The sequence below is a fragment of the Pinus tabuliformis genome, chromosome 3_1 (genome assembly GCF_031772625.1).
Source record: "Pinus tabuliformis cultivar Carrire ecotype Pingquan chromosome 3_1, CPIR1, whole genome shotgun sequence".
Classification (NCBI taxonomy): Eukaryota; Viridiplantae; Streptophyta; class Pinopsida; order Pinales; family Pinaceae; genus Pinus; species Pinus tabuliformis.
The window spans coordinates 721,775,022-722,063,379 of NC_142301.1; the positions used below are offsets into that span (position 1 = coordinate 721,775,022).

Consider the following 288,358-nt stretch of genomic DNA (forward strand, 5'->3'; position numbering starts at 1 on the left):
TACCCATGTGTTACCCTTTAAATGAGGAGTGAAAGTGCCCCATCTATACCATGGTGTGCCATGTGATTTTATGGTTACATGGCTTTGCTTCATTCTGACGTCCCGTTCGGTAATGTGATGTGTCAGAGAGAGATGGTCGATATCAAAATTAGAGATCTAATGTTGAGAATGCTTCAACAATAAGTTAGAGTTACTACAACCCCTCCTTTTTCTCCTCCATCATTTGCATTGTTGGGGTTTCGTGGTTCTACACTCTGCAATTTTATGAGGGTTTTTACTTCACTTGAGTTTCCAAACCCATTAGCGTTTTATACTAAGATTATACCTGAATGCTAATTCCTTCCTCCCTGAAGTACATTATTTGATTGAAGATTAGTGTTGTTTGAAGCAACGGTGTAATCACGTACTAGTATAATGCTATAGGTAATGACCAAGATGGACTTTCCTTGGGTTGTCAAAAAGGTTTTTATCTTTAGGATTCCACTCTTAGAGTTTTAAGAGTTTGATAGATGACAAACTTTATACCACTCACTGTAGGTCTAAGGGCATCAAAAGGGGATTTGGCCCTTCCTTTTAACATTTCAAGGTTCTTCCTGCTTTTGTTAATGAGATCCTTATCTCTTGCTACAAATTTCATTCAACAGAGTAGATATCAGAGATGTTAATCTCATAGTGTTTAATTTCCATGATTTTGGGATCTAAGATAGAATCTTAAAATCTCTGACACCACAAAACTGAGAATCTAAACAAATCTACTTTGCACAGTGGAATATAAATAGCAGTAAATCACACATGCACAAGTATAGACAACTTTTTACAAAATGTTGTACAAATCTGCACAACAACCCAATATTCAGTATATTAAACCAACTAAATAATACAATTGTCTAGGGTTCCAGTACGAGGGAAAATGGCCCACAAATATCTGCAAGTATAATAATACAAGATACAATGACAATCTCGCTGCAATCTCAGCATATATGTCCTATCTCATTATGTCAGTCCTTTCCTTACATTCTGCTCTCTAGTTGCCCCTTAGTCCATCAAGAACCAAGACATAGAGACTCCAAGAGGGCTTCCACCTATCACTGCTACAAGTCACTTCTACTACAATGAACACAGGCTCATCAATCTGCTCCTCATGGCTACCCAATACATGACCTCCAATTTTCCAATCTAGCATTCGATTAGTCAATCAATGCACTCGAGAGTAAGCTCAACAAATCCACCTAACCTTTAGCTACCAAACTCTCTTTAGGAAAACTTGTGAAGGGATAATTTGGGTCACCAACACGTTTCCTTCTACCAGTCCAAAGGAACCCAATACAATCATTATAGAATCTGCTCCTAGTTATGATTTATAATCATCAAAGAAACCCTAACACATGCCTCCCAAAAGCTACAATAACTTTCCAATCATGGAAACCACCCAAATAGAAAAACTCAACACATACACATCATAATACATACCTTTGCATTCTTGATGGGCTAGAATGACACTGTTGTAGGTATGGTATCTAGTTAGGGTTGTCAGTAAGTTGCTACAACATTTCTTTTCTTTTGCCAAGCCTCGTTCAAAGTCGCGCCTTGGTTCCATTAGCTTGTGTTTCCTTGTTGCTATTATTGTTGTTTATTTAATAGCCCCCAAACATCACACACAACTTTATTATTTGACCCATGGCCTAATCCTTCTTGGTGCATGGACTATGGCCTAAGGAACAACCTCAAGTATGCTTCCAATACCACACCAATCACTCCACAAAATTTCTCAGGGAATGTTGTTGCCTCTATTATATAATTCAGACCTGAAATCATCACAAAATACCTTGCAAATAACCTCAGACTAACCTCACACCATGTGGCTTACTTCTTGTAGCAATGCAACCTTCCAAAAAATTTTAATTTACTCATCCTCCTCCTTAGAAAATCTTGGTTGCCTCAGATGTGTAACAAAGAGTGATTTGCACATTTCAATGTATTAAAATGAATCCTCTCACCTTATATTTATATCCATATAAGGGATCCATGAATAGACATGTCTTTTGGCATATTCATACCAAGCCTACATGATTTATGTGCTAAAAACCCATCATCGACCTTCAAAAATTCATCACTCATTATACACAACTTGGAATTTGACAATTATCATTGCATTTGATTCTCCTCAATGCCCTTTATCATTTTCATCCATCTCATGTCCAAAATGATCGATGGTTTTGGCCCAACAACAAGTGTGAAACCCAAAGCTTTGGTTCCAAGCCCATAAATGAATTTGTGGTGCTACAATCTCCAAACCCAGAACCCTAGGGCTTGGAGTGCTTCCAATCCACTAAAAAATAAACACTCCCTTTTAATGATGGATGTACATCCAAGACTATTAAGTAACGCATCATCGTCTTCACTACTCTCAACATTGCCCAACTGCTGGCTTCCACAATTGTAACAATCCCTGTAATGGGAACTAAGCGTCTCTTCGAAGTGTCGTTTCCACTAGAAGCATCCTTTTTCTTCTTCTTTTCCCACAATGGCTTCCACTATCTCCATGATTCCTTATTGGAAGTTATAAGAGCACCCTTGCTCCCCACTAACCATGTTCTGTTCTTGGGTTGCAAAGTCCTGCTCTAAATTTGCAAGCTCTCTCTAAATCTTGAATCTCCTTGAGTCTTTGAAACCCAAACCTTCTTTTATGGAACCTGTACTTTCCCTTCTGAAGCCTGCACCTAAACCTGATTCTCTAGAACCTGCACCTCATCCACCTACTTCTTCTTCCAATGATCCATAAGCATGCCCATCAGCATGTATAGACCATGCTCTCTAGCTCCAAGAACAATACCTATGGATTTAGGGCCTCTAGGTCTGAGTCTTGCCTTCCCATCTTGGCACAAGACCTCAAAACCCTTATTCTCAATCATCGAGACAAATATCACGCTATATCTGAGTCTTGGTATTAATAGTACATGCTGGAACCAAATCACCCATCTTATTTCCATCATGAATGGAATCAATCCTGATCCTTGGATCTCTTTCTGACTCTTGTCACCCACCACCATGTGCCGCTTCGAGTCCCATTTAGCTAGAGTCTTGGAAACGTCCTCTGACCTAATCATATGTTCTGATTTCACATTTTCCATGTACCATCCATCCTCATTGATAGTACCCTGCAACAAATGAGAGATCAGAGCAAAGTTTTCCTACTCCAACATTCAGGTGAGAGCATATATCTCAATAGAGGTGGAAACCCTAACAACCTTATCTCCTTTCTTCTTCTCATCACCTCTCATCTTCTTCTTCATAGGAAATCTCGACAAAAAATTATCCATATTTCCACAGTTGAAACACTTGACTTTACTTAAGTCCTTCTTCTACCCACCCTTCATTTGTGCTTTAAGTGCCATGTCATCATTGAAAGACTTATTCTTTGGATGAATATCTTCATCTTACAACTCTTCCTGACTGAAGTCATCCCATAGCATATTCCATTCTGGTAACTTCTCTCTGCAAATAATCCCCTTTATGAAGGGCTTCCATTTCTCGGTGAATCATTTTAAAGAAATCCTCACCATATCAAAATCTAAAATAGTCATACCAATGGAAGCAAGCTCATCTTTGACCCAAAAAAATCTCATCAGAGACAAACTCACTCGTTCACCCTATATCATCTTGGTGGAATTAAAATTATCCTCCAATGCCAATACCCGGTTCTCGTTCTTCTTTTGGAACAACTTCTGAAGAGCCATCCACATCTCATGTGTAGTTTTCTTCCTGGACAAATGAGGTATTAGTGGATCCCCCACACCATATAAGATGATCAATCTTGCCATTGTATCTAAATCCTTGTACACTTCCAGCTCCTTTGGGCCAGTTGACTTCTTGATGGATTTCTCGGTGAACTCCCAGATCTTCTTGACCTACAAGACCAACTTTATCCTTTCCTTCCATGGACTATAGGTGGGCAACCCCTACAACCTATACTCATACCAGAGACCAGCTTGCAACTTTGACATTGTAGTGATCCCTTCACCTACAATGCGACCAAATCCCTCTTAATTTGTACTTCAGTGTAAACACTTTGATTCACTTTCTTCAAATGTAGCTCAAACACACTCTAATACCATGTTGAATTTCCACGATATTGGGATCTAGGATAGAATTTTAAAATATCTGATGCTGCCAAACCAATAATCTCAACAAATCTACTTTGCATAATGGAATATAAATAGTAGTAAATCACACGTGCACAAGTATAGATAACCTTTTACAAAAGGTTGTACAAATATGTACAACATCACAATCTTTTGTATATTAAACCAACTGAATAATACAACTGTCTAGGGCTCCCATATGAGGCATAATGGTACTCAAATATACACAAGTACAAGAATACAAGATACAATGACAATCTCACTACAATCTCAGCATAAATGTCGTATCTCGTCATGTCGATCCTTCCCTTCCATTCTGCTCTCTAGTTTCCCCTTAGTTCATCAAGAACCAATATGTAGAGACTCTAGGAGGGCTGCCACCTATCACTGTTACAAGTCACTTTAGCTACAATGAACACAGGATCATTAATCCACTCCTCTCGACTGGCTAATACTTGAACTGCAATATGCCAATCCAACAGTCCACTAGTCCATCAATGTACCACACATTAGGCTCAACAAATCCATGCAAACTTCACTTGTCAAACTCCCTTTAAGAAAAAATTTCAAAGGCTACACTGGGTCACCAAAACACTACCCTCCACTAGTCCAAATGTACCCAATCCAATCACTGTAGAATTTTCTCCTAGTTATGAAACTAGCTCAAGAAAAGATAGAAAAGATAGATCAACGCCTTAGAATTCAGCCTCTTAGAGGGGGCAACCTCCTTTACATTACACAAAGGAACAATTATTGGATGATACAAATGCCTAAACCTCCATTCTACATATAGGAGTCTAAGGGATCACAATATAATCAAGCCGACATAATAGTAATAACATAACAGCACAACAATAACAATATTGGGTTTCTATGGGTCACACTAATAACAATATGGCGACAATGGGGGCATAATAATAACAATAAGGGCTACAATGACAATAGTAATGGGGGAATCACTAGTATTATAGGGACCTAACATGCCCCTCTCCTTCTGAAAAGTGTTGTCCTCAATGCTTGAGTAGCTTTGGATGCTTCTGTATAAAATTATCATCCTCCCATGTGGAATCTTTAGTGGATAAGTTCTTCCACTTGATGAGATACTCTGAAATTGGTCGATTTCGTAGCTGTCGAGTTCTTTTTTCTGTGACTGCTTCCAATTCCAATATGATTTTTCCTTCCTCGTCAAGTTCTGGTAAGATTGTTTGGACTGGGAGCTTTTCATCTATAACCTTCTTTAAACATGAAACATGGAAAACTGGGTGGACTTGGGAAGCTGCAGGAAGCTTCAATTTGTATGCCATAGTACCAACCTTTTGCAACACCTTATATGGACCATAATACTTTGGTGATAATTTATTATACTTCTTAGCTTGCTTGAGGGACATTTGTTTATATGGTTTTATCCGTAGGAATACCCAGTCACCTACCTCAAAACTTCTTTCGCTGCAATGTTGATCTGCCTGTTGTTTCATTCTATTCTGTGCCAATGTGGGGTTATCCTTTAAGAGTTTGAGAACTTGTTGTTGATGCTTGACGTAATGTTCCACTGCTTGAACCTTAGAATTTTCTCTTAAATATGATGTGATGGATGGTGGATGATATCCATAAAGTGCCATAAATGGGGTCATTTTTGTTATAGTATGGAAGGAAGTGTTATACCACCATTCAGCTACAGGCAACCATTTGACCAATTGTCTTTGTTTATCAGATACAAAGCAATGAAGATATCCTTCCAAACATTTGTTTGCTATCTCAGTTTTCTCATTAGATTGAGGATGATAAGGTGAGATATGAGCTAACTGAGTACGGAGACAAGAAAATAATTTTGTCCAAAAATTTCCAGTGAAAATGGGATCTTTATCACTTACAATAATCTTTGGGTTTCCATGTAGATTTTGAATTGTTTCCATAAATGCAGTAGAAAATGTATTGGCTTTAAATGGATACGATAATGCACAAAAGTGTGCATACATGGTAAGTTTGTCAACTGCCACCATGATGACACTCTTTCATTAGGACTTGGGTAAACCTGTGATAAAATCCATTGAAACCTTCTCCCAACGTTGGCTTGGAATTCATAAAGGTTGTAATAGACCTGGGGTATTAATTGTTTCAACTTTATTTTGTTGGCAAACCAAACATTCCGCCACAAAATTTTGAATATCCGATTTAAGGCCATCACAAAAAAATTCCTTCTTAAACCTATGGTAAGTTTTTAAAAATCCTGAGTGCCCTCCCAAGGGAGAAGTGTGTAATTCCATAAGAATCTATTGTTTGAGTTGGGAATTCTTACATACGTATAACTGATCTTTGTACCATAACGAATCATTTTTCTAGCTAAATGTATCAGATGTATTGGGATCTTGTTGTAACTTTTGACTGAGTGCGCACACTTATTAACCATTCTTCCATTTATCCCTTGATTCGTTTATCCAATCTGGTTGGATATTAGAAATGGTGCACAAGAATGCTTCCACATCCTCATCCTTTCTTGAGAGTGAATATGCCACAACATTTTGCTTCCCTTTTTTGTAGATGATTTCAATGTCATAACCCAACATCTTTGTGACCCATTTTTTTTTCTCTTTAGAGGATAATCTTTGTTTTAAAAGGTATTTAACACTATCATGATCCATTTTTACCTTGAAGTGTCTTCCCATTAGGTAGGGTCACCATTCCCTAAGTGTATGTAGTATTGCCAACATTTCCTTCTCATAAATAGTTTTGTGTAAATACTTTCCTTTGATTGGATGACTTTCGAAAGCAATGGGTTTTTCATCATGCATTAAAACAACACCAATTCCATTTCCTAAAGCATCACATTCCATAATAAATGTTTTTATGAAGTCTAGCGTAGCTACGACCGGTGCTTCGCACATTGCCTCTTTAAGATGTTCGAAGGCCTTTGTTGCTTCTGGAGTCCATGAACATGCATCTTTTTTCAATAATGTTGTTAGAAGTGTTACTATTCTCCCATAATTCTTAACAAACTTGCGATAATACCTTGTCAACCCGAGAAATCTTCGTAGATGCTTTATGGATGTGGGGATTTTCCATTCCTTAATGGCTTTAATTTTGCTAGGGTCTACCTTAACACCTTCATCGGATATAATATGACCCAGATATTCCACCTCTTGTACCCCAAAGAAACATTTGGAGCTCTTTACATATAATTGTTTCTCCTCTAATAGTTTGAGCACCCTGTCAACATGTTGAACATGATCCTTCCAAGACTTGTTGTAGATTAGTATATCATCAAAAAATACTAAGCCAATTTTTCTAAGGAAGGATTTGAAAATGGAATTCATCAAACCTCGAAATGTAGAAGGTGCATTAGTAAGCCCAAAAGGCATGAACGAAAATTCATAATGACCCTAATGAGTTCTAAATGTTATTTTCAGAATGTCTTCAGTCTTCATTTTGAGTTGATGATATCTTGAACAAAGATCCAACTTGGTGAATTAACTTGATCCATGCAATTCATCCAATAATTCATAAATGATAGGAATGGGAAATTTATCTTTAATAGTGAGCTTATTGAGATCCCTATAATCCGGACACGTGCGCCATGATCCATCCTTCTTGTGCACCAATACTACTAGAGCAAAGAAAGAACTTTGACTTGGTTGAATTATATGAGTCTCTAGCATTTCTACAACCATACATCCAATTTCACTCTTTTGGGCATAGGGATATTTGTACGACCTGATGTTTGGAGGAACACTTCTTGGAATCAAATGAATAGCATGATCATGATCACGAATAGGTGGGAGGCGTTTGGGAGTCTCAAAGACCTTGGAATGATTGTCCAAGACTTTTTGGAGGTCTGGAGAAATAGATGATTTTGATGTGGGAACCTCTAGCGAACATAATTGTGCAATTATGCCTCATTGTTCCTTCTTTAGAATCTTTGTCACACCATTAGAGCTGATTATCTTTCTCGGTTTCCCTATAATACCCCTTAATTCAACTTCCTTTCCTTATACACAAAATTTCATGAAAAGTTCTTGAAAATTAAAAGCTATTGTACCCAAGGATTGTATCCATTGGACTCCTAGCACAACATCAGCACCACCCATTGGAATGGAAAGCATTGGGTTATTCAATACATATTCTCCCATGGATAGCTTGATATTATGGCACTTTCCAGAGCAATTTATGGTTCCTCCACTTGCAACCATCACTTGACACTCTGGTGTTGGATTAGGAAGCAATTCAATTCCTTGGCTATCTCGCAATGAATAAAACTATGGGTACTTCCTGAATCAATCAACACTATTACCTTTTTCTTCCTGATATGTCCTTCTATATTGACAGTTTGAGAAGTGGTAATTCCAGCGAATGCATTACAAGATATGGTCGGATTCATTTCTTCTTTATCTAGGGTTTGTTCCTGGAGTATATCCTCTTCTTTTGACATTTCTTGTTCCTTTTCTTCCTCCTCTTCACAATCTATGTAGAATAATTTCTTCTCAGCACACTTATGACCTTTAGTGTATTTGCTATCACAACTATAACAAATCCCTTTTGCTCTTTTTTCTTCCAATTTTTGTGGCATCAACCTTCTAGGTTGTGGAAGGCTAGGGGCAAAAACACTTCCATATTTATAGTTGTGAGTGGTAGGCTTCATTGCTGCCATAATTTTGCTTTCCATTTTTCTTGCTAACCTGAATGCCTTCTCCAATGAATCAGGTTCCCAAAGGTGAACCTCATGTTGGATATTATCTTTTAAAGTCTGTATGAACACATCAATCCTATGCTCTTCTGGAATATTTTTTACCCTTATGTTCAATTTTTGGAAGTCCTCAATGTGCTCCATCATTGAACCCTTTTGTTTGAGATTTATCAATTGGCTAAAAAAGGTGTTTCTTTTTGTATCTTTATAATGTGCTATCATTTCTTCCATAAAAATTGCCCAAGTGAGAATTTGTTTATGAGAGAAAAGCCATCGATACCATACAAACTTATTTGGTTCCAAATATAAAGTTGCAATATGTACCTTTTGTGTGTTTTGCACATTATGGAGATCGAAAAATTGCTCCATCTGTAGCATCCATGTTCTGGGTTGCTTGCCATCAAACTTCCCCATATCTATTTTTGGAACACGGTGGGTCTTCAATCCAACATTAGAGTCTATGAAATCATGATTAACATTTCTTTTTTTCTCATCACGAGTTTCCTTTAGTACCCTTTCACCATTAGTAATCATTTCTTGTAGAAACTTATTCAAATTCATATTCAATTCTTCCATCTTAGCATCCATGCCATTCATTTTAGCTTCCATGCCATCCATATTAGCTTCAATTACCTTTTGTGAGAGTTAAATTTGTTGCACTTGGTCTTGTAATTTTGATATATCATGTTGCATTTTGTCCTCTTCTTCACGAGTCATGCTAGCGCTTCCAGGTTGCTTACGAGGTGTTTCGATTTTCTTTCTTTGGGGAATCAATGAATGTTAATAATTCTTCACTATTCCCTTTGAATTCCTTCAAACTAATTTTTCAAACTAATCTTATGAAATTTTTTTTAAAAACTGCACACCCTGTTGTTTCACTTTGTAAGAGCTCAATATTTAATGTGTTGTATCTCTGTAACTGTAGATATTGAATATCTGAAATCACATCCTGCAGTTGCCCTTTCAGTCCTCTTTCTAACCCCGCAATTCTAATCAAGATTGGATTCTCCAAGGGAGAGTTATTCCAAATCTCCCATGGTGACTTGATTATAGACTAGTTGAGTAGAGTGAACTTGTACAAAAGGTCACGTGCCACTGTTTCGACCTTAGCATCTGAAATTTCTCTATAGAATAATACAAGGCATCCTCTTTTTGAAACTTCTTATGAAATTTCAATCTGATGCTCAGAACCAAAGCTATGACGATTTTCCCCACGTCACCTATTTTGAATGTAATTCGGGAGTCTGCAAAAACCCTCACTTCCTCATATCATATCTATGAAAATATAGAGATACGAGCTCTCAAAATAGGATCTAGATTTCAGAACGATTTCAGCTCAAATGGGTTTTTGTTTGAGCTTCTGAAACATCGCAGAAAAAAAAGTTATAGTGAAAATTCCACGATGGCCTGTTTGGAGCAGTGAAACCCTAGAATCCAAAGCTCTGATACCAAATGTTATGAAACTAGCTCACAAAAAGATAGAAAATATAGCTCAACTCCTTAGAATTTAGCCTCTTCAAGCAGCCAAACTCCTTTACATTACACAAATGAACAATTCTTGGATGATACAAATTACTTGACCTCCCTTCTATATATAGGAGTCTAAGGGGTCACAATATAATCAAGTCGACATAACAGTAGTAACATAAGGGCACAACAATAAAAAAAGTGGGTTTCTATGGGGCACACTAATAAAAGTATGGGGATAGTAGGGGCACAATAATAACAATAAGGGCTACAATGACAATAGTATTGGGGGAATCACTAGTATTATAGGGACCTAACAATTCAAGACAACCATAACACATGCCTCCCACAGGCTGCAACAACTATACAAACATGGACACCACCCAACTAAAAAAACTCCACACATACACATCATAATACATACCTCTGCATTCTCCATTGGCTGGAATGACACTATTGTAGGTTTGGTACTCTAGTTAGGGTTATTGGAAAGCTACTACAACACTTCTTTTATTTTCCTAAACCTCCTCCACAATCGCGGCTTGGTTCCATTGGCTTGTTGTTCCTTGTTGCTATTGTTTTGGGATATTTAATAGCCACCAAACATCACACACAAATTTATGATTTGACCCATGACCTATTCCTTCTTGCCCTGGAATGTTGCCTAAGAAATAATCTCAAATATACTTCTAATACCACACAGATCCCTCCACAAAATTTCACAGGGAATTTGGTTGCCTTTGTTTTATAATTCAAACCTAAAATCAACACAAACTACCTCATAGATAACCTCGGGCTTACCTCAGACCATGTGGCTTCCTTCCTATAGCAATGCAGCCACCAAAAAAACTTTAATTTACTCATCCTCCTCCATAGAAAATCTTGGTTTCCTCAGATGTAAAACAATGCATTATTTTCACATTTTGATGTATTAAAATGAATCCTCTCACCTTGTATTTATATCCATACAAGGGATCCATAAATTGACATGTATTTTGGCACATTCGCACCAAGTTTACATGACTTTTGTGCAAAAACCCCATCATCAACCTTTAAAAATTGATAACTCATTGTAGACAACTTGGAATTTGACAATTATCATTACATTGGATTCTCCTCAATGTGATTCATTATCTTCATCCATCAGATGTCCAAAATTCTCCATAGTTTTGGCCCAAAAATCGATGGGCACAAAACCACAAGCTTGGGTTCTAAGACCACAAATGAATTTGTGGTGCTCCAACCTCCAAACCCCGAACCCTTGGGCTTGGTGTACTTCCCAAGCTACTAAAAATAAAGACTCCATCTTAGTGAGGGAGGTACTTCCAAGACTAGGAAGAAACTCATCATCATCACTACTCATAGCACTCACCCAACTCCTAGACCTCACAACTACAACAATCCTTGTACTATGAACTAAGCCTCTCTTAGAAGTGTCGATGTCACTAGAGGCATCCTTCTTCTTCTTCTTCTTCTCTTGGAATCTCTTCCACACTCTCCATGATTCCTTCTTGGAAGTTATAGGAGCACCGTTGCTCCCCACCGACCATGCACTCTTCTTGGGTTGCAAAGCCTCCCTCTGAATCTGCAAGATCCCTCTAAAACTCGACTCTCCCTGGACCTTCTTTTCTGAAACCTGTACTTGCCCTTCTAAATCCTGCACCTACACCTGCTTCTCTATAACTTGCACCTAATCCACCTTCTTCTTCTTTCGACGATCCATACATACCCATCAGCCTCTATAGACCATGATCTCTAATGTTAAGCACAATCCCTATGGATCTAGAGCCTCTATCTCTTAGTATTTCCTTCCCATCTTAGAACAAGACCCCAAACCCCTTATTCTTGATCATCAACGCAGATATCATGCTATATATGAGTCCTATTACTAACAATACATCTTGGACCTACATTGCCCCTCCTGTTTCCATCCTGAATGACACAACTCCTGATCCTCAGATCTCTTTCTGACTCTTTTCACTCAACACGATGTGCAACTTCAACTCCCATTCAGTTACAGTGTCAAAAACCTCATGTGACCTTGTAATATGTTTTGATGCACCACTGTCCATGTGCCATCCATCTTAATCGATAGTACCCTTTGAGAAATGAGAGATCATAACAAGGTTCTCCTCCTCCAACCTTCTGGTGAGAGCATATATCTGAGTAGAGGTGGAAACACTGAAAACCAGCTTCCCTTTCTTCTTCTCGTCATCGCTCATTTTCTTCTTCATTGGACATCTCGACAAAAAATGACCCATCTCTCCATAGTTGAAACACTTGACTTTACTGAAGTGATTATTTTGTTTACCCTTCATTCGTGCTGCAAGTGCCACTTCATCATCGAAATACTTCTTCTTTAGATGAAGATCCTCATCTCGTAACTCTTCCTTAATGAACTCGTCCCACAGCCTATTCAATTCTGGTAACTTCTCTCTGGCCACAATACCGTTGAAGAAGGGTTGTCATTCCTCGGTGAGTCCTTTTAAAGCAATCACCCCCATATCAGAATCTAAAATAGTCACATTGATGGAAGCAATGTCATCTTTGATCTGAGACAATCTTTTTAGATACGAACTCACTCCTTCAGCCTGTATCATCTTGTTGGAATTGAAATTATCCTCCAATACGAGTATCTAGTACTCATTCTCATTTCGGAACAAATTCTAAAGAGACATCCACATCTCATGTGCATTGTTCTTCCTCGATAAATGAGGTATTAGGGGATCCTTCACACCATCTAGGATGATCATTCTTGCAATTGTATCTAAATCCTCATACACTTCTATATCCTTTGGGTTAGTTGGCTTCTTGATGGATTTCTCGGTGAACTCCGAGATCTTGTTGACCTGGAAGACTAACTTGATCCTTCTATTCCATGGACTATAGTTGGAAAACCCCTCGACCTACAATGTAACCAACTCCCTCTTAAGTTGTACTTCGTTGCGCACACTTTGATTCACTATCTTCTAATGTAGCTCAGACACACTTTGATACCATGTTGAATTTCCATGATCTTGGGATCTAGGATAGAATATTAAAATGTCTGATGCTACCAAACCAAGAATCTCAATAAAGATACTATGCAAAACAAAATATAAATAGTAGTAAATCACACATGCACAAGTATAGATAATTTTTTACAAAATGTTGTACAAATATATACAAAAACCCAATATTCATTATATTAAACCAACTGAATAAGAGAATTTTCTAGGGCTCCCGTACAAGGGATAATGGCCCTGAAATATCCACAAGTACAAGAATACAAGATACAATGACAATCTAGCTACAATCTTACCATATATGTCATATCTCATCATGTCGGTCCTTCGCTTTCATTATTCTCTCTAGCTTCCCCTTATTCCATTAATAATAAACACATAGAGACTTTAGGAGGGCTGCCACATATCATTATTACAAGTCACTTCTGCTACATGGAACACAAGCTCATTAATCTGCACCTCTAGGATGGCCAATTCCTCAGCTTCAATATTCCAATCCAGCAGTCCACTAGTTAGTCAATTACTGCACATTAGTCTCAATAGCTTCACCCAACCTTTAGCTATCAAAATCCCTTTATGCAATCTTATCAAGGGCTACCTTGGGTCATCAACACGTTCCCTCCACCAGTCCAAAGGCACCCAATCCAATCACTGTATAATCTGCTCCTAGTTAAGGTTTCTAATCATTAAAGATAACTGTAACACATGGCTCCCATAGGTTGGAACAATTGTCCAAACATGTACACCACCCAACTACAAAATTCTCAACAAATACACATCATAATACATACTTATTCATTCTCCATTGGCTAGAATGACACTGTTGTAGGTCTAGTCCACTAGGTAGGGTTGTTGGCAAGCTTCTACAACATTTCTTCTCTCTTCCCAAACCTCCACCACAATTGTGGCTTGGTTCCATTAGCTTGTTTTTCCTTGTTGTTTTTATTCTAGGTTATTTAACAACCCCAAACATCCCACAACTTTTTGATCTAACCCACGACCTAATCCTTTTTTCTTGGACTATGGCCTAAGGAACAACCTCAAATATACTTCAAATACCACACAAATCCCTCCACAAAAATGCCCAGGGAATGTGGATTCCTCTGTTCTATAATTCGTACCTGAAATCAACAAAAACAACCTCTTAGATAACCTTAGGTTCACCTTAGACCATACAACTTCCTTAATATAGCAATCTGACCTTGAAGGAGACTTCAATTTACTTCTCCTGCTCATTAGAAAATCTTGATTGCCTCAGATGTGTAACAAAGAGTGATTTGCACATTTGGATGTATTGAAATGAATCCTCTTACCTTGGTATTTATATCCATTCAATGAATCCACAAATAGACATGTATTTTGGCACATTCACACCAATCCTACAAGACTTATGTGCTTAAAACCCATCATCAACCTTAAATAATTCACAACTCATTATATACATATCAGAATTCGACGATTTTCATTGCATTGGATTATCCTCAATGCCCTCCATCATCTTCATCCATCAGATGTCCAAAATTATCCACGGTTTTTCCCAAACATCTATGGGTGAAAAATACCACGCTTGGGTTCCAAGCTGACAAATGAATTTTTCATGCTCCAACCTCCAAATCCCTAACCCTAAGGCTTCGAGTACCTCCTAAGCTCCAAAAAAATGAACACAAAGCTCAGGGTTGGAATTATCCTACAGGTAAATATTTGGGTTATCCTTTCCATAATTCCCCTTAATTTATTTATCATTTTCAGGTTGAGCCTTTTCTCTCATTATTATTCTACTATGTTGGTATAAGTTCCATAAATTAAGCCTTCAAACCTTTTCTCAATAGCTTCAAGGTCTTAACTTCATTCTAGTCAATTATGAAGGTGAGTTTACCCTGAACCACAGGTACACTATTGCCATTCCTTTTTCTTCTTAAAATTTGTATTTAGTGTTTAGTTATGCACAAGGTTAACTATTTAAACAAATCTCTGTTAATGATAATTTCCCTTTTACAACATCTAGGAGTCTTGGCATTTACAACAAAATCACCTAGTAAAATTTGGGAACAAACCCATCAATTTATATTTAGGGTTCGTAAGTAAAATTAATTTTTCACTTTCTAATGAGGACTTACTTTCTTATTTAATATCTAGGTTACTATTTTTCTACAATTTTGAAATTTGTGTGGGATTTTTTTTATAATCATATATACCCTGGTTCATCTCAACTACTGGAACACCTGTTAAATTTATCTTTCTTTCCTCTCCATTGTAGGGTGGCTATGTCCTGGTGATGTTCATTGTCCTACTATGGCCATAGTAACAAATGGATTAATTTTTGTATTGGGACACACACACACACACACACACACACACACATATCTTTGCGTGTGTGTGTCCTGATTCTGATTCTGTAATTACTAAGCTCTATAATATGCAATGATCTTTTACTACATAGTTTTGTACAATAATTAAGTATACATGTATTCTTCAATAGGTCCTCCTATACATGATGTGATTGAGCTACCTGCATTAGGTTTTATTATTATCTTCTTCCTGAGCTACCTGCATGATGTGATTGAGCTATGTATCCATGTACAAACATAAATGTTAAAATTAGTGTATTTTCATGAATATTCTACTCATTGGGTTTTGGATAAAATGTCTTTTATAACTCGTAGTTAATGCATATGTATTATTTCCCAATTTATTTCTTGAATTTTAAACTTCCTCCAGATAGTTTATTGCTTAGTTATTTCTCCATTTATTAAAAGAAGGTCTTTGTTATTTTCATCCTCAAACCTTCATTATCCTACCCTATTTTTAATTAAATCCTAGACCTTCCACACTAGCACTTAGCCAACTTAAGCTGAGACTAATTTGAAGAAATCCCTAATGCTAAAGTAGTTAGTTGTAAGACTCCTATACTATAGGTTTTTGCATCGACTCCTCCAAGGATTTTTATTTACATAATGAGTAGGGATTTTGTTTGTTAAGGGTTATCATAAAGTTATCCTTTTGTATTGGCCTAACAAATCCTACTCATTTTCTTGTTTTACAATAATATTAGAAATAATTCTATCTTAAAATTAGAATATTTGAGAATAACTAGATTCATGTCAGAGATTAGTTATTTAATAGGAATACATTTAATAAGTTATATGCTCCACTACTTATACATTCATAATATGGTTGAAAAAAAAATCTCTAAAGGAACTCGCTTATATGAGTATTGGGAAATACAATAGGAGTAAGAATGCATGTCCCATACAAATAAAATATTGCATCGGTAATTCCCCCTGAGCCTCAGGTTTCCCTTCTGTTAGGAATATTTATTAGTATTGATATTATTCCTCCTTAGACCCTAGCAACATCCTTCCAGTTCAATGTGAAAAAATTTGTCTCCTTCCTTAAGGTTCAGTCTTTTCTTCCACACTAGAACCCCTTTTCTTAGATTGTCTTTCTGTCACGGATTCCTCTTTCCTTCCCCACTACATGACCTTTATCTCCCATCATACTATCTTTCCTGGTTCGAAATCTTGGAGAATATGGAGGTTTAGTATTGTGATAATTGTCCCTTGAAAATTTGTCTCTTCTTGGAATCCAACTGACTTTTGATAGATTTCCTAATAATTGGGAGGTGTGAATACTCACATGTTAGATCCTATTATATTTCTAAATAAGCAATAAGTGAAATAAATAGTATTTGATTCATAACAATACATTAACACTTATATTTGTCATATAACTTACTCTTAGCCCCATGGTTATTATTCTAATTCAATTGTTTGCAAGAAAAATGAAGCCATACAGTCTGATAAGAAAATAATTACATCATGGATAACACACACACACACACACATAGACACACAAATATTGTGGGAATAGGATATCAAGATTTTTGTAGTCAACATTTTTGGAATTGAAAATTACACTTTTGAAAACCTATATTGATGCTTTTAAAACCCAATTTTGAGCTGTAGAAAGCTTTATAGTGACACCTAAGGATCAAAATTCATAGTTTTTAGCTCTAAATTTTTCTTTATCAATCCAAATTTGATAATATAGGGGATATTATTTATACTCAAAGCTAAAATTACTACTATGGTTTTATATTTTATCCTCTAGGAAAGATAACTTTGACCATAACATATGTTAAGTTCTTTTACCAATTTTAGTGAAAATATGAAATTAGATAACAATGCCACCTAGAAGTTGTGTTTATCCATATATACCTTAGGTAGTTCATGATTTTATATGTTTCATTAGGCTAGGTCACTGTTGACATTACATCAAGAAATTCTCTACATCTTATTATAAATAAGGTCTATTTTAGTTAGACATCTCTGAGTTGTAAATCTTCTTGAAGCTTGGAGGCTTATTGCTAGATTTGGCCTTTAAATTCCCAAGTACCTACTATTTTATTTTATTTTCAAACAGTTTGATCTGTCATTATCAAAGTGATATAACTAATTGGGAATTTAGAATCTCCCAATCAAGGTTATGTTCAATTTCTCATTTTTCCATTAGTCTAAATAATTTTCTTGTGAAGCTTTAATTAGCCTTTTGATATAAAGATTTCTTGTGAACATCTATTGTTTTATTTATATCCACGAGGACACCTATAAAAGGGTACAAAATAATAGAATTCAAATTTAAACCCTTCAAAATTGATGTTTGAACCTCAATTAATCCATGTCTACCTTCACATTGGTATTATGGACATGAAGGTGAATGGTAGTATTAGAGTTGAGGATGAAAGTAATGCCATGAGGTTATATATTTAAAGCGTCCTCCTTCATGTTGAATGAAGGGAGAGAAAGGTGAGGTATGAGGTAAATAAGAAACAAAAAGGAAATTCTACACCATAATGGAGAAAATACTACCACACATGGCATATAACCACATTAGTATATTAGGTGATGGTATTCCTTCTTTATATATTCTTGAATTATTGATTCTACTTTATCTAAAGGCGCCTTAACTTAAAGCTCTATATGCATCGTGAGCCATTATTGGTTGGTTATGAAAAACCTTGTTGGACAGTTGGCATTGTATGAATGTCTATTTGATGCAAGTGTGTTGGCATTGATGTCAAAAATCATGCTGGGATATGTGTTGAGAAGTTGTCATTGTCTAAGTATTGGTAGGAGTGTTGGCATTGATGTCATCCGGACTAGCATAGATGTTTGTGGCAGTAGATGTTGGCTTTGATGTTCCCTATCTTAGTTATAATGGTGATCGGGCTGCCATTGATATGCTTGATGTGTCAAGCTCGGGGAGAGTCCCATGGGTGTTGTAGTGCTATCTAGATAATCATCATAGTATCAAGATTGTTGGAGAAGCCATAAAATGATGACTATGGTGGTTGGGAGTTAAGGATTCTAGGTAGAAGAAGAAGAGGCAAGATGGAAAGAATGGAAGAGAATTTGGATGCATCTTTCAGGCAGAAAATGGGCTCAAAGCCTACATTGGACCTTCTCCATTGGAAGGTGCTCTGAAATAGATTTACAATGGTATGTGGAAGCCCATGAATGACCATCAAGATAAAAAGTTATTGACTGCCGAAGTTAGTTCTAAGTAAGTCAAAATATTAGAGCAAGTTGCCATATTGAGACCTCGAGAGGTCATAATTTCAGATGGTTGGAGTTTCAGGAGCCGATTCTTAGAACCTAATATTGGAGAGGCTTGAAATATAAACCTTGGTGGTTTATTTCCTCTCTAGTCTATTTAAAAGAGACCTGAAAGGAGTAGGGCCGAATTTCAGGATCTGATATTTAAAGGGCAAAGAAGGAAACATATCAAAGGTGGAAGCCCAAGAAACTTGGAAGGATGAATGTCGAAGCAGGTCATATCAGAACTTCAAAGCAACAAAATATATGGGAGGAAGAAAAACCTTAGATGTTCATAACTTCGGGTTTTTGAAACCTTGTAAGTTTTTATGAATGCAATTCTTTGAAAGCGCCAAGTCTTGCGAGGAAGGGGATTTACTAAGGAATTTTCATGCAAAACCAAAGAACCAAGGACCTTTTCTCTCTCCTTCAATTCGCCACTTGGTAGTAGGTGATTGGACCTGAAGAGCTCACATGGAAGATGACAGTAGTGTGATGTGGCAGTACATTGGACACGTCACAATTTGATTTGTCATTGTTTGTCCCATAATGGGGAAAATCAAGATGACATGTGTCACCACTAAGGAGGTGCCACATGGAGTGATGAAAGGGGCTTCAACATTAAGTGGCACTTAGTCATGGGGACCGAAGGAACAAAGTGCATAGAGCAGGATTAACTCCTAATTTCTAAGGAGAATATCGGAGCCCGGAGTTTTGTAACTCTGTATAAATGCATATTTGAAAAAATTATGACGCCTAGGAGATTCCAATGTCGAATCGGTCTTGGTAAAGGGAAATCCAAAGAACTAAGTGTAGAGAAAGGGCCTAGCACCTTAGTGTTATGTGATGTCATGAGGGAATTATTTCAGAGGTCAAAATTTCGGAAATCTTTCGTAATTGAATTTTGAGAAAAGTTACAAAATGAAGAGGTTTCGATGTATTAGTTCCTGGATGAGAAGATAAATGAACCAAGGGTAGAAGAGAAAATACATAGGGATAAAGGCCCCCAATAGGATCGTGAAGGCCTTAACACTTAAGTTCTATGCCCTCGGTCATAGCTCTCAGTCCCATGGTGAAAGAGCAAGTGATGGGGGCTAATAAATAAGGAGTTAAACACACTTCAAAATATTGTAATATCTTAACATTGTTTTAATAAAAGTTATGATGAGTGGATCTCTGATATTTCAGGATAGAGGAGTTAAAGGATGGTTGAGTCAGAAGAAAGGACCATGAACACGTAGGAGAGTTTGTCATAGGAGTAATAGTGACTATCAAAGATCTCTGGTTCAAGGTGACAAGGGCCACGATGCACAGGGAAGGCTATTGGGTGTGTCTTGATTTGAATACAGATTAGAGAAGCCATGTTGGAGTATAGTCAAGCTTTGTGAGCCATGGATAAGCATGGATAGTGCTTGGTTGAAGTGTTCAAGTGGATAGAGAATTAATTCTTAGTATGGAGATCACTTAGATTCCCATTCAAAGTGGTTAATGAGGTAAGAGTGGCCTAGTCATATGCAACAACAAAATGGAGAGCCATGTAGAGGTACACTCAGGTAGTGTGGAAACAAGCAGCAAAGGCAGCATCGAGCAGAGTGCAGTAAAGGAACAAAATAGAGGATCATTATTGGGCAATGTGGGGGAAAGCAAAATTGTCGTGTTAGAGCTATCTAGAGAGCTTAGTGGGTGTAAGTGCATTGTTGTGAGGCCAAGTGAGCCTGTTCTAGAGGGAAATGATGAGAGTGCCTAAGAAGAACAAAGAGACCACGTCAGAGGTTGTGCTACTATTTGAGAAGATGTTGATGGTGCCTATGCAGAAGAAGAAGGATGAGTGATCTTGTCTTATGTGAGAATTCAAGATAGATCATGTGAAATAGAAGGGGTTGAGAGGTGAAAGCAGGATGTTGAGGATAGAGGGATGAGACAAGTATGATGTTGTGGTCTTTACATAAATTTGTGTGGGATATGATGGGTATAATGGAATGCTATAGAGTGAGAAGAGAATGAGAAAGTGTTGAATGCATGTTTTTGAGAGCAGAGGACAGAGAATGATGTGTGGGACAAGGGCTAAAGCGAACAAAGCTGATATCAGGCAGTGTTGCTACCAATTACAGTGAACATTTTTCCTATTTGACTGTGGGTTGGATCCCGTATATAGAAAGTTGGTGCTTCCATCACTAGTGTCTTCTTACAAAGGCTTGGGGGTTGGTGCCTCCGGCAAGTTGGTTTTTGCATAAAACCAAGCAGCTGCAACTTGGTGCTTGCAACAAATCTGTGAAGTTGGTGCTTCACATGTTGCTTCTCGTAAGATGGACAAGTTTCTACAAAAGGAAGGAGTTGGTGCTTCCTACTAGTGGGCACTAGTAAAAAGTCAAAAGGATTTAGTTCTTCCCGTGAGTGGTATCTCACAAAACGATTGCCGTAATAGAGTAGTGTTATCGGGAAAACGAGTGTCTATGCAGAGCTACTAGTCCCACTAAGGCTGGTAGCTACCTTAGAAGCAAACAAACTAAAAACTACATCTGTTTTCCTTTATGAGAAATAGATAAAAGAGGAATAAGGAGACCAACCTCTGTCTTGCGCTTGGTTCCTTGCTCGATTCCTCTCCCTTCTGATAGGTCTTCGCCACTCGCTTCCTCGTCTACCCAGCTTCAAAGAGCACCTGTAGAATCAAAGCAGCATAACACTATCCAAGAACATAGATCTATTATCATAAACAACATAGGACCAGATATATATGACCACACAAATGCATATAACATCAATCATACAAGAATGTGGAGTAAAACTTGAATAACTTTATTGATAATCAAGAAAGAGCAAAGAGGATTACAACTAATTGTTCTGACCCAGCATCATCCTCTCAGCAAGAAAGCCCTTCTTCACCTCATGAAGAGCTTAGATCACCCAACACTATGATATTGCACCAAGAAACCAAGAGCACTTCCTTACAAGATACAAAATTCCAGCCTCTGGATCTCTGGGATGAGGGATCCATATATAGATGTTTGCAAGGGGAATGAGTCAGCTTTTGAGATTTGATTAGTGTCCTCTATCTGATAGTTCTTGATTCCACTTGGAGATTGATGATCTCTTACTCATCCCTAGGCGAATGCAGAGAGGCAAGTGTCACAGGAGAAGTTTCTGGAAGATTCCATGATCCTCCACCTTGCGGATTGACCCTGCCATTTGTACACTCTCGCCCATCACACCCCATAGAAGGGCTTTTCAACATGCATCACACCTACTGTGTGTATTCAGGTGGGATGCAACGCACCTTGACCATGGAGCAGGTGAAATGGTCCAGTTTTGACCAGTTCTGAGTAGTTTTTCATGGAGAACTTCTGGGAGATGCTGTAATCAATTGACCTTGTTCTTTTAGGGGTTGGAACAACACCTTTAGGGACTTAGGAGCCCTTGATTTATGGACATTTATGATTGGGGTTGTAGTGCCCAAAAATGTCTATAACAGTTGCCCCCTAAAGCATGAGGTCGTTAATCTTTTGATGTCGGGTGAAATGCTTTATCATGAGGATCTGAAGTTTTTTCAAGTTGGAAGGCAACTTGTAATAAGATACAATACAATACATTATCTTCATAATATTTTCATGATCTAGCTGAGGTGGGCATTCCCATGCTCAGCTTCATAAATCCATTTCATGTACATGAGACAGACAATCGTCTGAGTGTAGACTGATGATTCTGGTAGAGCCATCATCCCTTAGATTGGATGATTATCTCTGCAACAATGATGTACATTTGATGTCTTTATTTTCCTAAATATATATCGTGGCCAGATGGATGAAACTAGATCTGGGGTCTTCAATCTCGTTCGATCTTCACTCAAATTACAAGTCGATCCATGTGAGAGATGTTCTGGAGTCGAACATGGAAAGACATCGCCTGATTACCAGCCAATGATGTAAGCTGTTAACAAGCATGAGAGGAATCACCGATAATGATGATGACCCTCAAGGTACTACAGTACAATTCACGTGGTGTGAATAAGTGAATTGGCGTCGAACACCACGCAAAATATTTTGGTCGAAGGCCATTGATGTAAACCTGTCACTGGAAGTGAGAAACTTGCCATTGAGGCATGTAAGCTTCAAAGTACTGAAAGGGTTGTTCCTAGATCAACTTCTTGGATAATGTGCTGATGTCGACAAGAAGCGATCTATCATAGGAGGGCCTTAGTGAATCCCACATCAATGACACAGAACTGAGCAAATGATTCTAATGGAGTTGAAAATGATCTGGTGATATAAGGTTCAGGGTGGCGGTCATGAAAGAATGGAGCGTGAATGTATTGCAGCAGATGAGACACGGGTGAATTCTCTGAGCGACTTCTCTTGAACATATCGACGACACTGACATGATGGATTGGTAGCATTAACCCCAAATATGGATGGTGTGACGGAACCATGGTGATGTGACCAGTGAATGGAACAACCCAACCCGACTCGGATGTGGAGTGAAAGTGTCATGTTCAAGAGCGACTTGCTACCAACAAAGTTTCTTCAAGTTTTCTTCCCAAATTTTCCCCAATCATTGCTGACAAGTACCTCTTTATTTTTTCCAAGCTTGAGGAGGATAACATGTGTTTGTTCTATAATTTTCCCTACGGGCAAACCCATCGCTATGTTTTAACAAGCCTAGCGATAGTGAAACTCGTTCTTGTCTATTATGGACAAGTTTGTCGCTATTCGGTTTTAACAAGTTTAACAACAAACATAACTCAGTCCTTTTCAATTTTAGAGATTCTTAAAAGGGACGTAAAGGAAACTCTAAAAATACTTTTTCGTCATATAATCCCGTAAGTCCGAAAAGGTATAAAATAATACAAAAGGGATGAATTTCGGTAATTTTAATGAGCCGAACAAAACAAGCGCTCGATCTTTTTGTGTAATAATCCCTCAGGTCCAAAAATATTAAAATCTAAAGGAGGGATGGCACTTCCGGTCACTTTAACGAGCTGGAGAGGCCAATGGCTCGGCAATCTTTTCATATTTTACAAGTCAGTTGAAAAGAGCTTAAAGGAGACTCGTTTTTTGAGGAACAAGTGATAGATTCGGGTAGCAGCTGATTCCAGGTAAGGTTTGGAATTTTCCAATCACGACAGTGTCACAAGGATGGCTAACAGGATCACTCTTCGGAGCTGTTCCTCAAAAAGGGTAAACAATCAAATGGAGGCGAATGATCGGCCAATACAGAGTGGAGGTGATGATGAGAACATGACCAAGGCTTCAAAGGCTGATGATAATACATTCACGATGGTTATTTACCGGAAATTGGTTCATTTTTTAATGAGCTTAAACTCTGGAGGAACATTTGCTCATTGCTTATGTTTATTTTTTTAACAAGCTTGAATTTCGCGTTAAAACTGCTCGATATAACGGTGATTGATTTTCTTGATTTTACCATTAATAACTTTGTCCCTTCAAAGGTTGTACTGCATGCTCAATTGCTTCATCAAACTAGTTAGAAATGAGCAATATATGTTTGAAAAATGAGTCAAAACTCTAATATTTTACTTCAATTACGTGAAAAGTAATTTAAAAGTGGTTTTTACCTCTCATTTTACCATTTCATTTGAACTTTGGTTTGTTGGAGCTTTGGAGGTGCTTTCCCCCTTGATTTTCACTGGCTAATTCCGGGAGATTCTATGGAAAATTCTTGGTGCCGTCTAGACCAGGTAGGAGCTAAACCTGAGCTCTTCAGTTTCATTCTTTCCTTTTTGAATTCTGAGCATGTTTTCTGGTTTTTCTGAGCCCCTGGGGTTTGAAAAACTCACCCTGGCTCCATCGCACCCTTTCTATATCGAAAAGTGCATTGCATGTTGGCCTGGCCATTGGCCAGTTAGCATGCAATGCACCCAGAACACTACTGGGGGTGCGATGGACGCAAGGAGGGAAATTGCGCACAGTTTTTCATGGAAATTTTTGCCTGTTTTTCACCAAATCAGGATCTAACTCTTCTCTTGTTTGATTTTGGAGATTCATTGGAGCAAAATCCCTGTTACATGGCAAGAACATGAGCATGAAGGAGAGGACATTCTTGCTTTACATGATCCGGTTACGGTAAATGCACTGCGGAACTGTGGCCTGTTCAAGTTTTTCCGCATCTCTAGCATGAGGCAACAAATCAACTTGTTGCAGTATTTTCTCGATGCCTATGATCCTACCAGCCATGTGTTCCAGATTAGGTGCAAATCTATCCCCTTAACTATCGTGGACATCTATTTTTTGACCGGCTTATCGAGGCAGGGTGCCCCTATCTCATTATCAGGTTCGGCTCGTGGTGGTGAATCTGTGAGAGATTACATTCACAGGTATTGCAGAGAGGGATCTTAGCTGAGTAAGGACGGCAAGATCAACATCCGAGATGTCACTGACAGGCCCTTGAGGACCATTCTGTAAAATTTTGCTAGAATGGCTGGTAGTGCAGCTCTTCATGTGGCCAACCGGTCTTATATGCAGTATGCCTTAGAATGCCTTGAACCAAAGGTGTTCAAATGGTGTGATGCAGTACTCTTTGTGATGAAAGAACAATTGACTAAGGTGAAAAATGGAAGATTGAAGAAATTTGGATATGGTTCTATTTTGACTGCTTTTGCCTTGGAAAAGATCCCGCTGATGCAGCCGCAGTATATTTCACTTGTTTTACCTCCACCGACTGAGCCACGGATGCGGAGATGGGTCGACCATATGTCCAGACATGCTGGTCAATCTCAGGTTTCCTTTTCTGATACCTTCTTCGGGTGGTTTGATCGTCAGGAGATGGTTTTTTCTGATTATTCATATGCTGGTATGGATTTCCGGGGTGACCCGGATTTGGTATTGCCGGCTGGCGAGCAGTGGGATGCCATTGGTAAATTCTTTGACCATATCTTTGTTTATCATTTCTCTTTATAATATCCTTGTGCTTTATTCTGTCAAGACTAATCAGAACTCATGTGCTCATGCAGATGTTGGACGAGTTCGGCCAGTAGTATGCCTGAGAGTGCCAGCTGCCGCTCCAGCAGGAGAGGCTGTGGGAAGGGCTATCCTTCGCGACCTCGATGTGGCCGAGACTCTTTCAGCATTATAGGATCAGGTCGAGGGCCTCACTCTCGGTATTCCAGATGTGAGGACTCACGAGCTGCCTCTGAGGTTGCAGCGACATACTATGGCGTGCCAAGTCGATGGACTAGGCTTTTACACATGATTGCACAGGCAATGACTTGTTATCACCAGCATCATTAGACTAGGGTACCCCCTAACGTTTTGAGTTTTGGGTCACTTGACCAATTTTTGTCTTGGTTACAGAACATTATGTGTAAACCATAAACAATTATATATATTTTTGATTTTCGGAGTTTTATTTTGGTTATGTTACATGATCCTGATGCAAATATTGATGAAATGCTTCTTTTTATAAATGTTGCAAATGTCTATCTAACACATACTTTGCTAATGAGTCTGTTAATGTGTTTAAGTTTCTGGAAATATCCTGATATTGAATAAAATCAAATTTCCTTTCCAAAATCTTGACCCTTAGGAACATGCCATAGATAGCTGGATTTCGGATGGAGTAGATACCAGTGAGTTGTAGTATGACGAGCTGTGAGTCTAGCCTGACGACAAGTTGGTGTATGCCATGGGTGATGGCATCAGAGAGAAGTTCTATCAACGCGCTATATTCAGCGATGTTATTTGTTGACCGACCAATACATACTCCTCTGAAACTTACTAACTCGCCGCTTGGATAAAAAATGGCCCAGGCCGCAGAAGATAGGTTCCGTGAACTACGACTCGCTCCATCGGCATATCCAAAAAAATATTCCAATAGGTTCGACATCTGTGACAAATGTAAAAAGTGGATTACTTGACCAAAATGATTACCCCTAGCGAAAACAAAAATGTAACAAAAGCATATGGGTTACTACAGTGCATCATGCGTAGTAACGCTTAAGGTACAACCCGTTACAGGGCTGCGCCAACAGAATCCCATCATAATCCATTAACTCGTAGGCTCCTTTTGCTAATACATGTTTAACAATATAGGGGCCCATCCATAAAGACTTGAATTTACCTGCTCCCAATTTATCGGATTCTTGGACGTAAAGTAAGACCAAGTAGACTTCTGAGAAGACACGGGGTCTGACATTCTTGTCGAACTGCGGCTTGACTCGTTTCTTATGGGCTTCATTAGCCAAAGCGGCATCACGATGGGTTTCATCCAATTGGATTAGTTCCAAGAAACGAGCCTCCTCTTCTGAAGTTCCGGGGAGAAGGTCGATTGTGAGTTTGAGGGATGAGATTTCACATTGAACTGGTAAGATTGCTTCTAGGCCATACACCAATTGGAAGGGTGTAGACCTGGTTGCATTCTTTACCGATGTTCGGTATGCCTACAAGGCCGAGTACAGGATCAGGTGCCAACTCCATTTGTGGACTCCAATCATCCTTTGCAGCATCTGCTTCAGGACCTTGTTGATTGCTTCAACTTGTCTGTTGGCCTGTGAGTAATATGGAGTAGAGCTGTCATGGGACAACCCTAATTTGGCAGCCAATTCAACCATCATGTGATTGCGAAAATACGATCCATGATCTGTGACTATAGCCTGTGGAATGCTGAATCTGGCGACTACATGATTGAAAAAGAAAAGGGCAGTTGTTTCACCAGTGTTGTCTAATGTAGGCATCACCTCAGCCCATTTGGTAAAATAGTCTACCGCGACTATGATATACCCATGCCCCTCGGTCGAGGTGGGGTTACATGTCTTGAAATCAATGCCCCATTTGGCGAATGGCCCAACAACAACTATTGGCTGCAGAGGTGCAGGTGGTCTTCTGGTTTTGCTATCAAAAATTTGACATGCATGGCAACTTCTGACTGCGGTTATGCAATCTTTGAACATTGTTGGCTAGAAGTATCCTGCTCGTAAAAAAATTTGTGTTGTAGCGTAACCAGGTTCATGCCCCCGACACGCGCCTAAATGGCAATCATTCAGGACTTTTTTGGCCTCCTCATGGGTGAGGCACCTTCTCAGAACTGTATCGACACCACGACGGTAAAGCGTATCACCGACGATCATGTAGTCTTTTGATTGGTATCAAATACGTTTTGGTTCCGAGCGGGAGGTATTAGGCCTATATTTTTGGGTTTGGAGATAGATGATTATATCTCCATACCATGGATCGCTTGAAGATATCAGAAACAAAGATTCATCCACGCTGGTTTCTTCGGATGTTTCATCGTTGGACGACGATGGGAGATCGCATAGTAATTCCGCGAATACCAGGGATTTCTTCGATTTGGATTTTACAAATTCCAGATCAAACTCTTGAAGAATTGCTATCCATTTTGAATATTTTCCCCCCAGCAACTGTCGCGACAATATGTAAGTCATGGGGTTGCAATCTGACAGAACGGTAGTTTTCGAAAGAGGATATAGTGTCGAAATCTCTGTATTGCTTGAACAGCTACGAGTGCCAGTTTTTCAACATAGAAATATTTGCTTTCTGTATCATTTAAGTTCCTACTTAAATAATATATAGGATGTTCAATTCTGTTGTCTTCTTGAACTAAAACCATTGCGATGGTTGTATCCGCTGCAGCCAGATACAGGTTAAAGTATTTTTGATAATCAGGAGCGTACATTAATGATGCTTTCATTAGGGATTCTTTTAAAGCATCAAAGAAAGCTTGCGCGACCTGATCCCAGACGAAGGGCACTTCCTTTTTCAATAGACATGTATAACCTTTCGCAAGTTCAGCATAATTTGGAATGAACCTCCTCAGAAAGTTTGCTTTCCCTCGGAGTTTCTGAATCTGAAGCAAATTTGAAGGTGGAGGCAAATTTATGATTGCCTGAACCTTACATAGGTCAAGATGAATCCCATCCTTTGAGACTACAAAGCCAAGTAAACGACTAGAACTGACACAGAACACACATTTGTGTGGATTGAGTCGTATCTTGTAGTGTCGACAACGTAGAAATATCGCTCTCAAATGCTGTGGTTGATCGGTCCACTTTCACGAATGAGACGGAAGGTCATTGAGATATGATTGAACAATGTTTTTGATGTCATGGAAGGCATAATTCATTGCCCTCTGAAATGTTTCCCCTGCGTTCTTTAAACCAAAGGGTAATTTGCGATAAGCAAATGTGCCTCACGGACAAATAAATGCAGTCCTTGACTGGTCTTGTGGGTGGATATTTATTTGATTATACCCAGAGAATCCATCCATAAATGAAAAGATTTCACATCCGGCGCATTCATCAATTATCTGGTCAATAAAGGGTGTAGGGTAGTTTTCTTTTGGACAAGCTTGATTTACATCCCTGCAATCGACGCACACTCTAATTGTTCCTTGTTTTTTCATTACAGGAACAATGTTCGATACCCAATCGGTTAGAGGAACCGGGTAAATCAAACCAGCATGGAGAAGCTTTTCAACTTCTGCCTTTATGGCAACGACTTTCTTGGGGTGCACCTGCCGTAGTCGTTGTCGTACTGGTTTGACATCTGGATACATCTTGATTTCGTGTTCAACTATACTCGAGTCAATGCCTGGCATTTCATCATATGACCAAGCAAAGACATCTCTGAATTTGTGAAAAAGAGCGTTATATATTTCCAGTTCTGATGGAGAACAACATTTGCCAACATAAATATTCTCTACAACATCTGTTTTGGTCGAGATATTTATGGCGATAGTCTGTTCAAAATTGGACAAGTTTCACTTGGAATCCACCATGTTTACAGTGTTTGATAGGAAATCAAAAATTGATGGATGATGAAGGTCATCAGGAGTATCTTCTTTACAATCCGGAAGATGGGAACGATGGTGGTAATCTTCCCATGGCGCCCCTTCAATTACCATTGATTGAACAATTCCTTTGTCGGTGTAATGCACTTGCGACCAAGGATCTGAAGGGGTGCCATATTCCTTAGACCTATCTATCCAAATTCTTGATGAGCATTGATTTGGGTCTGCCTCCCATGCCGAAAGCATTGATTGCTACAAAATTTCTATTGGGCTTGGAGGGAATACCTGCGGATGATCCGTCTTAATATCGTTTCCTAAGATCTTTTGAATCAAAGATATCATATTGCAAGTTCCTACCATCACTACTTCCGCCAGGTTGATTGGAGGTGGGAGGGCAAAAGTCCCCATTAATATAGGGTCTTTTAGTAGGCCTACTCCGATATTTTGAAGCGTATGGGGGCTTCCATGGATTATAGGAATGCTTCCCGTAACTTGGGAACTATTGGGGAGAAATGTTTGTTGGTCGACGATTGTAATTCCTCCTTGAAAAGGAAATGCAATCTTACTAAAGTAGGCTGACACAACTGCAACCATAGCATATATCCATGGTCTTCCCAGTAGAATGTTGTAATCGAGGTTTCCGTCAATTACTTCGACATCTATTTCTATTGTTTTCCCCCCTAGTTCAACTTGCAAGCTACTTAGAATATCATATGGGGTATACGTTCCTCCGTCAAATGCTTTTAATGTCGTCGAAGATCTTGACAAGGTTGGAGATCCTAAAGTTTTCCAGCAACTCATGGACATAATACATGTAGATGGCCCCTCATCAATAATTGTTCAATGAACACTTTTGTTGAGGGCTTTCACTTGAATGTGGAAAGCTAGTTGAGCTGGTAATTGAGGGTCATATCCTTTATGATTAAAGGACACAAGATTAGAATCCTTTGGGTCTATCCCATCTATAGCTGATAATAAAGCCTGCTTTTGGGATGGACAATTTTGCAGTACCTCAAGTGTCGACATAGCGGATGGCGATTGGGCCAGATCTTCCACTATATTATAATGTTGTGTTGCTCTGGCACGAGGATTAAATGTTGACTTGTGTACTACTCCCTTTGGCAGTTTTATTGTTAGCTCTAGAATGATGGGCGGTGCAACTTCTGTTGAAGTTGTTGTCTAACTACTAGGTTGATCTTTATCCTTGTTGTTCGACAGCTGTGGATTCTCGTAATCTTTATTCTTCGTCGATATCAAATCATCATTTTGCTATTTCAAAACCGACAACATCAGTACTTGGGACGGGGAAGCATTTTCACTAGCAACCAGATTTGTTCCTGGATTTGGAAACGGATCAGTCAATACTGCCGAGGTGTTTGAATTCTTGAAGAATCTTTTAAGCTCGGCTTTATGTGGACAATTTTTTGTCCAATGATCCTCATCACATATTAAGCATGGATTTTTTGGTTTCCTATCTCCAGTAGGGTTTGCAGAAGAATTTTCAGGTGATGGTTCCTCCTGTTTCTTCTTCTTCCCTTTGTTTTTCTTCTTGCCTCCTGGTTGCTTGGTTTCTTTACCTTTATCATTTGAGATGGCATTTACTTCCGAGGCGAGAAGTTCTTCTTTTGCATTTTGACTAGAAATCTTACGGGCCTTTTTAGATGTAGCCTTTGTGGATTTCGTGTCTGTCATACCAATCATGCCATCGCCGGCATGAGAGTCATTGTTTGATTTAGGAGGAGGAGGGACGAAAAATTCCGGTCTGGGAGCGTCAGGGACTTTATCGTAGAGCATGCTTGACTAAGTATAAATCAAGTCTAAATATTGCACACGAGCAATAACTTGCTCTTCAGTGACGACTTGTCCTTTTTCCACATCTTCTGTAATGGAAGGTAATAATGACTTAATAAACCATTCAGCTAAAACCTGATCAGGAACATACGTTTTTACCATTCTACAATGACGTCACCACTCATGAATATGATCGGATATGTGATTGGTTGTTGTTTGCTTGAAATTGGTAAGAAGTTCTGTTCTCGTTTCGTACCTTATTGGTAATTGAAAATGGGTTAAAATGTTTGTGGCTAGGGCACTAAAGTTGTCAAACAAAGCTCCGGGTAACTTGATATACCACTTTTCTGCCGGACCAGTTAACGTCCTTTGAAAAAGGCAAAGCCTAATCGAATCATCGTTTAGGGTGTTTGATGAACACCACAGATGAAATGTCATCACATGATTCAATGGGTCTTCACCTGGATTTCCATTAAACTTAGGAATATATGACGGAAGTTTATGCGGAATCGCTAGCCACCAAGGGGCGTAAGCAATTGGATTGTTCGTTAACCGATTTAGATCTGGTAACTCTAAATTTGCCACGAAGGGTAACTGTTGACTCAGGTTTGGCGAAGCATACCAGGGATAAGATGGAATCGCCTGAGCGGTTGGTCTTTGCATACCAGCATAGTGCATTTGATGCTGGTAACTTTGGTAAGGTTGATGGGCATAACCATTGTAGAATGGTTGATTTCGACCATTTTGAATATACGACTGCCAACTATTTGCAAAGATTTGTTTCTCAGATCCTTGGTATACTTGTTGGAATTGCGGTTGTTGGTATTGCACCAGCCATGGTTGCGAGGCCATGTGTTGTTGTCCAATACTAACCGTTTGACCAAGATGAGGGGTAATTGTACCCGTTTGGGCCTGTTTCATTCCACTAGTTGGCGATTGTGGTTGAGTCGCGGGGACAATAGGTTGTTGCATTACAACCTGAGAAACCTGAGGTTGGCATACAACAGAAAACACTTGTATTTGCGACACCATCACAACAGCCGGCGTGGTTGGTATATTTGACATAGGTAAACATTGTTGCATTGAATATACAACTCTTGGTTGTTGAGGTAGTATTAGCACCCAACCGCTAGATGTAAGCCCAGCATAACCTGAATTTTGTTGTGAACTCTCATATGGTTGCCCTCCTGGAGGAGACAATGAAAGGGTATATTGCCCCCCATACAACGGAAATCTGGTACTTAAAGGAATGGTTTGCCTTTGAGGATCAGACTGCCCAAATTGACACCCTGAAGGATCAATTTGTTGAGACTCAACATAAGAGTTCCCGGCTACTATTCTGGATGAACAAACAGGAACGGACCATACTGTTGAAATAGCCCCTAAGTGGGCTCCTTCTAGCGATTGAGAGCTAGTTGGGACAGATGGTATGCCGGCGAACATTGTCGGAGTGACAGCAGGAAGTTTTGTCGTCGCTGTGTCGGATGACACAGTCCTAGATGTCGACGGTTGTTCAGACATTTCTAGTCTATCCAAAAGATTGCCTAGCAATTCTACAGGAGCTTTCGATGATGGTAGACTAATTTCTGATGAAGAAGGATATAGAGTGATCTCGACCCCAAATCGCGATGGAGTACTAGATGGAGCATCCTCCACAATCTCTTCTATAGCAATCAGACCAAAGTAGAAGAGGTAGACTGTCTGGTCCGTAAAATATTTCTGGTGCCGAAGAAGGTATAGAATCTATAGTGACAGATGCTTGGGGAATAACACCTTCCGAATCAGCTGTAGATGGAGCTGGTTCAATAATACAAGTGTTTACCTTCACACTAGGATCAGTTCTACTGTCCTTTGGTGGCTACTGAACTTCTTCTGTAAAGGCAGGGATACCATAAATGTTTGGAGTAACTGTAATCTCCGATGGTGTTCGAACACTTGTTCTAACTTTACCAGGGGATTTGGAACCGGTTAAATGAGTTTGCTTTGTTCGTAACAGTTTCGACTCTAGAGACAAAGACGGTTGAGTCGTAAGCCTCCGCGAACGACAGGGTTTCAATTGACTTTCTTCCACGATTGCGGATTACTCAATCAACTAAAAATCAAGGGGAAGTATGTTTCCGAATTAGATGAATTTTAGATGCTTTGACACAACTTTCTTTTTCAATTTTTAAGATTCGAGAAAAAACAAAAGATGACTCTAGTCGCCTTTGATTTTTAATGAGCCTGAAGTGACAAGTGCTCAGATGGACCTTTTCCTTTAAGGAGTCTGAAAAGGAACGAAAGGGACTGCTCTGGAAATCTAGACAGAGGGATTACCAAACCAATCGCGAAACTGTAGAATACTTTTTATGGTATGGCAGTCAATTTTCCCAAATGTTGTGTTCAGTGCATTGCAATCGATAGGGCGGTAGACACGGCTTCCTATGGATAGAGGATAAAGCCTATTGTGGTCTCCTAATATATACTCAACGGTACGTGGGAGCACAAGTCCATACTGGCACTTATCATCTCAAAGTGGAGGAATCACCCAACTAGCAATGAAAACAACAGTTACCAGGCTTTACGACGTCGGAATACATCTCTACCCTAGACTTCTAAATTTTGTGCGTTAGGTTCCAAAGCATTTTTAGATTCATTAAATTTATTTTATAGTTGATCTTGCTTAATAAATTTGCCTTTCAGGTTCACCACGTGATGTAGATGTACAATTCCTAAAATGAAATCTAAGATGATAAACATTCGTTTAATCTTCTTTTTGCAATGAAAATCCTAGCTACTAAGGAAAGAGAGATGGCGTTCTTTCAAAAAAGAGCAGAGAGCACACACTATATGCACTTGTCCTAAATCAAACCAACAAACAGTCTAAATGCAAATGCACATGCATGTATTTGTTTTCAGCCTTCTTAATGTGTGAATGATAAAAAGAAAGCTAAGCGCAAATCTGAATTACTTTTCAAAGCGACATTACTAACAAGTTTCTTTTCAAGGCAAAATGAGGACAATGACGACACTTTGCTATTTGAAATTGAAAACTTGCTTTCGACTCTTGAAAAACTACTAATTCAAATCAAATACAAGAGTAATAGTGTAATCGACTATCAAGAACAATCAGATTCTCTCATATGACTGAAAACGACACTTGCGACACTTTCAAATCAAGAAACGAAAGTTCAATTACGCTACTTCTTTGTAAAGGACAACTGCAAATGACTCAAAAATACATAAAAACATTTACAGTTCTTTGCACAATGGAGGCAGAATAGCGACAAGGAAGGGGGTTTCAACAGAGGTGTACTGACTACAGGCAGCAAAACTCCTGAATAGAGCTGAAAAGAATGAACACAGAAGCCAAAATCTAAGAGCATAAGAGGTCTGATCAGCACACCTGTAGCACATGGAAACTGAAATGCAACGCACCTACTACACTCAGGAAGTGCGATGCATTCAGGTTTCAAGGAAGGCACAGTGCGATGGACCAGGGACGAGACTTTAACTGGGTTATGGGTCACAGTTTGCAGCTCAGTTCAGGGATTTAGGCCGGGCAAGTGGTAATTAGTAACTCAATCACAGGGTAGATCTAAGGAGGTTACTAGAGCCACCACAAGGGCAATTAGAGAGCTTGTAAATCAACTATTTAATTCATAAACAAAACCTGAAGATAGACTGAAGCAGCATTGATCTACCTTGCACTTGCATAGCAAATGCTGTTCGAAGGCTAGCTGGCTTGACTTCAGGCTCCGTCTGTAAGTTTATAAAGTAAACAAATGTAGATAAACAAACAATCTATTCGCTCCCCAGTGGAGTTTCCATTTGTTATCGAGAAAACTAGTGTCTATGCAGAGCTACTAGTCCCACTTAGGCTGGTAGCTACCTTAGAAACAAACAAACTAAAAACTACTTTCGTTTTCCTTTATGAGAAATAGATAAGAGAGGAATAAGGAGACCAAACTCTGTCTTGCGCTTGGTTCCTTGCTCAGTTCCTCTCCCTTCTGATAGGTCTTCGCCACTCGCTTCCTCATCTACCCAGCTTCAAAGAGCACCTGTAGAATCAAAGTAGCATAACACTATCCAAGAACATAGATCTATTATCATAAACAATATAGGACCAGATATATATTGACCACACAAATGCATATAACTCAATCATACAAGAATGTGGAGTAAAACCAGGGAAAATTTTAAGAAACCCCCCTAAATTTATATGTATAATAAATGGGCGAAACTCCATGGTATATAGGAAAAATGGAAGGCGATTTTATCAATAATATGATATGTATATATAAGTTTTTGGCGAATCTCTCAGCAGGCATGGCGAATATTTTACTCAATTATAAAATCTTGTGTTTATTGAATACACAAATTAAATCATTGCATTTCTTTAAAATATCTTTTGAAATCAAAGTTACCTAAATTACATATCGACAACCTAGTGGGTGTAGGATAAAATTCACCCGTGCCATTCACAGAAAGCATGAGAAAAAACCTAATACTATATATAAAACCAAGAAAAATTCAAATTCATCACTTCTAGGGACCTCGTAACCACCCTACCAATACAAAAGTATGTTCCTATTTGCGATTAGAAAAATTACCCAAATTACAATCTGTTTACTCTAGCATATGTTGGAAAGTTATAGAAGGATTACTAGTGCAATCAATCTATTCCTTTTAGCCCTGGATTTGTTTCAGTTTAAAACAAAAGTATACAAATATACTTGTCCAATGTCTATGCTTTAACCATTCACCTTAAGATGTTTTTAAAATATAATTTCCTAAGTCTATTTAATATCTTCATTATCATAAAAACCAACCTATATCCATCTTAACTCCACATCTACCACTCTTAGGGGGATGAAATCTATTTATCCCTCTGAGCACTTGGTAGACCCAGAATTAAGAAGGATCTAAGATGATAGAATTTCCCCTTTAAATAGTCTATGCTCAAATGAATACCATGGTATTACCATGGGTCCATACCATGGGTTATCATAAACCTGGAGCTTAAAAATTACTATTCGTAATTTATAAAAATTAACAAAATTAATAGTTGATTTTTATTTTATTTTTTTATTTTAACCAAGCTAAAATGTTTAACATACATTAAATTACAACATCCATTTTTACTCTTGATCGGATAAAATATTTTTTCACTCTATGCTAGTTTGCATATCACAATATTTGATACCTCTCGTAGATCCACAGTAAAGATAAATCTATTTTGGTTTAATTCCCATTTAAATAAGCTACTTCCAGGTGAATACAATGGGTTAATACCATGTGCCATTTTTATTTTTATTAATACTAATATTAGGGTTAATAATGTTTTTTTGCATGACTAGATATTCGGTCTTATGCTATGTTGATCGGCGGCGACTCGACGTTAGGGTTTCTGAGAAGACCTGCAACGGCAGGACCTCTGGACGGAAGCCACCAGATCTGATAGCGGCAGCGTAGCAGTCCTCAGGCTGCAGGCTTTGGCAGACGGGCATAATGAACCCCCGTCAGGGGGAAGGAGGGGTGCCTCCTCCATCAAACGTCAAACAGCCAGGGTACAGCGAAGGTTCAGAAAAGGAACAGGGGCATAATGAGGGGAATAACGACAATAGTCAGCAGAAGCAGACATAACAGGTACAGCAAGACAAGCCGAAAGTGAGCTCATCTACATGTAAGTCAGTAGCCATGTACAGGCCAAAAGTGGAGTTACCTAGTCATCGAATCAACGCCAGGATTCAATATATGAGAGATCATGCTCTCATAGGTAAATTTATAGGTATTTGGCCAAATGAGAAAGCCTTGAGAGCCTAGATCAATGTCAAATGGCATCCAAAAGGACACATATCCTTACATCTTGGGCCGAAGGCGTTTTTTACCGTAGTCTTCAACTGCTTGGAAGATAGAAATAGAGTTTTTGAGGGCGGGCCATATTTCTTCAACTCTGCCAGACTATTTCTCAGGGAATGGGTCGAACGATTCAACCCGGATAAGGAAGATCTAAGTTGGGCACCGGTATGGATCAGGCTATATTCGCTGCCATGGGAGTACTGGGAAGAAGATTCGCTCAAAGCGATCGGCAAAGTATTGGGAGACTTTGTAAAGGTAGCAGAAGACACAAAAACGCAGAGATACACCTCATATGCACGGATCTGAGTCTATATGGACCTGAAGCAACCCCTGCCTGATACAGTAAGTCTCTTTCATGAAGATGTGGAATGGATCCAGTTAATTTATTATGAGCATGTACCCTTTAGGTGTAGGAAATGTCATGACTTAGGGCACCTTTATAGAGATTGTCCGTTAAACAATACTCCCCCGGCTCAAGTGGACCAGGAAAACCAGTCATCGGACGGTTTTACAAAGGTTACAAATCAAAGAAAAGGAAATAAAAAACCTGCAGTCCCGACAAAGTTAGCTCAGAAGGATCCATCAAAGCCCTCTACGAGCAATAGCTTTGAAGTTCTGGCCAATAAAGAGCCGCAGGATCCGGATCTCTTAACCTCCAAAAGAAAAGAATCTAACCAGGAAAAGACTGAAGGATCCAATCGAAAACAGGGGAAAAGAAGGTGGAACAAGAAAGCAACATCATCAAGACCACGTCAAAAACTAGAGCCCCCCATAAATGGAGATAGATAATACGGACCCAGGCACAGGTAAAGAGAAGGAAGGAGAAGGAAGTTATCATGAACCTCAAATCATGGAGGAGGACACGGATTCAATAGACATAGGTGAGCTAGACATACTGGGCCTAGAACAAGCATGCAAAACAGGGAATTTCGACAAAATACCTGACAGACAAGTGGACAACCTAGTGGAAGTACTCAACAAAGCCCAAAAGAAATACTCACTAGGGGTTCAAATCGGCAGTCAATGGGATGGGAAGTTCATCACCAAAGACAGTAAAAAACAAGGAAGGAAAACTACTTTAGAACGAACCATCAAGATAGGTGAAGTCTTGGTTGAATCAGGCAGATATGCTAAGCTAACCAAGTACTATAATACCAACCCCAAACCTTCCCAATGAAGTTGATATCATGGAATATTAGAGGGCTCAACGGCCCAAAGAAAGGTAGACTTTTAAAAAATATGCTAATGGAGGAAAAACCAGCAATCTTTTTTTTGCAGGAGACAAAATGTAATTTGGCAGTATTGGAAAAAGTAGCAGCAAAGGCCTGGCCAGGGGGGTTAGTCACAGCTGTTGATGCTCAGGGATCCTCAGGAGGACTTGCAGTGCTCTGGGATGCTAGAATGATCCAATTAAGTAAGATACATGCAAATAAAAACTTCATACAAGCTATTTTTCACATAATTGGTACTAATATTTATGGCCACATAACAAATGTGTACTTTCCTCAAGAAATCCAACACAAGGTAGAAATCCTGGAAGCTTTAACGCAGCTCAATTCAGAAAGGACTTATCCGCTATGGGTCTCAGGCGGAGATTATAATATGATCGCTTCAATGGAGGAAAAGAAGGGAGGGCGATGCAGGATAAACAGGGATTGCTCAATATTAAAAGATTTCATTCAGAATAATTGGTTGATAGACCTTCCTACAACCAACGGCCTCTACACCTGGAACAACAAAAGAGCAGCACCAATGCAAGTAGCCTCGCATCTAGATCGATTCTTGATCTTTGACAATGCAGTTCATCTCGGGGGAGAATTTACAGCCTCCATCCTCCCTTACTCTGGTTCTGACCATTGGCCCATAGCCCTACACTGGAACCGGCCTGGTAACAGTATAAGGCGACCATTTCGGTTTGAGGCTTTCTGGTTGACTCATCCGAAATTCCATGAATTTATCAGGAAGACTTGGAAAAATTTCAATCCAACGGATGGGACAAAAATGTCTATATTCCAAAGGAAGTTGAAGCACCTCAAAGAGGAAATAAAGCGCTGGAACAAATTCATTTTTGGCAACATTTTCAAATCAAAGGAACTCCTCACCCAAGAAATGAAAGATATCCAGCAAAGAATGATCTCTGAAGGACGCTCTGAAATACTAGTCCAGAAGGAGCAGGTTATAGAGAACAAAATCCTCGAATGAGACCTACAGGAGGAGACTCTCTGGAGGCAGAAATCGAGAGTTAGATGGCTGAAGGAAGGTGAAAAGAATACAAAATTCTTTCACAAAACCATAGTCCAAAGAAGAATGATCAATCAAATCTCCTATGTCAACAGTGAACAGGGCATCAAAATTGAAACCCATGAAGGCATAGAACAGGAGTTTCTAAACTACTTCAAGAAGATGAATCAAGGACCCAACATAAACAGAACAGAGGCTATTGACACAATCATCGGGTAGATACCTAGATTAATTACTGAAGACCACAACACTCTCCTTCTCAAACCTGTAAGTCTTCAGGAGGTTGAAACCGCGGTGAATCAACTCAAAGCAGGGAAAGCATCGGGACCAGATGGGTTCACGTCAAACTTTTTTCAGCACTTCTGGGAATTAATCAAATGGGAAGTCTGGCAGGTGGTGGAAGAATCGCGCACTCTTAGATGGATGTATCCAACTCTGAACGCAACATTCATTGCATTAATCCCCAAAGCAGAGGAATCCAATACTCTAGATAAGTACAGACCCATCGCTTTGTGCAATATCATATACAAGATTGTCTCCAAGGTCATAGCATTGAGACTAAAGCCCATGCTTCCCCTCATTATATCTCCAGAACAATCTGGATACGTAGAAGGAAGACAGATCACGGATGGGATTATTTTAACCCATGAAATAATACATTCTCTCAAGCAGTCAAAACAACGAGGTATGTTGCTCAAAATCGACTTATCTAAGGATTTTGACAGTATCAGTTGGGAATATTTGCAGAAAATCCTCAAAGCCTTTGGCTTCGCCCCCCCCTGGATCAGATGGATCAGCAATCTTCTTTCCTCCTTGTTCTTCTCCATTATCATTAACGGCATTCCGTCCCCCACCTTTCGTCCCTCTAGAGGCATTAGACTAGGGGACCCTTTATCGCCCTTTTTGTTTGTCATCCTAGCTAAAGGCCTAGGACGCTGTATAAAATCGGCCATTCTCTCCCACAATCTAAAAGGTCTAGCTCTCCACCAAGCCCCTGCTGTCTCGCACCAGCAATTTGTTGACGATAATATGTTATTCGGTCACCCCTCTGTTCAAGAAGCGCGCTCTTTTAAAACCATTCTTGATACCTTTTCGAAAGCCTCAAGAGCCCTCATCAATAATGTCAAATCTCAGATTTTCTTTTTTAACACGCCTCCCTCCACCCAAAGAGCTATAGCACGCATTCTCGGTTTCACCACTGCGTCCCTTCCTTCTAAATACTTAGGGGCTCCTCTAATTGCTTCGGCTCTCAAGCATTCTTCTTGGACCAGCCTATTAGAAAAATTGGAAGCCAGACTATTCCTCTGGACTCACAGAGCTCTTAACATGGCCAGTAGGATAGTGCTAATTAAGGCTGTTCTGCAATCCATGCCACTCTACCTATTCTCCATCTTGGCGGCACCGAAATGGGTACTCAAAGCCATCAAACAGTTGCAGCGTACTTTCCTATGGGGAAGCTCGGGGCCAAATCTAAAATGGGCACTAGTCAAGTGGGAGAAGGCCTGTCTTCCTAAAAAAGCAGGAGGTATTGGGCTAAGAGATCCAGAACAAAGAAATAAAACAATGGGGGAAAAAATCTGGTGGAGGTGAATCTCAAACTCAAATACCCCCTGGGCAACCCTATGGACAGCGAAATATGCAAGAAACTTACCCTTAGAGGAGAGAATTAGAATGTCGGAAGTCAGTAAGGGTTCGATCATTTGGAACTCAGCCATTCAACATCGAGATTTAATTCAAAAACATAGTTTCTGGGAGGTGAAAGATGGCCTTAAGGCAAGGTTTTGGGAAGACTCAGGGCAGCAGCTTCCAAATCTCAAAGATAGCATTCAGGGAATTTCAGAACGAGAAATAAACCAACATGACAAGGTAAGTTATTTCTGGAAATCATATACCACCCAAGAACATAGAGAATGGAAAGAAGCTCGTCACATCTTACCTCATAGCTCGGAGAAAATTCAACTTTCTCTATCCTCAGAGCTTCAAAAATAAAAAATTCTAAGGCTGGCAGGTATGGATACACTAAGATGGGGATATGAGGAAAAGGGGACCTTCACAACCAAGGAAGCTTACAAAATCATTATCAAAGACAGTGTAATTAGAGACAAAATATGGGACAAAATATGGAACCCTCCTATTTGGCCGAAGGTTTCTACCTTTCTGTGGCTTATTGCACACAATAGAATTCTCACATGGGACAACCTTAGGAAAAGGAACTTCTATGGACCATCTATATGTCTCAACTGCAATTAGGAAGAGGAATCGGCTCTACACCTTATGCAAAACTGTCCATTTGGAAGGAAATTGTGGGAAAAAGTCACATTCCGTTGTCAGAGGGACGGCAGAGTGATGGGGGATATTAAAGGCACCCTTTGCAATTGGACTCAAGAGCCATATCAGAGCAAGGTTTTAAACACTCTTTGGCAAATCATACCAAGATTACTGATGTGGAACATTTGGAAGGAGAGAAACAAAAGGATTTTCAAAAATCAATCAATGACACTGGAGCAAATATGGAATGGGCTACACCATAACATCAGAGAAACTCTATCTATTAAAGGCTGGTCTAAAGAGGACTTTCCATCACAACTGCAGGAGCAAGCTATATGGGACAACTGGTAGATAAAATTACAAGGTCCGACTTCTGCCAACGAAAATTCCTCCAGACATCAAGTGAACACTGCAAGCTGGTCCCCGCCACCAATCAATGTGTTTCAACTTATCTTTGATGGAGCGTCGAAAGGAAATCCTGGTCAAACGGGATTTGGTGGAGTCATCAGAGATTACCAGGGTAAGCCTCTCATCACTTTCTTTGGATCGATAGGTTGGAATACCAATAATGCAGCGGAATTGGAAGGTTTATGGAGAGGGGTCATTCTAGCGCAGGATCAAAAGTTCCTCCCTCTTATAGTGGAAGGGGACTCCCAAATTCTCATCAATATGGCATTAAAAATTCAACAGGGATCCCCGGTCCATAAGGTCAGTAGTAGCTGGAGAATGGCCACTAGACTGGAGCGACTACAACAATGGCTCAATTATAATCAAGCCATTTCCTTCAAGCATATTAGAAGAGAAGGGAACAAACCAACAAATTTTCTTGCTAATTTAGCAGTGGACAGTGGGAAAGAATTCTTTGCAGGATCACTACAAGGCATAGCCTCGGAGAACCAACTTTCTACCTTCCATTCTATATTAACAAGAGATATGCAGTCAAGAGAAGAACCACACCCGGATGCGGTTGTCAACATGTGATGTTAATGCCAAAGCGTGCACAGATGGCAGCTGGCAAGTATACAAGAAAGAGCATAAGGCATAAGGTAGGCATTCAAGGTTCATTAATGCCGGCACGATCCCAAGGTACGCTGATGGAGGTTATTAGAATGGTGCGAATTCTCGTAGTCTCAATTGTTCTGGCTTGTTCTGGAAGCATCACGGTGCATCTGCTCTCGGCAAGCAAAGGTTTCATATGGGGGTCCTGGTCTCAGAGGAAGCTGCCATGTACTCATAACAAGCCCCAGCTATTCAGCCTGAGGTATTATACTTTGTTTCCTTACGTCGGGGTTGGGTGTTCCAAGCCAGTTTTTGCCTGGAGTATCTGGCATTTCAGGTCACTCTTTGGCATATACTTTGCAATATTCAGGTCAGTCTATACCTCTGGTGTAGGAGCTTGGGTTGGGTACTGGATTCTCTCGGTCGTGGCGGTGCATTGTCTGCTTGTCAGGTCTTTCTCTTGCGTGCTTAGAGTCCGGGTCTTTTATGTTACAGTTGGGTCCTCATTTCGAATTAGTTCAACCTGTGAATTACTTATCCCTTACTCTCAGCCTTTGAGTTTTTGCAATTTGCTGTTCTATTCGACCATGGCCCCCCGTCGTCGGGGCATTCCCAGGAGAGGGAGCAACTCGGGATCCCGAGGAGGGCAGGGGGGAAGGGGAAGCCCTGCTCCTCATCGCATATCCCCGTTAGCCATAGCCTCGCCTTCTTCCCCGCCCTCAGATGAGTCTAGTCCCTCTCTAAATAGTTCGTTGCACACATCCAGATTCAAATTCAAAAGCAGGCTCAACAGGCCGCTTATTTCTGCTATAATTACGGTCATCTTCTCGGAGGAAGAAGATGAGCTGGCCAGCTCAGATGAAGAATCTGGGGATCAGTTACCTTCTCAGAACGCCAGTACCTTTCAGAGCAGCTTGGCGGAAGATACTCTCAAGGTCTCTGCGACGGTGTATGAAGAGGACAGTCAAGGTGAGGCTGGCAGTCAGTTGGACTCTCCTCAGGAGAATGTCATTGCCTGCGAACCAGCAAACAGGTATGAAAGTGTCTTGTATCCTGTGCTTCCTCCGGGTGGGAATTTAATGGAAGTCAAAGATGAGGTAATGATTACTTGGGAGCGAGCCCCGGACAAGGCTAAAGATAATGCGACTGGTGAGTCACAGCAGGCTTAATCTCTGGCGCCTTCAGTTTCAGAACAATGATTCAGTTTTTGGATTTCCAGCGATCCTAGCGAATTATCAGTGCGCTCGGCACCTTCCAACACAAGCTAGTAGGTGTTCAGATGCTGGGATTTTAAGTTGGACCTCCTTTTTGAAATGATGTTAATGAGTAGTAATCAGTAATGTCCTGTTAAGTTTATGAACAATCTTTTTTGTAATCCAAAAGAACAACAATATCTGCAAAGTTTTTTGATAGAGGGATGGCTATGGCACCCTCAGAGGTTCAAACCTCTCTGTACATATTTTTTCTCTTTTTAATTTAATAAAATAGTCTTTACACAGAAAAAAAAATAATGTTTTTTTGCATGGTATTAATAACAATCTAGTCCATGGTATTTGTCCCATAGTATTTTGCCCATAGGTTTCACCTAAATATAACACATTTTTTGAGTGTTCGTAAATATAAGGTGACTTATGGAGTAAATATAAAAAAATGTTTTATTTGTTTACCATACCTCTCGTTTATTTATATTTTTATTAATTTACCATACCTCTTTTACAAATATGGTATTTGGCCCATAGGATTCACTTAAATAAAACCTCTTTCTTGAGCCTTCATAAATAGAACGAGGGTTATGGACTAAATATAAAAAGAAGTTTTATTTATTTACCATTCGTCTAGTTTATTTATATTTTTATTTATTTACCATGCGTCTAGTTTATTTATATTTTTATTTATTTACCATACCTCCACTTTACTTATATTTTTATTTGTTTACACGCTTGCATGTATATAAGGTGACTTATGGAGTAAATATAAAAAATGTTTTATTTATTACCTCTCATTTATTTATATTTTTATTAATTTACCATACCTCTTTTATAAATATGGTATTTGGGTCTTTGGCCCATAGGATTCACATAAATAAAATGTATTCTTGAAAATGGGCGAATGGATTCACTTAAATAAACCCTATTCTTGAAAATGGGCGAATGGAAGGTTGTAACTCCTAATTTCAAGGGCTAAATTTACCTTTTTTACCCTCTCCCTTAAAATAAGGTGGGCTATTTGAGGTGCCCACTAAAAATTTAAAACCCCTTAATTTCGCCAAAGGGCGAACGTTCGCCCCTAAAATTTTCTATGAGTAAAACTTGAATAGCTTTATTGATAATCAAGAAAGAGCAAAGAGGATTACAACCAATTGTTCTGACCCAGAATCATCCTCTCAACAAGAAATCCCTTCTTCACCTCATGAAAAGCTTAGATCACCCAACACTATGATATTGCACCAAGAAACCAACAACACTTCCTTACAAGATACAAAATTCCAGCCTCTGGATCTTTGGGATGAGGGAGCCATATATAGATGTTTGCAAGGGGAATGAGTCAGCTTTTGAGATTTTATCAGTGTCCTCTCTTTGATAGTTCTTGATTCCACTAGGAGATTGATGATCTCTTACTCATCCCTGGGCGAATGCAGAGAGGCAAGTGTCACAGGAGAAGTTTTTGGAAGATTCCGTGATCCTCCACCTTGCGGATTAACCCTTCCATTTGTGCACTCTCGCCCATCGAACCCCATAGAAGGGATTTTCAACATGCATCGCACCTACTGTGTGTATTCAGGTGGGATGCAACGCACTTTGACCATGGAGCAGGTGAAATGGTCCAGTTTTGACCAGTTCTGGGTAGTCTTTCATGGAGAACTTCTGGGAGATGCTGTAATCAATTGACCTTGTTCTTTTAGGGGTTGGAACAACACCTTTAGGGACTTAGGATCCCTTGGTTTATGGACATTTATGATTGGGGTTGCAGTGCCCAAAAATTTCTATAGCAAGTAGGTGCTCTTATTTTACACCAATAATAAAAAAACGTTTGGTGGTTTTTGCCAAAATGGTTTCCACATAAAACCTCTGTGTCTCATGTGTTTGTTCCTCATGATGTGCATGCTTGTATGGGTTGATATGGCTACTGATATAGTTTGTTAATGATTTCTCACATATAACGGATGCCAAGTTTGAATGAAGAAATATAAATTGGCATAAAGTTAAAATTAGCCTTAATACTGATTCACCCCCCCCCTTAGTATTAACATTGTTTCCAATAATTGGTATCAGAGCCTAGTTCCTTTAGGCATATCTTAATCGCTAGAAGGTAGATTAAAGGGAAACAATGGCTAATCGATTTTTCCTAACCAAAGGAGTTCCATTTTTAAATGGATCAGACTATGAGCTCTAGAAGATTAGAATGGAAGCCTGCTTGATGATAGTCAATGAATACATTTGGTTATCTGTGATATATGGAGAGAGAAAATAGTTCAATCCACAAGACAAGGGAATCATCACGAAAGGGCTATCTCAGTCACAAGCTGATAAAGTGAGGCATTGTGAATCAGAAAAGGAAATGATAGAAATATTGCAATGTATATAAAGGTGAAAGGTACAAAACTCAAGAGGAGGTGGAAGAACCTTGTTGCTCAAGCAGTGAACCTAAATTTGTGAAAGTTGTTGATAATGAGAAGAAGATAAGGAAGAAGAAGACAAACTTATCTAGAAGGAAATATTCTCAAAATATTGTGATATTTCTTCCTGTGAGTATACTGCTAATATTCACTCCAAGGATGGTGAAGAGGAAGGCCTGGATGAGAGGCCATGCGACTTTGGAGGTAAACTATTACTTTGTGATAATTTTAAAGAGATAGGTAATTTAGCCACTAGATGTACATATTCTTATTTTGAAGATAAATATAATCATACATCTAGTTGTTATGAAGAGATACCTACATTTGTAGCAGTAGCAAATGAGAGTACCTTAGAGGAAGAAGAGAGATCCTGGATGTGCTCATTCATAGGAGAAAATAAGAGTACTCCTAGTAGTGATGAAGAAGGGCTATCCCTTAGGCTCTTGGAAGACTCCACAGACACAAATATGGTTTTAGATCTATGTGATGGCTCAGTTATTACCGCTGATAGTGAAGAGAAGGATCTAAATGAAAGGATATACTTTAGAAAGAAGTTGATCTCTACTCTAAAAGAGATCACGGACCTAGTAGAGGAAAATATCAAGAAAGAAGAGTGTTGGCTTAAGGGGGCTTGAACCCAGGTTTAGAGTTAGCTACGCTAATAAAAAAAACCCTACATTACCAACCCTTTGAAAAACAACCTGCGCAGCGCACGCTGCAGTCTCACCCAAGGTAGCATTGGGGGATGCTAAAACCAGGCTTATGCATCTAGAAGGCTATGTGATGTGGTTTAAGGTGCTTTATGCAGTTTTCATTTTGATATGACCTTTGTGAATCCTTATTCATGAAACTCGAATGATTTTTAGTTAAGAGAGTTATAAGCTTCACATAACCATCTAATCATGCATAAAATAACATCTAACAGTTGATCTAGATCTTAACGGAGTAATTAAGATAAAATAAAGATAAATATCATTCAGTTGCACGTAAGTACCGAAAATACTAAATGCATAAAAATAGACACAAAATTGCTTCAAAAATATTTTATTGCTTCAAATATTCCCTTTACAACTTTCCAAACCCTGTTGACAAAGCTGCAGCGACCCACGCACTCAGTTGCAGACTTACAAAGGTCTCCATGCCCTTAGCTGTGGGAGTCTTCCCCTTCACCCAAAACACAGAAATATCTATAATTACAGACCCAAAATAATATCATAACATAAGTGAATTGCCTTAGAATTGATAAGACACCCATTTATATATCCCTTACCCTTACAATACCATGGTCGCAAACCATGGGCGGATCTCAAAACAATACCAAAATATAAGGGGCTTTGGCCTTCCTAAAACCCCTTAACTCCTAATTGATCTGTGCTACTCACGTTGTACTCCTAAAAGTGTCGAGAATTATAATATTTTATCAAAATTGACCCAAGGGACCCCATCCGAATAGGCCCCCAACACAATTATGTGACTCGTCCTCAAGTGACTCCGCTAGTATGCTTTGGATCTTTGATTTTAGGCTATTGAACAATGACTTCACTGGGTGAAGTGCCTCCATGCATTGAACACCTTCCTTTCAAACTTCTTTGACCAACATTTTCGTAGTTGGCCCCTCTGCTGCTAAGCCGATAGTTCGTTGCATCTCTGGCATAATATTAAGTGTACCTTCCATAGTCTATGAGAGTTTCCTAGCATCTTCTTCCCATCATTGCATTTGTGCAGTGATGATATGCATCTTTTTCCACATCTCCTCGATTTTTCCTTGTAGGGATTTCACCTCTTTCAACTGGGCGAACCATTGCATAGGGGCTAAGGTGTGCTTCGTTGCATTTATCTCATCATACTACAACTTCTTATCCCAAATGGAAACTTTTTTCTTCTTTACTTGTGGGTCCTCCTACAACAAAGCCCATGGTTCTAAAGTTTCTTCAAACAACTAGAAACCCTCTTTAACCACATCATTGAGCTTTTCCATATCTATTTTGATGGCAGCCTCAAACTCCTATCGGATCTCCAATGGTATGGTGGGTTGTAGCTTCAATTGAAGCTCAGTAATTTGGAGCTGTAGATCGAAGTGGAGTTTATCCACCTACGCCTTTGATTCTCTAAACACATATGCCAGCTGTTGTACTTTGTCTTCAAAAGTGGCCTCTGACTAAATCTAGAGCTCTGGTAGGTCACTGCATACTCTTGAAATGGCTTGCTCCACATGTGCCTTTCTTACAGCTGCCTCATCATGGTCCCAGAGATCTTTGTGCTTTTCATCACACATCTGTTGACTGGTAAACTATGAATCATTGTTCACCATGAGAGTGTGTTTCTCTCGCACCTGAAACTCATCTCCTACTTTGGAAAACCACTCATATAACTCGCAAGGGAATGATTAAAATAAAACTTCATGTACTTCATTGTAAAGATATCTTTGTAACCATTTTTCATTTGATAAGCATAGATTCCTATTCTCCTGGCCTGCGAAATCATGCAACTTCCGATCTATCCACTTCTCGATTTCCTTCTTAGTCGATATCCACTTATGCCACATCACATATCCCTAAGATAGATCCTGGTCCCAACAAAAGAACCATTTGTTGGCTTAAGGGGGGCTGGACCCAAGTTCAGAGTTAGTTGCGCTAACCAACAAAACCCTACACTACTGACCCTTTCGGAAACAATACACGTAGCGTAGGCTGCAGTGTCACCCGAGGAAGTATTGGGGGATGCAAGAACCAGGCTTCTACATCTAGAAGGCTATGTGATTTGGTTTATGGTGCTTTCTATAGTTTTAGTTCTGATCTGACCTTCATAAACCCTTATTCATGAAACTAAAATTATTTTCAATTAAGAGAGTTATAAGCTTCGTGTAACCATCTAATCATACATAAAATAATATCTGATAGCTGATCCGAATCTTCATGGAGAAATTAAGACAAAATACAGATAAATATCATTCAGTTGCATGTAATTACAAAAAATACATAAATGCATAAAAATAGATAGATAATTGCTTCAAATATATTTTATTACCTTAGATATTCCCTTTACAACTTTCCAAACCTTGTGCACACAGCTACAGGGGCTCGCACACTCAGTTGTAGACCTACCAAGGTCTCCATGTAGTTAACTACATGAGCCTACCCCTTCGCCCAAAACACAGAAAGATATACAATTATAGACCCAAAATCATATCATAACATAAGTTAATTTTGTTAGACTTACTAAGACTTCCTTTTATATATCCTTTACCCTTACAATACCATGATCCGCAAACCAGTGGTAGATCTCAAAACAATACCAAAATTTAAGGGGTTTTGGCCTTTCTAAAACCCCTTGAATCCTATTTGATCTATGCTATTTGTGCTCTGCTTCTCAAAATGATGAGACTTATAATATTTTAATAAAATTGACCTAGGGTACCCCATTCGAACAAAGAGAAATTGAAAATTTATGATCTTGAAAATGAAAAGTTGAGCAAAACAATAGTTGATGTAAATTCTAAAGAAGAAGAGGTTAGGAGATTGCATGGGAGGTTAACTATTCAACTAGGAGAAAGAGAATCTCATTGTGAGAGACTACGAAATGAAGTAATCTCATTAAGACATAACTTGGAAAAGTAAAATAAAGAGTTGTCGCAATATCAGAAGCTTGAGGAGAGAACAAAGGCCTTTGGCTGAGATGCTTCCTAAGGAAAAGTTCCCTCTCATCAAGGTTGGTTCGGGTTTGAAAGAGGAAACAAGATTCAAGAAGGAAAAGGATGAAGGCTCAGCTATCCAAGTAAGGGTAGTTGAAGGTTCCAACAATAACAAGGGAAAACAGGTTGTTGGACATAAACAACAACAAGGAAACAATCAACAATAAGAGAAGGAAAAGCAACAACATAAGAATAAGACACAAGAGCAAGTAGAGCAACATTGGAGAGTTGGTCAGTCACGAGAAAGAGTGCAAGGCAACAACGAAAATTGTCATAGAAGGCACATGAAGAACCATTAAAGGTCCTTTCATCCTCATGGACAAAGACCTCAAAGAAATGGTATTTTCAGTCCTCAAAATCTTTTTCATGGTTATTGTTTTTCTTGCGACAATTTTAGACATAAAGCCATAGATTATAGATTTCATGTAGGAAAACACGATGCGTAGGGTAGAAGCAACCCAAGAATGCATGAAGAGGCTAGGAGAAGCCATATTAGTAATGGTAGGAGTCATGATAATATTGCTGAAAGATATGGTAATTCCTCTACCCCATTTTTATGCCATATTGAATGCCACAATTGTGATAATCTTGGGCACAAGAGAGCGAGTTGTATATATGAGAAGAAATGGCATGCTTCTCAACATATGCATTAAAATATAACACTTGGGATTTGAAGACAAGAAGAAACATTGAAGGTGAGGAATATAATTTTATCTTCATTGCTCTGTGTCAAAATAGCAAGATGAAAATAGGAGGAAGAAATTAGAAGGATGATCCTCTTACCCTTGTGGTGGACCCCTTTGTAAGGTAGAAAGGTAGTGGGAAGATTTGGGTGAAGAAAGAGAAACGAAAGGAGAAGGTTACCCAAGGCATGCACATCCAAGAAAAGGCCCAAATCTAGGCAAATAAAAAGATAGGAGGAAAGTCCTCTATCAGGGCTCAACTATTGAAAGATCGAAAGAAGAAGGATGATGATCTGCTCAAGGTAAGTATATCCTATATTTCTCTTTAGTAAAAGAAGAGGATGGCTTCAAGGGAGGAATAATAAGTCATATGTAGGAAGTTATAAGGAAAATACAAAGAGGTGAATATGATTGTTGAAGGTATGGTCGAGGCCCCTTACAAATTACAATGGTGAATTTGTTTATTTTGAATGTATCAACATTGCTAGAGAAGAAGAGAGTGCAACTAGTTTGGTTTCAAGGGGAGTATACAATAATATCTTATTTTCTGAGAGGAAAAAGGAAAGAAACAATAGAATTGTGGAATGATAGGAATTCGATAGTCAAGTCATGTCCATTGGATCATTCCCCACATAGAAGCAAGGAATCAGATGCAGGACATCAAAGAGTGTTGGCTCACGGGGGGTGCTTTAGTTAGAAGTAGCAGACAATAATTGTTACCGTTGGGAAGAAATATTGTGGAGTAAATGAAAGGTTTGTGCCTTGGTGGAATACTCTTATTTCATTTAAGTTGTGAATTTGATTATGCCTGGTGGTATTATGTTCATAAGAAAACTTGGTATAAGCTATGTAGGTACCTCAACTTTCAATTGTTATCACTATGTCAGTTGATAGTTTTGGTTCGAATGGAGTAACCTTTTCTGCAAATGGGCGTTCATTTTCAAGAAAAAAGTATTAGAGTTTTCCTAGTACATAGCATCCAATTTGTATCCATCTTTTAGTACAATTGTTATTATTTAAGCATAAGTCTATGTTTGGAGTAGTAAGATCTCAAGGGGAGAATATGTGATTAACAATCTTAGGAGGAGTGATCATAGAGGATGAAGTAGCAACAAAAGTTAAGAGTAAGCTGAAATTAATCACTAATGATTGGTATTTGCAGCAACAACAATACTATGAGTAGTTTAATTGGTATCAGTTTCCTTTTAACTGATACAAAAGATGCATTGGAAATAGAAGTATTCAACCAACCGCCATAAGGTGTTCAAGAACAAGAGGCATTCAAATCAAAGGCATATTATGTTAAGGGGAAGTATATCACATATGTCCAATTTATAGAGACAAAGAGATCAGTCCTTGAAGAGAAGTCTGTAGAGCAAAAAGCACATCAGCATCTAGATCCTCGGTCATTGATAGCCAACGATCGCATGAAGAAGAAAAAGGAAACTTGTAACCATTTTCCATTGATGTCAAAGGGGGAGAGAAGTATTGGATAAGTTGTGATGGCCCATGTAGAGGAGATGAAGTCATTCGTGTCTCATACTAGGAGAAGTGTGGAAGCAACATGAGGATTATCCATCAAAGTAGTGATAAGGTTGAGATGTTTCCATCAATGCCAAAGGGGGAGATTGTTGGACAATTTGCATTGACTGGATCGTTAGTGGCTACAAGTGTGTTGGCATTGATATCAAAAATCATGCTGGGATATGTGTTGATTAGTTGGAATTTTCTAACTATTGGCAAGAGTGTTGGCATTGATATCAACCAGACTAGCATGGATGTTTGTGGCAGTAGATGTTGGCTTTGAAATCCCCTAGCCTAGACGTGATAGTGACTGGGCTAGCATTGATATGCTTGATGTTTCAAGCTCAAAGGGAGTCACATGGGTGCTACAAAGCTCTGTAAAGAATCATAATAGTATAAGGCTTATTTGAGAAGGCATAAAATGATGACTATGGTGGTTGAGAGTTTAGGATTCTAAGCACAAGAAGAAGAGCCAAGGTGATAATAACGGTAGATCTTTTGAAACCATTTTTTTCAAGTAGAAAATGGGCTCAAATCCTACATTAGACCTTATCCAATGGAAAGTGCTTTGAAAGAGCTTTCCATTGGTATGTGGAAGTCCATGTATGGCTATCAGGATAAAAATTTATTCACTTCCAAATTTAGTCCTCACTAGGTCGAAATATCAAAGCAGGTCGGCATATTGGGACCTTGAGAGGTCACAATTTCGAAGGGTTGGAGTTTCAGGAGTTGATTCACAAAGACCAATATTAGAGAGGCTGCAATATTGGACCTTGAGAGTTTATTTCCTCATCAGTTTATTCAAAAGAGACACAGAAGGAGCAAGGCCAAATTTTGGGACTCGATATCGAAAGGATAGAGCAAACACCATATCAGAGGGCAGAGCCTAGGAATCTCATAAGGTTGAATATGAGATCAACGTTAGGTAGAACTGACTCAGAGTTTGAGTCAATTTTGACCTCGTTAAATAGTAGTGGTTTTGGGCACATGGTATAGTGTACCCATGGTATGATGGTCTATGGTATTGCATGTAATGGAGCTTATAAAAGGATGGGAATACTTCATTATAATGTAGGTCTGGAGGTGAGTGGTGAAGGCTCACTTGACCAGATTGGCTAGGGTTTTTTCCAATGCTAATGAGATCTCATTAGGTTGGTTTTTGTCAGATTTTGGGTTTTCCTGGATAAATATTATGTGTATAATATTTATGTCTATTGTTGCTAGTTATTTTATTATTCCTCTTTGTAAATCTCGGTAAATATCAATAATAATTTATTTCTCTCTGTAAATTTCTTAACAAATGGTATCAGAGCCAAAGGTCTATTTGGCTCATAAATGTATAAGAGAGAAGGGTTCCCGGTTCAAGTGGGAGAAATGGTGGAATATGGTAGGTTTAGGGTCGAAAAATTTAAAGGCCAAAACTACTAGAAGTGGAAGATGTAGATGGAAGATTACTTGTATCAAAAAGATCTGTACTTGCCATTGAGCGGATAGACAAAGAATCTGAGGAGTATGACAAACAAAGAATGGGATATTCTCGACAAAGAGGCACTTGGAACAATACTTTTGTGCCTAGTGGCATCAGTAGCCTTTAATATTTCAAAGGAAACGACAACAGAGGGTTTAATGTCGGCATTGGCAAAACTATATGAAAAACCCTCAACTCAAATAAGGTATTTCTTATGAAACATTTATTTAATATGAAGATTTTGGAAGGTGGATCTGTTACTGATCATTTAAATGAATTTAATACAGTTACCAGTCAGTTAAGTTTTGTAGGGGTAATTTTTGATGATTAAGTTAGGGCTCTGTTATTTTTATGCTCATTGCTAGAAAGTTCAAATGGTTTAGTTATGGCCATTAGTAACTCTGTCTCTAGATCTAGTACTTTAAAGTTTGATGATGCTGTTAATGCAATCCTTAGCGAGGAAATGCAATGGAAAAGCTCTAGTGAGACATCAGGTAATGCTTTGACTATAGAGAATAGGGGAAGAAAAATGGAAAGAACCCAAGATATCATAGTAAGTCAATGAAAGGCAGATCCAAGTCCAGATCAGGAATAGTGTGCTGGAAATACGGGAAGAAAGGACACCTAAAGAAAGACTGCAAGTCTTGGAAGGGAAAAGAAGGAGATGCGCAACAACAAAACAATCATGAAGCGAATGTGACAGGTGATGTGTTGCAAGATGCTTTGATTCTTTCATTAGAAAATATTATTGATGCCTGGGTGGTAGATTCAGAGCCCTCATTCCATGCCATACTTGATAGAAAACATTTTCATGATTATTTTCAAGTTGATTTTGGACATGTTTGATTGGGTGATGATAAACCTTATAAAACCATTGGAATGGGTACAATTTTCATAAAACAACAGAATGGAAATCAATGGCTGTTAAAGGAGGTAAGGCATGTTCCAGATTTAAAGAAAAATATAATTTAAATAGGGCAGTTAGGAGGTGAAGGACATGTAACTACTTTTACAGATAAAACCTCGAAGGTCACTAAAGGAGCCCTGGTAATAGAAAAATGAGAAAAGGTCGGTACATTATATTTATGTAATGGTATTTCTAATTATGTTGATGCTTTAACCTCTACAGGACAAGATACGACATTGTGGCATCATAGGCTCGAGCACATGAGCGAGAAGGGGATGTAGATTCTTCAGCCAAGAAATTTGTTTCTAGGTTTGAAGCATGTTGATTTGGAATTATGTGAGAATTGTGTTTATAGAAAACAAAAGAGAGTCAAATTCCTCAAAGTTGGAAAAGGTACACACTAGCCAAAATCCTGTAAAAAAGTTAGCAAAAGTTGTAACTAGGGAGAAACTGAGATTCTACTCAATTTAAATTGGTCTTCAAGTATGATGATGACGATGAGGAACAGCTAGGTCCAAAGTGGAGTTATTTTCCAGCAAATGAAGTAGTGGTGGAGTTGCTACAGTTAGTCTCTAAGTGGGAGATTGTTAGGCATGGAGCCTGATTATATTGTTTATTCAAAGGTATTGGCGCATTGGACCCCAGTTCGTAATGGGGTGGAAACGTTGCCTATTTTTTCTTGCCACCACAGGGGTCCGGGGGGGAGATGACAATTCTTTAGAGCCCACCCCTGGCGATGGATTTGGGGTAATGCCACCAAAGCTAAAAAGATATGTAAAATTGCCTTGTAAAATGTTGTAATTTTATAGTCAATCCAGGCCATTCATTAGGCAGAAATCTGACGATAGAAGTTATGTTTAATTTAGGGTTTTTTCCCTAGATGGAAACCCCTCACTATATATGAGGGAATTATACTGTAGCTATGTAGATGTGTATTTTGAGTGAGAAAGAGAGAGGAGATTGTATAAGAGAGAAGAGGGAATTACAATGGATATGTTGTAGGTTTCATCTCTTCATTTTGATGTATAATATAAAAGGAAGGACTAATTATTTCTCCATGGATATAGCCCAAATTGGGCGAACCACGTATATCTGTGTCTCTCTTGTTTTTATGCATTTTCTATGTTTATATTTATGCAATATTTTATGTGTCCCATTGCTTTGTAATATATAATTTTCTAACAACTAGTATCATAGCTAAGTTGGCTTAAGAAGCACGTTTTTTGTTGCCAAGGGTTTGTATTGTCTTGATATATAGAGAGATAATTAAGTTTTTCTTGTAGATATAGATCAAAAGCCATAGATTGTGAAGCAAAGCTGCACACTATTGGGTCATGAGAGATTCAGTGGATGAGGACGATATGTGCACGTGGATTAATTAATTGATGAACCATGTACCTAAAAAGAATGCCTAGATAACTAGAAGTTACAGTGGCTGATGACCCATGTAATTCGGTATATGGGTTCTTTTTATAAGGAAATTGATGTCATATGTACAAAGACAACAACAAGGATAAACAAAAAATAAATAAAAAATTAATATAATGGAGTGAAATTTTTAATTTGCATGTAAATGGGCATACTGTTGTAAGACCTGGTAAGGCATACATACCCCAGGGTAATTACAGTAAATTCTGTGTTAGTGTTATGAAACCAGCTCAAGAAAAGATAGAAAAGAGAGATCAACGCCTTAGAATTCAGCCTCTTCGAGGGGGAAACCTCCTTTACATTACATAAATGAACAATTCTTGGATGATTCAAATGACAAAACCTCCTTTCTATGTATAGGAGTCTAAGGAGTCACAATATAATCCAGCAGACATAACAATAATAATATAAAGCCACAAAAATAACAATAGAGGGATTCTATGGGCACATTAATAACAATATGGGGGGCAATGGGGGCACAACAATATAAATAAGGGGTATAACTACAATAGTAATGGGGTAATCACTAGTATTATAGGGACCCAACATGCCCCTCTCCTTCAAAAAAGTGTTGTCCTCAACACTTGAGTAGTTCTGGATATTTCTGCATAAAATTCTCATCCTCCCATGTGGAATCTTCAGCGGATAAGTTCTTCCACTTGATAAGGTACTCTGAAATTGATCAATTTCGTAGCTGTCGAGTTCTTGTTTCTATAACTGCTTCAGGTTCCAATATAATTTTTCCTTCCTCGTCAAGTTCTGGAAATATTGTTTGAACTGGGAGCTTGTCGCCTATAACCTTCTTTAAGCATGAAACATGGAAAACTGGGTGCAATCGAGAAGCTGCAGGAAGCTCCAATTTGTATGCCATAGTACCAATCTTTTGCAACACCTTGTACGGACCATAATACTTTGGTGATAATTTATTATCCTTCTTAGCTTGCTTGAGGGACATTTGCTTATATGGTTGTAGCCGTAGGAATACCCAATCACCTACATCAAAACTTCTTTCACTACGATGTTGATCTGCCTGTTGTTTCATTCTATTTTGTGCCAACACAAGGTTATCCTTTAAGAGTTGGAGGACTTGTTGTTGATGTTCGATGTGATGTTCCACTGCCTGAACCTTAGAATTTTCTCTTAAATATGATGTGATGTATGGTGGTTGATACCCATAAAGTGCCATAAATGGGGTCATTTTTGTTGCTGTATGAAAGGAAGTGTTATACCACCATTCAGCCAGAGGCAACCATTTGACCCATTGTGTCTGTTTATCAGATACAAAGCAACGAAGATATCCTTCCAAACATTTGTTTACTATCTCAGTTTGCCCATCAGATTGAGGATGATAAGATGAGCTATGAGCTAACTGAGTACCAAGACAAGAAAATAATTCTGTCCAAAAATTTCCAGTGAAAATGGGATCTCTGTCACTTACAATAATCTTTGGGTTTCCATGTAGCTTTTGAATTGTTTCCATAAATGCAGTAGAAACTGTACTGGCTCTAAATGGATGTGATAATGCACACAAGTGTGCATACTTGGTAAGTCTGTCAACTACCACCATGATGACACTCTTTCCATCAGACTTGGGTAAACCTGTGATAAAATCCATTGATACCTCCTCCCAACGTTGGCTTGGAATGGATAAAGGTTGTAATAGACCCGGTGTCTTAATTGTTTCAACTTTATTTTGTTGGCAAACCAAACATTCTGCCACAAACTTTTGAATATCTGATTTAAGGCCATCCCAAAAAAATTCCTTCTTAACCCTGTGGTAAGTTTTTAAAAATCCTGAGTGCCCTCCTAAGGGAGAAGTGTGCAATTCCATAAGAATCTTTTGTTTTAGCTGGGAATTCTTACAGAGGTATAAGCGATCTTTGTACCATAACGAATCATTTTTCTAGCTAAATGTATCAGACGTACTGGAATCTTGTTGTAGCTTTCGAATAAGTGCCCACACTTCTTCGTCATTCTTCCATTCCTCCCTTGCTTCATTTATCCAATCTGGTTGGATGATAGAAATAGTGCACAACAATGCTTCCACATCCTCATCCTTTCTTGAGAGTGCATCTGCCACCACATTTTGCTTCCCTTTTTTGTAGATGATTTCAAAGTCATAACCCAACATCTTTGTGACCCACTTTTGTTGCTCTTCAGAGGATAATCTTTGTTCTAAAAAGTATTTAAGGCTATCATGATCCGTTTTTACCTTGAAGTGTCTTCCCATTAGGTAGGGTCGCCATTTCTTAAGTGCATGGAGTATTGCCAACATTTCCTTCTCATAAATAGCTTTTCTTAAAAACTTTCCCTTGATTGGACGACTTTCAAAAGCAATGGGTCTTTCATCTTGCATTAGAACAGCACCAATTCCATTTCCTGAAGCATCACATTCCACAATAAAGGTTTTTGTGAAGTCCGGTGTAGCTAAGACCGGTGCTTGGCACATTGCCTCTTTAAGATGTTCAAAGGCCTTTGTTGCTTCCGGAGTCCATGAAAATGCATCTTTCTTCAATAATGTTGTTAGAGGTGCTGCTATTCTCCCATAATTCTTAACAAACTTGCGATAATACCCTGTCAACCCAAGAAATCCTCGCAAATGCTTTATGGATGTGGGGATTTTCCATTCCTTAATGGCTTTAATTTTGCTAGGGTCTACCTTAACTCCTTCATGAGATACAATATGACCCAAATATTCCACCTCCTGGACTCCAAAAAAACATTTGGATCTTTTTGCATATAATTGTTTCTCCTCCAATAGTTGTAGCACCCTGTCAACATGTTCAACATGATCCTTCCAAGACTTTCTGTAGATAAGTATATCATCAAAAAATACTAACACAAATTTTCTAAGGAATGGTTTGAAAATTGAATTCATCAAACCTTGAAATGTTGAAGGTGCATTGGTAAGGCCAAAAGGCATGACCAAAAATTCATAATGACCCTCATGAGTTCTAAATGCCGTTTTCGGAATGTCTTCAATCTTCATTCTGATTTGATGATATCCTGAACGAAGATCCAACTTGGTGAAGTAAATTGATCCATGCAATTCATCCAGTAATTCATCAATGACAGGAATGGGGAACTTATCTTTAATAGTGAGCTTGTTGAGCTCCCTATAATCCGGACACATGCGCCATGATCCATCCTTCTTGTGCACCAATACTACTGGAGCAGAGAAAGAACTTTGACTCGGTTGAATTATACCAGCCTCTAGCATTTCTGCAACCATACGTTCAATTTCACTTTTTGGACATAGGGATATCTGTACGGCCTGATGTTTGGAGGAACACTTCCTGGAATCAGATGAATAGCATGATCATGATCACGCATAGGTGGGAGACCTTTGGGAGTCTCAAATACCTTGGAATGATTGTCCAGGACTTTTTGGAGATCTGGAGAAATAGATGATTCCAATGTGGAAACATCTAGCGAACATAATTGTGCAATTACACCTCTTTGCTCCTTTTTTAGAAGCTTTGTCATGCCATTAGAGCTGATTATCTTTCCTGGTTTCCCTGCAATACCCCTTAATTCAACTTCCTTTCCTTCCACAAAAAATTTCATGAAAAGTTCTTGAAAATTAAAAGCTATTGTACCCAAGGATTGTAGCCATTGGACTCCTAGTACAACATCAGCACCTCCCATTGGAATGGAAAGCATTGGGCTAGTCAATACATATTCTCCCATGGATAGCTTGATATTATGGCACTTTCCAGAACAATTTATTGTTCCTCCATTTGCAATCATCACTTGACACTCTGGTGCTGGATATAGGAAGCAATTCAATTCTTTTGCTACCCTACAATGAATAAAATTGTGGGTGCTTCCTGAATCAATCAACACTATTACCTTTTTCTTCTTGATTTGTCCTTCTATCTTGATGGTTTGAGGAGTGGTAATTCCCGCCAATGCATTACAAGATATGGTCGGATTTATTTGTTCTCCATCTAGGCTTTGTTCCTGGAGTATATCCTCTTCTTTTGACCTTTCTTGCTCCTTTTCTTCTTCCTCTTCACAATCTATGTAGAATAATTTCTTCTCAGCACACTTATGACCTTTTGTGTATTTTCTATCACAATTGTAACAAAGCCCTTTTGCTCTTTTTTCTTCCAATTGTTGTGGTGTCAACCTTGTAGGTTGTGCAAGACTATCGGCAACAACACTTCCGTCTTTATAGTTGTGAATGGTATGCTTCCTAGTTGCCATAATTTTGCTTTCCATTTTTCTTGCTAACCTGAATGCCTTCTCTAATGAATCAGGTTCCCAAAGGCGCACATCATGTTGGATATTATCCTTTAAAGACCCTATGAACACATCAATCCTATGCTCCTCTAGAATATTTTTTAACCTTATGTTCAATTTTTGGAACTCCTCAATGTGCTCCATTATTGAAGCCTTTTGTTTGAGACTTATCAATTGGCTAAAAAAAGTGTTGCTTTTTGTATCCTCATAATGTGCTATCAATTCTTCCGTAAAAATTGCCCAAGTGATAAATTGTTTACGAGAACAAAGCCATTGATACCATACAAACTGATTTGGTTCCAAATATAAAGTTGCCATACGTACCTTTTGTGTGTTTTGCACATTATTGAGATCGAAGAATTGCTCCATCTGTAATATCCATGTGGCGCGATCCTTGCCATCAAACTTCCTCATATTCATTTTTGGAACATGGTGAGTCTTCGATCCAACATTAGAGTCTATGGAATCATGATTAACATTTCTTTTGTTCTCATCATGAGTTTCCTTTAGTACTCTTTCACTCTTAGTGACCATTTCTTGTAGCAACTTATTCATATTTATCTTCAATTCTTCCATCTTATCATCCATGCCATCAATTTTACCGTCCATGCCATTCACCTTAGCTTCCATGCCATCCATCTTAGCTTCCATGCCCTTTATCTTAGATTCCACGCCATTTATCTTAGCATCTGTTAGCTTTTGTGAGCGTGACATTTGTTGCACTTGTTCTTGTAATTTTGATATATCATGTAGCATTTCTTCCTCTTCTTCATGAGTCATGCTAGAGCTTTCAGGTTCCTTACTAGGTGTTTGCATTTTCTTTCCTCGGGGCATCAGTTACCGATAATAATGCTTTACTATGCCCTTTGAAGTCCTTCAAACCAAGCTTATGCAAAAATTTAAAAAAAAACTACACACCTTTTTTTCTTTGTAGAAGCCTGATATTGAATCTGATGTATCTCTGTAATTTCGAATCATCCAGTTCTGAAATTGTGACCTGTAGTAGCCTTCTATGTCCTCTTTCCAATGCCACTAGTCTGATCCAAATTGGATTCTCCAAGATAGAGTTATGCACAATCTCCCGCAGTGACCTGATTATAGACTAGTTCAGTAGAGTGAACTTGTACGAAGTGACACGTGTCACTGTTTCAACCTTTGACTCTGAAAAATATATAAAAGAAAGCTGCAGTCTGTCCTCTTTCTGTACCTTCTTACAAAATTTCAATCCGATGCTCAGAAAGAAAGTTATGACGATTTTCCCCAGGTCACCTGTTTTGCGTGTAATTCAGGAGTCTGCAAAAAGACCAACTTCCTCAGATCATATCTCCAAAACTATCATGCGAAAAGCTCTGAAATTCGGACCCAAGGTTCAACGAGATTTCTTCTCAAATGGGTTTTTTTTGCAACTTTTTAAACATCACAGAAAAAACGTTATAGCGAAAATGCCACGATGACCTGTTTGGAGCAGCGAAACCCTAGAATCCAAAGCTCTGATACCAAATGTTATGAAACCAGCTCGAGAAAAGATAGAAAAGAGAGATCAACGCCTTAGAATTCAGCCTCTTCGAGGGGGAAACCTCCTTTACATTACATAAATGAACAATTCTTGGATGATTCAAATGACAAAACCTCCTTTCTATATATAGTAGTCTAAGGAGTCACAATATAATCCAGCCAACATAACAATAATAATATAAAGCCACAAAAATAACAATAGAGGGATTCTATGGGCACATTAATAACAATATGGGGGGAAATGGGGGCACAACAATATAAATAAGGGGTATAACTACAATAGTAATGGGGTAATCACTAGTATTATAGGGACCCAACAGTTAGACCTAGGTAATAGGGGGATGTCAGGTGAAAAAAGTACCAGTTAAAAAATTTGAAGCGGGTAAGGGCTAGAGTGAGCGGGATTGTCTCACTTAGCAGGTTTTGGTTGGATTTAGTCAACGAACGCTAAGTCAAGTTTAAGTGGGGGGGATTTTTAGGTAAAATTAACTCGGGGTTTGAATCAAGGTTGACGTGGTCAAATAGTAGTGGTTTTGGGAACATGGTATAGTGTACCCATGGTATTATGGTTCGTGGTATTGCATGTAATGGAGCCTATAAGAGACTAGGAATAATTCATTGTAATGTAGGCCTAGAGGTCAGTGGTGAAGGCTTACTTGGACGGATTGGTCAAGGTTTTGGCCAATGTTAATGAGATCTCATTTCGTTGGGTTTTTCCCTGGATTTGGGGTTTTCCTGGATAAATATTATGTGTATAATATTTATGTCTATTGTTGATGGTTATTTTATTATTCCTCTATATAAATATCAGTAAATCTCATTAATAATTTATCTCTCTGTGGTAAATTTCTTAACAATTAGGACATATCAGAACCTTGAAGTAGCAGAGTATTAGGAGCAAGTAGAAGCTTGTAGGTTCGGAACTTCAGGATTTTAGAACCTCATAAGTTCTTATGAATGCAATTATTTGAAAGCACATAGGTTTGTGAGGAAGAGGATTTACAAAAGATTTTTTCTACAAAACCAAAGAACGAGGGACCCTTTCTCTCTCCTCCAAATGGACACATTATAGCAGGTGATTGACACTAAAGTGTGGTAGATGATGTCAACATGATGTGGCAGTACGGTGGACATGTTAAAATTTGATTTGACATTTTTTGTGGCCTATGTGGAAATTATGCATGACATGTGGCACCACTAAGGAGGTGCCACTTGGAGTGATGACCTCAGGGTGATGTCACCTCAGAGGTCAGAGGTTTGAAGGTTGGAGTTTTCGTAGCTCCTATTTAATTGTTTTATAAGAAAATTCCAATCAGATGAAAGGGGCTCTAATGTTAAGTGGAACTTGGTCGTGGAGACCCAAGGAACGAAGGGCATAGAGAAGGACTAACACCTAAGTGCAATGGACCATATCAGAGCTTGGAGTTTCGTAACTCCTAAGTGAATGCATATTGAAAAATTTATGATGCCTAGGAGCTTCCGATGTTGAGTGGCACATGGTCAAGGGAAATCCAAAGAACTAAGAGTGGAGAAAGGGCATAACACCTAAGTGCTATTTGATGCCACATGGGAAGTATTTAGGAGGTTAGAATTTCAGAACTCCTTCGTAATTGAAATTTGAGGAAAGTTACAAAATGAGGAGCTTTTGATGTCTTGGCACCTGGATGAGAAGTTAGAGGAACCAAGGTCAGAAGAGAAAATACACAAGGAGAGGGGCCCCTAACAGGATCCTGAAGGCTTTAGAACCTGAGTGTTATGCCCTCGGTCGTATCTCCTAGTCCCATGGTGAAAGAACAAGTGATGGGGGCTGAGAAAGAAGGAGCTAAAAGAACTTCAGAATATCATAATATCATAACATTGTTTTAATAAAAGTTACAATGAGTGGAGATGTGATAGTGTAGCACAGATGTGTTAAAGGATGGATGAGTCGGTAGCAAGGACCATGAGTGTGCAAGAGATTTGGTCGCAAGAGTAATAGCAATCATTGAAGATCATTGCGTCAAGGCGATAAGGACCATGATTCATAAGGAAGAGTGTTGGGCCTATCATGAATTAAATGAAGAACATAGAAGCCATGTTGAAGTATAGTTAAGCTTTATGAGCCATTAATAAGCATGGAAATTTCATGGATGAAGTGTGTAAGTGGATTGATAATTAATTATTAGTATGGAGATCACTGAGATGCCCATTCTCAGTGGTTAATGATGCAGTAGTGACCTAGTTAGATGTAACCATAGAATGGAGAGCGATGTATAGGTACACTTGGGTATTGTGGAAGTAGGAAGCAGAGGAAACATCGAGTAGAGTGAAACACAGGAACAAAATAGAGGAGCATTTTCAAGCAATGTGGCAGAAGCCAAAATTGTTGTGAGAGAGTTATGTAGAGAGCTCAATGGGTGTAAGTGTCATTTGTGTGAAGCTAACTGAGCTTGTTATGCTGGGAAAGGCTAAGAGTGCCTAAGAAGAAGAAATAAACCCCATGAGAGGTTGTGCTACTATATGATAAGATTATGAACGTGCCTATATAGAGGACAAACGCTGAGTGGTCCTATGTTGTGTGAGAATGTGAGAGGGAGCCTATGAAATAGAAGGGATTGACAGCTTAAAGTAGGCTATTGAGAATAGAGGGCCGAGAGAAATATGATGTTGTTTAGTTGAGAGAAGGTTTGACAGGTTGTGATGAGTACAATGGACTTCTATAAACTGAGCATAGAAAAATAGAGTGTTGAATGCATGTTATTAGAGTAGAGGATAGAGAATGTTGTGTGGGGAAGGGATGAAAAGAAAAAAATTTGATTTCATTAAACATTGTGGCCAAATATAGTGAACATTTCTTCCTATTTGAGTATGGGTTAGATCCTTCATACAAAAATTTGGTGCTTCCATCTCTATTGGTTGATTGAGAAGGCTTGGGGATTGCTTCCTCCTGCAACTTAGTGCTTTTATAAATCAAAGGAGATGCAATTTGTTGCTTGCAGCAAATCCGTGAAGTTGGTGCTTCACATGGTTCTTCTGGTAAGGTGGATACGTTTCCACAAAAGGAGGGAGTTGGTGCTTCCTGCTAATGGGTGCTAACAAACAATCAAAGGGATTTGGTTCTTCCTGTGAGTGGTGGATCACGAAAATAGATTTATGTAATAGAGTAGGTGGTCTTATTTTTACATAAATAACAACAACAAGCTTTGATGGTTTTTTCTCCAAAGGGTTTCCATGTAAAAACTTTGTGTCTCATGTGTTTGATGCTCATGATGTGTATGCTTGTATGGGATGATATGGCTGCTAATATAGTTTGTTAATGGTTTCTCACATATAATGAATGCCAAGTTTGAATGAAGAAATATCAATTGGCATGAAGTTAAAATTAGCCTTAGCACTGATTCACCCCGCCCCTCTCAGTATTAACATTTTTTCCAACAAACCTATGGGGTCCACTTTAGAAGACAAATATCAATATGAAATTATAGAGAGCATAACTTTGTTTCATAATTTTTATTCTATTTGTATAATCATGCACACCAATAGTAAACTACAAGAAAATTTGGTATCAATCGATTGCCTTGAGCTTGATTGTAACAAGGATTTTATTCATGAATGATCTTTAGAGATCCTTGCCAAACAAAATTTGAAGTAGTGGACATTGGTATTGATGAGGTTAATATTCCCTTTTCTTAGAGGTTTTATTTCCCTTTTGAAATTTCTTAGCACTCCTATTAAAGGATTTTGTGCTTAGTGAAATAACAAGCTCATGTGGTGAAGTTATTTTTGTTTTTCAAGACTAAAATCTCTTGAATCATAGTGGTTATTATGTGTAAAATGCGATGTTCTATGAGATGCAATATAAACTATTTTGAGCCAGATATTTTATTATATTTTGAAAAAGACAAGTTTAATATTATGCTACTAAAAACATGATAAAGTGGAGTGAAAATAATGTGCAAGCTACAATCATATTGTTAAAATAAATTGAAAATTTTGTCACATAACTTGTAAGTTAATGCACTACTAAAATATATTTTCATTTATGAATATTTGAATTATATTTGGATCAATACCATTTTTTATTATTGAAAAAAGGTTGGTCATCATCCTATCTTTATTTATTTGTTTTTATAGATGACAACTCTAATTGAAAAGCAAATATTAGTATCCATATGTGTAGCGAATATATCAACCATTTGTTTAACCTTTAGTCTTGTGAGTGCACGTCTAAGTAGGTTTGTGGATAGAAAGGGAAAGTATACTCTACTTTTTCGTATGTTTCTTAATAGTCTACATATTACAGGTTTGGTAAATCTTAGTTCTGATGGGAATTTTTGTTCTTGTTTCTTTTTTTCTTTATTCTATTTCTTTTCATTGCAAAAACATTATTTCATACTCAATAATTTATTGTTATGTTTCATATAGTTAGAGAACAAAATGTTAAGAATTTGGAAAAGGAAGTGTAGAGTCTTGGGTGGTTTCTCACTTATGTTAAACATATTGATTTTATTTTTTTATCTTGAAGTTTCTACAATGGTTGGTTCTTTTACAAATATGTAATAAAATCACAAAAATATGAAATTTATTTCCGAATAATATATTAATCATTTATGAAAAAGAAAAAAGAGTATAAAGAATAGTAAGAGTTATACCAAGTGAACCCATGGAAATTAGAATGAAGTAAAACCCTTTATTATTTAGACACAAAAATAAGGATTACAAAGGCGAAATGGGTAAATTCTCACCTTGTAATAAGCTATAAAAGTAGCATATAATGACAAGTTTATGTTGAATCATAGTAATGTGCAATAACAACACATTGCATAATAGTAATATGCAGATGGAGGAATAAAGACAAAAGCTAAGATTTCAAAGTTGTTAATAATACCACCTCCAAACACTAACACTTCTATGCAACCAGAATTTGGTATTCTATAGCATTTGGTATTATGCTATAGAATACCATAACATAATACCAAATGGAGTTAGATTATTCTCCATTTGGTATTATGTTATACCACCTCCAAACACTAACACTTCTATGCAACCAGAATTTTATATATTTCTATACAACCTCATATTAATATGTTTTATTCAACTGTATGTTTCATCTTTACAATATATATACAACAATTTTATAAATTTAAATAGCAAAAAAAATCATATGTTTCTTTTTTTCCTTAGCAACAAGATATTTATGTCGAAATATTAAAAACACCTAGTATTCAAATACTAAATAAAACATTTTGAGAAACTAAATAGTAAAAGTGGTGAAAAATACTAACCAAAATTACCTAATGCAGTCAAGAAAGTGATTTGTTATAAACTAAAACTTAAATAGTGAAACAAAATAATTTATATACTAATAAAAACTTTATTTATATCAATTAATATTGATATAAAAAATAATATTGTTTATATATATATATATATATATATATGAAATATTTAACAAAAATTAGTGGTTAACTTTTCCAAAACACAATTACCAAATATGATGTGAAATGTTACTGTGACAATGAATATATTCAAAATGCCTAGTATCATTATTAATATTTAAGCGCTATATATTATATATTATACGATAAAATTTAAAATGATATATAAAATTTCATTGTTTATAAAATAAAAGATAATATTAATAATTATATTAAAAATTTATTAAAGATAATTATTAAAAATTATATATATGGGCGTTGTATGTTAAATATGGCCTTATAAGGGGTAATGGGAAATTATGAATGTGCTCCCATAGGAATGTACTTGTACTCTTAAAAGTGTATGTGCATTCATGAGCATCTAAGCTTAGTAACCTGTAAATTGTCAATTAATGCGCCAATTATATAGCTATGTTGACATGACTTAGAAGGCCATGTGCGTTCATAGGGATGTGTACATATTCTTATGGATAAGCATGTGTTTTTAGTGATGTTAGATGTGTTCATGGTGTTACTATTTTATGACTACATGGTGCATTTTTAATTGATATTGAACAAATGTTCCATCCTTAATCTACATCGACCACCAAGTCAATGAATTACATCTTCTTTGGATTCTAGGTAAGCATTCTAATGGATTTTTTTGTTTTTTTGTCATGAAATTTTGGTTTCAAATTGAGAAAAACCTAAATGATGCTATAAAACCAAGCATCACATTGAATTACAGAAGACTTGGTTACCATGGTGCGTAGTGAGAAGATGAACTTTCCATCAACAAATCACAACTTAGAAAAAAATCAAACCCCAAACAAGAAAAAGGAAATCCCATTGATGAAATTAATGAATCCTTGGCTACCTTGAGAACACTCATACAAGAAATCCAAAACATGAGAGAACCCTATTAATTTTCTCTTGCAAGTTTGTTAAATTCAATTATAACATCCATTTCGAGTGCCCAAGGCCTCTTAATTAATAGTTCTTATTACAAGGATAGGATTTATGAACACTAGAGAACTAGTATGAATAAAGACCAAATTAGATACCTCAACATTAATAGACAAAATTTTCTATCATTGTTTATTGGCCCAAGAAACAACAAACCTTTACTAGTCAACAAAAAACACTTTCCTATGGACTGCTTCACCTACTAGCATTTTCAAGAACATTAGATGTAATGGTAGTTCATGTTATTTGATAAACCTCCATGTAGTAATAAGGATGTACCTCTATATTTCTTGATGAAATTATGGGAAAATTACAAGCTAGGACTCCATGTAAACTAGTTTAACGTGGGAGAATTCCAAGGGGTGGATGAAGGGTGTTCCAAAAATAAAAATAAAATGTTAGGTGCAACCCATTAATAGGTCTTCATCGACCTGGATGAAGTTCTAGCCCCAATACTAAAAATTCTCCAATAATGGATAGAATTTTTTAAATCAATAAGGTAATTTCCATATTGACTCACACCCTCATGTAGCATGGCACCATAGTACAATCATCATGCCAAGAACCACTACTACATGATGTTGTGGGAGGACATGAACCATAATATTCTATACCCTTGTTTGACTTGGAAGGCCACATGGAGGCACATCTAACCCTCATAGATGTACTATCTATAGATATATTTTTTGTGGGATAATGGAGGGAAATATGAAATATACTTTCAAGGAGGTTATTATCTTTCTATGGGATGATAAAGTACAATATGTAATAGAGTTTTATGGAGGCTATGATCTAGTATCCAGCTCACATCCACTAGGAAAATTCCATCGTTGCTACAACCCATGGGTGTTTATCATCACCTTCCTATTAAAAATTATAGAGAGAAATTAGCTAAGAAACATAAAGTTACTCTCAACAAAAGGGATCTATATAAACACAATGTTTATCTTGGAAAAACTCCAATCTGAGGAAAACACTATCTAAAGAAATATTATATTAGCTCCTTAGTGAAAGAACAATAATGTCGACTAACTAGGCCTTCACCACGCACATGCCTAGCACATTACAATGAAGTATTCCCAATCCTTTCAAAGGCCCCAGTAGATGTAATCCATGGGAATAAAACCATGTTTCCAAAATTTCCATTATTGACCAACTAACCTTACCTCTTTCACCGTGCCAAGTTTATCTAACAATCCCCCCCTTAAAACTTGACCTGAATTTATATTTATCAAATATAACCAAACGAATCAAGTCATTCAACATCACTTACCTCTATTTCCTACACCCGTCAAAGTTTATATCTAGGGTATCTAGTAATTCAGGATGCCCCTCTATCACCTAGGTCTAACTCCATAATTTACCATTAATTTCCTAAGGGTATACATGCCTTACTAGGTTGTATAATAGTATGGCACTTTACATGTAAAAAATTTCAACTCCATCATAATAATTTTATTTATTTATTTATTTTTGTTGTAGTTTGCAGCACACAACCAACATATTTATCTTCGATAGGTCACCCATTTCATGACCGAAAATTTACAATTTGAAGGAAAAAATCATTATTAATCATTTCATTTGATCACTCCATCAAACACTTTGGGTACATCCTTATCATAAATATAGTATTGGGGGGAGGTCTGTCATATTTATTTATTGTACATCTCTTTGCACATATACATGGATCTTAGAATTCTAATACCTGCTTATCAAAACCCATCATACTTATCTATTGGCTTTGACCTCACCCATGGCTCTCACATCATTTTAAAAATTATTGAGATAAATTAAATGAGAAAGATAAACTTACCAGAAAGTAAAATAATCTACATAAACATAATGTTTATCCTAGAAACAAATTGAAATATGTGGAAAAAACATGCTAACCAAAACGCAACCAAGTTGACCAAGTGAACCTTTGTCACTCACATCCCTCACACATTACAGTGAAGTCTTTGAAGGAATTTTAATGGCTTGATTACATGTAATACTGTTATGAAATGGGGCACTAAAGGCTTCTTGTCAGCTTACAAGAACCTCTCCCACTCCAAGGCTTAAACAATTTCCAAGATCTATGCTTATGATTGATAATTTGTGGAATTAAAAGAACTTGAAATAGGTGTATGCTTATGCTTGTTTTTAGACTGTTCAAGTGCTTATGTACATTTGCTTATGCTGATGTAAAACACACATAACAGTAAATAAAGCAACAAATGAGCAAACACATAAGATAACAATATAATTAGGAGTTGACCCAAACCTCTCGGGCTATGTCTCTGTGAGCTCTAGTCAACTCAACTAGGCTCTCTGGGATTATGGTAACCTTTCTTTTACAAGTTCCACACTCAACTCCATTGGTTTACATTGAACCTATGGGTTTAGAATACCATCTTATCCTTGGTTGTCCATACTTTGCAGACAGATCTAGGCTTCTCTGGACTAGACTCCTTCAATCAGCGCTTTGAGCTATCTTGAGCTCTAACTTGCAACAACTCCCTCAGAATTCTTTCACTATCTGTGGAATACCTTCTTCTGTGTTCATCACATTTCGGACATCAGCAATAGCTTGATCATTTGATCTCTTTGTTGTTTTGCCACTTCAGTACAACTCCATGGCTCTTAGAAGTCTGCTTTGAGCTCTCTGGCTCTGCGGCTCTGGATCTCTTAGCTAACTGGATCTGGCTCTCAGCTCTTTGGCTCATCTGGCTTTAGCTCTCTTAGCTATCTGGCCTTTTCCTTCTTACTCTGCCTCCAACCTCTGGTGGCTCTGCCTCTACTCGGCCCTTTGGCTCTGAAGCTCTCAAGCTTTCTGGCTCTCGGATTTTGCAATGAGCTCGCTGAAGGGAAAACTTCTCTAGGGAGACTAGCTTCTTCGCTTGGCTCTCTAGCCTTTGAAGAATCCTTTGACTCTGCATCTTCCACAACCATTTCTCTATCCCTTCGATCATGAGGAATCATTCTTTTCCTGGCTCTGCCTCTTCGACTAGCCCTCTGGCACTCTGGCTTTGTGGCTCTGCGACTGGCCATCTGGCTCTATGGTTCTCTGCGTATAACTCATTCCTGTTACAATGTATCATTTGTTTCACAATTCCCACTTAGAGCATGACACAAGGAATAGAAGCTGTTTTTACAGTGGAAAATACACAGGCAACCTTTTTCTACCTTAATTCCAAAAATAGCAACATAACGAAAATACACAGGAAAAATGCATCATGAGACATTTAACCAGAACTAAAAATGCATTCAATCACATTGATAAACCTATTAGGTCTGTTCTGTCATCAAAAATTGCAATCACACAGGTGGAATGCTTAAAACCCAAGAAATGGCCAAAAACCCAATAGACAGGAAGATACAAAGAAATCCCATAAATCTAAATTTCAAATGATATGAAATCACGGTTATAAACCCATTGAGTCCACCTTTGGTCGTAATATCATAATCACACATCGCATGGTGCATTGGCCCCTTTGTATCATTGCGATCTGATTTACTGACCTCCGGTCACTCCGATCTGCGCCTCATCGGCTATTGGCATTATCGCTATCTCGCTTATCGGCATATCGCATATCACATTGTGTATGGATAAACCCAATCATAACTCCAATCAATGGAAATACAAAGAAATCCAATGAAAATCCGCTAAACAAACTTAACAGATCTCAATGAACAATAAACTCGCCACTATAATGTCGTTGGGTCTACTCATCGCAATCGCATGTCGCATAGGCCATGCTCCTTTGTATTGTGGCATCCCGATTCACCGATCACCAGTCGTCAATCAACGCTATTGGTGCATCGCACATCAGCACTATCGCATATCGGCGCTATCGCATATCAGTGAGTCACATGGTCACAGGTCTTGGTCCTTCAACCTTCTCGATCAGTGATCGTCGATTGTCGACCGCATCGGCATTTCGCAGTCGCATTACCCAATAGCCCGGGGTTCCGATATTGCATGAAGGCCTACCTCCAATGCGATATGTCGATGGTTGCAATCAGGGAGTCCTTCCATCTATGTTTAATTCTTCCCTTTAACCTCTTCCAATGTGTTTTCCTTCAATGAGCCATTAAGTCGATTTTTATAAGAAATGCATCCTTTTCTAAGGATAATGGGCAATCATCATCTTACAATAACTTCTTCATCCGGGGTCCATTTTAGCCCATTCAAATTGTGTTAGATTCAGAATGAAGAAATCTATGCAATGGGACTATTCCCAAGGGCATCCTTTGACTTTAATTTTCCTCTGTGAGGAACATTTTTGGACTTATAAGTCTATGTTAGTTCCATTTTGGATCATGCCTTCCCACTAAAAAGCTTTTGGACTCCAAAAGACTGATACTCTGACCTAAATAGTAAATGGGAGTACCTCACCCTATTCTCCTAGCCTCCATACACTTGCCTTGCATAGTGCCTCTGAACCAAAGCCTTTGAACACTTCCTTCCTGGATGTGCTTGTCCTCCTCAGAAGAACTGTCTTCCTCCTTGACTTCCTGCTGAGAAGGTCACAGAAGGTAGTTTGAACTTCTCTGCCTTGATCATTGATCCAAGGTGGCCCAAACCAATGTGAAGTTACATTTGCTTCACAAAATTTTCATTTGTACCTGTTTGACATACTATTAACAATAACTGTTAAAAACAATAGGATCACTAACAACAACTGGATGGCCTAAACTCGTGCTTCAACAAAAGAAACAAATTTCACATCTTATGAACACCTCCATGTCTTTACATCCAAATTCAAATGATTGACTAGATAACCAGCCAACAAAACATGACTTTAAAACATTTTACCCTTCATGTCAAGCATGTAGAAAAAGAATTCTAAAGTTCTTTTTCAAAGATGAAACACTTCATCATCATCTCCATTTTGGAGACCAAATCAGCGTTTTCCAAATCAAAATTAACATTACATGCACGTTTACAGGAAAGTAATCAACCCTTCAAGTTAATCACACATACATGTTCAAATACATGAAATCATTAACATCCCTATGTTCATGCACATCATTCTCATGCATGCATTTCATCCTTGAACTTTCGCTTAAGTACACTATACTTTCGAAGCTGAAATGAATATAATGTTGCAGCAATAAAGTGAGTCTCCTACTCAACTTTTCCTTTCACCTTCTTGGAAAAACCCTGCAACTTTCATTCCATTAACAAAGAAATTCAAATAGATGCATTATATCAATAGACATGCAACCTTAATTGGATAAGAACTCTAACCATTTCCTACCAATCCATTTCAAAGGTCCTTCCATTGTCTGCACATCAGCATCAACATGTGAATCATCCTGAAACACACCAATCATGGAATCTTTCTTTCCATTCCTGCCATTTTCTCTTTCCATCTTCTTCAAATTTCGTGGAAGCATTTTTGGATTCAGAGTCCAACATTTTGCAACAATATGTCCTTGCTTATGGAAGTAAGTGCAACACATGTGCATCTCCTTGATAGCATGATTTTACTTGTCCAATGGACCTTTGGCTTCTTGCTTCTTTTCCTTCCAAAGTTTCTTGCATGTGGCCATTCTCTTCCAACATCTAGAAACATTATGGTTATCCCAACCACAAAAGGAACAAACAATTCTTTTCCAATGCTTATATGGAAATTTATCATGCTTAACACAATCAAAAGGAATGTGTTTAGAACTAGATTTATACCTTTCTTTTTCACCTTTATTGCCTTCATTCGGAGGTGAATTGAATGAATAAGTAGCTCCCTTTGGAACACCATAAATCTCTTCAAGGCTATCAGAGTTTCCACAACTCTCTGGTTGAAGTGCATGCTTATGAACACCTGCATCCTACAAATGATGTTTCAAGCTATTGCATTCTCCATGAATACAATCTTTACACTCTTGAGATAGAAGACTTGAAATGAAACTCCTTCTTGTAATTGGTTCAGTGGCCTTCATGGCAGCTTTGGAACTTTCTCCATAAGACTGTCCATAGCCAAGACCCAAATGCTTAGGCCTTTCCTCAACCATTATTGGCTGAACAATAACTTGTCCATGCCTGCCAAAGCCTTTTCCTTCAAAGCCCATCTTGGACATTAACTTGGAACCTATGCCTCTGGTATGTTTTTCAAAAGAACCAATATAAACATTCTTAGAGGAAATTGAAGACAAACTGGAATTATTTACCTCTTCTTTAAGATGATACTTGAATAAGGCTTCTTTGGCAACAACGAGTCATGTCTCCAACTCGTGCATCCTTTCTAGGTTCATATTTGCAATATGAAGTTGGCCTTCCACTTCCTGCAATTTTTAGAAAGCAACTGCTACTCTTCCTTCATGGAATTCAATTGCTCTCGAAGTCCAACACTCATTTCTCTCACCATATCCAACATGATGAACAAGTCTTTCTTCATATCACAGAATCTTGTGATGAATGAAGAATTTGAGGACTTACTTGTAGAAGTTGTCATTATGAAAATGAACAAAATAACTTCAAACAAGATTAACAAAGAGCTTATTCAAGCAACCTTTTGCAAAAAACTCTTGTGCTTCAGGGATTGCCTTGTGGTCCTTTGGGATAAGAAGAATGCCTTCAGCCCTTCTTCCTTTTTGTCCTCTCCTGGACTTAGCTAACAGTAGCTTTCCTTTTACCTTTGCAAACTCACACAATAGTCAGCTTACAAACAATAAAACAACTAAATTCTTTCTACTGTTTGAACACCTTTCAAGTCAAACAAGCATATAGATTTCTCTGTCAATCAAGCATCCTGATCTGATACCACTTACCTCATCATATAACCTGCTCTGGTATAACTTAACTTTGATATCACCATCTTTGAAGGTGGGGTTAATTAACCTGATTCTCTGATACCACCTGATCTAAAATGGGGCACTAAAGGCTTCTTGTCATCTTACAAGAACCTCTCCCACTCCAAAGCTTAAACAATTTCCAAGATCTATGCTTTTGATTGATAATTTGTGGAATTAAAAGAACTTGAAATAGGTGTATGCTTGTGTTTGTTTTTAGACTGTCCAAGTGCTTATGTACATTTGTTTATGCTGATGTAGAACACACATAACAGTAAATAAACCAGCAAATCATCAAACACATAAGACAACAATATAATTAGGAGTTCACCCAAACCTCTTGGCCTACGTCTCCGTGAGATCTAGTCAACTCCAATAGCCAATTTGGGATTATGGTGATCTTTCTTTTACAAGTTCCACACTCAACTCCATGGTTTACACTAAACCTATGGGTTTAGAATACCATCTTATCCCTCGCTGTCCATATTCTGCTGACAAATCCAGGCTTCTCTAGACTAGACTCCTTCAATCAGCGCTCTGAGCTATCTTGAGCTCTAGCTTGCACTAGCTCCCTCAAAATTCTTTCACTGTCTTTGGATTACCTTCTTCTATCTTCAACACATTTTGGACATCAACAATAGCTTGATCATTTGATCTCTTTGTTGTTCTGCAACTTCATTACAACTCCATGGCTCTTAGAAGTTTGCTTTGAGCTCTCTAGCTCTGCAGCTCTGGCTCTCTTAGCTAATTGGATCTGGCTCTTAGCTCTTTGGATCATCTGGCTCTGGCTCTCAGCTCTTTGGATCATCTGGCTCTGGCTATCTTAGCTATCTGGATCTGTCCATCTGGCTCTACCTCCAACCTCTGGTGGCTCTACCTCTGCTCGGCCCTCTAGCTCTGAAGCTCTGAAGCTTTCAAGCTCTCAGCTCTTGCAGTGAGCTCCCTGAAGGGAAAACTTCTTAAGGGAGACTAGCTTCTTTGCTTGGCTCTATGGACTTTGAAGAATCCTCTGACTATGCAACTTCCACAACCATTTTTGTGTCCTTCAATCATGAGGAATCATTCTTTTCTTGGCTCTGCCTCTTCGACTGGCACTCTGGCACTCTGGCTCTCCAACTAGCCATCTAGCTCTGTGGCTTTCTGCGTATAACACATTCCTGTTACAATGTATCATTTGTTTCACAACACTCAAGTACAGCATGGCACAAGGAATAGAAGCCATTTTTACAGTGGAAAATACACAGGCGGCCTTTTTCTGCCTTAATTATGAAAATAGCAGTATAACAGAAATACAAAGGAAAAACACATCATGAGCCATTTAAATGGAACTCAAAATGCATTAAAACCTATCGGGTCCATCCTGTCATCTTAAATTGCAATCACACAACAGGAATGCTTAAAACCTAAGAACTGGCCAAAAACCCAATACACGGGAAAATACAAAGAAATCCCGTAAATCTGGATTTCAAATGATATGAAATCATGCTTATAAACCCATCAGGTCTAAATTTTGTTGTAATATCTTAATCACATGTCACATGGTGCATTGGCCCCTTTGTATCATCGTGATATGATTTAACGACCTCCGATCACTCCAATCGGCACCTCATCGGCTATCGACATTATCGCTATATAACTTATCGGCATATCGCAAATCACATTGCGTATGGCTAAACCTGAACATAACTCGAATCAACAGAAATACAAAGAAATCCAATGAAAATCCGCTGAACAAACTTAACGGATGTCAAAGAACAATAAACTCACCACTTTAATGTCGTCGGGTCTGCCCATCACAATCGCATGTCGCATAGGCCCCGCTCCTTTGTATTGTGGCATCCTGATTCACTAATTGTCAATCGTTGATTAGTGCTATCAGTGCATTGCACATCGGCGTTGTCACATATCGGTGAGTCACATGGTCACGGGTCTTGGTCTTTCAACCTTCCTGATCATCAATCGTCGATCGTCGATTGCATCAGCATTTCACAGTCGCATTACCTAATGGCCTGGTATTCCGATATCACATGAAGGCCTACCTCCGATGCGATATGTCAGAGGTCACAATCGTGGAGTCCTTCCATCTCCGCTTAAGTCCTCCTTTTAACCTCTTCCAATGTGATTTCCTTTAATGAGCCATTAAGTCCATTTTTATAAGAAATGCCTCCTTTTCTAAGGATAATGGGCAATCTTCTTTTTACAATAACTTCTTCATCCGAACTCCATTTTACCCCATTTAAATTATATTAGATTCAGAATGACGAAACCTATGCAATGAGACTATTCCCAAGGGAATCCTTTGACTTTCATTTTCCTCTGTGAGGAACATTTTTAGACTTATAAGTCTATGTTAGATCCATTTTGGATCAAATCCATAGGTATAAAACCATGAAAAACCAAAACCATGTGTTCAAATTATTGACCAAGTAACTTCAACCATGACTATGAGTATATTTATTAACATATTAACTTCTAATTCTTTACCTCTATTTATTAAGATTGCTACCATGTTGCAATACATTGTTGGTACACACTAATATGTTTCGACATTCATTTATTATATGCCATGGTTATTATCAAGGGCATCTATATTAATTTGGGCTTTTTCTCTCTCTCAATAATAAAAGACCTAACAATACCTTATCAATTATAACAATAATATTTCTATATACATAAAGGCAAGATATAAAAGAAAAGGAAAAACCAAAACAAAACATTTCCACTAGAACTACCAAAGTTGTAATATTATCATATATTATTGAAATTACAAAACAAGATGGAGTCTACATTCTCTTGATATCCATAAAGTTTCTTATACTTGTACTCTCAAGGATGAACACTAAAGCAAGATTGGAAATATATTCACTGCACATGTGTATAATATATTTTTTCCAATTAGGACAAATTAGCTCTATTAATAAAAAAAATTTAAGAGTGTAGATTTTTACACCGTATAGAATTACCTGCATACAAATTCTAAAAAAACTAAAAATAAGCAATGGTGAGAGCATAAAACATAAAACAAATATATGCATAGATTTTCCCCTGGATCCCAAAACCAAGACTACCAGATTGATTTTTCATTATATTCCTTTCAATATTACAATACATATATACACATGTTGAAGCATCCATAAAACCCAATCCATTAACACTAGATTAGAACATAATTGTAGTTCCCTTGACCGAATCTACAAAATACCATCGACAGAAAACCATCATGCCCAAAACCATGTGTGAAATCCATGCACAAAACCATAGGGAGGTACATCCACCTAATATAAGCTCTAAAAAAAACTCCCGAGGCACTGTGCTGGACACCCTGTAGGGGGGCTACTACCCCCCCTGCATACCCCTGTTGGACCCGGCACAATGTACAAGGGGGGCTACCACCACCCCCCCCGCACATGGGGTAGTCATGGAAAGAATATAACATTCACCCAACATTCTCCCACTTGTTTCTTTCTTTCTAAAGGGGGAAACGGGAGAGCTTAGTCATTGATCCAACCCTACAACGCCATTTTTTCTCTACACTAAGAAAAATTCTTAATGCTCACAGACTTTGTCAATGCATCTGTAGTATTCTTCAAAGTGTCCAACTTTACTAGCAAAACCTTTTTGTCCTCAACCATATCCCTCACAAAGTGATACTAAACATCAATTTTCTTTATATTTGAATGATAGTCAGGGTTCTTTGCTAAGAAAATTGCACTTTGGCTATCACAGTCTATCCTTATAGCTTGTTGCACTAACCCCATACTTGAATACAATCTCTACAACCAAACTACTTCCTTGCTTGCATGAGTGGCTACTATGTATTCTGTCTCTGTAGTTGAAAGGGCCGCTACAGGCTGTCTCTTACTCATCCAATTGACTACACCTCAAAATAGTTTAAACACATACCCACTTCTAGATCTTCTTTGATCCAGATCACCAGCTCAAACTACATCAACAAAGCCACGAATGTCCAAAACTTTGTCCAATCCTAGTAATCCTTGGTAGCACAAACCATAATCACTAGTGCCACGCAAATACCTAAAAACCCACTTCACTGCCATCCAATGCTCCTTCCCTATTTTTGACATAAGTCTGCTCAATACTCCCACTACATATGCAATGTCTGGTCTAGTACAGACCGTTGCATACATTAGGCTACTAACTGCACTTGCATATGGAACATGGGACATGTCCTCTTCCTGTTACAGTGCCTTGGGACACTATTCAAAAGATAACTTTACACCTATAGGAATAGGGACCTTCATCGGTTTACTATCCTGCATATTAAACCTCTATAGTATTATCTCGACATAATTCCTTTGCTTTAACCATAGCTTCCCCTTTTCTCAATCTCGTTTAATTTCCATGCCCAAAATATAGTTTGCAGCACGAAGATCTTTCATCTCAAATTTAGAGGACAATTGGGTCTTCAAATCCTGGATAATTTCTTTGTCATTTCAAATGAGCAACATATCGTCCACATACAAGACCAGATAGATAAAATGGTCACCAATTAATTTAAAATACACACAGTGATCTTCTTTGCTTTTGGTGAAGCCAAGTCCCTGTATAAATGTATCAAATTTCTGATACCACATCATTGGTGACTGTTTTAACCCATATAAAGACTTTTTTAGCTTGCATACTTGTTCTTTCTTACCATTGACCGCAAAGCCTTTAGGTTGATTTATGTAGATATCTTCTTCCAGATCCCCGTGAAGAAACGTTATCTTCACATCCATTTGTTCTACCTTAAAATCAAAAGCAACAACAACAAATAAAAGTAATCTAATAAAATCTACCTTGGCAAGAGGAGAGAAAATATCACCAAAATCAATTCCCAACACCTGGGAATAACCTTTCTCTACCAACCAAGCTTTTTATTTCTCCACTTTTCCTTTGGGATTCATCCTCTCCTTAAACACACATTTTCTTCCAATGGGTTTCCTTCCAGCCAACAACTCCACCAGATCCCAAGCCTCATTTTTGTGCAAAGATGCCATTTCATTAACCATGGCCTCTTTATACAGTTTTCCATCGTCTGAATATATTGATTCCCTCAGAGTTTTTAGGCCATCATTAGTAATAGATAAAGAAAGATTTGAATAGAAATCGGATGGACTATACCTTTCTAGCTGGCTTCTTTCTGAGACTAATCTTCTCACAGCTCGAGTTTGTGGCTCTTTACCTTCTGATTCCTTTTGTGGTGTAGAGTCTGATTCTTCCTCCTTTAGCTCAAACTCTATCTTCTTAGGTTTCTATGGTAGGAATTCATATTTAATAACATATTTCACCTCTCTAAAAACCACATCTTGGCTGTAAACAACCTTCCTTGTTTTTTAGTTCCAAATCTTATAACATTTTAAAGCATCGTTATACCTGTTAGCGCTTGAAATTTCACCTCAGGCTGAGAAAGGTAAACTCCAAGGCAACATCAAACCACTTAGCCTCGTAGCTAGCCCTACGGGGCAGGAGAGGGCTCTCTCCGGTCTATCTCGGTAGAGATCTTCAACGGGCGAGATAACCAATAAAGAACATTGATTTTAGGCTAGTAAACTGATAAAAGGTTTAATTTGAGATTTTTAGGATTTTGGTGGAAAATTGGGAAAAGGCAATTTTGGGTGCGGGGATTGGACACAGTTTTTGCAGGGGGTTCTTTGGGGAAAGGTAGGAGACTATATTGATTCCTTTGAATTAAGTGAATGGATAGGAATGACTGGTGAGGAGCTAAAGAGAGTAAGAAACCTTCAAGACTTCTCTTTAGACAAATGAAAACATAAATATTAAGCAAACTTAAAAGCAGAGCATGACAATCATGGATGCTACTTTAACACTTCATTTGCCTAATTTTCGGAAGGAAAAGTAAGAAGATGATTCACATAACAAACTTAAAAGTACAAAGACAAACACACCATCAATACATGTAACCACAGGAATCCCAAAAAGGACTGCAAAACCCTGGTCTTTCTTCCTTTGCCAAAATTGCAGAGATACAATGAGTAATACAATAGAAGCTTTCTCCCTCAAGAGTCCAACCATGAAAATGACCAAGAAAGTACATAATATAGGCAATCTAACATCTTTCCTTGCCTCTAGGGGTCGAGCTCACTATCCTAGGAGCTGTTTCAACCAATTCTAAACTGAGCACTGAAAACTACGCAGTCAAAACAACTTGCCTCTATAAGCTAGGAAACCAATTCATTCATTAAATTTTTTCCTATCTCATGAATGACTCTTCTAGAAGAGATAAATACGTGTAAAAATATCATAAAATTACATCATTTACAACAAGGAATATCAAAATCTACTCCAAAAAGTCAAATCCAGTCAAAACTGCGTTTTGTTGAGCTATAGGTGAATTTCTGTGAAAACTGCCCAACACGTCGTGCCCTGATCCTGAACGCATCGCGTGCCTTTGGAGATGATTTTGAGGCACTTCTAGGTGTCCAAATGAGGCAAAAGTGGGCTTTTTGGAAATTTCTAGATGTCTACTTTCCAACCCAAGTGGAATTTCTGAATTTGGTGTCCATTTGCCCCTCCAAAATTGCAATCTCCCAAGACTACTTCCTGTGTGTCAAAAAGGTGGCAGAAAGTCATTTTTTGCATGTTTTTTGACCTTCTGGAGGCCCAAAACTTGGTGAAATTTCTTGGCAATTGCTGAGCAAGTGTATCTTTGCATGAAAAATCCAAAAATGCTGAGTTTTCCTGAAAAGGAGTTGCCCATCGAAAGGGACGCGCGCGGCGCGCGACGTGTTGGTGGAGAAAACCTGTTTTTTGCCCAAAAATTCACAAGTGACCAAAAATGCTCAAATTTTTTTGAAATTTGTGTTGGAGTTAAGTAATTTAGCATCATTCTCCTTCAAGGAAGCCTCAACCAAGATGTGGAGGGGATCAGGCCTTTTTCTTCGTTTTAGTGCCTTGGCCAACCTCCTTGGATCTAGCGATTGTATTTTTTACATTTCTCTAAAACCATGGCACCTGTCAAAAACGTGAAGGAGGTTGTTTTTCTCTGGCATGTTGTGGACAAAAACCTCTCTCAGTTTTCCAAAATTCATCTTTGATTGCTCTGAAACATCTTTTGAGTGAAACTTATCCCGATGTGTGAAACAAGGAATTTTGTCGAAATGAAGCGAAATGAAGGGGATAAGGGGCTTCTAAATTCTTGGGGAAATTTTTGGAAGTGGGGAGGGATGTTAGGAAGCAGGGGAAATTGGAATCTCAGAGATTGAGTGAGGGGAAGGGGTCCAAAAGGGCAAAACACAGGCCCAACCTAGAAAATTCCCAGGTTGTAGCTAGAAACTAGGGTTTGTGGGCAAATGAGGAATTTGGGGAATCTCAGTGATGGAAAGTGTTTGATAAGGTACTTTAAGGATAGAGGAAGGTGTATGAACATCTGGATACAAGTTTTGCTAATGATTTGACCATCCAAGAGAAATTAGCTTTCAAAACCCTAGGAGAGGGAAATGACCTTGCCTAGGCGCAACTGAAGCATGAACAAGGTGTAAAATGACTCATTAGACACTGACATGATAATGACAACCCTATGAATGATGATAGACTCACTTGAATAGTGACATAGACTGACATTTGGGCAAATCTGAAAAGAGTGAAAACAAACCCTAGACCAAATGACTAGTGACCAAATTTTGCTTGAAGACTCACTGAAATGACAAAATTTAACCTTGACACTTCAAGATCACTTTGTAAGAGCATCTTTGATCACTGGAGGAAGGCTGGAAAGACTGACACTAACAATACTGTCATGCGGAAAGAGTCGATTTTGCGGACAAAACCAACCTCCATAGAAGCTTAAGGCTTTCTAGTGACAAACAAGACAATTAAAAACAATCCTTCTCTAAATATGCATTTACCATATAAGAAATCAAGTGTTTAGATCCTACCTGTAGTCCAATGTTGTTGTAGTAGTTCAGCCTCGTGGATCCGGATGAACTCCTCCTTCTCTTCGAAACCTGCATTCACTAACAATCAAACGATTAAATAGCACCTAAATATCTCATAAAATAAAACATATTTAACATACAGACCAAGGAGTATATGAAACAACTCATAAATTAAAATTGTTGAGAAGAATGGACTTATTTGTATTAATAGGAAACAAAAGAAACCATTACAACCTGAGCCTTGGTGTTGTGCAGGTCCCTCCCAGGGTCCAACAGGAGTTCTCCTTTACTTTGATCAGCTCACCCACTTCCAAATGAAACAAGAAAGGATGGGAATCTCTCCTCACAAGCTTCTACAAGGAAGTCCTAATTCCAGCAGCATCTACCCTTAGGAATGTTCAGCTTTCAACCTCCCCTCCCTCTGGCCCAATGCCTGTATTTATAGTGCTTTAGAGGAAGTTAATTAGGTCCACCATGAATGGGATAAGCCCCTCTTTCAATGGGATAGCTCCCCTCTTCATGGGATAACTTCCTCTTTCTTTGGGGTGCATGAACCATCTGGAGGCGCTCAATACACGTCAAACCATCTTCTAGAATGCTCTAGGTTTGACCACAAGTAACTTTTTTAAGATGAAACTCGCGCCTTTTGACCTTTACAGGGGTACGCACCCACCCCTTTACATACAGAGCGTACAAGTACGTAGGTATTATGAACTTGGGTTGCATACACGCAGGTAAGGCTGAGAGAAACTGCGTACCCAGAGATAATTGACTTTAAATGACTTTTCTCTCTTTCTTGGAGTTTGACATGAAAAGCAGAGGCATGAGACTTGCCAAGGAGGATAGTGTGACAGTTGATGGAGCCATACTAACTGCAAATAGTCATGGTGACATTTTTTAGTGTAACAGATTGCCCCCTAAAGTGCGAAGCCTGTAGTAGATTAGGGTTTTATATCATCTAGGAAGGGTGAAGTACTTTATCATTTCAAGGATTATCTTGTGGAGAGCCCGGTCAGAACCTGCAAATATTCAACACAAAATACATATATAAGATGATATCATCACTGAGGTAGGCATTCCCATACTCAGATTGAAAACTTTAACTAACAATCTAACTACTGCTCTGATACAGGAATGATTTTGCAGTTCATCACAATCATAGACACATGTAGACACAGTATGGACGCAGCCATCTGTTTATGATTAGTCTACTATATAATGAATACAAAACTCCTTGCAGCCTGGATGGTGGAAACTAGATCTAGGGTCTTCATTTCTACTTCCTGAATTGGTACGATTCTATCCATGCGAATAAATGAGTTGATGTCGAACATGGTAGAAACCACTTGATTACTAGTCAATGATGTAAACTGTTAACAAGTGTGAGAGAGACCACCAGTGATGTCAATGGTTCTCGAAGTACCCAGTACAATCCATGAGATGCGAATGAATGGGTTGATGTCGAACATGTCACGGAATCCTTCGATCGAAAGTCAATGATGTAAACTGTCGTCAAAGGCGAGAAACCTGCCATTGATGCATGCAAACTTCAAGGTACTGACGATTTCTAAGTCATCTCTCTAGATAATGTGCTGATGTCGATAGAAAGCGACCCGTTGCAGACAAGCCCACAACACGAAATCATAGTTCAAGTTGAAGAATTGTTGCTGTAAGGACTGACTCAGGGATGGTCAAAATGGATGACAAGTATTTTGCATATGAATGGTTTATTTGCAGAGACCTCTTGAACACATAACGACACGACAGATGGCTTGGTGACTATTGACCCAAAGTTAATACCCAGAAACGGTTGAAGACTTTCAAAGTGGTTTAATCAACTTTAAGACAAAGGATTTCCCAACCCAGGTTAATGAAAAGTGTCGTGTTCAAGAGTGGTGATAAGATTTCTTCTGAGACAAAGGATAACAAATAGGCTCATTTTTCTCTCTTTTCCCCCACCATTTCTGGCAAGTACCCCTTTATTTTTTCCAAGCTTGAGGAGGATAACATATGCTTTATTATAAGCTCATCCTTCGGATGAGTCCAACTTAGTTTAGATTCGAACCCTAAGAAGGAGTGGTTCGTTCCTGTTTGTAATCGAATAGGTCCTTTACTGTGAAATTTTAACGAGTCCAGTATAGGAGAAACTCGGCGTTTTTCAATTTTAGAGAGTCTGAAAAAACTAAAGAAGACTCCAGGATTGAACTTTTTCGTAAATTTGTGTCTCCCAAGCCCGAAAAAGTATAAAATAATACTTGAGAGAACCGCTTGATCTTACGACCAAGGAGTACTTTCATGATTAGTGTCTTTGACCTGAAAAGTAAAAAGCGATCAAGGACACGTCATTTTATTTCCAGTATCGAATTTGAAACGACAAAAATCCGGCAATCTTTTCCTGTTTTTACGGTCAGAAAAGGGCTATAAGGGGACCGTCTTTTAATTTCGTTTTAGCGAGTGTAAAAGAAACACTCGGCAATCTTTTCATGTTTTAGGAGTCAGAAAAGGGCTTAAAATATGACTCTGATGTCTTGGTTCGTGAAAAAAGATAATTTTCCCTGAAAGTCCTTTTGTCCTGCACAAAAACAACACATTACTCATACCTGTTTAAGATAGGAAAAAATACATTGAAAAATATCCTTCCATGGTGAAAAATAAACAAACTTAGCATTCATTTATCCAAAAAACCTATAAAAAGACCTTTTACCATGTCATTTCTACCATTTTACTGTTGAGGGAGAGAAAAGGGCTTTTGGCAAGAAACTTCCCATGGACTTTGCGGAGAATCCGACCGTCGGAATCGAGCGGCGTCTCTTTCAGGTATTTCACAACATCCTCCTCTTTGTTTCCATCCATTTAGAATTTCATTTTAGGCCCTAGTTTGATTTTTTGGGGGCTTTGGGGTTTCAAGATCCGCTTTTCGGGGTACACAGGTGCCCCATGGGTGACCTGCGTACCCCGACATTTTCTCCATTGGGAAAATGGCAGGTGTACGCAACCTACCTTTAGAGTAGTTGTGTACCCACGCTCTGTTTCTGAACACGGGGTGCGTACTCCGCGCAAAGCATTTTTAAACCCCCAAATCTCAAATTTGAACCATTAATTTTTGATTTAGTGAATTCTAATGGATGTTTTCTGGTGTGTAGATTGCCCACCATGCTTGATTAGCGCGAAAGAGAACACGAAGATGTCGATTTGGCCGCAATAGATCATCAACCTTCCATTGATGCTTTCAAGGCATGCGGTCTCTACAAATACTGGGCCATACCTGGCATGAGGGCCCATGTGCGATTCTTAGAGTGGCTGGTTGAAAGGTGGAACGTTCAGGATCAATGTTTTTACATCGGAGGGCACCAACTCGAGATAGAGCCCTCAGACATATATTTTCTCACTGGTTTGCCTAATAGGGGCGAGCAACTGTCTCTGTTCGGGACTAGGCCGGGTTGCCAATCCCTTGCTAGTCTCCGGCTAGAGTGGTGCAATAATCAGAACCAGGAGAAGGGGATAGAAATCAAATACATATCCCGACCTGAACTTATGGAAATTGCCTTTACAATTACCAGACTTTGCGGGGCTGCCGCTTTGCACATTGCCACTGGATCCCAGATGCAGATGGCAATTGATTGTTACCGAGGCACCATTTTCAACTGGTGTGACGCTGTGTTGGCCAATATGAAGGGCCAACTGACTAGGGCAAAGAACGGGCAATTAAAGACCTTTGGGTATGGGCCTTTAGTTGTGAGCTTTGCCCTAGAGAGAGTTCCGATGCTGATCCTGCAACATCTCACTGTTGAGGTTGGGCCTCCTCGGGAGCCAAAGTTGATGCGATGGGTTGCGGTGATGGCCCGGCATCCTGATGAGGGAGCGGGAGTTGTCCGATTTCCTGCGGGTTACTTTCACTGGTTGGAGGACCAGGTCTTTGCGATCCAGGATTTTCCTTATGCCGGAGTGGATTTTCGCGGTGATCCGGACATGGTTCTTCCACAGGGAGAACAATGGGATGACAAAGGTACTTCATTTTTTGCAAGTTTTTAAATTATCTATATTTTTTAGTTTTTATATATCGTCTCAAAACTGACAGTAAAAATTTTCAAAATGCAGATGTAGGTCCACGGTGTCCAGCCAATCTCTGGCCTTTCGAGAGGAGACAACCAGTTGCACCGGCACCGGTCCCACAGGACGCGGCTACAGAGACCTTAGCTGAGTTGGAGCAGGATCTAGAGCGTCTGACGGCGGATATACCAGAGACCACTATAGATGATATTCCTATGAGACTTCAGCGCTATGTAGTCGCAGTCCCAGGACCTTTTAGGAGGTTCTTGTGTAGGGTAGCCCGTGCAGTGGTGTCACATAGAGAGCACCACCAGTGATTGGATGGTCACTTTTGTAGACACATGTGACATTTTGGTTTTTTGTACTTATCATTTTTGTCGATCATAAGGTGTTTTTCAACCTATGATCAAAGACGATGTACTTTTTGACACACTCCTATCTATATATATCATTATTACAGGCTTATCTTGTTAAACATGTGTGATTAAATGTTTTTAAATTTACATGTATGATTATTGCAAATGTCTGTCTAACATTCGAGAAGCAATTGCATCTGCTAATGTATTTAAAGACCTTGGAATATGCTGATATTCAATGTAATCAAATTCACGTTCCAAGAGACGCACTCTCAAAAATAACCTTAATAACACTGGATTTCTAATAGCATATACTCTATTAAGCTGTAATACAACGAGTTCAGAATCTAACCTCACTATCAAACTCCGAATCCCAAATGAAATGGATTCAGATAATAACTCAATCACTGCACTGTATTCTGCAATGTTGTTTGTTGTTTGACCGAGGCTCACCCCATGCATAGAAACTAATGCGTCAGAGGGTGAATAAATAACCCAATCTGCGGAAGAGATATTCCGTGTATTACGACAAGCACCATTAGCAAATCCAATGTACGTTTGTAGAGGCATCGACATCTGCAAACATCAAGGGTAAAAACAAGATAAGCAGAATAACGACAAAAAACACACTTTCTAAGCTAAGCACACTGTCTAAACTAGTCTAAACTAACAAACATACTAGCTAGAAAGAAAAATTAACCTAACTAAGCTAACTAAAATCTCCACACCCATTATTTAAGCATAATACCTCTTTAGGTAAAGTCCATTTCTGGGTTTACCCAAAGAGTCCCCGTCAAAGTCAACCAGCTCATAGGCCCCTTTTGCTAGCTTTCGCTTAACAATGTAGGGCCCATGCCACATAGGAACGAATTTTCCAGCACCTAATTTATCGTTAGCTTGATCATACAATAGCACTAGGTCTCCTTCCGAAAAATTTCGAGGGGTCACATTTCGATCATACTGAGCTTTCATTCGTTTTGCATGAGTCTAGATTACCAGTGCAGCATCGCGTCGAGTCTCATCTAATTGAGCTAAGTATAATAAACGCTTCTCTTCTTCGGAAGTAGCTGGAAGTAATTCGACAGCCATTTGAAGTGATGGGATTTCGCATTCAATGGGCAACACAGCTTCCAAACCATAAACTAGTTGGAAAGGAGTGAACCCTGTTGATGTTTCCACTGAAGTTCGGTATGCCCAAAGCGCGGAAAATAACATGTTGTGCCAATTCGACCGATGAATCCCAATGATTCGTTAGATCATGATAGCCAAAACTTTGTTGATGGACTCAACCAGACCGTTGGCTTCTGGATAATAAGGAGTTGAGCTATCATGATGCAAACCAAGCTGGCCTGTCAGTTCTATCATCATAATGTTTCGAAAATGGCGCCCATGGTCCGTGATTATCGCTTGTGGGACACCAAACCTAGCAATAATGTGATTGAATACGAAAATCGCAGCTGTCTTGCCATCTGCCTCGAATGTAGGCGTCGCCTCGGCCCACTTAGTAAAATAATCAACTGCAAGGATGATATACGCATGCCCCCCGGCCGAGTGAGGGTTACATGTAATAAATTCGATACCCCATTTGGAAAAAGGAACAACGACACTTAAAGGGTGGAGAGGAGCCGGTGGTGTGTGCATCTTGCGATCAAACACTTGACAGTTGTGGCATTTTCGGACCGCAATGATACAATCTTTAAACATGGACGGCCAGAAGTAGCCAGCACGCAACACCTTCTGAGCTGTGGCATACCCAGACATATGACCGCCACACGCCCCAGAGTGACAGTCATTCAAAACCCTTTCTGCCTCTTCGTGAGTTAAGCAACGTCGGAAAACCAAGTCTACCCCACGGCGATAAAGAGTATCTCCAATAATTTTGTACTGTTGGGACTGGAATCGAATTTTCCGACGTTTCGACTTTGAAGCTTCGGGCCGAAAGGATTGGGTTTGGAGATAGATGATTATATCCCCATACCACAGATCTAAAGTGCTGATGAGAAACAAAGATTCATCCGCAATGGGTTCCTCTGCGACAGTTTCTGTGTCAGCACGCGGGAAGTCACACATCAACTCTGCAAAGACTAAAGATTTCTTAGACTTAGATTTTTCAAACTCTAAGTCGAACTCTTGCAGGATAATGATCCATTTAGAGTACTTGCCCCCTAGCAATTGTTTAGTCAAAATGTAGATCATAGGGTTGCAATCCGAAATGACTGTAGTTTTACGGAGAAGAATGTAATGACGAAAACGTTGGACAGCCTGAACGGCTGCCAGGGCCAATTTCTCCACATGCGAATATTTTAGCTCAGTGGGATTTAACGTCCTACTAAGATAATATATCACATGTTCCGTTGCGAATTCGTCTTCCTGAACTAACACCATTCCAATAGTGGAATGAGAGGCGGCGAGGTATAAAAAGTAATCTTAGTTGTAGTTGGGAGGATGCAACAACGGTGCATGGGTCAACGCGTGCTTAAGTGCATCAAAAGATTGCTGAGCTATCTCATCCCAAGAGAATTGAGCGTTCTGTTTCTACAACCGTGTGAAACCTTTTGTAACCTTGGCGTAGTTAGGAATGAATCGGCGTAAAAAGTTTGCTTTCCCCTGCAAACTTTGGAGTTTGCGAAGACTCGAAGGAGGAGGCAACTTGATGATAGCTTCTACCTTCGAGTGATCGAAGCGAATGCCGGCTTTTGAAACTACAAACCCCAGCAATCGTCCCACTTCTATACAAAAGACACATTTTTGTGGATTCAAACGTATACGATAATGCCTACACCTCATGAAAATTGCTCGTAAATGGACAAGGTGATCAGCTCGATGTAATGAATGAGCCGGCAAATCATCGAGGTACGGTTGTACAATGTGTTTGATGTCATGAAACACATAAGACATTACCCTTTGAAAAGTGGCTCCAACATTCTTAAGCCCAAAAGGTAGTTTGCAATAATAAAATGTCCTCCATGGACAAATGAAAGCCGTTTTTGGTTGATCAGCAGGTAGAATATTGATTTGATTGTAACCGGAAAAACCGTCCATAAAGGAAAATACTTCACTGCCGGCACAATCATCAATTATTTGATCGATATAGGGTGTTGGATAGTTGTCCTTGGGACAAGCATGATTGATATCCCTATAGTCGATACATATTCTTATTGTTCCTTGTTTTTTGTTAACGGGAACAATATTCGATACCCAATCCGTTAAGGGGATCGAATAAATGAAACCTGCTTTCAACAGCTTCTCGACTTTTGCTTTAATTGCAGCCTCTTTTCGAGGGTGAATCTGATGCAAACGTTGCCGAACGGGTTTAGCGTCTGAGTAAGTCTTAATCTCATGGATAACAATTGTGGGATCAATTCCTAGCATTTCCTCATAGGACCAGGAAAACACGTCGCGGAATTCTTGAAATAGGGCCTGGTATGTCTGAATTTTGTCATCTGAACACGAGGCACCTATATGAATGTTTTCAATGATTTCGGGCTTGACTGAAATGTCAATGGGAACAGTGCGAGAGATGTTTCCCAAATTCAGCTCTGAATCAGGATGTTTCATTGGAATCTGAGCTTCCTTGACATATTCAGCTGTAAAAACTGATGAGAAATCGTTTTCAAAACGATCATCCTCGGGCAAAAACGAAGATCTATGATGGAGATCTTCCCATGGTAAATCGTCTACACACAGGACTTCACAAAGTTGTTCGTCAGATGACACAACTTCGGGAAACGCTATTAACTCCGAGGTTGAAGTGAAAAGTGATTCCTCACGGACCACATTCATTTGGTCGATTTTGGTTGAACACGAGTCGGTAAAAGACTGCACGGCTTCGTAAGCAATTTCATATGGACTCAAAGGCATAGCATCACCAAATGAGTGTATTTCAGATTCGGAAGGAACGATCCAAGGATCGTCACAGACAATGGTATCTGATGTAATCATATGAATGGATGCGAAGGAAGACACGGCGTTGATTGGAGGAAAAGGAAAAGTTACCAGTAAACCGGCATCTTTAACTAATCCTACACCAACATCCTTATAAGGGATAGTGGTTTTATCGACATGCTGGATACTCTCTGAAGAAGCTGGGTCAGATGAAAAGTAAGCCAGCTGGTCTATGGTCACGATCTTACCATTATGTGGAAATTTTATTACTCTGAAGACCGATGAAACGACCGCTGTCATAGCGTAAGACCAACTTCGACCCAAGAGAAGGTTGTAGCCTAGAGGGGCATCAACCACCTCCACATCCAAACTAACATTTTTTCCTTCAACCCCTATAGGTAAATCCTGTAGAATGCCAAACGGATGGAACCCACGGCCATCAAAGGCCTTAAGAATTGTCGGGGATTGATTTAGTGAAGGAGAACCAAGCGATCTCCATCACTGTATCAACATAATACACGTGGAAGCTCCCTCATCAATTACAGTCCGATGAATAGGCTTGTTTTTTACTATCACTGGGATCTGGAAAGCCATCTGATGAGGTAAACATGGTGTACTATTTTCTAGATCAAAGATTATCAGGTTCGGGTCCTGAACATCAACAGCTCCTATAGCCGACAAAAGTAATTTTCGTTGTGCTGGACATGATTGCATCACTTCTAAAGCCGACATTGCTGAGGGTGAAACAGCTAAATCCTCAACAATGTTGTAATTCTGGGCCGCTCTCGCATGTGGATTGAAAGCAGACCTTCGAAGTACACCCTTGGCAGGTGGTTTAATTACTAAGTCAGGGTTAGGTTTCTCGATCTGTAGTGGATCAGAACCGGGAGCTGAGGTTGATGGATTGGAATGAGAAGATTCTGCTTCTTTGCCATCAACAGGACTTTTACTACCATAATCTTGCGATCGAGTCGCAATCCTTACATGAGACATCATCAATATGGGTTCTTCACTGGCACTCGAGGAAGAACCTATCATCTTACTCTCCTACTTTGCAAATGGATCTTTCAAAACAGCAGGAGTTGGAGAACCCTTGACGATTTTCACAACCTCGGCCCGATGAGGGCAATCTCTCATAAAATGATCCTCTTCACAAATAAGACAAGGATATCGAGGTTTGCGTTTTTCGTCATTGGTTTCCGACTTTTCTGTTTTCTCCTTTGGAGTTTTGTCTGCTTTATTCTTCTTCTGGCCTTTCTTTTTCCCACCGTTTTTTGATTTAGCCGTAGATGACTCTACAGCGTGAATATCAGCGGAAACTTCAGCAGAAGATTCTCCTGTCGGGGAGTCTGGTAAGGTGATAATGGGTGAAGAATTCTTTGAAGACTTCTTCTTGCTTTTAGTATTCACCGTACCAATCATGCCATCAGCAGCATGAGATACCGAAGGAGCAGCAGCGATTTGATTTGACTTCGGAAGATCTGGGATCTTTTCGTGTAACGTACCCGACTGAGTATAAACTAAGTCAAGGTACTGCGCTTGAGAAATTACTTGCTCTTCAGTAACCACTCCGGCCTTAGCTACGTCTTTAGTAATCTTCGGTAATAATGATTTAACAAACCATTCAGCTAAGATTTGGTCCGGGATAAAAACTTTCACTAATCGCCTTCGACGTCTCCATTCATGAATATGATCGGAAATATAAGTGGATGTCGACTGTTTTAATGAAGTTAATAGCTCGGTGCCATTATCATATCTGACCGGCAACTGAAAATGTGTTAAGAACGAGGTAGCTAACTGACTAAAATTATAAAAAGAGGCCCGTGGTAACTCAATGTACCACTTGGCCACGAGACCAATGAGCGTACGCTGAAAAAGACGTAAACGGATCGAATCATCCGAGATGGAATTTGAGGCACACTAGAGGTGGTAAGTCATCATGTGATTTGATGGATCCTCTCCAGACTTACCTTCAAACTTGGGTATGTCACTGGGCAACTTTTTTCGCATTGGCGGCCAGAACGGAAGATAATTTATTGGATCGTTCGTTAGGCGCGACAAGTCTGGTAAATCCAAAGTTGCGATAAACGGTAATTGCCGATTAGGATCCCTAAAACTCTGGGTCACAAGACCAGTCCCAGGAGGAGGATATCCAGGATAACTTGGAATAGGAATCGCGTTCGGGATATTGTATCCTCCTGGAAAACCAGGATTAACCGGACCGTACTGGGGTTGTTGTGGTTGTTGATAAGTGTACCCAGGATACGGTTGATACTGGTAAACCGGTTGTTGGACAGCAGGCCCGTATTGGTACTGTCCCTGGTACGGTTGGTAAATAAATTGTGGTTGAGTAGTGACAACCGTACTTAAACCTGGCTGCCCCACAGGCATCTGAACTGTAGTTTGAATCGTAGATCTAGACAAGGGTAAAGATGTCTGCGGAGTAGTGGCAGAGACAGTAGAAACCAGAGCTGTCGATACTCCAGAAGTAAGTGGGGTAGATTGAACAGATGTTGCGGCAGTTGCTGTAGTCGTTTGAGATGGAGTACTAGGTGCAATTGGCGACTGAGTAACTACCAAAGGTACAAAAGTTTGAACATTAGACTGGACTAGTTGCTAGGGTGGACCAAAAACCACAGGTTGTCCAGTTTGAGATGACAACTGTACGTTTGGCTGCAACACTTGTTGAACTTGCGATGGATCCCACACTATGTTCATTCCGGGGTATTGACCCATGACAGGTTGAGGATATTGAGATCCATAACCGGATTGAGGGTAGGACTGATAATTGAAAGGTACATTTCCCGTACCTTGAACATAAGATTGACCTTGGGGTGGTTGATAACCTTGACTCGAGTACTGACCTTGGGGTGGAAACCCTTGAGGTAAGTACTGATACTGGGGTTGACCTTGAGGCATGAATTGATACTGAGGTTGACCCTGGGGTACATATTGAGGCTGGGGTTGACCTTGAGGAATGTATTGCACCATGGGTACATACTGTCCTTGAGGTTGCTCCCCAGACACAATTTGTGTACCTTGAGGTTGCCCCCCAGGTGTTAATTGAGGCTGCCCCCTAGGCGGTAACTGGCCACCTTGAGGTTGAGAACCGGGAACTGAACCTGACATCATGTAAATGTCTCCTACACCCAACGGTTGATTACCACTGTTTCCAGTTAATGACCCATGTCCAATGGGTTGAGGAGATGCTCTTGCAAAAGTACCAGAAAGTGACTGATACCCAGTAGGAACAGAAGGACCACCATATAAGAAAGATTCAGGAGGTTGAGTAAACACGGACGACTGACTGGACATATTTACAGGAGTATAAATACCTCTGGATGGATAAGGAGTACGAGGTGGAGAAAAACTTATCCTTGAGTTGTCTAAGTAATTAGTTAACGAAAGATACCAAGTAGTACTTCTAGGTGGACTGTAAAAAATATATTCATGCTCCCTTAGATCAATGGTAGGTTGATCTTCAAGGATAGGGACGCCTACTTCTTCGTCTGGAGTAAGTTCTTCAATAGCTATCAAACCAGAAGGAAGATTTTCGGTGATGACTCTTTCTACCCTAGGTGAATCAGGAACACTAGAAGTTGGAGTAACAGGTTCAGATATTTCAGGTTCTTCGCCTATATCACTAGTAGATGAGAAACTACCAGCGAGCTCGGAAACTGCAACAGCTTCAGGATTATAACATGTTTCTAGACTTTTGTAATCTGGATGGACTACCAACGAAGATTCTCCTTCTTCAGGTGAACCTACTTTACTGCCACTAGGAGGAGTTACAAGGACTTTCAAACCTTCGTAATGACCCGGGACGTCTTCAGGAGGTTCACCCCGAAGCCTACGGGACTTCCTCAACAAATCGGCCACGGTAACAATCTCAGGAGACTGGCCCCGAAGTCTACGGGACTGTCTCGGTAATTCCGCCATAGTTAAAAACTTTTAACTACTACACACGCAAACAAAGTAAAATCTCAAAGCAAACTGCCTAAAGTCTCTAAAGAACCAAACAAATTTGAATCACACGCCTAAAGAATCTAGGGCATCAAACCATACACAAACAGTAGCCTTTCGGACCGAAAACACTAGTTGGTGATGAAGCCCAACATCGCCGAATTCAGTACAGAAGTGGTGGGTGGAACAGTTACCCCGGCAACCTGCTTAATGAATAGACTGGACCAAGTTCCTCCACTTAAACCGTCTCGAGTGAAGTGAAACCCCCAGAAAATCCAAGTGAGTCTAGCCGACGTCTGCTCCAGGTACAGTGGGATCTTCCCTCCACCGTCACCTCGGGTAGAATCCTAAAGATAATGGTCACTAAGGTTACCAACAGCAACAAATATACTTGGGGGAATAGTCTACGACCCGATAGCACGCAAGGGCAGAGTAACAAGCTCAATCCCCTTGCCGGCTCCTTGACAATAATCCAAGGTTTACCGACAAGTGACCCCAGGCTCCTCGACAATAATCCGAGGTTTACCGTTTGTAGTACGTGTGTATCTGGCGTCTTTCCCAATGAAGGAGGATTGATCCCCTCACTGGTTCGAACACGGTCTCGTGCTTCTCCTTTAAGAGGAGCTTTCCCAGAGCATAAATGTAACAGTTGGATTTATCCTACCACAAGATAAGCTACTTGTTTGGTTTTTCTATCTTGGAGAGTTAATTACTCTCCTACTCCAAGACACTAGCCTGATCTATATTGGTGTTTCAAAGCCCTAGTAAATAAAAAGTTACTAAGTTGATTTTACTTTAAGCGTTAATTTTTATGGCTTTTCTTTAAGACAAAAGGTAGCGGAGATGAAACTGATGGTGTGTAGACTCGACTCAAATCCACTAAAAAGATGCACTTAGGATGATTTATACTAATTTTCTTTTTCAATGAATTCCTTAGCTAAGAGAGTTGGAGAATGAAAAATTGATATAAAGACAACTTTCTTGGAAATGAAAATCAAAGAAACAATCTCTTTATCTTTTCCAAAGCATACAATACATAACCACTAATTATTCTACGAAAATTCCTTTTTCATTCAAAGACTCAAATGTCACTAAGCAAACTTTTCCTTCAAAAGAGATTTTTTGGATTTTTTCCTACTTAACAAAGCATTTAAAAATAAAAAAACAAACCTTTACAAATCTATGACAATCAAATCAAAGCTACTTCACTCAAAAGTAAATCTAAGAGAAATGCATCTAAAAATAAATCTAATGAGGCAAAAGCCTATCAAGTATGATTCCTGGATGTTTTACTCAGTCAAAATTTAACTAAGGACTAGTTAATGCAGAATCAAAAACCAGTCAAAAACAAAAATCAAAATCTTTTGTTCTTTTTCTCAAGAATAAAATTCAAAGTTCAATCAACAAACTTTTTCGAGATTCGGCAAAGAGAAGACACAAAGGTAGGTTTCTCACAAGGGTGGATTCTATGAAAGGCCCGACTCCTAAGAAGACTGAACAAAACCAGGGAGATCCAAGGTTTTTCAACTTCTAAAGCTAAAGTCACTACAGGACCAGTGCAAAAATCAAACCCTAGGGCAAAATCTCTATGAATTTCACTAAAACTCTTGACACTGACGAAACAAGCCTAGGTGAAGATTTATGGCAGAAAACCAGTGGATCTGGGCAGAAAAAACAAATTAAAAGCAAAATCTAAGAGGCAGAAAAGGAGAAAATTGAAGTTTTCTCAATTTTGACAGGGTACGCAGGCAACCTGTTTGCACAAGTGCGTGTATGCTCTGTGCACAAAGCTGCAGTGCGTACAGGTACGCACTGTGCTCAACTCAGAGGCTGCGTACTTCTAGCAAAACTAAGAAAAAGTAAACTCTAATTTAACCCTAGGCTAGCCCACCCAAATACACAGTCAAACAACCAAAAACCAGAAAACAAACGACTTTTCTCAGACCAAAGTTTCACATAAAGGAAAAATCATTCACATCAATGGAGTTCCCCAGTATGGTCGCCATTTTGTCATGCGGAAAGAGTCGATTTTGCGGACAAAACCAACCTCCCTAGAAGCTTAAGGCTTTCTAGTGACAAACAAGACAATTAAGAACAATCCTTCTCTAAATATGAATTTACCATATAAGAAATCAAGTGTTTAGATCCTACCTGTAGTCCAACGCTGTTGTAGTAGTCCAGCCTCATCGATCCGGATGAGCTCCTCCTTCTCTTCGAAACCTGCATTCACTAACAATCAAACGATTAAATAGCACCTGAATATCTCATAAAATAAAACATATTTAACATACAGACCAAGGAGTATATGAAACAACTCATAAATAACAAATTGTTGAGAAGAATGGACTTATTTGTATTAATAGGAAACAAAAGAAACCATTACAACCTGAGCCTTGGTGTTGTGCAGGTCCCTCCCAGGGTCCAACAAGAGTTCTCCTTTACTTTGATCAGCTCACCCACTTCCAAATGAAACAAGAAAGGATGGGAGTCTCTCCTCACAAGCTTCTACAAGGAAGTCCTAATTCCAGCAGCATCTACCCTTAGGAATGTTCAGCGTTCAACCTCCCCTCCCTCTGGACCAATGCTTGTATTTATAGTGCTTTAGAGGAAGTTAATTAGGTCCACCATGAATGGGATAAGCCCCTCTTTCAATGGGATAGCTCGCCTCTTCATGGGATAAGTTCCTCTTTCTTTGGGGTGCATGAACCATCTGGAGGCGCTCAATACACGTCAAACCATCTTCTAGAATGCTCTATATTTGACCACAAGTAACTTTTTTAAGATGAAACTCGCGCCTTTTGACCTTTACAGGGGTACGCACCTACCCCTTTACATACAGAGCGTACAAGTACGCAGGAATTGTGAACTTGGGTTGCGTACACGCAGGTAAGGCTGAGAGAAACTGCGTACCCAGAGATAATTGACTTTAAATGACTTTTCTCTCTTTCTTGGAGTTTGACATGAAAAGCAGAGGCATGAGACTTGCCAAGGAGGATAGTGTGACAGTTGATGGAGCCATACTAACTGCAAATAGTCATGGTGACATTTTTTAGTGTAACAAATACCCAATAAAGTTGCACCTTTCAGATTTACTATCCAACTTTGTTCTTTTCTCCCTTGGAACATGTACATATGCATCACATCAAAATACCCTTAGATGTGAAAGAGAAGGTTTCTTACCAGTCCATACCTCTTGTGGAGTCTTATCCTCCAACGTTGATGAAGGTGATCTATTGACCAGATAACTTGCAGTCTCCACCGCCTTTGCCCAAAATTCATGTCCTAACTCGACACCACTAAGCATGCTTCTTGCCTTTTCCATAAATGTCCTATTCATTCTTTCTGCAACTCTATTTTCTTGAGGCGTGTATGGAATAGTAATTTGTCATGCTATACCACACTTCTTATAGAACTCTTCAAATTCCTTCTTGCAAAACTCTCCACCATCATCTATCCTCGGCACCTTTATCTTCTTCTCTGTCTATTTTTTCTGCCAAAGCCTTGAATTCTTTAAACTTATCAAAGACTTCAGATTTATTCCTAAGGAAATATATCCATGTATTCCTTGAGAAGTCATCTATAAAGGATACATAGTACACAAACTTATCCAGTGATGGAACCGACACAAGTCCAAACACATCACTGTGCACAAGCTCCAATATTTATTTTTCCCTCTTACCACTAGAGGGGAAACTCACCCGATTCTGCTTCCCATATACACAATTTTCACAAAAATAAAAATTGAGAGATAAATTAGACTTTCCTTCTACCATACCATTACCATGAAGTATTTGAAGGCCCTTCTCTCGAATATGTCCAAGCCTTTGATGCCATGCCATGGTCTTTTGTTCACAGACCACTATATTTTCCGCTCCACATTCATGAATCATAGAATTGTTGCACCCATCAATAACAGTGCTACCCTGAGGCTTGTATAGAGTTTCAATCTGAGATCCCCGAACCATCTTACAAGTATCTTTCTCGAACACTTTTTTTACGCCTGCATCATCCAACTTGCTTATAAAAAAAGATTTTTGGCAAATGCGGGAATATGAAGAACACTCGGAAGTGTTCTAATCCTTCAACCTTGAAACATCAAATTAACTTTTCTGGGACCAACGATTCTAGCCTTCCTATCATCCCCTAAGAAGATGTCACCGCCATCATATTTCTCATACTTGCAGAACCACTCCCTATGGGGAGTGAAGTGAAAGGATGCACTTGATTCAATCAACCATGCCTCATGATCTATATGTGTACATGAAGAAGAATCCAAGTACACATCCCCACATTCATCTGAGGTGGTTTTCACCTCTACAAAAGGAGCATCATCAGATCCGTTTGCTTTGTCAGCACACATTTACAAGTTTTCATAGAGATTTAGATCTCCCACTCGAGGAATTATTTTTGATTTTTTTCTTGGACCATCCTCGTACAGACAAGGCATCACCATTCCAGCCCTGCATATTTTTCTATCTCATCTCCTCTAACAACAAGGATGAGACTATTTCATCAAACTGCAAGGTAGTTGCATTGCTACCTATTACAACAACTACACTATCCCATGAATCTGGTAGAGAAAACAACAAACTAATGCACTTATCTTCATATGAAATTTTAATATCAGAATATAATAACATGCTTACCATAGTAGTAAAGGTCTTCATATTTTCTGTCATTGAGTCTCCATCTTTCATCCTCAAGTTATATAACATTTTCCGTAGGAACAATTTATTGACCAGAGACTAACATTGGTATAAAGTCCCTAACGTGTCCCACAAAGTCATCGTTGATGCTTTCCTTGATGCATTTAGCAATATGGAATCTGAGACACACAATTTTATTGTCCTCTTTGCCCTTCGATCCAACTTCACCTCGTTTTTAGCTAGCATTATTGTTGGTTTAGTACTGATATCTATCGTCATCCATTGAACTTTATCCACCACCAGATCCTCCATCCAAGTTTCCACAACTAAAAAGTCTGACCATTAAATTTCTCGATCTCTATATTTCCACTACTCGCCATCTTATTTCACCACAAGAATCAATCTCACAGATCTTCGATTGAATAGGGTCTACCACGAGCCCAAGAAAAACCCTTTAACAATAAAGGCGTCCCCTCGAAGCCAAAACAGCTTTGATACCAAATGTAGGTTATTACCCCATTTAGAAATTATCTTCACATGAATTCTAAAAATACAGAAAATAGACAATGGTGAGAGCATAAAACATAAAAAAAAAATATACACAGAGGTTTTCCCCTAGATCCCAAAGCTGGGACTACCAAATTGATTTTTCATTATATTCCTTTGAATGTTACAATACATATATATACATGCCGAAGAATCCATAAACCCCAATCCATTAAGCCTAGATTAGAACATAACTGTGGTTCCTTTGACTGGATCTACAAAATACTATGGACAGAAAACCATCATGCCCAAAACCATGTCTGAAATCCATGCAAAAAACCAAAGGTAGGTCCAGCCACCTAATATAGGGTCCAAAAAAAGTTTCCCGGGCCATTGCCTCAGACATTGTGCAGTGGGGCTACCTCCCCCCTACTTACCCCCCAATAGGGGGGACGGGCGGACAGTCACCCCCCTTACTATGCCCGACACAACATACAGGGGAAACATGATTCCCCCGTGTGTGGGGTAGTCGTGGAAATAATATAACACACACGAAACAAAGAGAGGATAAGGACAACCTTTTTCAATTAGAAACAATTATATTTATTAAAATATAATTCACAACATCCTTTCTTAAAGGAAAATATATTTAATAATAAGAAGGAATTTTATCAATTTATTGACCTATAATTCATATGACAATATATTATATTTCTTTCTATAATATTATTGTTTAAATAAGGAATTACTAAGAGGGGGGGTGAATCAGTAATAGTGTGGTTCTTAAAATTTTTTATGAATATGTATTTAGTTCTTTCGTCTACTGTGTATTACTTATATGGGAGAATTCATGCAATAAAAATGAGAAGCAATATGACACATTCATATGTAGATACAATCAATCATATGAGCAACATACACATATTGATATTGGTATTTTCACGTGGAAACTCAAAGGGAAAAAACCACCAATTTGTTTGTTGTTATGATGTAAATTAACCACCTATTTAATTACATTTATTTTGTTGCAAGCAGCCACTCACAGAAGGCAGTGACCCCCTTAGGATAGCAATCACCTACTTTCAAAGAGGCATCAAAATATTTTGAATGAAAGTTGCCACCTTCTCTAGCAACCATTCTACCTTTCATACTATTTTGAAAATGAAAATCGAGGCATATACAAATATGGAAAAATAACAATCTGGTTTATGATAGAAACACACTTCTGCTCTTGATCATCTATTGCTTCAAAGGATCTCTCGCCTCACATAACAACAGTCTATCCTTTGCACTCTTCCTTCTATTCCACAGGTTCTCTGCAACAGTCTCCTCCAGTTCAACACTTGGGCTAGTTCCTCTTCTCTCACATAGTATGCTCTACACTCCTCATCTCTTTAACAATACTCTCTTCCCCAGTTTGCTCAGTGGAATATCATTGGCTTTGATCATATGTTGCACTTTGCACAATGATTCCTCTACTATCTCTTTTCACACTACCCGAGTGTACGTCTATATGGTTCCTCCTGTTGCGGTTGCATCTAATTCTAGAATTATGCCACTACATTAGATAGGAGAATAGTCTCCTTAACATTTCACCATCACTTTGTGTGGTTCTCCATGTTGAGAATTTAATCTCAGTCCACCTACGCACTCCAAAGAGACTCCCCATGATCGTTCATGACTTCCTAGAGATTGAATGTACTTTGGAATGGCTTATTTGTTCCTCGTTTAATTCTATAAGTTGTGCACAGTAGATTAGAGATGACCTTCTTTAGACATCGGAACAAACCCAACAGTGCTACTGTATGAATTTTCATCCTCGTTGCCTTAACCCATTTATCTCTGCAAATTCCATTAAATACATTAACCAACTAATCTATCTTGCATTTACTCTCTCGCTACCGACCTATTCATCCTTTCATACTTTTTACAAGTGTATCAGAGCCATAACTCATCATAATTTATATTAAAAGAATGTTACAAAAACTCACAATGTCGATGCCTTTATCCCCTTGGCTCTTAGCCCTTATCACTTGTTCTTTCATCATGGGACTGGCAGTTGTGATCGGTGGCTTATCATACCATTGTAGTGTTATAACAGATCCCCTACATATAATAACTTTTATTGAATGAATTTTACAAAATTGCAAATTCCTGATTGCTTTTAGCTCCCTCTAATTAGCCCTTCACTATTTTTCCTCCATGGGACTACGCATTCTGATTGACAACTTAGCTTTTAGGTGCTAAAGCCCTTAGATAATTCTGATGACCTATCTCCCTTTTTATTTTCTCTTCCAGCCTTGGTTATTTTGGGTTTCCTTGACCAAGACCCAATCAATTTAGAGCTCCTTCATATCGAATATTTATCATAAGTAAATAAGGGGGGTCCTCGAAATTCCAACCCTCAAAATACTCTCCACATGGCATCACATAACATCTAGGGGCTTAGGCCTTCTCTATGTTCTGGGTCCTTTGGATCTCCCATGACCATGTTCTACTCCACATCAGAGCCCCTTTATCGTATAATAATGTTTCTATAAGGAAATTAGTTTGGAGTGACAAAAACTACAACCTCTAATATGTCGACCTCCAAGATTATTTCATGTTGTCGTAATCACACCACGTGGTGCCTCCTTAGTGGCGACACATGTCACCTGAATTTTCCCCATTAGACCACAGAAAATACTAAAATTGATTGCCATGTGTCCATTGTACAATTACATCATGTTGACATCATCTACATTATTATCTCTTGAGGGTCCAATCAACTACTGCCATGTGTCTATTAGAGGAGAGAGAAATGATCTTTTTGATCCTTAGTTTTCCATTGAATTTCATTTTAGTTCCTCTCCTTCATAGACCTCAGCGCTTCACTAGAAGTAAAATTTATAAATACTTACTAGGTTATGAGGTTCCAATGGCCCTATGGTATGAAGTACTGATATGCTTCCATGTGTCCTGTCTTGCCGAGGTTTCGATGGCCATATGTTCTAGAGTCCTGATATGTTGCCATGTGTCATGTCTTGCCCAGATTCCAATCTGCTTCCGATATGACCCTCCCTCCGATGTATCAGGCTTTCATGCCATTTGGGTCCCTTTTAAATAGATTGTTGAGGTCCTAAGCCTTTGACCTCTGATATTCATCCCTTTCGATTTGTTGACTCTGAAATTTTGGGTCCCAATATTTCAACCTGCTTAGGACTTCAAGACCCTGACTTCGGCAGTCCATAACATTTGATCGAGGATGTCATTTTCTCACTTCCACATACCATTAGAAATATATTTTAGAGAAATTTCTAGTGGAGAAGGTTTGATGTAAGCTTGAGACCATATGCTACCTTATAAATGGTTGCAAACTCTCTACCTCAAAGTTAGTCTGGTTGACATCGATGCCGACATACGAAGTGCCACAAGCCATCCAAAAAATTCCATTGGTCCAACAATCTCCCCCTTTGGCATTGATGGAAACAAAATAATCTCCCCCTAACACCAAGCATGGTATTATTCACTGTAATTCTTCTCAGTTTCTCCAATAATCATCTCCCCCTTTGGTAGAAATGGTAAAGGATTTCCTTGAATACTACCCCTAAACCACTCGATCCTACTCATCCAATGATCCCACATGCTAAGCATCTACCAACGCACACCAAAAATTGAGTCATTTGGGAGGACTTACAACTCCTCTATGCTTCTTGCAATATTCAAAGGGTTATATTCCTAGTGGCTTAGTAACGATATCTACAAGTTGGTTTTTAGTGAACACATATTAAATTCTAATAGCATTAGTTGCAACATGTTCCCTTAAGAAATGGAACTTGATAGGGATATGCTTGGTCTTTCAATGCATAACATGATTCTTGGAGATATTGATCGCACTTCTCTTATCATACATGGTTGTAATGTGGCCATACAACTCCACCTTAATATCCTTCAAGGTCTACTACATCCATAGAATTTGGGGGCAACAAGTGGTAGTTGTAATATACTCTGCTTCAGCAGTTGATAAAGATATTGACACTTGTTTCTTGCTAACCCATGACACTAAATAGTTTCCCAAAAGGTATGTTGCACCTGAGGTTCTCTTCCTATCATCAATACTACCTACCCAATTGGCATTAGTGTAGGCCTTCAGCTTAAGTTCTCTACTTTTAGCATATAATAGTCGATAATCCACTATCCCTTGAAGATATTTGAAAATCATTTTGATAACAATGACGTGAATTTGACAAGGGAAATCTTGAAATATCGCCACAAAACCCACCTCTTGCATGATGTCTAGTCACGAGGCTATGAGATATAGTAATCTTCCCATCATGGATCTATATTAACTATGATCTACTAGTAGTGTCTCATCTTCCTTGTAAAATTTTCATCTTGTAACCACAGGTGTGCTAACTGGTTTGCAATATTGCAACCCAAAATTCTTTAGATTTTCTCGTAGGTACTTGGTTTGGCAGACAAACGCTCCATTTTGGGACTGAGAAATTTGAAATCGCAAGAAGAAAGAAAACTCTCTGATCATGAACATCTTGAACTTTTTCTGCATACAGTTTTTGAATTAATGTCCCAATTGTTCCATGTCACTACCAAATATTTTGTCGTCCACATATACAAGTACAATTAGTAGATGATCGCCTTCAGACTTGATGTATAAATTGTTGTCTACATTACCTTTCTTAAAGCCCTCTTACTGAAGGTATCGATCTAATCTTGTGTACCAAGATCTCGAAGCCTGTTTGAGTATAAAGCCTTCTTCATTTTGCACACACACTCTTTATCTTTAGTGGGCACGAATCCTTTTGGCTTCTCAATATAAACCTCTTATTCTAGATATCCATTAAGAAAGGAATACTTCATAACGATTTGATATAACTTGATATTTTTATAAATTGCAAAGGCAAGGAAAATTCTTATAGCTTCTAGTATCGCTACTAGTGCAAAGGTTTCCTCGAAATCTACCCCTTCTATCCTGGAATACCATTTTTAGACTAATCAAGCCCTATTCCTAATTACCTGACCCTACTCATTTAGCTTGTTTTTGAAAAACCCATTTGGTTCCAATTACATTTTTCTATTTGGGTCTTGGAACAAGATCCCAAGTGTCATTCATTTCAATTTGGTCAAGTTCTTCATTCATAGCTCTCACCTAGAATTTGTCCTCACTTGCTTAGCTAAGATTTTTAGGCTTAATTTGAGACAACAGAGAAATATTTTGCACAACCCGAACTACAAGAAAGTTTCCTCATAGTCTTAACACCATGTCCTTGATTTCCAAGAATCTGACTCTTAGTATGTTCCTTTTGTACATATTCGAAAGGTGGTTTGGGCCTTGGAGTTGTGCTCGCTTCCTCACCTTAATTATCTGAATCTCTTTCTTGTTGATCTGAGGGCCTCATGTCTGAATTTTATTCTCCATCTGAGTTCATATTTCCTTTGGAGGACTCAGGTTGTGAAGCTATTTTATCTACTATTACATCAATGTAGTTCTCAACCCTCCTTTTCCATTTATTGTAAAAATTATATCATTTACTTCGAGCATAGTAACCTAATAATATACCCTCATCAACACATGAGTCAAAATTTCCTATATTTTTATCATTCCTTTTGAAAAATATTTTTCTCCCAAACACCTTGAAGTGTTTGAATGATGTAGGTCTTCCATTCCACAACTCATATGGAGTTTCATCACTATTAGGCCCGAGTTGAGTTATGTTTGATAGGTACAATGGTGTTATTGTTTCTTCTCCCAAGAATATGTGGGATACATCTGCTTCATCCAACATAGATTTGGCCATTTCCTAGATTATTTTGTTCTTTCTCTCAACTACTCCAATTTGTTGTGGAGTTATAGCCACTCAATACTGCCTCCTAATGTTGTGCTCTTCACATAATTCTTCAATCTCTTTTGGAGTGTATTATCCTACTTTGTCTTATCTTAACCATTTGATATTTAAGTCTTTCTCATTTTCTACTCGATCTTTAAATTTTTTTAAATGCTTAAATGCTTTTGATTCTTCTTTTGAGATCATTTTTCTTTTAGGAGCATGATTGAGTGGTCTATAGGAAGAGAATTATTTTGACTTGAAATGAGACTAGTCTACTTACCAAATTGACATGACATGTAAATTGAATTATCGGGCCGTGAAATTCTTGGAAAACCTCTTATAGCTCCCAAATTGTTGACTCTTATCACACTATCAAAATTCATATGACCAAGTCTCTTGTGACATAACCAGGCTTCATTCAACTTGCTCAAATAGTAACTTACTCTTGAGTCATCAAACACATATACATTATTGCGAGTTCCGACTACTTTTACCACCAACTTTCCATTTTCTTCATTTTGGATCTCATAGTCCTTGGATTGAAAAGTCAAATTAAATCCATTGTCACACATCTAGCTTACTCTAAGTAAGTTTTTCTTGATACCTTCCACGTAAGACACATTTCGAGCTTTCATCTCTTGATCTAGACTGACTATGCCTTTACTCTTAATTCTTGTTGGGGCATTGTTATCGAATGTGACATTGTTTCCTATGTATTTTTCTTTTAGTGACAAAAAAATTCTCTTATCCCAAGTCATATGCTTAGAAGAAACACTATCCACATACCATACGTTCTCTTGACTATGTGTAGATAGAGGAAGTCCACATTGCATGCCCTTTTCAATTTTTCGTTTCCAAATCTCCTTATCCTTTTTTCAGGCTTTAGATAGGTATTCAAACCTTATTCTACATTCATTTTCATTGTGCCCAAAATTACTAAATTTAAAATAGTCATCACTTAACAGGGGAGAGAAATCATTTTTGTTTCTAAGAGGAGAGTTTTGAGATTTAAAATTCTGATACTTATTATATCTAGAATTTTCATCTCTTTCAACTTTGATTCTTCTACAATCAATAGCCTTATGTCCAAAGATGTGACACTTATAACCATAACCATAGAATAAATAAGTGTACCTATTTTTGGAAGGTTTATGAGTTTGTGCATGTAGTTACCTCTTTTGTCTAGCTGATTGATTCATTCTCTGTTGTTGTGGCTCCTTGGGGTGGATGGAGTTATTATTCCAGTGATGATCTCCTCTTTGCATTACTTCCATTTTGTCTTCATTGTTTCTTTCTTGAATCTTATTTTCATAGCTATGAGGTTCCTTAAATCTTGTACACTAGAAGTTTAACTTTCCCATAGAAGATACCCATGTTCTTGAGTATTTCAAATTGACTCTTTAGAATTTATTCTAGCTTTCTTGTGCCTTCTACGAAATTTTCATTTAAACCTTCCTCGGTCTCCATTCTCTCAAGATTCGTTCTCAGGGAGATGACCTCTGCCTCAAGACATTGGCAGTTTAGTTCCCATTCATGGATACAATCATGAAGAAATTATTCCTTTCACTTAGCTTCTTCAAATTTGGCATTCAAGGACGTAATTTCATTTTTGCATGTTTTTGTGATTGTTTCCTTCCTCACCTTGAAAAAATCATTTTTTTAAATGCAAGTTTATTTCTTTTAGTCTCTCACATGTTCCATATTTTTATTCTAATAAAAGGGCTAAAGTATCTTCTATTTTAATTGATTCTTCAAAGTTTTTCTTTTTTATAAACAAACTCTTCATTGCCTGAGTTGTACATACCTTCTTCAGCACACTGCAATTGTTCTTTTACTTTCCTCTTCTTTTTCTTGCCCATATTTAACTCATCAAGGGCTCTCATGAGCTCCCCTTCAAAGTGAACTACTCCATCTTCTTCTTCTTGTATAGAATAAGTAATATTTTGTTTCTTGGAGTCTACTCCAAGTGCCAGACGTAAGTAATTTTTTGAATCATCTTCTGAAGAGTTTTCACGGTCTGATTCTGGTGCTTAACTATCCTCTTTGGAGTAGAGATCATTTTTCTTATAGAATTTCTTCTTTTGATTATTCAGAGATTTGTTTCTAAACTTCTGATAATATTCATTTCTAGTTCTTTCTTTGTAATGGAACTTGGATGAGAAATTTCTGACTCTCCCACAATAAAAGCATTTGAAGGAAAACTTCCCTTTATATTTTCCTAAGCCACACTTTAGTTCCTTGGAAAATTGAGCTAGCTCTTAATCAGACTCGCAACTGGAGAAGTGTTGATGATATTTGTTCTTGTTGGCCTTCTTGGACACTTTCAACGTTGCCTCCTTGGGTTTAGACTTCTCTCTTCCTACTATAATATCATAGTTTGTAAGAGCACCAAGCAACTGGTCCATCTTGAGATCCCTTAAATTAGCCATTTCTTCTCTGGCAAAGACTTTGATATTAAATCTCATGGGTAGGGATCTTTAGACTTTTTGAACAATCATATATTCCTCAAATTCTTCACCAAGTCCTCTAATCGTATTGGATACTTCATCAAATTCGAGGAAGTATTCTTCTATGATTTCTTCTTAACTCATTTTTAAACTTTCAAAACTCATTATGAAAGTTTGAAGTTCATCCTACTTAGCTTTGTCATCTCCTTCATGACTCTGATTAAGATTCACATAAACTTCCTTGGCATAATTACAGTGCATAACCTTTATGAGTTTAGATTGACTAAGGCCAATGAAAATGGCATTCTTGGCTTCATCATTATTTACATAAAAAAGTTACCATCTACATCAGCGGGAGGGACATCAGTGACATCATAATCTACTAGTACAGAGTTCTAAACATCTACTCCTAGGGATATAAATAGGCTTCCATCCCAACTTTCCAGCAGGCATAGCTTGTCCTATCAAAGACTAGTCTATTGATTGTATAAGCATCTTAAATCTCTTGTCTAGACATAATTCCTTATGTATCTACCTTCCAGTGGTTATATTGTTCTTGAAGGAACTTGGCTTTGATACCAATTGTTGGAATAAGGAATTACTCTGGGGGGGTTAGTAATAGTGAAGTTCTTAAAACGTTTTATGAATATGTCCTTAGTTATTTCCTCTACTATGTATTACTTATGAGAGAATTCATACATAATACAAATGAGAAGACATATGAGACATTCATATGTACATACAATCCATCACATGAGAAACATACACATATTTACACTAGTATTTTCATGTGGAAACCAAAAGGGAAGAAACAACCAATTTGTTTGTTGTTATGATGTAAATTAAGCACCTACTTAATTACATCTATTTGTTTGTCTACACCCACTCAGAGGAGGCACAAACCCCCTTAGGATAGAAAACACCTACTTTCCAAGAGACAACAACCTCTTATGATTGCAGGCCACCACCTACTCTAGCCACTGTTCTACCTTTCATACAATTTTCAAACTGAAAATAGAGGCACATACAAATATATAAAAATACCAATATAGTAAACTGTAGAAACAAACTTCTGCTCTCGATCCTCTATTGTTCCACAAGCTCTCTCAACCTCACACAAAAACACTCTATCTTATTCATGTTTCATTCTATTCCATAGGCTCTTTTCAACACTCTGCTCTAGTTCAAGACTTTGGCTTTGCTCTCACACGCTCTGCTCTACACTCTTCAACTCTTCAACAATACTCTCTTCCCCCAGTTTACGCGATGACATATCACTGGTCTTGATCCTCTACTTCACTCTGCACAATGCTTCCTCTGCTACGTATTTCGAGACTGCCCAAGTGTACCTTTTCATTGTTCTGCCTACTGTTGTGGAACCTAATGTTGGAATTTTGCCACTACATTAAATAAGAGAATGGACTCCTGAGCATTTCACCATCACTCTGTGGTTCTCCATGCTGATAATTTAATCGCATTCCACCCGCGCACTCTAAAGAGACTTCCCATACTCATTCATTACTTCATAGGGAGTGATTGTACTTTGGAATAGCTTCTATGTCCCTCATTTAAGTCTATAAGGCATACATGGGAGATGAGAGATGAATTTCTTCCGACATCGAAATAATCCCAACAATTATGCTCTGTGAACCATTATCCTCGTTTCCTTAACCCAGTGATATCTACATATTCCATTAGCTCCATTAACCAAATTCTCCAGCTTGCATTTACATTGGTTTCTCACACATTCATCCTTTCACATTTTTTACAACTATATTAGAGCCATAACTCGTCGTAACGTATATTAAAATAATGTTACGAAAAATCACAGTGTATATTCCTTTAGGCACTTGGCACTTAGCCCTTATCAATTTCTATGTCATCATGGGACTGGGATATGGGATGAACAGATTTTCGTACCATTGTAGTGTTATATTGGAGCTCCTGCATATCGTAACTTTTATTGAACGTACCTTACAAAATTGTAAATTCTTGATTGCTTCTAGCTCCCTTTTCTTAGCCCTTTATTGTTTTTCCTCCATAGGACTGGGCATTGTGACTGACGACTTAGCTTCTATGTGCTAAGGCCTTCAGATCCTTCTCGGGGCCTTTGTATTTTATTTTCCACCCTTGGTTCTTTTGGGTTTCTTTGACCAAGTGCCAATAACTTCAGAGCTATTACATATCAGAGCTTTCTCATAATTCTATTAAGGGGCGCTCCGAAATTCCAACCTCTGAAATACTCTCCACATGGCATCACATAGAACTTAGGTTCTTATGGATTCTCTATGCCTGTGGTCCTTTGCATCTACAATCACCATGTCCCAGTCCACTTCGGAGCCCCTTTATTGCATTGAAAATTTTCTATAAGGTAGTTAGTCAGGTGTTGTGAAAACTCAAACCTTCGATATGTCAACCTCTAAGATGACATCATTGGGTCATCATCACTCCATGTGGCACCTCATTAGTGGTGACACATCTCCCCATGTTTTCCCCATTAGGCCACCAAAATTTTCAAATATCGCTGTCACGTGTCTGTCATACAGTTACATCATGCTAACGCCATCTACCTTATCAACTCCTGAGGAGCCAATCAGCTGCTTCCATGTGAGTGACTAGAGGAGAGAGAAATGGTCTTCTTGGTCATTTATTTTTCACCAAATTCCTTCTAGTTCCTCTCTTTTGTAAACCTCGTTGCTTCAAGGGAAATGCAATTTATAACGACTTACTAGGTTCCAAGGTTATGGTAGCCCTATGCTCTAAAGTCTTGATATGTTGCCATGTGTCTTGTCTTGCTGAGGTTCTAGCCTGCTTCCAATATTACCCTCCCTTTGAGGTATCAGGTCTTGATTCCATTTTGGGTCCCATTTAAATATACCATTAAGGTCCCAAGCCTCCAACCTCCCATATTCATCCCTTCCAATTTTCCGACCTCTGAAATTTTGGATCCCAATATTTCGGCCTGCTTAGGACTTCAAGACCCTCACTTTAGAAGTCTATAAATTTTGATATGGGATGCCATTTGTTGAATTCCATATACCGTTGGAAATATATTTAAGATAAATTTATAATGGACAATATCCGATGTAATCTTAAGCCCATTTGTCTCATAAGAAATCCTTGAAAACTCTCTGACTCAAAGAAAGTCTAGTTGACATCGATGCCAACATACCAAGTGCCATAAGCCATCCCGAAAATGCCAACTATCCAACAAATTTTACAAATTGCACTTTTTTTCAACTCATTCTCTTTATCAATCATGGATAACATAGGAAAACACTTTCATTTCACAAAATTTGATCATTTTTGAAATTTAAAAGAATTTAAACTTGCCTGTCATGTGTTGGAAATTTAACCTTTTGGGGTTATGTCAATTTACCACATTCACTTCAGATGAAGGTGAAAAGACTCAAAGTGAAGGCCAATAGTAATTAGAAGAGTCAATTAAACTATGTTAATGTATATCACATGGATGACAATTCATCTCACGTTTATCTTAAATCTATATTCTATTTTTGTGAGCTCCAATGATGGTATCAATGAATTTGTATGTCACACCTACATTTTTGTCCACTTGCACTTTACCCTACAAATAGCATTTCAATTTCGACTTTGTCAAAGAATGGAAGATTATTAAAAATTCTTACCTATTATTTTTTTGAGTGCATTACACAGAAGCTCGCATGAATGGTTCCAACATCAAATAGATTAGTTAACAAGTTGAGTAAATTCCTAGTACAATAACAGTGGCTAGGGAAAAGTCTAGTTGTAGGGATTGGAACTATTTCTCATGTTCTTCTCTTCCTAAATAACCAAAAATTCCTAAAACTGTATTTTCTCCAATAGATTGGAGGTTGATAATTGATATCTATAAGTTCTTGTTGTTTTGTTTGCCATCAATGATTATGTGAATGGAGGTGTTGGAGTTTTTGTGATTGAATCTTGTCTCAATAACTCCACATCTAGCTCTTCAACATATCTAGAAGCTACTACAAGGGAAGGGTACCATGAGGTAATCGGCCATTTCAAGGAGAAGTGTTATAATCAAACTATTGCATCACCGAGCTAGGAGGACATATATTATTTTTGTTTGGCATATTTGTACCTCTACAAAATCTTCCTCATACTTTGGTTTTTCATCTCTATTAATTTTCTAGATATGATATATTTTCTACAACAAGAGATTTTGTGCCCTATTGAATCCACAGGGAATGTTGAATTTACACCTTAAGTCACTATAAAATCAAGTTTTCTTTGCATCCTCAAGCTCTATGAATAGCCATTTTTTGCACCTTATATCATCATGTTGAGGGTGTTGCAACCATGTCTTCTATTAGGAATAAAGAGTAACACTTTACCAAGTATTCATGGAATAAAGAGTGTATTAGTTTCAGGTGCAACGACACCATCATGGTCATTGTGTCAAATGTTTTAGTATAATGACTCTTGCAAGTTATGTAGACCATCCCAAGCTAGCATTTGTTGTGTTTTTTAATGATACCTTGACCTCTTTCTTTAACTCAATCATACGCTTAAAAAAAATTATTTTTGTTGTTCTTGAAACAAACCACATCCTTAATATTTATTTGTGTGAAGGTCAAACCATATATCATTACTGCATATTTTAGTTCAGTAATTGGTAGAATTGACTGTATATATATTAATGCAGAAAAAGAGTTTATCTCTAGATTCTCTAGATTGAAGACATTACCATTTAAGCATCAAATATTTTATATTCCATCATTTCAATGATTTCAACGCACATTTAGTACCTTGAAAGTAAACTTTGTGTCCAAGAAAAATAGTCTTAGTAGAGCATGCAATATTGCAGCATTATCAATTGATAAACATTTGACTCTTGAATCCACATTTTATAATATGTTGTTGAATCTCTTGATGCTTTAGAGATTGTAATGACTGTTGAAGAGGAGTTAAAAATTAGTTTAGAGAAATAAAATACCGGGAACATTACAACAGTTCCTAAAGTAACTAATTTGATCAAAGGCTTTCTACTGCACATTAGGTAGTTAAGTAATTAATGGTTTGTGAATGTTGCTTTAACGTTGTTGAAGTGCACAATCTTTATAGTCATTGTAGTTTCTTTGTGGATATGGATATCAGAGGATATTTTATGAAGGTACTTGTAGTTTTATTATAGATAATTATTGGTATATGATTAGAGAGAACACCAAATATTTCTTGACATATTCTAGTGCTAATTAGTTTACTTCCATTTTTCTTCTTCAAGGTATTGCAGTTATAGTCCATTTAGTGTGTATGATCAAGTTGTGTAAATTATTTTTCATGCCAAGGATCTAAGCGTCTGAGATAGTGTTTTGTCAGATATGGGTCATTTTTCTATAAAACCCTTCACGCTGGCCACAACCGGCTAGATCGCTTTGATAACACCATATGGCAGCAACAGTCCTCCCCAATCTAGTGCAGTGAGGTGTCTTGCATATGAGCGGCCCCTCGCTGAACTGAAATCGGCCTCCCCCCTTCAAGGATACTATCAATCACAATCTGTTCATCCAAGGAACCAATTCATCACTAGGAGCAACTACTTAAACTTTTATGACCATGAAAATCCCATTTGTGGGGATGCAGTGGTATGCTAAAGAGGGGGGGCAATTGCTACCTTCCAAAAGCAACAAAAAACACTAAGTTTTTTATTCCCAACAATCATCTAGAGTAGTCGCAATAATACATGAAGGATCATGCCATGATTTGTATGTTTCTGGGAATTTGGCCTTGGGAATAAGATATCTTACAGTCAATCTAGAATATATGGGCTCCTTGGGGGCAGATTGAACTCTATCTTAGAGCCAAAGGGTTCTTCATAGTGATCTTTGAAGACTTGGAGGATAGAAAACACATCTTTGAGAATGGGCCATACTTCATGAGTAGTGCAGGATTGTTCCTACATTATCAGGAGGAATGTTATAATCCTGACAAGGAATAATTCCAGGAAACACTAGTCTAGGTTAGGCAATAATCTCGCCCAGATGATTTCTGTGAACTAGAAATATTTGAAGGGATTAGAAATTCTATTGGATAATTTGTGAAAGTATCAAAAATAACTAAGAGGAGAAGGCATGTAGAAAATGCCCACAAATATGTGCACATGAACATCTCTCAACCACTCCTAGAATCCATAGATCTGGTCTATGATGACTCCATATGGACCCAAATCCTCGATTATGAGAACGCTCCATTTAAATGTCGGTGATTCCATGAATATGGCCATCTGTTTTGAGATTTCCCAATCATCACTTCTAAAGAAGCTCACTATATCGCATAGAAAAGAGACAAACAAGGGTTTCAACAAGTTGGCAGAAGGAGGAATCAACCCACTAGAGCTCAAATAGTAAACCCAAATGCATGCCGCACCCCATCGAGGCCTCCACAGCTGCGATATGAAACTGTGCCTCAACCCATGCAAAAATCCCTAACCCCGAGGGATGCTAAACATTTTGCAATATTGGAAACTAATGAAAATGAGGAAGAACTTCCAATCAAAGTCCAAAATCAATCCCAATAGCTACTCCAAGCCATGGATGAGGACAAGCTCATCTCCTACTGAGGGGATAAACTTGCATCCAAGAGGAAAATGCCAAAAACCACAGAGAATGATCGTAGACTTAAGGAAATATTGAATTAAAATAACATAGTTCTTGATGAGCCCCAGAAATGCGTAACTATATGGCCTCATTTTACTGATTGTTTCCATTTAATCCACCATTCTCCATATTTTTGTGCATTTTTTCGAATGTATTTATGTCAATTGAGTGAATGGGAATAGTCACATTGCCACATAGTCTAATGAGTGTTTATTGTAGATTTTTGGACAAGGACCAGGCATTTATGAGTACATTGGCAACCAAACTCAAGGAAACATGGCCGAGGACTTATAGGAGGGGTGTCTTCTACATTAATGACCCCTTCCTTGAGTTTTCCATGAGCAGCTCAGAGTTCAAAGGCGAACACATCGATGATTCCAAGGGGTAGCCGAGCAACTCAAGTGGGGCTATTGTTATCTCTAGTTTTAGGCAGCCAAGTTCCTTAAGTTAAGGAGGACTGTTGGGGGTCCTCACTTGTATAAATAAGAAGGCTTTAGGCCTCAGTAGGTTAGCCATTTCATTGTCTATTTTTGCACTTTTGTGCAGTGTTGTACTCAGCTCATTTCCGAGCTCCTTTTGCGGACGGTTTTGTGATGTAACTATTATTTTTTTATCAATGAAGATGAATCCAACTTTGAACCAACACGGATCCTTTATAGAGGGCTAAAGCTCTTGGTTTAGGGCCCAACCCAGGCTGCCCAGCGCCTCCTTTGTATATTTATATGTTTTTTTCTTGCATTCATAAGCTGATTTCTGTTGTTTAGGATTAATCTTGCTTTGGAAAAATAGGTTGCTTTTGATGATTAAATTAGTTGTTCTTGATTCAAGTTGTTTAGGTAATTCTCTGTAGTAATAGAGAAAGATCAAAAAAGGGCTACCAACAGGCCTTGATCCCCTTTCTCCCTCCTTGGGACCATGAATTAAGCACAAGGTACTACTGCTGCCACCAAAAACATTGTTTGTTTTCTTTCATGCAATTGCTAGTGTGATGTTTTGAGTTGGAGAAGTTGATATTTGCTTGGATTCACATGCTTAGACCATTTCTTGTTCATTTACCATGGCTTTCTCACATAGTTTCCTGTTCATAAAATTCTGTTCAGCACTTTTCTGTTTTTAGGTCAGATTTTAGGTCAAATTAGGAAAACTCTGTTTTTTCGGTTCTTGCTTGGGTCAGTTCTAAGAAGTAGGTGTGCAGCTCACTTGAAAAACATTCCATCTTGTCATCCTTCCACAACACAACCTGTACCAGCTCATCTTTCACAGAATCCTTCACTCGTTCACCACATTTCGCCAAACTGTCCTAATTTCTGCATTTTTTTCACAAAGTTGCTTTCTTACCCTTTGAGCAAGTCCAACCCTCTCCTTCATTCCTGATCTTTATCAACAAAGTCCTAGACCCTTTAAAACCTTCATCCAGCCTTCATTTCCTTTTTCCCGCCATTTTTCCACCTTCAAACCTCCAAAAATCACTTTTGGCTCCCTCTTATAGAACTTCATGTGGAACTTCCTGTAGATCCCCTGCAGCCTCCTGTAGAAGTTCATGCAAGCGATTTTTCAAAGTCTAATCATAATGGAAATCTCTAGAAGGGTACTAGGGACTTCTTAGGACCCCTCAACACCTTCCTCATCATCTGCAAAAGCCAACTCCATTTTCCTTTGCCACCAAACCACTACACAGTCACAATTAGTCAAATAACAAGCATAATAAATCCACATAAAAATACTCAAAATTGCAAAAAGATGATTTCTTTCCATTTCTTTTCAAAAGTAGCTTGAATAAATGCAATTTACCCTTTCAGTAATCAATGGCACCCATGCCAATAGTTTCCATCTCTTTTCTTGCACGATTAGGGTTTGAGATCCATTTCAGTTTTCATTCTCTTTCTACAAGTAGAATAGCCCCTATAGAATTAGTCTTATGCCATCACAGTAAAATCTTCTTCTAAGAACTCATAGAAGTTGGCTTAAGCTCCTAATGAAATTGTGCTAGCTAATCAAGTGACAGCTACAGTAAGAGCTAGTACTTGTGCATACAGCATCGTCGCTTCCAAGTTTGTTACGAACTACCAGGTTTATAAAAGTAAAGAAGGGAGCCCTAGGAGTTGCAGCATTATTGCTACAATACTGGAGCTCGCCAATTCTAGAGACAGAGGAAAGAATCAATAGACTTGGACCAGAAGGGTGGAAAAGGTTAGACATCTTCAAAATATGGATCAAAGTGGATATCAAAGATATTCGTACAAACGAGTTGAATCACTTTGGCCATATTTTGAGTCAATGGAGTGCTAGATCTGGGAAGTAAGAAGTTGATCCAAAATTGCCAAGAAAATAAGTTGGTCATTTAGCCATTACTCTCCCATACCCGGGTGCTCCAAAGAAAGGATATAAGGGAAGGAATACAACAGAGGAAGTAATTAAAGATGCAAGTGAACTTCTACTGAACTCTGGCTAGATGGGACAATAGACGGATTATTTTCCTAGATTCCTCCCTCCTTCCCAATGAACTTAGTATCCTAGAACATTAGGGTCTTAAATATTAAAGGTGAGCTCCACACTCTCAAAGAAAGCATGACTAATTATAATCCAGATATAGTGTTACTATAAGAAACCAAGATGGTGGTAGGAAAAATAATGGAGGAAAGTCGACATTGTTGGAAGCATAGTGGTGTAATGATGATATATTCCATAGGTTCGACAGGTGGAATCACAATCCTATGGAATTTGAGTTAAGTCATCTTCAAAGATTGGACCAACTTGCATTTCTCCATTTTAGGCAATTTCCAGCTTATGGGGTCAAAATATTGGTTTAGTTTGACCGTCGCCTATTGACCTTTTGTCCCCAAGGACAAGGAACTATTTTTAAAGAATATTAAAGCCCCCAACCTTCATTGGAATGCTCCATACTAGATCATTGCAGGGGACTTCAACATAATCCAAAATCTGGAGGAAAAGAAGAGGTGAAATCAAAAGATTTGACCCAACCTCTATGGTTATTGATAAGCTGATCAAGTATCTTCACCTGGTGGATGTAAACATAAAAACGAGACTCCACACATGGAATGACTAGTGCAAAGGAAAACACAAGCTGGCCTTTCATCTAGATCGCTTACTTCTGTCATGGTATCTTATTTTGAAAGACTAGGCAATTGAAGTTTCCATTCTTACTTCTATGGGGTCAGATGATTAGCCTATTTGTCTTAATATGACTTCTTATACCTATCCCAAAAATAATCCTTTTCACTTTGAAATATTTTGTTTGTTACATCCAGTTTTTGTGGGAAAGCTTCAAAAATGGTGGCAAACTTTAAGTGTTCCCACAGGCTTTTGCATGCAGATATTTAAGAGGAAACTAAAGGCCTTGAAGGAAAAAATTAAAGTCTGGAGTCATGAGGAGTTTGGAGACATATTTGCAGAGAAACACAAACTTGAGGACTAGATGGAGACAATTTAGATGCATATAGTTTGTGAAGGAGGCTCTGAGGAACTGGTATTTCAAGAAGGATGCCTTATCTTGAAGCTGGAGGAACAAAGAATCTAGGAAGAAGCTTTGTGGAAGTAGAAATCACAGATTTAATGGCTCGGGGAGGGTGAGCATAATTCGAAATTTTTGTATCGATCTATGATAAGCCACCATCACCACAACCGAATCACTTCGCTAATATCGGTTAAGGGTACACGCCTGGAGCACCATGAAGATATGGAGAGAGAGTTGACCTATTTCTATTCCTTGTTGTTGCTTGAAGAAGGGCATAGCAGATTAGAAGACATTGAAAATGTAACATGACATATTCCCTCTATAGTAACGCTAGATCAAAATGAGGCCTTACTCAGCCGAATATCTTTTCAGGAAGTGGAAGCAGTGGTCAAGTATATGCCTTCCAACTAAGCGCCCATGCTTGATAGTTTCACCTCTAAATTTTTCAAGGCTTGTTGGCCATTTCTAGGGCTAAAAATTATGGTGATGGTGGAGGAATCCCATCAGCTCAAGCACGTCTAGTCAGTTCTCATTGCTAATCTCTTAAAATTTATTACTAAATTCAAAGAGGCCAAGTCCCTTAGTAGCTTTAGACCCATAGCCCTCAGCAACGTGATTTACAATATTCTCTCTTCCATTCAGGTTCGGTGGTTAAAGCCCATCCTCCACCACATCATTAGCCAAGAGCAGTTGGGTTTTGTAGAAGGATGACAAGTTTTGGATGGAATAGATATAGCCCATGAAGCCATCCACTCCATCAAGATCCATAAGAAGAAGGGAATGTTGCTTGAGATGGACTTGTCGAAGGCTCATGACAAATTAATCTAGTCTTATCTCTTGGAAATTACATAGGCTTTTGGATTCTTTGATGATTGGGTATGCTAGATCAAACCATTGATCTCTACCTGTTTAGTTGCCATTCTGGTGAATGGTTCCCCATCTACCACCGTCATATCTTATAGGGGTCTCCGTCAGGGTGATCCGATCTCACCTTTCCTCTTTATCATCATAGTTGAGGGCCTGAGCAGCTTGATCACAACAGTCAAAAGTACCAATGCTCTATGAGGCCTTCACCTACGAGGGACTAATCTCACCATGACTCATCAGTAATTTGTAAATGATAATCTATTATATGTTTAAGCTACTATACAGGAAGCTCTCCAGATTGATGGTATCCTTGCCGAATTGTAGGTGGCCTCAGGTATGCTCCTTAACAAAGACAACTCTAGTATTTATTTTTTACCCGTTGCCTTGTTCAAGCCATTCTTCCAAAGGTCCTATGATTCACTATCGAATCTATGTTGTCAAAATACCTGGTGGTTCCCCCCCTAGATAATCCACTTCGCATCACTCCTTGGAAATAATTATGCTCAAAAAATTTCAAAAAAAATATCAAACTAGACCTTCAGTGTCTTGAAACTGGTAGGATGGGCTACTCTACTGAAAGTGGTCTTGCAAGTGATCCCTCTCTATCAATTATCAACTCTCCCTATGCTAAAAGGTATCTACAAAGATTTGAAAACTATATTCAACAACTTGTTATGGAGTGGTTCATCTTTGGAATGAAAATGGCCTCTCATAGCCTGAAAAAGGTTGTTTCTCCCCAAAGTGCTCAGAGGTCTAGAGCTGCAAGAGCCAAAAGATCTGAATGCGGTCCTTGGGGAAACGATTTGGTGGCAATGGATCCAAGGGGGAGCTAAGTAATGGAAATATATTTGGACTCAAAAGTATGGACATGGAAAATCTCAAGAGGTACTCTTAAGAGACCCCTCCTTCCCATCGAGATCGGTGATATCGAACACGGCCAACCACAAAAGTTGCCTTATTCAGGAACACATCTTCAGGGAAATAAAAAATGGCCAATCTACTTTATTCTAGGAACACTCATGGTAGTAGCTCCCCTGTCTTGATCGACATTCGACACTGCAAGACCTCAAGATCCTCCTCCAAGACCAAAGTACAGGTCGAGTAGGTGACTACTCGGCTATAAATCAAATTGACCAAAGTTGGAGGCACTAGAAAACTAAGATGGACTGAAAATTTCAAATATCGAGATAAGACTAGGAGCACCTCTCTCAATAGCTTCACCCGTGCAGAATTCCTTGCAGTTCTCAGAAAAATTAAGATGGGGATATTCAATTGTTGGAAATTTCTCTCTTCAAGAAGCTTACATCATAAAAGACAATTCTCTGGAAAACCCTAGAAGGATAATATGGAACAAAATATGGGCAATAAAGCTTTGGCCAAAAGTAGCGCACTTCCTCTACTTAGTGGGTCAGAAGATCCTGAGATGGGATAGATTTTTGAAATAGGGATACTCGGGTCGGCCATCTAGGTGCTCCCTTATGATAGCAATGAGGAGACAACGAAAAACCTATTGAACGCCTACCTAATTGTTCGAGAAGTATGGGACATGATCACCACTCTTTTGAGCCCCTTTGGCTATCATCCAGAGGATATCAGGGAAACTATAAAAGGCTTGTAGACCCATAGATTTAAGAACCCCATTCTTAATAAAGCATGGTGTTTGACATTGGGCTTTAACCTTTGGAATGTGTGGAAAGGTTGTAATCAGCAATATTTTATCATCAGGCAACTTCGAGCTCTCTAATCTAGTCGCAGGTGAAGGAGAACATAAGGGAAACCATCCTCTCTGAAAAATGGGACCTAGATGATTGGCACACAGATCATCAGGAATCAAGGATCCTCCTCTCTCTTAACCTTTCCCAGGCAATGATCCATCCTTTTTCCTCTACTGCAAGGGATCCTCACATAGCATCTCCATCAATCTTCCTCAGACCCCGAGATAATTGCATTAAAATCAATTTCGATGGTGCCTCAAAAGTAATTCCAGGCCCAATAGGATATAGTGGGGTGCTATAGGATTCTCAAGGTCACTCAACTAGAGTCTACATTGGCTACTATGGATATAATATAAATAATGTTGTGGAGCTGACAACACTAGAAAATGGGTTGGTATTAGCTCATCAACACCAGTGGCGAAGGATCCACATAGCGGGGGATTCCAAACTAATTATCGAAATGACTTAGAAGATTATCAATGGTTCTACCATTCCCAAAATAGCCCAAAGCTAGCACCTGGAAGCCCAAATTGAGAGAATAAATCACCTCCTGGTACATTTTGATTATGCATCTACTAGGCATGTACTTGACGTGGGTAATAAAGTTGCATATTGGCTTGTCAATCATGGCTCGATGAACCCCCACAATCAATTCACCACCGCACGACAATAAATTAAGAGTAAGGTATACTTTGAACCAGAAGAATTCCAAGAAATCCAAGAACTCTTGGTTGTAGAATCCTTTGTCCCCAATGGGGGTGTACATCAAGATCACCGCTTGGCAAGTGGGTCGGCTACGGAGCCTGTCTGGCATCCATGTGCTCCATCAATATTCCATGAAGAGATGGGCATGCTTTAACTACCCGTAGGAAGACACCTTGCTCACACATGTTGTTTATAAATACCCAGGGCATAGAGGGAACTCCAGTTGTATGTTTCAGGCAATGAATTTGGAGGGTGTATAGGGTAGTGGTACTCATTATTCAAATTCTCTGCTTAGGTCAAGACACTGCGTGAGCAAAGGGACAATTGTATAGGATAGATCGGGATAGCACAACACTGAGGCTGGGGACTATCCATGGGATCATGTCACAAGTGATAATGTTCAGTCTCTTTATCTTCCCATGTGGAACCTATGATCAAGGGATGGAGATTTAGTTCCAATGATGGAGGAGGAACTTATTCCTCAAGGTAAGCTAGGTTTTACCCCTTGCAATTTGTGTTTAGAGTGTTGGAGTGCCCAGATATGCAATTGGCCTCATCTTGGACTATGTTCTTGTTAGGGCTATACTTCCTTTGGAACTCAAACAGAAGGAGTGGTCCATAGTCACATTTCACCCCTCGTCAATCACGAAGGCAAGTATAAGAGTGGAGTGTTAGACTGGTGGTGGGAATTCATTGTGTCCAAGAGTTGGGGTGTTCTTTTTGACTAGTTTTGGGTGTGGCGGAATGCCCCACGCTTTGGCGCACCCTAGCACTATAATCTTGTGTCATTCACTAGGATTCTTGTATTTGGTTTTATTTCATGGTATTATATATCTCGGTGGTGGTTTTTCTCCAGGTTTCATTATTGGTTCATATAGGGTTCTTGTGGTTCTTGTTTTCTACCTTCTCGCTTCCTTTAGTATCCTCAACTCGACATCATCCCACATCAAAGGGGATGCCCTCGTTCGGTGGGAGGAAATCACTACCATGTTGAGTAGAAAAACCTGGGAAATCAGTCACCCATAGACACATCGAACAGTCGAGAAATGGAGGAGGAAGTTGTTATCTCTCCAGCTCGTTCCTAAGGCCATGTGATTTCTCCAACCACCATCGAGTCCATTGCGGCCCAGTTGTGTAACATCTAGGTGAACATGGACATTTTGAGGGAGCATAAATATGAGGACCATAATGAGATGGTAGCCTACATCAATGACATCCATTATATTTAGAATGAAATTCTAGAATAGATGGACAATCTTCGATGACAACATCAACACACAGATGATCACCTCTATAGCTTGGAAGCAAGGGTGGAGCATATTGATTTTCACATGTATGAACACGCAGGCTACTTTTTTGCTACTCCTGCCATTCCTCCAAACCCACCTCATTAATATTCTTCCTCCTATTCATGTTTCGTATATGTATGTGAAGGCTAATAGGCCTATTAGAAATAAAGAATTTCATCATTTGTTATGTTTTCCTCGAGGTCCCAATCTCAATAAGTCTAGTCAGAATGAGGGAAATAGGCCTATTGAGATGAATTTTGTACTCAACATATTTTTGGTAATCTAATGAAATCATCTTGATTGACAAAAAAAAATTAATCCATTTGGTGTGTATAATAGAAACTCAATAGAAGCCCATTTGTTGCAATTTATGAGTTTTATTGACTACTCTACTACACTCTATTATTGACAACATAGTCAAAGTCAGCAAGGCCACTCTCACTAATATTCAGACCTATATAAAGAATTCAAAAAAAAGGATTCAATTTTTGTAACTTGAGTTGTAGCTCCAACAAGATTAACTACAAAGAAAGGGTAAGAAATCTGAATTGGTCCTTGTTCAAAAAAAATCTCTTTTTGAGTTTGAGACAAAATATTATTAGCAGCCAACACTCAATCAAATTTCAGGATCATATTCACATGAAGATGTATATGTTCAACTTACATTTCCCAATCCTATTTTCACACATTTGAAAGAAGTTATTAGTGACAAGTTCATAACTAGTCCCAAATATGAAAATGATATGACCTTTCACATTCCGAACTACTCTAAACCCTTCAAGTTTCAAAGTGTTAGGTTTCTTCAAGTCATCTCATCTTCACTTTCTCCACTTGCACATCCACTTCATATTTTCAAATTCCAACGTTCTGATCAGGTTTGCCACATGAAAGATGAATGTTTTGATCTTCCCCCTTTTGAATGTTTTGATCTTCCCCCTTTTGAGAATCGTGAAAAACATACTCTCAAAAGTCAGACAAATTTTATAAACACAAGACTCCTAGAAGAGAAACGATTCACCTTGGATGTATCACTTCTTGGAAATGGTATTCAATATCTAAGAAGATATATCACTCATACTATGAGTTCATTCTTTAGTATTAACATGTATTATAGTGGATATACCTTCATATTCACACCTTGTATATGGAGAGGGAAAAATCAATGGTCAGCTACTAGTTTCCAAGTTATATCAAGTGATCTTAAGCCACAGTCTAAACCAAATCTTGCAAAAAGATCCTAAAGATAGAGTCAGCCATTGTCAAAGTCAAAGTTGTATCTTGAAATAGATTAACATTCCACGAGCATGACTTGGTTGTCAGCTATCCTTAGACCAAAACTGGTAGAATAATTTGTCTTCTACTACACAATTCATCAGTTTCTGGTCATCCTTACGCCATGATTAGGGAGCACTTCCATGGCACATAAGACTTCAACTTCTATTTGCATTTGGAATTTTTCCAGGAACTACTTGGAGCCAATTTTAATATTTTGTGATCAAACTTAAAGCACCATTGGTATAAGACTTCAACTTCTACTACCTCATTTAATTTGTGGTCTTCCTTAAGCCACCATTTTAGAATCCACATCTAGTCGTTGGCTACTATCCACCTTTATATTTTAGCACTATTATTGCACTCACATTAACCCATTTCAATTAAAGGGGAAATGTTGGAAACATAATCCTTTGGGTTTATGTGAATTTGGGAAATTCACTTAAGAGAAAGGAGAAAATCCTCAAGTGAAGGCCATCAGTCATTAGAAGTCTAAGAGACCTCTTGGAAGATGAAAACCAAGGTTTAGTGCAATTTTAATAATTTGTATCATATGAATGAGATTGCATATCACATTTATCCTAAATTTATCTTCTATTTTTCATGAGTTTCAACACCATGAAATTTTTCATTGAGCATACAATAGCCTCCAATATTCAAGGAATTTAGATTCTTCAATAACAATAATAAGTACCTTCTTGACCCCCGAATGCGGGTGACACAAACAAATAAAATGATAGTCATGACAGATTGTAAGACCAGGTACTGCCAACTGTAGGGCAGTGTGGCTTCCCAGGTTCTCACCTCGTGCAAGAGGGATAGCGTTATTAAGGATGGATACTGTAGGATTTTTTCATTAATGGAGTGTGTTGCTCAAAGAAAAACTGTGGTTGTTATAATCATGGCAATCCTATATGTTCTCTTCACACCTCGTGCTCAGTCTTATTGTTCTGGGCCCTGGTTTGCTGTGGTTTTTGGTGACAGGAAGAACCTTGCAAACAGAGGCAAGCTCCAGGGCAGCTCTCTGTTTTTCTGGAAGAGGTGCTATTATGCTAAGGTTCCCCATGGTAGGATTGGCACGATTTTAAGGGGTAAGCTTTCTAAAGCTCTTGAATTTAGCACTGGACGTGTTGCATCTCCGTCTCGGGCATTCTCTGTGCATTTAATTCGGTCTCTGTGTCAATCTTTTTATCCCCCTGTTGTTGTCTCTGGTTTCTTTGTGCCTTCTCCTTCGCTCTTCATAATGGTTCGCCAGGGTGGAAGGAATCGATCCGGGGGGCAACGTGGAAGTGGCAAACATCCAACCACTAGTCATTCTGTGGACCCTGAACAGTCACCTATCAATCTTCCCTCCTCTCATGTGGATGCGCCTCCTCCGAGCCCTGTACGCAAGCCAATTCCAAATAGTGCTTTCCAAACCACGCATTTCAAATTCCAAAGCAATCTAAATAGGCCTCTGATTACTGCTCACATCACTATAATCCTTTCAGAAGAGGAAAATCAAATCTCCCCTCTGTCATGCTTGGCTCCTGATCCTTCTCAAAGCAGTGAGCATTTAATGGATGAGGGAAGCCCGGAGAATCGGACAAATGATAAGTTTGATCAGGATGAAATTCCCAAAAGCATTCTACCTCTTGAAGACATAAGTCCAGTGGCCAGGGAAGGGACTTTTGGAGCTACAGGTCATTCCTTGGCGAACCCAGCAAGCGAGACAGGTGGCAATGAAAATTTGAGGATTGGCAACACGTGTCTGGTAGCAGAGAAGACTCCTGGTGAGGAGGTGGAAGTTTAATGCCACCTGGGACTGTTTTTTCTCCCTTTTTTGGTTTTGATATCGCTCAGATGACCACTTCCAGGCAACTCTGCTCACAGTCAAGGTTCAACATCTTCAACCTGTTGTTTTGGCTTTCCTTCGGGGAAGTGGTTGTTTATTTACTGGCTGGTTTGCCAAGTACTTAGGCTTTTTTGCTGTCAATGTCTCTATCTACGTTCTACGAGTCTATCTCTGGGTTCTATATCTGTCTTCTAGCTCTTTGTAAATGGTCTCCCCAGGTTCTTTTTGTACGGGGGTAGTTCTGCTGTGTTGAGTGCTCTCGGGTTCTGTTCTCTGAGGCCTCAACTCCTTGTAAAATTATTCCTCTTTTCAGTTAATAGGTTTTAGTCTTTGCAGAGAAAAAAAGTAAGTACCTTCTTGAGCCTTTGGTTTCATCAAACAAAAAAACCTTTAATAAGAGTGCTAAGAAATCATGAAAATAGCAATAAAAACTGAAAGAGGAATATTAGTTTCCATTTATTACACTCCACAAAATTTTGTTTCAGAGGGATCATAACACATCCTTAAGGCACTAAATACTCATTACAATCATGCTCAAGCCAATTAATGGATATTAACTTTTATTTAAGTTTATAGAAATATGGTAGGCTATGTATGTATAAAAAAATATATGAAATAAACTTATGTTATCTAAAATTTCATATGGGTATGTGTTGGCGCGAAAAAATTCCCTAAGGTAAGGGTTGACAATCTCAACAGATTGAATCAAATAATCAACAAGAAACATACGTTCAAGAAACAAAATTATACAAACTACCAAAGTTGGAGTTGAGAGGAGTACATATAGTTTCTATGTTCGATGTCAATCCTGTAGGGTCCTATTGATGCATCAAAAATCACTGCAACAACATGGGAGAAAACCACTCGATCGGGGACTTGAATACCGTCCCTTTTCCATTTGGAATAGTGGCTTCGAATTGATATAATGGGACTAGTTTCCCAATAAAAATGTGATAGAATGGATAGAGTGTTTATAACCAAAAACTAAGTGATGGATGGCATGGTTTATAAACTGGAATACATGTATATTAATCTATGCTTTACCTGGGATTACTTATCTTTATGTGATCTAGAATAATTTTCCTTAGTGCATGATAGTAAAGATTAATCAAACACTTACAGAAATAAAAATATTTTAAGATAATTATTTTCATTAAATAGTTAATCAAAATAATTGACGAAATGCATATCGCAATCAAACAACGCTCAAAAGTCACTTATATATGTATTAAGGATGAAAATTATAGCATGACCATAAGTGAATTAATACAGAACAGAATTAGAAAATATACATATAATAAACAATATAAAGAGGAACGACTATCAATTCATAAACAAAACAGAAATACAATGATAAAAGTACCCGATGTATATTACTCTTCTCATGAAAGAAATAGTTCTGGTCCAGTCTTTATCATTAAGATGATTTCAAAAGTACAAAAGTTGAAGCTTCCAAAGCCTTCTCTACAAAACTTCAGGACCTTAATCTCATTGTTGTACTAAGATAAAATTCAAAAGTACATAAGTGAAGGCTTACAAAGTTTTTATTTATAAAATATGGGGACCCCTTCTTTGTATAAATGAAAGGATTTATATAACAAAAATAAAGGACAAAAATAGACAATACATGAAAGTGTTGATGAGGTTGAAACAACTCTCCTTAAAATAAGTGAAATTAATAAAGAAATAGAAGTTGTTGAAATGACAAGCTCATGAAAGAAATTGTGTCTATTCTTTCATTCAGTGCTTGAGCTCATAAATATCCATCATTTATTTCACTTTAGGGGGCTGGCATGTCCTCATGCGTAGCTATCTAGTGTAAACTACATCTAAAAGCTGAAGGAAGCATATGAGTGGATGAGTCAGCAAGGAAGCAAAGCGTTAGCCACTAACTGTGTCACTTCACAAGATATTTCCAATACATCTCTGAGTCAATTTTGGTCAACTTTTTAATTGCTTCTTACTCTTATTTTGAATTTTCTTTCTATTACCTTTCCATGACTTCGATATCAAGAAGATTACCAGGTGGGCATTCTTCAATCAGGTTGGCATTATGCATGTTATCATTGATAGTTTCAATGACATTAGTGGAAGCATCGGTTTCCCTGGAGACTGCTCTTTTTTCCTATTTGAAATGAATGTCCTAGTCAGTAAAGAGGGTTTCCTTGTGAGATTCCTCTATTCTGGGAAAGTCTACTACTATGCCTTCTAGTGTATCTTGTCATGTTATAAATCCTAAGATTTTATCATCAATGTCATTGAAAGTCACCCTCAGATTGGATGACTGATTCATCAGTGAATCACTTTTAACACACAGTGGATTGATGATATATAACTTTTGACAAAAAAATTCTTCTTGCTTTGATAACAAAGTGTTTAGCTCCAATGCTTCCTTTATAAAGTCCTCTACTTTAGGATTGTCCTTCAACTAATCAAGTGAAAACTGGAGCTATCAAATTCGAGCATCCTTACTATTGGTCTTTGCCTGATGTTGGAGCTTTATTTGATCAAAGCTCTATTTGAGTTGAGACAATTGTGTCTTTACTTGATGGTCAATACTTTGTCTTTCAGCTCCCAATTGCTACTCCAACTATTGAATTCTCTCTTCTTTTTCCCTGACTAGTTGTCAAACTTCTACTGCTTTATCAATTGTAACAGATGCATAGGCACATGTGAACTATGACAACTTTGTCAAATTATCTGAAGGATCAGTTTTCATATCCTTCCATACTATTTCGATTGGTATATCACCAGGAATGACTATTGCTGATGGCTCTGTTCTTCTCATTTTTCTCTGTCTTTTCACCATAGCCCAATGTTTGGGAATGTAAAAGATGTCGAGTGGAGGAATTTCTTCCACTTTAAGGACAATTTCAGATGAAGGGAATTTCATGATGATTTCAATTTCCTCTATAGTGAAAACCTTATCAGAATCCCTATCAGTAAATAAGCTCTATCTAGTGTTCTGGGGTGTGCTGAGTTTTTTCTCCGTCTCAATATTTTCTGCCCCTTGCTCTCATTTAAGTTATTGATCAAACTATTTCCAAGCTTCAGCAAGTTGATTATTGAAGGGTGTTTTATCAGTATGTACTTCTGTGGATATATATTCCACTTCAATATCCTTAGAAACCTATTCTAAGTTCTATCCTGAATTTTGCTCTGAACCATTTTCTGAATCGTGCTCTTCTTGGGTAATCGATTGAGGAATCCTCAACAGATCCAAAGGGAAGTTCTATAGTCTTATTTCTCTATATTATTGGAATTGCACTACCCTTTGTGGATCTAGTTTCAACGTATCCAAATGTTGTACTTGTGAAAATACCTCGGCAGATTCAAACAGTTCACCATAGTCATCATCTTCATGACTGAATTGCCTAATTTTTTACTTAGGTAGTAAAATTATGTGCAACTTTGTTAGGATCAAATTGTCTCCCAAGAATAGTAGTAAGATTTAAAGATGTAATATTATCAATTTCAAGTGAAGAATTCTTGAAATCATGTAGAGTATATACACCACATTGGATAGGGAATGAAGGCTAAAGATATTTCTTGGCTTTCTTTACGGTCCTTGTCAATCCATCCCCTATAGTTTGATAGGAAATCTCTCTAGCGAGTAGTTGATTATGGACATATATTGGGAGAACATGAGGAGGTGCAAGACTTCCATAGACTCTAACGTAGGTAAATAAATCTTCACCAAAACACCTTCCTATTGGTATGAAATCAATTTTAGCCTCTTCAGACAATCTTGGGGCTCTTTTGTCAAAAACGGCTTGGTGAATTGGAAGCACAACTCCTTGGAAAATTTTATATAAATGGGTGTGGAAATTAGATTCCCACAAGATTTTATGACACATATGGATGGGAGTGGGATCTTGAATTTCCAATTTCCATCCCATGGTTGGGAAATTTGAAGTGAAATAGACCACATCCATGATATATGCGCTCATAAATAATGGTGGAGCAACTCTAGTAGTAACATACAGATGTTTCCTAAATTATCAGATATGGGAGGCAATTTTATTCGAAAGGATAGTGCCCCAATACATTATATAAGAATCAACTGTTGCCTAAATAAGAGGAAGCCATTTGACTGAGAATTTAGTTGTATTAGGGTTCTCGAACAGCCTACACATCATAGCTATAATATAAGAATAGGGAGCGACGAGAGAAGATATAGAGCACATACCCGATTTTTCATGCTTGTGTTTGTTTGGGTGGGATCTCCGTCATTTAATTGGATTTGATTCTATCTCATTCTCGCTTGCAAAATTTTCAAGGAAATATTCATCATACACCTTCTGTGGGTCAGGTATATGGTGCATTTTCTTCAAATATTCAATTGTGAAGGACCCAATGACTATTTTTCTTGAAGGAAAGAAATTCCGATTGGTAATTTTGATGCTCTTAATTAAAAATTTTACCATATCATATAAGGAAGGATCTTGGGTCGAGCAATGATCCTGTGAAGAAAAGAGCTGCCAGCTTCATAGTTGGAGGCTTCAGAAGATGAAGCAACATTCGCTATTTCCACTCCTTGAGTTACCTTAGCTACTTCACTTTCATGAAATTGGTACATGGATTCCCATGAGGATGTTCCATTGTCTATCGTGCATGTAGTGTCTGAGAAAAGCGGGGGAATTTCTGTTACATCGGAAGCAGAAGGTGCAGATTATGAATTTTCCATGGCTTTCTTTCCTTTCTTTGCTTTGGTCATCATGTTACACTGCTTCTTCTCAAGTTTAACATGCAATTGGAAACACAGAGGAATGAAGAGAAATAGGTTTGAAATGTGGGAGCATTTGAGCATAAAAGGCTTGAACTGATGGCTAACATAGTTTAAATGAGAACAAATCTTAAATATCTATATACAAGCCATCAAATCACCTTGGGGATTTAAATCATAAATACTGTTAGAAGTCTTTAATAACTGAAATCATAGCTTTGTGTGATAATTTATTATCTCATTAATATATCATATCCAAAAAACTTTCAAATGGTAATTTAAAACATGTTTCCATGTGCTTTCCCAATATGCAATAGTGATATCATTATATTGGTTATTTGGATATGGGAAGTCTGCGATGCGATGATCGTAATATCATAACCAGAGGTTTTGGAGTAGAGGGGAATGGATATAACCAAAGGCCTTTTGCGATTATGAAATCATGGGGAATGGTGTGGCATTGGAGCGGGCACAACTGATGATTTAATAAGTGTGCTTTCCTTTGAGTTATTCATTGTTATGATTTTATTAAAGTCACAACTTTTAACAAAGAGATTTATCGTAATCGGAAGATTGAAAGTGAGGGGAGTGGCCTGCCTTTTACTAATTTGTGATTCATCCCAAAAAGACATATTTATAGGTTGTGTTAATTGTTATATTGGGTCGAGATGGTTTATCACATACTGAAATCGGTGTGCTCCTTAATTCTTTTATATATCGTGCTCATTTATAAATTTTGTGATGTAGGAAAGCTTCGATATAGAGCGGCTATGTTGAAAATAATAAACACTCTTAAAGCTTTAGTATGTTTTGTTCTCGGGGGCTATACTTTATCGCATCATAAGTATCAAAAGGATAAAATGAGGAGTTGCTTATTAAGAATTTTGAAGTGTGATAACGTCTGTATTTATTTAAGGCAGACTCATATGAGTTGTTCTAGCCAATGAAATTTTGATTTATTTATTCAAATAAGTTCAAATTTGTCCTTTTAAAACACTAAAATGTTTTGTTTTCCTATTTTTTTTTTAATTTGAAGGGTCCCCATTTATTTATATAATAATTTCCTATGATATTTATATGTATATAAATGGTTGGTGGGGGGGGGGGGGGGGGGTGGGTGCGGGGGGGTTGTTGAATAGAACAACAAGTCCAAACCCTCTACTTCCTCCCAAGCGAGCAGACCTACAACACAGTTTAAAGAAGCATATGCATAGAAGGTATTTCAAGGTGAGTGTAATCTAAAACATGTTTCCATGTGCTTTCTCAATATGTCATAGAAATATCATTATATTGGTTATTTGGGTATGGGAAGTCTGCAATGCGATGATTGCAATATCGCAATCAGAGGTTTTGGAGCAGAGGGGAATGGATATAACCAAAGGCCTTTTGTGATAGTGAAATTGTTGGGAATGATGTGGTATTGGAGCGAGCTCGACTGATGATTTAATAAGCACACTTTTCCTTTGAGTTATTCATTCTTATGATTTTATTAAAGTTGTTTCTTTTAACAAAGAGCTTTACTGCAATTGGAAGATCAGAAGTGAGGGGAGCAACCTACCTTTTGTGAATTTTCAATTCATCTGGAAACAACATATTTATAGGTTTCATTAATTGTTATATTAGGTCTCGAGTGTTTATCGCTTATCACAATCAAAGTGGTCCTTGGGGCTTTTCTATATCGCGCCCGTTTAAAAATTTTTGCAATGCGGGAAAGATCTAATATAGAGCGGCTATGTTGACAATACTTAAGGCTTTTAAAGCTTAAGTATGTTTTGTTCTCAAGGGTTATACTTTATCGCATCACAAGTCTCGAAAGGATAAAACAGGAAGTTGCTCATTAAGACTTGTGAAGTGCAATAATGTTGGGATTTATTTAAGGTGGGCTCATTCCAGTTGTTCAAGCTAATGAAATTTGGATTTGTTTATTCAAATAAGTTCAAATTTGTCCTTTTAAAACACTAAAATGTTTTAATTTCCTATGTTTTTCAAAAATTTAAAAGGTCCCCATTTATTTATGTAATAATTTCCTAAGACATTTATACATAAATAAATGGGGGGCGGGGCTGTTGAATAGCACAACAATTGTCAATTCACTAGAAGAATCAATTCTCTAATTTAAAATAATGAAATCTATAAAACTATACTAAGGAAAGGAAAACTATTTTCAAAATATTTAGATAAGTAAAATTACTCTGCACATAAAAACTCGTTTAATCATAATTCCTTTTAAATCATGTCTTAATTAGTTGTAAAGATAAAGTAGTGGGATTTTACAAATTAGCCTTTTAATATAATCATTTGTCATAGGTAGAGCCGTTGCTGCCAGCAAGCATTCATAGCCTCGACAAGGCTACCTTTAAACCATCAATGATTCAAAATCCCATCCATTTAAGAGTGCAATATTTAGAGATAATTTCAACAGTATATGTGTATTTCATTTTTTTTATTTGTTTACTTTTCTTTTGATAATTTTTTGCAATACCTAAAAGTCATTGTCTTGGTTTGGTGACCAGAAAGGGACAATGTCATTCACTGGTTATAATTGAACTGAACAATCTATCTCGTGATGAGACCCCTTGTCTTAAGATTAAAATAGTTATAAGCCATTAGCCTGGATTGATATTCAGTGTTGGTAATGTTAGTCTATTATTTCCCTATGATCATGGTAAGATGGATTGTGATGAGACCCATTATCTTTTAAGGTTAATACATTTTTGAATTACACTCTAAAAAAAAAGTAAATTTAATGAATGGGGAAAATCATTGACTCCTTAAGAGTTTTCGATGACAATTTTAGAGTTAGAGATGCTTAGTTGTAAACAGTTATTATGTTGTTAAAAATAACCTTTCTTGATTGATAATAGAATAAAAGGATTTTATAAATTTTGAGGCTTCAAAAAATTTACAACTTCAATGGAAAAAGAAAATTTCAGAGTTTTATGACAATTATCTAATTTTCAATGTTGTGATCATTTCCTTAAGAATTCGTACTTTCAAAGTGAAAGATCATAAAATGTTTTTAAGAGATTTTATTGTAAATACAAAAGTATGCTATTTAACATTATTTTCTAACAAAACTAAAAAATTTAAATGCGATAATGTTACAGTAGAATATATCATCTTCTAAGAAAGGAATTTCTTCAAAATAGGTCCATTGACAGGAAGAGAATCTCTCTTTCCTGTTAAATCTTGTAATATGAATGTTGATGGGCCTATTTGTTCAACAATTTGAAATGGTCCAAGCCACATTTTCTAGAATTTAGTATGCTTTCCTTTTTCCTCATGTGTTTTGTCCCATTTAAGGATGAGATCTTCAATTTGAAAAGATTTCGAGGAAACAAAACTTGCATCAAAACAAGATTTGACTAGTTGTTGATGGCGAGCGTGTGTAAGCTCAAATTTTTCTATTTCTTCTTTAACTTAAGGATTTGGGACTATCTTAGTTGTAAAGAAGAAAAAGGTATTTCTTTGATAAATTGGGCTATGTCTAATGAGGGAAGAGCTAAACTTGAAGGAATGATAGCCTCTTTCCCATATACTAGATTGAAGGGAGAAGTGCCTATTGAGGCCTTCTGGGTTATTCGATCTTCCCATAGAGAAAAAGTCAAAGGTTTGTGCCAATTCTTTTGGATCCGATCAATAGTTCTTATCAGGTTCTTATTGGTTGATTCTGTAAGATAATTTCCTTGGGGGTAGTAGTTGGCATAGTACTTAAGTTTAAAACCCCTCTTAAGAGAAAATTCTGTCATATTATTTCCTGAAAAGTAAGAAGCATTATCAAACATAAGTACACTTGGTAAGACAAACCTAGTAATAATGAACTTATCAATGAATTCAATGATGGCATCAAAATTGGCTACCTTTAGTGGAATTGCTTCCACCCACTTAGTAAAATAGTTTGTAGTTGTAAGGATATACTTATGCTTGTTTGAATAATGAGGAACAATCTTACCTATGATGTTTCAAAAGGTTGTTCAATGTTGACCGGTTGTAGAGGTAAGGTTAGATTTCATTGTCTTCGAGTAGAAGTATGACATATTTTTCATTTCCTCGCATACTCATAGGTATCCTTGAACAAATTTAGCCAATAGTACCCCACATGCAATATTTTATGTGCAATAGTATCTCCTCCAAAATGTCCACCAGCTAGTTCATTGTGGAGTTCCTACAAAACCTTATGTGCTTCAGTCTTTTCTAGGCATCTTAATAATACAGAATCATGATTTCTTCTGAGTAAAACATCATTAATGATCTCGTATTGATTGGATTTTAACCTTAAAGCCCTTTTTCTTTTGTGACTGAGTTCAGGGGGAGCATATCCATTTTTAAAATAGAAAATAATATCAGCATATTGGGACTCCGAGTCATTTAGGATTACCTCATATATGTGTATAGTATTACCCGAGTCCTCATTTGCTGGCAGGTTGGAAGCTCTTATAAGAAATCTGCAAAAAACTTTCCCTTTGACAATTTTAGCTAGTTTAATGTCAATATCATATTCTTGCAGGGTTGTTACCCAATTTGCACTCCTTTCCACTAATTCCATTTGCATAAGCAATTGTCTCACTGCTGAGAATGGGACTATTATTTTAGTGTGTGTGTTTTAGGAGAAAAGGCCTGAAGTTTTTTACAAAATTAAAAATCGAAAAAAAATTCTGAATAATTTAGTTCCACACCTTGAAAACTAGAACTAAAGAAAGAGATGGGTGCTTCAATTTTTTGATCATTAAAGAGGGAGCATTCATAATGGCTTGTTTGATTAAATCAAAAGCTTCCCTTTCATTATGTCCACACTTAAAGAATGATTTTTTCTTAATCATGGTTTGTAATGGTAAAACAATTTGGGAAAAGTCACGCACAAATCTCTTAACAAAATTTATCTGACCTAGAAAGGAATACATAGATTTTTTATTATGGGGCAATGAAATTTCAGAAATTTATTTTATTCTATCATGATCAATACAGATTCCCTTCTTGGATACAATAAGCCCTAAAAATTTACCTTCATTTAGAGTGAAATAAGATTTCTTTGGATTTAGCGAAATTCCATACTTCTTGCACTATTCAAATACCTATTTAAAATCATGCAAATGGTTGTTTCTCTTCTTGGAGTAAACAATTATGTCATCCAAGTAAAAAACCAATAGATTTATTAATTAGACCCTTGAAGGCTATATCCATGGCTCTTTGGAAGGTCTCCCCTACATTTATTAAAAAAAAAGGCATTTTCTGATAGCCATATGTTCCCCATTTATTTATGAATGTAGTCTTTAACCTATCATATAGGTGGACCAAGATTTGGTTATACCCTGAAAAACCATCAAGAAAAGACATTAGTTCGGAAGTAGATATTGATTACAGTATTTTTTTCCATGGTCGGTAATGGGAAATTCTCCTTCTGACAAGATTTATTGAGATTTCTAAAATATATGCAAATACGAATATCACCATTTTTCTTCCTGACAAGTACTAAGTTTGAAACCAATTTTGAATTCCTAATAGGAAAGATAATCTTGATTTAAGGAGTTTATTTATCTCAAACTTCATCTGGGTTTCTAGATTGCGGTGACTTTAATTAATTTCTGTTGTACTAGTTTGTCATTGGATATCATGGGAATATGGTGTTGTATGTGTGGAGTACTAAAAAAGGTATGTTTTTTATGATTATTTCAGTATCTTTTCAGTAGAACTTGCACACCTTTTTGCATCTTGAACTTGGAAAATGATAAAGGATTATAACGAAACATGTGAGATTAATATGATGCTGACTATTGTCATTTCCTTATGCAGGGAGGAGTGAAAACGAGAAGTTGTTGTTCCATAGGGAAGGACAATGATGAGATAACCGCTGTCCCTTTGACGGGAGACCGAATGCAAACAAGGCAAAGAAAATCAAAGCGAATTGGCCCAAAAAAGAGGTTCGAGATACCAGCTCGGTGCAAGAGAGAAAAGAAATGATTGAGGATTAACAGTTCGGCGAATCCCTCAGGATCCTTGATCCTGAGGGATCGCTGTTTTATCTATTTTTGCACTTAGACATCTCCATCGTCACCCTTATAAAAGGGATAGCACTGTTAGCTCGAGAGGGAGTTAGACATGATTATGTTTTTATGTAATTTCTTTTAAGATCAAAACTTTGAACATCGAGTCTCGATAAGAACTGGTTTATTGTAATTTTGCTTTATGCATTAATACAAACTTGGTGATTACTTCATCTTTGAGTCTGGTTTAACCTCAAGAGGTGTACCCCTAGAGGCTAAGGGCCCGGACCTGGAGGACACTTGCTCCTGTATTATTACATTGGTTTATGCATGGTTTGCTTATCGTCGTTATTTGGTAATCTGATGTGTTTTATAAGTTTACATTGATGAGCCCGAAAAATGGATAATTATTTGGGCTCATTCAACCTCCTAATTCGACTTAATCCACCATGTATGTTTTTTATTATATTTATGCTAATAGAGTGAATTGGGTTAGTCATTATGCCAACAAGTCTAATGTGTGCTTTGTGTAGCCTTTTTGGTCAATTTGGAGACAAAATCAAAGGTTTAAATAAGCACTTGGCAGCCAAATTCGTGGGAGAACAAGGGAGAGGATTTGTAGGAAGGTGTCCCCTTCATTTATGGGCCCTTACCTCGAATTCTCCACCATCAACTCGGAGTTCAAGGGCCACCAAATCAATTAACACAAGGGTAGCCAAGCAAGTCACGTAGGACTGCTGTTAACTGCAAGTTTTGGGCAGCCGAGTCCCTAAAGTTTAGGAGGACTGTTGGGGTCCTCAATTTGTATAAATAAGAGGGCTTAGGGCCTCATTTCAGTTAGTCATTTTGTATTCATTTTGTAGTCATTTTGTAGTTCGATTTTTAGGCAGTAGATTAGCTTTGCTTTCAGCACATTTTCAAGTTCTCCTTGTGGACAGTTTTTGGAATGTAACATTTCTTTTGATCAATAAAGATGAATCCAGCTTTGCACCAGCTCTAAATCTCTCTTAGGAGGCTGTAGCTCTTGGGGTCCAGCCCATCTCAAGTGCCCAGTACCTCCTTTGTTTACTTTCATGTGTCTTTGCTGCATTCTTAGAATAAAATCTGTTATTTAGATTTAAACCTTGTTTTATTATTTAGGTTGTTTTTGATGAGTAAAATAGCTTTTCATGCTCAGATTTAGTTGATAGGTTGTTAACAGAAAAAGCTTCAAGAAAAGGGCCAACAAACATCTGTGGTTTCACCTCTCCCTCAGTGGGATCAGGAGCTGTGACTAGGATGACTTTGCTGCCCACAAAAACACTGATTTTGCTTTGCCATGCAATCACTAGTGTTTGATCTTCATGTGTAGAAGTTGGTTACAAGTTCAGACCTTCATTTGCTTAGTTGCATGAGTTAAAATACATGGTTTCATTGCAGGTCACACTTCTATTCATTCTCTTTACTGACAACTAGCAAATTAGGTCAATGTAACTAGGTCTTTGAATTTACAAGTCTTTGTTGGTTCAGATTGGAAAAAAGACTTACAGAGCACTTGTACCACTCCTTCATCTGCTTACTCTCCATCAGCACCATCCACTCCACCCTCTACTTAGAATCCTTACCTCACGTTTGCCACATTTTCTCACATAACCCTAGTTTTTGTACACCATTGTTTCAGCCTTCTTTGAGCCAACTTAGCTATATACACCTTCTCACCACTCCATCCACCAGTCCCTGGGCCACTTCAGACCCCTATTTCACCTCCATACTCATTCCTCCACCTTTTTCCCTCCATCCATGCTCCAAAATCCTATTTCTGAACATCCTGTAGAAAAATTACAGAACATCCTGTAGAAATTCCTGAACATCCTGTAGAACCCCTGCAAACTTCCTGTAGAAGCTCACGAATGAGGTTTCTTGATAGGAAAACTCTGTGAAACTCTCTGGAAGGGTGTTAGGGACCCCTTAGGCCCTCTTCGAACCTTCCCAACCTTCTGCAAGCATTTCCTCTCGCCAATCCACCTCTGCACAATCAAAAGCTAGTTAAAAGCACATGCATGATAATTCTAATTACTTATTCAAAAATACAAAAAGATGTTTTATTCAGATAGTGATAGCTTAGACACATGCATTTTACCTTCCTAGAAGTCAATGGCATTCCTTTCAGTAGCTTGCATCCTCTTCCTTGCATCAGTAGGACTAGCTGGTAGAATTAGGGTTTGCTAGGTTTTGCATTTTCCTTCAGTTTTTCAATCTCTTTTCGCAAATAGATTAGCTTCCTTCGAGTTAGCTTTCATCCATCAATTAAAAAGCTTCTTCTAAGAGCTCATAGAAGTTGGCTTAAGCTCCTAGTGGACTTGTGCCAGCTGACCAAGTGACAGCTGCGGCAAGTGCTAGTACTTGTGCATGGAACACCGTCGCTTCCAAATTTGTTACGAACTACCGGGTTGATAAAATTAAAGAAGGGAGTCTTAGGAATTGCAGCATTATTGCTGCAATACTGGAGCCCACCATCTTTTTGGCTTCGTTGTAGGGGAAGCGTCAGAGTATTGGTGATTGCTGCTTTTCTTCTATTTTCCACTACAACCTTTTGCTAAGTAGTTTATTTCATTTCCATTATGCAATTTCGTTTCTGCAAAAGTAGATTAGCATTTCCCGCTTTCATAGATTAGCATTTCAATTTTGCAAGCATAGACTAGAATTTCATTCCTGCAATTGCATTTAAGCAAAATAGATTAGTCCTTTCCTGCTTTCATTTCAATTCTGCATTTTCATTTCAGCAACATAGTTAGTTGCAGTTCAATCTATTTTAGTTTTGCAGGTACAAGAAGAAAAATACAAAAATCAACCAAACAGATTTCCTTTCCTGCCTTGTAGGAGTAGAGATAAGTTAGAAAAATGATTGCACAACACCCCCACTGCTTCACACAGCCAACCATCTCTCTTCTTCGATGGCTGTGATTAAAGAACCCTTAGGTGGACAACAAGACATATTTGAAGAACTTCAAGGGAAGAAGAAGAAGAAAACATTCCTCTGGAAGAAATGGCTGCAACCAGAAATGTTGGGAGCAGTAACTTGTCCAAAAATGAATTTGCAACTCAGATGGAATATTTCAAGAGTGATATGAGGTAGTTTCTCGCCATGCAACTGGATACCTTACAGATCCGAAGGAAGCAAGAGGAAGCCAAGAGGGCTTTGGTCATCTTTTGTCCGAGGTGCACTAGAAAGCATCCTGGGAACGAATGTCCAATGCACTCCCTAGAAGTGTGTTTTGTCTGTGAAGGATACCATCCTAGGAATCAGTGCCCTTCCTTGCCTGGACTTAAAGCTGCATATCAGAGAGCCAAAGGAGCCACTGAATCACTCTATTATATGAACCAAAGGAGGCCACATGGACCTAGGTCTTACCAGCAGGAACTCCAAGGGACATGCGAGACCTATTATGACCCCTATCAAGCCACTTTCATGCCTTCTTAGGGTCCCCCTGCTCATCCTTCCTGGTTCACACCTCCTCCTTGTTCCTTCATAGATCCATATTATGCCCAACTAGTTTCTCATTTGTTTCACTCTTATGCTCAACCACAGCCTCAATGGAATGCACCTCATCAGGGGTGGAGGCCCCAATACAACACTCCTCCTGCTTCTTTTCCTCCACCACCTACTCATCCACAACCATCGCCTCCTGCTCCACCAAGGAAACCCCAAATACCTGCCCAACCACAACCCCATTAACATCCATCTCAAATATACGGCCCCACTCAGCTACCCATACCACCATTTCCAAACTCGCACATTGGAATAGCTCAACCCAATTGCAAAGCTGAGGCACAACATGTCGAAATGACTCCTCCTGAGCTCAATGATCTTCACCATAGATCAGGAAGAGTGTTGAAAAGCAGAGATTATATTGACAACATTGAAGGACCAAAGGCAAAAGAAGATTCGAAAGAAAAGATCAAAGAACCATGGGCTGCACTCGATAAAGAGAAGGCATCAAAATCAGAGATCGAGAGAGTTCCCTTATGGTTACCATCAAATCTTCCATGTATTCAAGAGAAAGATCATCAAACAGAGGAAGATGAGAAAGTCATGGTAGAAGAGGACATGAAACATGATCCAGATCAGCAAAAGGACCAAGGATATCAGAGCTATATTGAGATATGGTTTCAAACGGTCACTAAGTTGCAGCAGTACTCTCTTCCTCAGCTATGTTTGATCCCTTCAAAGTCAGATCATTTGGTCTTTGAAATCTGGATAGTTGTCAAAGCATGCATTTCAAGCCTCTACATCATTTTGTCTCTAATCACGATGTGCACATGGATCCATTGGAAGTATTCTTATACTTGAAAAGAATTTTGTTTTTTCAAGTAGGGTAGGGTAGAAAAAAAGAAAAAAGAGAAAAAAATGAAAATAAGAGGATAAATAAAAATCTAAGGTGAAAACCTCCTCGGAGGCGCCTTAGATTGGCTCATTGATTGGAAACCTCCATGAGGCGGTCAATGGGTTGGAAAGAAAAAGAGAAAAGAGAATAAGATCTCTGGGTGAAAACCTCCCTTAGAGGCGCCCAGGGCAGGCAATTAGGGTGAAAACCTCCATGAGGTGCCATAGTTGTTTTTCAAAAAAACAAAGAGAAAAAGAAAAGGAAAAATAAACCTAATTTCCATTGGATAATTGCAAGTTGTAAGAAGGACATTGCAGGTCAGGAGGATTGCTCAAAACAAAGACAAAGGAAGTTTTGTGCCTTCTACAGGAAGTTCTGTGTCTTCTACAGGAAGTTCTGTGTCTTCTACAGGAAGCCTACAAACGAGCCAAAATTGATCTCTGAAGAGGACCTGAAGGCCGAGAATCTGTCCATGAGGCCTGCAAGCATCCATGTTTCCATCCCTCACCCTTCTCCATCATTTTTTCCACCTCATTGTGCTTCTTTCCTCAAAATTGTGTGTTCTACAGGAAGTTCCTGTAGAAATTACAGGATTTCTACAGGAAGCTAGAAATGGATTTGAAAATGGTATTTTGGAAAACATGCTAGCTTCCTCAAGGGTTCAGAAGTCCTCCTGCAGTCTTCAAACTCCTCCTCCATCATCTCCATACCTGCATCACATCCCAAGCTCAGTTTTTCTTTCCATGCAAAAACTTGCAGAATGCTTTGAAGTAAAAAATACATAGAACAAAATTTGTTTTTTCCCTAGCTTGAAAATCGTGCATCCATTTGCAAAACTGTTACAGTGGGAGTTGTATTGGGACAATGGCAACATGCTCGAGCAATTTCAACCAATTCCAGTGCACGGTTTCCAAGAAATCCGCCTCCATCACCGTCGGCCATTTTTGCATTTTCTCCATATCCGTGCATCCATTTCAAAACCTGTTTCATGGAGAGATGCATATGGGTGATAGTAACCTATCAAAGCAGTTTCAGCTAATTCCGATGCATGGTTTCCAAGAAAATTGATCTCTGAAATCTTCAGCCATTTTCCATTTTCCTCGAAATTTGTGCATCCATTGATCTCAATTTTGCTATAGGAGGTGCATCATGATGATAGGAACATGCTCAGCAAGTTTCAGATCGATCCGATCTATCGTTCGAGAGCAATGGTGGAAACAAGTTTTGGTCCTGTGAAAATTCAGCAGCAGCAGGTTGAGGGTGCAGATCTGAACGTGGAAACACACTCCTGCAGCTTAGATCCGGCTAGAGGATACCCGCACAAGAAAAATAACCACACATCAGACAGCAAAGAGCTTATAGCACAAAGGATCCATCATGCAACCACCGAAACAGATGCATGCAGCAACAAAAAGCACCTTACAGCAACCATTTGACTTCAGGTACGTGACTAAAACTTGTTCCTCTATTGCATGAATCTAATCTAAGCAGTGCATGAACGAATGAGATGGGGGGATTCAACTAGGAAGCTAGCCCTATTCAATTGCACTCATCTAGGAAAAAAATCACGCAGCATGCATGTATAGTCATTCACGTGGAAGTTGAAAAACACAAGCAGTGGTAGACGTGTTGAACTCCAGCGTACAGGACATCAAATGATTAACAGATAGAAGAAGACATGCAGTTCATAACATCACTGTAGTTCGAAAAAAGCCAGTGCACATGTTTTTTCCACCTCACCACAAATCACGCAGCAATTAAAGACGGCTTAGTTGAAACTCACGAACTGTTGTTCATCTGCACTTTCCACATCCTCAACTGAAGTGTGCACAATCGGTTAACCTATCGTCCTCCACTGAGTTTTTCTACCTGTCTTCAAGATTCTGTTGTGTATCAGGCTCGCTCAGAGGCGCAGGGCCACTCTACAGGCGTTTCTACAGGAAGCTGTGCTACTGGAGACCCAGCATACGAAGAAGCTTGGACTGTTCACGTCAAGGGTGGCAATTCTCAGTGAGGTAGGCCTGAACATAACTTTCCCATGCAAATAATTCAAAAGTTGGTGAATTCGATGTGTTGAGGGGGTAGGGAAAATGTGAATGCAAGTCTGTCTATGAATTCAAAAGCCATTTTCTTATTGCTGCCTGGAATTGTCTTCAGTGCAACATAGCCCATGCTTTGGAGGAGACCAAATACTCAGATTCAGACATATACTGAAAAAATATGAAGAAAAATACCATTTCTCTTGCCAGTTTACTGCAAATCTAATGAATCATGCAGATTTTATTATCACTAGCACCTATCAAGAGATTGCTGGAAGCAAGGATACTATTGGACAGTATGAGAGCCACACTGCTTTCACCCTTCCTGCTCTTTATCGTGTGGTTCATGGAATTGATGTTTTTGATCCCAAATTCAACATTGTTTCTCCTGGAGCAAACATGTAGATTTATTTCCCTTATACAGAGAAGCAGCATTGTCTTACTGCTTTACATGGTTCAATTGAGGAGCTCTTGTTCAATCCTGAACAGACAACTGAACACAAATGTATTTTGAATGACCATAAAAAGCCCATTATCTTTTCTATGGCAAGACTCGATAGAGTGAAAAACATGATAGGACTGGTTGAATGGTTTGCAAAGAACAAACACTTGAGGGATACTGTCCTCCACGTTTTGGGGAGGAAACCATATATAGAATTCCCATTCTGATCAGTGCACAAGCCAAAACAGAGTGTGAGGAAGAAAGATATTGAGGCAGAGAAGAAAACTAAGGGTAAGGAAGCTAAGGGAAAGAAAACCTAGGGCAAACCATCACAAGAAAAGCCACAGGAAAAGCAAGAGGAAAAGCACGAAAGAAAAAGAAGGAAGAAACAGAGAGGAAAAAAACAAGTTTAATCCCTGGAAGTTGTTGCAAGTTGCAGGAACACAATGCTGAAAGGGGACCTCCCAACACAAGTAGAAGGGTCCCTACCAAGTTCCCAGGCATCCTCACATCCATCCCCTGCATGAACACTCATTTTCTCAGGGTTCGGACACAATCTAGTTGTGGTTCGACCTTCTACAGGAAGCTACAAGACTTTCTACAGGAAGTTCTGTATTTCTACCAGAAACATCCTGTAGAACCTTTTGGTAGGCCAGAATCGATTATGGAGAGGGATTTGAAGCTTGAAGTATGTTGAGGAGGCATGCAGCCACTCTTTTCTTCCATCCTCCACTGGTTTCATCTCCTTTCACCACCATTGCCACCATCTGATTGAATATACTTCCACAATCATACCAAAGCTGAGAATTCTCTAGGAAAAGGAGCAGGCAGTGGGAAGAAGCAGAGAGAAAAACATGGTTTCATACTGAGAAGAGGACGTCACTTCAAAAGCTTGGCATGACAGGGAGACCACCAAGGCCATCAAAGACGAGGAGATAGATTGGTTGCTCAGAGGATGAGCAACACTTTCAGTAGGGGGGTGATGATGAGCCCCAAAAATGGATAATTATTTGGGCTCATTCAACCTCCTAATTCGACTTAATCCACCATTGTCATTAGTTTATTGCATGTTTTTGATTATATTTATGCTAATAGAGTGAATTGGGTTAGTCATTATGCCAACAAGTCTAATGTGTGCTTTGTGTAGCCATTTTGGACAATTTGGAGACAAAATCAAAGGTTTAAATGAGCACTTGGCAGTCAAATTTGTGGGAGAACAAGGGAGAGGATTTGTAGGAAGGTGTCCCCTTCATTTATGGGCCCTTACCTCGAATTCTCCACCATCAGCTCAGAGTTCAAGGGCCACCAAATCAATTAACACAAGGGCAGCCAAGCAAGTCAAGTAGGACTGCTGTTAACTGCAAGTTTTGGGCAGCCGAGTCCCTACAGTTTAGGAGGATTGTTGGGGTCCTAAATTTGTATAAATAAGAGGGCTTAGGGCCTCATTCCAGTTAGTCATTTTGTATTCATTTTGTAGTCATTTTGTAGTTCGATTTTTAGGCAGTAGATTAGCTTTTCTTTCAGCACATTTTCAAGTTCTCCTCGTGGACAGTTTTTGGAATGTAACATTTCTTTTGATCAATAAAGATGAATCCAGCTTTGCACCAGCTCTAAATCTCTCTTAGGAGGCTGTAGCTCTTGGGGTTGGGCCCATCTCAAGTGCCCAGTACCTCCTTTGTTTACTTTCATGTGTCTTTGCTGCATTCTTAGAATAAAATCTGTTATTTATATTTAAACCTTGTTTTATTATTTAGGTTGTTTTTTATGAGTAAAATAGATTTTCATGCTGAGATTTAGTTGATAGGTTGTTAACAGAAAAAGCTTCAAGAGAAGGGCCAACAAACATCTGTGGTTTCACCTCTCCCTCAGTGGGATCAGGAGCTCTGACTAGGATGACTTTGCTGCCCACAAAAACACTGATTTGACTTTGCCATGCAATCACTAGTGTTTGATCTTCATGTGTAGAAGTTGGTTACAAGTTCAGACTTTCGTTTGCTTAGTTGCATGACTTAAAATACATGGTTTCATTGCAGGTCACACATCTGTTCATTCTCTTTACTGACAGCTAGCAAATTAGGTCAACATAACTAGGTCTTTGAATTTACAAGTCTTTGTTGGTTCAGATTGGAAAAATGACTTGCAGAGCACCTGTACCACTCCTTCATCTAATTATTCTCCATCAGCACCATCCACTCCACCCTCTACTTAGAATCCTTACCTCACGTTTGCCACATTTGCTCATATAACCCTGGTTTTTGTACATCATTGTTTCAGCCTTCTTTAAGCCAACTTAGCTATCTACACCTTCTCACCACTCCATCCACCAGTCCCTGGGCCACTTCAGACCCCTATTTCACCTCCATACTCATTCCTCCACCTTTTTCCCTCCATCCATGCTCCAAAATCCCATTTCTGAACATCCTGTAGAAAAATTACAGAACATCCTGTAGAACCCCTGCAGACTTCCTGTAGAAGCTCACGAATGAGGTTTCTTGATAGCCAAACTCTGTGAAACACTCTGGAAGGGTGTTAGGCACCCCTTAGGCCCTCTTCGAACCTTCCCAACCTTCTGCAAGCATTTTCTCTTACCAATCCACCTCTGCAAAGTCAAAATCCAGTTAAAAGCACATGCATGATAATTCTAATAACTTATTCAAAAATACAAAAAGATGTTTTCTTTAGATAGTGATAACTTAGACACATGCTTTTTTCCTTCCTAGAAGTCAATGGCATTCCTTTCAGTAGCTTTCATCCTCTCCTTGCATCAATAGGACTAGCTGGTAGAATTATGGTTTACTAGGGTTTGCGTTTTCCTTCAGTTTTTCAATCTCTTTTCACAAATAGATTAGCTTCCTTCGAGTTAGCTTTCATCCATCAATTAAAAAGCTTCTTCTAAGAGCTCATAGAAGTTGGCTTAAGCTCCTAGTGGACTTGTGCTAGCTGACCAAGTGACTGCTGCGGGAAGAGCTAGTACTTGTGCATACAGCACCGTCGCTTCCAAATTTGTTACGAACTACCGGGTTGATAAAATTAAAGAAGGGAGTCTCAGGAATTGCAGCATTATTGCTGCAATACTGGAGCCCACCATCTTTTTGGCTTCGTTGCTGGGGAAGCGTCAGAGTATTGGTGATTGCTGCTTTTCTTCTATTTTCCACTACTACCTTTTGCTAAGTAGTTTATTTCATTTCCATTATGCAATTTCGTTTCTGCAAAAGTAGATTAGCATTTCCCGCTTTCATACATTAGCATTTCAATTCTGCAAGCGTAGATTAGAATCTCATTCCTGCAATTTCATTTAACCAAAATAGATTAGTCCTTTCCTGCTTTCATTTCAATTCTGCATTTTCATTTCAGTAAGATAGTTAGTTGCAGTTCAATCTATTTTAGTTTTGCAGGTACAAGAAGAAAAATACAAAAATCAACCAAACAGATTTCCTCTCCTGCCTTGTAGGAGTAGAGACAAGTTACAAAAATGATTGCACAACACCCCGACTGCTTCACATAGCCAACCTTCTCTCTTCTTCGATGGCTGTGATTAAAGAAACATTAGGTGGACAACAAGACATATTTGAAGAACTTCAAGGGAAGAAGAAGAAGAAAACATTCCTCTGGAAGAAATGGCTGCAACTAGAAATGTTGGGAGCAATACCTTGTCCAAAAATGAATTTGCAACTCAGATGGAAGATTTCAAGATTGATATGAGGCAGTTTCTTACCATGCAACTGGATACCTTACAGATCCGAAGGAATCAAGAGGAAGCGAAGAGGGCTTTGGTCATCTTTTGTCCGAGGTGCACTAGAAAGCATCTGTGAAGGATACCATCCTACGAATCAGTGCCCTTCCTTTCCTGGACTTAAAGCTGCATATTAGAGAGCTAAAGTAGCCACTGAATCACTCTATTATATGAACCAAAGCAGGCCACATGGACCTAGATCTTACCAGCAGGAACTGCAAGGGACATTCGAGACCTATTATGACCCCTATCAAGCCACTTTCATGCCTTCTTGGGGTCCCCCTGCTCAACCTTCCTGCTTCACACCTCCTCCTTGTTCCTTCACAGATCCATATTATGCCCAACCAGTTGCTCATTCATTTCACTCTTATGCTCAGCCACATCCTCAGTGGAATGCAACTCATCAGGGGTGGAGGCCCCAATACAACACTCCTCCCGCTTCTTTTCCTCCACCACCTGCTCATCCACAACCATCGCCTCCTGCTCCACCAAGGCAACCCCAAATGCCTGCCCAACCACAACCCCATCAACATCTATCTCAAATATATGGCCCCACTCAGCTACCCATACCACCATTTCCAAACCCACACATTGGAATAGCTCAACCCAATTGCAAACCTGAGGCACAACATGTCCAAATGACTCCTCCTGAGCTCAATGATCTTCACCATAGATCAGGAAGAGTGTTGCAAAGCAGAGATTATATTGATAACATTGAAGGACCAAAGGCAAAAGAAGATTCGAAAGAAAAGATCAAAGAACCATGGGCTGCACTCGATAAATAGAAGGCATCAAAATCAGAGATCGAGAGAGTTCCCTCAGGGTTACCATCAAATCTTCCATGTCTTCAAGAGAAAGATCATCAAATAGAGGAAGATGAGAAACTCATGGTAGAAGAGGACATGAAACATGATCCAGATCAGCAAAAGGACCAAGGATATCAAAGCTATATCGAGATATGGTTTCAGACAGTGACTAAGTTGCAGCAGTACTCTCTTCCTCAGCTATGTTTGATCCCTTCAAAGTCAGATCATTTGGTCTCTGAAATCTGGATAGTTGTCAAAGCATGCATTTCAAGCCTCCACATCATTTTGTCTCTAATCTTGATGTGCACATGGCTCCATTGGAAGTATTCTTATACTTGAAAATAATTTTGTTTTTTCAAGTAGGGTAGGGTAGAAAAAAAGAAAAAAGAGAAAAAAAATGAAAATAAGAGGAAAAATAAAAATCTAAGGTGAAAACCTCCTCGGAGGCGCCTTAGATTGGCTCATTGATCGAAAACCTCCATGAGGCGGTCAATGGGTTGGAAAAAAAAAAGAGAAAAGAGAATAACATCTCTGGGTGAAAACCTCCCTTGGAGGCGCCCAGGGCAGGCAATTAGGGTGAAAACCTCCATGAGGCGCCATAGTTGTTTTTCAAAAAAACAAAGAGAAAAAGAAAAAGAAAAATAAACCTAATTTCCATTGGATAATTGCAGGTTGCAAGAAGGACATTGCAGGTCAGGAGGATCGCTCAAAACAAAGACAAAGGAAGTTTTGTGCCTTCTAGAGGAAGTTCTGTGTCTTCTACAGGAAGCCTACAAACGAGCCAAAATTGATCTCTGAAGAGGACTTGAAGGCTGAGAATCTGTCCATGAGGCCTGCAAGCATCCATGTTTCCATCCGTCACCCTTCTCCATCATTTTTTCCACCTCATTGTGCTTCTTTCCTCAAAATTGTGTGTTCTACAATAAGTTCTTGTAGAAATTACAGGATTTCTATAGGAAGCTAGAAATGGATTTGAAGGTATTTTGGAAAACATGCTAGCTTCCTCAAGGGTTCAGAAGTCCTCCTGCAATCTTCAAACTCCTCCTCCATCATCTCCATACCTGCATCACAGCCCAAGCTCAGTTTTTCTTTCCATGCAAAAACTTGCAGAATGCTTTGAAGGAAAAAATACATAGAACAGAATTTGTTTTTTCCCTAGCTTGAAAACCGTGCATCCATTTGAAAAAGTGTTACAACGAGAGTTGTATAGGGACAATGGCAACATGCCTGAGCAATTTAAACCAATTCTGGTGCACGGTTTCCAAGAAATCCGCCTCCATCACCGTCAGCAATTTTTGCATTTTCTCCATATTCGTGCATCCATTTCAAAACTTGTTTCATGGGGAGATGCATATGGGTGATAGTAACCTACCCGAACAGTTTCAGCTGATTCTGATGCACGGTTTCCAAGAAATTGATCTCTGAAATCTTCAGCCATTTTCAATTTTTCTTGAAATCTGTGCATCCATTGATCTCACTTTTGCTATGGGAGGTGCATCATGATGATAGAAACATGTTCAGCAAGTTTCAGATCGATCCGATTTATCGTTCGGGAGCAATGGCGAAAAGAAGTTTTGGTCCTGTGAAAATTCAGCAGTAGCAGCTTGAGGGTGCAGATCTGAACGTGGAAATGAATTCCTGCAGCTTAGATCCGGCTAGAGGATACCTGCACAAGCAAAATAACCACACATCAGACAACAAAGAGCTTATATCACAAAGGATCCATCATGCAACCACTGAAACAGATGCATGCAACAGCAAAAAGCACCTCAGAACAACCATTTGACTTTAAGTACGTGACTAAAAATTGTTCCTCTATTACATGAATCTAATCTAAGCAATGCATGAACGAATGAGATGGGGGGATTCAGCTAGGAAGCTAGCCCTCTTCGATTGCACTCATCCAGGAAAAAAATCACGCAGCATGCATGTATAGTCATTCACGTGGAAGTTGAAAAACACAGGCAGTGGTAGACGTGTTGAACTCCAGCGCACAGGACATCAAATGATTAACAGATAGAGGAAGACATGCAGTTCATAACATCACTGCAGTTCGAAAAAAGCCAGCGCACATGTTTTTGCCACCTCACCACAAATCACACAACAATTAAAGATGGCTTAGCTGAAACTCACGAACTACTGTTCATCTGCACTTTCCACATCCTCAACTGAAGTGTGCACAATCGGTTAACCTATCATCCTCCACTGAGTTTTTCTACCTGTCTTCGAGATTCTGCTGCGTATCAGGCTCACTCAGAGGCGCAAGGGAACTCTACAGGAAGCTGCGCTACAGGAGACCCAGCATACCAAGAAGCTTGGACTGTTCACGTCGAGGGTGGCATTTCTCAGTGAGGTAGGCCTGAACATAACTTTCCCATGCAAATAATTCAAAAGGTGGTGAATTCGACGTGTTGAGAGGGTAGGGAAAATGTGAATGCAAGTCTGTCTATGAATTCAAAAGCCGTTTTCTTATTGCTGCCTGGAATTGTCTTCAGTGCAACATAGCCCATGCTTTGGAGGAGATCAAATACTCAGATTCAGACATATACTAAAAAAATATGAAGAAAAATACCATTTCTCTTTCCAGTTTACTGTAGATCTAATGAATCATGCAGATTTTATTATCACTAGCACCTATCAAGAGATTGCTGGAAGCAAGGATACTATTGGACAATATGAGAGCCACACTGCTTTCACCCTTCCTAGTCTTTATCGTGTGGTTCATGGAATTGATGTTTTTGATCCCAAATTCAACATTGTTTCTCCTGGAGCAGACATGCAGATTTATTTCCCTTATACAAAGAAACAACAGTGTCTTACTGCTTTACATGGTTCAATTGAGGAACTCTTGTTCAATCCTGAACAGACAGCTGAACACATGTGTATTTTGAATGACCATAAAAAGCCCATTATCTTTTCTATGGCAAGACTCGATAGAGTGAAAAACATGACAGGACTGGTTGAATGGTTTGCAAAGAACAAACACTTGAGGGATACTGTCCTCCACGTTCTGGGGAGGAAACCATATACAGAATTCCCATTCTGATCAGTGCACAAGCCAAAACAAAGTGTGAGGAAGCAAGATATTGAGGCAGAGAAGAAAACTAAGGGTAAGGAAGCTAAGGGAAAGAAAACCTAGGGCAAACCATCATAGGAAAAGCCACAGGAAAAGCAAGAGGAAAAGCAAGAAAGAAAAAGAAGGAAGAAACAGAGAGAGAAAAAAAACAAGTTTAATCCATGGAAGTTGTTGCAAGTTGCAAACACAGTGCGGAAAGGGGGCCTCCCAACACAAGTAGAAGGGTCCCTACCAAGTTCCCAGGCTTACTCACATCCATCCCCTCCATGAACACTCATTTTTTCAGGGTTTGGACACAATCTAGTCGTGGTTCAACCTTCGACAGGAAGCTATAGGACTTTCTACAGGAAGTTTTGTATTTCTACCAGAAACATCCTGTAGAACCTTTGGGTAGGCCAGAATCGATTATGGAGAGGGATTTGAAGCTTGAAGTCTGTTGAGGAGGCATGCAACCACTCTTTTCTTCCATACTCCACTGGTTTCATCTCCTTTGACCACGATTTCCACCATCTGATTGAATATACTTCCACAATCATACCAAAGCTGAGAATTCTCTAGGAAAAGGAGCAGGCAGTGGGAAGAAGCAGAGAGAAAAACATGGTTTCATGACTGAGAAGAGGACATCACTTCAAAAGCTTGGCATGACAGGGAGGCCACCAGGGCCATCAAAGACAAGGAGATAGATTGGTTGCTCAGAGGATGAGCAACACTTTTAGTAGGGGGTGATGATGAGCCCCAAAAATGGATAATTATTTGGGCTCATTCAACCTCCTAATTTGACTTAATCCACCATTCCCATTATTTTATTGCATGTTTTTCATTATATTTACGCTAATAGAGTGAATTGGGTTAGTCATTATGCCAACAAGTCTAATGTGTGCTTTGGGTAGCCTTTTTGGTCAATTTGGAGACAAAGTCAAAGGTTTAAATGAGCACTTGGCAGCCAAATTCGTGGGAGAACAAGCGAGAGGATTTGTAGGAAGGTGTCCCCTTCATTTATGGGCCCTTACCTCGAATTCTCCACCATCAGCTCGGAGTTCAAGGGCCACCAAATCAACTAAAACAACGGCGACCAAGCAAGTCAAGTAGGACTGCTATTAACTGCATGTTTTGGGCAGCCGAGTCCCTAAAGTTTAGGAGGACTGTTGGGGTCCTAAATTTGTATAGATAAGAGGGCTTAGGACCTCATTTTAGTTAGTCATTTTGTAGTTCGATTTTTAGGCAGTAGATTAGCTTTGCTTTTAGCACATTTTCAAGTTCTTCTTATGGACAGTTTTTGGAATGTAACATTTCTTTTGATCAATAAAGATGAATCCAACTTTGCACCAGCTCTAAATCTCTCTTAGGAGGCTGTAGCTCTTGGGGCTGGGCCCATCTCAAGTGCCCAGTACCTCCTTTGTTTACTTTCATGTGTCTTTGCTACATTCTTAGAATAAAATCTGTTATTTAGATTTAAACCTTGTTTTATTATTTAGGTTGTTTTTGATGAGTAAAATAGCTTTTCATGCTCAGATTTAGTTGATAGGTTGTTAACAGAAAAAGATTCAAGAAAAGGTCCAACAAACATCTGTGGTTTCACCTCTCCCTCAGTGGGATCAGGAGCTGTGACTAGGATGACTTTGCTGCCCACAAAAACAGTGATTTTGCTTTGCCATGCAATCACTAGTGTTTGATCTTCATGTGTAGAAGTTGGTTACAAGTTCAGAATTCCGTTTGCTTAGTTGCATGAGTTAAAATACATGGTTTCATTGCAGGTCACACTTCTGTTCATTCTCTTTACTGACAGCTAGCAAATTAGGTCAACATAACTAGGTCTTTGAATTTACAAGTCTTTGTTGGTTCAGATTGGAAAAACGACTTGCAGAGCACTTGTACCACTCCTTCATATACTTATTCTACATCAGCACCACCCACTCCACCCTCTACTTAAAATCTTTACCTCACGTTTGCCACATTTGCTCACATAACCCTAGTTTTTGTACATCATTTTTTCAGCCTTCTTTGAGCCAACTTAGCTATCTACACCTTCTCACCACTCCATCCACCAGTCCCTAGGCCACTTCAGACCCCTATTTCACCTCCATACTCATTCCTCCACCTTTTTCCCTCCATCCATGCTCCAAAATCCCATTTCTGAGCATCATGTAGAAAAATTACAGAACATCCTGTAAAAATTCCTGAACATCCTATAGAACCCCTGCAGACTTCCTGTAGAAGCTCACGAATGAGGTTTCTTGATAGCCAAACTCTGTGAAACTCTCTAGAAGGGTGTTAGGGACCCCTTAGGCCCTCCTTGAACCTTCCCAACCTTATGCAAGCATTTCCTCTCGCCAATCCACCTCTGCACAGTCAAAATCCAGTTAAAAGCACATGCATGATAATTCTAATAACTTATTCAAAAATACAAAAAGATGTTTTCTTCAGATAGTGATAACTTAGAAACGTGCATTTTACCTTCCTAGAAGTCAATGGCATTCCTTTCAGTAGCTTGCATCCTCTTCCTTGCATTAGTAGGACTAGCTGGTAGAATTAGGGTTTGCTAGGGTTTGTGTTTTCCTTTAGTTTTTCAATCTCTTTTCGCAAATAGATTAGCTTCCTTCGAGTTAGCTTTCATACATCAATTAAAAAGCTTCTTCTAAGAGCTCATAGAAGTTGGCTTAAGCTCCTAGTGGACTTGTGCCAGCTGACCAAGTGACAGCTGCGGCAAGAGCTAGTACTTGTGCATACAGCACCGTCGCTTCCAAGTTTGTTACGAACTACCGGGTTGATAAAATTAAAGAAGGGAGTCTCAGGAATTGCAGCATTATTGTTGCAATACTGGAGCCCACCATATATCACATGCTCTGTTATGTTTAATTCATAAATGTTTCCACGGACAGAACCATTGTATTGACTTTGCATCATATTACTGTTCTTTTCAAAGTTGATCTAATATTATTAGTCTCAATAGAATACTATTACCATTCCATTACAGAGCTTTTGTGCTGTACATTCACGTTACGGAATTCATCTTGGGAGTTATGTTCTTTACGATTGTTGAATTGATGAACAATGTTGTTTTATTTTTAAACACAGTCGTATTCCTTCTAACTGAGATTGATGCTTAGATCAGATTACTATTTAAGTGTGTTGTATGCGTATATGGATTTCAAGCGCTGTTCCATATCTTATCAGTAATCAATGCTGTTCCATTGGTGTGTGCTGTTCGATTTGCCTTAAGAGTGAAAGATTGTCGTTTGATTACGATTAATGCATTTGATTTGATAGATTAAGTTTGTTACTGCTTGTGAGACTTAGTTGCTATTTTATTTCTTAACTACTGTTCCATTTAAAAATTGTTGTTCCATTACAGACTTTTTGTTCGATTTCTTATTTGCTGTTCCATTTTCTTATCTGCCGTTCCATTTACTGGCATTTGTTATTTTGGTGTGGGAGACGATCAAAGGCTGTAGTGAGCCTTGGCATTTACTGTCTGGCTCCTAGATCCACGATCTGTTCTCTGATTTCCTTTTCCATCAGTTTCCAAAGGGATGGGTTATCGCTACTGAACCCTTAACTGATAAGTTTCTTGGTCTTTTGATTGTGTGATTTACACTTTTGAAGTAGTTAAGCTGTAGACAAGCATCTGTCTACTCTTGTATTTCTGAACACTGTACTACTAGCATTACTCTGGCAAATGATAGCCGCAGGCTGAGACACTCTTTGAAATAACAAAATGCTCTCAGATTGACATATTAATGTGAGGTAATTAGAGGTGAAAGAGACCCTTTTTATAGCTCTACATTTTGGCGCTGTTGCCGGGGAAAGAGTGTAGACATTTGTCCTTCTTTTTTAGAGTAGTGTACGAACCTGCTAGGGAAGAGTTGGATTTTAAAAACAGAAGGTAAGAACCTACGTACGGAGCATGTAAAATCCCTGCTCCTCTGTCCGCTTTCCTAACAGATTTGATGTTGCTTTGTTTGAATAGAATTTAGTAGTTAATTTGAGTGCATGACTAAGCAGAAAAAACCAGAAAAAAATACCAAACCTTTACCCAAACCAGAAAAAGCTAAGGGGCTGGTGACCCTTAGCCAAACGACCTTTATAAACGAAATCTACAAGAAAGTAGAATCTCAGCCATTAGTAAGTCCTAGAAAAACCATTTATAAACAGCCTACTAGCTCCATTCAAGCCACAGGATCACCATCTGTAGCCTTTGTTGAGGTGCATAGTCAAACTGAAGAGCAGGACTTTCAAGAAATTGAAAATTCTACTCCAGAACTATTGCAAGAAGGGAATTTCAGCAATCTTTGTGAAGGAGAAGGAGAAAAAGGGGAAATTGAGGAACCAAGATCTCCTATTGGAACAACACAGCCATTAAACAACCCAGACAAGGGAAGTGCTGCAAAAATCATTGTTGAAGAAACCTAATCTCCTCAGACATGAGGAATTCTCATTATCCCAGATAGAGGAAGTTCTATTAAAATTGTTCCTATCAAAGCCATTCCCTCTCAACCTAGGAATACCCTCCTAGATATCCCAGAAGGCTATTGGCATATATTCGACCCTATGGCTCAAAATTAGCCAAACACTCAAACCTCTACATTACAATACCCCATAGTGGATTCTACAGTGAATGCACCTATGAAAGCAATCCCTCTTCAACATATCCCTACATTTCACGATCTTACATCAGAAGATCCGTATGCATTTTTATTTGAATTTGATGTGTTGTACAGGCGATATGATTACACTACCAACCCCCAGAAATTGAAATTATTTTCCTCTACATTAAAAGGGGCTGCTTTAAGATGGTTTATAGGATTAGGTGGCGGGGTTATAAATAACTGGGATCAAATGAAAGAATCTTTCCTAAGAAAATATCAGGATTATTGCAGGTCTAGAGAACTAAAGGACGAAATATTCCAGATGACACCTAGACCAAATGAAACATTAGAGGAGTATGTGGAACATTTCCAGTATAATCTACAAATATCTCCTTATGCATCACTACCTTTACCTGATAATGTGTTAAAAACAGCATTGATAAGGGGCGTGAAGGAACAATGGATTGAAACATTAAACATTATAGGAAAAGGGGATATTTATCAAGAAAATTTTGATTTATGTATCAGGAGCTCGAGAGGCAGCACAATAGTAAAACTAGCAGAACATGATCGGTTTGTAAGAGATAATAAAATTTCAACATAAGGAGTAACACGTGTAGAAATTGGAAATTTATTGGAAAATTTTAAAACTGATATTCTAGGGACACTAACCACACAACTTGATATTATGCAGGCCAAACAGAAGCAAATGGAGGCAGAATAGAATTTGGCGATCTTCTGTCCCCGATGCAGGAAAAAGCATAGTCACAAGGAGTGTCCATTGGATACAGTCCAAACATGCGCCATCTGTACAAAAGATCACCTTACGGAGAGCTACCCCTCACTTCCTGGATTGAAAGCGGTATATAAGGAAGCCGAAGAAGAACCAGAATCGGTGTATTTACTCAACCAGCGCCGTCAGTGGCAGCTGAGACAATCTGGTATTTTTTAAGACCCAACTTCTTCTTTTCAGCCTCCACAGTATAATGCTCAACAATATAGTATGTGACAAAGTCAATCCCAACCCCCGTTTCCAAACTGGTCACCACAGTCGTTCCCTTCTTCAAACTCATGGCTGAATCAAGCAAGCCAATTTGGCTGGCCAAATTTTCCTTATACTCCACCATATTGGCAAGGTAACTCATATCCACCACAATGTACTCCCCCTACTTCACAAAGTTCAGCCTGGCAGACAAACTGGCAGAGACTGATGCATCAGCCAGTAGGAACTATTCCGCTCCCTCAACCTACACTGCCAGCCTTACAACAAAATCCCCAGTCTAATCTAAGACCGCAACTCCCAGCCCACCCGAACCCCAATCCAGATAACAGACCGGTTCAATCTCTCCAAATTATAGAAACACCAGAAATAGGAGCTGATCTAAGGGAGTGCAATGATCTTCAATTAAGATCTGGGCGTATTATTGAAACCGAGGGAGATAAGAAAATTCAGATTGAAGATCAGTTATGAAGAGAACATCTGTCGCAGCAAGAGGATGTGAATAAATAGCAAACTCATAATCAAGCCACCACATCCTCTCCTCTGTTCCCAGAACGATTAGTCATACCTCGACCTATACAATACCCTGATTTTGACATTTTGGGAGAATTAAAAAATCTGTACATAAAAATTCCATTCCTCCGAGCCATTCAAGACATTCCCATATACGCAAAAACTATCAAAGAATTGTGCATAAAGAAACCAAGGAGGAATGCAACAAATAATCCAAGAGTCCAAGTAGTCGGTACTTTATCTGACATACTATCAGGGAAAGAAGACCCGGGAAATCCAATTGTCACTGTCCAAATTTATGGTCAGACCCTGTCTAATGCCTTAGTTGATCTAGGAGCTGCAATTAATATCTTGACAACCACTACTTGCCAAAAGCTAGGCATTACATCTGTAGAACCCACCTCTACCTTGCTAGAATTGGCCGACCGATCTGTGGTTAGGCCGAAGGGTACTCTACATGATGTCATGGTCTTTATTGATTTCTGGGAATATCCAACCGATTTCCTGATAATAAATCCCAAAACCCGACTTGATGGACACCCGCTGACTTTAGGTAGACCTTGGCTTGCCACTGCTGATGCTTACATTGGCTGTCGGCAAGGAATTATGACCATAACCAAAGGACCAAATATCAAGAATTTAGTTCTATATCCTCCAGCGCAGCCAAGTGTCACAATAATCAAAACTAATAAGCACCCTGCATCATACCTTACTGATAACATTAGATCTCCATTAACTATACAAGAGGCACTTGATTTTAAAGACCAAACAGAAGATGATGCCATTAATAATTTCATTAGTCAAACTGAATCTAGATCCTGCACACAGTGTCACATGATAGAAGCAGCATTTGATAATGAATTAGAAGAAGATCCTCTGAAAGACACACATGATCAAACAATACCTGTTACTTATGTTGCAAATAGTAAAATTGTGGAAATTGAATCGGGAAAAACCTTAAATATTAATGCCAACCTCACACCTGAACAAGAAATGAAGCTCATCCATTTGTTAAGGAAATATAAAGAAGCATTTGCATGGGATTACCCTAATATGAAAGGAATTGACCCCCAATTATGTACACACCACATTTATATAGAAAAGGATGCCAGACCTGTTCATCAACATCAAAGGAGACTTAATCCTCATTTAAAAGATGTGGTAAAAGCTGAACTTCAAAAACTTTTAGATGTCAATTTTATCTATCCTATCTCTGATAGTAAATGCGTCTCTCCGCTTGTGGTGGTACCAAAAAAGAATGGGAAATGGAGAATCTATGTGGACTACATGGAGCTAAATAAAGAAACACAAAATGACCACTTTCCTCTCCCATTCATCGACCAAGTGTTAGACACTTTAGCAGGAAAGAAATTCTTTTCTTTCCTGGATGGCTTCAGTGGATACAATCAGATTCAGATTGCCCCTGAAGACCAAGACAAAACTACTTTTACTTGTCCTTGGGGAACATTTGCCTACCGAGTTCTACCTTTTGGCTTATGTAATGCTCATGCCACATTCCAAAGGGCTATCCTTAGTATTTTTGCAGATTTAATAAATGACAGACTTGAAGTATAGATGGATGACTTTACACCATATGGAGATGATTTCGATCCAGCATTGGACACCCTAGAGAAAGTCCTACAACGCTGCATTGCTACCAGGCTTTGTTTAAGCCACGAAAAATGTTATATGATAATGACTGAAGGACTTATCCTAGGACACTATATTTCAGCAGCTAGCATTCAGGTAGACCCGACCAAAATCCAAAAACTTTTGCTTATTCTCACTCCTACCACTCAAATAGAGGTACACAGTTTTCTTGGATTTTCTGGTTGTTATAGGCGATTTATAGAACATTATTCGCACATTGCTACACCTCTATATGCACTAACCGGTAACGTTTATTTTCTTTGGACAGAAAAATGTGAACATGCCTTCAATGATCTCAAGAAGCTCATATCCACAGCCCCAGTCCTTCGAGGACCAAATTGGGATTTGCCATTCCAGATATCATCTAATGCCTCAGATACAGCCATTGGAGCAGTCCTTGGGTAGGAAGAGGATGAAAAACCATATGATATTTATTACATCAGCAAAAATTTATCCCCTGCTGAATTAAATTACAATGTTACTGAAAAAGAATTCCTAGCTGTAATACATGCTATCAATAAGTTTAGACATTACATCACTAGATATCCTGTTATCTTCTATACAGATCATTTTGCCATAAAATATCTAGAAAATAAGCCTGTCACAAATAGCAGAATAACTAGATGGATGATTTTATTGCAGGAATTTGATATTACAATCAAGGATCGACCGGGTAAAGAAAATCCTGTAGCAGATTTTCTCTCAAGAATGCCAAAGCCAATCGATGCAGCAACAGTTAAGGATCAATTTCCGGATGAACATCTCTTTGCTGTTGTTGTTCAAACACCCTGTTATGCTGATGTTGCCAATTACCTAGCAGTAGGTAAACTACCGAAACATCTAACCCCTAATGAGCGGAAACATATTGTTCAGAAGAGTGCTCGATTCTCGTGGATTGGGGGCTATTTGTTTCACACAGGAGCAGACATGCATATCAAGAGATGCGTTCGAGAAGATGAAATCTTTGACATTTTAAAAGCCTGTCATGATGGACCATGTGGTGGACATTTCGCTGAGTGCAGAACTAGACATAAAGTGTTGTAGATAGGGTATTATTGGCCCACGATTTTCAAAGATGCAAAGAAATTTGTCCAAGCCTGTGACAGTTGCCAGCGAGCAGGACGCCCTGGTCAGTCTGATGAGATGCCTCTGAAACCACAGTTAGTCATTGAATCATTCGAGCAATGGGATCTTGATTTCGTTGGACCTATCAACCCATCATCAAACTAGAAAACATATATTTTGGTGGCAACAGAATATGTCACCAAGTGGGTTGAAGCAGAAGCATTGCCTAGAGCTACAGAGGACTCTGTCATACAATTCTTGTTCCATTTATTTGTACGTTATGGCCTTCCAAGAGAAATAATTACAGACGGTGTACCACAGTTTGCTGGGAACAGAATAGCTGCAACACTCAACAATTATCATGTCCAGCATAAAATCACTACTCCATACCACCCACAGGCGAATGGACAAGTAGAAAGTAGCAATAAAATAATAGAAGTAATTCTAACAAAAACCATTGCGTCACATAGACGTGATTGGGATGCCAGACTACCTGAAGCACTGTGGGCTTACAGGATAACATGGAGAAGCACCACTGGTTACTCACCTTATCAATTAGTGTTTGGAAAACAACCCATTTTTCCCATAGAATTTGAAATCCAAACATTACGGACAGCACAGGAAGTTGGCTTAGATCTAACTGAGGCACAGATTAATCGACTGTAGCAGATCAATGAGTTAGACAAAATTAGGCTCTCTGCACTTCAAAACACTGCCCTAATCCAACAACAGCGAGCTAAATGGCATGATTCTATCATTAAAAATAAAGTCTTCCACGAGGGAGACTCGGCTCTTTTGTATGACTCCAGGTTTTAGGACTTCCCTGAGAAACTCCAGACTCGTTGGTTGGGACCATACAAAATCCAGAAGGTACATGACAACGGAACCCTTACTCTAATCACTAATGATGGTTCTGGATATGCCTTCAAGGCAAATGTCCATCGAGTTCATCTCTATCGCAAACCACTCACTCGGGAGTCCTTCTGCCAGTAGCTACGCCCAGACTCCAATATGGAGATTTTGGGGGAGGAAGAGAAGTCTTCCTCACCTGTAATTCATTAAGGAATTTATTTCTTTGTACAGTCTGTACATAAGTTCTTTTTTTGAATCTGTTTTTTTGTAAATATTTTTGAATTAATGTTTTGCTGTCATGTTTTGTTGTTCCTTTTTCAAAAAGAACAACATTTTCTTCCGACTGTTCCTTTTCAAAAAAGCAAATCCCTTTAGATCAGCCGTTATCTCGTTGTAATTTGTATCTCTTTCTTTATTTTTCCGTGTTCTGTTGTTCCTTTTCCAAAGGCACAACATTTTTGATTTTTGTCATTCCTTTTCCAGAGGAATGGCATTTGTGTGTTTTTGCTGTTCCTTTTCCAAAGAAACAACATTCTTGATTTTCGCCGTTCATTTTCCAAAGGAACAGAATTTGCTTGTTTTGTTGTTCCTTTTCTAAAGGAGCAGCATGTCGATTTCTGCTGTTCCTTTTCAAAGGAACGATATATCTGCGTGTTTTGCTATTCCTTTTCCAAAGGAACAACATCTTCGATTTTTGTTGTTCCTTTTCCAAAGGAACAACATTTTTGCATGTTTCGCTGTTCCTTTTCCAAAGGAACAACATTTTTGATTTCTGTTGTTCCTTTTCCACAGGAACGACATTTCTTGCGTCTTTTGTTGTTCCTTTTTGAAGGGAACAACATTTTTAGTTGCTTCTATTCCTTTTTCAAAAGGAATGGCATTTCTGTGTGTTTGTTGTTCCTTTTCCAAAGAAACAACATTTTTGATTCTATTGTTCCTTTTTCAAAGGAACGACATTAGAATATTCTGTTGTTCCTTTTGCAAAGAAACGACATTGGAATGTTCTGATGTTCCTTTTCCAAAGGAACAACATTTGTGTGTCTTGCTGTTCCTTTCTCAAAGGAACGGCATTTGCATTTTTTTCCTATTTGAGGTCTCTTGTTGGCCCTTTTTCCAAAAGGAACACCACTTGCATGCTTTTGCTCTCCCTATGAAATAGCTTGTTCCTTTTGCTGATCTAAATTAAAGATGCTTATTGCTCCTGTTCTTTCAAGTCTTTTAGAATACAGCTATGCACTTATGCAATGGATACAAAATCATAACATACTAAAATCAGCTAATCATAAATCACTATCTTTATAAGGCTCTGTATTGGTAATAGGATAAAAGGAAGGACACACTTATTTATCATCTTTTGCTGTCATCGTTCTACTAATTCTGCTATGATCATTCATCTTTATCATGACGACCCCTTTTTTTAATTCTCTTTGATTATTATTTAGGAATAAGAGAAAATTGTTTATATCTTCCTATTGAGATGTTAAGACTTCTTCCACCATTCCTACTCTTAAGGAGTGTTGGACCACCCCTTGTGTATAAATAACGGAAGTACTTTATGAAAAAGAAAAAAGTAAACATGACTTATAAGTTGTCAAATGCAGGATAGGGGGTCTCATCAAGAGCCAGCCGACCATGATCATGAGGACGAAAGTGAAGTGGCATTCCCACTATGGCCACCACACCAGGGATATGGTCCAAAAGGTATATCAAATAAACAACCCTTGTAACAAGAGGTCTCATCACAAGCCGGCCTACCCACTTTTCGCTCCTTCCTCGTGAATGGCATTATGGTTAACTGGTCACCAAGCCAGCATAATGGCCTACATTTTGACATTATATTCCCTATGTATACACAAAGGATCATGGTTCCATGGGTGAAATAAACAACTCTGCTAAGGTTATGGACACCTGTCGGCGGCAGAGCACTGTTAATGGTATCGACGTCACATTATTTACACCAATAGGTGAGTTATTAACACCCTTCTGTTTCTTATACCTTAGTAATTAATCATATATCATTCCCCGAATTATATAACGCATGTAAATTCATTATCACCAATCATGGCAGAGTAATTGACAATGACTGTAGGATATTTAGAAAGTATGACAGATGTCTTATCCTCCCAGCCTCGCATCATATCACAGCAGCCTCTTATGTAATAAGCGATCTAACTCTACGCCTCGATTTTGGTGATTCGCTGTTTTTGTAAACATGGCATATTTCTATACGTTGTTCCTTTATGACTCTGTTTCAGAATGGGCGTTGCTCCTTTATTTGATGGTTGGGACAGCCTATCACATTGTAGGGGGGAGGTTAACCTCATTATTCCCTAGATTACGTGTTAGCTCACTATTCAGGAAAGTTGTGTACTAGGGTATGGCATGGCTCAATGGCATGTTATTTTTATTTTTCTGCACGAATTGTTGTTCATAAGCCATTTCTATGGTAAACTGTGTTTTTTGAACAAGTCTTGCATCTATTAGCCTCTCTGTGTTTCAAACAGCACAAACAACTGTCGTTCCATTGAGAATTTACAGTGAAACCATGGGAGGAAGATCGATCCGGAGGGAACCGCAGGTGTTGACAGTCTCCGCTACTGCCCGGGAAATCCTGGCAAGAGCAGGGTGGCTGACTTATCTCAACCGCTTGCAGTAGTCTAACGAGACGGTGGCAATTGAATTCCTACAGAATTTGCAAGAGGATTACTCCACAGTGAGGGGGAGACATATAATAGTCACCGATGACATAATCGCAGAAGTCTCGGGACTACCAGCCGCCGCACCTGTATGGACGTTAAAAAAGGAGAGATTTCAAAAGATTATAGAAATCTTCTAGGACGAGGGCCAGAGCCTGGCAATTAAAGGAAAAGGAGTTCTGCCAGCAACGCTAGGAGAGCCCTGGGCAGAATTGGCAAGGACCGTTCAAAGCTACATCACCTGTGAAGGCAAAAAAGACGTGCTAAGACCACGACATCTTAAACTCTTAGCTGTTCTAAGGTAGAAATACTCTGTAAATTTACCTACATTTTTGAATTCATTACTTCATGACGTTGCACGGAGCATAAAAAAGGCACAACATGTAGACTCAGTTGTTAGTCATCATGGATTGATTCGGTTAATTTTCAGTAATAGCCTCACCTTGCAGCAGAGCAGATAGGAAGAGCTAATTGCCATGATAGATGGGGGTTTGACAGCACCATTCCCAAAATGTAAGCATGCCACCAGTACACCAGAGCGTCTAGAAAAACGCAGAGAATTAGCAAAACAAAAACATGCCACCAGTACATCCGAGTGCCCAGAAAAACGCAAGGAATTGGCAAAGTGTAAGCATGCCACCGAAACACCTGAACAACCAGAAAAATGCAGGAAATCGGTCCAGTTAGCATGAATACGAGGGAGGCTAGAGAAGCTCCAGGAAAACACCAGCCGGCCAGTAGAAATTGAAGATGAGCAACCCTCACGGCCAAAAGAAGAGGCCGAGCAATCTGTAGGAGAAGAGAAAGAAGAGGCCGAGCAATCTAAAGAGGACGCCAAGCAATCTGAAGAAGAAAATGAAGAAGGAGCCGAGCATTCTGAAACAAAAGCCGAGCAATCTGAGCAGGAGGAGGAAATGGAACAGCAGGAAAGTAGCCCATTGCAGGACCCAGTGGGAGAAGATGAATTGGCCGAAGTCTTGGCCAATATGGGCGAATATGGCCAACCTTCCAGCCCATCAGACCTCCAAGACGAAATGAAACCCGAGGAGGAAAATGCACCTGAAGAACCACATGCAAAGGAGGCAGAAGAAGAGAATCTGCCTGGAGATACTGAACAGGAACAATCCGTTCCTAACCAGAAGACACCGAAAGAAATTCCAGAGGAAGCGGGGGCAGAAAGAGAAGTCATCCAAGAAATGACAGAACCAGTTAGGGTTCCTTCCCCAGAATAGCCAGAGCAGAACAATGAAGAAACACCCTAGAAGGAAGATCCGGGGACTAGTCACAATCCAGGCCACAGTGAACAGCCTGCTATTTCTTCTAAGGAAACTTTGGAAATCAAAGAACTGTGAAAGGAACATCAGAGATTATTGAACATAATAGTCCAGCTCCACCAGCAGATTAGGATCTTGAAAGAAAGGCAAAGAGTAAAAAGGACTTCAGGAAGGAAAAAGGTGACCACTCCAGCAAAACTCCGCAAGGCAAAGGGGTGGAGGATCAGAATTAATCCTGCTGTTCAAAACCCTGTCGAAAATCAAGCTGTTGTTCCAAATGATGTTGAGGAATAGACTGCTGTTCCAATTGAAAAGGAACAACAACAGACTGATATTCATGTTAAAATAGAAATGGATGACATGATGACCTGTGATAAGGAAATTCAGATGAAGGCGCCACCTTCAGGAGTGATAAGGATTCTGAACTCGAAAGTAACGCAATAGGAAAGTTCAGGTAAAACTCCCGGCATCCACTTTTGCATGGAGAAGAGATCCAAAAATAGTAACCCTGCGAAAGGGGTTGTAGCAAGCTCAGCAAGAAGCAGAAAAGCTTAGAGAGAAAACGGTTCCTCGTGAAAAGTATGAAGAGCTACAGCAGCAGCTTAGGAACGTCAATCAATCCGAAAGCCAGACTTTTGAAGGTTGGCGGAAGGAACAAGAGAAAGTCGCAAAGGTAACTCGTAGGCTAGATATTGTTATCAAGCAGATGGATACCTTGTGTTCTCTATACAATGACGTCTTAGCATGTAGAGCCCCCGCCAATAATTATGCCCTGTTTCTACTGGAACGGTATTTGCAATTAAAAATAAAAGCTGTTAAAGTAGGTTCTCCCATAAAATTAACACTGTCAATGATTTTATAGACTGCTGTAAGCACTACGGGGTAAAAGTCCAGAGATTGCTGTGTGAGTTCTATTTACATAACCTTTTACTAGACCAGGAGACTAAGCTGAACCCTGGCCCTTTTTTTGGAGACATCCAATTGCAGGCATTCATCTCATTTGGGGTTAATCAGATTAAATGGCTTAAAGCCTATAATACTTTCCAGAGGCAAGAAAACGGCTTAGATTTGTGGGTAAGGGCTGAACCTAGGAACCCAGTTCAGTTGTGGAAAGCACATAGAAACCTCATGAAGACTCCGAGTGTAATTGAAACATTAGGACCCATGCATTAGGCACTCATTCGACAGGGATTGGATACTTTATTTCTATCAAAGACCTTGCCATTGATGCAGCTAAATTTCGGTATCAAATCTCTAATCCGAATATCCAGCTCAGGGAACCGTTTAAGTATGAAAATTTCAAATTAGCTACCAACCGTTTGCACCTTTATGGCGAAATCGTTTTGAGGGTAGGGCCATCCTCGTTGGGATATAGGTTTCAGAGTCCAATTATTTGGCACCTTGCACCTGGATACCAAGCCTTGTATGAGATGCCCGAGGGTCAGACAGGCCATTTCTTTGACTACCTAGTTACTCATCATGGCTATAGGCCTCCACATGAGATTCCATCTCCATCCTATTCTCTCACTGCCTTGCATGTCAACTACAACGTTTTCATGAGGGCATGAAATAGGGTAAGTAGGGGGGTGTGTGGAGTAGTAAAAAATGTATGTTTTTGATGATTATTTCAGTATCTTTTCAGTAGAACTTGCACACCTTTTTGCATCTTGAACTTAGAAAGCGATAAAGGATTATAACGAAACATGTGAGATTAATATGACGCTGACAATTTTCATTTCCTTATGCAGGGAGGAGTGAAAATGAGAAGTTGTTGTTCCAGAGGGAAGGACAAGGATGAGATAACCATTGTCCCTTTGACGGGAGACCGAATGCAAACAAGGCAAAGAAAATCAAAGCGAATTGGCCCAGAAAAGGAGGTGGAGATACCAACTCGGTGCAGGAGAGAAAAGAAATGATTGAGGATTAACGGTTTGGCGAATCCCTCAGGATCCTTAATCCTGAGGGATCGCTGTTTTATCTATTTTTGCACTTAGACATCTTCGTCGTCACCGTTATAAAAGGAACACTGTTAGCTCAAGAGGGAGTTAGGCATGATTATGTTTTTATGTAATTTCTTTTAAGATAAAAACTTTGATCATCGAGTCTCGATAAGAACTAGTTTATTGTAATTTTGCTTTATGCATTAATATAAACTTGGTGGTTACTTCATCTCTGAGTCTGGATTAACCTCAAGTGGTGTAACCCTGGAGGCTAAGGGCCCGGCCCTGGAGGAAACTTGCTCCTGTATTATTACGTTGGTTTATGCGTGGTTTGCTTATCGTCGTTATTTGGTAATCTGATGTGTTTTATAAGTTTACATCACATGCTCTGTTATGTTTAATTCATTAAGTTTTCCACGGACAGAACCATTGTATTGAATCCGCATCATATTACTGTTCTTTTCAGAGTTGATCTAATATTATTAGTCTCAACAGAATACTGTTATCATTCCATTACAGAGCTTTTGTGTTGTACATTCACATTACGGAATTCATCTTGGGAGTTATGTTCTTTACGATTGTTGAATTGATGAACAATGCTGTTTTATTTTGAAACACAGTCATATTCCTTCTAACTGAGATTGATGCTTAGATCATATTACTATTTAAGTGTGTTGTGTGCGTATATGGCTTTCAAGCACTGTTCCATAACTTATCAATAATCAGTGTTGTTCCATTAGTGTGTGCTATTTGATCTGCCTTAAGAGTGAAAGATTTCCATTTGATTACAATTAATGCATTTGATTTGATAGATTAAGTTTGTTACTGCTTGTGAGACTTAGTTGCTGTTCTATTTCTTAGCTGCTGTTCCTTTTAAGAATTGTTGTTCCATTATAGACTTGCTATTCAATTTCTTATTTGCTATTCCATTTTCTTATCTGTTGTTCCATCTGTTATCACCTAAATCTGCCTTAGGCTGAAGGAAGGCAAAAATTAGGGTTACCACAAACCACGCTCAGTCTCGTAGCTAGCCCTACGAGCGCAGGAGAGGGCTCTCTCTGAGTCACACTCAGTGAATGGATAAGCAAAATGGTCTAAGATGACTTGCAATGCAATATTTACCTTAGGCTAGTAAGTGAAAAGGGATTTTGGAAAAGATTTTCGAAGTGACTGAACTTCTGAGATGTATATGGGACTAGCGCTTAGCAAGGAACAGAGAATTGAGAATGAAGGCACAGATTATTTCGTGAGGCAAGGTAGGCGGGAAGTGTAGCAATTTTAACTTAAGGTGACGCGGAATGGAAAGATTGCCAAAGATAGTGAAAAGGGCATGGTTGCATGAATCCTTTTCAACAGAAGAATAACACTGTACATGAACTTTTCCCACAGGCAGAGCAATATAAATTGAATTCTACCTAATCTCACTTAGAAAATTTCAATGGAATGAAACATGAAATGAATTATGAAACATAACAAGATACATATGGAACATAAGAACACATTTTCCACACTCACAACCACGAGAATCTCATGAAACAGAGCCGCTGCCTTTCATTAACTCTCTGTAAAAAATACACAGTGCAGAAACATAGTTTCTTTCCCACAGTATCTCAGAAGTTACAAGCCAGCCCACCGTTTGCAAATAACTTGCATACAATATATAGAAAGTGTAGAGAAAATATGGAACGCAAAGGGTTTGGGAAGTTACTCAAATCATTTCGAAAAGGAGATGGAGAGCCAACCATCAGCTACAGGTGCAGTGCTCTCAAGTATGACATTTGGCTGTGGTGACCCTTTGTATTCTTTTGCCACTTGGATAGATGCCCACCTGGAGAGAAAATTCTTTAAAAGGCACCATGGGTGCCAAAAAAACAAACAGTAAATGACCAGGCCCACTTGGAGAAGTCGCGACCCGAAATTTCGCGAAACGGGAGCAATTTGGCAATTTTTTCCCCTGTGCGTCGCGCCAAATTCGTTGTGCATCGCGCCACTTTGGAGCCTGTTTTGGGGCACTTTAAGGTGTCCAAAATGTACCCAACTGGGCTTGTTGGAAAGCTTGTCCTATCTACTTTCCAACCCAACTATAATTTCTAAATGTGAAGCTCATTTTCCCCTCCAAAACTTCATTCTCCCAAGACTGCTTTCAGTGTGTCCAAAAAGTGGGAGAGAGGCCATTTTTGGGTGTTTTTTGACCTTTAGGAGACCCAAAACTTGTCAAATTTCTAGCTCGGACACCAGTAGACATATTTTTCGATGCTGAATCCAAATATGCAAGCCGTTCCTTGATCTATGTTCTAGATGTTTAGCGTCGCGCCAGTGTTGTGGCGCACAGGGAGAAATTTCCTGTTTTGTGCCCAAAAAATTTGGCTGTGACCAAACTTGGAGCAAATTCCTTGAAATTTGGGCTCAAGGTTCCCTATGAAGTACTTTTCTGGGCCAAGGAAGCCTCAGCCAAGATTCGAAGCCGATCTTGCTCCTTTGCCTCCTTTGCCTCTTTTGTCGCTTTGCTCAATTTTGCCTTTAGGCTCCTGATTCTCGCCTTGGAACTCTTGTTGCAAGCCTGGTAGTGATGAGTCATGTGCCTCAACATGTCTTTCTCCCTATTTGCTTTGTCTAGCCGCTACTCCAAGTGCATGTTGACCCTCTCAAGGTAGGACTCCTGGTCTTCATTGATTTCTTGCTCCAAAGAGGTGAGCGGAACCCTTCTTCTTTGAGCAACTTGGCACTGCTCCCGGATGTTCTGCAGCTCCATGATCGTCTGTTGGTCCTCAAGCTATTTGTTTCTCCGCTCCAAGTAGTTCATGTTCCACTTGGCCCTTTCTAAATCAATGGTCAAGTCTTCAATCTCTGATTGCTACTCTTTGATGATCTCTATGAGCTCCTCATTAGTGGGTTCTGCATCTGGCTCATCATCCTGGAGGAGAACAAACTCGATCTCTTGCTCACCTAATGGCCCCTCCTCATGGACCCCAAGTGGAGATAACACTCGCTTTGTTGCTGCAAACAACGGTCTAGTGCCTTTCGGATAGCCCCTTTGATATGTGATGAAAACTAGCATGGTGGTAGTCTCATGGCTCTCAAACTGATGTGTAGGACATCCCATCTCAGGCTCAAACTGATATGAAGGACCTCCCAGCTCATGCTTAGCCTGATGTGAAGGACCTCCCACCTCATGTTCTACCTCTGATGTCACCAGTGGAGCGCTGAAGAAATCATGGGAGATGAAGTCCTCCCAAGCAATACCCTGCAATCCCAACTGATGGTCCACCAAAATCCGGATGAGAGAAAAATGATAGACATTGTTTAGCTGCTATCGTGGGGTCTTGAGCTGCATGAATTTCATCTTCTCAATGTTGTTGCAGATGAAAAATGGGAGGCTCATCATCTTCACCCTGGTGAAGTGCATGAGCAAGCAGATGTGATAGGCATAAAGGCGAGAAAACCTCCCCTCGCAACTGAAATATTTCATGATCAATCTCATGAGTGGGGCATACCCATCCCTCAAAAATCTAAATGGAAACACCCTGGTGAGTTGGCTCAAGCAGCTGTTCTTGATGTAAGGCTCATAGTGATGCCTCTCCACCTTCTTTTTCTTATGCCACTGCTCCCCAACATTAGTGATCCCCGTTGCCACTGATATAGCCTCCGGTTTCAAGGTGAAAGTGACCCCAGCCAGGCTAGATTGGCCTCCCTATAGATGAAGTGCAAAAAGGCAGGCCAACTCATGATGTACTCTGACATTTGCCACCCTTTGGCAAAATTTATAACATGCCAAGTGCTGGAAACAAGACATGGCAAGTGGGCATGCCTGTAGCTCTGTGAGGGTGTTGGGCTCGTCTCTGAGATGTCTGCTACTCCGGTGATGTCTCCTATGGGCCCTCTCTCCTGAAGATATGTCGCTGTGTGTATCCCCCTCAGAATCTGATGAATTTTCTGATGCCATCACTGCTGCTTGTATCTTGAGTTTAGTGCTGCCCTTTGAATCCAATGACACTGATGAATGCTCTAAAAATCTGTTACCAAGGGGACAATAAAACAGGGGAGTGTTAGGAGGGGAATGATGAAAAGGGGAATAGGGGTTTAAAGGGGAAATTTATCAGGGATTTGGGAGTGTTTGGGGTATGGTTTTGATGGGGTAGGGTTAAGGAACTTTTGAGCTATATGAGTAAAGGGGACAAAGGGATATGATTGCAATGTAGCTAGGGTAACTATTAGGGAAAAATGCTCCAGGGGAATTAGCTGATAGAGGTAGGGTAGGAGCATATTTAACAATCAAGTTACTGTAGAAAAACCCTAGCTTTTTTACCCTTTTTGTGTCATTTTTGTGTTTTCTTAAAAAAATTTGTTTTTGGTCTCATGGTCACCAACATCATATTTTTCTTTAAGCTTAGGATCAGTGGTGAAAAGATTTATGGGCCCTTTTGGAATTTTAAGAGCCAATTCCAAAATTTTTGGGCGATTCGGTGCATTCTTAGGCTCACAGGCCTGTGTGCCGCACACTTTTCCCAGTGTGCCGCACGCCGGGTATGCATCGCGCTAGTGTAATGTTAACACTGTGGCCAGGCTCCCAGTGCACCGCGTGCCATGTGTGCGCCGTGCCACGTTGTGTGTCCGCCGCGCACGATCAAACGACACAATTTTTGTTTGAAAAACAGGGGAGGGAGTTTTAGGGGGATTTTAGGGGGTTTGCTTGGGAGACAAGGAAGAATGGAGGTGAAAATGATGAGGAGTGAGGGTACAAGGGGAGGAAGGTGACCTTCGTGCTAATCAATACAATTTGGCAACCCCATCTACCGTTTTTCTTGTTGCTTTCTCCATGTAAGGCCATTTTTATTTTGGATACATTTCAAACATCTTACAAACAGCTAAACATTGACCAAATTGATGGAGAAGCAGTGTCATAAGGCCTACCTCATGATTTGATGGCTTTCACGAAGATTTGAAACAATTTCATACTTTTTTTATGCCCCTGGCTGTGTGGGTCGCGTGCCAAGCCCAGTGCGCCGCATGCCTTGAGTGCATCGCGCCCTTGTGGATTTTGCACTGTGGGCTGGCTGCCGATGCGTTGCGCCCTCCATGTGCGTCGCGAGCCCTAGTCTATGCGCCGCGCCACCTAGAAGACTGCTCTACTTTCTCGAATTCCTCCTCCTTAGCTCTCCTTTCTTCAACAATGCCTCTCTCAAGCTTTTTCATAACACAATGACTTAGTCTTGGGCCAAAACAAATATATATAGGCTTTGAGAGAGTTGGGTTTAATTTTTTCCTCTTTGAAGACCCACTTTCTAATGTTTGAGTTTTGCACTTTTCATTGACTTTTAAAACACTTTGTTTTTCCTTTTTCTTTGAAATTTTGGCTCTCATGATAAAATTTTCAGCATTTCTTTGCGGGGACTGTGTGACTGAGCCACTGGATTTGAAATCCATGACTGCATCTGAAAATGTCAACTATCGATTTTTGGAAAAAAATTTCATAGTTGACCTTGTTTGACTTTTCTTCAAAACACAGTTTTGAAGAAGAGTCAATGTCTCTTGCAGTGATGATGAAGCTTTCTGCACTGTAGGTGTATAAGATCTCCTGCTGGCCTGCATGGCTTGTTCTGGACATGTTTTTTTTTTTAAGGACCAAACTGATGAATTTCTAGACCCTAACAATAAAAATGACTCTGTCCTACAATATGACCAGTCCTTGACTATCATGAATTTCATTGATTACGGACCAATTCACGAACCAGCAGAGGCCAGACATGAGGGGAAATGAGTAGCATGACTTTCTCCGTCAGATCATGGCATGTCCCTAGCGAAATGCAGCTTTTTAGATGGAGCAGGACACCTAAAATTGAAATGCACAAAGAGCTTTGATCTCTGATGGAGGGCTGACCAGATCGACTCTAACACCATTTACTAGCATTTGTTATTTTGGTGTGGGATACGATCTAAGGCTGTAGTGAGCCTTGGCATTTACTGTCTAGCTCCCCGATCCACGATCTGTTCTCTGATTTCCTTTTCCATCAGTTTCCAAAGGGATGGGTTATCTCTACTGAACCCTTGACTGATAAGTTGCTTGGTCTTTTGATTGTGTGATTTACACTTTTGAAGTAGTTAAGCTGTAGACAAGCATCCATTTACTCTTGTATTTATGAACACTATACTAATAGCATTACTCTGCCAAATGATAGCCTCAGACTAAGACACTCTTTGAAATAAAAAAACGCTCCCGGATTGACATATTAATGTGAGGTAATTAGAGGTGAAAGAGACTCTTTTTATAGCTCTACAGTATGATGGAGGTATCATATGTTTTCAGATTTTCGTAGCTCCAAGTAAAGATACCTTTATACTTTTTTAACAAATAAATAAAGGCTAATCTTTCATTAGGTAAGAGACCAAGTCCTAGATTGATGTTTTGTGGTTTGAGATCAGTTTCAAGGTTTACTAGTTCAAACCTTAAGGTTGAACTTTAGAGTTTAGAATTAGTAACCTTCTTAAATTTGTCTTTTAGATCATAAATATCTTCAAGCTTTACCATAGATTTAGGTATGGGATTTTCATTGGATTTATATTTCATTTGATTATCATGTTTGTTTTCATCAATTGTTTAATCATCATATGATCCTCCAAATGTTAAAAAGCTTAGGATATCTTCGTCGTCATTAAACACTCACCAATTGGTGACATTATCGAGAATCGATGGTCGAAAAATTAATTCTATGGAAAACCTATCTAGACTGTAGTCTTCTGATGGTATAAGCTTGGATGTTATATTAGCCAGAAGGTCAGCACTTGCATTTTGATGTCTAGGGATAGGAGAGATGTTGAATGCTAAAACATGTGAATTAAGGTCCTGAACCAAAGATTGGTAATATTTTAAATGTCCACAGAGATAATGAATGGTGTTTCTTACTTGTTTGATAATAATTTCATAATCTCCAAATACTTGAAGATATTTGATATCAGGACAGATTTCTTTATACAAAACCTAGATCAATTCCTAATATTCAACAACATTGTTTGTGCATTTAAATTCCAACCTACATGCTAGCATTGTTTTTTCTCCTTCTGGACTAATTAATATATAACCAGCTCCTCCACCATCATTGGATTTAGATCCATAAAAATATAATGTCCAAAATAAAGTTTTAACCAATGGTTTATCTATAAGATTTATACATTTGGAAGGATCTGTTTGAGAAAATTTCTCAATCTGGGAAGAAATAGAGTTATCCGAAAAAGGTGACTAATGTGCATTGAAATTTCCTAAAGATGACTCAGTAGAGTAGTTTCCAATGATATTATTGTTAAAAGCTACTCATTCATTTTCATCTTCAAAACCAGTTATTGTACGCTTCAAATGTTTTTCTCGGTCAATTCTGATTTGCTTTGGATTTTCATCATAAGGGAACCACATATGAGAAAAATCTGTTGCAAAATAACCATGAAGTTTCTTAGACCAATCTCTGCTAAGAATTAAAACGTAAAATTCAAGAATATCAACAACTATTATTCCAATTACTTGACAACTTTTGGATTAGAAGAAAGTATGATGCTAACTAAATTCATTTCCCCTGAGACTTCGACTTTTGTTCTATCAAGTTGGACAATGTGGACTGCAGAATTTTTGTGGTGAGACACTTAATTTTGTGCAGCATGATCTTATCATTATGTATTAAGCAGTTGTGTAGATATTTATTGAAGAATTCATAAGTCAAGAGGAAAGGGGGAGTGTGTGAGTTAGATCTATTGTCAGTTAAGATAACATGGATGGAATCAACCTTGTTTGATGAATCATTAGGAGGATTACCTATTCCTCTAGAATCTTTGGATAAAACAAGAATAGGAAGAGGAGAATCATGAACTGCATTCAATACTTTTAGTAATATATTCTGCTAATGTTTGAGCTTACTGAGCTCATGGAGAGAGATATTTGTTATGGCTTTCTTCATGTCCTCCACTATGTTATATTCCATGGTATCAGCAACTACCAAGGTTTTGGATGAAGATGGAGGATTAGTTTAGGATGGGGTTGGTTGAGGAGATGTACAATAATACTTTTTACTGACCATTTTATACTTGGTAGCGGAGGTTGAAGACTTTTTCTTTTGGGTTGATTGTGTTGCATCAGTAGGGCCTTTACTCCTAATGCTAATAGGTAAAGCTTCTTGCTCATCTTCATTGTCAGAAGTAGGTAGGATAAAATAGCACATCCATGTACTTCAACCAACTCTTCATCTTCAGATTCATCAACAGATAATGTTGTTTCTTTATCATATTCATCCAAATTAGACTCACCATTAGATATAATATTTAGAGTATGAGGATTAAATGTCTGATTTCTCTTGAAGGATCTAAAAGGTTTTTTAGAAGAGGACTCAGCTACATGTTTATTAATTTCTACCATCTCATTTGACATGGTTTTAAGAACTTTTTGTAAGAATTCAAGATCAAATGGATCCTGAGGGGATTTATTCTTTGATTAATACTTAAACATAAACATTTTTGTCTTTCTTTCTTCTTGGGCAATCTTCCTTTCTAATGAAACTATTATCTTTTCTACAAATAGGTCTTCTTTCATGTTTTCTACTAAAGTAGCCTTATTGGCTCTATCCAGAAAAATATATATATTGGAAGGGAGAGAAGAAATATAACATTCGATCTAGATTTCAACACCAGGGCTTGATGTGACTGGGATTTTGTTTATCAATTTATTAAATTTGGAATTGAAATCTTTGATCTTTTCACCTAACTTAGCTTTTAAATGAGAAAGATCATGAATAACGGATGCAGTTGTGTGGTCATCACCGAATTTAGCTAAGAAATGTTCTTCAAACATGTTCCAATTAGTAATAGACTCTAGTGGTAATGAAAAATACCATGAACCTGTCAGTCCTTGGAGGGTGTAGTGAAACAATCTTACTACACAACCTTCTTCAACTACTCCATTAAGATTAATGGCTAACATATAATTGTGGAGATGCTCTTCAGTAGGTAATCCATCATTAGGGCTAAATTTTGATAGCCATATTTCAGGATGTTTAGGTACATCATGGAGAAGTGCTGGCATTTGCAGAGCTATAGGATTGGCCCATGGTCTGACTGGTGGTGGGGGTTGTTGCTGTCTTCCTGCCATTATTGGAAATTGGGAAGAGGTGGATGTTGAGGGTGATTGTGTAGAATAAGAGACAATTTGTGTATTTGTGTTGGATTAACTGGCACCAGTAATTTGAGAAGAAGGGGTATTAACAGGAATGAATGGAGGGAATGAAGGATTTTGTGGAGGACAATTTGAAAAAATCTCACTAGTAGATGTTTTTGACTCATATTTCTTAGTCTTTTTCTGGAAAGAAGGAAGAGGAAACTCAAATGGAGGGACCTCGAGCTTCTCAATTTGAGAACAAGTCAAAATCCAAGTAGGTTGTAAAATAGAAGTTACACTTCCTTTAGAAGCTTCAGACGGCAGATGATTTTCTACTGAAATAGAAATATCTCCCAATTTCTTTATTAAAGTATAGAATTTAGGTGATTCTAGATTATAATATGAAGATGATACTTCAAGAAATGTGCCAGGATATTTAAGAGGTCATTTCTCAACTTCTGATCTTGAAATAGGAGTTTTAAATGAAGATATAGAAGTTGGGGGTGATCTTGAGGGGGAGTGACTCTTGGAATGGCTCTCTAATTTAGATTGAGTTCCTTTTTCCATTCATAGTCGGAGTCCCTCCTTCCAGCACCAAAATGTTGATGCCTTAAATATCGTTGCAACAACATGGCAAAAAACCACCCGGTCGAGGACTTGAATACCATCCCTTTTCTGTTTGGAATAGTGGCTCTGACTGGATATAATGAGAGCAATTTCCCAGTAAAAATGTGATAGAGTGGATAAAGTGTTTATAACCAAAAACTAAGTGATAGATAGGGTGATTTATAAACTAGAATATATGTATTGTAATATATCTATTACCCAAGGTTACTTATGTTTATGTGATCTAGAATAATTTTCCTTAGTGCATGATAATAAAGATTAATCAAACACTCACAAAAATGAAAATATTTTAAGATAATTATTTTGATTAAATAGTTAATCAAAATAATTGATGAAATGCATATTGCAATCAAATAACACTAAAAAAATTCTTACATATGTATTAAGGATGACAATTATACCATGTTCAAAAGTGAATTAATATAGAAATACATTAGAAAAGATACATATAATAAACAATATAAAGAGGAATGGCTATCAACGCATAAACAAAACAAAAATAAAATGTTAAAAGTACCTAATGTATATTACTTTGTTCATGAAAGAAATAGTTTTGGTCGAGTCTTTCTCATTAAGATGGTTTCAAAAGTACAAAAGTGCAAGCTTCCAAAGCCTTCTCTACAAAACTTCAGGACCTTGATCTGGTCGTTCTACTAAGATAGACTTCAAAATTACAGAAGTGCAAGCTTCAAAAGTTTTTCTTTATAAAATTTGGGGACCCTTTCTTTGTAGACATGAAAGGGTTTATATAAAAAAAGTAAAGTATAAAAATAGAAAATACATAAAAGTGGTGAGGAGGTTGAAACAACTCTCCTTAAAATAAGCAACAATAATAAAACAATATAAGTTGTTGAAATGACAAGCTCATGAATGAAATTGTGTCTATGATTTCATTCGCTACTACAGCCCATAAATATCCATCATTGGCTTAACTTCAGGAGGATGACCTATCCTCATGTGTAGCTGTCCAATGTACACTCCATCTAAAAGTGTAGGAAGTCTATGAGTGGATGAATCAGTAAGACATCGGAGCATTATCCACTAACTGTGTGGCTTCACAAGATATTTCAAATACATCTCCCGGTCAAGTTTGGTCAACTTTTTAATTGCTTCTTCCTTTTCTTTTGAAGTTTCTTGCCATTTCCTTTCCAGGAATTTGATATCAGGAAGATTACCAGGTGGGAATTCTTGAATCAGGTTGGCATTATGCAGGTTATCATTGATAGTTTCAATTATGTTATTGGAAACATCTATTGCCCAGGCAGCTTCTCTTTATGCTTGTTTCGACTGAATGTCCCAATGAGTAAAGAGGATTTCGTTGTGAGATTCCTCTATTCTAGGAAGGTCTGCTACTCTGACTTCTGGTGTATCCTTCCATGTTATAAATCCTGAGATTTTATCACCAATTTCATTGAAATTCACCCTCAAATCGAATGATTGATTCATCAGTGAATCACTTTTAACACATATTGCATTGATGATAAATAAATTTTGACAAAACATTGCTTGTTGCTTTCATAACAGAGCATTTAGATCCAATGCTTCCTTTATAAATTCCTCTACTTTAGGAGTGTCCTTCAGTTGATCAAGTGAAAACTGGAGCTATTGGATTTTAGCATCCTTAGTACTCGTCTCTTCCTCATGCTGAAGAGTTAATTGATCAAATTTGTGCTGCAGTTGAGACAATTGTGTCTTTACTTAATGGTCAATACTTTGTCTTTATTCTGCAAACTACTACTCCAACTGTTGAATCCTCTCTTCTTTTTCCCTGACCAGTTGTTGAACTTTTGCTGCTTTATCAATCGTAGCATATGCATAGGCACCTATGATTTGTGACAACTTTATCAAATTCTCTGAAGCATCAGTTTGTGTATCCTTCCATACTATGTCCATTGGTATATCACCAGGGATGACTAGTAAGGATGACTCTGTTCTTCTCCTTTTTATCTTTCTTTTCATCACAACCTGATGTTTGGGACTGTAAAAGACGTCAAGAGGAGGGATTTCTTCCACCTTCAGGACAATTCCAGATGAAGGGAATATCAGGATGATTTCAATTTCCCATGTAGTGACATCTTTATCATAAGCTCTATCAATAAATGAGTTTTTTCCAGTGCTCTAGGGCGTGTTGAATGCTTTCTCCATCTCAATATTTTCTACCCCATGTTTTCCTCTACATTGTTGATAAAACTATTTCCAGGCTTCATGCAACTAATTACTAAAGGGTGTTTTATCAATATGTATTTTTGTGGATTTATCTTCCACTTCAATATCCTTCGAAACCTATTCTAAGTCTTGTTTTGAATTCTATTCTAAACTCTTCTTCGAATTATTTTCTGAATTCTTCTCTGAACCTTTTTCTAAATCTTACTCTTCTTGGGAAATTGGTTGAGGAATCCTCAACAGATCCAAAGGGACATTTTCTAGTCATATTTCTTTGCATTCTTGGATTTGTGCTGCCCTTTCTGGACTCAGTTTCAATGTATCCATATTTTGTACTCGTGAAAATACCTCAAGATATTTAAACAAGCCATCATAGTCATCATCTTCATGACTGAATTGTGTAATTTTTACTTGGGCAGTAAAATTTTTTGCAACTTTGTTAGGATCAAAATGTCTTCCAGGAATAATAGCAAGATTTAAACAAGTAATATTATCAATTTCAAGTGAATCATGCTTGAAATAATGTAGAGAATATACACCACATTTTATAGGGAATGAAGGTGAAAGATATTTCTTAGCTTCATTTAGGGTCTTTGTCAATCCATCCCCTACAGTTTGATAGGAAATCTCCCTAGCTAGTAGCTTATCAAGGACATATAATGGGAGAACATGAGGAGGTGCCAAACTTCCATAGACTCTAACATAGGTAAATAGATCTTCACCAAACCACCTTCCTATTGGTATGAAATCAATTTTGGCCTCTTCGTACAATCTTGGGGCTCTTTTGTCAAAAACAGCTTGGTGAATTATAAGCATGAACCCTTGGAAAATTTTATAGAAATGGGCATGGAAATTATATTCCCATGAAATTTTATGATATATATGGATGGGAGTGGCGAGAGAAGATATAGAGTACATACCCGATTTTTCATGCTAGTGTTTGTTTCGGTAGGATCTCCATCGTTTGATTGGATCTTATTGTACCTCATTATCACTTGCAAAAGGTTCGAGGAAAGCTTTGTCATACACCTCTTACGGGTTAGGTATATGGTACATTTTCTTCAAATATTCAATTGTAAAGGACTCAATGACTGTTTTTATTGAAGTCAAGAATATCCTATCGATGATGTTGATGTTCTCAATTATCCATTCTGCCATATCAGTAAAAGGAAGGATCTTGGGTTGAGCAATAATCCTATGAATAAAAGAGCTAGAAGCTTCATAGTTAGAGGCTTCAGAAGATGAAGCATCATCCTTTGTTTCCACTCTTTGAATTACCTTAGCTCCTTCACTTTCAAGAAATTGGTACATGGATTCCCATGAGGATGTTCCACTGTTTATCGTGCATGTAGTGTCTGAGAAAAGTAGGGGAATTTTTGTTACATTGGAACCAAAAGGTGTGTATTGTGATATTTCAATTGCTTTCTTTCCTTACTTTGCTTTGGTCATCCTATTACACTACTCCTTCTCGAACTTAACCAGCAATTGGAAACATAGAGGAATGAAGAGAAATAGGTTGGAAATGTGGGAGAATTTGAACATACACGGTTTGAAAAAACGAAAAACATAGTTTAAACGCTAACAAATCTAATATATATATATATATATATATATATATATATATATATATATATATATATATATATATATATATATATATATATATATACATGCAATCAAATCACCAGGGGGATTTGAATCATAAATACCGTTAGAAGTCTTTAATAACTGAAATCATAGCTTTCTGTGATAATTTATTATCTCATTAATACATCATATCGAAAAAACATTTCAAACGGTAATTTAAGACATGTTTCCATGTGCTTTCCTGATATGCGATAGAGATATCATTATATCATTTATTTTGGTATGGGATGTCCACGATGCGATTATTGTAATATTGCAATCGAAGCATTTGGAGAAGAAGGGAATGGAGATAGCCAAAGTCCTTTGTGATTACGAAATGACAGGAATGATGTGGCATTGGAGTGGGCCCAACTGATGATTTAATAATCACTCTTTCTGTTTGAGTTATTCTTTCTTATGATTTTATTACAGTCGCACATTTTAACAAAGAGGTTTATCGCAATTGAAAGATCAGAAGTGAGGGGAGAAGCTTGACTTTTTATAATCTGTGATTCATCCTGACGCAACATATTTATAGGTTGTCTTAGTAGTTATATTTTGGGCCTGGATGGTTTATTGCATATCGTAATCGGAGTCGTCCTCGAGTCTTTTATATATCGTGCTCGTTTATAAATTTTTTGATGCAAGCAAACTCCGATATAGAGTGCCTATGTTGACAATACTTAAGGATTTTAAAGCTTAAGTATATTTTGTTCTCAGTGGATATACTTTATTTCATCACAACTCTCGAAAGGATAAATGGGGAGTTTCCCATTAATAATTGTGATGTGTGATAACGTCGGGATTTCTTCAAGGCGAGATCATTCGAGTTTTTTGGGCCAATGAAATTTGGATTTGTTTATTCAAATAAGATCAAATTTTTCCATTTAAAACAATAATATGTTTTATTTTCCTATTTATTTTTTTTTAATTTGAAGGGGCCCCATTTATTTATATAATAATTTCCTAAGATATTTATACATAAATAAATGGCGGGTTGTTGAATAGCACAACAAGTCCAAACCCTCTGCTTCCTCCCAAGCGAGCAGACCCACAACACAGTTTAGAGAATCATATACATAGAAGATAGCTCAATGTGCGTGTATAATAGACATGTTAGATCATCAAGCATAAACATATAAGTCATGAAATATTACACATAATCTTCAGAACATGAGATCTTAACATATCAAAAACTATATAGAGCTCCTTATTGATATCAACAAAGAGTAATGGAGAGATAGAACCTAATCCAGCCACGGCACCAACGAAACCTTCCTCTGCAGCGATATAGCCCAAGCCTCAAATATCACCTCTCAAGCATGTGAAAAAGGATGCCATATAGTGAAAGATGAACATTTATGCAAGGAAACAAGGGTTTCCTATGCTTGGGAGTGCAAGAGGCATAGGTAAAATCAGACTTGATCTGGGGACTGCAAAGACTATATTGTTGATATCATATCTCCTTGATTTACTTAGGACTTCCCATGAGGTGTATAAATACCACCAGAAATCAACTGATTGAGTTAGGCCACAAGCTCTTGTAGGTGGGATTTCGGTGGATCCCATAAACCCCACCCAAAAAGTAGGAATTTTTTTTTCATATTTTAAATATTATACACGGGTATGTATTATGGTACATGCGTGTGTACGTGATTTTTAAAGGGAAGAGTCACGTATGGAATTCAAAATATTGTTTTTTAATAAATGATCAACTTTTTATGGGAAAGTGCTACGCAAAGACCATACTAGAGCATCTGAACTACATAAGTGTTGAATGATGCTATAACAGATTACCCCTAATATATGAGGTTAGAAGGGGTACATGATGGCCAAAATGTATTAAGTACAAAGAGAGATCATTTGGGGACCTAAGAGGAGATCACCATATTCTAGCCCACTAAATTCCTATGGAAGGAGACAGAAAGAAGACTCATGTATAACGCGGGCATACCCATGCTTAGAGATAGTAAATCATGCCTATGGATCAAGTATAGAGTGTATCCAACATGTATACATAAGTGTATTGAGAAGATTGAAGAATACATAGTGGATCATCTAATCATAACCGCAAAGGAAGACATTAGAGCTATGTATCAATATCACATATAGAAGAAAATCTTATCAATGATGCTCAAAGAATGTGTGATCACTGATGCTCCATAATTTATCCTCATAATAGTACCAAGTCATATAGGTGGAATAGTGGTAATGCATAAACTCAGGTGTCAACATATAGAATGTTATTGTGATGAACTGCAATATATAAGGGTGGCTAGTAACAACGGAAAAAAATGAAAGAGCTAACAAATGAAACAAGATGCTAACACAACTAGAGGTCTTCACCTCAAAAAATGTTACATTTCTACACTATGGGAATAAATGAGCTGAAATCGACCATGTGAGAAGTCATTTGATTACACTTCATTGATTTATACCATTAACAAATGTGAGACAACTCATGAATAATAATGATGAGAGTCAAGGTACCCCAATACAATCTAACGAGTTTGAATAAATGTGTTAAAGTTGAACACTTGAGAGAATCTATCAATCATGAGATATTCATGTATTCTCAATGTCGATAGTGAAGCAGTCTGCCACAGATGAATGCAAACCCTAAGGTACTAAAAAAATGACTCTAGATCTTGTTCTTAAGGTAATTAGTTGGAGTCAATGGGAAAATATTTTCTCAAAGGAAGGCATTAAGGCATCCCCCATTAACTAGCATGAGTGTAACTCATAGGTCAATAATTTGGAAGAACTCAAATGAAAAAATATGAAGTAACCATTCCAAGGTACGTTTCTGGCATACACAAGATGTGGCTAGAGCATGACAGAAACCATCTGAACCAACCAATAATGAGAGTTGACATAGAGGCAAGGAATCCACCAATAGGGCCAAATGGAAACCAAGGTACTTCACGAATCCCAATGTGTGATAATGTAAGATGACTTCAAACACAAGGGAAACCACTCAGTCAAAGACCCATGCTACTGATCAATGTTGAGCACAACATCACCTATCAATGATGTAAATAGGGCCAAGGTGAATCTCTAGGCCTACTCTCAAAGAAAATTTTTGGAGTCGATAAGAGAAAACCCACCAAGAAGAAATCAATGGAGACCTTCTTAACCGGCATGAGAGAAGGACCAAATAATTGATGTTATAGTGAAGATAACTTGAAAGACTAGCTATGGCTAACTGCAAATGATTCAAGAGAGACTGTAGAATGGATGACACAAGTTTACTTCCCTTGAGAAAAAGCACGACTCAAATGTGACTCTATGGAAGCATAAAATAATTTCGTATAAGTTTGAAATACAGGAAGCATTAACAAACTCTCCATATGATTGGAAGAGATAACCAATCGAGGTAGGAATGACTCAAGAACAAGGTTATGGCTCTCCTAAAGTCAAACTAAGCCCCATCCAAATGGAGGAAGTATTTGTTTTGAGTGCTTTGTTTTAGGGTGACACAATTGACTCTTGATGCCATCAAATATAGAAGTAAATGTCTCGTTCCCACTCTTTTTTGGAATATATATATATAATATTTAAGGCTTGAAAAATAATAAAAGAATGCCTATAATACAGTGGAAATAATGTGTTAAGGGTAGATGCACTAGATCCCAAGACTGAAACATTCCTATGCTCAATGCATGGTGGAAAATACTGGTCATCAACACTCAAAGGAATTTTCTTTCCATGGAAAAAAGGTGTCAAGACACGGAGGTTAATGAATGCATGGTTTGAACTTGCAGAAAGGTCATGGTCAAAATCTGCTTATACAGGAGTCCAAATGAAGCCATCTTGAGGCCAAAAGGGTACACACAATCAATATGCAATGCAATACTACAACTTAATGCACGGAAGCCTCTAGGGTATAAACTAGAATGATAGCGAAGAAGAAGATGAATGAGGCTTCATCATCATGGTGTGACTAAAGAGGACTGTTGAGCCTAAACAATTCTTGCAGCATGGGAAACATATGCTAGCGAGGATCTAACTAGGAAGGCCATTGAAGGAGTGGCTCTACCACTATGTTACAATTTTATTAGATGACGAGTGAAAGTAGTTTGAAAACTGTAACATAATGGGGTTGACGCTATGGAAAAATATTGCAGTATGATGTTAAGATGCATAATGCAATGGAAAAAGTATGTGTCCTAACCTATATGCTAGTGACTGAAACAATACCTGCCATGATAGGTCTGTGATCATGGATTTGAAGTGGTGAAACAATCTCACAAAGTATTCATTTACCCTGGAAAATAACCTCCCCCAACACTTTGAGAAAAAAATTTAAAAATTTCGTGAAATAATAAAGTTAAAAGCTATGAACTTTATAAAAGTGTGTTTTAAAATTTTAATGTAAAAGGACACTATGACTAAAAAAAATTCACATGAACTTGCAAGTGTTGAGATATTGGGAGCAAACTTGGGAAATTCCATTTCACTAATTTCCTCAACCATCTCATCAACCAAATCTTCCATGTAATTGTAAATTCACAGTACCATCTATTTGATTGAATTTTAAGTGGATTCATTCAATGTTTAACCGTAGGATTTTTTTTTTTTAATTCCCTCTATGTGTACACGGGTTGGCTCTTTTGAGACCACATATAAAAGTCCTTACATGTGGGTTTCCAATGGAAACGTCATGTGTACATGTGATTGTCTCTTAATAAATTCATGTATGTGTAGAGAAGAATGAAAAATACGATTTCTAATGGATGAATTCCCTTAATTTTGTAGGATGGAAATCATTTGGATAGAGAGGGAACACATTGATGTTGACAATGAGGTTTTGAATGATCCTTTCGAATTAGATGCATTGATGTTAGAAAATTATGTATTACGGAGCAATGGAACACATAAAATATTGCAGAAATATAAACATAGAAAACGCATAAAGAAAGTGAGACAAAGATATACGTGGTTCACCCAGTTTGGGCTACATCCATAGAGAAACAACCAGTCCTTCTTTTATTATATTATCCAGCAAACTGAAGAGATACAACCTACAACAGATCCACTGTAACACCATCTTTGCTCTCAATCTCCTCTCTCTTCCTCACTCAAAATACAGATATACATAGACGCAATACAATTCCCTCATATATAGTGAGGGGTCACCTTCTAGGGCAAAAAACCCTAAATTAAACATAACTTCTACCGTTAGATCATCCACCTAATGAATGGCCTAGAGTGAATAGAAATTACTAGACTTTTACAAGGCAATTTTACATCTATTTTTAGCTTTGGGGGCGCTGCCCCCAAACCCCCACCGAGGGACTGCTCGCCACCAGACCCCCCAGCTGGGGGGGATTTCTCCCCTCCCCGAACCCCTGCAGGGGGGACAAGTCCCCCCAGCGTGGAGGGGTGTATAGTCTTCCTGGGGTATACATCTGACTGGGACCTTTGAATATAGAAGATAATCAAGCTCCACACCCAACAATTGAGAATATGCAAATTGCTCAAGTTTCATATGATACCAATTATGAAAACCCAAACTTGATTGTTAGAGATGCTTATTCATTACTGGGGTTTAGAGTAAGATATCTTTATGATTGATCAGATGTCGTTATAGACTAAGGTGGAATATATTTACTTCATAATAAGAGTTTCCAAAAAATGCGAAGTAGTCGATCTAAAAGAGAAGGCTTGGGGGGGCTGAATGTTTCATACTAGATAGGTCTCTATTGTACACCAGGGACAGATAAGGTTAGGACACAGATTCTGATAAAAAATGTGATGAGATTACCAATTAAAATTATCCTCTTTATCATTGTCAGGATATCTGGCTCAACATCACTACATTAGGCCTATAGAATTTCTATGTTCTTGGCAGTAGAGTGCCTTCGTTCAATAGTCTTTCATTGGTGCAGAATGTTCTTGGTCTGCATGAAGAAGCAACTGCCTTCAGTGATACTAGGGAAAATGAAACGTTTTGGCTATGCTAGCATACCTTGTTCATTTTTCTTTATGAGCGTCCCAACACTCTGACCAAGAGTGTCTACAACCATTAGCCATCCCCGGGATCTGAGGATGGTTGGATGGGCATACCTAATGAAGTGACTTAGGGAGGCGAAGTCACACGAGCAGCATTCAATGAAGATTTCTTCCTATGGTGGGAGAAAAAAGTTATAGCTATAGATGACTACCCTTATCTAGGTATGGATTATCGAGAGGACCCAGATCTAGCACTTCCTAAGGGCGTTACATGGGGTGATATAGGTAAAAATTTTAAATTTTTATGTTATTTTTTTTTTGGATTTTAAAAATGATCTTAAGAAGATAAAATTCTTTTTCGATGAAACAAGAATATTACATGATTATTTTCTCATGACGCAAATGTTGCACTAGTGGGACTTGAGGGTCTACCTAGGCATAAGAATTCTGGTAGAGACATGGACAGAGTGGAAAGAGATTCTAAGAGAGTCCTTCATGCATTCCAAAGGAACTTGGAGAGTGTGACTTGTCAGGTTCCCTTGGCAACCATAAAGGATCTAACCGAGGCCATTAAGGGACGAGTGGTAGGAGTACCATGGGAATGGGTGTGCCTCTTCAAAAGGGTGGCAAACGCCATCATATTTTTCCGTGAAGCTCATCCAAGGTAAGGTCTAGAGACTTAGATTAGATGACTGATCTTTTTATGGACATGATCAGGCTTAAGCCCTAATTTTGTAGGACATTTTTCCACATTTTGTAATGTTTTGGAAATATTATTCATATCTATATATAGATAGTTTCATGATGATTTGATCATATATAAAGATGATTTTATGATATTTTTTATTTTAACGTGATAAATGATTAATGTGCCAATCTAATGCTTGATTGGCTATAGAACTAGAAAGTGAATTCTATGATAATGGAATATGAATAAAACTAATAAAAATAATGATCTTTGTAATAATATCACTCTCAGAAATTTGAGATGTAATAAAAGATCTCTCACATGATACATGTTATCTAATTAAGACACCACTAGTTGTGAATCCAAATAAACCACTAATGATTTGATACCCAAAGATATTCTTTAGATCGTAAATTAATGACAACATTTTATTCAACCATATTGTTGGAAGCAAGACCAATACATATGCCTCTTGAGACTAACAACTAACGAGATGGATAATATATTACCCAAGCAGCAGAAACTAAGTTCCAAGTATGTCAACTAGCACCATCAGCGAATCCTAAATACAACAAATCACCCATAAAAACTTGCCAAAGAAGATAAAAAATACAAATATCACCATGAGACCCATAGATAGAAACAAATATCTATGAACAATATTTACAAAACAAAGAAAATGCTATGAAATAGCCTAGGCATAATACTTCTTAAGATAGATCCCATTTTCGGGCTCCGATAGCATGTTTCCATCAAAGTCAACCAACTCATATGCACCTTTCTTCAAGGCCTTTTTATAATAAAAGTACCATGCCACATGGGTTTGAACTTGCTTGCCCCTAAGGTGTCCTTATCTTTGTCGTAGACCATGACAAGGTCACCTTCAGAGAAAACCCTAGGACACACAATCTTGTCATTTTGGGCCTTTACTTTCTTTTTATGAGCTTCATTCATTATGTATACATCCTGACACTAATTAAAATGTTCCAAATTAATAAGGTGTTCTTTTAGACTGTACGTTTCAAGAAAAAATTGAAACACTAATTTAAGAGATGGGAACTTAGATTGCACGAGGAAGATTGATTCCAAACCATAAACTAGTTGAAAGGGAGTAAAACCCATGGCAGTCTTGACAGGCATCTCGTATGCCCAAAGTGCAGGAGAGATCATGATGTACTAGTTGGATTTAGATTTATTGACTGTCCCTTGTAGGATATTTTTGAGGGATTTGTTTATGGCTTCAACTTGTCCATTAGCATGACGATAGTACAAAGATGAATTTTCCTGCCAAAATCCCAATTTTAAATCCAACTCAAAGATCATATTATTATGAAAATGACTGCCATGATTAGTGACAATCTCCCTTGGAATAATGAAACATGAAATGATTTGGTTGAATAGTTAAAGAGTTTCTATCTCACCATCATTATTGAAAGTATGCATAGCTTTGACCCACTTCGTAAAGTAGTATACTGCTATGATAATGTACTTGTGACCCTTAGCCGAAGTCAAGTTTCAATTCATAAAATCAATACTCCACCTAGTGAAATGACCGACAATGACGATAGGGAAAAGCTGAGCTAGGTGAGTGTGCATTTTATGAGTGTATATCTCACAAGGATGACCCTGCTTATCTACTTCAATGCAATCTTTGAAAATCGAGGGCCAAAATTAGCCTACACACAATATTTTTTGGGTTGTACCAAGGCGAGATAGATGATCTCCATAAGCTCCACTATGGAAGTTATTTAGAACAGACTCAACTTCTTCTAGGGTTAAAAAATACCTAAGGATTGAGTCAGTACCACAATCATAGATAGTGTCACCGATAATAACATAATTTTGAGCTAGGGAATGCAATTTTCTATGTTCATCCTTCAAACAATTTTGAGGGAACTTCAAAGTCTGGAGATATACTATTGTGTCTCCATACTAAGGATTCAATGAGAGATTAAGAAGAGATGTTCATGAGGAAATGAATCATCGTAAACAACATCCTCTTCACAAGGAAAATTTGGAATCGATTCTGCAAATACTTAATATTTTTTAGACTTAGCTGAGACAAATTCAAGATCGAATTCTTGTAAGATGAAAATCCATTTATTATACTTTCCCCCAATCACTTGCCTACTGAGGACAAATTGAAATGGTTTGAAATCATCCAACAAAAAAGGGTTTTCTAAGCAGAATATAATGACAAAGCTGCTGGACAGTGTGAACTGTCGCCAAAGCCAATTTCTCTATATGAAAATACTTAAGTTCAGGACCAACTAAGCCTCAGTTCAGATAATAAATCACATACTCTCTGAGAGCATCATCTTCTTGAACTAGAACCATACCAATGGTTGGTTTTGCCACAACGAGATACAAGAGGAAATCTCTGCTATAATCAAGTGGACTCAAAAGAGGAAAAAAGGTCAATGCCTTTTTCAAAGCATCGAAGGAGCGTTGAGCATAATCATCCCAAAAAAATGGAACTCCTTTCTTCAATAATCACATAAATCCTTTCGTAATGTTGGCATAATTTATGATCAATATCCTTAAGCAATTGGCTTTTCCTTAGATACTCTGAAGTTGGCGAAGATTCGATGGGGGAGGCAACTAAAGTATTTCTTCAACTTTGAAGGGATCAACATGAATCCATTAATTCGACATAATTAATCCCAATAACCAACTAGATTTGACAGTGAAAATGCATTTATTAGGGTTCAACCATATCTTATATTGACGAAATCTTTCAAAAACCAAATGAAGGTGTTTTGGATGATCCATTCTCTTTGAATAACGAGTAGCTAGATCATCCAGATATGCCTCTATTATGTGCTTGATGTCGTGGAAAGCATAAGATATGGCCCGCTAAAAAGTGGCTCCAACATTTTTTAGGCCAAAAGCAATCTTCTTGTATGGAAACCTACCCTAGGGGAATATAAATGTTGTCTTGTTTTGATTATTAGGATGGAAAGTTATTTGATTTTATCTTGAGAAACCATCCATGAAGGAAAATATCTCATTTCCAGCACACTCATCAATGATATGATCGATAATGGAGTGGGTAAATTACCTTTATGAAAAGCCTTATTAAAATACCTAAATTTGATGCATACTTGGATCATTCCTTGATTTTTATCAACGAGGATTTGATTCGAGACCCATTCAGTTAAAGGAATGAGATATATGAAACCCACCTTAAGCAGATTATCAACCTTAGCTTTAATAGTTACAACTTTCTTAAGGTTTACTAGTCTAACATTTTTCCATATAGGCCTAGCATTTTCGTATGTCTTGATCTCATGCTTAACTATTGATGGATCAATTCTAGGCATTTATTCCTAAGACCAAGCAACCACATCTTGAAACTCCTTAAAGACATCAATATAAATCTTTAATTCTTCAAGGGAATATTAAGCACCAACGAAGATATCCTCGATGATATTTGGATTCCTAGATGTTCACCAGAATGGTTTCTGATATATTAGACATATTAACTGCTACAAAAATCTGTGATGGGGCCAAAGGACTTAGAATTTTATGAACACTTCTAGATGAAGAAGGATCAAAAAAACTTGATTAAAATTCATGAAAATTAGGGGGAAAATATGACTGTTGATGCAAATCATCCCACGATCTTTTTGCACAAGTCATTTCTTCTAAAATGGCCTCTCCAAATGGCAAGACGATTTCAAGGAAATAAATAGCTGAAGTAGAGTCAAAAGTCCATATTGGAGCCACATCACCATCTAAATCCTATGATGGGGGAGGAATGGGGTCAGAATCTACATAATTCATAATATATTAGTATGTGATTTCTTATGTAGATATAGGATATTCCATTCGACCTACTTGTCCCTCTTTTAACATGGCAATGGGGTAAGGGCCAAGGATCAGGAAAATAATGAGTTCTGAGAAAATCCTTTCGAGGAGAGATCTTGGAAGAAGAAATGAAATTAATATGAGAAATAGGAGGAAGATCAAAAGTACCCATCAAAGAGGAATACATTCCAACTCCTGAATTCTCGATAGGTTTCTTGGTATTCTTCACCAAGGGGATGATAGAGTCAGAGGATGCAATGGGATCTTTAGGAGAATAATACATTTGATCAATTCTATCAATTATCCCTTCATTATGGAAGTATAGGGTGTGAAACTATGATGAAATAATGGCATCCATTACATAAACCCAATTTCAACCCAATAAAATATTATAATCAAGGTTGGCATCAACTATCTCTACCTTGACATTGACAAACTTTCCCACAACAAAAATGGGAAAGGCCAGAATAATTCCATGAGGTCTATGAGAATGACTGTCAGATGTAGTAATGAGATTAGGGGAAGGAATAACTTTTGGGGACCCAATAGCCTTCCAAAATGATATTTACATGATGCACATGGAAGCCCCTTCATCAACTACAATTCGAAAGATAGTATTCTTTCTATATGTAGATTTAATCTGGAAATCCATGTGATGACATAGTCTCTTCTTAACACGACATATCAAATGGAATAACAAGAGAGTTCTTCGAATCTACTTCTCTAATTGTAGTGAGAAATGTGCTCATTTGTGTAGGACATGATTGGATTACCTCTAACACTAATATCTTATAGGAGCTCTAAGCCAAATCTTTGACAATAGAATAGTTCTGAGCAGCCTTGGTGTTGGGATTGATATTTGAATGTTTTGTAGATTCTTTTGGCATCTGAGATATAGACTCAACTGTGGGCCTCTCAATATGGAGTGGCTCTGGGATATTGAAAGAAGCCTTAGCCTTCGAAGGTTTTGGCTCACCATAATCATGTGATATTGTAGCAAAATCAACATGAAATCTTACCATATATACATTTGATGTGGATTCCCCATCCTGGTTCCCCCCTGTGGGGGTTCCAGTACTAGAATTAGCGCCAGCAAGAATTTTCTACTCTTGGGGAAAAGGGTTCATCAACATAGCCCAGGAACCTGAAGAACCCTACTGAGCTAACAAATGCTGAGCTTCCTTAATCTTAGGGAAAAGATGAGTAAGATGATCCACATTGCATAATTTGCATGGGAATTCTAATTTCGTTTTCGATTCATTTTTTCCCTCTCCAGTAACATTACTAGGGATCTTTTCATTTCCCTTCCCATCCTTATATTTATTTTTACCACATTCCTTATTTTTCCCATCGAATTATTGGTTTCCTTGGGGATTTGAAGATTGAACAACATTAATTGCTGAAGGTTGGGAAGGAATACACACCAACGGTGTAGTCGATGGGCCTCTAAATTAAGCATAATTTAAGGCCCATCTTACCATCCTTCAACACATTAAACCTCCATTTTTTGATTATATAATGTATTTTTAACTTTAATATGTTCATTAGGAAGGTTTATGGATAATTGCATATTTGTGCCTAATAATTTTTCTTTTGTGGAATATTGTGAGAATATTGGGCGGATTATGAATATTTGGAGGAGGAGATAATTTAGGGACTTAATCGTTACTAGAGGAGGATCAATATTAAAGAATAAATCAAGAACATATTCTGAAATAATCTGATAGATTCTGGAGCTCCAATGATTGAGAAAATCTAGGAATGTGTTCCCTGTCATTTAATGCAGATTCCTAGTATTGGGAACCAGATCCACTAATTAAGCGATTTTAATGGGGAAATATTCCTCCTTTCATGGGGAATTCTTCCTAATAATATTTTTTTAAGTACCAAGTTGAATTTTCCTCTAGGTGTCGATTTTGATTAGTCTTCTTGTGGAGAGAACTCATATTTTTGCAGCTCCACTTTCATTTCTTGCAGGGATGTAATTGTATTGATCGAAATAATGAAGATTGGTGCTATGTTCAGCTTCTAAATATGGATATCCTTCGTAGGAATATGATTTTACTTGGGCATGAACATCGTAGGAGCTTGAGAGCCCTTTTGTGTCATTTACTTTTCTTCATTTCACTTCTTATTCACATGCATCTCTTGTTCTTGTTTTTTCCTATTTCTACATTTAGTATTGATGATTTCTTGTTGTAGGATTGGGTTACATTTTTTAAGTAAGTTCTTTTCCATGATCCCAAACATAATTTCATCCTTGAAACAACTTCGGAAGTTCATATTAATCATTGATCTACTTGGATTAGTTTTTTTATTCCCAAATCTAGATTTCTGGAAGTCCTTTGTGGGAAATCACAGTAAATTTCTGCTATTTTTTAGAGCATGCTAATGAAATTCAATCAAGTTGATTCCAATTTCATTAGATAAAAACAAAAATTATAATTTAAAAAAAAATCACCCCATTTCATTTTCACTTGATTAGGTTAGGAATTTGATAGATTTTCTAGCTCACTAGTTCTCAAATTTCTAGATTTTAGACTAGTAATTTTCTACTATTTTTTAGCATGGGTTAACAGAGGTCAATTTGAGTGATTCCACTTAGAATGGAGACCTAAGCCATCCTAGTCAATAAATAGAAATTTCCCATCCAATTTGGATTTGATTTTCTTGATCATTCGGTGAATTATAGTTTAGTGTAGTAAATCTACAGTTTCCTGTAGTAATTACATGATCTCCTACAACAACCTTCCAACATGTATACACTTGCCCAGCTTCACTCAAGAAGCTTGGTTATTGTCCCTTAGGGTTGAATCATGACCCCTAGGCTCTAAATCAATGATTAGGGAATACTAAATACCACTTAGGACTTGCCTCTTTACCCATGCAAAAAAAATTACCGATTTGAGCTAATGGACAGATTTATGAAATAGATAATATATTGATGATTGTCACAACCAATGAACTTTGTTAATGTATATAAACTCTTTGAAATGTAATTATTGACATTTAGTTCGTGATATTTACTTTATTCAACTATAATATATTTCTTTCCTTGTATTTTCTTTCTTGCGATAGGTTAAGGTTTCCATTTCAATCATTTCATTTTATGCAATTAGTTCAAGATTTGATTTCATTACATGCACTCCAATACATCATGATAGTGAAGGAAGGACACATTGTATGCTACACATATAGTTCTAGTACCTCTTAAGTTTTTACGAACCCTGGGTTGATAGTTAAAGTTGGTAGCCTTGGGATTTGCAATAGTCTTGTTGCAATACTGAGGCTCATCACTTTTTTGCACCATTGTTGGGGAGGTATCAAAGTATGCATTGATTTCTTCCCTAGTTGATTCATTTATTTTTACTTTTTTCACAAAAAAAAATATTTGCATTAGGCATATTTTATTTCAAAAAAGAAAGTGCATTGAATTAGTGTTTTCATTCAATCATAAAAGAAAAAAAATTCTCCAACACAACCCTTATTGTTATTATTGTGCCTCTATTGTCCCCATAGTGTTATTATTGTGCCTTTATATTATTATTGTTAGGTCAGCTTTGGTTATATTGTGTCCCCTTAGAATCCTATATATAGAAAGGAGGTTTTGTCATTTGAATAATCTAAGAATTGTTCATTTGTGTAATATAAAGGAGGTTATCCCCTCGAAGAAGCTTATTTCTAAGGCGTTGATCTATCTTTTCTATCTTTTTGTGAGCTGGTTTCATAACATTTGGTACAAGGAAAATTTTAAGGATGGAAAATTTTCTTGAAGTTTAAAACATTGGCGAATCTCACTAATTCTTAATATGCAAATTATAAATGTTTATTAATATATTTGTAAAATTATTCAAATTTATAATTATTTTATATATAGTCTATATATAATGTTGGCGATTTTTAAGGTAAAATAATTTTATATTCTAAAATTTGGGCGAATCGTCTTTTATAAAATTGGAAATTGGCGAATCTTTTTTGTGGAAAAATCATGGAAAATTAGCCCACTGGGTGAACATTAGCCCCTAAAATTTTCCATGATTTGGTATCAGAGCTTTGAATTCTAGGGTTTCACTGCTCCAAACAAGTCATCACGGAATTTTCGCGATAAATTTATTTTATGACGTTTCAGAATCTAAAAAGAAAAACCATTTGAGATGAAATCTCGTTGATATAATATGAGGAAGTTAGGGTTTTCGCAGACCCCCAAATTACATTCCGAATTGGTGAACTTGGGAAAATATTCATAACTTTCGCTCTGAGCATCAGATTGAAGTTTCGTAAGAAGTTATAGAAATATGACAGATTGTAGTTGTTTGGGTATCATTTTCCGAACCTAAGGTTAAAACTATGACCCATGGCACATCATACAAGTTTTCTCTACTGAACCAGTTTATACTCAGGTCATCATGGGAGATTTGGAATAACTCTTCATTGGAGAATCAAATCTTGATCAGACTTGCAGGGTTAGAAAGATTACTCAGAGAGTTACCGTAGGAAGAAATTTCAGACATTGGAGATCCAAAATTACAGAGATACATCAAATTAAATATCAAGCCCCTATAAAGTGAAATAAGGTGTGTAGTGTTTTTTAACTTGTTGTATAAGCTTGGTTTGAAAAATTAGTTTCAAGGAATTCAAAGAGTATACTGAAGCATTATTATTGGTAATTGATGCCCTGAAGAAAGAAAATGGAAAAACCTAGTAAGCAACCTGAAAGATATAGCATGATTCATGAAGAAGAGGAAGAAATGAAACATGATATATCAAAATTACGAGACCAAGTGCAACAAATTTCACTCGCACAATAAGTAACAAAAGTTAAGATGGATGTTTTAAAGAAAGACGTAGAAGCTAAGATGGATGGTTTAAAGAAAGGCATAGAATCTAAGATGGACGGTTTAAAGAAAGAAGTAGAAGGTAAGATGAATGACATGGAAGCTAAGATGGACAACGTGGAGGCTAATATGGATGATTTAGATTTGAACACAGATTTGACAAAGTTTCTACAAGAAATGCATACTAATGGCGAAAGGGTAGTAAAGGAAACTCATGATGAGAACAAAATAATCATGATTTCATAGACTCTAACGTTGGATTGAAGAACCACCATGTTCCAAAGATCGATATGAGGAAGTTTAATGGCAAGGATCCTGGAACATGGATACTATAGATGGAGCAATTTTTCGATCTCCATAATGTGAAAAACACACAAAAGGTACGCATTGGAACTTTATATCTTGAACCAAATCAATTTATATGGTATTGATGGCTTTTCTCTCATAAAAAAATTGTCACTTGGGCTATTTTTATATATCAAATGATAGTACATTATGAGGATACAAAAAGCAACACGTTTTTTAGCCAATTGATAAATCTCAAACAAAAGGGTTCAGTGATGGAGCACATTGAGGATTTCCAAAAATTGAACATAAGGGTAAAACATATTCCAGAGGAGCATAGGATTGATGTCTTCATAGGAACTTTAAAGGATAATATCCAACATGAGGTTTGCCTTTGGGAACCTGATTCATTGGAGAAAGCATTCAGGTTGGAAAGAAAAATGGAAAGAAAAATTATGGCAACAAGGAAGGCTACAACTCACAATAATAAATATGGAAGTGTTGTTGCCCCTAGCCATCCATAATCTACAGGGTTGACACCACAAAAATTGGAAGAAAAAAGAGAAAAAGGGCTTTGTTATAGTTGTGATAGCAAATACACTAAAGGTCATAAGTGCATCGAGAAGAAATTATTTTACATAGATTGTGAAGAGGATGAAGAAAAGGAACAAGAAACATCAAAAGAAGAGGATATACACTAGGAACAAACCCTAGAAAAAGAAGAAATGAATCCTACCATATCTTGTAATGCATTGGCTGGAATTACCACTCCTCAAACTATCAAGATATAAGGGCATATCAAGAAGAAAAATGTAATAGTGTTGATTGATTAGAGAAGTACCCATAATTTTATCCATTGTAAGATAGCCAAGGAATTGAATTTCTTCCTATATCCAGCACTAGAGTGTCAAGTGATGGTTGCAAGTGGAGGAACAATAAACTGCTCAGGAAATTGTCATAATATCAAGCTATCCATGGGAGAATATGTATTTAATAGCCCAATGCTTTCCATTCCAATGGGTAGCGTTGATGTTGTACTAGGATTCCAATGCCTACAATCCTTAGGTGCACTAGCTTTTAATTTTCAAGAACGTTTCATGATATTCTCTTCAGAAGGAAAGGAATTTGAATTAAGGGGTATCGCAAGGAAACCAAGAAAGATAATGAACTCTAATGAAATGAAAAAGCTTATAAAGAAAGAACAATGAGGCATAATTGTAGAATTATGTCCACTAGAGGTTCCCACATCAAAGTCATCCATTTCTCAATATCTCCAAAAATTCTTGGACAATCATTCCAAGGTATTTGAGACTCCCGAAGGCCTCCCACCTATTCCTAATCATGGTCATGCTATTAGTTTGATTCCAGGAAGTGTTCCTCCAAACATCAGGCCTTACAGATATCCCTATGTCCAAAAGAGTGAAATTGAACGTATGGTTGTAGAAATGCTAGAGGCTGGTATAATTCAACCTAGTCAAAGTTCTTTCTCTACTCTAGTAGTATTGGTTCACAAGAAGGATGGATCATGGTGCATGTGTCCAGATTATAGGGAGCTCAGAAAGCTTACTATTAAAGATAAATTTCCCATTCTTTTCATTAATGAATTATTGGATCAATTGCATGGATCAATTTACTTCACCAAGTTGGATCTTCGTTCCAGATATCATCAAATCAGAATGAAGACTGGAGACATTCCAAAAATAACATTTATAGCTCATGAGGGTCATTATGAATTTTTTGTCATGCCTTTTGGCCTTACTAATGCACCTTCTACATTTCAAGGTTTGATGAATTCCATTTTGAAACCCTTCCTTAGAAAATTTGTGTTAGTATTTTTTGATGATATACTAATCTACAACAAGTCTTGGAAGGATCATATCCAACATGATGACATGGTGCTCAAATTATTGGAGGAGAAACAATTATATGCAAAAATCTCCAAATGTTTCTTTGGAGTACAAGAGGTGGAATATCTGGGTCATATTGTATCTCATGAAGGTGTTAAGGTAGACCCTAGAAAAATTAAAACCATTAAGAAATGGAAAATTCCCACATTCATAAAGCATCAATGAGGATTTCTCAGGTTGAAAGGGTATTATCGCAAGTTTGTTAAGAATTATGGGAGAATAACAGCACCTCTAACAACATTATTGAAGAAAGATGCATTTTCATGGACTCTAGAAGAAACGAAGGCCTTTGAACATCTTAAAGAGGAAATGTGCCAAGCACCATTCTTAGCTATACCAGAGTTCACAAAAACCTTATAGTGGAATGTGATGCCTCGGGAATTGGAATTGGTGTTGTTTTAATGCAAGAAGAAAGACCCATTGCTTTCGAAAGTTTTCCAATCAAAGGAAAGCATTTACACAAAGCTATTATGAGAAGGAAATGTTGGAAATACTACATGCACTTAAGAAATTGTGACCCTACCTAACGGGAAGAAACTTCAAGGTAAAAACAGATAATGATAGTCTTAAATACCTTTTAGAAAAAATATTATCTTCAGAAGAGCAGCAAAAATGGGTCACAAATATGTTGGGTTATGACTTTGAAATCATCTACAAAAAAGGGAAGAAAAATTTTGTGGGAGATGCACTCTCAAGAAAGGATGAGGATGTGGAAGAATTTCTTTGCACCATTTCTACTATCCAACTAGATTGGATAAATGAAGCAAGGGATGAAAGAAAGAATGACGAGGAAGTCTAGGCATTCATTCAAAAGATAAAACAAGATCCCAGTACATCTGATACATTTAGATGGGAAAATGATTCGTTATGGTACAAGGATCAGTTATACCTATGTAATAATTCACAACTTGAACAAAATATTCTTAGGGAATTGCACACCTCTCCCTTAGGAGGGCACTCAAGATTTCTAAAAATCTACCACAAGGTTAAGAAGGATTTTTTTTTGGGATGGCCTTTGTTAAGCCCCTATAAGACTAGTGACTCCCCCATTAATATTTTCATTGTATCCCTTGTTTTTATTATTGTGCCCCTATCGTCCCCATAGTGTTATTAGTATGCCCCAAAGAAACCCACTATTTTTATTTTTGTGCCCTTATGTTATTATTGTTATGTCGACTTGATTATATTGTGACCCTTTAGACTCTTATATATAGAAGGGAGGATTAGCCATTTGTATCATCCAAGAATTGTTCACTTGTGTAATGTAAATGAGGTTGCCCCATCAAAGAGGCTTATTTCTAAGGCGTTCATATATCTTTTCTATATTTTTGTAAGCTGGTTTCATAACATTTGGTATCAAAGCTTTGGATTCTAGGGTTTTGCTGCTCCAAACATGTCATCGTGACATTTTCTCTATAAATTTGTTTCTTCGATGTTTGAGAATCTTAAAAAAGCCCATTTGAGACAAAATCATGCTAAAACTCCGGTCCGAATTTTAGATCATGTATTGTTATATTTTCGTAGATATAATCTGAGGAAGTTATGGTTTTTGCAGACCCCCGAATTACATTCCAAAAATGTCACCTTGGGAAAATCATCATAACATTCTTTCTGAGCATCAGATTGAACTTTCAACAAAAGTTATAGAAAGAAGACGGACTGTAGTTTGCTTTGGTATAATTTTCAAAACCTAAGGTTGAAACAGTGACCCGCGGTGTGTCGTACAAGTTCTCTCTACTGAACCAGTATATACTTAGGTCATTGTGGGAGATTTGGCATAACTCTTCATAGAAGAATCCAATCTTGATCAGACTTCTGGGGTTAGAAATATTACTTAGAGGGTTACTACAGGAAGCAATTTAAGACCTAGGAGATCTAAAATTACAGAGATACATCAGATTCAATATCGAGCTCCTATAAAGTGAAAAAAGGTGTGTAGTTTCTTTTAAATTTTTGCATAAGATTGGTTTGAAAAATTAGTTTGAAGGAATTCAAAGGGCATAGTGAAGCATTATTATCAGTAATTGATGTCGTGAAGAAAGAGAATGGAAGCACCTAGTAAGCAACCTAAAAGCTCTAGCATGACTCATGAAGAAGAGGAAGAAATGCAACATGATATATCAAAATGACGAGACCAAGTGCAACAAATTTCACTCACACAAAAAGTAACAAAAAATAAGATGGATGGTTTGAAGAAAGACGTAGAAGCTAAGATGGATGGTTTAAAGAAAGACGTAGAAGCTAAGATGGATGGTTTAAATAAAGGCGTAGAAGCTAAGATGAATGATGTGGAAGCTAAGATGGATGGCGTGGAAGCTAGGATGGACGATGTGGAAGTTAAGATGGACGGTGTGGAAGCCAAGATGGATGGCATGGATGCTAAGATGAATGGCATGGACGCTAAGATGAATGGCACGTACGATAATATGGAAGAATTGAAGATAAATTTGAATAAGTTGCTACAATAAATGGTCACTACAATAAAGGGTAGTAAAGGAAACTCATGATGAGAACAAAAGAAATGTTAATCATGATTTCATAGACTCTAATGTTGGATTGAAGACCCACCATGTTCCAAAAATCGATATGAGGAAGTTTTATGGCAAGGATCTCGGAACATGGATACTACAGATGGAGAAAATTTTCGATCTCCATAATGTGCAAAACACACAAAAGCTATGTATTGCAACTTTATATTTGGAAGCAAATCAATTTTTTATGGTATAAATGGCTTTTCTCTCGTAAACAAATTGTCACTTGGGCGATTTTTACAGAAGAAATGATAGCACATTATGAGGATACAAAAAGCAACACCCTTTTTAGCCAACTGATAAATCTCGAACAAAAGGGTTCAATGATGGAGCACATTGAGGACTTCCGAAAATTGAACATAAGGGTAAAAGATATTCCAGAGGAGCATAGGATTGATGTGTTCATAGGGACTTTAAAGGATAATATCAAACATGAGGTTCACCTTTGGGAACCTGATTCATTGGAGAAGGCATTCAGGTTAGCAAGAAAAATGGAAATCAAAATTATGGCAACCAGGAAGCCTACCACTCACAACTATAAAGATGGAAGTGTTGCTTCCCCTAGCCTTCCACAACCTACAAGGTTGACACCATAACAATTGGAAGAGAAAAGAGAAAAAGGGCTTTGTTATAGTTGTGATAACAAATACACTAAAGGTCGTAAGTGTGCTAAGAAGAAATTATTCTACATAGATTGTGAAGAAGAGGAAGAAAAGGAACAAGAAATGTCGAAAGAAGAGGATATACTCCAGGAACAAACCCTAGATAAAGAAAAAATGAATCCGACCATATCTTGTAATGCATTGGATGGAATTACCACTCCTCAAACTATCAAGATAGAAGGACATATCAAGAAGAAAAAGGTAATAGTCTTGATTGATTTGGGAAGTACCCATAATTTTATTCATTGTAAGATAGCAAAGGAATTGAATTGCTTCCTATATCTAGCACCAGAGTGTCAAGTGATGGTTGCAAGTGGAGGAACCATAATTTCTCTAGAAAGTGCCATAATATCAAGCTATCCATGGGAGAATATGTATTGAATAGCCCAAAGCTTTCCATTCCAATGGGTGGTGCTAATGTTGTACTAGGAGTCCAATGTCTACAATCCTTGGGTATAATAACTTTTAATTTTCAAGAACTTTTCATGAACTATTGTGTGGAAGGAAAGGAAGTTGAATTAAGGGGTATTGCAGGGAAACCGGGAAAGATAATCAGCTCTAACGGTATGACAAGGCTTCTAAGGAAGGAACAATGAGGTGTAATTGCACAATTATGTTCACTAGAGGTTCCCACATTGAAATCATCTATTTATCTAGATCTCCAAAAAGTCTTGGACAATCATTCCAAGGTATTTGAGACTCCCAAAGGTCTCCCACTTATTCGTGATTATGATCATGCTATTCATTTGATTCTAGGAAGTGTTCCTCCAAACATCAGGGCGTATAGATATCTCTATGCCCAAAAGAGTGAAATTGAACGTATGGTTGCAGAAATGCTAGAGGCTAGTATTCTTCAACCTAGTCAAAGTTCATTCTTTGCTCCAGTAGTATTGGTGCACAAGAAGGACGGATCATGGCGCATGTGTCTGGATTATAGGGAGCTCAACAAGCTCACTATTAAAGATAAATTTCCCATTCCTGTCATTGATGAATTATTGGATCAATTTACTTCACCAAGTTGGATCATCGTTAAGGATATCATCAAATCAAAATGAAGATTGAAGACATTCCGAAAACAACGTTTACAACTCATGACGGTCATTATGAATTTTTGGTCATGCCTTTTGGCCTTACCAATGCACCTTCTACATTTCAATGTTTGATGAATTCCATTTTCAAACCCTTCCTTAGAAAATGTATGTTAGTATTTTTTGATGATATACTAATCTACAACATGTCTTGGAAGGATCATGTTGAACATATTGATAGGGTGCTCAAACTATTGGAGGAGAAACAATTATATGTAAAAAGCTCCAAATGTTTCTTTGGAGTACAAGAGGTGGAATATCTGGGTCATATTGTGTCTCATGAAGGTGTTAAGGTATACCCTAGCAAAATTAAAGCCATTAAGGAATGGAAAATCCCCACATCATTAAAGCATATGCGAGGATTTCTTGGGTTGATAGGGTATTATCACAAGTTTGTTAAGAATTATGGGAGAATAACAACACCTCTAACAACATTATTGAAGAAAGATGCATTTTCATGGACTCCAGAAGCAACAAAGGCCTCCGAACATCTTAAAGAGGCAATGTGCCAAGCACCAGTCTTAGCTACCCCAGACTTCACAAAAATATTTATTATGGAATCTGATGCTTAAGGAAATGGATCTTGTGTCATTTTAATGCAATATGAATGACCCATTGCTTTCGAAAGTCATCCAATCAAAGGAAAGTATTTACAAAAAGCTATTTAAGAGAAGGAAATGTTGGCAATACTACATGCACTAAGAAATGGAAACCCTACCTAATGGCAAGACAATTCAAGGTAAAAACGGATCATGATAGTCTTAAATACTTTTTAGATCAAAGATTATCCTCTAAAGAGCATAAAAAATGGGTCACAAAGATGTTGGTTTATGACTTTCAAATCATCTACAAAAAAGGGAAGCAAAATGTTGTGGCAGATGCACTCTCAAGAAAGGATGAGGATGTGGAAGCATTATTGTGCGCCATTTCTATTATCCAACCAAATTAGATAAATGAAGCAAGGGAGGAATGGAAGAATGATGAAGAAGTGTGGGCACTCATTCAAAAGTTACAAAAAGATCCCAATACATCTGATACATTTAAATGGAAAAATGATTTGTTATGGTACAAAGATCGCTTATACCTATGTAAGGATTCCCAACTCAAACAAAAGGTTCTTACAGAATTGCACACTTCTCCCTTAGGAGGTCAATCTAGATTTTTAAAAACTTACCACAGCATTAAGAAGGAATTTTTTGGGATGGCCTTAAATCAGATATTCAAAAGTTTGTGGCAGAATGTTTGGTTTTCCAACAAAATAAAGTTGAAATAATTAAGATCTCGGGTCTATTACAACCTTTATCCATTCCAAGCCGACATTGGGAGGAGGTTTCAATGGATTTTATCACAGGTTTACCCAAGTCTGAAGGAAAAGGTGTCATCATGGTGGTAGTTGACAGACTTACAAAGTATGCACACTTTTGTGCAATATCACATCCATTTAAAGCTAGTATAGTTTCTACTGCATTTATGGAAACAATTTAAAAACTACATGGAAACCCAAAGATTATTGTAAGCGACAGAGATCCCATTTTCACTAGAAATTTTTGGACATAATTATTTTCTTGTCCTGGTACTCAGTTAGCTCATAGCTCATCTTATCATCCTCAATCTGATGGGAAAACTGAGATAGTAAACAAATGTTTGGAAGGATATATTTGTTTCTTTGTATTTGGTAAACAGACATAATGGGTCAAATGGTTGCCTCTGGCTAAATGGTGGTATAAGACTTCCTTCCATACTGCAGCAAAAATGACCCCATTTATGGCACATTATGGATACCATCCACCATCCATCACATCATATTTAAGAGAAAATTCTAAGGTTCAAGCAGTGGAACATCACATCAAGCATCAACAACAAGTTCTCCAACTCTTAAAGGATGTCCTCACGTTGGCACATAATAGAATGAAACAGTGGGCAGATCAACATCACAGCGAAAGAAGTTTTGATGTAGGTGAATGGGTATTCCTACAGCTACAACCATATAAACAAATGTCCCTCAAGCAAGATAAGAAGGATAATAAATTATCACCAAATTATTATGGTTCGTAAAAGGTGTTGCAAAAGATTGGTACTATGGCATACAAATTGGAGCTTCCTGCAGCTTCCCGAGTGCACCCAGTTTTCCATATTTCATGTTTAAAGAAGGTTATAGGTGACAAGCTCCCAGTTCAAACAATATTCCAGAACTTGAAGAGGAAGGAAAAATCATATTGGAACCCGAAGCAGTCACAAAAACAAGAACTCGACAACTATGAAATCGATCAATTTCGGAGTATCTCATCAAGTGGAAGAACTTATCCACTAAAGATTCCACATGGGAGGATGAGAATTTTATACACAAGCGTCCAGAACTACTCAAGCATTGAGGAGAACACTTTTCAGAAGGAGAGGGGCATGTTAGGCCCCTATATGACTAGTGACTCCCCCATTACTATTGTCATTGTATCCCTGATTTTTATTATTGTTCCCTTATTCTCCCCATAGTGTTATTAGTATGCCCCAAAGAAACCCACTATTGTTATTTCTGTGCCCTTATGTTATTACTCTTATGTCGGCTTGATTATATTGTGACCCCTTAGACTCCTATATAGAAGGGAGGTTTAGTCATTTGTATCATCCAAGAATTGTTCATTTGTGTAATGTAAAGGAGGTTGCCCCCTCGAAGAGGCTTATTTCTAAGGTGTTCATCTATCTTTTCTATCTTTTTGTGAGCTAGGTAACAGCCTTAAATCGGATATTCAAAATTTTGTGGCAGAATGTTTGGTTTTCCAACAAAATAAAGTTGAAACAATTAATACCCCAGGACTATTACAACCTTTATCCATTCCAAGCCAACATTGGGAGGAGGTTTCAATGGATTTTATCACAGGTTTACCCAAGTCTAAAGGAAAGAGTGTATCATGGTGGTAGTTGACAGACTTACCAAAAATGCACACTTTTGTGCATTATCTCATCCATTTAAAGTGAGTACAGTTTCTACTGCATTTATGGAAACAATTCAAAAGCTGCATGGAAACCCAAAGATTATTGTAAGTGACAAAGATCCCATTTTCACTAGAAATTTTTGGACATAATTATTTTCTTGTCATGGTACTGAGTTAGCTCATAGCTCATCTTATCATCCTCAATCTGATGGGAAAACTGAGATAGTAAATAAATGTTTGGAAGGATATCTTCGTTTCTTTGTCTCTGATAAACAGACACAATGGGTCAAATGGTTGCCTCTAGTTGAAAGATGGTGTAACACTTCCTTCCATACTGCAACAAAAATGACCCCATTTATGGCAATTTATGGATATCATCCACCATCCATCACATCATATTTAAGAGAAAATTCTAAGGTTCAAGCAGTGGAAGATCACATCGAGCACCAGCAACAAGTTCTCCAACTCTTAAAGGATAACCTCACCTTGGCATAGACTAGAATGAAACAATAGGCAGATCAACATCGCAGCGAAAGAAGTTTTGATGTAGGTGATTTTGTATTCCTATGGATACAACCATATAAACAAATGTCCCTCAAGCAAGCTAACAAGGATAATAAATTATCACCAAAGTATTATTGTCTATACAAGGTGTTGCAAAAGATAGGTACAATGGCATACAAATTGGAGCTTCCTGCAGCTTCCCGAGTGCACCCAGTTTTCCATGTTTCATGCTTAAAGAAGGTTATAGGTGACAAGCTTCTAGTTCAAACAATATTTCCAAAACATGATGAGGAAGGTAAAGTCATATTGGAACTTGAAGTAGTCAAAGAAACAATAATTCGACAACTATGAAATCGATCAATTTAGAGTATCTCATCAAGTGGAAGAACTTACCCATTGAAGATTCCAAATTGGAGGATGAGTATTTTATACAGAAGCATCCAAAACTACATAAGAATTGAGGACAACACTTCTTTGAAGGAGAGGGGCATGCTAGGTCCCTATAATACTAGTGTTTCCCCCATTACTATTGTCGTTGTATCCCTTATTGTTATTGTTGTGCCCCTATTGTGCCCATATTGTTATTATTGTGCCTTTATATTATTATTGTTAGGTTAGCTTTGGTTATATTGTGACCCCTTAGTCTCCTATATATAGAAAGGAGGTTTTATCATTTGACTCGTCTAAGAATTGTTCATTTGTGAAATATAAATGAGGTTTCCCCCTCGAAGAGGCTTATTTCTAAGGTGTTGATATATCGAAATATGGTTCGAGCAAAGTGTCAAGTTGTAGCAACCCACTCTTCTTCAATAATTCCTGACATCATCTCAATCAAATAAGTTTTTCTCTCATATTCAGGTGCCTATGAAAGCATATATTTAAGCCTAAACATCAGTTTATCTGTCACCTTCATGTGCACTTGGCTTCATTGGAAGTATTCCTACACTTGAAAATGATTTTATTTTTTCAACTAGAGTAGGATAGGAAAATAAATAAAAAATGAAAAATAAGAGAAAAAAAATAAAATCTCAAGTGAAAACCTCCTTTTAGGTGCCTGATATTGTCTCATTGATTGAAAACCTCCATGATGTAGTCAATGGGTTGGAAAAAAAGAGAAAACAACAAGAAAAAGAAAAGATCCTAGGTGAAAACCTCCTTTGGGGTTCCCAGATAGACCTACTAGTTGGAAACCTCATTGAGGTGGCTAGTAGGCCTTGAATAAAAATAGATAAAAAATATTTTCTCCATGTATCTCTCTCTCATGAATGTAGGTCTTGTCCAACCTCTATAAGTGACAAAAATAAGTGAGCCACCAAAAGAAAAGTTGATCACAAGCCTAGTCAAAAGAAGTCAAATTTTGACTTTCTCCTCCTTTGCTTAAGTGCTCCAATAGGACCAAGTCCATGACAATCCATCACCCTCATCTCGTTCCACCATCCACTCATCATTCCCAAGATTTTACCACTCATTTTTCTTGCTATCCTAAAATACTATAGAAAGATCATGTAATTACTACAGGAAACAAAAATAATTAGAGAATAAAATTATTTTTGTGATATTTTGAACACCATGCATCAGTCTACCAATCTGTTTCATGGGGAGATGCATATGGATGATAGTAACATGCCCAAGAAATTTTAGAAAATTCCAGTGCATAGTTTTTGAGAAATCGACCTCTGTCACCTACAACCATTTTTTAATTTTATCAATATTCATGCATCGATTTGTAAAGTTGTTTCATGGGAGATGCATATGGATGATGGTAACATGACCAATAGATTTCAGTCAATTAAAGTGCACAATTCTCAAGAAATTGACCTCCATCATTTACGACCATTTTCATTCTTTCTCGTCATTTTTGCATCCAATGCCGAAAATGTTTTTATGGGGAGGAGCATAACGATGGTGGGAACATATTGGGAAATTTTAGGTCAATCCAGTATACCATTTGGGAGATTTGGGTTTAAACAGACTGCTATAGCGTTTCCTGTAGTTACTGCAAGATGTTATTGTTTTCTACAAGAAACTAGTTGAAGGCTATACGAAGGTAGGGAAGGTGAAATGAAGTGTTATTAAGGGGTATGACAGTTGTGAAAAGTGTGGGGAAGGCACCCATGGCCCAGCCCAACACTCCAATAAGGTCGTATTTGACTAAGGTAGCTTGCTCATGGTAACCGGAAGACGTAGGTTTAGAATCACCAAGCTATGAAGACTTGTGCAGAAGAAAACAAAGGAAATTATCACCTCCATAGGATCATGGATCGATCATCAACTCAGCAGTAGCATGCATGCCTCTCCAACAATCATCAGGTAGGTACAAGCATGAAATATTCTTGACCTCTTCTCTTGAGCATATTATAGTTATAAATTTGTTGTCAATGCATGAGAGATGAGATTTTATAAGCTAAGGATGCGTCAACACTCTCGACCACCTTCAACTAGTTAATACAACTAACTCATTCAATCATGCAATGTGGAAAAAACAAATTAGGAAGGGTGATGATTTCAAGGAATGGGGACAACAGTTAAAAGAGGAAATTTTTGTGAAGGCCAGGTCACCATACCACTCCATGCCCTCCATCCACTTCATATCCAATATATATCCATCATTCATCCATCTCATTTGATAAGAAAAATTAATATTTTTCAAGAACAAACCCTACACTTTTCTCACCTTGAAAATTTCTTGGAAAAAAAAAAACACAGACCTCATCCTCTCCATTTTCACAAACCTACACTACTTCCTCTCAGCCCTAACATCATTCTCCCAAGTCTCTACATCATTCATTATCACTCCCATATAGTTAGAAGATCTTGAAAGAGAAGGAATGACTACTACAGGAAGGAAGAATGTTGCTACAAGGAGGAATAAAGGAACAAATTGTGCTAAAACCCAAAATGGCGGTGCCTAAGAGAGACTTGATCAAAACAGAGAACTCCATGGCCATTAGTAAATCATCTAGGCAAAAAAACAGAAGAATAAGGCTACAAAAGGAAAGAAGGTATTCAACGTCAAAATAGAACTCAAACTATAGTAATGAAAAGAGCCTTTCCAAGAGATGTCTAATCTCTTCCTAGCTTTTTTTCAAGGCCTAAAAGATGTTACAGAACGGGGAGAAAGGAATGGAAGTCAATTTGACATCCTATCCTAGCCCCAAACTATAATTTCTGCTCAGAATAGGTTTAAACAGGCTACTACAGGGTTTCCTGTAGTTACTACATGGTTTCTTGTAATTACTACAGGTATTACTATAGGATATCCTACTTCTCATCTAAAGGTGTTTTGAAGGTTTCAATGGTGTCCAAATGGTAGAAAAAGGTAGCAGGAGATTGGAAAAGAATGTGGAAAACCTTCCCAAACTGAAAAATATTTAGAAACCCATATTGAATAAGGGGAAGAAGGTAGAATAATGGTCTCAAGAAACACCATGTTTTTTCTATGCACAAACAGTTTTGGAAAAATGAGTGAAAATTGAATGAAGGTTTAAAGGGAGAGGATATGAATGAAATGGATCTACAAGTTAACAGAGTTCACTTGCAAAGAGGAAAGTTATGTTTTTTTTTCTTGAATCAATTGTTAAACAATCATGAAAAGAACAACTACATTTTTGTGCTTGTCCTTGCGGAACTTACAACCAATATTCTTAAGAGAAAGGACTGAGGAATGCACAAGAGAGAGGCCACCAGGGCCATGAATGAGGCGCAATGAGGTCACTAATTTGCTAAGAGGATGAGAAACACTTTTAGTAGGTGGTATGATGGGCCTCTAAATTAGACATAAATTAAGGCCCATCCGACCATCTTTCAGCACATTAAACCTCTCCTTTTGCATTAGACAATGCAATTTTTAACTTTAATATGTTCATTAGGAAGGTTTATGGATAATTGTATATTTGTGACTAATATTATTTATTTTTGTGGAATATTGTGAGAATATTGAGCAAATAATGAAGATTTAGAGGAGGAGATAATTTAGGGAATTGTTACCTACTATAGGAGGATCAATATTGAATAATAAATCAAGAATATATTTTGAAATAATTTCATAGATTATGGAGCTCCAATGATTGAGAAAATCTAGGAATTTGTTCCCTGTCATTTAATGCAAATTCCTAGTATTGGGAACTAGATACACTAATTAAGGGATTTTGGTGCGGAAAGCTTCCCCCTTTAATGGGGAATGCTTCCTAATCATTTTTTATAAGTACCAAGTCGAATTTTCCTCTTGGTGTTGATTTTAATTAGTCTTCTTATGGAGAGAACTCGTATCTTTCCAACTCCATTTTCATTTCTTGAAGGGATGTAATTGTATTGATGGAAATAATGAAGATTCATGCTATCTTAAGCTTCTAAATCTTCATCTCCACGATAGCACTTTGAGTTTCCTTGGGCTTTGCCATCCTAGGAGCCTCATAGCTCTTTTGTATCATTTACTTTTCTTCTTTTGGCTTCTTATGCACATGCATCTCATGTTATTGCTTTTTCCTATTCCTGCATTTAGCATTGATGATTTCTTGTTAGAGGATTGGATTAAATGGTTGAAGTGTGTTATTTTTCAGGATCACAAGAATAATTTCATCCTTAGAACAAATTTGGAAGTCCTTTTTGGCAAATAACAGTAAATTTCACTATTTTTTAAAGAATGTTAATGAGCTTCAATCGAGTTGATTCCACTTGAATTAGATCAAAAAAACATTATAGTTAACAAAAAGAATTACCCTGTTTCATTTTAACTTTATTAGGTTATGCATTTGATACATTTACTAGCTCACTAGTTCTCGAATTTCTAGATTTTAGACTAGTAATTTTCTATTATTTCTTAGCATGGGTTAACAGAGGTATTTTTCAGTTGTTCCACTAGGAATGGAGATTTAATAAATACTATTCAATAAAATTATTTGGCCCATCCACTTTGGATTTGATTTGTTTGGCTATTCGGTGAATTATAGTGTTGTGGGGAAAAGTATCCGATGCGGATGACACTAACCCTTTCTAAAGGTGACAGACTTTAGCAACAACTGAATGACAAAGTTTTCATGTTCATCTTTATGAAAGCACAGAGAGAATAGAAAGAGGATCAACCAACCTGGTGTCTTGCGCTTAGTCGATCCTTGTCCTTCTCGCTTTGTATCCCGTTCCCAGCTCTTTACTCTCCAAGCCGATCCAGCTACACACAGAATCTGCACAACAAAAGGGAGCAAACTACGAGATACAAGCAATCATAATTGAAGCATGGATTAGGTTGCATCAAATATACATGTAAACACAAAAGCATCTATGTAAAACAAGTATATAGAAGAACATGCAAACTTTATTGATAGAAAGTAACAGGGTTCCAGAGGAAGTTACAACCAATGATGTTGGCCCCAATCCAGCAGCACCTCCTCGGCAGCAAGAACTCTCTTCTTCACCTCTAGTAAAACAATCACCCAATAATCCTGGCAGTATACCAACAGCACCTCCTTGCTTATACCAAAATTCCAGCCTCCTTAGACCTCATAGAAGAGCTCTATATATAGGAGAGAAGAAGAGAGGATGAGTCAGCTTGAGGCTGGCATAGAGCTGACTAGTGTCCTCTCCCTCTTCAGTTAATCTTCAGTTCTTGAGTCCACTTGGAGATCCTTGCTTACACATGGTGATCAAGTACCTCTTACTCATCACAGGGCGAATCTCATGAACCAAGTGTCAGTTTGGAAGCTTCCTGGGCAGTTGACACCTTGCAGAATGACTGTGCCACTTGGCCAATCTCGCCCAGCGCAGGTAGCCTTCATAGTTTTTGACTTCCAGCGCAGGTACAGAGTGGGACAGTTGCAATACAGCGCAGAAGCTCAGTTAAGCAGCTGACATGATCCAAAATAAGCCTGTTCTGAAGTGTTTTCAGGTGGAGAACTGATTTGGAAGTGCTGTTGATTGATGACCTTGTTCTTTTAGGGGTAAGAACAACATGTTTAGGGACTGAGGATCCCTGTAATTATCGACATTTCCTGCTCCTTGACGCGAGGCACAAAAATGTCTATAACAGTTGCCCCCTAAAGTATGAGGCCGTTAATCGGGTGAAATGCTTTAGCTAGAGGGTCCGAAGTTCGTTCCAGTGCTGAGGAGAGTGCCCTGTAATACAATACAATACAATACATTATCTTTCATTCATCATTATTCTCATGATCTAGCTGTGGCGGGTATTCCCATGCTCAGCTTTCTATAAATACATTTTGGTACATATGACAGACGATCTTCTGAAGACAGACTGATAATCTTCCGCTAAAATTATCATCCTTTGAGGAGGATGATCATCTGCTGCAATGATGTACATGGCAAATGCTTTTATATTTCCTGAATATATATCGCAGCCCGGATGGATGAAACTAGATCCGGGGTCTTCAAACTCGTTCGATCTTCACTCTAAGTACAAGTCGATCCATGTGAGAATTACGCTGAAGTCGAACATGGAAAGACATCGCTTGATTACCGGTCAATAATGAAAACCGTTAACAAGCGCGAGAGGAATCACCAATAATGACGATGACCCTCAAGGTACGGCAGTACAATTCACGTGGCGTGAATAAAGGACTTGGCGTCGAACGCCACGCAAAATCTTCTGGTCGAAGGTCATTGATGTATACCTGTCGCCGGAAGTGAGAAACTTGCCATTGAGGCATGCAAGCTTCAAAGTACTGATGGGGGTGTTCCTAGATCGACTTCTTGGATAATGAGCTGAAGTCGACAAGAAGCGATTCGTCAAAGGAGGGCCTTAATGAATCCCACATCAATGACACGGAACGGAGCTAATGATTTAGTGGAGGTGGAAACAAACTGTGACATATGATTCAGGGTGGCGATCATGAAATGGATGAAGGAAAATGTATGGTAGCGGATGGGACACGGTTGACACTTTCTGAATGACCCCTCTTGAACATATAACGACACTGATGTGATGGATCGGTAGCATTACCCCGAATGGATGGTGTGGCGAGGACCATGGTGATGAAACCGGTGAATGAGACAACCCAACCCGATGTGATACGGAAGAAAAGTGTCATGTTCAAGAGTGACTTGCTACCTCTAAACTTTGATGTTCTCCCAATTTTTCCCCAGTCATTTCTGACCAGTACCTCTTTATTTTTGTCAAGCTTGAGGAGGATAACATATGCTTGTTCTATAACCTGCCCTTCGGGCAAGCCCATCGCTAAGATTTAACGAGCCTAGCGATAGGGAAACTCGTTCTCGTCTAAAGACAAGTTTGTCGCTATTTAATCATTTTAACGAGTCTAACGACAAAGAAAACTCGGTCCTTTTCATTTTTAGAGAGTCTAAAAAGGTACAGAAAGTCAACTCCATAATTCCTTTTTCGTCAGCTAATCCCTCAAGTCCGAAAAAGTATAAAACAATACAGAAGGGATGGCTGTTCGGTATTTTTAACGAGCTGAACCAGGCAAGCACTCGATCCTTTTGTGCAATAATCCCTCAAGTCCAAAAAGATTAAAATTTAGAGGAGGGATAGCGTTCCGGTCATTTTAACGAGCTGGAAGGCCAAAACTCGGCAAACTTTTCATATTTTACGAGTCAGTGAAAAGAGCTGAAAGAAGACTCGTCTTTTGAGGAACGAGTGATAAACAGGGATAGCTACAGATTCCAGGTACAGGTTGGAATTTCCAATCACGGCAGTGTCACAAGGATGGCTAGGTGAAATCACTCTTCGCAGCTGTTTCTCAAAAGAGGTAAACACACAAATGGAAGTGAATGATCGGCCAAATGAACGGTGGAGGTGGTGGATGAAAACACGATCAAGGTTCTTATGGCTAATGAATTTACGATCTCAAAAGGTTATTTACCGGTTCATTTTTTCCATGAGCTTGAACTCTGGGGGAAACATTTGCTCACACTTTTCTATTTTTTAACGAGCATAAATTCAGGCCTAAAACTGCTCGAATTTCACGTTTATTTTTTAACGAGCATGAACTATATGCTAAAACTGCTCGATATACCAGTCATAAGAACGCCTCCTATAAGGACCAATTTTTATAGAGCTTATGCCTTACTACAGCTATGCTCTTATTTTGGCAAATTTTACTTCTGCCCCACAGGCTTTCTTTCATGCAAGTTTGGAAACGGCTAATCTTAAAACCAGATAAATAACCGCCCCTAGCTTGCACTCCAGAAAGTTTGCATGCCCCCAGGTATAGGATAGAATTTCGAGGTTGCCCCTCCTCTCTCCTACTTCTGCTTTTCTTTGGGTGTTCACAGTTATTTGTCATCTTGCTAATCTAATGCTAACGATACTTGTCTTCTCGTTATTTTAAGGGGTCTTACGCAGTACTCAGACTTCCTGTCGGCCCACTTTTAACAAAACAGCTATTGTGACAATAGAAGAACACTACTCAAAGATAAAACATTGGTATTATCGAGGGAGGCTTGCCTCTTTCTTATTATCCGAAGAGTGGTTCTATTCGCTGCCGCAAATCAATCTCTTTCTTCGGCGGTGTCTATCATTGGGTTGTCCAAAGATGGTTACCCTCTGTCACAACAATACGGTCTCCTTCTTAGTTTACTGCCCCTGCTTATCCTTCAAAACATATGTTTCGATGGGCGAGGCTTGAATTTAAAGATGGTGACTACTTGTTACAATAAGGGAATTCCTACTTGGGCATTGCCCACTTTTTTAGACAAAGGTGAATGATTCCCAAACACATAACTTTAACAAAAGATCATTATTCCAGAACAACCCCACTTCCTTCGGACGGGGTACGGACTAGTCATGTTCTCCTGCGGAAATTCTTCCTTATACCCGGAGTTTCTTCTGCCCGAAGCAGACCAGGGTGCATGCCCCCTGGGTCCTAGTCTTTCTTTCCGAATTACTCGCGCTCATCGGGAAGGAGGACTGGGGGCGGAGGCGAATCTTGAGTGAACAGACCATTTAGGATTGGTATTTGACTATTTGCGATGCGAGATCCCGGAAATGAAAGCTGGTCTACGAGCTTGACCACCCTTCCTTCGTGTGGAAAACACATTACTCTAAAGAGTGAGGAGACTATCGCTCCCATGCAATAAATATAGTCGCGTCCAAGGAGTAGGTTATAATCCAAGGGTCCTTGAACTACCAACACGTTCATCCTGACGGTCTTCCCCTTCAATGTAACAGGTACATCGGGGAGGATTCCTAATGGTCGACTGGTTCCTTTATCAAAACCTGAGAGATTTCTCAACTCAGGTAAAAGCGCTGGGGAACCCAGTGCTTTCCAAGCAATAGAGGAAAGGATACTCACAGACGCCCCTTCATCAATGATAGTACCAGCCATAACCATTCTATAGATCTGGACAATGATTCTAAATGGTGTACTGGCTGGTAACCGGGGTCTGCCTAGTTGATTCCAATCAAAGGATACAACCAGGTTGCTTGGTGGTGGGACCGAATATACGGCCGGATACGACTCAGATGATGTTCCTTCCTGCGATAAAGGAATGGGCGCATTGCCCGGATGCTCGTCGGAGTCGGTGCTGATAAAGAGAACCTGGATGGTGTCATCCTTGTTCTCATCAGTGAGGGTGTCACATGAAGACGACACTTCGGTGACGGTGTCATTTGAAGACAGGTCTTCAATGACAGAGTCATTGGACGATAGAACCTTTGAAGGAAGAACCGGGTCAACTGCCGTTTCGACCTTTAGACTTTCGTCTGGTCTAGATTCGGTAGGTTCATTCTCAATGACTGACACATCAGCTGACCACTTGAGTGGTTCAACTGGATTTTCAACTATCGAGGGATTAGGCGCGAGTTTTCGGTATCCAGGCGGAAGTTGCACCGGTGACACCGGGCGATCTTCCAAAACTCTCTTTGCCTCATCTAAGAATGGACATTTGTGGATGGCATGGTGACCTTCACACAATAGACAGGGTGATCTTGGTCCCCTTCTTCGTCCTTCACTCTCGCTAGTTGAGGGAATGCAATCAACTTGACAACCAGAGGTTGATGCTACCGGATTGTGCAACCTCGGGGACCAGTCCCTTAGTATCCGGGGAATACAAGGACAATCACGATGGAAATGGATCCCTTTGCAAATGACACATGGCGATTTAGGCCCGGTCGGTGCAGTGTGTGGGTTTTTGTCAGTTTTCTTCTGCTTGCCCCCAGTCGCCTTCGCCAGAGGCTCCTTCTGCTTCTTCCCTTTCTTCTTCTTTTCTTTCTTCTCCTTGGGAGGCTGACTTTTGCCGGCTCTACCCTGCGAAGATGAAGGATCAGAGGAAGTATCACAAGAGGTAGAAGGCTGGTGGGTAGTTCTAGATTGTTCTGACAGTTGATTCGACTGCTCAGGATTAGTGGCGATTTGGACAACATTAGTTGAAAAGAGCCAAACAGGAAGGCCGATTGTCAATCCTGGAAGTGACAATGTAGCCATATGAGGCGCACCAACATCTCCCCAAGAGGAGAAGGGATTTGGACTTCCGCCAAGGTTACTTCCTTGGTTGGTGGGCTCCATACTTTTCAACTGAAAGATCAACGTGGGAATAACAGGTGATTATGTTCCGCTTTAAAATAAGTTTTATTTACGACGCTTTTAGACACAAACTTGCTTTTTCATGTTTTAAGAGTCGAGAAAAAGCTAAAGATGACTCTAGTCGCCTTCGATGTATTAACGAGCCCGAAGTGACAAATGCTCGGTTGGACCTTTTCAGTTATAGAGTTTGAAAAAGGCCAAAAGAAACTGCTCTGGAGATCTAGGCAGAGGGTGTGCCAAACCTTTCGCGAAACCACAGAATACGTTTTACGGTACGGGTGGTCGATCTTCGTGAATGCTGTGTTCACTGCATCGCGATCAGTAGGGCGGCCGACACGGTTTCCTAAGGATAAAGGATAAAAGCCTATAGGGGTCTCCCAATATACGCGACGGTACGCGGGAGCTCAAATCCGTGTTAGTGCCACCGACTCTCAGGAGGAATCACCCACCTTCGTAGAGATCGACAGTCACTATGTTTAACGACGCCGGAACACGTCTCTACCTAGACCTCTAGATGTTTGCGTTAAATTCCAAAGCGTTGTTATGTAAATTGAGTTTATTTTAATGTTGATCTTTCTTAACAGTTTGCCTTTCAGGTTTGCCACGAGATGTATATATACAACTTCCTATATGCAATCTAAGAATGAGAAGCAAAATCTTTTCAATCTTTCAACTTTGAAAACCTTAATCTACTTGAGGAAAGAGCAAGACACAACTTTTTCCACAGATCAAAGAACACACACTAAAATGCACATTTTCCTAAATCGTCAAGCATACAGTCAAATGCAAAATGCACAATGCATGTATTTCTTTTCGTTATCCTTAATGTTGATGCTTAACAAAAGGAAACTGTTGTATGATTTTTGAATCAACTTTCAAGTAGAAATAAACAAGCTTGTCCACAATCAAAAGAACACCTTATGAAAGACTTGTTTTAAATACAGGAAAAGTATAGATTCAAACCATAAAGTGAGAAGCAAACCAATCCAAAACAGCTATGAACAGCAATAACACTAACTCATAAGATCGCAATCTAAGAGGCCACAGCTACTAGGTTCGCTTTTCACAATGGGAAATTGTAACTGAAACAAGAAATACTGAAAGAACGTTTACAATTTCATCACACAACTGAGGCGGAATAATGTCAAGGAGAAGTGGTCTACAGCAAATACAATAACCAGCAAGCAATCAGCCAAAAAACAAGTGCAAACAGGGCCAAGACACAAAGGAAGAGCTGAGCTAGACTAAGGCCAACTGGACCAGCGCAGGCACTGGTCTGCCAGTTTCACTCTCAGCGCAGTTCCCGAAGGGAGCACCTGCGCTGTAATGCAGACTGCCTGTGGACAGCCTGCACTGACTTACGAGAGTTACGTCTGCTAAGAATTCCGGGTCATAAAAAGCTCAAAAATGTACTGTTTTGACTGAAATAAAATGCTATGGGTTAAGTACAGGCTAAGGGATGATCAAGAGGATAAAGATCTATCACAAAGAGTAAGGATTCATCTGTAGATTAGCTCTTTAAATCTTGAATTTGCTCAGCAAAGGAGCAAGAGTAGCAAAAACCCTCTACTTCGCTTTTGATAGAGTCAAAAGCTTTTCGATTCGGTACTCCTTTCTTCAAGAAATGAATAGCAAAATACTACAACAACAAGATACTAGGATCTCCCCAGCGGAGTCGCCAGTTTGTTGTGGGGAAAAGTATCCGATGCGGATGACACTAACCCTTTCTAAAGGTGACAGACTTTAGCAACAACTGAATGACAAAGTTTTCATGTTCATCTTTATGAAAGCACAGAGAGAATAGAAAGAGGATCAACCAACCTGGTGTCTTGCGCTTAGTCGATCCTTGTCCTTCTCGCTTTGTATCCCGTTCCCAGCTCTTTACTCTCCAAGCCGATCCAGCTACACACAGAATCTGCACAACAAAAGGGAGAAAACTACGAGATACAAGCAATCATAATTGAAGCATGGATTAGGTTGCATCAAATATACATGTAAACACAAAAGCATCTATGTAAAACAAGTATATAGAAGAACATGCAAACTTTATTGATAGAAAGTAACAGGGTTCCAGAGGAAGTTACAACCAATGATGTTGGCCCCAATCCAGCAGCACCTCCTCGGCAGCAAGAACTCTCTTCTTCACCTCTAGTAAAACAATCACCCAATAATCCTGGCAGTATACCAACAGCACCTCCTTGCTTATACCAAAATTCCAGCCTCCTTAGACCTCATAGAAGAGCTCTATATATAGGAGAGAAGAAGAGAGGATGAGTCAGCTTGAGGCTGGCATAGAGCTGACTAGTGTCCTCTCCCTCTTCAGTTAATCTTCAGTTCTTGAGTCCACTTGGAGATCCTTGCTTACACATGGTGATCAAGTACCTCTTACTCATCACAGGGCGAATCTCATGAACCAAGTGTCAGTTTGGAAGCTTCCTGGGCAGTTGACACCTTGCAGAATGACTGTGCCACTTGGCCAATCTCGCCCAGCGCAGGTAGCCTTCATAGTTTTTGACTTCCAGCGCAGGTACAGAGTGGGACAGTTGCAATACAGCGCAGAAGCTCAGTTAAGCAGCTGACATGATCCAAAATAAGCCTGTTCTGAAGTGTTTTCAGGTGGAGAACTGATTTGGAAGTGCTGTTGATTGATGACCTTGTTCTTTTAGGGGTAAGAACAACATGTTTAGGGACTGAGGATCCCTGTAATTATTGACATTTCCTGCTCCTGGACGCGAGGCACAAAAATGTCTATAACATATAGTTTCCTATAACAACCTTCCAACATGTATATACTTTCCCAGATTCACTCAAGAAGCTTGGTTGTTGTCCCTTAGGGTTGAATAAAGACCCCTAGGCTCTAAATGAATGATTAGGGATGAATAAATACCACTTATCAATTGCCTCTTTACCCATATAAAACATTTCTATGATTTGGGCTAATGGACAGATGTATGAAATAGATAATACAATAATGATTGCCACATCCAATGAACCCCGATAATGGATATAAACTCTTTGAAATGTAATGGTTGAAATTTATTTCATGGTATTTACTTGATGAAATTATAGTAGGTTTCTTTCCTTTTATTTTCTTTCTTATAATAGGTTAAGTTTTCCACTTCAAGAATTTCAATTTATGCAATTAGTTCAAGATTTGATCTCATTACATGCACTCCATTACATTATGATAGTGAAGGAATGACACATTGTATGCTGTAAATATAGTGCCGATACCTCTTAATTTTGTATGAACCCAAGGTTGATAATTAAATTTGGTAGCCTTGGGAATTGCAACATTATTGTTGTAATACTCAAGCTCATCAATAACTTGTGCTAGAGAATTATATTATAAATACAATTTCTACAATTGATTCAACAGGTTAGCCATACTACTATTGATTGATCCTACAATTTTGTCGGCATGGGGTCTCGGCTTAGGTTTGGCTATATCGACCTTCAATTGATGAGAATAGGGAAAAATATCGTAAATGACTGAAGATTGAGAATAGATGAGTTCTAACTGTTGTGATCTAAATATGGAATGTTCTTCAATGAACACTCTGGAGAATGACACATCCTTATAAATATTTAGCTACAAATATTTCAAAAACCATTCTAGAAGAAACTCATTAGGGATATATTCCTTCATTAGCCTCTTCCTTTTGCGTCACCCTTAGATGTGGTCAAAATATGAGTTTCCTTGTCTTATCGAAAATTTCCTAGAAGTTCAGTTCTGGCATCATATCGAATAAGAAACTGAAAATGATTTATAAACATAGTAGCCAATTCACCAAACATAGAAAATCTACCCTCTCTAAGCTCAATATACCACTTTACAACATTTCCAGTCAGGGTGCATTGAAATAATATCAACCTGATCGAGTCATTGATCAAAAATTTATATGAGCACCACAAATTGAACGTGATTATATGATCAACTTGATCCTCTCTAGACTTCCCTTCAAATTTTGAAATATCAGATGGAATTTTGGTGGGGACTGTAGACCAATCCAGATTATATCGGATCAAATCGTTTGTCAATTTTGAAAGAACTGACAAGTACAAAGTCGCCATGAATGGTAAGCATGAAGGAATAGGAGAATTCCACCCACCAAGAGCATAATCTCTAGCATTAGAAAAAGTGTATCCTAGATTTGGAGAGGCACCAGGTTGCCACGGGTTACTCATAGTAGTACTCAGACCATAAGGATATCCTTGTGGCCTAGAACTATTTGGAGGGTATTAACCCCTTGTTGTAGGGTAACCATGCATAGGTTAGTTTCCTCCTAGCGGAACATTAAAATAAGGGGAAAGCCCCTCATAAGGATTCCATGCATTAGCTAGTGGAGGAAGGACTTGTGACGTCACAACATAAGGGAAGGGACTAATCCCTAGCTGACAAAATAAATGGGATAAGTTCCCAACCCGTAAACATCTTTGGAAAGGATTAACATTCTGAGCCTATCTAGAGAAAGGTACCAATCCTAAGTTCAAAGATGGATTGGAAGGAGGAACATGACCAATTCCAAAAGTGAAACCCTCAAAAGATGTTGAACCGCATGGCATAGAAGTCATGGATGTGGAAACAGTAGATGGGAAGGTTGAAGGAATCGAAGGAATCCCACTAGATGGCATCTAAAAAGGATAGGCACCAAAGAAAGGGGTGGAAGGTTGGGTTCCCCCACTCGAACCTAGAATGAAGGTAGAGCCAACAGGTATTGTACTAGGCATAACAAGAGAGATAGGAATATTACCCCCTCCTTCAACTGAAGGACGGGTTTGCATAACAAAATTACTAGTAGCCATACTTACACCACTAACATTGGCCATCAAAAAAAAGAAGGAGAGCTAACAGGGCTTGTTGGCCTATGAGTTGAGGTACCCACGTATTCTACAAGGTAAGGAATATCGAAAGGAAGAGGTTCCGACAGAGTCACGAGGGACTCAAGGGCGTCTTCAATATCAACCTTTTATTATAATTGGAAGAGCACCCTAGCAAGGACTGAAGAATTTCCATCCAAATTATGAACTGAAATAGGTTCACCCTGTGAAATGAGAGCCCCTGGGGAAGGATTAATGTGTGATGTGTCAGCTTCTACTGGTTGAAAATCACTAGTCGAATTTCTCCTACGCCTTCTAGATGAAGGCTTGGCACTCGCAGGTGAAAGCCCATGAAGCCTCCAAGACCAACAAACCAGTCGATCGACCACTTTTAAATATTAAGAGAACTTTTTAAAGACTCAAAAAATAAAAACTTATGGAAATCTAGCTGAAAATAGCACTCACTAAAAGGTCCCTAAAGATACAACCGGACATGCAATTTTCAGGTACTTCAGCTCTAGGAGATTAGGACCAAACACCAAAATACAAGAAAGGAGAGATAAGGTCCTTTTGAAGATATTTTGGGATAATTACGGCCCAAGCCTACCAGTGAAGGTATCAAAAACAATTACCTTGACGTCCAGACAATAGCCTTTTCTGGTGCAAGTACTCGAGCATCGTAAGGGTGCCCTCTAGAGTTACTATGAAAGTGATGCAATTTTTATCTCAGGTACCATGGTAATTCCCCCCTGCAGTCACATATGAAGTCCCTAGGATAGGAAACTAAGGTCACCAACTTGTAATCAAAGGTTTGGCAGCATAGTCATGGGCACGGGCTCCAACAAGTAGGAGATGGGGTATCTCTCTTTCCCTTTTTTCACTCATCCTTGTGCTTAAATATTGTTTTAGAGGAGCTATTCTAGAAAACCTAACAATACTTGATTTGCACTCTTTAATAAACTTCTATGTTTTGGTTAAGATTGGCCTTGGAGTGCTTACTCTATAGAAACCTATTCCAAGGCCCTAAATTGCCTTGGCTAATTGATGTATATATCAAAAAAACAAAATATAGATCATTTCAAATTAAGTGCTTCATTTTATTGGTTGTTATTTAGGTCACGGGTAGTGGAAGTGCAACTTGTGATGTTCTGATGCACAAAGAAACCAATAGAAAACTAGGCTACATGCAAATGCAACTTCTTTTTATTCAATGAAAAGTGATCTCTTCAAGGTTCTACAAGAAACCTATGAAAGAAAAAATCCTTTATTTTTCCTTTAAACATACTCACACATTCAACACCTATCGAAAGATAATAAATGCCTAAATTGAAAACTACCTCAATGCATACTAAAATGCGTATGCAAGATTTTATGGAATACAGTAACAAAAAAATGTGTTCCTTCAAAGACCAAAAGCCAAAATTTTACAACCAAGGAGAAACAAATATCCAAGAAAATATCTCCCAAATGAATCCAATTTCAACCTCAAGCAAAGATTTTCACAATTGTTGAAAAACCAAAAAGACCATAAAACCAAAAACCAAAGAAAACAAAGGAAGAAAACAAATGTTTTTCTCTTTTTCTTTTTAAGGACTTATGACAAACGTTTCAAGAAGGAAAAGAAATTTTTGTCTTAGGGGGTGCTGACCCAGGTTCAGAGTTAGTTGTTCCAATCAACAAACCCTACATTATCGGCCCTTTCAGCAACAACCCACGTAGTGCAGGCTGCAATCTCACCCGAAGTAGTATTGGGGGATGCAAGAACCAAGTTTCTGCATCTAGAGACTACTGTGATGTCTTCCAGTGCCTTAGATCTGATTCCATGTAGATCGATTGACTTCTAGGGCTCTTTTATTGTAACTAGGTTAACTGGTATGCAAACCTTCGCGAAGGCCCACGATCAATCCTTACAGGCCCTACACAGCTGATTTACCTACTTTCGCGCATCAACAAGCAACCCTAGAGAGAGTGTCTCCTAGATATGCTTAATTTATCATAAATCATAAGAGAATTAGCTTCTAACTTCGTGGAAATGGATATCAATTTACTTCATATGTTATTAAGACAGATTCAGTTAATTCGTGTAGCATTCAATCAATATTTCAGAAACATATCATTAATCGATAGCATATAACATAAACAGATACAATGGAAATACTCAACAATTCTTCAAGAACCTATCTTTATTTATCTTCAGCTCGTTGATTATAGAATCTTCTCACCCCATGCACATAGCTGCAGGAGTCCATGCACTCAACTGTGGACTCTACCCAAGCCTTTTGTGCACTCAGTTGCAAGAGCCTTCCCTTCTCTACCTAAGCATAGGAAGCAGAGCCTTCCTGCCTTAGCTCTTTCCCAAGACAAAAAAACTCTTTAATGTACCCAAATCTCTATCCCAAGTTATATTTAAGAGTTGCTAAGAGTCAAATATTTATAGCTTTCCTAATACAACACCCCTGGCTCATGTGTGAGTCTTCAAAGCTGACCAAAAACAAGGGGATAAGACCCCTTTGATTCCTACCTATCTGCACCCTTCGCGTCCATGTTTCCGAGAGACTTTACATCTTTTACAAAATTATTTACAAAATTGACTATCCATGGCGACACCATCCTAATAGGCCCCTAACACAAATATCGTGACTTGCCCTCGAGTTACTCGACTGGTTGTTCCACTTTCTGGCGGAGATCGTTGAGTGCCTTAGTCAATGTCTGAAGCTCCACGATACTCTGTTCTACATATTTTTGGACTTCGTAGACCAGTTTCTCTATGGTTTGCCACTCTACTTTAAGTTGCGTAGTCCTCTGGGTCTGTTGCATGGCCTTCAGCATCTCATGAATGTTCCATGAAATATGGAAGGCTTCCTCTGTCTAGGGTTGAATCTAGTCACATAGCAAGGACACCTTCTTTTGCAACTCCTAGATGTGTATCAACTTTTCCTTACCTTCTTGCAAGCATGCGTAGTGCTGGACTAGTGCCAACATCTACACCGTCATACTGATCTTGGCATACTTATGTTGTGCTTACCTGATCTCTGCGTTCAACAGTTCTAGCATAGGATCCTCCTGCAGTGTATCTGATATGCCCATTTCCTCAGTGAATAGCTGGTCACAACCCTGAACTACGACATCTAGTTGACCTATGGACTCTTTGATAGTTGTGCCTCTTTGTTCTTGAACCTCTGGCGGTGTGGTCGGCTGCAACTTCAACTGCAGCTCAGCTATTTGCATTTGAAAATTAAAAGTCACCTTATCGACTTTCTCCTCTGAAGTACGCACTGCAGTAGCTAATTTCCTCACTTTGGATGAGACCTTTGCATCTTCTGGTATATTGAGCTTAGGCACAGACTTGTAGGCCTGCTCAATTATTGCTATCAAGTTTTTGCGCTATGTCCACAATTCCTCCTGTTCCTTCAATGCTTGATTTTTTTCTACAAAAAGTTGCTTGTTGTTGACTTTAAACTCACTAATGACAGGGAGTGTGCCCTTCTCTCTAATTTTCAACTCGTCAAAGACTCCCTAATGTAGTGCGTGAAGGGTCTGGAGAAGTTGTGCGGCAAGGTTCAACCCCATATCCTTCACTATGATAAGCACAGTATGATCCTCGTCTAATTCCCCAAGGACTTACCCCTCTGGAAGAGGAATTACTCAAAGATCCCGAGTCCGTTCAATATCGGCTACTATGCGCTTCCATGTTTCAAGCTCACTTGGAATCCGCTTGCCTATTTGACCCCCACCTGAATCGTGTTCTCCTGGATCTATAGCTTGGATAGATCCTTCTAAACGTTGCCTAGTGTCTACATGTATTGTTACTCAAACTGTTGCAGCACTTCTGAGTTTGTGTCCCATATCTTGTCGCTGACCTCATCGAGATCGCCTTCTATCAATACCATGGGATCAATATATGTCTGCTAATCAGACTTGTGCTTTTTTTGTGTGCACCCATCTGTTCTTGCCCCTGCTTCTTCAGGATGAAAGGAGTGCTCTTCTCCTCACTGTCACCTCGTCCTTATTCTGAAAACTCTTACTCTTCAGTATGATGCGAAGTAGAGTTCTCTGATCTAGGTGGATATTCGTGGCCACCCATCAATTCCACTTAGACCCCACCAGTGTTTCTTTTATTTTTTCAGTTTCCTTAATTGTAGCACAATTTACTATTTTTAGCAATTTTTCTGGTCCTGAACTTCCATAGTTGTTTTGAGGCCCTAAATGACGTTTTTTGGGAAATCTGGGAGCATCATGGGTCCATGAACCTATTTTTCTCTTCCCAAAGTTGTAGTCCTCAAATATATCTAAAAAGGTATTATGCCTGTCAAACGAAGATAATATGCCAAAGTTATGACCCCGGGAAGTTGATGTACCAATTTGCCCAAAACGGGGCCCATAGTTTGCTGCTTCATCTCCTAGGGTTAGGTTTTTGGATGTTTAGGATTTTCTGTTGTTTTTCAACAATAAATAGGCCTTTGAGCCTCATTGTAAGATAGTTCAAAGGCATGTAGCCACCACATCTCTTCTCAGAGATAAGCTACCATCACCCTAGCTAGTTTATTTCCATTTCTGTTTGTAAGCATTTTTCAGTATTTTATGAAATGAAGTATTATTTCCACTGCATCTCTCTATGTATGGTTATATCTATAATTTGTTGTGTTCCTATTTAAATCTGGATCAGTGGTATCAGAGCGGTTTTCTCTTTTTCTGTTGTTCTTTGCATCTCCCCAACGAGGTCGGGATATAAGGAGTTAGGGCTTGAACTGGTCCAACCTTTGCAAGACCAACCTTGCAAATCCCAATGGCCTCCCATGGCAGATGAAAAGAAATATGAGGGGGCAGGAGATCCTATTAAAGTCTTGCTCGAAGAGGCCCTCAAGCGACAAAGGAACGCGATGATGGACAACTTTGCCTAGATCCTTCAGCGGCTACCTAAGGGCGACACATCTACTTCCAGCAACTACACTGGAAGCGCCACACCCTTTAAGGTACAAGTTAACTTTGACATTACCATATTTGAGGGTTAGATAGATGCAGATGCCATAGATAAATGGTTAAATTTGCTAGAAGGGTATTTTTCTGTTCATGATTTTTCTGGCCAGGAAAAGATTACTTTTGCTCTTCTCAAAGCCGCTCCCCATGTCAAGGACTGGTGGGAAACCTACTGTAAGCGGAATGATGAAAGTACGGCCTCACTATTTCCAGCCACACCCACTTGGAATTCATTTCGGACTACCATCAAGGAGCAGTGCTACCCTATCAGAAACTATGAGGATCAATACATAAAGTGGACCATGCTGTGATAGGGAAGGGACCAAGATGTGCCAGAGTTTACCAATATTTTCCATACCCTTTGCACAAAGTTGGGTATCAAGGATTAGGAGCAGCATTTGGTACTGAAATACCACGACTACCTACAGAGGTACATCCAAGGCGAAATAGAATTCATAAACATCTCCTCGCTCGGCACGGCATACCGATATCTCCTCAAGATCGAGAAAAAGTTTAAATAGAAGAAGTGAGACTTTGGCTCTATGAATCTGAAGCAAGGGAAAGGTTCCCCCAAACCGCAGAACAAAGGACAAAGCCAAGGTGGGGTGGCCCAAGACAACCCGCCAAAGCTGCAAGCAAAGAACAGTACCGCGAAGCGGAAAAAGGACACGGGAAAGTGGTGTGAGCTCCATAAGAGCTCCACTCACAACAAAAGTGATTGTTAAGCCAAGAAATGACTAATGGTCAAGCTAAAGGTTTCAGAATCATATGCATGTTCTGACTCTAAGTCAAAACCCCACAAGGGGAATGACAAAGGGAAGAAAATTATCGATGTGGATCCCAATGCCACCATTGCCTCCATGAAGATCTAGAAGGAGAAACCCGAAGATCCAAAGGATGAGGAGCACCTCTTCCACTCCCAGATGTGGGTAAAGCGCTCCTCGCTACAGTTCATTGTTGACATTGGGAACCAAAATAACATCATTTTGGCAGAGGTCATGAGGTGGTTGGGCTTACTGACCATAGCACATCCACAACTGTACACCATTGGGTGGCTTCACCAAGGATGGTATCTTTGCGTGAGCTAGCAGTGTCGACTTCCATACAACATCAAGCCCTTCACGGATGAGGTATTGTGTGACATTACTCCGCTTGATGTTTGTGATGTATTATTAGGCCAACCATACTTGTGGAAGTGACATGTTGTGTATGAATCAAGGCCTCGTGTTGTTATTGTTACTTTGGGAAATAAGTTGTACATGATACCAAAGGTAGCACCGCCTATCGCCATCTCTTTGGTTACTGTAAAACAATGCAGTAAGCTCATTTCCAAAATCTGGAAATTTGTTTTCCTAATGATACACCCTCAATGAAAGAAGAAGACAATGGCCACGACCTCCAAACAGGGCCCCTCTACATAACAACTACAGATGGACAAGGTCGTGGAGGAGTACAAGGACATCTTCACCTCCCCTGTAGGGGTTCCTCTGCATTGTCAAGACAAGCACTCAATCGATCTAACCCTGGGTGGATCATGCCCAATGGAACAATCTATCGACGCTCCGTTCTGGAGAACAATGAAATCAAGAGGCAGATTCAGGAGCTGCCATAGAAAGGTCACATCCATCTGAGTTCATCGCCCTGTGGGAGCTTTATCATGTTGGTACAAAATAAGGATGGGAATTGGAGACTCTGTATTGACTATCATGCACCAAACAAGATCACTTTTCATAATAGGTACCCAATCCCATGGGTTGATGAACTCCTAGACCAACTAAAGGGGGCTAAATATTTTAGCAAGATCAATTTGAAGTCAAGATATCACCAGGTACCAATCGAACCCTCTGATGTGTGGAAGACTACCTTCAAAGCCAAGGAGGGCATTTTCAAATGGTTGGTTATGCCTTTCGGGTTGAAAAATGCTCCTACAACCTTCATGAGGCTAATGGATGACATTTTGAAGCCATTCACCAACTCATTTGTAGTGGTATACTTGGATGACATCCTGATCTTCAGCCAGAGTTGGGAAGAGCACCTCCACCACATCCGACGAGTTCTCCAAACACTACGACAACACATGTTATATGCCAATTTGGAGAAATGCACTTTTGGCATGACCCAGGTTCATTATCTGGGATACATTATTGATGAACGGGGGGTGCATGTGGATCCAGCCAAGATCCAAGTCATTCGGGATTGGACATCTCCAACCACTCTGATAGTGCTCTGCAGCTTTCTGGGTCTTGCCAACTTCTACCACAGGTTCATGTTGAGATTTTCTCATATCACTTGGCCCTTGAGTCAAGTCACCAAAGGAGGAGCGAAATAAAAATTCTTTTGATCTGAATCTCAACAGAAGGCATTCACAGAGTTGAAACATTGCCTCTACTCAGCACCAATGCTCGCATTACCAGACTTGCAACAACCATTTGAGGTCAAGACAGATGCCTCTAACTATTCTATTGGGGCAGTCCTTACTCAACATGGGCATCCAATTGCATATCACAGTGACACACTTTCAAACACAGTTCAGAAGTCTCCCACTTAGAACAAAGAGATGTATTCCATTATGCAGTACTACCGACAATGGAACCATTACATTTTGGGGAAGGAAACTGTCATCCACAAAGACCACCGGCCCTGCAGTTCATAAAAACCCAAGGGAAATTGTAGAATGATCGCCATCAAAAGTGATCCACATACTTGCAAGAATTCCATTTGAATATCAAGTATAAGAAGGGTAGCTCCAATAATGTTGCAAATTGCCTTAGTCAACCACCGATCATGGCGTTAACCACCATGCTCAACTCTTGTGGTCATGAGACTTCTGATTGGCCACTTCTCTACAAAAGCGACCCAGAATTTAGCCACACATACCAGACACTCTTGGAAGGTCAGCATGTTTCAGATTATCACCTCCAGGATGCCATGTTATGCCACCTGGGTCACCTTTGTGTTCCTTCAAGCGAGCGTGCCAAGATGATTTGGGAAGCACACTACAGTCGGGCTGTTGGGCATTTTGGGGTTGATAAAATGGTGGAAATACTGCAAAAGTATTTCTATTGGTCGAATCTTTGACAGGATGTTAGGAAGTACATCAGATCATGCACCTTGTGCACCATTGCCAAACCGACCATCAAGAAGCAAGGCCTCTATACCTCGCTTCCTACCCCTAGTTTACCTTGGCAATCCATATCCGTGGATTACATGTCGGATATTCCTTCTCCTAAGCATGGAAATGACGTGTTTTTGTGGTCGTCGACAGGTTCTCGAAGATGGCCATTATGGCGACCTGCAAGAAGAATGTCACAGAAGAAGCCATAGTTAAACTCTTCTTTGAACAAGTGTGGGTACACTTTGGGATCCCCCAATCTATCATCTCAGATCGGGATAGGAATTTCCTCAGTGCATTCTGGTCCAATCTCTGGTCAATGCTAGAGACCAAACTCACTAAGTCCACAGCCTTCCATCCCCAAAATGATAGCCAGACATAGGTCTTCAATAGGATGATCGTACACATTCTGTCCATGTACAACTCAAAGCATCCACATACATGGGATGAGAGCCTCCCCTATGTTCAACACAGCTATAACTAGGCTCTCCACAGCTCGACTAGACACAACCCTTTTTAGGTGGGCTTGGGATTCCAACCACTATGTCCCATTGATGTGACCATGCCATTTGTAGCTACTCAGGAAGATTCGTCTCATGTCCGGTCTGAAGCATATAAGGCAAACAGCTTCATTGAGCACATCCAACATATTCGCCAGCAAGTCCACGACATTCTGGAGAAATAAAATGCCAAGTACAAGCAGCGACATGATCAACATCGGGTGTCACACAAGTTTCAGGTGCACGACAAAGTCTAGTTGCATTTACAACAGGAATGCCTTACCGAAGCCTATCAGAAACTCAAACCACTCCAATGTGGTCCTTACACCATTACCAAGGCTATGGGAGACAATGCATTTGAGCTCAACATTCTCCCATTCCTTGGCCTGCACCTAGTGTTCAATGTGGATCGCCTTCGGCCATACTTTCCACCATTAGTAGAGACATCTGACATTGCAGAACAACTCACACCCACAGAGTTAAATCTAGATTGCTTGGAAAAAGTTGAAACTGATCAGATCATGGACACAGAGATCAAGCACACTTGCCAGCAAAAGATCCAACTGTATCGAGTTGTCAAAGAAGGCCAACTCCTTCACCAGGGCAAGTGGCTCACCAAGGACCAAGTTCATCAGAAGTTTCCTCATCTCATGGAGGAACTCAACACAATGGGGACCATTACTTCCTAAGGGGGGAGGAATGATCCATGTGGATATTGGTGGCTACCGGCCAATTCCACTCAGACCCCCACCAATGTTTCTTTCAGTTTTTCAGTTTCCTTAACTGTAGCATGGTTTACTATTTTTAGTAGTTTTTCAAGTCCTGAACTTCCGGAGCCATTTTAAGGCCCTAAATGACGTTTTTTGGGAAATTTGGGAGCATCGTGGTTCCATGGTCTAATTTTTATCTTCCTAAAGTCATAGCCTCGGATAGCTCTTTCTAACGAGGTATTATGCACATCAAACGGAGATCATATGCCAAAGTTACAACCCTGGGAAGTTGATGTACCAGTTTACCCAAAATGGGGCCCATAGTTTGGTGCTTCATCTCCTAAGGTTAGTTTTTTGGATGTTTAGGGCTTTATACTATTTCTCAACAATAAATAGGCCTTCAGGCCTCATTGTAAGATAGTTCAGAGGCATGTAGCTGCTACATCTCTTCTTAGAGATAAGCTACCATCGCCCTAGCTAGTTTAGTTCCATTTCTGTTTGTAAGCATTTTTCAGTAATGAAATGAAGTATTATTTTTACTGCATCTCTGTATGTATGGTTATATTTGTAATTTGTTGCATTCCTATTTAAATCCAGATCATTCTCACTCTCCTCAACATCCATTCATTCTTTCTCTGCCTACTCTTTAGCAGCGTGCTCTGCCTCTACACATGCCTTCTCTACAGCTGCCTTAGCAACCTCCTTGTTATTTTGTTTAGCCAAGTTGTGCGAAACTTTCTAAGTGACGTCCTTCTGCTTTTGTGCAACATAGATTTCTATGCCTTTGCTAGTTCCTACCTCCGGTGTTGTAGGTTCGTGCCACACCGGTGGCCAATACCCTACAAATTCTTGCACATCTGTCTCGGATACTAAATAAGGAAGCACATGCAAAGTTCCTTCTGGGTCCTTTCACACACAGATTGAGATGTTGTGAAAGTTAGCCTTGAACTTCACATAAGTTGTTAATTTCCCAAACAAGGTGGGGGAAAACCTTAGCAGCTGATTGATCAGCAATCGAAGGATGATCTCCACGAGGACTCGGAAAAGCTTCATTCCCGGGATGCGAGTCGCATCCTTCATAGACCATAGCGAGGTGAAGAACACTGCCTCGGAAAAATCATTCTTGTGCGGAGGAAATTGGTTGTCCTCCAGCAACCTCCACCCAACTAGTACAATGGATAAGAGAAGCCATGCATAATGAAAGGGTTTACCTTCTTCTTGTGCTTATTAGCAGTTCGTGAGGAAATCCTGGCAGAGATACTTGGACCAATTATATTGCATGCCCTTCGCACACTATGTAGCAGGTGACACTATCGATGTCAAAACTTCTTCCGTGCAACACATCCTCATAATCGTACCTGTCATGATCTCGGCAGCGAATTGGACTTCCTGATCTTGAATTGACATGATAGAGTATCCTTGCGACTTTTTCACAAGACCATACTCCTTCTTCATTTTATCAGCTAGCTCCTTTTCCCTTGTCTTCCCTGCAAACTCTTTAGCAGGGTCCACTCCTTTGTAAGGTAACTTTTTTATCCTGTGGATCAACATGTCTATTATTGGAATAGGCAACTCCAACCATAGGATTCCATTGTCTACCAACGCGAGGAGCTAGTGCACACAAATTGTATTGATGGGTGAGCAGTGATAATGCAATTCTAAAAGCATATTTAGCAACCCCAACTGCTTAGCGACGCGAACCCACTTCATGGGTTCTAGCTATGTGATCCCTGTCTCATCATAGTATATTTTTTTCATGTAATTATGAGTTTCCAGATGCGAAGATTTTTCATGATCCAGGATGTCCCAATTCTCCGTTTTCAACAGTGGGATGCGCGTGAGCTTAGGTCCTTCAAATGTGACTTGTTCCAGTAGCAGGGTAGTATCTACCCAAAAATTCCAAGAATCTAGATCCTTGGTCACTTTCATTTTTCCTTTTCACAGAGGGATGCACTGAGGTAGCCTAGAGACAGGTTCGATTCCCTCATCATCAACTTCTTCAAACCCTTGATACTCTTCTTCTTCTAATTCCACTACTCTCTTTGGTTTCCTGTCCTTTTTCTCCTTTGGTTCTGCCTCTGTATGCTTCCTTGGTGACATTTGCACCTGCACTAACTTCTTCCTTTTTTATTTTGTGGCTAATTGCTTGGCTTTCGTGGTTGGCTACTTCTCTTTTAGGACAGTTTGTTTCAGTGTGTGAAACCTCGGTGCCCTGGGCACAATAGGCATAGCCTCCCTACTAGACACTTCAGGACGTTGTGCATCAGACACAACAGCTTCGGAACTGTTAGACTTGGTGGGGTTGGAAGCGGTCATCTTCTCAATGAATCTCTCTTGGGCTACTACGGAATAGTTCGCAAAGGAAGGGTGTGTCACAAATTCTTCCCAGAATGCTCAATTCATATGAATAAGAGAGCAAAAGGCTCCAACAATTATTAGAATGCAAACTGTTATCTGTTGGACTAGCATGCGTAATTTATATGGGGATTTGAATTCAAATCCAACTGTTCCCCCCACATTTGAATGACAAATGTTGTTTTGGCGGCAGAGCGTCAAATATTTTCACCTTAATTGTCACCTCCCCACTCCTTTTAACCATTTTTTAGCCATCAAATCATGAATAGTAACTCCAATAGTCATTTTCCTATTGGAATGCGCAACACCCTCCTCCCTAGCACAGCATCCTGAGCAGAGGTACACCCTTAACAATTTTCCCATAGCCTAGTCACTACCTTGTCCTCCAAATCAGGTAGTGTAGTTTATAGTCCCACGCTCCCTTCCAACTGCCTGGAGCACTAAGACTGAACTACTACCATATAGTCATTGCGCAGGATATAGGGTCCTAAACAATGCATCTGAAATTTACTCCTTAATTTAGTGAACTTACTATCATATAACAACACAAGATCATTTACCTTGAAAGTGCAAATCTTGATATGGTGATCATGACATGGATTTTTTCTTTCCTTCTATACTTGTTGGTGGACTCCTACCAAAAATAGGTCTTCCTCTAATTCCATTAGCTGCGCAATTCGTTCCTCCAATGTCTCATGATCTGCCATATCTGTCAAAGTCGCAATGCGTAGGCTAGGCACAATGTGCTCCATAGGCATCATCGCTTCGACCCCATAAACTAATCTGAGCGGTGTTTGTCCTGTCAGTGTCTTACAAGTTTTCCTATAGGTTGATAATATTACAGGTACGCACACGTCCCAGTCATTCAACTTCACATTAGATACCTTTGTCAATGTGTTTTCAAATATTTTCTTAAAAGCTTTGACTATCCCGTTTTCCTGTAGGTGATATGGTGTACTCTTCTAATGATAGACCTAGAATTCATCTGTCAACGCGCTAATTGTCTCATTCAGAAAGTGCATACCCCTATCACTCACTAAAACTTCCAGGCATCCAAACCTTAGTAAGGCATGCTCAAACAAGAATTTTGCTATCATAGCACCTATACAATCCTTTACTGGTTGTGCTTCTGCCCACCTGGATAATACTCTGTCATAGTAATAATGTAGCGCACACCCATTTTCTTTCTAGGTGGTTGAATTGGTCCAATAAAGTCGATCGCCAACGCATCTGAAATTTACTCAGAAATTTAGTGAACTTACTATCATATAACAACACAAGATCATTTACCTTGAATGTGCGAAGCTTGATATGGCGATCATGACATGCATTTTCGTGTTCCTTCTGTACTTGTTGGTGGAATGATGCCAAAAATTGGTCTTCCTCTAATTCCATTAACTGTGCAGTTCGTTCCTCCAATGTCTCACGATCCGCCATATTTGTCAAAGTTGTAATGGGAAGGCTAGGCACAACGTACTCCATAAGCATCACTGCTTCGACCCCATAAACTAATCTGAGTGGTGTTTGTCCTATCAGCCTCTTATAAGTTTTCCTATATGCCCATAACATTGTAGGTACGCGCACGTCCCAGTCATTCTAGTGTTCATTACATACCTTTGTCAACGTGTTTTCAAGAAAAAAAATTCTTCGACTATCCCATTTGCCTGCGGGTGATATCGTGTACTCTTCTAATGATAGACCTGGAATTCATCTGTCAACTTGCTAATTGTTTCATTCAAAAAGTGCGTACCCCTATCACTCATTAAAACTTCCAGGCATCCAATCCTTGATAAGACATTCTCAAAAAAGAATTTTGCTATCGTAGCGCCTATACAATCCTTTATTGGTTGTGCTTCCACCCACCTGGTTAAATACTCTATCACAGTGATAATGTACCGCACACCCGTTTTCTTTCTAGGTGGCTGAATTGGTCCAATAAATTCAATCGACCATTTCTCAAATGCCTGTAAAGATACCTGAGGATGTATTGGTAGTTTTTTCCTTTGAGACATCTACCAGTTCATTGGCAGGCGTTGCGCACCTTACAATATAATTTGGAATCTTTGTGCAAGGTTGGCCACCATAACCCTGCGTGCAAGATTTTTGTGCAGTTGTTTTCCCAGCATAATGGCCTCCGCAACTCCCCCATGAGCTTCAACGAGCATATTATCATGTTCAAAATCCGGCACATATTGTCGCAATATTTCATCTGCCCCCATTTTGTACAAATGTCCCGCAATGGTCGAAAACTCAGCTTTGCGAACTACTAATTCCTTCTTATGCTGATTTGTATATCCCTCAAGTGCCATGCTTGTAGTTAAGAAGTGAATAATGTCAGTAAAATTGTCATTGGCTACACGTATCACAAAGAGATTGGTGTCTAGCAACCCTTCCTCCAAATTACTAGGTTCTTCACCCGTTTCGATTCTCGACAGGTGTTCAGGTCAAGCATTCAACCGCCCTGACTTCACAATGACTTTAAAATCATACTCCTGAAATAATAAAAACCACCTGTAAATATTTTCCCCCAACACAAACTTGTTGACTAGGTACTTTAAGGAAGAATGATATGTATATATTTTGAAATGTCCCCCTAATAGCAGTCCCTAAATTTTTGCAGTGCATAGACCATGGCAAACCCCTCATCCTCTGTCACTGAATAATTTTTATCATCTTTTGATAACTTCCTACTTGCGAAGGCTATAGGATGGTCCAGCTCGTCTTCGCATTCTTGTGTTAGTACTACACCTAGCGCAATGCAAGAAGCATTCACATGTACATGAAATTCCTTTTTCCAATCGTTAAATACCAGGATGGGCATAGTCACCATCTTTTCCTTTAACACATCCAAGCTGAGTTGACATTCTTCATCCCAACAAAATGTTGCATCCTTCTTTAGCAGTTTTTCCATGGGCACAATAATTTGAGCATAAGCTTTAATGAATTTTCTATAGTATCTCGTATGTCCCAATGTTGCGCACAGTTGCTTAACATTCTTAGGGGCCTCCAAGTTCAAAATCACCATAATATTTGCAGGGTCCACCATCAATCCTTGCTTACACACAACATGGCCCAACAAGATCCAAAAAGGAACACAGAATATAAATTTTTTAAAATTCAGCGCTATCTAGTTTCTCCGATAGGTATCCAACATAAGGTGCAGAATTGCTACATGGTGCTTCACCAGGCCAAACACAGTCCAATCATCAAAGTATGCTTCCAGAAACTTATGAATGAATTCCTTGAATGTTGCTATGACTACGCGAGAGAATATTGCATGTGCGTTCTTTAATCCAAATGGCATAACAGTGTACTGAAAGTTACCCCATTTTGTCACGAAGGTGATTTTGCTTCTATCCTATGGTGCAATCTTAATTTGATGATAGCCAAAAAATCCATCAGTAGAGGAATAGACCTCCTTCCCTCTGACATTTTCTAACACTTCATTTGTAAATAGCGCCAAAAATGGATCATGAACACATGCATCTTCAAGTTTCTGCAGATATATGCAAACCCTTATTTCACCCTTTTGTTTCTTCTCTTGGACGACCATTGGGCTCACCCAATCAGAGTCTTCAAAAGGTTTTATAATGTCAACCTCCATAATTTTATCCAACTCTTGGTGAATCGTTTCCTTGTACTTAGGAGTAAGGCGATAAGGCCTCTGTTTAACAAGCTTTGAATCTAAAAACTTAGTGGGGAAGAGATCATGTTATTCATGAAGTAGTTCAGCAACCTTGTCGACTGTAGCATCATCCCAATAGTCTCTAATCTTTGTGAACTTCGATTCATCTTCAGTGTCAATGTTTACCTGCCTAGTTTTCAATAGTGCGAAGATGTATGGGTTCTCTACTTGTAGTCCCTCTAATTCACAATGCCCTTCTGTCTTTGGAATATTGATATTTCTTAGGTATTCTTCCTCCTCTTTAGCAGTCACATTATAGCATTCCAATGCGTAGCACAACTAGGTGCTCCAATCCCGTTGGGTCCATTCCATAGGTTCCTTTAGTGTCCTAAAGCTAACCACTTTAATTTCTTGAAGAGCTTCATCGTTGTTTGCAAGTCCGTCCTCGAATCTGAAAGTCAATAATAATCCCTCCAATACATCCCAGTCTGAAGTGCCATGGAGGAGCTCTGTTTCAAGGTACCAATTCAGGGGGATTGTATCTAAGGTATGACAAAATATATGTACCCACTCTGGCTACGGTTCTGTCCCCCATTACTTAGTTCACCTTTCCAAGTGATCATATGGATCATCCTTCCCATTATAGTTCTCAGTAATTCTTGTATTTCTATGCCCAAATCGTAACTTCATCATCCTCATATAATGTCTCCATCCAACAAAACTATCCTTATGCGTACCCCACCATCGTACAGGCATAGCACCAACTCCAATGCTTGAAAATGGTGGTCTTCAGGAACTCTGCACTCAAATTCATCTAGAAACATATCTACGTTAGTCAAACCATCATAATAAGGTAACTTTCTTACCTCCGATGAAATGCAACACAGTGACTTCATCATCATATTGCATCGCAATGTAGATACTTTGTGCAAACAATTTTACCAATACTCTAATTCTTTATCTGAGTTAGAAGTGCAGGAACTCTCTCGGTCCCATGCGATCTATTCATCCACCATAGTATTGATACAATCCTAATCTTGTGTTGTTATCTTGTAGATTTGATCCAACTCATCATCACTTTCAATGTAATCGCGGACTGGTTCAGTATAGCACGCCCCTTCCGCAAGATCCAGTGGCATTATAACCCTTAGGTACTTTCTTTCAAATGACATCGTCCTCTTATTCAAATTAATGACCTGATTCATTATGGGATTTTTGAGGTCTAAAATGGGCCTCCTAAGGAGATTGTAAAATAATAGTGGAAATAATAAAATAAGATTAGATGACATCATCAAATCTTAGAGGGAAAAAAGAAAAACTATTTTTTCAACTTGTAATTTCAACTTATCTCCTTATGGGTTTACTCAAATTTCAAGCCGAAAGACTCGTTTGATGCATAATTTGATTTCTCATCCAAGGAGTACCCATGTTGCATACTTTCGATAGAACCTGCTACACAAAAAATGAGAAATACATGAAAAACATGATTGCAATCACGTTTTTCATGTATTTCTCATTTTTCATGTAGCAGGGTCTATCGAAAGTATGCAACATGGGTAATCCTTGGATGAGGAATTAATTTTTTCATCCAACAAATACTCCCTCTCGAAATTTGAGTAAAACCTTAGGGAGATAAGCTGAAAATACAATTTGAAAAAGTAGTTTTATTATTTTTTAATATTTTTACTTTTTTACTCCAAAAGTGGTGAATCACCCCCCATGGTTGACATCATCATCTTGAATCCTATTGGTTCTTATAAATTTTATTTTGGTTTCTCATTTTTCTTAGGAGGCCCATTTTAGACCTCAAAAATCCCCTAATGCATGTCAATAGCATAGTGAATTCCTAGGAGCGCGGGGTAGGGATTACTATAATCAACATTTTCAATAGCTTCAAATCCTGCTAATGCACTCATACCCTCAATATCAACTGTTGCTCCATATAATCAACCCATGGGGATGATTTTCTATTGATTCACCATCTTGATCTGAATCAGAGACCAGTGCAGTGCAAGCCTCCCCATCCTTTCCCACGTTTGCTTCAGTAGAACGTTCGTATCAGAGACCAAATCCAAAATGACCTTATCCATTTCATAATCTAATATCTGTGCTTTTAGCCATATATCATGTCCTGTTCATGCCTTATGCTTACCAATCTTTCTAACTATGTGCTGCTCCAAAGGATTCTTTTCCTTATTGGCGCACTTGTCTATTAAGTCCTGAAATCCCTCCACAAATTTTTTGTCGCATAGTAACTTCATGCAGGTCTCTAAAAATGTGGTGAGTATAGAAGGGGCAAACTCTTGTGTTGTACTAGCTTCTAGTGTCTTTTCCTCGCTTCTTGAGGTGGACGCCTCAGCGAAGCTTTTCCTTGCCTCCATGAATGTTTCCTTAGTGCGATTGAGGTCAAAGGAAACTTCTTTCTCGAGAGCATTGCAGAGCCATCCGTCTTCTTCAAGCTGTGTACCCTTATCTGCACCCATTTTCATACCGCTTTGGAGTACAATATTAATGTTTCGATCTTCCGCACAGGTCTCAAACCTCATCATTTGTAAATTCTGCGTAGGCTGCTGAGGCTGCATTTTCTTCTCTTGCATCTTGGCTATTAACAGCAGACATTCTTATATGGCATGGTCAAATTTTCTACAGTACTTACATGAAGGATGTGTAGGATTTGGGTAGTCTCACGCGAAGTGGCCCGACTGTCTACAGTTGTAGCAGATGATCTGACCATGAAATCTACCGGGTCCTCCTCCTCCTCCCTATCCTCGACCTTGAAAACCACCGTGCACTCCTCCTAGGCCTTTATCTGGGGGATGATTTTCTGCTTGGATATGGTAAATATGATTTCTTTCCATCATCAGCTCATAGCTTTGACATTGGCACTTGTCATGGCTCACGAATTTACAGAATTTACAAAATAGTTGTTGGGGTGTTTGAACGAACTTCTGAAGTAAGTGGTAGTTATTTGTCGCATGTTTTCCAGTAACTTGACAAATGGCACACCATAGTGCAGCCCCCGTGCTCAGCCCCGTTGGAGCTTCTAGCTTCAGGGAGACTGGCGCCCCCCCATAATGTAATTCGTGTAGACTGGGCAATGATCTTTATCATGATTGTGGCCCTTGGACTTCAAAAACCAAACCTCTGCACGTACTTCTACCTTAGTTTCCCTTTCTTTCTTTAAACTCTCAAATTCTAGGTGCAGGCTCGCTAACTACAAGTTAATCTGTTGTAGCCCTAGGTTTGTATCCTAGATAGGTGATGCGTGCAGCCTCATCGTGATCTCTAAGGCATCGGCATGTGTTGCTATCTTCGGCTATGACAAAGAAATTCTTAAATGCGGTAAAATAGATGCAATAAACTAGTCGTGATACTAGGTATCTGAGATTTGCATTATAGGCTGTCTGATCTGGCATTTCAACCTTTGATCAAAGTCCCAAGGTGTCTCCTCAACCCTCATCAAGATCTCCTTAAATTCAATTACCGATTGTGCCTCAGATTTAAGTTTACTTAACTCTTTGTTCAAAGTTGTCTGAGTTTCTGCTAACGATGCATGAGGATTATCAACGCAATACTTAATGTACCAGGTTGGCACATGATCTTGCAAGGTGGTAATAAACTGTGCCTTATTTATATTATCATCGATTATTTCCTACACTATCCATACAACGTTCGCAACAAACCATAACTGCTCTGGATATTCACTTCCTGTGCCCTTGAAGATCGACATCTTCATAGCGTTCGCCATGTTTAATGGTGGGGGTGGAGGTGGAGGTGTGCGTGAAGGGTTATGCAGTGGAGGTAGAGGTGGAGGTGGAGGTGGAGTGGAAGGATGATGTGTTCTAGGCAAACCTTGAGTTATTAGCTAAACAACGCTTTGCAGCGTAGTCTGCACCGCCCCTTTGTCATCACTTGAAGAGGGTCCAATGAATGGGCTATACTATGGACCTCATTCTTCACAATTTCTAAAGAAACTTCCATTTCATGTATCTCCGTACATCAAGGTTAAGGGATTATCCAATTTTAACACAACAACATCTTAATCCAAGTATTTGATGACCTGATGTACTTACCTCACAGTCCTTTGAAGAATTTCTGTTATGCTTCTCTATAGCTAACTGATGTGTCTACTACAAATTCAGTAACAAATCCTCCCAAAATTTGGTTAAGCCAATGATTGATTGCCCGTGTGATCTTTTTCTCGAATGTCTCTAATATTTGCACCGATTCTAGCATCCACACTATGGGACTATCAAGCTTCCATGTTCCTTGACTGTCTGCCAATTTAGCTAACCAAGCATATAATTCAATTGGAAAATTCCTAAAGAAAATCTTATGTACCGTTGTATACAGATACTTATTCAACCAATTATCCTTCGACAAGTGCAGATTCTTATTTTCTTGCGCTACAAACTCGTGAATCTTCCGATATAACCACTTTTCATTCTCTTTCTTAGTTAGATTCCAATGATACGACATCACACATCTCTTTAAGTAGATCCTGCTCCCAACAGCAGAACCATTTGTTGGCTTAGGGGGTCCTAACCCAAGTTTAGAGTTAGTTGTGCCAAAAATAAAACCCTATGCCACTGGCCCTTTCGGCAGCAACTCGTGTAGTGCAGGCTGTAGTCTCACCCGAAGTAGTATTGGGGGATGCAAGGACCAAGTTTCTACATCTAGAGACTAGTGTGATGTCTTCCAGCACCTTAGATCTGCTTTTGCATAGATCGATAGAATTCTAGGGCTCTTTTACTGTAGTTAGGTTAACGGTCTCTAGACCTTCGTGAAGGCCCGCGATCATTCCTTGTGGACCTTACATAGTTGACTTACCTACTTTTGTTCATAAACACGCAACCCTAGAGTGAGTGTTGCGTAGATCTACTTAATTTATCAAAAATCATAAGAGAATTAGCTTCTAACTTTGTGAGAGTGGATAACTATTTACTTCATATGTTATTAAGATAGATTCAATAAATTCGCACAACATTCATTCAATATTTCAAAAACATATCATTAATTGACAACATATAACATAAATAGATACAATGGAAATACACATTAATTCTTCAAAAAGGTGTCTTTATTAATCTTCAATTCACCGATTATAGACTCTTCTCACCCTGCACACACAAATGCAGGGGTTTGTGCACTCAACTGTGAACTCTACCCAGGCTTCCTATGCACTCAACTACAGGAGCCTTCCCTTCTCTACCTAAGCACAAGAAGAAAAACCTTCCTACCTTAGCTCTTGCCCAAGACAACAAAACTCTTCAATATACCCAATTCTCTATCCCAAGTTATCTCTAAGACTTGCTAAGACTGAAATATTTATAGCTTTCCTAATACAATACCATGGCCCCCAGCTCATGGATGAGTCTTCAAAACTAACCAAAAACAAGTGGCTAAGACCCCTTTGACTGCTAGTGATCCCGGTCCGGGTGTGACAAAGGACCCTTCCAAGACCTTTTACTTTCATGATGTGTTAAATTGTGTTTCTAAAAGAACATAAATGAATGCATCTACATGTTGTAAAGAAGAGGAACATGATATTCATCAACACATGGAAACATAAGTAGTTGATAATGAAGTTCATCCAAGAGGGACTACGTCTCCAAACCCCGGTGTCAAGATGGTGTAGGCCACTGCATTAGGTGTTGTCAATAGTGATGATGTACATAAGAGGTGATGTCTCTATTATACAAGGAAAATGCCCTCATGCAAGAGTTTCTCCAGGAGATGTTCCACTACATGAACTCTTAGTCAAAAGGACTCCTATCAGTATGACACAAACTCATGCATGATGAGCATCCCACCAACATGGCATAAAAGGGATCTCAATGCAAATAGACATGGTGACAACATGAGTATCCCATCATCATACAACAAACGGATCTCAAAACACAACATGACGAATCATGACAACAATTACATCACACAGATGATTCCTCATCACGTCAAGCAGGAATCATGAAATCAAGTAAGAAACAAGATCCCACATCAAGCATCACACAGGGATCTTTTCAGCACAATGCATAACAAAAGAAGTACATGAACACACTGCATATACCTCACATCCAGGGGCCATATGAAGAAAAGGATGTCAAGCTACTAAAGCTGGTCAGACCATCGATCTCATGACATTAATCGCACGAAAATGGTTGCCCGCACATGAATGTTGACCCGTGCATTCCATTTAGAAAAGTGGCTGAGGAATAGAATGAGAAAATGAGAAATATGAACGCATCGTCAAACTTGTGGCATCGAATAGTGAAAAATCGACAGTGAAATTTCTGAATTCTGAGAAGTTGAGAATCTGGGGCTCAAGGAATATTTTAGATCCCCCTAGATTCCTCAAAGATTCTACTCCATAGGTGGATTGGAAATCTGCAACTCCAAAGGCAAATTTGGCCTCACCATTGCTATCCCTGCGGAAAACCATGAAAAATGACCGTAAAGTTGACTGTATTCCGACATGGAGAAAAATTACCTCCTCCAGAAAATTGCAAGGATCACTGTTCCACTTCCTGTTTTTGTAGCAATCATGGTTCCACCCTCATACTGAAAATGGCTGAAAAATGCAGAACAATGATGGAGTCACGGACAGTGCCATTGTATTCGTGGTGTCGAGAGGTGCTTAAACCATACAAAATTTGTCAAAATCTGACAAAGTGAAATTTCACCCCTCCTGCAAAATGCTACCTCGAATTGGGTGCATAGCCTCCTCCTGTCTCGAAATTCGTGCCTACTCCTGGTTCTGCCATCTTCCCCGTGCACTATGGAAATGAAGTTTATATATAAATTATTGGGTGGATTAACTAATGAGTCAGTTGTGGTGCATTGGTAAATTAGGGTATTAGTTGAGGAAGGGTTGGGTGGTCAAACCTCGCCCGTCCCTTTTTTTTACACAATATCATTTTTTTAAAAACTGAACAAATTCTAAAAGGGGGTCGCTTCTGCATTGGGCAGATCACCCCATGCCTTCTCATCGGAGTGTATGCATGTGGTACCGTTCACAATAGTTATGGGGGCGGTGATTTTTATGGTGGTACCACCATTTATGGGTTGCGTATTATCATATGGTGGTGGTACCTTTTATGGGGCCACCCGCTTGGGGGCCAGCCCACGTGGGCCGGGCGGGTTCGACCCTCGCCGATTTCGAACTAATGGCGCATTTGAAAGGGGTTTCGCGGTGTGGGCCAGGTCCACCGGAGGTGACCCGTGCCACCCCATTAATACAATGTGTATGGTGGTTGGAGGGCTCGGTGGGGTGACGGCCACCAAGCCAAACTTGAAAATTTTTATTTTATGCAAGGCTTTGGGGTGTGGTTAGGCCAGCAGGGGTCATGGCTCGTCAACCTTATAATAACATTTTTTTTTGTTATGAAATTGTTGTTGGGGGTGGCGGGGGTGGTGGCCCACCACCACAATATCTATATCTATATATATATATATATATATATATATATATATATATATATATATATATATATATATATATATATATATATATATATGTATATGTATATTTATTTATTTTATTAAACATAGAGGAGATTTTCCAACCTTTAGGAAATAAGAGATATTGGGAAAATTAACGAGGCCGCAATTTAAACAAATTTCGGGAGCTAGTTTTCATGCCTCGGGGTCGATCAAATTGTAGGACTCTTAAACCTGGCACACATCCCAACTTTGACCAAAACTTTGACTAGCTCGTTCTCCCTCATACGATCTCAAATTGATGAACTGTTCGCACCTCCGCAACCAGGAGGATGAGATCTACACTCTAGTCCTGGGCCGAAGTCAATCTAAGAACTTTGGTTTTCGAACGTTCATAAGCCCTCTTTGTCCCGTGTGCCTCTGGAGCCACCTGGATCAATCATCCCCATTGAGGAGATTTTGGTCCACTAAACTCATGAAAAATAATCTACAACTTCTTTGTACCTTGTCTGCATCACAAGTGTCTGAAAGGGTCTCACTTCCATCTCCTTCACCTTTGTTCTTCGTAGCCTTAAGCGACGAGTCGACACCTGCTACCTCTGCAATCTGTAGTACATTTTTTTTCAAATTACATGCTTTACTTTTATGACCAAGTAATGACCTAAACATCCCACACTTGCCACAAGTTTATAACACATACTCGGTGGTCAAATTTACATCAAGATGGATGCAAGACCCCAACTACGACAATAAGGCCAACCTATAATTGTTACTTCAACAAGTGATGGAAAACACATCATCACTGCAACACATGATTTACAAACATAAGGCCAAACACTATTGTTTTGACAAGTGATGGAAACATAACATCACTTTTAGAGTGTAAAATGCGACTCAAAATAAGACTAGACATCATTGTTGCTAAACAAGTAATGGAAAACAAATAATCACTTTTACATTTCAAAATGCAACAAATGATTTACAAAAGAACGACGATGAAATGACGACATGTCTAGAAACCAATTGTATAGAACTCAATAGCACATCATAGGTGAAAACTATATCTTTCATTATGCTTCATAGAAATAAATGCATAAATAAGTATAGAAGGCTCGAAGCTTGATCATCAATGACAAGAGTGACCCAACCCATAGATCAGAGACCAACAGAGCAAGGGTGTACCCACCTTCTACAACTCAGGAAGGTTGCATTGATTTTTGGTTCACTTGGTTCATCAACAGCTAGTAATCACCAGCAATTTCCCATCCTTTCTTCTGCCTTTTATCCTCTCCTCCATGCCTAGACTGCCAGTTCCACTTATTTCCTGCTCGACTGACTCTGCCTTTGGCTGCCTTTTCTCTCTACTTTCTCAGTTTCTCTTGCTCTCCCCCACCACCTTTTTGCAACTGTCGGACCAATGCTAGTTCTTGTTTCCCCCCTCAGATGTCAGCTCTACAACTCGATTGATCGTCCCTGCCACCTGTTCTTGTCTTTTCTTCTCGTAAAAACTCAAAACGGAGGCCCCAACAACATGCCTAACATGCCTTGGAACTGTCTAGCATGTGTTAGCACTTCTTGGCATTTTTTGGCACATGTTGGCACTCCCTAGTTGTCATGCCCTTATAGATAGCGTTATGTTTTTTGCAGCTTGGGAAACCAACCAAGTCGTTGAAAAAATAATGTTGTGCCTAGCCCTGCCACCCCCAACACTTTTTGGCATGCATTCACACTGTTTCACATGTGTCAACATGCCTTTTAATTCCTTAGCAAGACCTGGCACTCCTTATCTTTCATGCCCTCACAACTACCCTTACATTTTTTGCAACATGGGAACCCAACAAAATCCTGCCTCAACTAGAACAACAACTTGACTATAACAACATCTTGACCAAGTTAAATTACTACAACTAAACTATGCCTTGTTCACTTAAGAACTTCCTATAACTCATCTTAGGCTACTCATGTATACTTTCAGCTTATCCAACCTAACAAGTTACAAAGACAAGGCTCACATCCAACCATGGTCATAAAATTAAACAACTAAGCAACAAAGTTTAAATATTAACATCAAATAACACCTGGCATGCCTAATAATCCCTTGGAACTTTGTAGCACGTGTTAGCATCCCCTGCATTTCTTGGCATGTTTTGGAACTCCCTAACACATCCTAGCACTCCCTGACACTTAGCACACTTCGTACACGCTAGCTAACACTCTCTATCACACTCTTATTCATTCATTTCCATGCATTTAAAACTACTGCTCCCTTGTGTTTCCCTGGAACTTGGCCCTAACAGACCCTAGCATGTGTTGGTGCCACTCCCTGACACCTGGAACTTCTTGGCATGCCTTAGCACTTGGCATGTATTAACATGCCTAAAATTCCTTGGAACTATCTAGCATGTGTTAGTGCTTCCTAGCATTCCCTAGAACACCTTGGCACTCCCTAGCTGTCATGCCCCCATAGATAGCCTTATTTTTTTGCAACTTGGGAACCCAACCAAGTCATTAACAATACAATGTTGTGCCCAACCCAAATTCTCCCTTTGTCTAAAACTACTTTGTACACACCTTATCACAACCATAGGCTTGCCTCTTACAAGTCCTATTCTAAACTTATCCTAACACACTTCGTCCTTGGGACACCTGGAATTCGCTGGCACTCCTTTGCACACTTCACTCTCATTTGTTCATTTCCAAGCATTTTGACCTAGTTCTCCCTTCTGATGCCATCACACTGGCTAGTATACATTTTCACTCCCTCCTTAGCACACCTAGAACTTGCTGACAATTCATTTCCATGGATTTGAAATAAGTGCTCCCTTGTGTTTCCCTAGCACTTGGCCCTCACACTCCCTAGCATGCATTCACACCACACCTTGGCATTGACAGTACATCCTGACATGCGTATCATGCCTTGGAACTATCTAACATGTGTTAGTATTTCACTTGTAAATAAAGAAAAACATCATTTCATTAATAGAGACAATTGGTTATTTAAGTGTGAAATGCAACTTAAGATCTGTAATATATTAGTAATTTCACATAAGGATATGTGGAATACATCCTTGAAGATGTGACAAGGACTGCTTGCATGGCCACTGATGTCATTAACTGTTACTAATTTTTTCCTTGCAACATTCATGGGATGATGAACAAAGTTCTACAACCACATCTTTACTCAACTCTAATTGTGTACTTAGACATATTACTTTTCAACCAGACCTATGATGAATAAATTGTAGCACATGACAAGTTATTTGTGAACATGAAGAAGTGTGCATTTGGGTAGAAGAAACTTGATTATCTTGGATTTTTGTGTGAACCACTATTGACTAAGCATTGATCTAATGAAGTTTTCAACCATTGTTATTTGGCCACCACCAAAGATCAACCTTGACCTACAATATTTCAAGCAAATGGTGAACTATCTTAGGAATTATATTGCATAGTTTTCCCATGACATGCATCATCTCAAAGATTAAAATCACTTAGGATATGAAATCAGAAGATTACTATCTTTTTTTACAACTTGGTTTGAGGCATCCTAACATAGATCACAGTATTTATGGTTACATGTGAATGATGCAGTTCTCTTAATTGTGATTCATGTGGATGATTTGATTATCACTAGAAATAATGGTGATTCAATTTAACTCTAAAGTCACAATTGAAAGATACATTTGAAATGACTAACTTAGATCTATAGCATTTATTTCTTGGCATCAAAGTTATTCAATTGGGTGATAGTATCTTCATTTCTCAGCCAAAGTATGCTTTGGATATCCTAAAGATATTTAAAATGGATTATCTGTAAGCCTCATTCTACTCCATTTCAATCAGAAGCATGTGGATGATTTGATTATCACTAGAAATAATGGTGATTCAATTTAAGTCTAAAGTCACAATTGAAAGATACATTTGAAATGACTAACTTTAGACCTATAGCATTTATCTCTTGGCATCAAAGTTATTCAGTTGGGTGGTAGTATCTTCATTTCTCAACCAAAGTATGCTTTGGATAAACTGAAGATATTTAAAATAGATTACTTGTAAGCCTCATTCCACTCCATTTCAATCAGAAGCTAAGACGACTAAGGATTGTGATTCTTTGAAAGTCAATATGTTGGTAGTCTCATTTATTTGAATCATAGTCAACTTTATATTGCCTTCACCATTAGTTGAGTATCTAGGTTAATGTAGGATTTGATGGAAAGCCATATGAGGACTGCAAAGTGGGAGTATCAATATATCAAAGCTACATATCAAGTTACCATTAAGTATTCAACAAAAATTCAAATCAATTGGTCAGATATACAAACACTAATATGTAAATAAGGGAATTATACTATATAATCCTCATTGGAAATAAACATTGTAGTCTAGCCGCCACTAATTTTACCAACACAAATCCTCTATGTAAATAAACAATGTAATCTTCTCTGTCTTCAGACTTGCTCACTGCTTGGTTTACTTTGCATGTGGTGGCTAGACCACTGCCAACTAAATTCCCAAACCATGTTTGGTTTACTTTGCATGTGGTGGCCAGACCACTACCAACTAAATTCCCAAACTGTGTTTGGTTTACTTTGCATCCCAACACTCTATTACTACCAACCAAACAACACTTTGTTTACTGCACAACACTCTAATAATCCCAACCACACCAAACTCTATTTTCTGCACACAAATAGCTATAACTATGCCCAATCACAAAACCAACAATTAAAATAGATGCAGATATATGCCAAGCAATTTGTTAAGGATTCAAGCCCAGCATTGCAACCATTTATGAATCTACTCATTTACCTATGTAGATGCATATCTGAATTTTCCAATGTGGTTGTTGTAATAGATGACAACGAGCATATACTAAGACCTATAGCTATAGGTGGAATGCCAACCAATGCACAATGTTCCTATCCTCAGACAAAGTCTAGCTAATGAGGAGAAACCAAAGTCCAAATGTGAGATGTTTCCACTTGTGCAATTGTGCTTCCAAATATGTGAACTCAACAATAAAGCACACCTTAAAATACATGAATGTCTCTTATGGGGTCTTTTATGTGACTAGATCACTAGCATTGAAAACCATCTTTACATTGGATGGTTTAACATCTTGATGATCCTTGTCCTATGGACCACAACTTTTGTATTCATTATTGCTTTCATCATAGCACATCTAGTAGATATTGACGGTGTTCATGAGCCTATTTCTAGTTGTGATAAGGGGATTATGGGCTCCCTTATCACATCCCATAACCATTAATGGGTTTAATCCATTTTCCAAGGGGTCCCAATGGTGTAGTTGTATGGGCATTGGGTCAAAATATGTGGGTTCATAACATTAGGAAAGGTGGAATGGCATGAACAAAAAGGTTGTGGGGGGATATGTTATGGTGTATTGAACGAGGCAAGGGGACACAAGGGTAGCATGGATGGTAGAAGTTGGAGATAAAAGCATGGTTTACTAAGATCTATAATCTAGGGGTCGAGTTCCATCTAAAGAGGCTGAGTTATCCTGGGTTTTTCCAGTCGAGTTGCTTGGTATTTGTGTCGAATCTCCCACTACTAAAGAGACTAAGTTGTTATTTTTAGACAGGTCGAGTTTCTCTTTATTTCTGAGCTGGGAGTGTCATTTCAAGAGCTGAATGTGAGTTCTCTTGTTGGTCAAGTACATATTTCCTTGTTGGCAGAGAGATGATAATAACAAGGAGGGTCAAGTATTGTAACTTCAGAGGATCGAGTCCATTCTTTCATGCTAGAAGAGTGATGGGGAGAGACCACGAGACTGTGACTGAGTTTTCCAATTGAAGGTGTAGAGATTACTAGTGTTGTAGTGACCACAAATTACCTATTGTGCTGGTTGTGTGAACCAAAGTGCATTTATAGTCAATCTAGAAGCTAAACATGAAAGATGAGGTCAACTTGCTTCTAGTTTAAAGGCTAGTGTATACAATCTTTGCATGGACTAATATTTCTAGGTGAAAGGGGAATGAGCTAAGCCATCTGGAAGCCTATTTCTCTTAGTATTGTATTTTTGGAACCATGTTATAAAGCACTTAATATATTGAAGTTCACATTGTTGAGTTATTACCAAGTTCCTCTACTCCTTTTGCTCACTGTGTATTTATGTGCCATGTTAATGAAATGATATATTATGTTCAAGTTATGGTTATACAAACTTGTATGGGAAATATATGAATTTATGGGTTTAGTCCAAAGAACATAATTTTGCCTTGAAGCATTTCTTTGGCATGTGTTAGCCACTATGTATATCTATTTGAAATTAAAACCAAGATAGTGCATCTATATAGCCAAGTACACATAAACTATTTTAGAAAATGCCACACTGAACACTGAGACCAGACTCAGAAAATTTAATGGAAAATTTAAGATACTTTAGGGAGGGTATCTTACACTTGTCCTACATTCTAATCAAATGAGGAGATACTTATATACATATTGAGTGAGTGCATTCACATAGATTCAATTGCAATAACTCTATCCCAAAGAAAGATTAATTACACCAAGCACTAACTAAATGGGACTCACATGCTTTGAGGAGATAAATACAAATGAATCTAAATTAGAACAACACACCATGCAATCACATTCCAAAAATTATTACAACCATGAATATGGAAATTTCATAAAACTTGCATATACCAGCCAAAATAAAAAAATGTTATATTAGAGAATTGAGAATAAAATAAAAACCTTTATAAGTAAATTTATAAATAAATAAAAATCATTAAAATAAAACATCAACTATGATTATGAATTTAATCTTTAAAAATATAGACCATAAAACCCATTTAACTCAAAAACTTAAACATACCTTTAAAACTATAGATAATACTTACATATATAATCCAATTTATGTAATGACACTTTAACAATTTAGAAAAATATTTATTTCTACAAATAAAGACTCCATTGTCCTAGAAATAAAAAATATCTCGTTTCCCAGTTGTTTAGTGTATCTGTTTGGAGTGTTTTTGGGCATATCCACTAAAGATTTATTGGAATCACAAGTTTGAATTGTGAACTCTCCACATTCTCAACGTCCTAGGAGTTTCACACGGTAGAATCCATATATAGTAAAAAATGCATTTTAAACGACAAAAAATTCACAATTTGATAAAAAAATATTTCCCCAAATTCTAGCAAAACACTTAAAATATATATAATAATTAGACAACACCTTATTCAATTTGACAACACACTCCAAAAATAAAAATATCTTGTTCTTTAATATTACAACATACTGTAATTGGCCCAAATCCATACTATAATAATGGTTAGAGCTACAAATATGGTAAAAGACCTCAAGCTATTGTTGGAATTCAAAACAGGGCTACCCTTTGGATTGCAATGCCTTCTTTTCGAAGGTAAGCAAATGGAAGATCTCTTTCTTCTCTCTGTTTATAATATACATAGGGATGTCACAATTTTCTTGGCTCTTCAACTGCATGGGGGAGCTTTGGGAAATCCTTCCTCTTCCCAAGCCTCCTCTTACAAAGACGAGGTCTAAAACTAGGATCCCCAAAGTGCAGAGCCACCTTAGAAACATCCCATGCCCTTGGGAAAGTCGGCTCAAACCCACGTTTCTCTGAGTCCTTTTATAATAGACAAAGTTGAGGATGTTCCTTCCATGGAAATCACTCATCCATATCTGGATAGAATCTACGAGTTGTTCGCATGTAATGGCCTCATTTATTGTTTCAATGGGCTATGGCCATGTACAACAAACCTTTACCAATGGATCCATTCAACTTGGACCAAGGCATGCAAGGTCCTCTTATGTTCCAAGGGCTTATTCATCATCATTTTTGACAATGATGTGGATTATCAAAATGCTCTTTCTAAGGGGCCTTGGTTTTGGGGAAAAGTTGGGCTCTTCCTGGCCCCTTGGTTCCCAGATTTTGACCCCTCCACAACTATGATCACAAAGCTACCCATTTTGGTTAGGCTCCTAAATTTGTTGGCCCATCTATGGCATTCTTCAAGTGTTTCTGGGTATTGGAAACACCTTGGGTTGTTTTCTGGCTGCAGATCCCTCGCGAGGCTAGTGTGGAGTCTTCACCTATGGTAGGATTTGCATAGAACTCAACATCAACAATGACTTTCATGGAAAAATTAATTTAAAAATAAGTGATTTTCACTGCACCCAACAACTGGACTATGAGAACACTACTTTTCTATGTCAACTTTGCCATAAAACAGGTCATCTTCAAAACTCTTGTTCTCAAAAACTAGTCAAACAGAAGCCCATATCTAAAGTATGGAAGCCATGTAGCCTGCCTCCTCAAGAAGAAGAGGATTCCTCTTCCTTGGATCAGGAAGATGATGAGTCTAATGATGACATGCTCACATCGGACGAGGCCCAAGATTCAGATCTCCAAAAGCCTTGTGAAGGATATTAGGAGATCCAAGTTTTGTTAGCCAAAAGAGAAGAACTTAGTAACAATATTCCGATCGGTGCCATGAAGCGCGCCCGTGAATCAACCTCTTCAGACTCTGAAAAATATGCCTCTTTGGATTATCAAAACAATCTTAAGGTGGCTTTGGTAGCCAGACCTCTAGAAGGTTAGATCAAAGTAACAAAGAAGAAAGGAAAGAAAAGACGTAGTGGTGATCAATCCCAATCTGCAGGATTCCAATGTCTCTATTTTTTCATTTCCTATATGTGTTATGGACTTTGTTTCATGGCCATCCATAGACCTACTTTGTTTATGGCCATATTTAAACCGGTTCTATCATATACTATTAATATAAAACTTTTTATATTAATAAAAATCCTTTTATATTGAATTACTAAAAAAATAACTCAATATAATATTAATATCAATATAATACGCATAACAATGTAAACTTTGAAACGGGAACTATAAACTCAAAATGCGAACTCTGGCCAGAAAACCCCGAAAATTATAAAAAACAGTGCTAAAAACGAAAAGTGTTGATGCTGGAATAACACCTTTTTTTTGGGTAAATTTTCAACATTTTTTAAAAATGGTGGTGAAAACCAATTTTTTGAACAAAAATTATCCAAAAAACACTGTTGATGAAAAATGCCCACTGGCTGATGAAGATGCCCACTGGCTGCTTCACTGATATTGTCAAGACTTTCAGTCTGACAACCACTTGTCAATTTCATTGACATTTTCCCCCCTTTGTCAGCTGAAAGGAGAGACAATAATTCCCAAAATATATTTGAACTCCCCCCCTTCAGGTGTAGGAGAGTTTCATTGTTGTACTCCCTCGTTCAGCTGCATGAGAGTACCATCATCGGTTCACTGTTGGTTGCACTATGTGTGATTGTAGTCGGTTGTAGAACTGAGACAATCTTTTGACTGTGGATGACCATTTCCAAGGATCGATCCATTCATAATGTATCTTCAATCTGGCTAATTTTGTTTGGTTGCAACATTTTTTTGAGGAATGATTGGGCTTGCCACAATGGTGACAAGGATGGAGATCAAAACACTGATCTTCCATATGACCGGTTCTTTGACAATGAGAACATTTCGGTTGGACATCAACTTCAGGTTGCGTGCAATTATGTTTCTTTGCAACTTTCTCAGAACCTGCTGAGGTGTGTTGTGCAAGAAATCCTGCATTGCTGAACTTAATTGGCTTGGAATAATAAGGGATATGTAAGTTGGTGTCATCAGTGACATATCCTAACCCTCGTCAATTCTTGTTATTTTGAATTTCTTCCCAGGGCTTGATGATGGGTTTGGAAGAAATGTTAACTGGAACAACTTCGACACTTGAAGTTGTTGGGATGAATGACTTATCATCTGGATGGTTCAAAGACTTGAAAGTATCACTCTTTTCTTGCAATTCATTCCTTTGAAGTTGCGACTCAAGTTGAAGAAACTCAATGGTTTCATGTGTTTGTTGTAGATGCCGTGAAAGATCAGCAAGAGTTTCTTTGCTGACATGCACCATGTCTTCATCACTGGAGATGATCAAACTATGAAGAATGTGTAACCACTGAATATGTTGCGCCATCTGAACTTGCTCACTTGAAATCAGGCTCTCTTGTCGTAGATGTTGTGCTTTAAACAGTTTCACTTGATTTTGTTACTTGAATGACAGGCTCACTTTCTATGGGACTTGAAAGGCACGCTCGCTTGATTTGTTGCTTATTGCACTTGTTGGGAACACTTGCTAGAGTTGTAGAATTTTCTTGCTTAAACTCTGGAATTCACACTCGCTTGATGATGATCGTGTTTGCATAAATGCTCACTTGCCTTACTTGATGACTTCACACTCACTTGAAGGAATAGCCACGCTCACTTGATGTCGATCTCAACTTGCTTGATTGGTGTTAGATTTGAACTTGTTTGGTTGCTTTGATGGTTGCTGCAATGATCTTCACTCTGGCTCGCTTGAAAGTTTGAAATTTGTACTATTTTGAGGCAAATTGCTTGAATGAATACTCACACTCGCTTGCAGGAGATGTGAACTTGTTGTTTGTTTCATTTGGAGTTAAAACTCATGGACTCACTTGATTGTGCTTTAAAGGAAGGGTGTCGAACACCGTCGAAAATGCACCCAAAAAGGCTTACAATGATTTCAATGACTCACTACAATGAATTCAATTTGACTCAATTCAAGACTTGGGTGTCGGTTTCAATCGAGAATGCACCCTTACAATTCAATGTAATTTGAGTTTGATTACAAGTTCAATAATATTGATGTAGATTGTGCTTTGAAACGTTGAAGTTTACAGATTCATTACCCTGATTGTAGTGATGTAGACATTGCTTTGAAATGCTGGAGTTTGCAGATTCATGAACTTGATTGTATTGAGTGAAATTGTTTGTTGAGGTAGAATGCAGATGTTGAAAACTTTGATTATTTGTTCTAGTAACACAAATGCATGTGTTGAGCTTAATTATCCTTCCTTGCAGCTATTTCGTTACAGGTGTTGTGCTTTCTTGCATTGAACTTTATGTGTGTTAAATGAGATCATTTATGTGTCAAAACTAGACACAAATAGAAATCAAAAACATGAAGCCATAAAACACATGCGCCATCAAACACACATAGTGTACCTTAGATCCCCTTATTCAATTTCAGGCGGATCTAGGACACATCAACACCAAAAAAAAATGATATTTTTATTAATCACTGAGTACATCTAAAGAAATGATAATTCCAAGCTGACAACCCTTTGAAACACCTCACCTTCAAAATCTGAATGGATAGTGACACGACCGCTCTCAAAGTAAAACAATACTTTGAATTACAACAACTTTCCCTTATCACTCCAAATACAAAATAAGACACTTGTATCTCCACAAAATATTCTTCAAATTTACAAAATGTAATGCACCTTATCACGCCAAATACAAATGGAAACATTCCTTATTTCTTCAATTACACAGAGCAAAAAACCATCCTTCCAACTCACAATCTCACCACTTTCATGCATATAAAAATGCATCTCCAATTTCATGTCAAGTAAATCCACTCACTGGGCAATTTCAACACATGCGAAAGCTCCTTTTAAAAAAAAAAAACATTCACTTATGGTCATAAAACCATATTCATTCCTCTCGCATTCTTATTCCTCCAAATATAATATGATTTTAATTGCAAATCACAATTACAATTTAAAAAAAAACTCCAATTACCAACTCCACTTTTTAATTTCACCCATCATTAACACTGAGTGGAACATTGGAAATTACCTTAAAATGCTGGCACACAAACTAGTTGGAACGTTGGCTGACTGACTGCAAACTGCAAACGCTGGTTTGTTGCTGCTGGCTTCTTGCTGGCTGACTTCGCAATGGCTATAAGGGACTGTGGAGATTGAAAACTTTGAGTAAGGTCATCATCCAAATTGGCTTCCCCTTACTTCCTTTTCAGAGGTGTTGAATGGTTCCAGACTACTCACAAGCAGGAGGAGCGGAGGAATCTTTTTCTGATCTGTTAAAAACTATTGCTCTTTTGACATTGGTATTGTTAGATCTCTTCACAGTCGGCTGAGAAAGACGAGAGGCCTCTGGAGAAGTAGAGCCTGGTGTTTCGGGAGACAAAACAAGAGGGGATGTAATGGGTCCAGCAGAAACTCCCGCATATCGCAGATTACCAACAACTCTCCCAAGGCTGACTCAAATCGGATCTGAATCGAACTCGCATACTCTTATGCAGTGTTTCACCCTGCAACTTTATGGGATGGAACGAAGGAATCAAATAGAGCGTAGATCATCACAAACATGCATGATAAAAATGGCGATGATGCTGGGAACCATTCTAATTTTAATGTGATTTTTCAATTTGGTGAATGTTGGCAAGTATAGTCGGTCTTTTTTTTTAAATATGTCACTTCCTCCACGTAAACGCTTCACAACTCTGCAATATTTTATGAGCCTTCGATCTTCTACAATAATGGTGTCAACAGTGCTCCTTTGTCACGCTATTAACGCAGTACATCTCCTGTCGTGATTGACTATCAATGCAGTGGAAGCAATCAGATTCCATTTAAGCCATTGAATTCAATCCAACAAACGAATGGCTGGCAACAGGAGGATTGGCCAGAAACAATCGTTTTTATAACTTCAATTCTCTGATAAATTTACTTTCAACGCTCATGCATCAGCACTTCTCTTTGCCTTCGCACCACACTTGCTCCACTTCTACAGCTTTCCAATACGCAGCATCCTCACATTGTTTCAAGGCAGTGCTGGTCACATTTCTATCATATGACTTGTAAAGAAGATCGACATCGCCAGCATGAAATGCAACAACATCTCATTAGCTTCTTCAATTTTCACTGTGGTCAACTATGCATATGCTCCATTTTCATTTTCAACTCAGAAGACGACTAGAGAGTAATTTCCTCTACAACGCAGCATCAATTCTATATGCCGCACTTTGACAAGAGACGTAGCAAACCATGGACAGTGGAAACCCACTAGATGCAAAGGTGTGTATAACTTCAACTAGTTTATTTTATGGATAACAACTCAAAACAAATACATATATTCCCTTTTTTTGTCGCCTTGGGAGAGGCCAACTCTCAGGCCCATATGGCTCCGATACCACATATTGAAAATGAAATTAACTCAAACAGATTACAGAAAAACACACATAAAAACCAGACACAAAATATTGGCGGAAAAAGGCTGAAGCCTCATGCTTCCTCAGGTATTCTCACTCATTCTCATTCATTAAAATAATTGAATATAGTGTTACAAATAAATAGATGAGAGATAGTGTTCTCAAGATAGTGCCTGCTATCTTAGACACTTTTGGTTGAGATAATTTCTCCTTTGGTTGAGATAATTTCTCAGCAGACACACACCAATATAGGAGTTACCTAAACTAACTCCTATCTTAGAGGAACAACCCAAGAGTTAGGCACAAATTCCTAACTTGGAATATTTAATTAATTAACTAATTTTTGGATTTATTATTGTTTTGTGAGAGAGGCTAACAAAAACGAAAAGTGTTAACGCTAGGAGAACACTTTTTTTTTCCAAAAGCAAAATTTCAACATTTCAAAATAATGGCATAAAATATTTTATCATGACCCCTAAAAACATTAAATTAAAAAATCAAATAAAAATTCAAACATAAAATAAAATAAATAAATAAAATTAAAACAATGAAAAAACACAAAAGAAAACAAAAAAGTTAAAAAAAAAAAAATATATCCTTAAAAAAAAAAAAAATCCATCATAGAAATGTAAAAAAAAAAATTAATGATAAGAATTAAAAAACTAAAAAATAAAAATAAAAATTATAAACAAATAAATAGTAAAAAAATATTTAAAAAATAATGGAAAGAAAAATAAAAAAAAATTACCTTGTAAACCATAAAAATAAATAAATAAACAAACAAACAAACAAAAAAACAAAACAAGAATATGGAAAAAAAAATAAAAAAAATTAAAAAAACTAAAACTTAAGTAGGTAAAAATAGAAAAATAAAAAAAAAAATTAACAAAAAGTAAAAAAGTAAAAATTGATCTTAAAAACAAACTAGATTAAAATAAAATAAAATAAAATAAAATTAACAAAACAAATTAAAAACTACTAAAATTAAGATTAAAATGTTGATTACTTAAAAAACAAATATAAAAATATATATAAAAGACAAAAAATAAAAAATAAAAATAAAAATGTTAAAAAGAAAATTATCTCATAAACCATAAAAGAATTTGGAAAAAAAAATCAAAATAATATATATATATATATATATATATATATATATATATATATATATATATATATATATTTAGTAAGTAAAAATAGAGAAATTAAAAAAAAAAAAAAAAAACATTAGCAAAAACTAGGAAAAAAATTAAAAACAAACTAGTTTAAAAAAATAGAAAATTAACGAAAAAAGTTAAAAAACTAGTAAAATTAATGTTATAAAAAACAAAAATAAATTCAAATTAAAAAACGAAAAAAGAGAGAAAAAAAAAAAAAAAAAAAAAAAAGAGAAAAGAAAAGAAAGAAAGGATTTTTATTTAAAAATAAAAATTATTTTTTATTAAATATACATTTTTTATTTAAAAACGAAAAAAAAAAATAAACAAACAAATAAATAAAATATAAAAAATGTATTTTCTTTTTACAAAACAAACTTTTATTTTTATTAAAAAAAATTATAAAATTTTTGTTAACAATTTATTTTTTATTTCTTTTTTTATATTTAAAAAGACAAATCATTAAAAAAAAATTAATTTTTTTAAACAAATTCAATTTTTTAATTTAAAATTTAAAAAATAATTTAAACAAAAAATTTAAAAATTTTAATTGGTTTTTTAACGTTTTTTTTTACTAAAAAAATAATAAAATTGGTGGGGCCCTCCGCTTCCCGACCACACGTGGTGGCGCAACCGTGGGCGGAGAGCCTACATGCAAGCCCCTCCTCCTAGGGCTGCGCCACCATGGGTGGCCGGGGAGTGGAGCGCGAGGCCAATCTTTTTTTTTTTAATTAAAAAAATGTTAAAAAACCAATTAAAATTTTAAAATTTTTTTGTTTAAATAATTTTTTAAATTTTAAATTAAAAAATTAACTTTTTTTTAATGATCTGTTTTTTTTTTTAAATTGTTTTAAAAAGGAAGACAACAATTTTATATTTTTTTAATAAAAGAAAATAAAATTATATATATATATATATATATATATATATATATATATATATATATATATATATCGTTTTTAAATAAAAAATGTATCTCTAATAAAAAATAATTATTTTTTTTTAAATAAAAAATATGCATTTTTTTTTGTTTTATTTTATTTTTTTATTTTTATTTTTTTTAATTTGAATTTATAATTTGAATTTTTTTTTTTGTTTTTTTCTTATAATTTTAATTTTTTTTTAAATCAAAAGTATGCATTTCTTTATACACTGTAAATGTTTTTTTTTTTTTTTTCATTTGAAAAGACATATATATTAGGCCATTTTCATAATTTTTTTGGTTTTTTTGTTTTTTTATAATTTAAGTTTATTTTTGTTTTTTTAATATTAATTTTACTAGTTTTTTAGTTTTTTTCGTTAATTTTCTTCTTCTTCTTCTTTTTAAACTAAGTTGTTTTTAATTTTTTTTTCCTATAATTTTTTTTTTAGTTTCTCTATTTTTACTTACTTAATTTTATATATATATATATATTTTTAATTTATTTTTTTTTTCCAAATTCTTTTATGGTTTACGAGATAATTTTTTTTATCATTTTTTATTTTTTATTTTTGTCTTTTTTATATATATTTTTATATTTGTTTTTTAGAGACAACTATTTCATGTGGATTGAAAATTTAATTAACGATATATAAATATGTAGAATATCGAAAATGCAAAATATCGAAATTCTTCTTTAAATATGCAAAACAATAAAAACCTCACTACAAAAAAAATAAGAATAAAAATAAAAACAAGAAAATATGAAGAAGAAGACCACTTCCAAAATTATTAAATTTACAAAATAATTATTTACATTTCATACATTAAAAAATTTAAATTCAAAAAATAGTTCTTTTAAAAAAAGAGTTTAATGCAGAATTATCACTTTTTTAAATCAGCGTGAAAATCACTACCATTCTAAAACGCAATGTACATAAAAAAAATTAAAGTGCAAAAAACTATGCTCTAAAAAAACATTTGTTCTGCATCACCCCTTTTCAAAATCGAGTCACTTTTTTGCTATCCTACAAAATAGGTAAAGTATTAGTTCCCATTTCAGAGTTTACGTTGTTGCATATTGTCTTACTTTGAAAGACTCTTCCAATACATGGATAATACTTTGAGCAAATTTAATATAATACTATTACTTGGGGATGGTTACATATGTCATCCACCTACCATGGTGCTACCATGAGCAACTGTTATTAAATGAAATTTTCATGTTCAAAAGCTCCCGCCATAAACTTTTAACTTTCTCATGGGTATTGAAACTTTCCGCATTTAATCCTAAGCGGACTTTTGGATCTGGAACCATAAAGAAGGGGTTAAGTCTAGCTGGATAGAATTCAGATATATCAAGAGTCTCAAGATCGATAGACAGACCCAAATGGGGGACTCAGCTAGCGGGAAGGTGGAGTTGGCAACTCCCCGGATTTGAGAAAATGAAGTCTTTTGAGATGTGTGATGACGAGGACGTGGAGAATGATTGGGGTAAAGATGTGCTGCCCACTTCATACAGCAAGAGCCCTCCATTGGATAGACGGTATTCCATATCCACCATGGTGCCTCAGGCTGAGGTTTCCAAACACAGGATGACCAATCTTTCTGCGAAGGTCCAGAAACTGAAGGACCGAGTCTCGGTATGTATTTCTTGTCTTTTGAAGTTTGTAATTATATTCTGATGCCATTAGTGTGAGCGACTTATTATCTATCATTTGAATTAGGGCGTTCGGTTTATTAGTATTTTATATATTGAAAAGAGATCAAACTGCAATAGGATACTTGAATGGCAGAAGATAATGTCATGGCACAGAACAAATTGATGGTTGTATCATGAATTTCATCATTCTACTCTATTTACAGGTATTCTGTTGAGTATATCAGAATCTCTGTTGGAATTTAATTCCAACTGCAACAATGAACAACTGGATTTGCAGTAAATACTCCAGCCTGTTCGATGCCTTAAAGTCAAGCCCGATATTTTTGCACATTAATATGCATTAAAGTTTCAATTGAATTCCCCTGCAGACAGCCGACTTGTTTCTTGATAGAAGCATCACCGCCTTCCTGCATTAAATTCGGTGATAGGCATTAGAAGATATTCTGTAATATTTTACTGTTTAAATCAGATATGTTTTAACATATAAATGCATCACACAGCAGTTCAGTTTCAAGGTTAGCAGTAGATTGATAGAGAGCAGAGGAGAGCACGCAACAATGTGAAGATAATACTTGGCAAATAGTGAAACACACAGCAGTGCACAGCAGGAGTAGATGCAACAGTGCAGCAGAGAGCAGAAAGGGAAAAATGCACATCAGTGCAGATATTTGAATGAAATTTGTTTAACAGATGTTTATTTGTGTGGAACAGAAGCGTTCCTTGGTGAATCTGTTTTGTAATAGAAGTTGTGAAATTCCCTCAGTATGAGGAAGACAAATCTGTAACAATTAGTTTATTTTTAATAAACGCAAGTTAATTTTTCCTGTTGCTGTTACACCGTAACTCAAAAATACTTGACGTAAAAAATTTACGTTGCTGCAACACCACGAATAGCGTCGCTGCAACACAAGTTATAGCAACTGAAAAAAAACTGTGTTGCTGAAACACCATTTCCAGCAAGCGATTTTCTGTTTTTTCTGTGCAAAAACAGAGTGCAAAAACAAAGCAATTTTTGTCTGTCTGTTATGGAATTTATCAGAAAATTCCAACATGGTATCAGAGCTGGTCTAGGCACTCAGTGAGTCAAAAACAGAGCTTGTTTTTCACTGTAGGAGCTGTAAGAAGTTTCTTGAGCAGAATTTTTCCCAATAGAGAAAGTTTTTTGCTTGTTTTCATTTTACAGTTAGTATCTCTTCTTTACCAATACAGGTTAAGATGGCAGATGTTGGAACAGGTTTGACAAATTCCCAACTGCCACAGTTTAATGGGAAAAATCACAGTTATTGGTCCATAACAATGAAATCATTGTTTGCTTCTCAAGGAATATGGGAGCTGGTTGAAACTCGCTATGCTGAACCTGCAGATGCAACAACACTGGCTGCTTTGACAGTAGCAGAAAGAGACCAGTTGAAGGGCGACAGAAAGAAGGATGCCAAAGCCCTCTTTTTCCTCTTCCAATCAGTACATGAAAGTGTTTTTCCGCGAATTGCAGCAGCAACAAAATCTAAGGAGGCATGGGATATTCTCAAAACTACCTATCAAGGCATGGAGAAGGTGAAGACTGCAAAGTTGCAGATGTTGAGGAGAGACTTTGAAAATCTCAGCATGAAGGAATCTGATACAATAGATTCATTCTTCACTCAGGTTATTGGCTTGATAACCCAGATAAGATCTCATGGTGAGATTCTTGAAGGTAGAAGAATTGTAGAGAAAATCTTGAGATGTTTACCCTCAAGGTTTGAATCTATTATGGTGGCAATAGAAGAAACAAAAGATCTCTCACAATTCACGGTAGATGAGCTGAGTGCTTCTCTGTTGTCTCATGAACAAAAACTGAGTAGAGGAACAGATTCCTCATTTGAGCAAGCATTCAAGACTCAGATGTCTTTTGGCCAAAGAAGAGGTCGAGGCAGAGAAAAGAATAGAGGTCTTGGAAGAAGCCAAAACAGAGGCAGAAATTATCCTGCTAGCACAAGCGGAAGGAGATGCAATCAGAACCAAGCTGAAGGTTCGAGCAAACAACAAGCTCATGGACAAAGGTATGACAAATCCCAAGTCCAATGTCATTATTGTAAAAAGTTTGGGCACTACGCCAATGAATGCAAGAAAAAACAAAATGACATGAATAATAGGCAGAATGCTAATTTTGCAAATGAAGAAGATAAGAACCCGAAGAACGTGTTGTTAACATGTAACATAGCACAAGACAAACAAGAAGATTTTTGGTTCTTAGACTCAGGTTGTAGTAATCACATGACTGGAAATATTGCAATGTTTGCCAATCTGGACGAAAATGTGAAATCTGAGGTAACAACAGGCACTGATGATAAGATATCTGTCAAGGGTAAGGGCAAAGTCAGTATTCGAGCAAAAAATGGAGGACAGATGATTGTGCCAGAGGTATATTATGTACCTGGTCTGAAATGTAATCTTTTGAGCATTGGGCAGCTCATAAACAAAGGTTACAACGTGTTCTTCAAAGGTGATTTGTGTGCTATCAGAGACATACCTCCATGTAAGAAGATCATTGCACAGGTGTAGATGACTAGCAATAGAATGTTTCCTCTCAAACTCAGGGCAGATTTGAAGGAAGGCAGAACTATTGCGGCTGTAACACAAGAAGTCTTTCAAGAACAAGTGAAATATGTGAATTGGTTGTGGCATTTGAGATTTGGACATCTCAATTTCGGAGGCCTGAATCTGTTGCACAGAAAGGGAATGGTAAAGGGATTGTCGTTGATTGAGAAACTGGACAGCCTTTGTGAAGGCTGCATCTTGGGCAAGCAACACAAAGAAAGCTTTCCAGCAGGAAAGAGTATAAGGGCAAAAGCACCCTTGGAAATTGTTCACTCTGATGTGTGTGGACCGATGAAAATACCATCATTTGCTGGAAATAAATATGTTTTAACCTTCATTGATGATTACACCAGAAAGACATGGGTGTATATGCTGAAACAGAAGAGTGAAGTGTTTGAGAAATTCCGCCACTTCAAAACTCTTGTTGAAAAGCAGAGTGGGAATTATATCAAAGTGCTCAGAACAGATGGAGGAGGAGAGTACATCTCCCAAGACTTTCTGCATTTTTGCAGAGAGAATGGCATACAAAAGCAGTTCACGACAAGATATAAACCTCAACAAAACGGTGTTGCTGAAAGGAAAAATAGGACCATTCTTGACATGGTCAGAAGTATGCTAAAGTCAAAACACTTGCCGCATGAGTATTGGGCAGAAGCTGTTACTTGCGCAGTTTATATCTTGAATAGATGCCCAACTAAAGCTGTCATGAATAGAATACCAGAAGAGGCATGGAGTGGTCAAAAGAAAACTGTCACTCACATGAGAGTATTCGGTTGTGTAGCATATGCACATGTACCGGATTAGCTAAGGCAAATGCTTGACAGTAAGCGAGAGAAGTGTGTCTTTATTGGCTATTGTGATGAGTCAAAAGCATACAAACTCTATAATCCATCCACCAAGAAATTAATAGTAAGCAGAGATGTGCAGTTCATTGAAGATGAAGCTTGGGATGGAAGCTTGGAAAAAATAGTGAATGTGAAGACAATTGTGTGTCATGAAGAACAAGAGGAAGGGACAGCAACAAATAATCCTTCCTTGGTGGCTCCTCCTCCACCACAGCAAGTACAACAAACCACACCACAAGCTGGAATTTGAACAGCCTTGAGAAGTCAAGGAAGAACAGTTGTTGTTACACCACAAACAGTTGTTGCTGAAACACCACAAGGATCAGATATACCCTCAAGTTCGGATGGAACTCCAAGTACACCAAGAAGACCAAGATTCAGAAATCTGAATGAGATTTATGAACAAGGAGAGGTAAGTAACAATACCGGTCTGAATTCATTATTCGCTTTGTATTGTCATATTGATGACCCAATCCATTTTGAAGATGTTGTAAATGAAGATAAATGGATTGAAGCAATGAATGAAGAAATTGGTGCAATTGAGAAGAGTAAAACATGGGAGCTAGTGGATCTCCTTGAAGGCAAAGATGCCATTGGAGTTAAGTGGGTCTATAAGACCAAAAGCAATGTTGAAGGTAAGATTGACAGGCACAAAGCAAGACTTGTTGTGAAAGGCTACAAGCAGCAACAAGGCAAAGACTATGATGAAACCTTTGCACCAGTAGCAAGGATGGAAACAATGAGAATAGTGTTGTCTATTGTAGCAAAACACAAATGGAAGATTTATCAGATCGATGTTAAATCTGCATTCCTAAATGGAGTGTTAAAAGAAGAGGTTTATGTTGATCAACCTCTGGGCTATGAAGTTGAAGGCCAAGAGCATAAATTTTGTAAGCTGAAGAAGGCTCTTTATGGGCTGAAGCAAGCTCCAAGAGCATGGTACAACAGAATTGATGCTTATCTAATTGAGAATGGGTTTGATAATTGTGATGGTGAACCCACACTCTACATAAAGCAGAATGACGGTAAGATTATTATTGTTGTTTTATATGTAGATGATTTGATTTTTACTAGCAATGATGCTTCTCTCATTGCTGATTTTAAAGCAGTCATGAAAAGTGAATTTGAAATGACTGACTTGGGCTTCTTAAGATATTTTCTTGGAATTGAAGTAGACCAAAGTGAAAATGGTGTTTTCATTTCTCAAGATAAATATGTAGAAGCTGTGTTGAAGAGATTTAACATGCAGAATAGCAAGGCTGTTGTGACTCCAACAGTAGTGGGGCTGAAATTAACCAAAGAAGACAGCAGCAAATATTTTGATCCAAAACTGTACAAGAGCATAGTTGGCAGCCTTATGTACTTGACTGCAACTAGGCCAGACATTATGCAGGTTGTGAGTTTAATTTCCAGATTTATGGAAAGACCGAAAGAGACTCATTGGCAGGCAGCCAAGAGGATTCTAAGGTATGTGAATGGAATGAAGGGGTTTGGTATTTTATACTCCTCTTCTGAAAATTTCATGTTGACAGGTTACACTGACAGTGATTGGGCTGAAAGTGTTGATGATAGGAAAAGCACATCGGGATATGTGTTTCATATGGGATCGGGAGCCATCTCATGGGCTTCCAAGAAGCAACCAGTTGTGTCTTTGTCAACAGCAGAGACAGAGTATGTGGCAACAACAGCAGCAGCATGCCAAGCAGTGTGGCTGAGAAGAGTTCTCAGAGATTTGTGTCATGAACAAGAAAATGGCACAACCATTTACTGTGGCAATAGCTTAGCAATAGCATTGTCTAAAAACTATGTTTTTCATAAAAGAACAAAGCACATAGACACCAAATTTCACTTCATACGTGAATTGGTTAACAATGGTGAGATTGTTTTGCAGCACTGCAGAACAAAGGATCAACTTGCTAACATCTTGACAAAACCATTAGCAAAGAAAGGTTTTGATCATTTCAGAAAATGTCTGGGTATGCAGCAGTTGAAATTAAGGGGGAGTGTTGGAATTTAATTCCAACTGCAACAATGAACAGCTGGATTTGCAGTAAATACTCCAGCCTGTTCGATGCCTTAAAATCAAGCCCGATATTTTTGCACATTAATATGCATTAAAGTTTCAATTGAATTCCCCTGCAGACAACCGACGTGTTTCTTGATAGAAGCATCACTGCCTTGCTGCATTAAATTCGGTGATAGGCATTAGAAGATATTCTGTAATATTTTACTGTTTAAATCAGATATGTTTTAACATATAAATGCATCACACAGCAGTTTAGTTTCGAGGTTAGTAGCATATTGATAGAGAGCAGAGGAGAGCATGCAGCAGCGTGAAGATAATACTTGGCAGATAGTGAAATGCATAGCAGCGCACAGCAGGAGTAGATGCAACAGCGTAGCAGAGAGCAGAAAGGGAAAAATGCACATCAATGCAGATATTTGAATGAAATTTGTTTAACAGATGTTTATTTGTGTGGAACAGAAGTGTTCCTTGGTGAATCTGTTTTGTAATAGAAGTTGTGAAATTCCCTCAGTATGAGGAAGACAAATCTGTAACAATTAGTTTATTTTTAATAAACGCAAGTTAATTTTTCCTGTTGCTGTTACACCGTAACTCAAAAATACTTGACGTCAAAAATTTACGTTGCTGCAACACCACGAACAGCGTTGTTGCAACACAAGTTACAGCAATTGAAAAAAAACTGTGTTGCTGAAACACCGTTTCCAGCAAGCGATTTTCTGTTTTTTCTGTGCAAAAACAGAGCAATTTTTGTCTGTCTGTTATGGAATTTATCAGAAAATTCCAATAACCTCATGATTTCAGAAGATATCAAACTTGAATTTAAAAAGAGAAGACCACACGGATCGCTATCAAATTGTCAGAGTTTGTTCTGTAAAATGTAAATAAGGGGCACCATATATAGTGCTCAACATAGGATGAATAGTAAACTAAGTGCTCTTGGGGATTGTGACTGCAATCCCCTCAACAAGAGTCCAGACTTGCGTTGCTGTTGGATATTTGCAATGCCTTCTCAATGTCAATTGTTTCTTGTCAACAATGCTTGTTCATTTCTGTTACCAAGAAGACTCTTTGAGGAAGGAGCTATCAGAATATCAGAATTTTTTTGGTTGCAGATATCAAACAAAAACATAAAAAAACATCTCAGAATGGACCATTTTCCGAATATCAGGGCCTTTCCTTGAAACCACATTTCTAGAACATGGTGAATACAGGGTACCATATAGAGCCCCTAATAGATGGACACCGTAAGCCAACCTACCTTAGTGATTGAGGCTCAATTCCCCAAACATGAGTACACTACGCCTTTGGCTTTTGAACCTATACACTGTGCTATGTGGCATCTAGATAGTCATTATATTTGTCATGGGTATTTCACCATCATGTGAGCCCAGATGTCTTCGCTGTTCAATAGCCTCAGATCTGAATTTTCCAACACAGAGAAATCTGACTGAAAATAATCCATAGATCTTCGCATTTCACCTCAGCATCATGGTGAAGACATTGTGAGATTGGGGTCAAGCCGCATCATACGAGTCCAGCCTCATATCCATGAGACTAGTCAGAAAACCTAGATAGTCATTATATTTGTCAAGGTTATTTCACCATCATGTGAGCCCAGATGTCTTCGCGGTTCAATAGCCTCAAATCTGAATTTTCCAACACAGAGAAATCTGATTGAAAACAATCCACAGATCTTCGGATTTCACCTCAGCGTCACGGTGAAGACATTGTGAGATTGGGGTCAAGCCATAACATACGAGTCCAGCCTCAGATCCATGAGACTAGTAAGAAAACCTAGATAGTCATTATATTTGTCAAGGTTATTTCACCATCATGTGAGCCTAGATGTCTTCGTGGTTCAGTAGCCTCAGATCTGAATTTTCCAACACAGAGAAATCTGACTAAAAACAATCCACAGATCTTCGGATTTCACCTCAGTGTCACGGTGAAGACATTGTGAGATTGGGGTTAAGCCGTAGCGTACTAGTCCAGCCTCAGATCCACGAGACTAGTCACAAAACCCAACTTTAGTTCATGAATTCAAGCCGTCAATTTTGTCTATTCTAGATCTGGAACACTATTTTAGCTCAGAACCTTCGTAAAGTTGCCATAGAGGGGTTCAAATCTCGTTCAATTGCTATGTGGCATCTAGATAGTCATTATATTTGTCACAGCTGATTTAATATTGTTGCTTTAATGCACCTCGCCAATTCACAAGAAACATTTGCCAGCTTCATTACAAAATGATGAAGACTTTAGACTTGTACTGATAACTTTTTCCTCCCATATTATATGTAATTGTTTTTGTCATGATGCCCACCTATCTATTATATCACTATCATGCAGGTATCGGATTTATGCCAACCTGATGAAAATAATAGAAACCAATTGATAGAACAATTTGCCAGTGAGACCTTTTCTTCTGCAACATGGTTTACAAATATTATTTGCAAATTCAACCAAATTTGGATGATTCTAAGTGATGAGATTAATCTCCTATGTCAGTCACACCTGATTGCACAACGAATGAATGGGATGGGAGCGAGGAAGGAGGTGCCAATGTGGCGTGTGGTCCCTGTTGAAGATGATCTCGGAAAATGGACACTCCTCAGAACTTAAAACTTCGTCCCTGCAAATGGTGGTCGCGTTACAGATGATGATGAGAATTTTAGCCCCCTACCCTCCATGGTTGAATTCATGTGGAAAGGTATTTTAATTTTGTTTCAAAAAAAAAAAATTAAAATCTTTTCTTCAAATCATTTTGCAGCTTTAATTTTTTAACTCTGTTTGCTATATTGATGTTGGATTTTCAGTTGGCTTAGGGTTTGGTAGCTCATGTAATTAGAGGAATGAAAATAATAGTTTATCAAGTTGTTGTCCTTTTTCCTCCTGGGTTTTTATTTTATTACTTGTTTAAAGATTTTATATTGAACTGAGGCTTACAAATTGAGGTCATACCCTACAGTTCATGAAAAAAATCATTTGGATCCCTAAAAATTCACAATGCACTTCCTGCCTCACTGTGTAGGCTTTCAATACATCAATTTTTGTACATGTACATAATATTTATGTATTTTTACTTCAAACATATATCTTTAACACTTCAAAATTATTAAAGTGCACATCAGAGATTGTCTTAAAAAAATTCACCTGTTTTTTGAAGACAAAAATTGCAAGGAGCATGCACATGGTCGTCATTTTTCAACTATGGTTGGACTTGATCATGCAGTAAACGTTTTTTTTTGACCACTCATTAAATTCCTAAAGGAGTTTGAAGTACTATCATAATATTTGCAGAATAGATTTCTGATTTCACTACTTTTGTCAAGTTCACATGGATTAATGGGTATTCTTGGACATTATCTAATGAATTTAATTAGATCTGAATCTTTAGGTCAAATATTTAATTACTTTTTTCCCCTCCTCATGATGCACAGGGTTTCAATCATCTTTGGAAAAAGATGAGGATAACATCTCTTCACATAGAGTAATGACAGTTCCTTATATGACATCACATTCAATTGATATACATAACTGCAAGCCCCATTCTTCAGAGTTCCCCAATAACTAACAAAGTAGTAAGCCAAATGAGCAATTCTGCATTGAAAAAGAAGGTGTTGAGTATGATTCTAGCTTGATACAAAACAACACGACTGCTCCATAACTTCCTCCCAAAATGCCAAACAAGGACACTGAAAGAGTAAATACTTTCCAAAAACTTAGCAGAAAACATGCACTGTTTAGATCGTCTTTGAGGGGAGGAGAAGTGAATTATAAGCATTGTACAAAGAATGATGCTCTGTTGAATTCCTTGCCTTCTGGAAGTTCTAATCATGAGAGGTTGAGATGTAAAGGAGAAGTTGGAGAGCTGACAGTCATTTTCCAGATGGTTGGAGGGAAATATGTAGGCATATCATGTGAATATTTAAAAAAAGAAAGGGCTATTCTCAGTGAAGGGGGAGAATATAGGAAGGATGAGCTTATCAAGTATCGTAAAGATCATGGAATTTTGCAGTAGTTCACAATACCCCATACTTTGCAACAGAATGGAGTAATAGAAAGAAAGAATAGAACACTAGTGGAATGTGCTAGAAGTATGTTGAAAGGTAAGAATCTTTCAAATGGTTTTTGGGCTGAAGCAATGAATACTGCAGCTTATTTGAAAAATAGGAGTCCTACAAAGAGTCTTGAGTCTAAAACTCCTGATGAAGCATTATATGGATTTAAACCTACAGTAAAACACTTAAGAATATTTGGATCTAAAGAATTTGCCCACATTCCAAAGGAAGATAGAAGAAAATTAGATTCAAAAGCCATCAGATGTACCTTTATAGGGTATTGTTCACAGTATAAAGCTTACATATTATTTAATCCCTCTACTCACAAGATTTTTGTTATTAGAGATGTCAAATTCCATGAGCAATATCATGAAGAATTTGATGAGCACAATGAGGAATGGGACATTTCGTACTTGGTGGAAGAAGAGGGAGAGAACAATCAGGGTTAGCAGCAGATAAAGGCAAATGATGAACAGGAACAACAACATCAACAACAACAGTAGTAGCAACAGCAGCATCAACAACAGCAGGAAGAAAAAGAAAATGATGATCAATTAAGGTTTGAAGCCACCCCACCACTCAGGATATCAGGTAGGAAAGCTCAAATGCCTACAAGATATAGGGAAAATTCTTTTATAGCTAGTATGATGAATGTGGTTGAACCGTCTAGTTATAAAGAAGCAAATGAATGCAGTGAATGGAAAATAGCCATGGAATTGGAATATGATTCAATAATCAGAAATAACACTTGGGAATTGGTTGAACTTCCTCAAGGAAAACAAACCATAAGTTGTAAATGGTTATATAAACTGAATATTAATGTAGATGGAACCATATAAAAACTAAAAGCTAGGTTGGTAGCAAAGGGGTACTCACAAAAAGAAGGGATAGACTATGAAGAAACCTTCGCCCTAGAGCTAAATTAAACACTATCAGAATGTTAATCGCTTTAGCTACTAAGAAACATTGGATGATGGACCAACTAGATGTAAAGTCTGCATTTTTGAATGGAGAACTAAAAGAAGAGGTTCATCTAGAGCAACCAGAAGGGTTTGTCCAAAAAGGAAAAGAACATTTAGTCTGTAGATTGAATAAAGCACTTTATGGACTAAAACAAGCTCCCAGGTCTTGGTATGAACAGATTGATTCATTTTTTCTGCAAGCTGGCTATAATAGAAGTAAAAATGACCCTAATCTTTCCACCATGAAAGATGAACAAGGGTGCATAGTGTTGATTTCATTGTATGTAGATGATTTGATCATTACAGGTAATGCTACATATCTAATCGATGAAATCAGGCAACATATGTCACAGGTGTTTGAAATGAAACACCTCGGTGAACTCAAATACTATTTAGGTCTTGAGATTTGGAGAGATTCAGGTCAAACATTTCTGTCCTAAACAAAGTATGTCAAAATCCTATTAGAAAAGTTCAGGATGGATCAGTGTAAGCCTGGAGTGGTACCATTGCAGCAGAACATCAAATTGCAGTGTGAGGATGGCTCAAACGCGGCAGATGCAACACTTTACAGACAACTTGTTGGGAGTCTAATCTACCTAACCACCATCACACCTGATTTGGCTTATGCAGTTAGTGTGCCAAGTCAATTTATGTCTAAGCCACTTGAAAGCCATTCGAATGCAACAAAAAGTGTTTTGAGGTATCTACAAGGTACTGTAGATTACGGTATTATTTACACTGACTCCGCCGATGTTAGATTGGCAAGATATGCAGATTCAGATTTGGCTAGAAATGTAGATGATCACAGACCTATAATAGGTTATGCATTTAGCATTGGATCCAGGGCGATCACATGGAGGAGTAAGAAGGAGAACATAGTTTCCTTGTCCACAGCGGACGCAGAGTATCAGCCATGTGTGCAGCAACGTGTGAGGCAGTTTGGTTGTGGAGACTTCTCCAGGATGTTGGGGAAGAACAGATAGACGCAACAACAATTAGATGCGATAATTAGAGTTCAATCAAACTAGCCAATAATCCAGTGTTTCACAAAAACACTAAACATATTGATACACAATTCCACTTTATCAGGGAGAAAGTGCTATAAAAAGAAATCCATTTGGAATATTGTAATACATGTGATAATGTTGCAGACATTTTCACTAAGCCTCTTGGAAAAGTTAAGTTTCAAATGTTTAGGTAGATGTTAGGCATGTTTGTGAATCCATTCTCCATTAAGGTGGAGTGTTGAAGATAATGGAGAATATCCTAGAATAGGTTGAGTTGGTTCATGTAACCTCGCAATAGGAATTAGTTTCTATTTCTTAGGATGTTGTTCTAACTTTCCTAAAACCATGCTTTCTATTTAATGTGTACTGTGCATGAACAATGTAGAGCATTCTGCAGAGCCATACTCTCCTAGTTCAGACTCTCTTTCGTAGCACTGACTAGTGGGTGTTATTTCATTTAATACAAACATTTGCCATTTTTATCAAAGGATACCTATCAAAGGGCACACAACAATAGAACTAAAATTTCAACCCTTCAAAATTGATGTTTGAACCTCAAGCGCACATAATCCTTGTCTGCCTTCAAACTGGTATTATGGACATCGAGGTGAATGGTAGTATTATAGTTTAGGATGAAAGTAATGCCATGTAGTTAGCTATTGGAAGTGGCCTCATTTATGTTGAATGAAGGGAGAGAAAGGTGAGGTATGAGGTAAATAAGAAACAAAATGGAAATTCTTATCAACAACACCATAATGAATAAGATACTACCACCAAAGGCATATAACCACCTTAGTGTATTAGGCGATGGTATTCCTTCTTGTTATATTCATGATTCTTGATTCTACTTTATCTAAAGGAGGCTTCACTTAAAGTTCTATTTGGCATAGTGAGCCATTCTTGGTTTGTTATGGAAAGCCTATGTGGGGACATGTTAGAATACAAATACCCATATGAAATTTTAGAGGACATAGCTTTCTTTCATAATCTTTATTCTATTTGCATAATCGTGCACACCCATAGCAAACTACAAGAAAATTCGGTATCCATCAATTGTCTTGAAATTGATTTAAATAGGCATTTGATGAATGATCTGTAGTGATCCTTGCCAAACAAAATTTGAAGTAGTGGACATGGCATTGATGAGGTTAATATTCCCTTTTCTTATAGGTCCCTATTTCCCATTTTGAAATTTCTTGGCATTCCTATTGAAGGATTTTGTGCCTAAGGAAATATGAAGCTCATGTGGTGAATTCCTTTTTGTTATTAAAGGATAACAACTCTTGAATTATAGTGGTTATTATGTGTAAACTGAAATGTGTTATGGCATGCAATATAGATTATTTTGAACCAACTATATTAGATTTTGAAAAAGAGAAGTATAATATTGTGCTACTGAAACTTGATAAAGTGAAGGAGTGGAAATAATGTGCAAGTTATAGTCATGTTGTTGAAAGGAATTCAAGATGTTTTCAAATGACTCATAAGTTAGTACACTACTAAAATTCCCTCTTATTATAAAATCTGTTTTCCTTTAAGTATCCATATTTGAATTATATTTACATCAATATCATCTTTTATGATTGAAAAAAGATTGGTCATCATCCTATCTTTACTTATTTGTCATTGATAATGCTAACAACTCTAATTGAAAAGGAAATATTACTATCGATATGTGCAATGAATATATAAACCATTTGGTTTAACATTTAGTCTTGAGAGTGCAAGTGTAAGTAGGTTTATGGATAGAAAAGAAAAATATACTCTATTTTTATATATGTTTTATAATTGTCTTACATATTACAAGTTTGGCATATCTCAGTTTAGATGTGTATTTTTTATTGTTCTTTCTTTTTCTTCTTTATTTTCTCACTTTACAATGCAAAAACAACATTTCATACCCAATAACTTATTCTTATGTTTCTCAAAGCTAGCTAGAGATGAGAATTTGAAAAAGGAAGTGTAGAATCTCAAGTGGCTTTACTTAGGTTAAACATATTGATTTTAATTTTTTACATTGAAACCTTTATAATGGTTGGTGCATTTACAAATATTTAAAAAAATCACAAAAATATGAAATTTATCTATTAATAATAGGTTAGACACAAATGAAAAAGAAAAAGGAGTTACCCAAAATAGTAAGAGTTATAGCAAGTGAGCCCATGGAAATCAGAATGAAGCAAACCCCTTTATTATTTAGTCATAGAAATAGGAAGTACAAAGGTCAAATGGATAAATTATCACTTTGTAATAAGTTATAAGAGTGGCATATAATGAAAAATACATGTTGAATCATAGTAGTGTGTAATAACAACATATTGCAGAGTAATAACATGTAAATGGAGAAATAGAGGCAAAAAATAAAATTTTAATATGTTTAACATCTTATTTCTTCTTATACAACTCCATACTAATACAAGAATTTTCTTAAAATTTATATGTTTCACTCATTAAAATTATATATATATATATATTACAATTTAATATTTCCATTATCTCACCATAACAGCACATCAAAATATATGAAAAAACATCAATGGATAACTTTTCCAAAACACAATTAAGTTCCAAGAGGAAGCCAGCAAGATGCTTATGCACGCTTGGATAGATAGGAAATCTTCGACTGTAGCTTATAAGAAATTTTCTGTAATCTTAATTGCTTGTTTATCTACTACTAAATATGGTGTGAAATTTTATTATGAAAATGAATATCTTCAAAATGCATGTCATTATTAATATTTAAGCGTTATATGATAAGTTTAAATTGGTATATAAAATTTCATTCTTTATTAAATAAAAGACAATATTAATAATTATATTTAAAAATTATTAAAAATCATTAAAAGAAGATATAAGAAGATATATATATGGGTGGGTGTGGTAGGTTAATGAAAGCCTTTAAAGTGGCACTGGGGCAATTATAAATGTGTTCTCATAGGAATGTGATTATATTCTTAAGAGTGTGAATGCATTTATATGTATCTAGGTCTAGCAAGTCACAAATTGTTAATTAAGGTGTCAATTATATAGCTAGATTGACATAGGTTAGGAGAGTACATGTATTTATACAAATGTGCACATGTTTTTAATAATGAGCATGTGTTTTTAATAATGTTCATGCATTTTTAGTGTAACAATTTTTGTGAGCCTATGACCACATTATCTTATTAGTTTATGACTACAAGGTGCATTTTTAGATGATTTTGAGCAAAATGTTTCATTGTTGATCTACATAGACCACAAAGTCAACAAGTCACATCTTCTTTGGATTATAGGTAAGCATTTTAATGGATTTTTTTGGTTTTTGTCTTGGAAGTTTGGTTGCAAATTGAGAAAAAAACCTAAATGATACTCTAAAGGCAAGCACCATACTAAATTATAGGAGGCTTGGTTACCATGATTCCTAGTGAGAACATGAAATTTCCAAACAAATTACAACTTAGAAAAAACAAAACTCCAACCAAGAACAAATAAATCCCATTGATGAAATTAATGGATCCTTGGCTACTTTGAGGGAACTCATACAGGAACTCCAAAACACCCGAGAGCCCTCTCAATTGTCTCTTGCAAGCTCATTAAATTCAATTATATCATCCATTTCCAATGCCCAAGGCCCGTTAATTAATAGTTCTTATTATAATGCTAGGATACATGAACACTATAGAACTAGTCTAAATAAAGACCGAATTAGAGAGCTCAACATTAATAGACAATATTTTCTATAATTGTTTATTGACCCAAGAAATAACCAACCTTTACGAGTCCACAAAAAGCACATTCTTATGGACTGCTACACCTACCAAGAATTTCAAGAACATTAGATGATTAGGTAGTTCATGTTATTTGACAAACCTCCTTGTAATAATAAGGATGTACCTTTATATTTCTTGATGCAATTATGGGAAAAGTCCAAGCTAGGACTCCATGTCAACTAGTTTGACATGGGATAATTCCATGCGGTGCATCAAGGGTTTTGCCAAAATAAAAAAGTGTTAAGCACAAACCATTAATAGGTCTTCATCCATCAAGATGAAGTTCTAACCCCACTATTGAACATCCTCCAATAGTGGATAGGAAATTGCCATATTGACTCACACACTTATGTAGCATGGTAGCATAGTAGCATCATCATACCAAGAGCCACCAGTAGATGATCTTGTGGGAGGAGATGGACCATCATATTTTATATCATTGTTTGACTAGGAAAGTCCACATGGAGGTGCATATGACCCTCATAGTTGTACTTTCTATACATATAATTCATATGAGATAATGGAGTCCATTATGTAATAGCTTTTTTTGGAGGTTATTATCTTGCTATGGAATTATGGAGGCTAGTGTGTAATAGAGTTTTATGGAGGCTATGATCTAGTATCCAACTCACATCCACTGGGACATTTACATTGTTGCTACAATCCATGGGTGTTTATCATCACATGCCTATTAAAAATTATAGAGAGAAATTAAATGTGAAAGATAAAGTTATCAACAACGAAAGGGATCTATATAAACACAATATTTATCTTTGAAAAACTCCAATCCAATGAAAAAACTAGCTTACAAAATATTTTATTAGCCCCTTAGTGAAACATCGCTAAGCTAACTAAGTGAGCCTTCACCAATTACATGCCTAACACATTATAATGAAGTATTCCCAATCCTTTCAAAGGCCCCAGTAGATGTAATCCATGGGTATAAAACAATGTTTGCAAAATGACCATTATTTACCAAGTAATCTTAACCCTTTCATTGTGTCAATTTTATCTAAAAATTCCCCCTTAAATCTTGGCTTGGGTTTCCATTCACCAAATCTAACCAAATTAGCCAGGTGATTCAACATCATTCACCTCGAGGCCCTACACCCCTCAAAGTTTATATCTAGTGTATCTAGTAAATCAGCATGCCCCTCTATCATCTTGGTTTAACTCCATACTTTACCATTAATTTACTAAGAGTATACATGCCTTACTAGGTCATATAATAGTATGACCATTTACATGTAAAAAATTTCAACTCCATCATAATAATTCTATTTATTTATTTATTATTGTTGTTGTCTACAACACAAAACCAACATATTTCTCTTGCATAGGTCACCCATTTCATGATCGAAAATATACAATTTGAAGAAAAGAAATCATTACAAGTCGTTTCATTCAGTCACTCCATCAAACACTTTGGGTGAATCCTTAACATAAATATAGTATCGCGGGGAGGTTTTGCATGTTTATTATTGTACATTTCCTTGCTCATATACAAGTCTCTTGTCATTCTCATACCTTCTAATTAAAACCCAACATAATTCTCTATTGGATTTGACGTCACTCGTGGCTCTAAAACCATGTTAAAAATTATCGAGAGAAATTAAATGAGAAAGATAACTTTACCAACAAAAAAATGAATCTACATAAAAATAATTTTTATCCTAGAAAAGATTGAAATATGAGGAAAAAACAAACTAACAAAATATTCTATTAGTCCCTTGGCGAAAACCCAACCTAGCTAACCTAGTGAATATTTTCCACTCACAGCGCTCACACATTACAATGAAGTCTTCCAAAGTATTTTAAAGGCCTAATTACATGCAATCCATAGGTACAAAACCATGTGATAAAACTATTGACCAAGTAATTTCAACCATGACCCTGAGTATATTTATTGACATATTAGCTTCTCATTCTTTACCTCTATTTATTGATATTTCTACTATGCTACAATACATTGTTGCTATACATGAATATGTTTCAGCATGCATTTACTATATGCCATGGTTATTTTCCCATTGTTTTTCTCTCAACAATAAAGGACATAACAATAAGTTGTCGATTTTGATAATAAAATTTCTATATACATAAAGGGAAGATACAAAAGAAACAGGAAAACGAATCCAAAACATTTCCAAACTACCCAAATTGTAATATTATCATATATTATTGGAATAAAAATATGAGATAGTGTCTACCTTCTCTTGATAACCCTAAATTTGCTCATATTTGTACTCTTAAGGATGAAGACTAAAGTAGGTTGGGAAATATATTCATTGTGCATATGGATATAATACGTTTTTTTCCAATTAGGATATATTATCCAGAGGATAATTAAGGACAACTTTTTTTCAATTAGAAACAATTATATTTAATAAAATATAATTCACAACACCCTTTATTAAAAAGAAAATATACTTAATAATAAGAAGGATTTTTATCAATTTATAGACCTACAAGTCATGTGACAACATCTTAGATTTCTTTAAATAATATTTTTACAAATTTTACTTTGTTTCAATGCATTCTCTTTATTAATCATGGATCTCATAGGAAAACACTTCCATTTCACAAAATATGATAATTTTTGAAATTGAAAACAATTTGAACTTGCCTATTATGTCTTGGAAATTTAATTTTTTGGGGTTATGTGAATTTAGCACATTCACTTGAGAGGAAGCTAAAAAGCATCAAGTGAAGGCCAATAGTCATGAGAAGTAAAAAATATTTCTTAGAATATGAAAACCAAGAGTCAGTGAAACTATTTTAATGTATATCATATGAATGAAAATATAGCTGATGTTCATCCTAAATCTATGTTCTATTTTCGTGAGTTGCAACAATGGTGTCAAAACATTTGTAGGTCATACTTGTCCCTTTCTCTACCCGCACTTTTCCCTACAAATAACACATGAATTCCAACTTTCTTCAGAGTGTGGGAGATTGTTATAAATTCTTACCGATTATTTTGTTGAGTGCATTGCATAGAAGCTCCCATGAATGATTTCAACATGAAATAATTTAGTTAACAAGTTGAGTGAATTCCTAGTACAATAGTAGTGGCTAGGGAAAACCTTAGCTATAGGGATTGGCACTAGTTCTCAAGTTCTTCTCTTCCTAAACAGCTAGAAATTCCTAAGACTATGTTGTGGCCAACAAATTGGAGTTTGATAATTGATATCTACAAGTTCATGGTGTTTTGCCATCAATGATTCTGTGAATGGAGGTGTTGCAGTTTTAGAGACTGATTCTTGTCTCAATAACTATACATTTGTCTCTTTAGCAGATCTACAAGCTACTACAAGGGAAGGGTGCCATCAGGTGGTTGGCTATTTCTAGGACGTGTGTTATAATCAACATATTATATCACCGAGTTAGGAATACCTATGCCATTTTGGTTTTTCATCCATGTACCTCTGCAACATTTTCCTCATATATTGTTTACGAACCAATTAAAATCTATGATACTTTGGTTTTTCACCTCTAATTATTTTCTAGATATATTTTATTTGTTTGTAAAGTTTTCTATGATCCTCTAGGTTCTAATTGTGGCTTAAGGAGCCACGACCCAAGGGAATATAAATCATTAAAGTCACCTGGGGACTACATCTATATTGGTCCACAAAAACCATTAACTGATTGTATTTGTAAGCATGTTTCCTCCCCCTAGAATAGGGCACAACCACCCTCCAAGAGGTTTTATCGTGGGTCGGCTTACTGATGTCATCCTCAACTGGTTGCGCTAGTGGGTCTTGGATTTTTCTAGATATATTATATACTATACATCAAGATATTTTGTTCCCTATTGGATCAAAGGGGAATGTTGACTTTACACCTTAGGTCACTATACGATCAAGTGTTCTTTGCATCCTCAAGCAGGAAGAAAAACAATTTTTTACACATTATATTTTCATGTTGAGTGTGTTACAACCATGCCTTCTACCAAGAATAATAAGTAACACTTTACCAAGTAGTCATGGAATGGAGAGTGTACTAGTTTCAGGTGCAACAACACCACCATGGACATTGTGTCAAATGTTTCAGTATAACGACTCTTGCAAGTTGTGTAGAGCCATCCAAAGTTAGCATTCATTGTTTTCTTTAATGATCCCTTGACCCCTTTATTTAATTGAATCGTACCCTTAAAACTCTTTTATTTTTGTTGTTATTGCAACACACCACATCCTTGTTGTTTAGTTGTGTGAAGGTCAAACCTTGTATCATTACTTAGAATTTTAGTTCAGTAATTTTCACTATCTACCATATATATATTCATGCCAAAAAAAGAGGTTAACTCTAGATTGTCTACATTGAATACATTATCATGTAAGCATCAAAGATTTTATTTTCCATTATTTCAATGCTTTCAACGCACATCTAGTGTTCTAAGAGTAATTTTTGTGGTCATGAACAAGACTCTTAGTAGGGTATGCAATATTTTAGCATTATCAATTGATAAACCATTGACTCTTGAATCCAAATTTTCTAACATGTTGTTAAATCTCTTGATACTTTAGAGATTGTAATGGCTCTTGAAGAGGAGTTCAAAATTAGTATTGACAAAAATAATAATGGGAACATTACAATTGTTCCTCAAGTAACTAATTTGATGAAAGTGATTCTACTACATATTAGTGTTGAAGATCATATGCACAGCAATATAAAAGCATATACACAACTATTAAAAACATGCACATGAAACACATAGGTTTAACGTGGTTCACCCAACCAATCTGGGCTACGTCCACCAAACATAGGCATCGAAAATCTTATTAATCAAAACAGGAGATTACATAATTAATCAAATCCTCACAAACTCTCACACACAAAAGCAATCCGTATGGATACCTGTTTTATAGCAAGGAGAATCTAACTGCCTCATAAATCCTCTCAACTCAAATTTAGGATGCATTAACTCCCTCCCAACAACCTGGAGCTAATCTAGCAACAAATTCCTATTGTTGTCATCTACTGAGATTTTTGCCTATTTTACATAAAACAGAAAATCTCAACAATCTCCACCTTGACAACAATTAGCCTGATGCCCTGTTTGTTTATTATTTTATCTTTTCTACAAGCCAAGAGAAGCCAAACACCAGCGTAGCTTCTCCAACAAAACTGGTTTCGTGAACATGTCTGCACAGTTTTCCTTTGTATGCACCTTTTCAAGAGAGACTCCCCTTTCAGTGATAACCTGTCTTACAAAATGGTACTTAATTGGAATATGCTTTGATTTACTATGATAGGGCAGATTCTTAGACAAATGTATTGCACTTTGACTATCACAAAGTAACTTGATGTTGTCCTGTAACCTACCAAACTCACCAAGCAAACCTTTCAACCAAACCGCCTCTTTGCAAGCATGCGAAGCAGCAATGTATTCTACTTCAGTAGTGGATAAAGCAACAATGTTTTGTAGCTTTGACATCCAGCTAATAGCTCCACCTGCAAGAGTAAAGACATACCTTGAAGTTGACCTTCTCTTATCCAAATCATCTGCAAAATTGGAATCAACATATCTGCAAACAAATTCACTACTCTTATTGTAAGTGATACAATAACTACTTGTGCCTCTCAAATACCGAAGCACCCATTTCACTGCTGACCAGTGTTCTTTACCCGGATTTTCCATATACCTGTTGACAACCCCAACTGCATGTGAAATATCTGGTCGCGTACACACCATCACATACATTAAACACCCTACTACATTAGCATATGGAATTCGAGACATATAATCCTTTTCTTCATCTGAATTAGGACATAAACTTGAAGAAAGCTTGAAATGGGAAGCGAGAGGGACTGACACAAGCTTCACATTATTCCTACCAAATCTCAAAAGTATTTTCTCAATATACTTTTGTTGTGATAGCCATAGCTTACCATTGCTCCTGTCTCTGAAAATCTCCATGCCCAAAATCTGTCTTGCTACTCCTAGATCTTTCATATCAAATGTCCTTGCCATTTGAGCCTTCAACCTATTGATTTCTTCTATGCTTTTTCTTGCTAAAAGCATATCGTCAACATACAATACCAAGATAATGAATATGCCATTATTTAACTGTTTAAAATAAACACAATGATCATATTCACTTCTAACATATTTCTTACTCAACATGAAAGAATCAAATTTCTTATACCACTGCCGAGGCGACTGCTTCAGGCCATATAATGACTTCTTGAGCCTGCAGACAAATTTCTCATTGCGATGCTGAACAAACCCTTCCGGTTGTTCCATATATATTTCCTCATCTAAGTCACCATGTAGAAATGCAGTCTTAACATCTAATTGCTGGAACTCTAAATCAAGCAAAGCCACTAACGCTAACACAATTCTAATTGAAACAATTTTAACAACTGGTGAAAAAATCTCATGAAAGTCAATGCCGGCTTTCTGAGAAAACCCTTTTGCAACCAGTCTCGCTTTGTACCTGTCTTCCGTATCATTCACACCTCGTTTCAGCTTGAAAACCCATTTACACCCCACAGTTTTCCTGTCTTTCGGAAGCTCAACCAGATCCCATGTTCCGTTCTTACCCAAGGCCATCATTTTGTCCTTCATGGTTGCTTTCCACTTGTCACTTTTCGAACCTTCTATTGCTTCCTGATAGCACAGAGGTTCATCGTCATTAGCAGTAAATGCAACTGAAGTAACATAATCATCATACCTTCTCGGTGGTTGTTTGAATCTTGTCGACCTCCTTATGGATGTTTCTGGTGCTTCCTCGATTCGCTGACTACCATCTGTAGGAACTTCTTGATGATCAGTATCTGAGACCTGTTCATGATGTAAACCTGAACCCTGTTCATGTTCTGATTCTGAAACCTGTTCATGACTAGTATCTGAACTATGGTTATCATGACTATCATTAGAAATGCTATCAAACTAAATGTGTTGAAAGTCAGATACATCTTCCTGTTTCAATCTACTATCTACATCTAACTATACAAGAGAGGATTCATTAAACTTTACATCTCTGTTGATGATGATTTTGCGGGTAGTAGGATCCCACAATCTATATCCCTTTGTTCCAACACCATACCCGACAAAGATATACCTTTTCGACTTTGGATCTAATTTAGTTCACTGATGTTTAGGCACTAGAGCATATGCATCACAACCAAACACTCTAAGTTTAGAATAGTCACAAGGGTGTCCTTTCCATACCTCTTGCGGAATCTTGCAGCCTATTGCCGTCGATGGAGATCGGTTTATCACATAACAAGTTGTTGCCACCGCTTCCGTCCACAACTCCTTTTGCAACCCAGCGTTACTCAGCATACTCCTTGCTCTCTCTAGAAGAGTCTTGTTCATGCGTTCAGCAACTCCATTCTGCTGAGGAGTATAAACCGTGGTCTTATGTCTCTCGATCCCTGCATCCTTGCAAAATCTGTCAAACTCCTTAGACGTAAACTCACCACCATTGTCAGTTCTTAAACATTTTATTGTTCTACTAGTGTTGTTTTCTACCAATGCTCTAAACTGCTTGAAAACTGAAAGAACATCAGACTTCCTTTTCAACATGTAGACCCACACTTTCCTAGAAAAGACATCAATGAATGATACAAAATAAGGCGAACCACCATATGAAGTTGTAGGGGCTGGTCCCCAAACATCTGAATGGATATAATCAAGTATGCCTTTACTAGTATGTTTGCCTGTTTTAAATTTTTGCTTACTTTGTTTTCCAAACAGACAATGCTTACAGAAATCTAACTTTTCAGACTTTAGATTTGGAAGTAACTTGCGATCAGCCAAAATTTTTAACCCTCTTTCACTCATATGACCCAATCTTTGATTCCATAAGTGAATGGAACTACTCTCATGTTCAGACACCGTAGACACATAATCTGACCCTGTACTTCCTTCTAACTGAAATAGATTTCCTACCTTCTTAGTTTTCATAACTAGTAAAATACCTTTGTAAATTTTCATTACTCCACCTTGAATTATAGTTTTATATCCATTTGAATCAAGTGCTCCTAATGAAATCAAATTTTTCCTTAAATCTGGTACATGCCTCACATTAGTTAATATTTTTGTTGTCCCATCAAACATTTGCAGTTGTATGCTCCCAATCCCCACAATATTACATGTTACATCATTACCCATGTACACAACACCATCATAAATTGATTTATATGTCTTAAACCAGTCTTTATGAATACACATGTGGTTTGATGCACCAGAATCTAACAACCAATGTTTTCCATGATTTGACACATTAACTAATAATACTTCATCACTCATACCTTAACCAGATGCCGAACCTGTATCTGTCGTATTTGCCTCCTTCTTCTTTGTCGAAGAATCTGCTTTTGAAGTTTGTTGATGTTGCTTCCAACAGTCCTTCTTTAAATGCCCTCATTTGCCACAAAACCAACACTTTTGCTTACTCTTCTTCCCTTTTGACTTTGAACGTGAGTCGCTCGGCTTCCTGGGGTGTCTTTCTTTCGAACGACCTCTAACCATCATAGCTTCTGATGTAGAGGTTTCGGAATGCGACCTTCTCCTTGTTTCTTCCGATAATAAGGATGCAACTACATCATCAAACTCAATAGTTTCCGATGAACTAAGACTTATAGAAGTAAAAAAATGATCTCATGACTCGGGCAACGAGCATAATAAAGTAATAGCTTTATCCTCGGATTGAATTTTTACTTCTATACTTTGTAATTGCATAAGAACAGTATTAAAAGCATTTAAATGATCAGCAATCGATGTACCTTCCTTCATTCGCAAACTGTACAACTGTCGCTTCAGGAGAATCCTATTGGTTAAGGATTTAGTCATGTACAGTTTCTCCAGTTTCATCCACAAACCAGCAGCTGTTGTCTCCGACACAATATTAAACAGGACATCATCAGCCAGACACAGTCGAATTGCGCTTATCGCTCTTTCATCCATCTCGGCCAACTCATTATCTGTGATGTTGTAAGGCTGTTTTGACTTGCCCAAAAAGCCTTTGCTACACCATGTTTGACAAGCAAATCATACATCTTCACCTTCCAGATTTCAAAATTATTTTTGCCATTAAACTTCTCAATTTCAAACCGGGCACTCTGAGTTTTCGCCATCTTATATCAACCAAAACACAATAATCTCCAAAATCCAACTTTAAAAAAAAAAGTTAATCTCAATAAAAAAAATGCCAATGCTGTATAACCTTTGCTTTAAAAGAAAAACACACTTTTTGCTCTGAATTACAATACATAAAACTGAGTATTAAATTCCCAATCGATGCATTGGACTTGAGTCAATTATTTAGTCACGATTCACTCTGCGCATTATAGATTGGTCTTATTTATTGATTGTGATTTCCTCAATAAAACATTTTCAAATTCTCACAAATGGGGTCCATTGGCCCAAATATCACGTCCATATTCCAACTAATTTAAAAAACCTCTTCAACTTTCAAATGAGCGTTGAATTTGTCTTTTTCTTGTTTACTAAGATGGAGCCTATGTTAAAAAAACCACCTTACGTTGGAATAAAACATGCACCAGCAATAAACCACGCAACAGCAGTGATTATAAAACATTACCAGCGCTCCACACAGGTTAGACAGCATACACCACGCAGGTCCAATCAACGCTCCACGCAGCAATACGATCCACTGCTCCAACACACCAAGGCAGCGATTATATGGATATACGCGCGTAATAGCAGTCAATGGTCATACGCAGGTTTTCAATAGCAATACGCATTCACCATCAATCAATCTGCGCCCAGCAACTCTACGCATCAACTCTACGCACCTTCACGCACGCTTTACTCAGCAGCACCTCCACCTCAGCAGTAATGAATTGGACGGCCACGCACCATTTATTAAACATGCACCAGCAATACGCAGCACTTCAGGCAGCAATGAATTGGACCAGCAATACGCACCATTCATTAAACACGCACCAGCAATGAATTGGACTAGCAATCAATTTCAAATTAATTTTTTGTTTTAATGAAGGGATGTTCACTCCCCTCACCAATTCCCTCTGGCTGCCGCTCCTTTCATTTACAAACAACAACAAAACACCTTTACGCAGCACCTATCACTACTCCACGCAGACTTCAGCCAATGCTCAGCCACGATATACCTCCAATGCAACAATCAACAACACCAGCAATTTTCATATCAACGCTCCAGCAGGACCACGTTAAAACCACCACCACGCCACGTTACGCAGAACCTCCTCCGCTACGCCAGGCCTCCAACATGCTCTGATACCACTTGTTGAAGATCAGATGTACAACAATATAAAAGCATATACACAGCTATTAAAAACATGCACATGAAACACAGAGGTTTAATGTGGTTCACCCAACCAATCTGGGCTACGTCCACCAAACATAGGCATCGGCAATCTTATTAACCAAAACAGGAGATTACATAATTAATCAAATCCTCACAAACTCTCACACACAAAAACAATCTGTATGGATACCTGTTTTATAGCAAGGAGAATCTAACTGCCTCATAAATCCTCTCAACTCAAATTTAGGATGCATTAACTCCCTCCCAACAACCTGGAGCTAATCTAGCAACAAATTCCTATTGTTGTCATCTACTGAGATTTTTGCCTATTTTACATTAAACAGAAAATCTCAACAATTAGGTCTTTAAGAAATGAATTGTGCATGAATGTAGCTTTAATTTTGTTTAAGTGAATAATTTTTAGAGTCATTATAGTTTCTTTGTGGATATGGATATCAGAGGACATGTTATGAAGGCCCTTGTAGTTTTACAACAAATAATTATGCGTATGTGATTAGAGAGGACCCCAAAGGTTTCTTGACATATTACAGTGCTAATAACTTTAGCTCCATTTTTCTTCTTCAAGGTATTGTAGTTATAGGGCATTTTGTGTGTATAATAGAAACTCAATAGAAGCCCATTTTTTCAATTGATGAGTTTTATTGAATACTCTAATACACTCTACTATTGACAACATAGTTAAAATCAAGAAGGCCACTCTAACTAATCTTCAAACCTATTTACAAAATGCACAAGAAATGATTTATTTTAGTAACCTGAATCATAGCTCCAACGAGATGAATAGCAACAAAAGAGCCAACATTTCGAATTAGTCCTTGCTCAAAAAAATCTCTTTTTGAGTTTGAGACAAACTCTTATTAGCAACCAAAACTTAATTCGATTTCAGGAGCATATTCACATGAAGATGTAGAAGCTCAACATACACTTCCTATGACCATTATCATGCATTGGGAAGAGGTTATTAGTTACAAGTTCAAAACTACTCCCAAATATGAAAAATATATGACCTTTCACATTCCAGACTACTCCTAACCCTTGAGGTTTTAGAGTTAGTTTTCTTGAAGCCATCTCAGCTTCACTTGATGCACCTCCACATCCACTTCATACTTTCAAATTTCAGCATTATTATCAAATTCTCCACATGAAATATCAATTGTTTTATCTTCCCCATTTTGGGCGTTGTGAAAAACATACTCTCAACATTCCAAGAAATTTTCCAAACACAAGACTCCTGCAAGAGAAAAAATTCATCTTGGATGTATCACTTCTTGGAAATGGTCTTTAATAGATAAGATGATGCATCAATCATACTATGAATTCATTCTCCATTATTAACATGTATTATAGTAGAGATACATTCATTTTCAGACCTTGCATTTGGAAAGTGGGGAGTCAATGGTCAGCTCTTAGTTTCAAAGCTATATTAAGTGATCTTGAGGCATAGTATAAAGCAGAGCTTGCAGTAAGATCATGAAGCTTGAGTTAGTCAATGCAAGAGTTAGAGTTATATTTAGACATAGATTAATGGTCCATGAGCATGACTTGGTTGGTGGCCGTCCTTAAACCAATACTGGTAGAAGACTTTGACTTCTACTACACACTTCATCTATTTGAGGTCATGTTCAAAACATCATTAGGGAGCACTTCCATCACATATAACACTTCAACTTCTAGCCGGATTTGGAATTGTTCCAGGAACTAATTGGAGCCAAGTTTCAGATTTCGTGATCAACCATAAACCACCATTGGTAGAAGACTTCAACTTCTACTACCTCATTTTATCTGTGGTCTTCCATAAGACACAATTTTAGACAAAACATCTAGTCATTTGGTATTATCCACCTTTCTATTTGAGCTCTATTATTTAACTCACATAAACCCATTTCAATTAAAGGGTAAATGTTGGAAACATAATCCTTCAGGGTTATGTGAATTTGGGACATTCACTTGAGGGAAAGGTGAAATCCTCAAGAAGGACAACAATCATGAGAATTTTAAGAGACCTCTTGGAAGATGAAAACCAAGTGTTAGTGAAATTGTATTAATTTGAATCATATGAATGAGAATTCATGTCACATTTATCCTAAATCTATCTTCTATGCTCATGAGTTCCAACACCATGGAATTTTGGATTGAGCATATAATCGTCTCCAATATTCAAGTAATTTAGACTCTTCAATAACAA

The 288,358-nt window shown here is 38.1% G+C and overlaps 1 protein-coding gene across 1 annotated transcript; it reads left to right on the forward strand.

Annotated features, from left to right (window-relative positions):
• The first annotated feature begins 38,518 nt into the window (after window positions 1-38,518).
• LOC149189321 (uncharacterized) lies at window positions 38,519-39,475 on the forward strand. Its single transcript, XM_089410191.1, has one exon. The coding sequence runs from the start codon at window positions 38,519-38,521 to the stop codon at window positions 39,473-39,475; it is 957 nt and encodes a 318-aa protein (XP_089266317.1).
• The last annotated feature ends 248,883 nt before the right edge of the window (window positions 39,476-288,358 follow it).

Excerpts from the sequence above, each read along its gene's own strand:
- LOC149189321 (XM_089410191.1), top strand. The coding sequence starts at position 38,519 with ATGGAGGAAAAACCAGCAATCTTTTTTTTGCAGGAGACAAAATGTAAT.